This window comes from Chelonus insularis, unplaced genomic scaffold, assembly GCF_013357705.1.
Source record: "Chelonus insularis isolate UGA/USDA-ARS -01 unplaced genomic scaffold, ASM1335770v1 contig_31_pilon, whole genome shotgun sequence".
In the NCBI taxonomy this organism is placed as follows: domain Eukaryota; kingdom Metazoa; phylum Arthropoda; class Insecta; order Hymenoptera; family Braconidae; genus Chelonus; species Chelonus insularis.
In genome coordinates this window covers 1-230530 of record NW_023276490.1, presented here as the reverse complement: position 1 = coordinate 230530, position 230530 = coordinate 1, and the positions used below count along the sequence as shown (strand labels likewise).

General features: G+C 31.7%; 8 protein-coding genes and 2 long non-coding RNA genes across 18 annotated transcripts; 5 read left to right on the top strand and 5 right to left on the bottom strand.

Annotated features, from left to right (window-relative positions):
• Positions 1 to 11832: 11832 nt before the first annotated feature.
• Positions 11833 to 12204, bottom strand: LOC118065683 (uncharacterized). Its single transcript, XM_035081119.1, has one exon. The coding sequence runs from the start codon at positions 12202 to 12204 to the stop codon at positions 11833 to 11835; it is 372 nt and encodes a 123-aa protein (XP_034937010.1).
• A 3795-nt stretch (positions 12205 to 15999) lies between these two features.
• Positions 16000 to 17257, bottom strand: EMC7 (ER membrane protein complex subunit 7). The gene is made up of 3 exons (XM_035081106.1): positions 16929 to 17257; positions 16612 to 16870; positions 16000 to 16492 (listed from the first exon to the last, which is right to left on the bottom strand). Exons 1-3 carry the CDS (start codon positions 17138 to 17140, stop codon positions 16289 to 16291), a joined length of 675 nt encoding a protein of 224 aa, XP_034936997.1. The 5' UTR covers positions 17141 to 17257; the 3' UTR covers positions 16000 to 16288.
• A 3747-nt stretch (positions 17258 to 21004) lies between these two features.
• On the top strand, positions 21005 to 31058 carry LOC118065673 (activin receptor type-1-like). The gene is made up of 7 exons (XM_035081104.1): positions 21005 to 21314; positions 21424 to 21611; positions 22362 to 22554; positions 25876 to 26144; positions 26234 to 26871; positions 27674 to 27908; positions 28635 to 31058. Exons 1-7 carry the CDS (start codon positions 21254 to 21256, stop codon positions 28770 to 28772), a joined length of 1722 nt encoding a protein of 573 aa, XP_034936995.1. The 5' UTR covers positions 21005 to 21253; the 3' UTR covers positions 28773 to 31058.
• On the bottom strand, positions 30686 to 31625 carry LOC118065675 (uncharacterized). Its single transcript, XR_004690179.1, has 3 exons — positions 31349 to 31625; positions 31066 to 31122; positions 30686 to 30821 (listed from the first exon to the last, which is right to left on the bottom strand). It is a non-coding gene; the product is annotated as an uncharacterized lncRNA (long non-coding RNA).
• Positions 31626 to 48758: 17133 nt separating this feature from the next.
• Positions 48759 to 50429, top strand: LOC118065676 (uncharacterized). 2 transcript variants are annotated; one of them, XR_004690180.1, is made up of 4 exons: positions 48759 to 49040; positions 49146 to 49576; positions 49664 to 50076; positions 50128 to 50429. It is a non-coding gene; the product is annotated as an uncharacterized lncRNA (long non-coding RNA). The 2 variants fall into 2 exon arrangements; XR_004690181.1 differs by having other exon boundaries at positions 48764 to 49040; positions 49992 to 50076.
• Positions 50430 to 50811: 382 nt separating this feature from the next.
• LOC118065681 (serine/threonine-protein kinase D3-like) lies at positions 50812 to 54956 on the bottom strand. The gene is made up of 10 exons (XM_035081117.1): positions 54674 to 54956; positions 54138 to 54568; positions 53936 to 54050; positions 53533 to 53850; positions 53119 to 53450; positions 52756 to 53029; positions 52504 to 52664; positions 52240 to 52298; positions 51454 to 51842; positions 50812 to 51365 (listed from the first exon to the last, which is right to left on the bottom strand). The coding sequence occupies exons 4-10, from the start codon at positions 53795 to 53797 to the stop codon at positions 51253 to 51255; spliced, it is 1593 nt and encodes a 530-aa protein (XP_034937008.1). The 5' UTR covers positions 53798 to 53850; positions 53936 to 54050; positions 54138 to 54568; positions 54674 to 54956; the 3' UTR covers positions 50812 to 51252.
• A 3298-nt stretch (positions 54957 to 58254) lies between these two features.
• On the top strand, positions 58255 to 161580 carry Pex1 (peroxin 1). Of its 7 annotated transcripts, XM_035081108.1 has the most exons (8): positions 58255 to 60246; positions 60334 to 60941; positions 97849 to 97913; positions 119243 to 119302; positions 119412 to 119598; positions 120281 to 120457; positions 156429 to 156535; positions 161113 to 161580. In XM_035081108.1, exons 1-8 carry the CDS (start codon positions 58617 to 58619, stop codon positions 161183 to 161185), a joined length of 2907 nt encoding a protein of 968 aa, XP_034936999.1. In that variant the 5' UTR covers positions 58255 to 58616; the 3' UTR covers positions 161186 to 161580. The 7 variants fall into 7 exon arrangements, 6 of the variants coding, with proteins under 6 accessions (XP_034936999.1, XP_034936998.1, XP_034937001.1 ...); XR_004690182.1 differs by lacking the exon at positions 161113 to 161580 and adding an exon at positions 122235 to 122598 and having other exon boundaries at positions 58255 to 60941; positions 156429 to 156520; XM_035081107.1 differs by having other exon boundaries at positions 58255 to 60941; positions 161113 to 161578.
• Positions 66890 to 72177, top strand: LOC118065679 (uncharacterized). 2 transcript variants are annotated; one of them, XM_035081113.1, is made up of 3 exons: positions 66911 to 66941; positions 67036 to 67100; positions 67428 to 72177. In XM_035081113.1, the coding sequence occupies exon 3, from the start codon at positions 67934 to 67936 to the stop codon at positions 69023 to 69025; it is 1092 nt and encodes a 363-aa protein (XP_034937004.1). In that variant the 5' UTR covers positions 66911 to 66941; positions 67036 to 67100; positions 67428 to 67933; the 3' UTR covers positions 69026 to 72177. The 2 variants fall into 2 exon arrangements, with proteins under 2 accessions (XP_034937005.1, XP_034937004.1); XM_035081114.1 differs by having other exon boundaries at positions 66890 to 67100.
• A 12410-nt stretch (positions 161581 to 173990) lies between the features above and the next one.
• LOC118065682 (uncharacterized) lies at positions 173991 to 174920 on the bottom strand. The gene has a single exon (XM_035081118.1). The coding sequence runs from the start codon at positions 174918 to 174920 to the stop codon at positions 173991 to 173993; it is 930 nt and encodes a 309-aa protein (XP_034937009.1).
• A 19097-nt stretch (positions 174921 to 194017) lies between these two features.
• LOC118065680 (uncharacterized) lies at positions 194018 to 196178 on the top strand. The gene is made up of 5 exons (XM_035081115.1): positions 194018 to 194430; positions 194575 to 194676; positions 194761 to 194925; positions 195009 to 195194; positions 196072 to 196178. The coding sequence occupies exons 1-3, from the start codon at positions 194178 to 194180 to the stop codon at positions 194781 to 194783; spliced, it is 378 nt and encodes a 125-aa protein (XP_034937006.1). The 5' UTR covers positions 194018 to 194177; the 3' UTR covers positions 194784 to 194925; positions 195009 to 195194; positions 196072 to 196178.
• The last annotated feature ends 34352 nt before the right edge of the window (positions 196179 to 230530 follow it).

The following is a 230530-nucleotide window of genomic DNA, read 5'->3' as shown; positions in this document are numbered from 1 at the left end:
TGTAATACTCCTATATTGCTAGTCGGTATAGGGAGGGAGACTTAAGCATTACGGTGCAGACATATATGCGTTTGTCTCACTTATTATACGCTGCGACTTGTGCGCATGATCGTGAATGGAGCGTGCGCATTAGATAGCATTTCAATTTGTACAAGGAATGAGATAGCATCCTTTGCAAATAGAATAGCGTCATTTTGCATATAAAATAGCGTCTGTTTTACATGCTACATCCAATTTTTTATATATTTTAATTGACTTCATAAATAATCAATTCCCCATTTTTTCTAAAATGCCTGTTTCAAATATGTTGTTCATTTGAATGAAGCTGCTAATAAGAAGTAGAATATGCAAACTTCATTTAAAAAAAATTAAATAAAATCTTTTTTCATTAACAGTGTCATAGAGAATATAATTATTATTATTATATTCTCCATGAACAGTGTGGCCTCCTTATTATATTCTCCATGCCCTTACGTCACGACGAGGCACTACCGTGTCTCTATACAAATTATAAGATGATTTTTGCACGTTATAATTTTTAAATTTACAATTTTTTTCTTATTATAACATAAACATGAGCTGAAATTAAGAATTTTCTCGGAAAGCGATCGTTGACTTTCGATTAAGCATACGACGAAGTATTATCATTGCCTTATTGATAATATACGAAATTAAAAAAAATTTCGTTGCGCAAAAATTGAGTAAAATGAGAGTTTATTCGTGGAGCAATCATACGTTTTTTTTTATCAAGTTGGTGATCAGAATTTTTAAGTACTATTCTCTCACTAACAGATTATAAAGTTGGTAACAAGTTAATTTTGCTCGAGCGCGAATATACAAATAATTAAAATATTTTCTGAACAGATTTATTTTTTTTAATATTCCTTTTCAGTTGATATGTACAAAAAATGGTAAAATCTCATCAAAAACAGCCCCCTCCTTCTGGGCTGTACAAAAATGTGCGCCAAACATAAATAACGACAATGATGAAATTACAAAAAGTCCTAAAATTATTAAACGCCAATTATTTAAATCTACAAATCAACAATATTTAAAATCAATTATTTTCTTCGGTTTTTTTTTTTTGAAAAAAAATTTAGTACGTTTAATGACACAATAAACGTAACAACCAAAAACTTGGCGTGACTGTTAAGATTTTATAAAAGCATGAAATTGTGAAAATATTTAAGCCAATTAATAAATAGTCACGCCAAGTTTTTAGTTGTTATGTTTATTGTGTCATTGTATTCGTATATTTTAATTTTTCACGCTTGAACTTCACGCCGAATGACTACTTCATAGCAGATACAACGTTGCCATAAAATTTATCATTAAAACATTTTTAACTCCGTATTGACACGACAGAATGAGTCACTCTTTAGTTCAATATACGTGTCATAATCGTATGTCCACCCTGTAATTTTTTAAAATAAATCCATAGAACCGTTTTTAAATGTATTGTAAAAATCCTAAGAAAATTGTTATAGCGAACGAACTACCTTAATTATAGACTAAGAAGATTTTATTATTTTTACTTTATTGTATTAAACTTATTCCCATAAATTTATTTGTTTTTTTTACTTACCTAAGCATAGTGATAATAAAAACGATAACCGACAACGCTAGGATAATTTTTTTAAACTGAATTATGGATGGCTGATGCCAAGTCTGACATGTATGTTTTAAGGTTTATAGCTGGAAATTGAGATTTTAAAAATTGAAATATTTTAATGTAATAATGTTTTGTTTTGCAGGTCATCACGATCCACATAAATCGTATAACCTGAAATTAAGTATAAATTATTTTTCAAAGTTTATTTACGTATTTTATGACATAAAAAATATGCTATCAAGACTGCTAACTACTGGTATTATAAATTACTCACAACTCCTTTTTTATCTCCTTGATCATCAATTTTTGTCATGATCGTCAATCGCTGCAAATTTTTCTCTTGTAACTTCGGAACACATTTATATGTAGCATCTATCATAATATTTTTAATTTGCGAGCTTATCTCATGAATAAATCGTTCATCAAAGAAATAAATATTTTCTAATATTTACTATTGTTTATCGAGTGTCAAAGTTTGGAAAATTGCGTTTTTCCACCTATCTCCGCTTACGTAGCGAGAGCCGTAAGGGATATAAAAAAAAAGTTAGCATCTTTTTTGTAGAAAATCGAATTGTTGACAAAAAAGTCCGCGAGAGCACCTGTCTATCGTGGACAGGTAAAAATGTACAGCTAGTCCAGTCAATATAGGAGGCTTGGCTCCATTTGTGTCGAAAATTTTTGTACAAAGGGCAATTTTTAATTGTCTAATGTCAAAATATCCGTAATGACCTGTAGAAAAAATGTGCCCAAAAACGAAAGTGCGCTGATTCTTTTTTATATGATTTTTTCGCATTTTAGAGATCCCGTGTATCTAGGCGAGATAGCACGATAAGTGGCACCACGCGCTAGAAAAGGATACAACTATCGGAATGTAAAAATCGTATTTTCGAAAAGAAAATTGTAGTTTTCTTGTTCAATATTATTTTATAAATTATTTGGTGAACAAAAAAACCTACAAAATCAGTAATTTCTTAAAGTTGGTAATTTTTTTTATTTATGTATAAAAAATTGCTTCATTATAATAAATAACATATTTACTTATTATATTAATTTAATTTTTTGGGTCAAATATTTGCCTAAAATAAGTGACAATTATCAAGAGAATGTTGGATTTATTAAAAATTAATTTTTAGTATCTTAATTTTTAATTATTTATAAAAAAAAAAAGTTTCAATAACAATTATGGTTATTGGAAAATTTATTTTTTAATAATGAACGATGCTCTTTCAAATTATGCATCCGGAAAAATTATAATTTTTTTTTTAATTGCTTCTTAAACAATTTTATTGTCATTAATCATCTTTTTTATTGCATATATTTTTCTCCAGTTACTCCATCATTATTGCAAACTAGCTGTCACTTGTTTATGTTCTCAAAAAATTTTTTATAATTACTTATTAGTGATGAAGAAAGAAAATCTGCTAAAGCACTTTTGGAGAATTTAATTAATACGATCATTGAATTGAATTTTGAGATAACTGAACAACATAATAATGAGTTGAATAAAAGTCAACACAAACCTAAACAATATTTTTTTAGTTAATATAATATACCACTACCAAGTAGTGCACCAGTTGAACGTCTTTTTAGTGTTGCTAACTGTGTATTTACCAAAATAAGAGGAGGATTGACTGATGATAAATTTCAGCAAGTTCTATTCTATAAATATAATAATAAATTTATATAGACGTATTTTGTTCAAATATATTTGTTCATGTGCGAATTATTTAAAAGAAAAGATTAATATATTTGCGTTTTATACTTGAAAGTTTTCTATTAATATTCTGAAAACTTCATCCATGTTTGTATTTGTATTCAAATATTTTTAAACAAATATTTTTTACAATTATATACTTGCTTAAAAATATTTCTGTTACTTAGCTGAACCAAGTATTTGTATTTGTATTTCAAATACTTTATGAATATTTGTATTTGTATTTAAATACTCTATAAAATTGATTACATAACAATTCATCCAAAGACAATAGATCCGCGACTTTTGTTCTACAAAATTTGATTCACGGACGAAAAATTCGATAGACAATTGATCCGAATGACAAATCAACTGAATCAATTCAATCTGCGACAAATTAACAGTCCATTTATTCAGTTTCATAATAATGGATAAAGTAATTCGGCTTTATTATCTCCCCTCCCCCGTCTCACTCCCACCCCTTATCCTCCCGCATTAACTTCTATACTGCATCATCAAACTTGAATTATAAGGATTGACATTAGAAAGTTTAGGTGCTGCCAAGAAAAGAATCATTCAAACTACAAAAAGTAAATTATTAACTTCCCAGTGGGAAGTTATAGTAATGGGTCCGATTTTGCGAATCCCGAATTTTGACATATCTCCAGGTTTTAAGGTCCCCAGAGTCGAATACGATCGTTTTCCAGTGGACGTCTGTGTGTGTGTGTGCGTATGTGCGTTCGGAATTATTTTTCGCCTTGATTATCTCGAGAACAAAAAATGATATTGACGTAAAACCAACTGCATTCGACACGAAATTGCGCAACTTAGAACTGATTAGGTTTTCAACAAAATCGGTAAAGCCATTTTTTTGGCAGAATCAAAAAACTGGAAAAAAAGGAAATTACTTGAATTTTGCAATTTATAAATTATACCATTTTCTAGACAAAATTTCGAGATCTTATGGAAAATATGAATATTAAATGATTAGAAGACTTGTATGAAAATATGGTGACAATATTTCATCAAAAAAAAAAATTTTGAAAAACAACATCAGCAATGAAAGAATTTTAAACTCGTGTCAGGATTAAGAAAACAGCATTAAAGACGCTATAATAGTCAATAATAATTGTCAATAATATGGAATTGTGTTCATAACAGTTGAACATTGTTACTAACAAGTGATTATTGATCATAGTAATATTTGAATAATAAGTTTTAAATTGTTATAAACAATAAAAATAGGGACCCTTTCTATATATATGAGTACTTTTAACGCATAATTTTTTCTTTTACTAAAAAAATGTTACCAACCGAATGACATAAATGAAAACATACTTTATTCGTGTATGACAATGAAATTTGTTGTAAATAATGAATAAAAGGATCTATGAGGTATATTTAAATTCTTCTAACGCACAATTTTTTCTTTTACTGAAATAAAGTAACTAACCATATCAAATGAATAAAAACACACTCATTTCGTTTATAACAATTCCATTTGTTATAAGGAATAAACGGGTTCTATTCGAATTGTTTCTTCATTTTTTTCACTGGAAAGTTGGTCGTGTGGATCTTTCGGGTCGCACCCAGACCACTGCAGAGCACTGATATTTTCTTTATTAATCAACGAATACTTATAATTTCTTTGGATTCTCATTTTTATAAAATAAAAAACATTTTTTTCCATGAATTAACATATACTAAAAATAATTGTCTATTAGCTGAACATTATTTCAAAAAATAGATAAAATTTGATAATCAGTACTGCTTGAACATGGAATTGTCATAACTCGCTATTCCTTTGCAATTATTAACATATTTCAATAAAATATTTCACAGAAAAACTACATTATACTTTATCAGTATACTGATAAAGCTGCTGCAATATTCTTCGAAAACTTCAACTTTCTATGGACATCACATTGGAAATACCATTAACGACAGTAAGCAAAATCGCAATTTAAAAATTTTCAATTGTTATTGATTAGTTATTTATCGTCACAATAATCACTGAATAAAATACGTCGTATTTAGAGACTGAGTAGTTTATAATTAATCAAAATATTCTTTTTATTATTTCTCAATGGTAAATTTAAATCATCTTCTCGTAATAGAACACTGTATGAAAAATGTCAATTTTTAATGCCCATTTTTTTAAAATTGGAATCATGGAGTATCATCCTAGCATCGATCGCAGTTTTTGCAAATTCGAGCTATTTTCTTTTTGTATGTTCCACCTTGGTTTAATTGATGTGCCCAGCGTTTTAATTGTCGAGTAGACTGTACTTTTCTAAATTTTTGAAAAGTGCGCGAATTTTTACATCTCGACGTTTTTCCAGTATCGTTCGAGTGAACCATTTCAGTAACTGGATTTACAGTGTACCCTCAATTTCATTATTTTGGATTACTGTGCACCAATTTAAGTTTCGTGTGAAGTGTAAGAACAATGTGTTGCTCTCATGCCTAAATCCAAGAGGCGAGGAATCAGAGCAGGCTGGAGGGTGCAGATGCGCAGGATCATAAAGGATCACCATAAGGGACTCGCCCAGCTGTCTACCATCCTTAAGGAGGAGCCACCGAAGGCCACTTCACCCATCGGAAAAGGGATCACCATTCTGAGTGACGAGGTGTTGCTGGACTTTACGGTTATTTTGGCGATCCCCAAAAACTTGCAATAACTACCCAGCCATCTTTCCCTAGTGACATTTTTTGTGGGGGACTATTTAATTTTGTGGACCTCTCGTTTGAAGTTTTTTTTTGTTTTGTTTCGTTTTCACAACCATGAGTAACTCAGCGGCTCCAACGGTGAGTATTTAAATTCTTTTTCTGTTCTGTTTTTTTTATCTATATGGTATTCCACATGTCAGGTAAATCTTTGGGATTTCCCCTATTTAAATTTTTGCGGTTTGCAACGCATTAAAGTGAGAGCGCTGTATTATCGGCAGCTTCACAATCGTTAAGCGAGTCTACACGGGAAGTATTTGGTAAACCGATGCCCTGCTCAATTTATATTTTGTAAAAGCTCCCTGAACCTTGAAATTTCTTTAATTCCAGGATAATTGTTCAGGACGTAACAGAGTTATAGATTTTTTGTTACGGATTTTTTCGAAAAAGAAGAATAGTTTTTTTGGCGTAGATTTTAATGTTATTTTAAAAATTGCGAAGACACGTATCTCTTAATTTTTTATGCTCTTTTGATTGAAATTGGTCTCATTATAAAATAATTAATAGTTTTTGAGTTATAGATTTTCTGTTATTTTTAATAAAAAAAAATGTATATCTGCAAGTTTTATAAATATGTAAATAAAGGTATTTTTTATCATTTTTTATGTTGTTTTTAACGTATAAGGTCGTTTTGGAAAATTTCAATTAGAAATATGTGAAAATTAAAAATCAACTTTATAGGGTGTCAACTTTGGGGGTGATTCTTACCCCTTCAAAACGTTTTTCCGCAGAAAAAAAAATACATGGTTCATCATTTTCGACGTAGATTATTGTATAGAAACCTCAGCGAAATCGACAGTGAGCACCTCACGAGGTTTCCTTGTTAGATTTGTCAATTAAAAAATCAATGCGCACTAATTTTTGTACTCTACACTACTAGTGATTATTGCAATAAAGCAAAAATGTCGATCACATCTAAATATTTCGAAATTAACCCAAACTGCCATCTTCCAGACCTATCTGTCGTCGGATCAATTGCACGAAATATTAAATGTCTGCGGGCTACTAGTCGTGTTACCATAAAATGAAAGTATTTGTATTTAAATACTTTTCAGAAGGGATTTTTACAAATCTGTCGATTGATTTGAAAGCTAAGTTTTTATACATGTTTTGAAGAATTGAAGTTGTTGATCTTGAAACAAACTTGAAACATGAAAATTAAGTAATTACATTTTATGTACTTTAAGAATTTATGTTTATTTACCTTATTTTAAACTTCTATAATATCAATTTCTATCACTTTGCAACATATCACTTTCTCCTGATGAATTAGAGGAATTTTTTTTCATGACGGAAACGATTCTAGGGCCGCTTTTTCTTCCTCTTTCCAGTTGGCCAACTTCCTTTGAGTAGCTCTTAATTTGATTTGCATTTGTATGTTCTAGTAGTGAATTTTCTTTTATAGACGATACTGATTGCGTTTTGTTCTTTTCTGCATCAGAAGAATTAAGTTCAATTTTTTTTGTCTGGGGGTTCTTTTCAATATGAGACGATTCATCGTCTGATGATTCTGATGATACTGAAAAATCGTGAGTAAGATTTTTTAGAACAATACAGTTGAAAAGCTGCATTTGATAATTCACATTGAAAAGTCAATAAAACTCTATCATATATACGTTTCTTTTTTTTGTTAACGGTATAATCGAATTTTTTCGCTGCTGATTTTAGTTTTTCACCAATCTTATTTTTTTCCAAAGGCTGGTTTGTATTTTTGTTGCTGTTTTGAACGTTGTTATCTTTCTCACTTTCTAAACTATAAGAAAACTCTTCGTTATCTAATTCTTTCAAACGTTTTTCAGCATCTCCAAATGTTCCTGAGAAAGAATTAATCATTTAGTCGAATGAATTGAAATAAATTTTTTGTAATGAACTTATATGCTCACTTGCTTCTCCTTTTTCATCTATAATATATCTAGGGCAAAATTTGTTTGGCGGTGCATTATTTCTAATCCAATTTTATTATTTAAATTTCTTTGCGGCAGATACGAATGGTTCAGGCATCAATGGTGCTATCTACGCTCCTGTGCTTTCATCCCATTTTACCCATTTGGATGGAACAATATCGTTACGTACCTCGTCGTCATCATCCGTCACTGTTATAATTTTATATAAATATACCATCTTGTTGAGAATTAATTAATTCTCAGTTTAAATTTGCCAGCTGACAGGAACTTCGGCGGCCATCTTGGGACTGGGTCGATAACCAATCGACCAAACAATCAATAATTCTTAATTTAGTCAATCATTTGACTAATTTTCAGTGTCCCTGTTGACTAATGAAGTTCCTGTCGCCATTCTTTCACTGTTCTCGTTCACGTGTACACGCCATTCTTATTCATTCTTAACAAATCTTACAAGTTTGAGTCAATCATCAGTACTAGTGCTATTGAAAATCATCAGAGCCATTCAAGCTTCATTCTAAAACTAGAATCAAGAAATATTTCAAGATTTTTCAGTGTAATTCAAGACAGTTCATCAAGATTCATATGCATTGCATTGATAGACTAACGCCACGTGCACAATCACATTCTTGCTCAACTTGAGAAGCGTGCTGAGCTCGTGTGGGAGGTCAATAATACCGAACACACCAAGTTGAGTAGTTTTTTGGACATTCAATTCTGATTCAAGAATTAAAAATAGACATTCAGTGATTTTGAGCGACATTCAGTCTTCCTAGTTAACAACTCAAGTTTGTCAGTATACTTAGTGTACCTGTTAGTGCTTAAAATTAAGATACTTTATTTTTTATAAAACCTGACTTCCGTTTGCTCTGTTCCGGCACAATCATCCCTATCCTTAAACGGTTAGGTTAATTCACAAGTTGAGATTTTCTCAACACATCTAAAAAAAAATTTTGTAGAAAGGTTTCAGCAATTATTACTAATAAAGAATATTGCATTCATGAGTTTAAATATTTCAAGACAAACAAATAATCTCGCGTATTATGCCGCCATTTATAATCTCAGAAATGGAACGTTATTATTGGCTGTTGACAAAAGATAAAAGAAAACCAAGTTCTACATTGAATATTTTTTTCATATTTAATGTAAAAAGTATAACCAAAACTTTTATTCGGAAATTTGAAAATAATGATGAATTTTCAAATTAATGTATTTATATACAAACCTTCACTAATGCGTCCACTAAAGAATACAGAATCTCTTCTAAAGAAATACGGCGCTCGCTTTATCCTTTTGTTATAATATTTTTCAATGACAATTTGGAATAGTTTTTATTTAACACCAGGAGAACACATCACAAAACAATATGACACTATTCGAAAGAAACTCACTGATGAACGCACTGCGATACGTTTGAAGACTTTATCACAAATGAAAATTTTATTTAGTGATATTTGACTACAAAAAATGGCTCTACAATACTTGATGTGGCCGATTCGCCCTGTTCAAACAGACTGACGTTTAGACGTCTAGAGTAGATGCTCACAGCTACTTCTACAGTGGTAATAAAATAAAAGCCTGAACACGTGTTAAGGACTATAGAGTCTCAACGTGGTTAAATTTTCCCTAAAATATAAGCCTGAGTTCTATTCAGGTACCAACATGGTAAGAGTCTTCTGTCTGTACGAAAGTTCAAATATCATCAGTTTGTTTAGGATGCAGACGGCCCTCAACGTCGTTGAGAGATGGTGCCAGGTTCGGGGGCTCAGGGTCAACCCGAGCAAAACTGAATTGGTTTTGTTTACAAGAGGAAGGAGGACTGATTTCAGGCCTCCCTCCATCTTTGGCAAACAGCTGAGATGTTCGGAAGCAGTGCGCTACCTTGGAGTAACCTTAGATAGGAAGCTCTACTGAAGGGCACATGTAGACAAGCAGGTCAAGAAGGCCACAGCTACCTTCTGGACCTGCAGAAGAATGTTCAGTGTCACATGGGGTCTGAAGCCGAAATCAATAAAATGGCTGGGACCACAAATCAATTAGCAGGGACCTGATCGAACTGGATAAAAGAAGGCTAAGAGTGGCCGTGGGCGCCGTCACAGGGCACTGGTTAACTCGACGTCATATGAAGATGCTGGGACGCGGAGAGGAAACCGCGTTCCGGTGGTGTGGTGAGGAAGAGAAGACGCCTCTACACATGATAAGGGAATGTTCAGGGCTAAGGGAACCCAGGCAGCGCCTGTTAGGGAACCTTGAAACCGATACACCCATTCTGGTGACGGTTGGGATGGACAGGCTTCTGCAGTTTTGTTACGAGGCCGGGCTGTACCAACCCTTGAATACTTAGAACCGCCTTTACCATACGTTTGGACCCAGTACAATGGCCCCGTGGCTAAGTGCAGGGAAGGCGGGTCAGTGAAGGGGGGAAAAAAAATCAGTTCATTTATAAAAAAATCTTTATTTATCGTCTTATTTTGAGCATGAACAAATAGCAGCTTACTTTTATATCATTGTAGCATTTTTAAGAAAAAGATATCAAAATAATTGTTAATAAATTTATATGTAAAGAATGATAAATAAATTTTGGTTGTTATTATAAAAATAAATAAATCGTTGTTCAACATTGAAGGTTATAAATTAAATATAGACATGTATATACGGCATATTTCAACCGCTGCATATTGTTCAACTCAATAATATTAATCTAATCGATAATGATCTATAATTAGATACTATGAACTTATTATTTTCACATATGGAGCAAGGGTATAACAAATATTCTTTCTTTTATAGGAGTGCTGATATCCACTAGTATCATTTTACAATCAATTAAACTCAATTCACCAGTCCAGGGTTTTTTTTGTTTTTTGCTAACTGCCTACATTTTCAAAAATGTAGAATCACGAGGATAGTTGAGTATTGGATATTTTTTATTCCAAATTGTTCCACAAACTTGGATTGGATTTCTATCTGCCGGAATATAGATGTTATTAATTTATACTATTTTCTTATTTGTTAATAATACCGTATTATTCGGTGGTTCCGTGGTCAAAATTGATCCTTTATGTTATAATGTCTTCATTGGTGTAGCCCCAACTGCATCCTTTTTCAATTTTCGTAATATTGAAGTGTTGTGGCTCACAATTACTTTGTTATTATTGTAAAGAAATGATTCATGTAAACGCCTGCAAATTTGAGCTAATGGTCTGTGTCCACTCCTGATCATTTTTTTTAATTGACCTAAGGCATTTTCAAAAGAAAAGGCTGATATTTGTGGAAGAGGATATTCCATATTTTGAACATCGTCACAAAGATGGATTGAGCTATGCATATTACTTGTTAGACATGTAACTCCATAAATTAATGGTGCAATATCAACGAAATCTGCCAATAATTCCTTGGCGTCAGAGCATTATTCAAGTGCAAGTTCTTTTGAATTGAATATTTGACAGCTTACATGTAGTAATAAAAAATGTCATGTATCAGTAAACTCATCATCAGGAATTTCAGTGAACTTAAGGATTACTTCTGTTTATATCCTTTTTTATAATATCCGCGGTCAAAATATCCTAGGAAAATATCCTTGAAAAAAATATCCCTCCTTAAAAATATCCTCTTATATAATATCACCTCTTGAAATATCCTTTCGAAATACACTCTTATTATATGAAAAAATTCGGTTTTAAGCTTTAAACACCCCACGACCACCACCACCTCCACAATTCTAATTCGTTACTTATTTATTCATTAGAGGAGTAAAAATTTTTAATTACAAATTTTTAATCACAATTTATTTTATTATCAATTCTATAAAAAAATTTAATTATTTTAACATATTTCTACATAACATAAATCGCATCGGTCATTTAGAGTAAAAAAAAAAATAAACATGAAAGAAACAATTATAACTTTAAATTATTTGCTATACACTTAAGGTATCTGCATATATTCTCGGAATTATATTCTGCAACCACATTAAATACACGACAATCATAATCGCGATATTTTTTCCTTTTCATAACTGGCTCTGCTCCTGAAGATAACTGCTCAATGACTATTTCCGTATTACTTTGTTCTTCTTTCAAGAGGTTAATAAATTTCCAAAAATATAAATGAGCACTTTGTGCTCGATTATTAAAACTATGATGCCATCCTTCGACAGCATTATTAGTGCGAGGACAATTAGCTTTAACAGCATCGTAGACACTCCACAATTCACTATTAAACATTGCTGATTCACGATCACCTCGTCTATTACACTTGCCAACCCACATCTCTTCAAAATAATTCAAGAAATCTTCCAATAAATCTTCATTTTTTTTATATATGCTGTATTGATAAGCTCTTCATAGCCACGTGATATATCAATAGTGGGCAAAAAAGCTAAAGCAGCAAACATTCGAATGTTATTAGCAAAGGTAGAATCACTGCATACTTCTGTTGTAATCCCATCTCTTGAATTTTTCGTACTAAGCACTGCATAAAATGAAAATTACATCCTTGAATTTTGACTGTTGGGAATATAGAATGAAAAGCACTAATAAAAGCACGTTCAAAATCAGCATGAATTATATTAGGAACATTATCATTTACCAATAGATTTTTTATTTCTCGTAGAACTCGTTTGTAAGTTTTTTTTGTTTTATTTAGTAACAAAATATATACTAGTGGAATGACTTTTCCTGCAACCATACCGTGAATAGTGTAGAGTTGATAAAATATAGTTGGTACTACTTTAAATGTACCATCTGCAAACCACTCCTTACACGTTGACAGTATATTCATATTTTCTTCAGTACCAAACATAATAATTCATTGTTCATCTTTTGAATCCCATAAAATAAAATTCTCACCTGTACTTGATAAACTATAACTTTCAGGTATAATAACAGTGGCAGCAGAAGAAGGCTCGGGTGGTATGGGGTTTGTTTTGTTTCTCTTTCTACGTGCTAATTGGCATAATACTGACACTTGAGGTAAACGAGCAACGGCTGCTTTCGATGATATGGATAGCACTTTCGTAACGATATTTCTAACAGGCAATTCAGGCTTTTCTGCTTTTTTACGAATCTTATTAGTTATTTTTCGAGTCTCATACTCAACAACATCTGCCAAATGACTATGTCCCGTATGTTTCGTTACTTTTCCTGAAAAGTCGAAAATTTTAAAATATTTACAACATCAATATTCAGTTGTATTTCAAAAATTAGTTATAAAATCATGACTTACCATTTGGAGTAGCAGATGTGGTATGGCATATTCCATGACATTTGTTACTTTTAGAATATTCAACGCATCGCCAAATAACTTTGTTCGATGATTCTGATTTTTTATTGAAAATAAAACCACGTTCAACCAAAAGATTGTTTCCTTTCTGGCCTCGGATAAATTTTAACGGCATTTTAATACATAATTCCACTACGCTATCAGAACAAAGACTGACAGAAATTGACTCAATAAGTACATCAATGCTTCAAATAAATCTATTAAAATATTTGAAAGGGATTATCTCCGATGTAAACAACCGTCAACCTATATTATTTATGTACGTATACTTAACTAGTACATCAAATAGGTAATATAAAATATTTTAAAAGGATTATCTCAGATGTAAACAATGAGCAACTCATATTATTTATGTACGTGTACGTAACTATTATATTAACTACCTACTATAAAATTATATTTAGTTTAGTAAGACAATTTAAAATTTCTGAAAATTCTCAGAAATAGTTGTTTTTAAACAAGAATATATTTTTGGAGAATATTATATAAAAGGATATTTTTAAGAAAGGATATTTTTGCCGAGGATATTATCCTTGGATATTTTGACCGCGGATATTATAAAAAGGGATAATAACAGCCGTCACCAACTTAAGACTGTACGCAGATAATTCAAAGACTCAGTTTTCAGTGAACTTATTTTATACAGTTATCAGACAGACTCTCTGATCATTAGTCTACTAGTTATTGTTACTTAAGTGGTTAATAAATAGTTATTTGTTATCGTTAACTAGTGTCAGCCGATTCATTTACACCCGTTCAACAGTCCCGACTGTTCTAACATCCAAATATCCTGAAAAATACAGTCCACATGATTCTGATTACTCTCCACCTGTAATCTCTGTCCATCTTTTTCTACCAGCTCATCCAAGTCAGAACACTATTCTTATTCCATCTCGAAGTAGCTCGTTTAGTTCATTACTGAAGCGCTTTAAAAATCTTTCCAAACTTGAAGGTTTCTGATTACCTGGGTAAATCACAACTGGGAATGGTTTATATGGATTATAATCAGCAGAAATAAAAACTTTTCTCAGAATTGTTTTGAACTAGATTTAAATAACTGTAGTCCATCAATATTAAATAATTAATGAATTGTATCATCAGGATATAAATCTGGATTGATGATTTGAAGAAGATATTTTTCAATACCAAAATATAGAAAATTTACTGTTTGTATCGAATGTTTCAATATTATAATCACCATCATCGGTTTGTAAAAACGTTTTCAAACCTTGCTCCCCCCGTCCGAAGGACGGAAATTGAGTACCTCGCCTACCTGGGCATAATTCTGGAAAATTATAACTCTACTCTCATCGCGATGGCGTTTCCCGGGACACGTATACCTGCACCTTGAAACAGGCACAGGGATACACGCATCTAGCCCAAGGCCTTGCAACATACCACTACGAGTCCAATTGACCGAGAACACCCGGCTCTCCGCATATCGTTTTTCGACTTTGCAGCTCCAGATGCGGGCTTAGAATTCGGAAGATCAGGGATTTTCCGTCGTCTCAGTATTTGTGAAGGACCTGTGAGTTTAGTATGATGAATTGCCGAGGCGCCAATGCTTACCTTCGGATTCCCTCAATTTCATCAAATTGTTCATCTTCATTATCTGTATCGTTTACTTCATTTTTTGTTATTCATTGCACTTATTGCACTAACTAATCGAATAATATATCACGTCTATATCTATCTTATATATAAAAATTTATAACTCATATATTTATTAATAATGATTACTTAATTACTCAATTACTTATTATTACTACTACATTATTTATTGAAACTGTGAAGTATAAAAACGTCAATAAAATAAGAAAAATTCAATTGTCAATTCAGAAATTATTTCTAAAGTTCACTTGTAGACTTTACTTTTCAAACAGAACTTGAAGAATAAATCTTATTCTAAAGGTACACATTATTTTATAGTTAAAAACTGCAGTCATTCGGGAGAGTGACATGAAGTAAAATTAAGGACAGTAGAAAAATTAGAAAGTTTTGGTAAGCAAGATTGAGAAAAAGATTTGGTTAGGGTTCTGGTTTATAACTGTTGTATTCATCATTTTGTTTGTAAATATATATATGTATTTTAACTTTGTAATATAATATTTATATTGTAATATAATGTTACCTTCAGTTTGATTAAAAAATTCAAGAGCATTAAAATCCCATTAAATAACATCAAATCCTATTGAAAAGTTGAAAAGGAAAGACAAAAGTTGAATAGGATTATAAAGTTAATATTAATAAATCCTATAAAAATTTTTTCATTCCTACGAAAATACTGACAAGAATTCGGTACATCTCTATGGGACAATAGAATAGGATTCAATGGATTTTTACAGGAAATACACCTCCAATAGCATTTAACAGGAAATTTCCGATGTAATGTTCCCATTAAATTATTATTTCCCAATAGGATCTTTTAAGCTGGGTAGATTTAAAATATAGGAGTAAGCAATATTAGTGTTAGCTAATAAATAACATGCACAATTAATGATTAAAAGAATGATCAAGTATCTGATTGTTTCTAATAAAATCACGTAAATCAAAATTATTAAATAGAGGCAAAAAGTTTGAAGTACAAAACAACCTTTCTCAGTAGAGCTCTAACAGAAATGCTTTATTAGTTTACATTCAAAATTTTATTAAAGTTGATGGTTATCATTATTAATTATCATGTATTTCCAAAAATACAGAGAAATAAAATTAATTATTATTATAATGAAATACTCTTAGTGATCATCACAATGAACATTCACTGTTTACTGATAACACTTTGGTCTTTTTAATATAAACTTTTTATTTGAAGCTCAATAATTGAAACTATCTTCCTCACAGGCTAGCTTACAAGTAATTTAAATAGCATAATTAGAATTTTTCATCAGTGATGGAATTGAAGTATCCATGTATTTACAAGTGACAAATGTGACGAATTCAACCATGATAGGTTTCAAAGTTAAATAATGAAAACAACTTTAATAATTCATCTATCAGATATTAAACAAATTGTACACCTACTTATTAAATATGATAAACAAGAAAAGTTTCATTTGATGACTATAAACACAATCATTGTCTCTTTTTAGAAGCTTTGACTATTTTACTTTTTTGCTTATCTTCACCAGAAAGGTAAGTCGTGATGAGTTCTGACATTTCTGGCATATTATAATTCGTTAGGCTGTTGAATTGCTCCATTTCTTTCCTTGTTTCTGGATCATTCATTATTTTTGGTAGAGCCATTATTAATATCAATGGTAAAACCATCATCAAAATCTACAATACAAATGTTATTTCAGTTAATCAGCAAAATTGTCTCTTTCAAAGCATATTCAAATGTTTATTCATGATAAATATTGTTTCAATTAATTGGAGATAGTAAAAATAATAGATACCATAGGATTGAACAAGAAATCTGTAACTCTCCATTGCTCTCTGATTTGGAAGTACCGGAAAGGCGTCAAAGGTCTCAACTTTAATGGATACGGTACTTGAATTACTTGCGAAGTTTGAATAAAATTAACTTTTCGTGCTCTGAATTTTCCTTTGGAATTAATTTCCACTCTGACTGGTTCATAAGCATAATTCGAGTTTACAACTTCCACTACGTATGATCCTGACGGTATATTTGATATTGTGAAGGTTCCATCTTCTCTAAAGATAATCAACATTATAACCTACATGATGATTATTTCATTATCATTCAACTCACCGTAAAAATCCATAACGTTCGAACTCTGGCCCGTTGGCCATTACATAGGTTGCAAGCTGCCAATCAGTACCTCCAGCATTTTCCCACGGAAAGACTTTGCCTTCAATCACATACAAGTCTGTCGAATTATCTTCCTCATTACTATCTGCACAATTGCTGTTATTAATTATCACAACAAATAGAAACAAAGTGACTACTTTAATATAAAACATCGTTATCAATTCTTTCTATTCCACGTAATCTTTATTTTTAACAAGTAAAATGTCAAATTATGCTCTCAACATGTGAATACATTTTCTCTCTTTGTCCAAGCCATAATGCACCACGATACGTTGAAAAAAGTAAACAAGAAACGCACACAAAACTGTTTTATCTGTAGAGATATTACACGTAGAGTATAGAGATGCCAGCATGACCGAACTGGTTATTTATGATCGTCATGTCACGGTCATAAGACCGTCAGCTGACCATCACTAAAATGACCGACCACCGGGTTAGCCGCGACATCTGACGGATAATTGTATAACACTCTAGTAGCCTTGATCCATTTTATCGACAATTATTTATATTTTGAATTGTAACGTAACATAACACAAAGTATGTAAACAAAAAAATATGAGAGATTTAATATATCAATAAGCTTAAAAAATAGATGTTTTAATTATAAATTATTCTAAAATTATTGGTATTAAATATGAATAAGTTGATTTTCTTATCGCTCAGTCAAATCGTTTTTTTGAAGATATTCTTTTATATTGTTATATTCTTCAATAGCATTTACTTGTTGAACGTGATTAAGAGAAGCAAGTGCTTCTATTCCTTTTTCGTACACTGACAGAAATTTTTTCCGGTGGCGAATTATACAATTTACTTGTCCCCAGTATAAAAGTGATAGGTAAAAAAGTTTCGGAAGGCAGGTAAAGAAAGTACCTGGAATCAGTAAAACTTCGTTTTAAAATGAATAAAAAAAAAACTTAGTCTAAATACAGAATATACCACTCCTGAGTAGACTACAAGCGGTTGAAGAAGTAAAAAGTATACAAGTTTTATGAAAATAAAGTACTTGTATTTAAGTAGTCTTTCTACTTGGAATCAGTATAATGTGAGCCAATGTATTTTGTTTATCTCAAGTAGGTAGATAATAGAAGAAGATTACAAAGTTTACTTCAGTTGATAATATAGTTTTCTTACACTGAGAATCTTCCTTACTTACCACAAGTGTATTTTATACGGAGATCCCGTATAAAGCGTACTTATGCTAAGTATAATGCTGTTTTACACTTTAAACACCATGTTCTCACATTATGAATCCTTTTTTATTAATAAAAAAATACTTGTTACTTGATTCAAGTATATCAATTCTTCACTGCAAGTATATTATATACTTAAATTAAGTATACGAAGTACTCATGCTAAAATTTTTTTCTTATTAAATTTAAAAATTTCAAAATATAAATAATTATATTAATAATAAAAAAGTTACTGTTATACCCATTGGTATTGGTCAATTTAAATTAGTGACCATTACTAATGAAGTAATTTAATGATTAAATATTCAGTAATTAATAAATAGATGAAAAGTAATCTTATAATAATTACAACAATTACTGTTGTACTTTTAAATACGTGGAGCTGCTACACTTACCAAATATTTATACCTGTATAACTTTTAACAGGTGCAAAATAATAAAAAACTTTGCATGGATGAAATGTTCCATTTTTAATTCTGCACATTTGAGCCCAAAATCAGGCTGATCGGTGCATTTGAACCAAAATTAATGATAAAAAATAACCGTGATTTAGTTCGAATTACAAAAACAAAATACTGTCTACAACTATGGCGTTTGATGCCTATGTTGCACGTGCTTTAGTTATAATACGATCGAAAGAATTTCTTTTCGTAACGTAGCGCTAAGCCACAAATTATTTAGTCTCACACTTTAATCAATGACAAAAAAAATCATTTTAAGTCGTTTATCAATTTTTATGAATTTCTTTATTTTGTGGGGTGGCTTGAGTCAAGGTCAAAGAGGTTTAGACTCATTGAGGATGAGAGGCTATGAATACATTAACAAACGCAAAATGTCATATTTCTGTGTCCTTAGGATAATTGTATAGTCCAATCAAATGAGGGAAATGGGATAAATATGATTTGCTCCGGCCAAAGTAGTGATTTATAGATGACTAGATTGGAAATTCCGCGAGGAATACGATAGTGTAGGTTAAAATTGTTTGGCACGCATAGGGGGGAAGTAAATCGCGAAAAACCGCCCCCCCCTCGCAAATTTCTCGATTTCTATGATAGATATAAAAAAATGTTTCAAATAAAAGTTGTTCAGAATTGAATTTTAATAAAAAAAGTACTGAACACTTTTTTTCATATCTATGATAGATAAAAAGTTATTCGCGACTGAAGCTTCACTATTGACAAAAGCTTCAGTCGCGTCTAAGAAAATTAATAAAAAATACTAAATGTTAGAAATATTACTTTTTGGCGATTTATTTAGAAAAAGGAGATATTGAATTTCATTTTTAGAGAAAAATTTTTTTTTTTCATTGATTTTTTCATTATTTTTATAAACAATAAATTATTTAAATCATTCCCATTTTGGTTCAAATGCACCGATCAGCCTGATTTTGGGCTCAAAATGTGCAGAATTAAAAATGGAACATTTCATCCATGCAAAGTTTTTTATTATTTTGCACCTGTTAAAAGTTATACAGGTATAAATATTTGGTAAGTGTAGCAGCTCCACGTATTTAAAAGTACAACAGTAATTGTTGTAATTATTATAAGATTACTTTTCATCTATTTATTAATTACTGAATATTTAATCATTAAATTACTTCATTAGTAATGGTCACTAATTTAAATTGACCAATACCAATGGGTATAACAGTAACTTTTTTATTATTAATATAATTATTTATATTTTGAAATTTTTAAATTTAATAAGAAAAAATTTTAGCATGAGTACTTCGTATACTTAATTTAAGTATATAATATACTTGCAGTGAAGAATTGATATACTTGAATCAAGTAACAAGTATTTTTTTATTAATAAAAAAGGATTCATAATGTGAGAACATGGTGTTTAAAGTGTAAAACAGCATTATACTTAGCATAAGTACGCTTTATACGGGATCTCCGTATAAAATACACTTGTGGTAAGTAAGGAAGATTCTCAGTGTAAGAAAACTATATTATCAACTGAAGTAAACTTTGTAATCTTCTTCTATTATCTACCTACTTGAGATAAGCAAAATATTTACAAAAATGCAGTAATCGCTATTCTTGGTATAAATTAATATTATATTAGGATTGAGTGATGAAAAATTTAAAATCAAGTTAATGTTATTATGATTGTACAGTACACTTTAAACTTCATTTTGATATAAAATGTACTTGCATCAAAAATAATTATACTCAAATTGAGTATATTTTGTGTTTGCCGCTAGTATACTTTCTAGCTATCACATTTTTTCTGTCAGTGTATTGAGATTCTGAGCTTTGTAATTTTCCAGCTCCGTCATAAGCTTGCACGCTATCAGCTGGATCAAGCAGAAATGAAACCTGTTGTTCTTCATACTTTTTTTGACAGTTATCACAAGTACAAAGCAATGATCTCCATCCTTCGGTAAGCCGGCTTCATTAAGGCTGGGCTGAAGTTAGAGAGGCGAACTGATTCCCCCTATCTAAATACATGGGATCGGGATATTTCTAATTTCTTCGCCAATTTACTATTATTTCTATAAAATTAGGTACTAAATTGCAGAAGAATTAATGCCGGACTGACGTAAACAACAATTTTTTAATTAGTGAAAAATCACTAATTATTGTATTTTTATACATTTTTCGACCAAAATTCGTGTTTGCGTCAGTCCTTGCCACCTGTCTGAATGTCGAAAAAATCAATTTATAGCATAAAATTGAATAATTTAGAAATAGTGAGAAATATTGTATTCCGAATGATTTTATTCGGAAATTAGTTTGAAAAAATTCCGATAGGTGACAGCATCATGCTCGCAGATGCGACGAAAGTCAATTGATTACTCAACAGATGGTACTCCATCATTGCACCTCCATGTATAGCGCTTTGTTCATGAACGTAGCACATATTGAGTGCTCTATCAATGTTTTAAAGTAAAATAATAATGTTGCTAAATAATTGTTAACAATTATGTGGATACTTGTGTGCTATTTGTTTAGATTAGATTTAACCTAATGATCAAGATTTTGTGAACAATATTTTGTTAACATAATAATTAATGATGGTGTGAAAATCTTTTTGCTTCAATGCTCTGTTGTTTTGACGCGTTAAGAAATGGCGAATATTAGATGTATGATTTACTTCATTTTTTTGTTGACATTTATGTTATCTCAAGGTATACAACACAAAATTCTTTTAAACATTGATTCTTTATATTCCATAACCTATCAGTAACTTATATACTGGTGAAATTACATTAGATATAAATTGTGAATCATTTTTAGCTGACATTCAACGTACACCTTTATTGGAAGACAAACAGAACAGTTTGGATAGTGATGAACAGACTGATCAACCAGAATTCTTTAATGAAAAATACATAAGCAACAATGGAGCTATGAGAAGATTGACATGTTATTCTTGTGAAGGAATAGAATGTTTAAATCCTGAACTGTGTCATAATGCTGTTACGGCAAGTTTATTATTTTAATTATCAATAATATAATCTTATAGTTTCTTTTCAATTGTGAACCAATTGTTGATTTTTAAGTAATTATTTAGAGGGCAGAAATTTATTTCACTTCTAAAACGGTTTGGTTTTGTTTGAAGAAACGTTTTTACAGATCATTTCAAAATTTCTAATAAAAGAGATATATTATTATGACAACTTATTAGTGTCAAAAATTGAAGAAAATGAATTGAATCGTTGAAACTATAAAAAACTAAAAAATAAAATGTGCTAACACATTTTTATACTTTAAAGTGAGGTCTGATTAATAAAAAAAATCCAATTCTTTTCATTGGAAAAAAAATTTACTGAGAACAAAACAGATTTTCTTCAATTATAGAATTATCTAGAAAATTGATTTATTTTAATTGTTTTATTGGATTTAATGTAGTTATTACTTTTTCTAACATTGAAAAAAAAATCATCGATTAAGTTGAACAATTTATTGAATTAATGATTATTTACTAATCGTAATAAAAATCAATATTTCCATCAATGATAAATTTTAATTATAAATCTGCTTTTACTCTCTCGATTAGCATTTTTTTTCCGGCAGTAAACCATTAGCTATAATTATTATTGTGCCTTTCAATTTAATACTTGAAATATTTCTGTCTTCCTGATAGCCTTGTATGACAAAGATTTGTAGTATGATGCTAATTATACTAACAATAAGGTATATTTTCATTATTAACAATTATTTTTCCATTACAGTGTTGGAAGTCCACCGTCAGGCAAACGGATGGCACAGAAAGAGTCAAAAGAGCTTGTACAACAGAACAAGATCAGATTCCGTTGATATGCAATAAAATGGCTCCAGGCAGATATGAAGCTTTGTATCATGTGGAATGTTGCTACACTGATTTGTGTAATAAAGGACCCTTTCCCATTCTTGAGCCATTAAATGGTAAATAATAATTTCTTATACTTTTTATTAAAGATTGAAGAGAAAAATGTAAAGAGTGAGAATTTTCATCAACGGAGAGCAAAGCTTGCTCTCAATTTCTAGATTAAGTGTAAATCAGAACTACTTATTTCAAACTTGGTGTATTCGGCAATAATTGTCGAAATTTGGCTGTGGTTCAATAAATTATCAAATAGAATATTGTAGCTCGATGAGAAAAAGATTGAATACGTTTACATAAAAATAAACGAATGATTCATTGGAGAATTTTTTGCATCAAATGAGCATTACTTTTGATAAATAAATGTAACGAAAAAAAATTTTGGATGCATGACAAAGTTAAAGACACTTATTGAGACAGCTGAGATAAATTAATTAAACAAAATGTTAGAATGATGAAAGCATCCATCAATAAAACTATCAAAAAGGATTCTCGGCTTATTTTGTGCCCTAACGAAGAAGATACCATTAATTGGAATCCGTGATTTTGTTATCTTTTACTTGTTTGTGTTTGTAACAAAATAGCTATTTTTATAAACAATATACAATAGCCTAATCACATGAAGTTATTTATAACCACACTTTATTGATATTTATTAAATATAATAATTATTATAATAATTCGATCAATTAAAGCGATTTTTAAGTGTTTATAACAAAAATAAAAATATCAGTGCTCTGCAGTGGTCTGGGTGCGACTCGAAGGGTCGGTCATTCGGTTGGTAACATTTTTTTAGTAAAAGAAAAAATTATACGTTAAAAGTACTCATATATATAGAATGGATCCCTATTTTTATTGTTTATAACAATTTAAAACTTATTATTCAAATATTACTATGATCAATAATCACTTGTTAGTAACAATGTACAATTGTTATGAACACAATTCCATATTATTGACAATTATTATTGACTATTATAGCGTCTTTAATGCTGTTTTCTTAATCCTGACACGAGTTTAAAATTCTTTCATTGCTGATGTTGTTTTTCAAAATTTTTTTTTTTTGATGAAATATTGTCACCATATTTTCATACAAGTCTTCTAATCATTTAATATTCATATTTTCCATAAGATCTCGAAATTTTGTCTAGAAAATGGTATAATTTATAAATTGCAAAATTCAAGTAATTTCCTTTTTTTCCAGTTTTTTGATTCTGCCAAAAAAATGGCTTTACCGATTTTGTTGAAAACCTAATCAGTTCTAAGTTGCGCAATTTCGCGTCGAATGCAGTTGGTTTTACGTCGATATCATCTTTTGTTCTCCCGATAATCGAGGCGAAAAATAATTCCGAACGCACATACGCACACACACACACACAGACGTCCACTGGAAAACGATCGTATTCGACTCTGGGGACTTTAAAACGTGGAGATATGTCAAAATTCGGGATTCGCAAAATCGGACCCATTACTATAACTTCCCACTGGGAAGTAATAAATAATTACAAATAATATACATATAATTGTTTAGAGTCATGTGAATTCACTAGCAACCATGTATTGTATTGATATTGACCTCAGTTGTCAACAATGTTAATCAACTAATAAGAAGTATCTATTTTAAATGTCTTGGTTATTCAACGTATTTTACAATCTTTTTGTTATAAAAAACAATTGCTACACCGAATTCATTGACACTCTGTTCAGTTTTATTTTATTGTATTGTCTTTAAAATGAAATTGTGTGGAGTTGATATCTTCAGTACTTTTTGAGATATCGAAAACGAAAATAAAACCTACGATACATACGCACGCAGATACGTAAATTCGTTCATCCATCCACGTTTCAACCTTCTAATATCCTTTGAAATGTCTTAAAAAGTATAGATATGATAAAATTACGCATCACAAAAATCGACCTTGTTACAATAGCTTTTTAATGAGAACTTAACAATTAGTTACTAATTTATAATGAAAATGTAACATTGAATATTCATATGAATGATCGTTTTTTTAAATCTTTTTACATTAATTTAATAATACAGAAGACCATAATAGTTTGTTGCACCTTGCTACATCTTGATTCAAACGATAATTAAAATAACTGATATTATGTAAATGATGTCATATGTTAAATTTGCTGAATCATTCGATGTTATTTATTGATTTTCCAAATATTCGTATTAGAAAATCTTTTTTCTCATCACTATATAAAACGATATCTATTACTAGTCATGCAACGATGCTAAAATAGCAAAATTTTATTAAATAAAAATAATCTTATCTAGTATCTAAGGTTCTTTGGATTTATAATTGTTAAAACATAGCATCATAATATTGAGTTGAAGGTATTGTTTAGCTTTAGCTTAGCTCAAGAGCTAATCACTAAAGTCGTAAAATCTAGCTCTTCGGCATGGTTAACAGTATCAGTAAATGTATTTGAAGTTGATAAAAATCATCAATAGTAGTAACTACTTTTTCATATGAGAAAAGCAAATAAAGAATATACACTTTGATGAGGAAAATTTGAGGTGATTTAAGTTTAAGAGAGCACAGTCTTAGAAAAAATTTAATTTTCCAGACAAAAAATCATTAAACCTTATCTCCTATCTTTGATAGTACAACTTTAAAGTTATCATTAAGATACAATAAAATGATTTTTAATAATCTTTTATCTTTGTCGTTATTTTATATCTGAAGTTTCAGATAAAAATTAATTGATTTTTATTTTTAACCATTTTCCATTTTTATAATGAAACAATATCAGGAAAAAAGTTCGAAATGAAAATTAAATGTGTTATGAATTTACATCAAAACAAATTCATAGATAACTTTTTATTTTTATTATAATTTTACAGCTAAATTATGAAAGTTAGAAAATGAACTTTAAAAAACTTTTTTGTGAAAAATTTAGCTTTAACTAGTTTTATTTGAATTTCTTCTTTGTATCTCTTATGGTTTGCGATGAAATCGCTAAGAGCTGACATACAAAATTAATCAACAAAGAATTTATTTTAGTCTTTTTTCAGTTTAAAGTCAATTGTTATTCACAATTACTATTTTTTACAAAATTTCAGTGATGTTTATTACTATTGTTCGGTGAAAAATGATACATAAAAAATAGTTATTGTAAATTAAAATTAACTTTAGATTAAGAAAAGATTGGAATAAATTTTTTGTTGATTAATTTTGTATGTCAGCTAATTATTTACGAGCACTGTTTTAACTATTACTTATTTTTTCAGTCACGCTAACAAACCCTGATTTCATTACTCTAGTGTCTATCTATGACAATCTACATTCTTTTTTAGAATGTCTTATTTCATCTTTTCAACACAAAATGAATAATTATATAATTTGTCTGACTCTTACATCTATTTCCAGACAATACTGATGAAAGTTTCGTAATCAGACTTACCATAGCTATACTGGGTCCGATATTGGGCTTAGGAGCCTTGACAGGTGGATTTTTTTTCTGCTTGTTAGCACGTAAAACCAGAAGAAAACGATCACTTGTCATAAAGCGAAATAAATTACTAATCGATGCAGAGTTGGAACCATCAATGTTGCATTTTCCATCTCCATCACCGACATCTACCACTAACTTCCCACATGAGTTGCGGGCTACTGCTGCTGGAGATAGTACTTTAAAGGTATAAAGAATTTACTCTTTTTATTATTAACTCTTCATCGGGTATTGACTCTATTAGAAGATAATACCAACAGTTTTTTCCATTCTCAGGAGTATCTTGATGGACGAAGTTTGACTAGTGGATCAGGTTCAGGTTTACCTCTGTTAGTTCAACGAACTCTAGCGAAGCAAGTGGCTTTAGTTGAGTGCCTTGGTAATGGTGGTAGTGGATTCGGTGGTGAAGTGTGGCGAGGTGTTTGGCATGGTGAAAATGTAGCTGTAAAAATTTATTTTTCACGTGATGAAGCTGCTTGGGCACGAGAAACTGAAGTTTATTCTCAACTTTTACCTTCCCGTCATGATAATATTCTAGGATATGTTGGTAGTGATATGACAAGCCGAGCTAGTTGTACGCAATTATGGCTTGTAACTCATTATCATCCACTAGGATCACTTTATGACCATTTGAATCGTTCACCACCACCACTGACTCACCATCAGACTTTGAATATCTGCCTAGGAATAACAAATGGTTTATTGTATCTTCATACGGAAATTCATGGAACGAGAGGCAAACCTTCAATTTCACATCGAAATCTTAAGTCGAAAAATATTCTTGTAAAAACTAATGGAAGTTGTGTTATTGCGGATTTCAGTTTTGCCACGACTCAAGACCGATTGCTTACCGATCGTGTCGATTTACGACAAGGAAGTAAACGATATATGAGTCCTGAAGTATTAGAGCAAACGTGAGTATATGTAATGATATTATTTTGAGAAAACAGTTCTTTGAATTCAGTCTTAGTCATAAAAAGTTTCTTGGACAGTGTCCTCTAAAAATGAGTTGAAAATATCCGTGCTCTCTGGTGGTCTAAATGTAACCCGGAAAGCCTACACGGCTAACTTCCTAGCGGGGAGGATGAAAAGATAACATGCAGCTAGCATACCATTTTTTGAGTTTTTTGATTCTGCACAATGAATGGCTGGACCGATTTTTCTGAAAACCTAATCAGTTCTAAGTTGCGTAATTATACATTGAATGTGATTGATCCTACGTCGATATCATTTTTTGTTGTCGAGATAATTGAGACGAAAGCGAATTCTGAGCGCACATACGTACATACACATACACCGACGTCTAATACTTTTTTCATTTATTCGGTTTTAATAAAAATATCACGTGACCGCTATGAAAACCTGTGTGAAAAAATAAATTTTGAATTAATAATGTTTAAAAACTAAACAAAATTGTGCTGAAATTTTTTGTTATAATTAAGTTTTGGGCTAGTAAAATGGTCAAGCAATAGAAACGTAAAAAAATAACATTATTTTGAAACCAATTATTTTAAAATCATTTCTTGACTTGTTGGATAAAATGATTCATATATTACTTTCCAAACTAGGATAATTTAAACTCCTATGTTTTATTGATGTTCTGAAAAGATTAATACTTTTTTTATCTATAATAAATTTTAAAAAATTTCTTGGTGTTTAATTTATCAAATATTTATTCTCGACTAAAAAACAATTTTTTTTTTTAACAATTTTTAGAATAAACGTCGAGTGTTTGGAGAGTTTTAGACGTACAGACATTTACAGTCTTGGTTTAATCATGTGGGAAGTTTGCCGAAGATGTATAAGTAATGGAGTAGCACTAGATTACGCTGCTCCATACTCAGAATGGCTTTCAAGTTCTTCTCAAGAGCCTTCCATTGAAGAAGTGCGTAAATTAGTGGTTTTAGATCAACGACGACCACCTCTTCCCAACCGTTGGCATTCTGATCCAGTGAGTATTTATCAAATATACACCCCTAAAAAACTAGTTTAGATGTATCTATATCTGATCAGATCAGTATTATGAGACTGTTCACATCGAAAAATTGAAAAAAAAAATTAGGATCTGATCAGATCTGAACTCGTTTTTCATAGGCATATACTGATGGAAAAGATTCTTTAATTATTAACCCTATCACGATGATCTTATTTCAATTCATGTTGATCATAATTCGGATTAATATATCATTAGGATTAGTCTACCAAATTATTTTATGTTTTTTTTTAGCCTATTCTCGATATGTTTTATCGATTTAGCTGTTTTTTCTTACAATAAAAAAACTAAAACAAGTTGAATGAAAAAGTCATTTGAAATAGATTTTATGTATTGAATAATTAATATAGTTGAAAATTGGCCTCAATATTAATACAATATGGTTATTAATAACTTCATATAACTCTAAATAATTGTATATTATTTATAACAGTTTCAATTTGTTATAAATAATTGAAAATGGTTTTGATTGATCGAATTGTCATTGCTATGAGTATTTTCGATAAATATGAATAAAATGTTTTTTTAAATGACTTTATGAGATTAAATAGTTGTACATTGTTTATAACGATAATACAAAGAAAATTGAACAAAATATAAATTTTAATACAAAATTTTTCCATCAATGTCATCAACTGATATCTAATTTTACATAAAAATAAAAAAAATATGATTTATTTTCAGACTTTGTCAGGGATGGGCAAATTAATGCGAGAATGTTGGCATAGTAAACCCGCAGCGAGGTTACCAATTCTTCGCGTTAAGAAGACTCTAATAAAATTAGCAGCCAATGATTCTCGTGTTCACTTAACGCTTGACTGATCAGAGATTGTAAAGATTCAAATTTCATCAATTTATTTATTCTTACTATGCATTAATAATTTTATTGATGTAAATTCGTTCCATAAAAATAGCCATGTTCATTAATCAGTGTTGAACTAGCTCTTTTCATTACCATATGTTCATTATTGTCATTACACATCATAATGAACTTTTTCATTATAATTATCTTTGTAAGAAAGAAATAAGCATCAATTAATGTCTTACTTAATCTAAGTCCAGTCAAGATAGCCACGGGATCTCAATTTTTTCATGGATTAAATTTATAAAAAATGTTATTGGTGATTTTCTTAAAAATTATAAGAGAAATGGACAAAAGCTCATTACATTTTTTAACTTCTATTCTTCATAGTTTGGCTCAAAAATGACATTGAAGATCGTTAAATTTTCTGTAAAAAAGGTCTTTTGATTTTATCCTCTATGTCTTACAATTTAAGTAGAAAATGAGGCTAAAAGTTTTTGAGAGAAGGTCTTGATTTTCACTCCATAGGAATGAATTTCAGAGCTATCTTGACCGGACTATATTTCAATGAAGCGAATGTCTTAAATATTCTTTACAATAATTTTCGTAGTTTGAGTCATAAATCATTTATTTTTACTATTTTAAAATAGTTTATATAAAAATTTATCATTATGAGTTGTGCATAAATTTTTATATGAATATACGGATAAAATAACTGTACAGTAATCGATAAATTTGAGAAGAAATCTAGGGAGAAAAAGAGAGAAATATTTTAATTTATATTATTCGTGTTACCCTATAGACATTTTAGACACTAAGGATAATATAAAATACATTAATTAGTATCCGCAACGATATTTGTCGTTATTATTTTTCACATAATTAAACAATGTTCTATTTGAGCTTAAAAATGTTGTAATATTAATTGAAGGAGTAACTAGATCTAGAAAACTAAATAACATGTAAATTAAATAGAAGAATTTATATTAAAAATTAAGATTTTATTGTAAATTAATTGTTACATTACATAACTGATATTATTTATATTAGAAATTAGCGTTGTACAAAAAGCAGTGGTTCATCAAGAAATCAATTCTTCGCGTTATTAAAACAATATTTTTGGATCAGACATATTTCTATCCATTGACTGAAGGGATTAATTATTTAACAATTATCAGTATCAATATTTAATTTACAAGTAGTCAATTATTTAAAGTACTAAGTGTTTATTGATAAATGGTCCACATTTATATACACTGCTAGACAAAAATGAGACTTTCTTAAAAAAAGTAAGATAATGAAATCAGTCTCATAACTATTGAGGCGTATAGAGTGTGTAGTTTAATTGTCAACTAAAACACTTTTTCACAAGTAATATGCATATGTTTAATATTAAACTATTCAATAATTATTAATTAGTTGTGTTAAAGATGGATATAATATATTTTATAGACAACAAACTTTTGTGCAAGTGGTCTTAATCTTTTAGCCGGCAGTGTAAATTCGATAAATTTTTTGTCAGATAATTTATTTTTAAACAGGAACAGATGATTCTTGCAATACGAATGGTAATATACAGTTAAGAATAACGTTTTGTACAATAATTGTACAAAACATTTCATAAGTTTGTAATAATAAATCTAAAATCATTAATTATCCAGTCTAATTTCCGGATGCAATGTCATTAACTTTTCTAAATAAAATTCATTGTCTATGTAATTTTCACCAATAGTCATTTTAAAAAATTCTTGAAAGCACGATAGATCTGCGTAAGGACATACTAAGTATATTAAAAATGCATATCTCCAAACAATATTTTGTGTATGGAGGCATTTTAGAAGCTGTGGAAACATTTTTTGAATTACTGACCAATCTTCATTTATCAATGCATTACGCATTTCTACCACTGCATGAGTATGTGTGAATGCTGAGCCTGCGATAAGTTTTTTGGGCGTTGGAATGAAATTTGTCACGCATTGACTATGTACTGCTTTTTCTCTTGTTTGTTCATTTAATTTTCGTTTTGAAGATTTAAGTACTCTGTTTTTCAGAAGATTCAAAGCCCTATCCTTGAATGTGTAGGTAGACATGAAAGAAAGAAAAATAATTGATATAAATTTTTGATACTACAAGCATTTGATTTTTATTTGAAAATAGTGAAATTTATTGAAATCTGGGGGGATTAGTGTACATCAGTTGAAATATCTTTTCAGATCTTTCAGAAATTAATAACTGAAAATAAAATATAATAATGGTGTTCTACTCTACGTAAGAGATAACAAATAAAAGAAATGGTCTGAATGCAATCCTTACTGTTTTTTATGTATCGTTGAAAGATTTTTTAACCTTATATAGTCTTATTTGACATCTCTGTATAACATATAAGCAACAATTTAATAATAGTAACAGTAATTAGTGATTATCATTTAACTATTTGAATATTTTTAAATTTTGAGATTTGCGTATTTTTTTACGTCTCAATTTTTTTATAAATATCCACAAAATTGATTTCTTTAAAGGTCTTGGGGTACAAAGGGTTAATCAATGTTATATAAGTTTAGACATTTTTCGTAACATAAATTCTGAATTTATTTACCACACTTTCTACAGATGCCAACCGGTTTACTGTGTTCAAATGACTGTGCTCTGCCATGGTATATTGTTATGATTGTGGTTATGACTGAAAAACAAGCGTTTTTATTACTTAAATTCAACCGTTGTTAGAATCTTTTTTTCATAAATTCAACACTTTTTGAATACTTTCACTCTTTTTCTGTATTATTAATTTATTTATAAAACGTATAAATATTTTTTGAATAATAAACAACACACTATGTTTCTGAAACGACAAAAACAACTGATGAATGTTTCTAATAAAATCCTCCAGATTAGAGATGCAGCATAACCGTCATTTATGATTATGGTCACAGAACGGTCATACGACCGTCATGTGACTGACTGTCTCAAATGACCGCCGGTTTTGAAATGCCAATTTACCGTCAGGAATTTTTTGGTCACAAATTTGGTCATCTGCATCTAGGGGTGCGATATAGATTCAGGAAAGACATTAACGGCAGCTACATTCTAATGACCAAAACTAAAAGTTCCTATGAGAAGTTATGTCTAATGTAAATTTAGTACAACTATAAAGAACACCATTATCAATGACAACATTCACATAAATAATTATGCATAATTCGATCATGTAACGATATAAATTAAGAACTTATAGATACAATGATAAACTATCCCACAGTTTGATTATGAAAATGCTTAAAATATTTAATGACAATTGTATCCAAAGAAAAAAATCTCTAATAGTCATTTTATCCACAAACTATATCGATAACATTGAAACGAGATATTACCAACGGTAGGTAATCAAATTTCGCGGTAGGTAAAGTAAATTTCTTAAAGTAACTGATAAAAGATAACAGCCATAAACTGATATATTTTCGAACAATTGTTATAATATTAGATCATTATTACAGAAAATAAATGAAAATTATCTATAATTCTGTTAATTGTGTACACAGAGACCTATTTTCATATATAATAAAAACATTTTTTGGGTTAACTACATCGAGCTTTGACTGTATATTGTCAATAGAAAATGAGTTTCAGCATTTACACAGACAGAATAAATGAATTAATAATAATTGAAATAAATCAATATTAAACTAAAAAAATTAAACTACATTTTATAATTAATTACAAAACTCATAAAGAACTCTTTCTTTGTATATATCGAACAAATTTATTGAAATAGAAATAACATACATTGTAAGAGAATAAAAGTAATTTCAATTAACAGTTTACTGTTCACTTATAAAAATGAATACATTTCAGATAATATTCTTTATATCAAACTGTATTAAAAAGCATTTAACTTAATTATGAATAAAAATATTTTTTGACGATATCTTATATTTTTTTTTCATCCAATTTTTTAAAAAAAAAAACACCATTATTATGCATGTAAACATAAAAAAATAATCTATTATCAATTACTGTCATGTAAATTGTAATAATGAATATTTCGAAATTAGAAATTCTTTTATATAAATCTGAGTTGTTGATCTCTATTCATTTTAAAATTCAATAATTTTGAAAATTCATTATTACTTATATTATGTCTCAACTTATAAACCTATTTGATCAATAATAGTCTATCTTAAAAAATCTGATTACAACTAACAATTTCGACTATGTTAAAATTATCCGTTGTAACTTACAATTTTATCGTCAATACCTTCTCAAGTACAAACATAATACAAAAAAATAAGTAATTAAAAAAACTTGAATAATGTTAGTCATTACTTTATAATACTTTTGTTGCTCCACAACAAAGAAAAAATGAAAAATTAGAAGAACGACTTTTCAACAATAGTTCTATAGAGCGATGCCTAAAGAAAACTGGCTTGTCGTATCTTCTCTTACCTTGTTATATTTAACAAAATATAAAGATAATATAAAAAACTTATTTTAATGTTAGATTTACTTATAACCCGTCAAATTAAAAACCAAATAGTATACTACTTTATTATTATTCACTCTGAAAAGACGATGCTGCTAATTATTATGATGCAGCTTGAAATAATTATTCAATTCGCCTCACTTCAACCGGATCAGCTCGACAAATAGGGCATCTCAGTGGAAGTCCGTCTCTAGTTGCTGTTTCTCTTAACTCTTCAGTACACCTTTCACACAATACGCAATGTCTACATGGTAGAAATTCAGTTTGTACTACATTCCCAACACACCCTATGCATCTTCCATCGTCTGTAACGAATCTACCTTCTGAAATATTTATTATAAATTGGATAATTTTACATTGATGAAATTGTATTATAAAAAATTGTTGGTCATTACTCCCTTACCTTCAACTAGTCGGTTTCGCCATAATATGTTATTCAAGACTTCTTGGCGTCGAGGTAATCCGTTGACGTGCAGTTCTGCTAAAATAGCTATCGGCTCAACTTCAAACTCTGGAATTAATTCTGTACCAAGTACAAGATAAGTGATACTCAAATTTTTATATATCGAATATTCTGTAATATACTATATTCTTTTGTTCAATATTTAAAAAATGTTTAAGTATTATATTTCAAATATTTAACTTACGATTATGAATGTTATCATATCTGACTATTTCAAAATCGGCATCAGGATATATTCCTTTGAATATTAGATCATTAATAAAAGATTCTAACAATCCAGTACATGCAGCCAGGAAATGAGAGATATTTATTCGGTTGTTCTCAATTAAATGCCATAAACGAAGAATACTGGGTCGATGGATGACGTATCGAACTCGAGGAATTTTATTTATTGATCTTCTATCTTCATTAGCTATTTGATTAAGTGTAGAGTGAGATCTTTGAGTCACCGTAAAAAATGTTTTTGAAAAATTTTCATGATCAATGAATAGAAGATTAATATCATATAATTCACTATATTTTCTTGAGATGTTTTACTTAAATAGTCCCAAATGGTTCTATCCCGGTTATGTATCATGCTCTCAATCATTTCCCATTGAGCATCTTCACTGTTAAATAGGGCTTCTTCATCACTATAAAAACTGTAATTTTCAGTACCAATATTAATGATCCAATAATTATCATAATACTGGAAAATCTGTTTCAGTTGTTCCATGTTGCCAGGTATCGCACTCCTTAATGAAATAAATGCTTCATAAATTCTTTCAGGTGGTAGTAAACTTAAAGCAATTAGTTTTTGAATAATTACTAAATTATCATGGTTGAATTCAATATTCATCAGTACTGCTTGCTGAAGAATTATCTGTATAAAAATAATCAAAAGTAACAATGATGACAATAATTCATTAACTTCATGAGTGCTTCAGTAATACTATATATGATTTTTACGTACGTGGCAGTGAGATGAAAAGCTGCCTCTTACAATTGTCTCAGTCGTGAAAGCTCCTCGTAAATATTGGAAAATTCTGTTGTTGAAATTAAAAATTATTTTTGGAGGATTGAAATTTTCACCTATTTCCTCCATCATTTTTCCAATTATTGTACTATAGGTATTTTCATTGGTATTGCTGATAAAACTCCAGCCAACTGAAAAAGACTGCAAAAAATACTTTTCTTTACTGCTTATCTATCTCTTCTATAACTCGTTTTACTAACTTTGTTCGTTATTAACATAAATACAACCATTACTATTCTAAATTTGATCTTTTTAGCTTCTTATTTCTCTTCATCTATCTTTCTTGCCTTCCCAATTTATTATCTTAATTTTTTCATTTATATTAAACAATATAATATGAATAAACTTACATGATTTTGATGTGGAACAATAATTGCCAAATTTTCAAAAATGTCCATACCTAATGGGACATTTAATCGATGAATTGAAATAAAAATTGGACTATTATTTGAGACGATTCTGGCTGGTAGCTGTGTGTCAGTAATAACTACTCCAAAAATTTGATCTACACCGTTTGGTCTTACTAATTTTACACTCATTTCACTGGTTTCATGAATCATTAATTGTTGATACATAGGTTGACTCAAAATGTCCATTAATTGAACTAGTGATGGAGCGTTTGGAAAACTCCTATTTAACTGCCATCGTACCATTGTTCTATGAATAATTTCCCATGTGACAATTAATGCTGCATCGGGATATCTATAAATAAATAAATAAATAAATAGTAAATAGGAGAAGACAAAAATAAATGGATCATTAAGTCAAATAATCTTTAAAAGAAGTAAATTTAATAAATGTCATGAAAAACTTACATCGGTGATAATGAGTTATAGATTTCGCGCGGACTACGAAATTGCGTCTCACAAGCTTGTCTCAAATTTTTCCTAAATTTACGTATAATTTGTAAATCCGCTACTGGTGCGTGATTGTGAATGTTTGTGATGATAAAAACACCACCAACTATTTTTCCTCGTCCTTGGCAAAATCTAGTTTGATAATGTCTGCATCGTAGATAGCTGAAAATTTTAAGTGAAAAAAATAAAAATTTGTTTTTAACATTTCATGACGCATTTTCAATTATAATATAAATAATTATTTCAAGAATAATAATTTGCCGAGAAGAGAAAAGTTGTAATTTATCGTAACTTATAAAAATATGAGAAATATATTGAATTTTTAATTTTTTAATAAAATGTGAAGGAAATTTTCATTACCTAATAAATCATTAGCTTTGTTAAAAAAAAACTTACATTTTGTTATTTCTTCTTTCATGGACTAAATATGAATAACCGTCAAATACTCTTTCTTCACCAACTGCATTGTTTCTTTGTTGATGTGCCATTTTCCACGTCCGTCGACTTACGAATGTTACGAACAAAAACCTTTGAAGTCAGGTGTAACGTTTATTGGTTGTTGCTGCTATAATGAAGTGAACGTTGGAGCATTAACATTGGCTCTTGAAACGTGGGCTTGGTCTCAAACAGTTCCAGAGAATATTCGCAATGCCACTCACTTCTAAACACAAGAAAAATTCAACGAAGAATTTGCAATGTACTCGATGATGATTTTTAGATACAATGTCGTCAGGAACATTTATTTGAATTACTATATAAATTTACAGTTTATACTGTAAAATTTTGATATCATATATATAGCTCATTAATCGTCTCTCTTATTATTTATTTAAAAGAAAAAATTTATTCATTCCCAGTATTTTTTGTTTTTATTCGAAGTGTACGAAAACACAAACTTGGTGTAGCACGACGCAAAATATGATAAGGCAAATATGAATACTATTGAAATCTTAGAACAAAAGACGAAAGCGTCACCGTATGGATGTATGAATGTATGATGTGAATGCCAAAAAAGTTTCATATCGAAAAAAATTACTCGATTTAATAAACGATATTCTTTAAAATTAAAATATGAATATGAATATTAATAAAATACAAATAACTTACATGTCGTTTTGTAGAAAATCAGTTTCTGAACCAGGTACGTACTAATGTCTGATGCAATTCACTAAGCTCCACTAAATAACGAATAATGCACGTTGAAAACACAAGATAAGAGTTTTCATTAGTTTGTCACATTCGCGGTTGATCTTCGATTGTCAGAGGTGAACGTGTGAGTGAGCGTGCTTAAAAGTAGTGATACTATCCCTACTCCCGTAAAAATCCTATTAACCACTTGTCGTCAACACCGTAAGGACGTAGAAACAATTGAATACAATTTTTTTACCAGTTTAGTGCTATTTGTTGCACAATATAGTTATTAAAAATTTTTTGGTAATTTGAAAGTTATTTATTCAGTTTTCTAACATAAAATCATTAACTTTATGTGTAACGTTGATATAATATAATTACAATCTTCAATGATCGGTATCGATTACATGGATAACGATACGACAAGAATATGGCAGAAATAATAAGCTTTTATTTTGATATTGAAGCATTAAAACGACAAAAGTCAGAAATGAAGTTTTTTGACAATTACACTTATGTGTATGCTAAATGTTATCAAAACATTATGTAAGTAATCTATTTATTTATCGTCTCATTTATTTATCGCTTTGTCTTTTCTCAATATTTATGGGAAGTTTCACATTTTTTTATTTTTTGGAAGATTACATGTAATATAAAAATTCAAAATGTATATTATTCAAGAACAAAAGCATATTTTTTTGTATTGAAATAGTCTGAGTAGATTTTTTAGTTTCTTTATATATATTAAAATAAATTATTTCGAAATTATACGCAAAATGTGCAATTTTGTGTATTGTCATGAAAATACCTTCTTTATATTTTATATATTTGAGTATTATGTATTTTGAATATTGATTGTCAAAGAATTATTATAATAATTATCTATTAATTTCATTTTTTGCATATTAGGTATTTGGAATGCCAACAAAAACGCCTGAGAAATTGCCGAGGTTCGGGCAAAATGGTCAACGGACAATTTCAAATTTTAAAATTTCATAACCATCCTTCCAATCCAATGTGGGAAAAAATTTACAATTTTGAAAGAATATTATATGATACAGTAATCGAACAGCGTCACAAATCTTTAAGAATAATTTACGATGAAGTTAGTGTATTGTTAGTATTCTTTAATTTGATTTTTAAAAGTATTTTTAAGATTTAATATTTTTAAACATGTTTATTTTTTGTTTATTTCTTTATACCTGCTCAACAGAGATAACTCACGTGCTACCGTTGTGTAAGCTTTATAGTGTGTCCTTTATCAAAAAAAAACATTGTCTAATTTACAACAACTTCGACAAACTGTAAAATAAACATAACCTATTAGATAAAAAATTTAATTTTTAATCATTTGATAATCAAATATTTTTAAACATGTGAATTATCTTTTCATTCATTCTCAAATTATGTTAAATATGCTGTAGCTTTAGGAATACCTTCAATTTCTAGGCATCCTATTGTTGCGATTCAAAAACCTTGGAGATCAATGGAATCGCGGATGCGAAATTGGAGAAGACAAACACGGCCAAGAGAACCACATTCTCTATCTCAATATGCTAATATATTACAAGAGCCAAGATGGTCATTTTATACAGAATTTCAGAATGGAGAAGATAGACTTCATGTAGTAACGTTGAGAGCTAATGACACATCATATCTAACTGTCTATGCCAACTTAAATATAGTGGAATCGATGTTTAACATAACACAAGTATTCATGGACGCTACTTTTAAAATAGTCCCACAGAAGCCCAAAGTTCTTCAGTTATTCTCTATCTTGGCATTAGTTGAAGACACAGTAAGTACATATTTATTCATCAACAATGCATTTCACTTTAAGCGAAGAATTGCAAGTTTTATAGTAATTTATTATTATGTAGTTTGTAAAAAGTTTCCTCGATAATTTTGCAACACCTGCATCATTAACTGTCAAGCTATCAAGGCACTCGTTGATCATTAATATAGTTTCTGAGCATGGCTCTTTATTAACAGTATCAACTATTGTTTCCACTATTAACAGACGAATTGATCTATGCTCTTCTTTTTTTCACAAATTCATAGTGTTTTTAGTAGTTGATTAGTACTTTAGACCAGTCGAAACAATCTGATGCCGTCTTTTTTAACAGACACTTTTTGATTCATCAATTCTTGGCGACGAAAGAGTACAAGTTTATCAACTGCTACTCGTCGTCCTACATTCACCAAACAATTTAAAATGATATGCATATAATCTCTTTCACAAAATGGTAAAATAAAGTTTAATGATACAGGTGGATTGACCAGGTTGAGAGATTTTGGAATAGAAAACTCGAACATAAAGTCTTTTCTGGGATTATCACCTTTAATATTGACTACAAAATTCTTTGGTGTATATGAAGCAATAAGTTTCTCAAACGCCGGTCCTTCTAGAAGTACAGAGATAATTAGCACTGTTTCGTGATCTCCATTTTCTTTAATATTGTTGACACTCATCTTGATAAACTTTATTGCAATATCTTGACACTAACAACTAATTTTTAAAAATCATTGACCACTTCTTGCATAAACTTGACTGCAAAATCGCTGGTAATAAATTTGATAATAATGAAGAATTTTTTTAGGATCATTTTTCAAGAAAGTTCAAGCTTCATTAAATGAAACCTCGAATGGCTTTTCATAATTACAAATCCAAATAACGTAAAACTCTTGTTCATGGGTTTTTAAGAGAACCCGAAGATTATTTGAATAATATCTTTATTCTTTTGATTTATCATTAATTAACTTTTCAATTCGGATTCGGTGCCAAGCACTCGTCGAGTATAGACGTGTCAATAATTGCTCCGATAAACCTACTTAATTTGTAAACCAAAACATCAAAGTAACGTGCCAGGCCTTCTCGGCCCTGGCTTCCGCGTGTGCCTAGTGCGCGTGTAAGTTATGCTTTCCTCAAATGAAAGCTCGCCGTCACCTAGTTTTTTGAATAGTTCTGTAACAATGCCCGCGAGTGATTTGACGGCTGCATCAGCGTCAATAGAGCACGCAGCTCCGTCGTACAGTGCCGCTGCCCAAAGTGCCGCTCCAAAAAGTAAAACAGAAGCTACACCAACTCCGCAGTTCCCCAAGAGAGATCAAGGATTAGTGTTAGATTGTGTCGATGGTTTATCTCTCTCTGATTATGCTCATGCAGTAGGAAACATCATACTACCCAAAAACGTTCTCTTTGCGTCAAGAATTTCTAACAACCGAGTATGCTTGTTTTTATCCAGTAAAATCATGGTAGATGAACTAACAGACAAATATAAAAGTCTCAAAATAGGCGCACATGCAGTAACAATTCGTCCACTGGTTGCCAAACTCCAGAGAGTAATCCTGTCCAACGCCTGCCCGACCATTCCACATGTGATCATAGAAAATATATTAAACAGTCATGGCATCCGGCGAGGTTCACCGGTCACATTTCTCAGAGCAGGAATAACATCGAATGAATACAATCACGTCATAAGTTTTCGAAGACAAGTATTTATCAAACCCGAAGACTGTAGTAAACTGCCTGAGATCATCAAGCTTAAATATGACGAGTTTAATTACTTCATCTATCCAAGCTCGGATTCTTTGAAATGTTTCGCTTGTAAACAAACAGGGCACATAGCCAAACACTGTTCAGGCACTCAAAACAGCACCGAGTCCACAGCACTTTATAATCCGCTTAACAGCAGTTCTCAATACACAAATGACAACCTTATCGCACCAATAGATGTAGAAATGACAAGCCAGCTAACACCTGTAACAAATCATCACGAAATCACAAAGACCAGCAGCAAGGAAATAGGCCCCAAGGACACAGGAGATACTCTACAGCAGGTTAACTGGGATAAATCCTCCCGCAGTCACACAGTAGTGCCAGCAGCTCAACTAATGCCACCACCAAGTGGAGTCAAAAGGCTTTTCTCGCAGCTGCCTGGCTCATGCTCATCAAACAATGATCTGGAGGACGCCACAGACGAACTGAGAGATCCAGGATCTTTAAAGAACAGAAAGCCGAATAAAAAAGGTAGAACGGTAAACAAGAAAAACCCCTCAATCACCGACATTATCGTAAAACTTGCCCCCGCCAGAGAAATGGTCGCCAAGGGTGCAGATGCATACCCGCTCACGTTTGAAAAAACTGCCAAACTGTTCTTAGACACACGAGGGCAGGCTAATGTTGCAGAGATCGTGGGTAAATTCACATCCAACACCCCTGGAGTTCTGAAACTTCTTACGGACATTTACGACCACATAAGTGACCGTTATATCAAGAGCAAAATCACCAGAATCAAAAATAAGCTCAACAACTCCACCCAGGACGACAGCGCAACAGACGAGACCAGCTTCAGTGACTCCTAATACTCATTACAATGGATACATTAACATCTTCATCTTCATTACAAATTTTGTACTGGAATGTACGCAGTTTCAAAAAGCGACACAATGAACTCCGGGAAATTCTTCACAACATCGACATTTTTGTGGGTGTCGAATCTTGGCTGACTCCTGATGACGACTGCAGCATCCCAGGCTTTCTCCCAGTCCGTCTAGATCGACAACATTCCAGAGGAGGTGGTATCATCCTACTAGTCAGGAAAAACCTTGCTTTCTTAGAGATAAGTAACTGGCGCTCTCCAGACCAAACGGTGGAGATACTAGGTATAAAAATAACAAATGTCTTTCCAGTTATCAATATATTAACTTGTTACCGAGCCCCAGGCAATTCACTCACCCAAGCTCAGTGGGACACGATTATGGGTAATGTTGATGGTCTCGAGCGCTGTATCCTCATTGGCGATTTTAATGCTCATAACCAAGCGTGGAACTGCAAATCCACTGATAATAACGGTGAGCGTCTATGGAACAGCGTTGAGAGCAGCAACCTATTTCTCCATAATGAAAATACGTTTTCCCGTATAAATACGTACAACAATAATAAATCAAACATTGATCTGGTATTCTCTACTATAAATCTTGCTGAAAAAATCGAGCTGAAGGTGCATGATGAAACTTGGGGCTCGGATCATTTCCCGTTCTTTATATCAGTTAATCTCAATAAGAACTACTACACCAAAAAATCTCACAAATTAACTACAACCAAGACAAATTGGGACAAGCTGGCGCATGTCCTTGAGAACTCATACCCTCTCTTTTTCTCTCTAGAATTTGAACATCTAACCCCTAGTAATAAATATGAATTCTTTATGGATCAAGTAAGGAACGCGATCAGTGCTTCCACTCCCGGAAGGAGAAAACGCCTGAGTGACAAGCAACTAAAAAATAAAAACATAAACAAAAACAATCGTAACACGAGAAAACGGAACAATCCTGTATCATGGTGGGACGCAGACTGTCTCAAGGTCAAAAGACTCAGGCGCGCTGCCTTCCGGAAGTGGCAGCACACTGTATCCATCACCGACCTCATAGCCTACAAAAAAATGTGTGCAGTTGCCATTAAAACATTCAAAATCAAGAAAAAAAACTGTTTCAGGGACTTTGCAAGTGCGATAGACTTCCGTACAAATGCCAGGTACGTGTGGAACAAGTGTCGAATATTCAAAAATAAGTGGACCAAAATCAGTCCAACACACTACAAAGAGAATAACCAGCGGGAGGCGAAAATAGACGAAGCCATGGATAAGATCAGTCCTGACTGGGTCTGTTCAGACCCCACGTGGATCCCCAGATGTGAGGTTAACCCTTTCCTGGACTCCGCGTTCAACTTCAATGAATTCAATGTTGCACTAAACGCAAAAAAAAACAGAGTCCTCTCCGGGACTTGACGGCATCGACTTTAAGATCCTTAAAAGTCTCCCTATCAAACTTAAACTTATCCTTTTAGATATTTTTAATGAAATGTTCGACACTTGTGACTACCCGGACGCCTGGAAATTTTCTTTTGCTCACTTTATTGATAAAGCCGACGGTCAAAGTGTTCGTCCCATCTCTCTCACATCTTGCACTTGCAAACTCTTTGAAACAATAATAAAGAACAGAGTGCAGTGGTGGGTGGAGTATAATAACCTGCTACCAGATAATCAATCAGGATTTCGGAAAGGAAGATCCTGTCTAAACAATATCACAAATCTTGCTATTCACTTAGAAGAAGCTCGCATGGAGCAGAAAGACGTGTTGGCTGCTTTCCTGGATGTCAAGGGCGCCTTCGACAACGTAATTCCCGACGTATTATTAAGCAAATTAGCCTCTCTAAATATCCCAGAAAAAACTATTAGATTTATCAAGTTTCTCACACACGAGCGGTTTGTTTGCTCTGCAATCTCTCCGGGTAAATTTCGTACCGTAGGTAAAGGGGTACCTCAGGGGGGCGTACTTAGCCCCTCCTCTTCACTATATACGTTGCTGACATAGTTAAAAATGTACCCAAGAACATAGTAGTCTCTCAATTTGCAGACGACATTGCGGTTTATACGAAAACCTCCAAGGTCAATTTAAGTCAAAGAAGAATCGAAAAAGCAATAATCAATATAAAAAACAACCTCAATGAGCTAGGTCTCGACCTAGCTCCCCACAAAACGGTACTAATAGACTTCAATACCCACAAAAGACTACCAGGAGAAATTCAAATCACTCTCGGAGACACTGTAATTGAATCTAGTCAGACTGCGCGATTTCTTGGCATTTTATTTGACTCCAATATGTCCTTTTCATCACAAACGAGTGAAGTCCTCAGAAAATGTTCGAAGGCTCTGAATATAATCAAGTTTTTGTGTGGCACGTGGTGGGGGTCACATCCCTCAACTCTCCTCACTCTATATAAAAGTTATGTCAGATCTATTTTCGACTATGGTAGCTTCGTCTACTTTCCTCATAAAAAAAAAGAATCTGAAAAACTCGAGAGACTTCAGTATACAGCCATCAGAGCCGCTCTAGGCTTTAGAAAGACTACACCCACAAATGTCTTACTCGCAGAATCTAAGTTGATTTTTCTTCGGGATAGAGCAACGCTGCTAGGTCACTTCTTTCTTAGTAAAATAGCCTCCTGCTCATCCTGCCCCCTCCTTAAACTCATTACACGCTTCCAAAAAAAATGCTTCAAAAACAAACGGAAAAAAAAAGTATTCTGAGACTGTGCATTGAAAAGACTACAGACTTACAAGCATGCCTCTACACCAATCCAAAGCATCACATTTACTGCCACGATTTCTCTACACTAATGACCTCCATTCCTATTAACACTGAACTAGGATCCAAGCTCCAAAAAGTAGCCTTTCCCAACGCAGAGATAAACACCCTAATCCTCAGCAAAAATGCAGTAGACATTTACACTGACGGAAGCAAGATGAAAGGTAACCCCTCAGTTGGCTCGTCGTGCTTTTGTCCATCTCTAAATATTCAGATCACAAAATCGAGCCCCATTAATGCCTCTGTCTACACCGCAGAATGCATAGCCCTCAAGGACGCCATGGAGTTAGCCTCCAAACTCCCTCGGCAAAACGTAATCATTTTCTCGGACTCACTTAGCGCGCTTCAGAGCCTTCAGAATATTCACCTCTCGGTTAAAACCAATCCATACATCCTCGAGATAAAGAAAATGTTCGCAAGTTATCTCTCCAATAATGAAGATAGATTAATCGAGTTCTTCTGGATCCCGTCTCACAAAGAGATCACAGGGAATGAAGAAGCTGATATCCTGGCAAAGAGGGCCACAACCTCTCCCCCCTCCTCTAGTCCCATCCCATTCACAGACCTATTTGAGTTCTTTAAAAAATCAACTTATGAAACGCATAACACGACCTTGAAAAGTTTAGGACAATCAAAAGGCAAAAAGTACTTCAAGTACTTCTTCAATGAATGCACCAAACCTTGGTTCTCCTCTTTAAAGCTTGAGCGGCGCTCCACAGTCATTTTTAACAGATGTAGAGCAAATCACTATGCCCTAGCAGAGTCCACAGCCAGAGTTGGCATCGTTTCCGATCCCACCTGTAAATGCGGTCAGGCCAAAGAAGACATCAACCACGTCGTATGGCAATGTCCACGTTACAACATCCAGAGAGCAAGTCTAGTTAAAAAGCTCAGCAAAATGAATCAACAGCCCCCCCTAAGCATGGAAATGTTCCTGGCTGCACCCACCGCGGCCATCTGTTCTTTGATTTCCAAATACTTAAAAGATATTCACTTAGATGTTTAAGAACATGCCAGGTCTACCTATACTGTCCCACAGCTTAATGTGTTGAAAAACAAAAAGAGTTAATTAATCTGTGACAAAATAGAATAAATGGATTGATAGTATTTAAGAATATTGTAGATAATATAAACTAAAAGCTGTAATATACCTGTGTAAAATGAATATGTCTAATGTATGCTTAAATAAGTCTCAGCTGAGACTTCACTAGCTTCAATAAACTTTTCAATATTATTGTGAAGCCACGAGTAATGTTTTATAAAAATATTGTTTAGTTTATCTGTAGTTTTTCTATTTTTCTCGTTGAAATTATAAATAGCTTTTGTAAAGTCTTTGACAATTCTTGACCAAGAGTATAATTTTTCGTTCTTAATTTTTGAGCATATCTCGGGAATGACTTTGACAAATTCATCCAGGCATTATCTTCCATAACTAGGAGGTTCTTGAATAATATTCCAGTTAGGCCTAGATGAGCACTTTAATAGATTAAGTTCTGTATACAGAAGAAGTTCTTCTTTTGCAGATTGATTGTTAAGTAAATCAAAACAAATTCCAGCTGCTAATACTCGAAGAGCACTAAATATATCATTGTTTAATTGGTTCTTAATGCATAAAAGTTTAACAAAATTAAAAATTATATTCCAATGATCAACTGTCAGATATTGTAATTTGAAAATTTTATATAATTTTTTTAAGCAGCTATATATATATATATATAGAATGAATTGTAATATTTACTGTAAAAAAAATACTTTTTTTTTGTAGATAATTCCAATTTTCTGGTCCCTTATGGAGAGGAAAACAATTTCAGCTTATATTTGTGCTTTGACATATTTTTCTACTGTTATAGCACCACAAATCAATCCTTCAGTAATCATGTCAGACTTTGAAGCGGCTCTCTCTCTGGCTGTAAATGTTACTTATCCAGCTGTATTACATCGTCATTGTTACTTCCATTACTGTCAGGTTGTAAATAACAATTAAATAATACAAACTATGAATTAAAGAGTAACTAATACATTATTTTATTAAAATAGGCTGTAATCGAGAAATTAGCCAAATTAAAGCTACTCAAGTTCTTTAGACAATGGAGGTTGAGTAAGATATTAATAAAAAAATTTTTATCACTACCTCTACTGCCAGCTGAAAATATTGAAGAAGCTTTTAATTGGCTTGTTTATCACATCCCGGATCTGATAAGGCCATTACTGCATCCATTCATAATTTATTATAGACGGCAATGGATCCAACGGATTCGCCCAGAACGTTTCAGCGTTTACAATGAAATTGATCGAACAAATAACTTCTCGGAATCATATAATCGAATACTAACTACAAGATGTGGTTGTCATCCATCTATATGGAAATTGACGGGTATGATATAGATATAATCAATTTATGAATAATGTTTCTCATTAAGACTAACAAGATTTTATAGTAATTATTGTTTATTGCAGATAATTTAAAATGTGTAGCTGAAAATGCACAATTGGAGTATCGGACACTACTGGCAGGACACCAAGTGAGGCGCAATCCACGTCCTGCTTATGTTTTACAAAATGAGAGAATAAAAGTAATATGGAGACTATATGAATTAGAAGAGATAAATATGCCACAATTTCTAGCATGCGCTTCTTATATTTCAACAGCATTTCAACAATACACTGAAGACATAGATTACGTAGAGTTAGAAGTCACTGAGGACAACAATTACGGAGGTAAATATATTATGATCAATAAAAAAATTTTTGTTATACTATCAATTTAAAATGTTAGAAAATTAAAATTTGTGCCTTACAGTTATTAATTTGAATAATCTTGAAAATGAGGAAATATTTGATGAAATAGATTCCACTAATATTACTGTTGACATGTTGAGGTAATTATAATAATAATTAGCAGCATCGAAGTTGAGCCGATAGCTATTTTAGCAGAACTGCACGTCAACGGATTACCTCGACGCCAAGAAGTCTTGAATAACATATTATGGCGAAACCGACTAGTTGAAGGTAAGGGAGTAATGACCAACAATTTTTTATAATACAATTTCATCAATGTAAAATTATCCAATTTATAATAAATATTTCAGAAGGTAGATTCGTTACAGACGATGGAAGATGCATAGGGTGTGTTGGGAATGTAGTACAAACTGAATTTCTACCATGTAGACATTGCGTATTGTGTGAAAGGTGTACTGAAGAGTTAAGAGAAACAGCAACTAGAGACGGACTTCCACTGAGATGCCCTATTTGTCGAGCTGATCCGGTTGAAGTGAGGCGAATTGAATAATTATTTCAAGCTGCATCATAATAATTAGCAGCATCGTCTTTTCAGAGTGAATAATAATAAAGTAGTATACTATTTGGTTTTTAATTTGACGGGTTATAAGTAAATCTAACATTAAAATAAGTTTTTTATATTATCTTTATATTTTGTTAAATATAACAAGGTAAGAGAAGATACGACAAGCCAGTTTTCTTTAGGCATCGCTCTATAGAACTATTGTTGAAAAGTCGTTCTTCTAATTTTTCATTTTTTCTTTGTTGTGGAGCAACAAAAGTATTATAAAGTAATGACTAACATTATTCAAGTTTTTTTAATTACTTATTTTTTTGTATTATGTTTGTACTTGAGAAGGTATTGACGATAAAATTGTAAGTTACAACGGATAATTTTAACATAGTCGAAATTGTTAGTTGTAATCAGATTTTTTAAGATAGACTATTATTGATCAAATAGGTTTATAAGTTGAGACATAATATAAGTAATAATGAATTTTCAAAATTATTGAATTTTAAAATGAATAGAGATCAACAACTCAGATTTATATAAAAGAATTTCTAATTTCGAAATATTCATTATTACAATTTACATGACAGTAATTGATAATAGATTATTTTTTTATGTTTACATGCATAATAATGGTGTTTTTTTTTAAAAAAATTGGATGAAAAAAAAATATAAGATATCGTCAAAAAATATTTTTATTCATAATTAAGTTAAATGCTTTTTAATACAGTTTGATATAAAGAATATTATCTGAAATGTATTCATTTTTATAAGTGAACAGTAAACTGTTAATTGAAATTACTTTTATTCTCTTACAATGTATGTTATTTCTATTTCAATAAATTTGTTCGATATATACAAAGAAAGAGTTCTTTATGAGTTTTGTAATTAATTATAAAATGTAGTTTAATTTTTTTAGTTTAATATTGATTTATTTCAATTATTATTAATTCATTTATTCTGTCTGTGTAAATGCTGAAACTCATTTTCTATTGACAATATACAGTCAAGCTCGATGTAGTTAACCCAAAAAATGTTTTTATTATATATGAAAATAGGTCTCTGTGTACACAATTAACAGAATTATAGATAATTTTCATTTATTTTCTGTAATAATGATCTAATATTATAACAATTGTTCGAAAATATATCAGTTTATGGCTGTTATCTTTTATCAGTTACTTTAAGAAATTTACTTTACCTACCGCGAAATTTGATTACCTACCGTTGGTAATATCTCGTTTCAATGTTATCGATATAGTTTGTGGATAAAATGACTATTAGAGATTTTTTTCTTTGGATACAATTGTCATTAAATATTTTAAGCATTTTCATAATCAAACTGTGGGATAGTTTATCATTGTATCTATAAGTTCTTAATTTATATCGTTACATGATCGAATTATGCATAATTATTTATGTGAATGTTGTCATTGATAATGGTGTTCTTTATAGTTGTACTAAATTTACATTAGACATAACTTCTCATAGGAACTTTTAGTTTTGGTCATTAGAATGTAGCTGTCGTTAATGTCTTTCCTGAATCTGTATGGTACCCGCATCTAGCTTGATGGTACACTCGTGTTCATTAATGCCTTCCCATTACCATGGGAGAAATTACCGACCGAGACGGTTTTTTTTTTATATGAATTATTCCATCTATTATTTTTCAAATATTCTATGACTAAATTCTCCTCCGGCCCTGCCCCCTCTTAAAAATAAATTTTCCTACTCCAAAACATCTTATTTCCCCTAATTTTAATTATTTCCCCTCATTTTTGACAGCTAACAAACATTTTTGTTTATAAATAATAAACAGTGTACAGTGTCAATTTTATAAATGTAAACATAACTCGTGTTGACATGTATTCGAGAGGCGAGTTATCATAGGATATCTAAAGATTTTTGTAAGTAATTATCAAATTTAAATTTAATTTAATATTACAGGTTATAATGTAATTAAAATATAATTGATATCAATTATATTTTATTATGATTTATCTCAATTTTAGAGCCGGCTTTCAAGTACTCTTTGGAAATTAAGCGATAGTAGTCAAAAAATTGATCAATTATGTGGTACATTCCAATGATAATAAGAAAAAAAGAAGCAAAAAGTTATAGTACAAAAAAAATGATTAAAGATGAATACAAAAAAGGAGATAATTGTGTTATTATCGAAGATGTTATTATCAGTGGAAGTAGTATTTTAGAAAAGACTTAACTCCAGAAGGTTTGAACGTTACTAAAGCATTAGTAATTATAGACCGAGAACAAAGTGGCAAAAAAAATATAGAAAATGCTGGTATTAAAGTAAGAAGTTTGTATACTCTTACCAAGTTAATGAAGTATCTTTTTGAAGCTGTTAAAATTACTTTAGAAACGATTAAAAATGTTTCTCAATACATAAAAGAATATTCAGCACCATTGATAACATTGAATAAAGGTAAAAATTAATATAAATTTTAAAACATTGCAAAACAAACATTCATGAACATAAATGATTGATTTTTAAATCTTGTTGTTACCACAGGTAGCGAGGGCGTAAAATCGTCTTCGATAAAAATGAAAAGTCAAGCCTAGCCTGCAGGATACTTCTTATTGTATCTCTGCAAGAGTGCTTGTGATACATTCACTAATTTTTTATTGTAACTCATAATTAATAATGTTTTTTTTAAATATATAGTCAAGCAAGTGATGATTGTTTGTTGTAAATTTTATAATTGTTTTAGACATAAATCATAGAGTATTGTTTTCATCTAAAAATAATTTTTTTTTCATTTTTTAAAAAAATCATTTAAGAAAAGAACATTCTTTATAAGACACCTTAATAAATATTTATTAGATTAAATTTGTTGTAGAATGATTGCAAATGATATTGGCGTTAAAGAGATTAATTGCATTGACTGCTATTTAAAATATTGTGAACTGATGCTTGAATTTGAGGTAAGTAAAAATTTTTTTTTATTCAATTTTAATGTTAAAAAATTTTTACAGCGACAAAGACGATTATACAAAATTGGAAAATTAAGATCGAAAGGAAAACTTTTTGATTATATCATCAAGTTTTACTTATAATTTTAATCCTGAAAAGCAAGTCTTCAATGTATAAATGTCTAGTGATAGACATATATATGTTTGCAATGTCTAGTGATAAAAAAGATCCACAATTACATAATTTATCTCGTTAAATATATTTATATTATATATTTATATATATAAGGAATTCAGATATAAATTGTAGAGTTCAAAATTAATGAATTGTTATTGTAAAGACCGTTAACAGTATATTATGCAGTGAAGTGAATATTTATTTTTACTTTTTCAGTAAACATAGTTAATAGTTTGTCTTCGATTCACTTAATAGAACTGCTTATTTATTGAATATCTTTGTATAAATAATTAAATAAAAAATTTTCTTATCATATCATTGCAAATACGTATGATATTTTTCCTCAAAAAAGAATTAGATCTTTTTAAGAATGAGAATGTACTATGTTTCAAATATTAATAAAAATAAGAAAAAAAATAAAAAGTATTTTTTGTGATTATCATTAACATTTATTAATATGTATATTGAAAAATAACAAAAATAATGGATTGTTATGACTGAAGTCATAACATTTTTTATAATTATAATAAATGTAACATTTAAATTCACTGAAGACACACTGTTTATTATTTATAAACAAAAATGAATACTGTTTCATTTCTGCTTCTGAAAGAGAGTGAAGGAATAATGTTACCTAAAAAAAATAAAAAAACTAAAAATAAGTGATGACATTTCTGTGATTACGTTTCTGTGATTAAGAATTTTCCTCGATCATTGTAAATATATTTTGAAGCTTCTTTGACACCATCTAAAACTCCTGTACCAGATACTGGATGAATAGTTACCAAATCCGCCCACTCCGAGATTTTATACAATCCTTTAGAATATTGCAGAGCTACTGTGTTACGGATATCTCAAAATTTTTAGTCTTCCATGATCAAAAATTTATGTTTTAATGCTTTATAAAAATCATCAATTATGTCTACGTGGATTTTTAAAATAACAATGTGGGGTCCAGCAAGTTCAGCTAATTCTAAAATATCATTAGTTTTTGTCATGTCAGCTGCTAATCAAAGATTTGTTTTTTTTTTTCCCATGAGCTCGAAAAGATTGGCAGCCAGCTGATTCATAGTAAGCTTTGATCTAGATGCATAATCCATTATCAAACGATTATGTGATGATTCTGTAAACATATTAAATATTTAAAAATCAATCATTCATTTTTATGAATGTTTGTTTTGCAATGTTTTGAAATTTATATTAATTTTTACCTTTATTCAATGTTATCAATGGTGCTGAATATTTATCACTATCTAGTGTCGGTAATGATCCAGCCAAATAAAAATATAATGAATCTTCTCCAACATAATAGTCAACTAGTGCAGTCCTTAATTTAAAGGAATATGTTTTCTTGGAAGACTCTGATGAATCGAACGTTTCAATACCTAATATCTCAACTAATGGAATTTCCTTATAGTATTTCGATCCTGTATCACTTTGAAATAATGTTATTGCTTTTGAATCAAGACGCCAGTAATGTCTACGTAGAGCTGAATCACGACTGGTGTAATGAATCATCCAACCTTCTTTTAAAATTTTTGCACCGCATTTTTTTGTATGTTTCACACTTTGTACAATTCTCATGAAAGGTATATTATTGCTTAAAGGAGATTTATAAAGAAGAGATACATTAAAATAGAAAATATCGATGATAATTAATATTGATGAATTAATCATTATTCAATTTTGATTTGAAAACTTCGGTACGTTTCTGATCTTTAAAAAAAATATGAATTCATGTATTCAATGGTCATATAAACAAATTGTATTAAATTATGAGTCTGAGAACAGAGTTTACGACAGCTTCAAATAATATTTATTATCTGCAAATGTATTTGAAATAAAGTAGGTACGTTGTAACTTTGTACTCTTTTTACTTTATAATAATTTCAAAAAAATTGAATTTAACAGGTAATTATTTCAGCAAAAAAATCTTATATTCTTGATATGTAAAAATACGTATTACTATATGCATAAATGAATATAGAAAAACTTACTCTGATGAGTTTGGTTGACAAGAGTTTGGAAGTGGTTCGTCAGAAATTTTTAGTTGTTGCTGTAATGAAAAAATAATCGTACATCCAATAGAAAAAATTATAGTGTCGGAATGAAGTAATGTCAATAATTGACTATAATTTATAATTTTCATTAAATTCAATTTAATCAATAATCTTAAACTTAATAATTGTCATACAAAGTATTACTACAAATTATAATTTTTTTGATTATTCATAGTTAAATTCTAGTCTTAATAAACTTACATTTAATATTTCGCCAACTTGGTGTTCATTTAACAGTTGATATGATTCATGCTGAGATGAATTTGGGGAAGACTCGACATCACTATCCATATCACCATCTTCTTTACCTTCATCAAATTTTCCTTCATGATCTCCTGGATCACTATCTGAACACTCTGTTCCTAATTAGAAAAATAAATATTACTTAATTTTTATAAATTTTTAATTATTATTAAATAAATTTATAGTGATTAAAAAAATTATAAATGTTACCACCACAATTATCCTTTGAATTTTCACCAATACAATCTTTAGGAATTTTGTCTATACATTTTTTATGAATATTATAGTGACAATCTTTGCACTGTAGACCTTGCTTAAAAAGTCCACGTAAAAGTTTTTTACAATACCCACATATTGTTGGTCTGGTATAGCTATGGACAACAAACGTATGAGGTATTTTAATTCGAGATATCATTTCTCGGTCTGTCCAGGGAATTTTATCTCCCAAAGATGATGAATTGGACTGTTTAGAAGTTGTAACAGACTGTAAAAATAAAAAAATATGCATATACTTTTAAGTAGGCCAAGTAAAACTACGAATAATTAGAGCGTTTGAAAGAGTCTTAAACTTACAGAAGTATTATTTTGGCTGAGATTAAATGCTCCCATATTTTGATTATCGTCACAAGCACCTCCAAAACTACTTGTAGAACCTTGACTGGGTGATCTAGGCACATTTAGCATTGTTGAACTACGCCTTTGTTTATTTGAATCTTGTATACAATTGTTTGGAATTTTTACAACACATCTTTTGTGATAATTCATGCCACATCCTTCACATTTGAGACCTTGTTTCACTAATCCAAAAAGCATTTCACCACAAAAATTGCAAAAAGTAGGTGTTTTGTATGAATGTACAGATAAAGTATGGGGTCGTACAATAATCTCTTCGGTTGGTACTTGGGCTATAATTTAAGTAAATATCAAAAATATTTATTTTATAAATTTAAAATAAGTATTAATGTAATAGATAAATTTTTAACGTACTTTTTAATACAATTTCAATTAATGTTTCGTCAACTATTTCTGCGGCATTTTTAATAAGTTGTAAAACATTTGATGAGTTGTAGTCATGCTTGAATAAAAGCAATCTTTCAAATAATTGATTCAGCCCATGATCAGGGCATTTAGTAATTATAAAATTACATGCATATTCTTTTAGTGTTTTTAATGTTAAGGCACTTGCCTCTATACTAACAGTATCACGTAATAAACCGAATTGAAAAAGGAATGTAACATTTGCTCCGTCCATGGTAGATTTTTGTGTGTCAATTAATATATAAAAACATACTCTATGATTTATGTCTAAAACAATTATAAAATTTACAACAAACAATCATCACTTGCTTGACTATATATTTAAAAAAAAACATTATTAATTATGAGTTACAATAAAAAATTAGTGAATGTATCACAAGCACTCTTGCAGAGATACAATAAGAAGTATCCTGCAGGCTAGGCTTGACTTTTCATTTTTATCGAAGACGATTTTACGCCCTCGCTACCTGTGGTAACAACAAGATTTAAAAATCAATCATTTATGTTCATGAATGTTTGTTTTGCAATGTTTTAAAATTTATATTAATTTTTACCTTTATTCAATGTTATCAATGGTGCTGAATATTCTTTTATGTATTGAGAAACATTTTTAATCGTTTCTAAAGTAATTTTAACAGCTTCAAAAAGATACTTCATTAACTTGGTAAGAGTATACAAACTTCTTACTTTAATACCAGCATTTTCTATATTTTTTTTGCCACTTTGTTCTCGGTCTATAATTACTAATGCTTTAGTAACGTTCAAACCTTCTGGAGTTAAGTCTTTTCTAAAATACTACTTCCACTGATAATAACATCTTCGATAATAACACAATTATCTCCTTTTTTGTATTCATCTTTAATCATTTTTTTTGTACTATAACTTTTTGCTTCTTTTTTTCTTATTATCATTGGAATGTACCACATAATTGATCAATTTTTTGACTACTATCGCTTAATTTCCAAAGAGTACTTGAAAGCCGGCTCTAAAATTGAGATAAATCATAATAAAATATAATTGATATCAATTATATTTTAATTACATTATAACCTGTAATATTAAATTAAATTTAAATTTGATAATTACTTACAAAAATCTTTAGATATCCTATGATAACTCGCCTCTCGAATACATGTCAACACGAGTTATGTTTACATTTATAAAATTGACACTGTACACTGTTTATTATTTATAAACAAAAATGTTTGTTAGCTGTCAAAAATGAGGGGAAATAATTAAAATTAGGGGAAATAAGATGTTTTGGAGTAGGAAAATTTATTTTTAAGAGGGGGCAGGGCCGGAGGAGAATTTAGTCATAGAATATTTGAAAAATAATAGATGGAATAATTCATATAAAAAAAAAACCGTCTCGGTCGGTAATTTCTCCCATGGTAATGGGAAGGCATTAATGAACACGAGTGTACAGTACCGGACATAAATGCTGTGTGATTTTCTATAAGGCAGTATAGGGAAATTGCATGTATAACCGTCAAAAAATTGAACAGCATTTATGTCCGGTACTGCATAAGACAAGATGTACTAAACTTGCAAAACCTTCTGAACAATCATGGAAAATATAATAAGGAGGCCGAGCTCAGGGATAGGATTTTGGTACTAAAAGTAGAGATGGTGGATAGTTCTCCTAAATTCTACGGACAGTGCTGATGTCAAGAAGCGTCAGAAAAATTGAAACAAGTGGGAGAATAGGAGAAGAGAGAGGGATAAGAAGATTAAAGCGCTACAGTGGTAGATCCGCCCACATCAGTTGAGGCCAGACAGCCCAGAGAAGAAGGTATAACAAACATGATTTTTGTAGCTTCTAAAATCTGTAACTTTCTTCAACATCAATATTAAGGAATAAAAATTGGCAGAATAATAGAGAACAGTCTGATCTATGATCCTGTCCGATATTCAAAATAGTCATTAAAATTCCATATTTTTTTTACTGATGTTCGCGATCGTCAATTTCTTGTTTTTTTAAAATTACTTTTCTGAACAATTTTTTTTTCTACGCAGGGAGTTGATTTCAGATTATTTTGTATTAAATTCAATTCTATTATTTTTTCATTTTGCTTCGATTTCGGTCCCTCAGAGGGAACTACTTTCTGTCTTCATGCTCCTCCTCCTCTCAATTATAATGCTCCGCCTTATATGCCCTCTCTTCTTTTTTACTTCGACGCTTCCTGATGCCAGCGCCGCTTGTTGCGTTTCTGTGTAATACCCTACAACTCTACTTTTTGATACTTATATGCCCTCTCTTCTTTTTTACTTCGACGCTTCCTGATGCCAGCGCCGCTTGTTGCGTTTCTGTGTAATACCCTACAACTCTACTTTTTGATACTTCTTTTGCCTACTTCCCCAACGTCAGTGCGGCCTCCTTATTATATTCTCCATGACTCGGGCCTTATTTTGCCTACTTCCCCAACGTCACTGCGGCCTTCTTATTATATTCTCCATGTCCATAAGAAAACTTCTTATTATATTCTCCATGTGAACAACGTACTGGTTCTTGCTTCTGGTCCGAAGGATAGAGATCATTGCTTTGTACTTGTGATAACTGCAAAAAAATGTATGAAGAGCAACAGGTTTCATTTTTGCTTAATCCAGCTGATAGCGTGCAAGCTTATGATGGAGCTGAAAAATTACAAAGCTCAGAATCTCAATACGAAAAAGAAAATATCAGTGCTCTGCAGTGGTCTGGGTGCGACCCGAAGGGTCCACACGACCAACTTCCCAGTGGAAAAAATGAAAAATCAGTTCGAATAGAACCCGTTTCCATTCTTTATAACAAATGGACTTGTTATAAACGGAATGAGTCTGTTTTTATTCATTTGATATGGTTAGTTACTTTATTTCAGTAAAAGAAAAAATTGTGCGTTAGAAGAATTCAAATATACCTCATAGATCCTTTTATTCATTATTTACAACAAATTTAATTATCATACACAAATAAAGTATGTTTTTATTCATGTCATTCGGTTGGTAACATTTTTTTAGTAAAAGAAAAAATTATACGTTAAAAGTACTCATATATATAGAATGGATCCCTATTTTTATTGTTTATAACAATTTAAAACTTATTATTTAAATATTACTATGATCAATAATCACTTGTTAGTAACAATGTTCAACTGTTATGAACACAATTCCACATTATTGACAATTATTATTGACTATTATAGCGTCTTTAATGCTGTTTTCTTAATCCTGACACGAGTTTAAAATTCTTTCATTGCTGATGTTGTTTTTCAAAATTTTTTTTTTTGATGAAATATTGTCACCATATTTTCATACAAGTCTTCTAATCATTTAATATTCATATTTTCCATAAGATCTCGAAATTTTGTCTAGAAAATGGTATAATTTATAAATTGCAAAATTCAAGTAATTTCCTTTTTTTCCAGTTTTTTGATTCTGCCAAAAAAATGGCTTTACCGATTTTGTTGAAAACCTAATCAGTTCTAAGTTGCGCAATTTCGCGTCGAATGCAGTTGGTTTTACGTCGATATCATCTTTTGTTCTCCCGATAATCGAGGCGAAAAATAATTCCGAACGCACATACGCACACACACACACACAGACGTCCACTGGAAAACGATCGTATTCGACTCTGGGGACTTTAAAACGTGGAGATATGTCAAAATTCGGGATTCGCAAAATCGGACCCATTACTTCCTCTAGGAAGTTAATAAAAGCACTTGCTTCTCGTAATCACGTTCAACAAGTAAATGCTATTGAAGAATATAAAATTTTGAAAGAATTCCTTAAAAAAAACGATTTGACTGAGCAATAAGAAAATTAACTTATTTATATTTAATATTAATGGTTTTAGAATAATTTATAATTAAAATATCTATTTTTGAAGCTTATTGATATATTGAATCTCTAATATTCTTTTATTTACATATCTTGCGTTATGTTACGTTACAATTCAAAATATAAATAATTGTCGCTAAAATGGATAAAGGCTACTAGAGTGTCATACAATTATCCGTTAGATGTCGCGACTAACCCGGTGGTCGGTCATTTTAGTGATGATCAGCTGACAGTCTTATGACCGTGACATGACGATCATAAATGACCAATTCGGTCATGCTCGCATTTCTACTCCAGATACACTCAGCTTCATTAATGCCTAGTGTATCCTTGGAGAGTAATTACCGACCGCAGGTATGATTTTTTTTACGTTGAGTTTCCAATCTAGAATTTTTTTCACCTTGGGCTAAACTGAAAAAAGTATAAAAATTAAAATGACATCAAAAATATATTTTAGTACATAGTATAATTTTTTTTCGTATTAGTAGAATACAAAGTTGTGTCGTTATTAACAACAATTAACTCGTTAAAAAGAGAGTAGTTAGTTATTTATCTTGCATGATAATGCACGAATTTTAAAGTTTTTTGAGTTCAGCCCAAGCTCAAAAAATTCTAGATTTGGAACTCAATGTAAATAAAAATCATACTTGCGGTCGGAAATTGCTCTCTTAGGATACATCAGGCATAAATGAAGCCGAGTGTATGTACATACTATACAATATACAATGTACAATCATCAATTTCCATTGAATTGTTGTAGAATTCTCAAATTATTTTTTTGTTTCAATAAAAAGTAATATTATATTTGTAAAAATTAATAATTTTTTCTGTCTTTTCTAAAAGTAATGTTTTTGTTTCATGATAACAATTTAAATTTACATACAAAATGGCGTTAAATTCCAAGACGTCACACAGCGTCAATTGACCAGTAAGGGTCAATGAATATGCAACATGTGGTTATTGACATTTGTTCAGCAAAAACAAACCGGTTTTTTGTATTAATTATCTCGATAATTATGCAAATCATTTATCGACAGTATTTCTCTTAATTTTACTTACTTATCTGAACTTAAAAGTGTTCACAATATTTATGAAAATAAATAGTGATTAAAACAAAAACTTGTTAAGGTTATAATAAACAATTGTGAGTTTTTATGATAAATGTTAGAAAAAAGTTTGTTGAAAATATTAGTGAATAATTTAATTAATATACAATAATGATCCAAAATATTCAGTTAACCATAAAATACATTACAACAAAAAGTTGCTTCGTATATTTATCACATCATTTAACTAATAAATTACCACCAACCGTGCAAGTGGTGAAAGTAACTCATGTTGATGATGTAAATGAAGTTTTTTATTTTTCATTTAATCGTTCACAATCATTCAGAGATAACAATTCAATAGGAATTTCTTCAACTTTTGCTCAACTACTAGACTTTAGAGAAGGTATTTATGTAAACATTACATTTGTAGATAACCTACCAACTTTATCATCAATCGATGTTATTCCTCGAAGCGAAGAAGATCTTGAAATAGTCAAATTACGCTCGAATAAATTGCAAGGAATTATTTTACAACAAATAAATGTTGTTACTTTAAATCAACCAATTGTTATTTGGCTGTCGAAAAATTTGAATGTTGTTTTGTATGTTGATAAATTATCACCCAAATTCAAATACGGAAAATTAGTCGAATTTACTGAAGTTAATGTTCAAGAGTCAATTAAAGATGATAAAAGATCACACAAAGTACAAAAAAGTAACGATTTGGATACAGTTAATGATAAATATTCTCTATCAATTGTTAGAATTAATCCACTGCCAACTTTAATTGAAGAAGTGATTTGTAATAATTATAGCCCAACGAACAAAATTTATTGTGATTTGAATATTTTCATACATTTATCTAAAGCAATTAAAATATCTTCAGGTGTGGAAACATGTGAATACTTTTTTTGTAAATTGGAAAAAGTACAAAATAACAATGAACAAAGACGTTTAATAATGAATGAACAAAAAGATTGGTTCAACAATAGAGAAATGATCATAAAGGTGATAATTATTGAAAATATTAAAAACTTTGATGAATTTTGTTGCCAACAATTGAATACAATAAACGACAATAATGTATTTGCATGTCGAAATTTACTAAGACAGCTGGATTTAAAATTAGGTAGTAAAGTATTTTTTAAGAAAATTACTGTTGAGAAGCAAAATGTAACTGAAATTAAGTTAATTCCCATAAATAATGAAATTAGTCAAGAACTTTTTGATTCTTATATCAAGCGATTCGATGTTTATGATGAAATTTTAATTAATTCAAATACACAAATATTTTTATCACCAGAAGTCAGTTGTGAAATTAAACTCGTTCCTGAAACAATCAATTACAGTTTAGTCAAGATAGATAAGATCAAAACACTACCACTTAGAATTCTTCCTAAAATCTTTAATAACTCTTTATCATCTGTTGGACAAGAAAACATAAAATCACGAATTATTTTAACAAATGCGATCAAAAAAATTATAAATGATTGTAAACTAGTTTTTGAATTAAGGTTGAAAACATGTCAATCATCAGAAATTATTTACAACAAAGAAAATATTTTAATCTGTGGAGGCACTGGAACAGGAAAAACAATATTGTGCGAAATTATTAAACAACAAATTCAACAGCCACCGTATTTATTTCATGTTGAGACAATAAATTGTAAGAAATTAAAAGGGAAAAAAGTAGAAATTGTACAGAAATTTTTGATTTCAACAATGTCTAATTGTGCTTATTATCAGCCATCTTTATTAATTTTTGATAATATTGATTGCATCACAAACAACGATGTTAGTGAGTATGAAGAAAATACTCCTGATTCAATAAATGCGGCAAGAATAACTGATTCAATAATAAATATCGTTACAAATTTTCAAACAGCTCATTGTTTAAATGTCATTGCTACTTGTTTAAATATAAGTAGACTTGGAAATCAATTTAAAACACTTGGAGGAATAAAGTTTTTCAATTTTGTGTACCATATACCAATTTTGGAGAAAAAAGATCGTCTTAAAATTATTCGAGCAAATTTGGAACATAAACAGTTAGATTTTGATACAACAATCGATTGGGATTTTATTGGTGATAAAACAGAAGGCTTTATAGTTCAAGATATAGTTGATTTGGTTGAAAAAATATCTTATGTAGCTTGGAGGAAGTCAGTTTATAATTCGAATGAAAAAAATGAGATAACAATAACCAATAATGATTTTGTAGAAGTTACTAAGAACTATAATCCTATCGCTTTACATGGAGTTTCATTATTTACTGAAACTGGCTATAGTTGGGATGAAATAGGAGGTTTAAAAGATGTGAAAGAATGTTTAGTTCAATTATTACAATGGCCATTGAGTTACATTGAATTATTCAGTAATGCTCCTATTAAACAACAAACAGGAATTTTACTGTATGGAATGCCGGGAACTGGTAAAACCATGATTGCGGGTGCAGTTGCTAGAGAATGTGGTCTCAACTTCATAAGTATTAAGGTAACGAATTATTTTTACTGTTTTATGTAAATAAATTCGGAATGAAACTTTCAGGTTTGATCGATTTATAGTCTAGTCAAGGTAATAGCAATATTCAAATTTTAAAGCGTAACTGAAATCAGAGAAGAGAGACCAGTATAGAAGTCCAATGCTGGGTTAATAACGCGGACTAAGTTTGGGTTCACACGTCGGTACTTTGGGTTAACATGCCGGTAATTTCGGATCACAACGGGAGCGTGACATCCGTCCCCAATAAGATGTCAGTCAAAGGCATTTTTACAATCTTTTAAATTTAAATCTTTAAATGTATAATCTTACTGATTGTCAATCAAATTCTATGATGCCCAGATTTTTTATCTAATGATCATTTTAAAAATAAGCTTTATTCTTTTAATCTTTTAAAATTGGTTTTTTTTATTTTTAATCATTTAATATTCAATCAAATTATAAAAATTCTTCTTTTTTTAATGTTTATCATTTCATTGAACAGTCAACTTAAGAAATTAGGACTGGTAAATTATCTTGCGTCGGTATAGTAGGAAAAAAATTCACTAGTGTCACTGTTTTCTGATAGATAACAGTAATTGCACTGTTTTCAATCAAAAATTCGAAATGCTTATACAAAGAAAAGTCTTCTGTCTGGCTCATGTAATGTCATGTAATTCCTACTACATAAATAAGGATGTTTAGGCTTATAATCTAATGATAATAACATTTTTATCTTCATGTTAACGTAATAACGTAATCCAAGTGAAAAAAATTTGAAAACTGAATTATTAAAAAGTTGAAAAACTTCAAAAATAATGTCTGTCAGTATTATTCTCTCTTTAATAAACATAAACAATTTTAGTGCAACGAAAAAAAAAGTTTATTACTTAAGTTTTTATAAAAATAAATCTGTAATAAAGAAGGAGCATTTTTTTATATAATCGAACAAAAGTATCATCTATATTAGATAAATTCAACAAAGAATGCATAAATGGAAAATATCCTGCATTATGAAGCATAGATAACATTGGTTTGGATACATTAAATTCAGTATTTATTATCGATGATATCGTATTTCAATGGTAAGATAACATAAGATATAACTCATATATACAATTTTCCATAAAAAAAAATATCATCCAAAAGGAAGGATGAACTCATTTACTACCAACATTAGTGGCCACAATTTATTTACTTAAAGCTGACTAGTGATTTATATTAAAATTTATTAATAAATTTATACTCATATTATATTTATATTTAAATCCAGGTAAATTGAGGTATTCATTACAAACACTGATTTATTTTTATAAAAACTTAAGTAATAAAACTTTTTTTTTTTCGTTGCACGAAAAATTGTTTATGTTTATTAAAGAAGAGAATAATACTGACAGACATTATTTTTGAAGTTTTTCAACTTTTTAATAATTCAGTTTTCAAATTTTTTTCACTTGGATTGCGTTATTACGTTAACATGAAGATAAAAATGTTATTATCATTAGATTATAAGCCTAAACATCCTTATTTATGTAGTAGGAATTACATGACATTACATGAGCCAGACAGAAGACTTTTCTTTGTATAAGCATTTCGAATTTTTGATTGAAAACAGTGCAATTACTGTTATCTATCAGAAAACGGTGACACTAGTGAATTTTTTTCCTACTATACCGACGCAAGATAATTTACCAGTCCTAATTTCTTAAGTTGACTGTTCAATGAAATGATAAACATTAAAAAAAGAAGAATTTTTATAATTTGATTGAATATTAAATGATTAAAAATAAAAAAAACCAATTTTAAAAGATTAAAAGAATAAGGCTTATTTTTAAAATGATCATTAGATAAAAAATCTGGGCATCATAGAATTTGATTGACAATCAGTAAGATTATACATTTAAAGATTTAAATTTAAAAGATTGTAAAAATGCCTTTGACTGACATCTTATTGGGGACGGATGTCACGCTCCCATCACAACGTAAAAGTTTCTGTGAATCCACCGAGCGATGGCGCTGCACCAGTTTATTTGAGCCATGACCCTTAATCTAAGAGAGAAAAGAGATAAGATTTGTGTTCTCCTTTGAGCCCGCATCACACGAGGCAAGATTACGCGCTGGAATCTTTGCTTGATTTAGTAGCTATAGCGCTTCAAATCAATCTATAGATTTGAAGCGTGTTATGACGCTAGATGTGATAGTTTTTTTCACGGTTGGCTTCACATGGTGCATGTTTTACAGCTGGATTTCAAAACTATCTGGTTTTGTTGCGTGCGCAGTGACAGCTCCATTTTCATAAAAAATGGCCAATAATATTATTACGAAAATTATTAATCGTAGACGAGCTGCAATTATTGCTTTTTCATTACTTTATGAACACTTAAAACACTTCACTTTCAAAAACACCGATTCAATACAATATAGTCCGACGTCTTATGCGCATGTCAACCATGTGATAAAACGCTTCTTTTTGATTAGTTCTTATTCGAAACAATTTTTTATTAACAAATTACGATGTTAATAAGAAAAAAAAATAAAAACTTATTTATGTATAATAATAATAATGAGCCAAAGGCTTTGAAAAAAATTAAAAAGAAAATTGAATAATTATAAATTGATTTGCCGCTCTTCAACGACAAGATGGCCGCTACAAGGTTATGAAAAGAAATCGTGAATTATTTATTTTCTATTTAATTTCAGCTCCTAAATGTTGTCTAGCGTACTTCTTACAACATTTCTGAGCAAAAAAAAAATTATTTCAGGTGATAAAATTGAATAAATACGAAGAAATTAGAAACCTACGATTTGGGATGATTATTATTCGAAATTAGTTCAAATAAGTCTGACTGATAGCAGCACCATGATCACAGTTGACCCCAGCCATCCATATTTTTTTTCCTTTCTTTCGTTTAAGTAACTCTATATATTAATACATCAATTTATTTATTTTATTAAATTATTCCTCCAATTAATTACGAAAAAAAACTTGTTTTTCTAAGAAGAAGCTGAGGGTGAGGAACGAGTTACTATACTCTACTAGTTACTATACTATACTATACTATACTATACTCATATATCTAATACTCCTACTATATTGCTAGTTCCCGTAAGTGAGCGCGTGGCCTATGAAGTGAGACAGAAAATGAATATGTCTGTCTCTTTCTTTTCATTTGAACTGTTGTGCGCAAGCGTCACTACCGTAGAGGGAGAATTGGCAATTGGAGAAGGGCAAGCCACCTCCCTTTCACAACTTAAAATTAAGTTATAGTAAATACGTTTCTGTATGCTTCGTAGCTCAGCGGTAAAGCTCCCGACTCCGGCAGTGAGTCTCGGGTATTCAAATCTCTTCATTCTTTTCTTTTCTCTATTATTATTATTATTATTATTATTATTATTAGTAGAATAACTTCAATTAATAATTGTTTAAACATGTATAATAATTAAATCATTTATATATAATAATTTAATATCTAATTTCAAAGGTATTTCTATATATTATTTCTTTGTAAATAAATTTATAATAAATAAAATAATCTAAAGTTGTAAGAACAAATTCATTTTTATATTTTATAAATAGTATACAAGCTATTGGATTTTAAATATCTTTATTTAATAATTTTAAAGTTTACTGTATAAAAAATGTAGCATTCATGAGCTTTGAAATTAATTTTAAACAATTTACAAATAGAAATGTTTTTTTTCTTTGTTAATGAAAAAAGATTTTATTTTATTTTTTTTAAATGAAGTTTGCATATTCTACTTCTTATAAGCAGCTTCATTCAAATGAACAACATATTTGAAACAGGCATTTCAGAAAAAAATAATATTTAACAATAAATAATTTATTATTTACACATACCAGTATAACAAATTATACATTATTAAACTTATTGGTGTTTAAATAATACGAGTTTTGTATATTTTTGTCTTATAAAATGATCCTTCTCGGACATTTTTTTGGCTTCATAATGTAACCGAGTATTTAAATATAATTCAATAACGTATTTGCGAAGTTGCGATCGATGATTATCCAAAATATCTTGTGATAAAATGTGTTCATTCATGATTTTATTGTCAAATTGCATCCCTATGTTGTTAAATATTTTATTTATTAAAAATTGTTTAATTGAAGGTTTACTTATTTCCGATTGATATTTTCTGATAATCTGTTCGCAAACTTTGCAAATAGCCATTACATTCTTTGATGGTGTTATATATGGTCCGCGATTTTTTATTTGCGATAATAAAGGCATTGTGCCTTTAGTAGCGTCGCCTTTTAATTGTATAATACAAACTTGACATTTTACATGGAGTCAATTAAAATATATAAAAAATTGGATGTAAAACAGACGCTACTTCATATGCAAAATGAATATCTCATATCTCATTTCTTGTACAAATTGGAATGCTATCTAATGCGCACGCTCCATTCACGATCATGCGCACAAGTCGCAGCGTATAATAAGTGAGACAAACGCATATATGTCTGCACCGCAATGTTTAAGTCTCTCTCCCTATACCGACTAGCAATATAGGAGTATTACATATATGACTATACTATACTATACTATACTCTTTTTTAGAAAATGTTGTCTTTAAAAGACAATAGGAATTGATTTTAAACTAGTATAAACAACCAATTATTGCATTTATGTAAAATTTTAATGAAAAAAAAAGAAAAAAAAATGGGTATGACAGGGATCGAACCCTAATCGGTAAAATAAAAGCCTGGTGTTCTAACCACAAAGCTAACCCGTATGGAAATAATTTCCTGAAAAAACTCTGAAGAGCTCTGAAAATTCTGGGAAAAACTCGGAAAAGTCTCTGAAAAATATCTTCCAGATTACTGGCTTGTTTTTTAGTTCTATTTGTTTTATACGACAATGCTTTTTGAGTGTCATGACCCTCTTAAAGTTGTTGCAATTGAGTACGAATGTTTAAGGTTAAAAAAAATGAAAGTTCTTTTCTCCTAATCACTTGATTACGATTACTACAGATTAGCGCAATATTTTTGTCTAAATTAGATTGTTCTCATAAGTGTAATTGACATGGAGAGCAGTACAAATGGTGTTTTATAATATCGTTTGGAAACGGAAAATACTTGAATACTAGATATTTTGTAGCTGGAACTACATTTTTGCTGAACAAAGCATTGATCATACTTAATATATCAATAATAAGCTTCTCCTCTTGAAGTTTGAGTACATTTGCACAATTTCTCACGAAGACAAAAAGCAGCTCTCTCCCCGGGTGAAAATAAAAAACTGAAAACAGAAATCCGAGTAATTTTTATATATTAATATACAGTCGGAAACTTAACTTAAAAAAAACTGAGGTAGTGAACAGAAGTCGAAAAATTGTAAACGAAAAAAAAACTGAAAACCATCTGAAAATATCCAGTTGTGACAGGTTTTTTAATAAATTTACCCGACGCGCTTATCACCAGTGATTCTAAATACTTAAGATTACCTGCAATAATTCAATTATATGGATATTTATTAATATGAAACATCATTAAACATTGAAATAACCAACAGAAAGTAAGCCAGTGGTCGCGTCCCCAGCGTAAGGATTAGGGCTTTCAGTTTATGGTCAAGAAAGTACCCACCGACGTCATTGGAAAAACCCAAGAACATTTCCCAATTCAGGGAAAATGCAACTCTACATTACGAAATGACGACTGTTAATTAAAAACGTAATTTCATTAGTAAATTTCATTTTAAATAAAATCATTTATTCTTCAAGCTTAGCAAATTTGAGGTTCAAAGTACATTAAATTTACCGTGAGAATTTGTTTAAAGAACTCTCTTGTTTACATTGATTATAAACAATATTAAAGTCTCTTATAAAGTATATTATTGTATCAAATGTGCATATTAATATTCAAATAACATTTGCATTCAATACATACCTTTTTTTTATCATGCCACGATTTAAGAATTCACAAAATTTGACAGATTACTCAAGAACATGACAATGGCAATTAAAAAAGCAATTTGCCAATATCAATGCCAGGTATGTATGATGTTTTTTAAAATACGTTAAAGGTAAACGTATTCTTTATAAATATAGAAGACTTATAACTGGATTTACAATGTCATATTTTTAGACGTCATCAAATAGAAGGTCCATCAAATGATAGCTCCGCAAGGTTTGAAATCAACTTCATTACAGGTATTTTGTCATTTTAAGGTCTCTCTTTTCATGTAATTGTCTAGCTTCTATTTACCTCATATCTTACGTATTAACGAATGAAAATTCTTCTTTATTACTTATATCTAAAAATTTATTTTGATCGACATTCAATCAACAGCTTAAACTTGTTCTTATATTTGTAATTTCCTTCATAATATGTTTCAATTGCTAGTTAATCTGTATTTTTTTTTATTAACTCTGTTAATAGATAATTTAGCTCAACTTTCATTTTCTATAATAATATTTATAAATGTAAAAGTGTCCGTTGTAGAATCACTAAATTATTCGCTAATATATTTTTAATAGAACCAGTGCAAGAAGTTAGAAGAGAAGACGTGATTGATGAAGTTATGTTAGATGTTGAGGAACCAAGAAATACAATCCAATATAAAAATGAAGAAATGGAAGAAACAGTGAACGAACCAGAAAGCTTAATTCTATAGGAAGCTGAAGGAAGTGCAGAATTAGTTGATGAACCAGCAACAGAAGTTGATCCACTGATAGATATCATTGGACATCGACGAGAAGAAACTGAAGACGAAGAAGAAGAAGAGAGTGAAGAAGACATTGAAGATGATAATGTATTTGTTGATAGACAAAATGGAGGATGGGAAAATGATGGGGATGAGCCTCTTTATGATGGAGCTACCATATCTGTAGCAGAAACAATAATTGCAATTTTAACTTTTGTCTTGAAATTTAATTTAACTGGTACGTGTTTGAGTGCTTTGCTAAAATTAATTGCATTGATTATACCTGCGACTCCCAGATTTAAAAAAACTATCTACAAATTCCACAAATTTTTCAATAACATGAAGTCTCCTCTCAAAAGACATTATTATTGTTCATCATGTTTTGTGCATGAAAACGAAAATGATAATGAATCATGTAGTTGTGAAACAGCGAGTCTATCTTATTTTCTGCAAATACCTATTGTCAACCAGTTGCAGAGTTTATTGTTAAGACCGAATTTTTTGGATGATTTAAATAAAAGTCCCACAATAGGAACTTCAACAGTAATATCAGATATTTATAATGGAGAAATGTATAAGAATTATACCGATGATAGTGGATTATTGGCACATAGAAAGCCTAACATTTCTTTTATGTTTTATACTAATGGTGCGCCTGCATTTAAATATTCAAAATGCAAAGTATGGCCTATATATCTAATAATTGACGAATTACCTTACAACAAAAAAATTTTAAAAGAAAATATCATAGTTGCTGGCATATGGTTTGACCCAGAAAATCCAAATCCCAATCTCTTCCTTCAGCCTCTACACACTGAAATAGTGCAATTACGACGCAAAGTATTTTTTCAAACCCCAGAAACCACTGTTCCAATAACAATTAAAGCATTACTCATTTGTGGCACATGTGATATTCCGGCAAAAGCTGACTTTCTCAATCATAGCCATCACAATGGTTTTTATGGGTGTACATTATGTTATTCATCTGACTATAACATATCTGGCACAAATTTCGGCAATACGCATGTTTATCCCTTTGATGGACCATTGAAATTACGCACTGTTGATGAACATCGTCAAGATGTTGAAGAGGCTTTTATTGAACAAGAAAGAATTTTTGGAGTGAAAGGACCATCATTACTATTCTCCATAATGCCAAATGCAATTAATGGAATGTTCATAGATACCATGCATTGCGTATTTAATGGTGTTGTTTCAAAGCTAGTTCATTTATGGTTTGACACTTCTCTACGTTATGAAAGATTTTCATTACATGCGAATAAAGCAATCGTAGATAATTACTACAAATCCAGCCAATATCGTCTGTATCAAGAATGCCCCGCTCAATATCGGATACTTTTAGTCACTGGAAAGCAAGTGAATGGAGAAATTTCTTTTTTTATTACTCGATTCCGATACTTCAGGATGTAATGAGTGCCAAGTACTTTGAACATTACCTACAATTAATCCAAGGAATTTATATGCTTAGCGCCAATAGTATTTCTCCAGAACAGTTATGTCAAGCTGAAAAATTGTTAATTTGCGTTGTGAGTAATTTTCAAGCTTTGTATGATGCCCGATTCATGTCTATAAATATTCACTTGTTGATGCACTTAGCTGAATCAGTCCGAAATACAAGTCCAACCTGGGTAACAACATGTTTCCCTTTTAAATATCTAAACGGTAAATTATTGAAGTACATACATGGTACTAATCATGTAGGTTTACAGATCGGCTCTAGTGTTGCTTACAGTATCATAATATCGAATGTGGTATCAACGTTAAATCACGATTTGGAAATAAAAAAATTCTGCTCAGACCTTTTGATAACCGGAAAACGTTTAAAAAAAACACAACAAATTTGTGAAAGAACGTACACTATTGGTAAAACGAAAACTTATAATAATGTTCCAGGATTAAAGCTATCTACTTTTCGTGGAATTAAAAAAAATGGGAATATTATATACAATATTAACTCTAATAGATCGCGACTCTGTGCATCTTATGGAGTCGTATATAGAGAAAATAATACTTCTGAAATGAAAATTGGTTTCATTGAATCATTTCTTAAGCTGTGCTACTGTAATGACCAATGTCAATCAGCATGTCCCCAAGCAGTGTATATTGCTATTGGTATAAATGGTTCAACAAGTCATTCATTTAGCACGTCTTTAAATATGATACTTGATAATGACGTTAACGATACAAACTACCAGCGCATTCCACTTTCATATATTCACAGGTTTAGAGGAAATACTACTAGGAATGTAATATTGATTAGTAGTATAGAATCAATTTGTTTCACCTTGAAAATAAATGGAAAAATTTATATTGGTGAACTAATTAATAACGTTGATTTTAAAGGTGCTGATTAGTTTGAGTTACAATAGCTTAGAGCAATTTTTATCATTTTAGGTTAAAAAAATTAGATTTAGAGTAATGTAATGATATGGGCGCCATGTCCAGCTCACTGTCTGCTAATTTATGTAATAATGTTCAATTTAACGTATTATAATAATGTTATTCAAATGTATTTTCAATAGTAACTGGATTTTGTGAATGTATCTTCTACTTAAAAATTGATTTTTTAATAAAAATAATAATAATTGTTGAGTACTTGATTGAATAGATTTAGCCGTGCAAAAAATTTTCATGCATGATTAATTAACGATATATGTTTTATATAAGACGCAGATGTGGTATATATCTAAAAATGTTATCGTGGGACGTGAACTTCAGAGTCCAATATTTAGAAAAATTTTCAAGTCCAACATTCAAGAAATTTATTAGGTCCGATATTTACAAATTTTTATAAGTCTCATAGTGGAAAAAATTCAACTAAAAAATTCTTCCGTCTTGTTTCAGTTTCAATTCCGTTTGAACTTTCTCACTAGCATATCTCTTCAGTACATTGTCAGGTAATTTTCAGTGGCTAATATTGGTTTCGTCTTGTTTCCGTTCGAAATTCGTCTAAAGTCCTGTTTTCAGTCTTATTTCAGTTTTTTTTCCGTCCTTTATTTTCACTCGGGTCTTGTTGATGTGCTTCCTGTCAGTAAATTCAACAATTAGTTTGTATTATCTGTTATATTGTAAACAGACGATATCGATTATATGATATTCTTAATTCGTCGAAACCCATCGATAATTCATCAAGAGAAAATCCTCGAATGTCTTCATCCTAAATAAATAATAATTGTTACAAAATTATTTCGAATGATTAATAATCCGAATTTGCAAATTATTATTTATCATATACATTAATTTAATTTATGTCTTATATAGTTTCAAACAGATGACTGTAATTTATGTGTTAGAGTTAATTTATTGACTCAATTGAATGATAATTACAACAAGGGATAGAAGTTTACAAGCAATTGAGTCATATTATGACTATTGAATTAAGTACACATATCTTGAGAATATCCGACCTCCAATCAGCATTAAATAAAAGACGGGTTTTTGAGATCTTACTGACTTACTAATATAGGGATGACTAGGATTTTCTTGTAATAAAACAACACAAGTCATGCTAGCAATCTCCTTCCACCTCCTCTCTAATCTTTCTAAAAGTTAACGTAAATCTTAATTTGCTTGGGTCTTTTTGACAGAAAAAAAAAATCAAATCCACATTCCTTGGATTTATACAGTAGTGATGCTGATTGGAACAAGGTATTAGCAAATGTTCATACATTATCGTAAAGATTATTATAGGTAATTCATCGTTCGTTATAAGTGTAATTGAAGTTTTTCATTGTATCTGTAGCCAACTACATCAAAAGGATTATCCAGTGCATATTTATCGAAAAAAATAATAAAATGTCCTTCAACTGATAGTGACTCAAGTGATTCATCTAAAAAGAATTATGAAGAACTGTTAGAAAGACACAAAAGATTAAGAAGAAAATAAAGCAACTACAACGAGATATTTTTGCCACATCGTAAAAAAAAATTAATTCAGAATATGGGTATAAAATTAAAAGGGAAGCACTTTAATCGGCTTGGGACAAACCAGATGCAAGTAAAGTGGTTATAACGTTAACGTATGCGATATTCGGTTATAAACTCTTATCTGAGAGCTGAGTAAATGGTCAAAAAAGACCTGCTCTCAATAAAGATGGAGTGATGGTTCTAAAAAGGCTATTTCGAAAATGGCTACATGCTAAAAAACTTCCTGATCGAGTAATTGATCGTGAACTTCGAAGAGTCAATGAATATCTTGGCAGTGCAATAACAGAAGCCATGAGGCACCTGAAGAGTGAAAGGTATAAACAAATGTAAGGTTTATCGTCGTCTTTACGCGGGAGCTTTACAACTCTTTTCTATTTTTTTGGTCTCTTTACGCAAGAGCACTGAATTATGATAAACAAAGGTACGTAATTTCATGTAGTTACCTTTCATCTGTATTCTTTGAAAATGAGTGACTGAAAGTAAAAGTTTCATTATAACAGTAAACAGTATCCAACAATAAACAACTCGTTTTTCGTTTTGAACAGATTTGATTAAAAATATTGTTGAGAAAAGCTCAACTTGTGAATTAACCTAACCGTTTAAGGATAGGGATGATTGTCCCGGAACAGAGCAAACGGAAGTCAGGTTTTATAAAAAATAAAGTATCTTTATTTTCAGCACTAACAGGTACACTAAATACATTGACAAACTTTTTGTTATTAAATAGGGAGACTGAATGTCGCTCAAAATCACTGAATGTCTATTTTAATTACTGAATCTGAATTGAATGTCCAAAAAATACTCAACTTGGTGTGTTCGGTATTATTGACCTCCCACACGAGCTCAGCACGCTTCTCAAGTTGAGCAAGAATGTGATTGTGCACGTGGCGTTAGCCTATCAATGCAATGCAAAATGAATATAATGAAATGTCTTGAATTTACAATGAAATGTCTTGAAATATTACTTGATTCTAGTTTTAGAATGAAGCCTGAATGTTCCTGATGATTTACAATAGCACTAGTACTGATGATTGACTCAAAACTTTCAGATTTGTTAAGAAAGAATATAAATGGCGTGTAGACGTGAACGAGAACAGTGAAAAAATGGCGACAGGAACTTCATTAGTCAAAAGGGACACTGAAAATTAGTCAAATGATTGACTAAATTAAGGCTGGGCTGAAGTCAGAAAGTTTCCCGGAGTTGACTTTACGCCCTCACGTTGTGCGGCGAAAAGCCGAAGCTCGATATCAATTGAAATTGAGTAGGTAACAGAGAAATCGTTCGAAAAATGATAATTTTCAGGGATGCACTACAAAAAGGGAGCCTTAGGGTACCAAGAAATTTACAAATTTCAGAATAATCTGTTCCGAGCAAGACAGAGCACAAAATATATCTATCTATCTCCGTCTTATTTTTCAGAGAAGACTGCGAGTTCGAACAGTTGACGAGCAAGCACATTCCCTACCCTCTGTTACTAAGCCTGAAGCTTACGATATCTAAACGTAAACAAAGCAAATGAAAATATGCTAGCTCTATAGTCAGAAGGTTCGCCAGTTATTTTACCGAACGATGTTCGATTCCAATTGCGGCAAAATTTTTTTTTATTTAAATTGCATGTAATTGCAATTTTATCATGCCAAAAATGAGTTTTAAATTTCAATTTTTATGTAAAATTTTTTTTTCAATTAATCAATGACAAATGAGAAAATATTTGAACAGGGCCATTAACCTTTTTTTGTACAAATACATTGATAATAGCCTTTTTTAACAACTTATTAATAATAAAAAATTGTTTAAACAATCCGCGGCGAGTTCCGATACTTCGCCGGCAAGCTCGACCCCCACTTTCTGTGCCCAAGCCTGTAGCTTATAATTTTCAAGCATCGTTTATATAATTGGAACTATAATAGCTCAGTGGTTAGAGCCCCGACCTTTTATTTTGCTGGGCAGGGTTCGATCCCAGTCATAGGCAATTTTTTTTTCTGTTTCTTGTTCAAGTGACTTTATATACTTATAAATCAATTCATATATTTTATTACATTATTCTTCCAATTAATTACGAAAAAAAACTTGTTTTTCTGAAAATAAGCTGAGGGTGAGGAACGAGTTACTATGAATTCTCTTCTTTAGAAAATGTTGTCTTTAAAAGACACTAGGAATTGATTTTGAACTTATACAAACAACCAATTATTGTATTTATATAAAATTTTAATGAAAAAAAAAATTGGCTATAACTGGGATCGAACCCTAATCGGTAAAATGAAAGCTTGGTGTTCTACCTACAGAGCTAACATATTATCTCTGACATCATGTTTATGTTTATAAATTGTATAATGCAGGCTTGAGTACGAAAGGTGGGGATAGAGCTTGCCGGCGAAGTGCCGGAAATCCCCGGGGATTGTTTCAACTACTTCTAAAAATTTCTAAATTGCTTAAAAAAAAGCTACGTTTATATAGCTATAGTAAAAAAAGTGTTTATAACCCTGTTCATGTTTTCCGACTCGGCGTCGATAAATTACATAAATAATTGAGAAAAAAAAATCAAATCGTTGGTAAGGATTCATTTTAGCATGTTAATATTATAATTACATGCAAATCTAACAAATGAAAAAGAAAAAAAAAACTTTACCATGACTGGAATCGAACCCTGCCCATCAAAATGAAAGACCGATGCGCTAACCACCGAGCTATTATGATTACAAAACATTTATATATGCTCAAAAATTATAAGCTGCAGGCTTGGGCATAGAGAGTGGGGGTAGAGCTTGTCAGCGAAATGCCGGAACTCGCCACGGATTGTTTAAACTACTTTTCAATGTTGATAATAATATGATTAACTTGTTAATAACATAACATTGTTAATACATGTAAAGATGTATAAGTTGTTAAACACAGGCTATTATCAATGTATTTATACAAAAAGAAAGTTTATGGCTCTGTTCAAATATTTTTCGACTTAGCGTCAATAAATTCAATGAATAAAGAGAAAAAAAAATCAAATTGTTATAAAAGATTAATTATAGCATGTCAATATTATAATTACAGCTAATCTAACGAATAAAGTAGAAAAAAAAAATTGGTTATGACTGGGATCGAACCCTGCCCGGCAAAATAGAACTCTGACGCCCTAACCACATGGCCAGCATAATCTCGATATTGAGTTAATGTATATTTGTTTTTATACTACATGCTTGGATACGCCGACTTGGAATTGAGCTTCCTTATTAACATTTATACCTAATAAAAATGATAATAATGGATGAATATATGTATTTGAAGTTATTTGCAGGTATTATATTAATTAATGTTAAATGAGTATCATCATTTTCATTTATTCTAACTGCAATAGTCATCAAAGTGTAGGGCATTGTAAAGTGATACACTATGTTTACATCACATACATATATAACCCGTACACACACATGCAGAATTTACTCGCCAAAATGCAGGGCACCATCAGTTCTGGATACGGATTGAGCATTTTTTCAATATGGATGACTGAGGTCATCTGCGAGCATAATGCTGTCACCTATCGGAATTTTTTCAAACTAATTTTCCGGAGAATCTCATCTGGAATACAATATTTCTAATTATTTCTAAATTATTCAATTTTATACTATGAATTGATTTTTTTGACATTCAGACAGGTGGCAAGGACTGACGCAAACACGAATTATGGGCGAAAAACGTATAAAAATAGAATAATTAGTGATTTTTCATCTGAATGATGTGGCCGCCATCTTGAAATTTAAGCGCGGCAAGTCAATTCATAATTTTTTTCATTATTCTTTCTAATTTTTTTAATAAAAATATTCACTATATACCAAAAATTGTTGTTTACGTCAGTCCGGCATCAATTCCTCTGTAATTTGGTACCTAATTTTATAGAAATAATGGTAAATTGGCGAAGAAATTAGAAATTTCCCGATCCCATGTATTTGGATAGGGGGAATCAGTCGCCTTTCTGACTTCAGCCCAGCCTTAAGAATTATTGATTACTTGGTCGATTGGTTATCGACCCAGTCCCAAGATGGCCGCCGAAGTTCCTGTCAGCTGGCAAATTCAAACTGAAAATGAATTAATTCTCAACAAATATTATATATGCAGTTACCTAAAACGTAATTTTATTTTTATTTTCTTTAAAATTAAAAGTACTATCAATTATTTTATTTACTTATTTGATGCATTATGTGGTGCAATAAAGCATTAAATTATAATGAAAAAAGAGATTATGATTTAATGTTATCTTGAATTACTGTACTTTAAGAATGGTGTTACTAAAGTAAAGTTGTCATTCAATATTTATGTATCTCATGTTTAAATATAAATATTTAAATTGCAATAAATATTACTTGTTTTATTTTGAACTCTTTTCATGTAAGTGTTCTTCATTCATAAATAGTTTTATTAAACATTATACTTTCTTACTTCTATATAAATAAAAAATTTAATTTCATCAACAATTTAGTACGTGTTCTATTTATTTTCTGACTCTGAAAAACTCTGTAAAACTCGGAAAAAGTATCTTCCAATATCCAGAAGATTTCAGACTACTCTCATGAGTTTTGCAGGGTTATTCAGTCTTCTTCAGAATTTTTCAAAGACTTCTCAGGAAACTCAAAGAGCTGTTCAGAGTTTTTACAGGAAATCATTTCTATACAGGAATAACTCTGAAAAAACTCGAAAAAAACATGTTCCAATATTATAAGCTTTGAGACTACTCTTCAGAGTTTTTTAGGGCTATTCAAAATTTGAACTTCTCAGTGGGAAGTTTAGTAATGGATCCGATTTTGCGAATCCCGAATTTTGACATATCTCCACGTTTTAAGGTCCCCAGAGTCGAATACGACCATTTTCCAGTGGACGTCTGTGTGTGTGTATGTACGTTCGGAATTATTTTTCGCCTCGATTATCTCGAGAACAAAAAATGATATCGACGTAAAACCAACTGCATTCGACGCAAAATTACGTAACTTAGAACTAAAAAAGTTTTCAGGAAAATCGGTCCAGCCATTTTCTTTGCAGAACCAAAAAACCGGCAAAAATGGAAAATGACCTGAATTTCTCAATTTATAAATTATACCATTTTTTAGACAAAATTTCGAGATCTTATGGAAAATATGAATATTAAATGTTTGAAATAATTGTATAGAGATATGATAGAGATATTTCATAAAAGAAAAAATTTTTAAAAAACAGAATCAGCAATGAAAAAACTTCAAACTTGTGATGGGATGGTAAAAATAGCACTGAAAACAATATAATAGTCAATAATGATTGTTAAGAACATGAAATTGTGAAAAAAAAATCAAATCGTTATAAAGAATTCATTTTGGCATGTTAATATTGTAATTACATGCAAATCTGACAAATCAAAGAGAAAAAAAAAACTTTACCATGACTTGAATCGAACCCTGTCCAGCAAAATAAAAGACCGATGTTCTAACCACCGAGCTATTATGGTTACAATCCGCTGAATTATGCTTGTAAATTTTAAGCTGCAGGCTTGGGAACAGAGAATGGGGGTAGAGCTTGCCGGCGAAGTGTCGGAACTCGCCACGGATTGTTTAAACTTTTTTTTATTGTTAATAAGTTGTTGAAAAAAAGCCTCTTATCGATGTATTTGTACAAAAAAAGGTTTATAGCCCGGTTCAAATTTTTCCATCAATTAATTAAAAAATGGTTTTACATGAAAATTAAAAGTGACATTTAAACTAATTTTGGCACAATAAAATTGTAATTACATGTAATTTAAATTAAAAAAAATTTTGCCGTAATTGAAATTGAACACCGTTCAGCAAAATAAAAGCCGACCGCTTTGTTTATAGAGCCAGCATATATATTTATTTATGTTGTTTATATTTATCTATTATAAGCTCCGGGCTTGGAAACAGAGGATGGGGGTTGAGCTTGCTCTCCAACTGCCCGAATTCGCTGTGTCCTCTCTGATAAATAAGATGGAGATCGATGATCCACTTTGTTCTCTGTCTTGCTCGGGACAGATGATTCAAAAATTTGTGAATTTTTTAGTGCCTTAAGGCTCCCCTTTTTCAATGCATCCCTGAAAATTATCAGTTTTTGAACGATTTTCCTGTTACCTACTCAATTTCAATTGAAATCGAGCTTCGGTCTTCTACCACACAACGCGAGGACGTAAAGTCAACTTTGGGAAATTTTCTGACTTTAGCACAGCTTTAAGGCTAGGCTGTAGACAGATTTTCCTCTTGAAAATTCCTAGAAAATTTCTTCTACAAATGACAGCGTTAAAAATAGATGAATTTTTTATATGTAGGACTCAATCGAAAGCCAATTTTATTCTTCACATCGGAAAACAACAATATTATTAAATTAATTACTTTATCATAACTAAAGATGAAGATAAAGATCTGCACTTATTTTTCACTAGATTCAAGAGGTGTCATGGCGAATACTGCTGTCATCAGCTGTCAACGAGAACATGATTTATTTCACAATAACCACTGTACCTTTACTGTAAATCGTTGTTTTTCGCTAATTTTGACATATCTCCACGTTTTAAGGTCCTCAGAGTTGAATACGATCGTTTTCCAGTGGACGTCTGTGTGTGTGTATGTACGTATGTGCGTATGTTCGTATGTTCGTACGTGCGTTCGGAATTATTTTTCACCTCGATTATCTCGAGAACAAAAAATGATATCGACGTAAAACCAACTGCATTCGACGCAAAATTACGTAACTTAGAACTAAAAAAGTTTTCAGGAAAATCGGTCCAGCCATTTTCTTTGCAGAACCAAAAAACCGGCAAAAATGGAAAATGACCTGAATTTCTCAATTTATAAATTATACCATTTTTTAGACAAAATTTCGAGATCTTATGGAAAATATGAATATTAAATGATTAGAAGACTTGTATGAAAATATGGTGACAATATTTCATCAAAAAAAAAAAATTTTGAAAAACAACATCAGCAATGAAAGAATTTTAAACTCGTGTCAGGATTAAGAAAACAGCATTAAAGACGCTATAATAGTCAATAATATGGAATTGTGTTCATAACAGTTGAACATTGTTACTAACAAGTGATTATTGATCATAGTAATATTTAAATAATAAGTTTTAAATTGTTATAAACAATAAAAATAGGGATCCATTCTATATATATAAGTACTTTTAACGCATAATTTTTTCATTTACTAAAAAAAAGTTACCAACCGTATGCCATAAATGAAAACATACTTTTTTCGTGTATGATAATGAAATTTGTTGTAAATAATGAATAAAAGGATCTATGAGGTATATTTGAATTCTTCTAACGCACAATTTTTTCTTTAACTGAAATAAAGTAACTAACCATATCAAATGAATAAAAACAGACTCGTTCCGTTTATAACAATTCCATTTGTTATAAAAAATGGAAACGGGTTCTATTCAAATTGTTTTCTTATTTTTTCCACTGGGAAGTTGGTCGTGTGGACCTTTCGGGTCGCACCCAGACCACTGCAGAGCACTGATATTTTAATTTAATAATTTAAATTAATAATTATTTTAAAAGCCAAAATTTAGGATAAAGGGTAGCGCATTTTCGTGAAGGGGGCGTTCGGACTAACAGTAATTTCCAGGGTATGAAAACTCGTTCCCTTTATTTATTTTTGATTTTACGATCCGTTGTGATCTTAACCGGAAGTGGTGGTTCTATGCAGTTTATCGTGCGAGGAATTGAATATGGAAGCAGAAAAAAAAGAAAGAGTTACGATCTGACTTCACTACAGAAAATGCATACTTACCATGAAAATAGAGCTTAGGAAAGAGACTATCATGCTCACTCTCCTTCTTTGATGGTTCTCAATAAGGGTTGAAAGGTTGAAAGGTTGAAAATATTGTAGACAAATACCAATAGACACTGATGGTTAAGTTTGAAGACACTTCTTTATTCTTGTGTAAGATATTCTTTTACTTAATTTATAAATTGTAATTTAAAACTAGATTTCGAGGTTTGATTATTATAAAATCATTACAATTATTAATTTATTGGTTCGCTAGAATCTTGATAAACAACTTACTTTACTTAGTTTAATTATATTAAGTTCCTCAGGTGACACTTTGCACTTGGACTCGATGGACTACTACTTATATTTAATTATTGGTACATAATTATTTTCCACGTTTCCGGCTCTTTGAGCTACGACGCTAGGTACGCTGGAGGTCAGACTTGCCTTCCAGAAAAACGTAGAGAATCAGAAGTATTTTCCATTAACACTCAGTACGCGGGCTGTCTTGACGAGTCTACGGTCATCGACGAAAAGCCCCGATAAGAGCTCATATTTGTTTAAATAAGGCCCGAGCGTGATTCACGTCGACGGGGTGTCCAAGAAACCCGGAACGATAGTGCATCGTTCGCACTTCGAGTTGCAAAAGTTAAGTTGTGAAATATTTGTTAATATTTTACGACTCGCGAATGGTATCTAGGTCTCGAAGAATCAAAACTGCAGCTTTTCAGCTGGGTCAATAAATTAGAGAGAGAGAGCCACAAAAATGAAGAGTGGAAAACTTCGATGTTGTGCAAGAGGATCAACATTTCGTCAAGAAGACTCGTTCAGATGAAATTTGATACTCCGTTTCGACATTTAGTTATCAAAACATTTATAAAAATTATTTTATTGGGTCATTATTTATTAAATTAAACTAAGCAATTAATTTATTAAAAGAAAAGAAAATTAAAGAGAATTATAATAATATAACAATAATGCTTTCTGAAAAGTATGAAATAGTTATTGGTTTTGATAACAGTGCGTATCAAAATTACTCAGGGCCCTAAGACAAGTGACAAAGAGCGTTATATCTTCTGTCGCAGTCTTACTCATTTCATCTTTCGGCGTATGTGTTGCTCATATAAAAATATGAGTAGCAGTTAGAGAGCCTAACGGTAGTAGCAAGAGAGAGACATACAAACAATCGGCAGCGAGTTCTGGCGCTTTGCCGGCCAGCTCTATCTCCACCCACCGTACCCGAGCGAAAAGCTTACAACTTATATATATTGAAAAAGTTAATGTATTAGCTCTGTAGTTAGAGCACATGATTCGCATTTTTCCGAGCAGGGTTTAATCCCAGTCACAGTCAATTTTTTTTTTTTTTTTCTAATTAAATGACATAAAAGCGTTATTTTAGCATGCCAAAATTAGCTGTAAATAATAATATTTTTTTATTAATGACCCTTCCAATTTATGGTGAAAGTGTAAGAAAATTATTTAAAAGTTTTAAAAAATTTGTTTTTTATCGCTACAAAAGAGGTAACAATTTTTTTAATCAATTATAAAACATGAGCACTTAGAACAATTTGTGACAAGTTGCGGCACATCACCGGATACCTACACTCCTTACCAAGCAAGTAGCTTAAAATAAATAAACAGGAATATTTGTATAAAGATGTGCTGGCTCTGTAATCAGAGCACTAGATTTTTAATTTGTGGAGCAGAGTTCAAACCCAGTTACGGCAAGATTTTTTTTTCTTCTTTTTTGTTAAAATTGCATATAATTGCAACTTTTAGATGCCTAAATAAATTGTAAAAATCAATTCTAATTTTTTTTACAATTGTTTTTTCAATCAATGACGAAAGTGTAATAAAAAATTTAAAAAGTGTAGAAAAACTTATCTTTATATAGCTACATTGGTAGCAATATTGGAGCAAATAATGAATATTGTCAACGAAATCTGCTCCCAAACAACAATGCAATGTTTATTGATCATGACTGCATCATATTAATGAATTTATTTTTGAGGTTCAAACGTAATGAATGAAGCAGTTGACAATCTCAAGCGAAAAGATAATAGTGAAGTAAATGTAAACAATACCTTTACATGTTTGTTATTCCCTCAAAATTATAAAATTGCATCGTTGGTCCTTTTTTTTTGTAAATAATTAACAAATATGATTTAGTAATTATAATTTTTCTGAAGTTTATAATAAAAATAAGGAATACTTTTTCTTTAAGCTGTTGTATTGAATTTTTTGTAAATCAACCATCAAAGATGAGTTAACTCAAATTTGACCTATTATTGAATTATTATTACATTATTAATACTCATAAAATTGTATAAATTAATTTTGAATAAATAATTATTCATATGATGGAAATGATTTTTAAAAAATTTACTATTCAAATTATCTACTGACGTAGCTTTCTTTTTTAGACATTGAAACGTAATATCGCGCTAGAGAAGCTGTTGTCACCTTAAACTAACGGATGTTGGCCAGTAGGCTCCCCTGAAATACTAAATATATATGTATATGTATACTAAATGGAATACTAATGATTTATTCTCATTAATATTCCATTTATTATTATTAATTTTTACTCATTCTAGAGTATTTTCAAGTTTTCCAAATATCTAACTCTACACGTTCCAACAGTCTTTACTCACGTGATCTCCTACACTAGAAGGTCGAGTCCCTTTACAGTGATACTTTAGAATAAGTAAAAATTGATGAAAAAACACCTAAAATATACTAAATCGCACGAGAAAAGTGCGTAGAATGCATTTTTTATAAAAAAAAAATATGAACTATTATCTGCAAATTTGAAAAAATGAAAGAAATGTAAAAAAATATTTTATAATTACTAATAAGTAATTATAAAAAATTTCTAAGAAACATAAATAAGTTACAGCTCGTTTAAAAAAAAAATTTTTTTTTTTAAATATTTATAATTTTAAGAAAAATCTGGAAAAATTCTCGAACGTTCAGAATCTTTTTTTGAACATTTTCCAATGAAAATTATAATAAAAAAAATTTTTTTCGACTTTTTAAATTATCTAAAGTGTCTTTTTTTTGTGAACTTTGCATCCTTATATCTTTTCATTTTAAGGGCACATGTTATAGCCAATTTAGGGGGGGATTTTTCCTGTTCTATAAAATAGCTCCCTCAGTTTTTGAAAAAAATTTTTCATATATATATATATATATATATTAAAAATAACCTTCATTAAAAATCCGAGGTTGAATTCGCTAATACCCATATTTTTATTTCAAAAACAATCCAAAACAATTACACCAGATTAGATATAGGGTGCAGAAATCAAAAATAAATACAGTTTTTCGAAATTAAAAAATCAAATTTTTTAAATTTCTCGGATTCTAATCTTCTTATCTTTTCGAAATTTATTATATGAAATACATCTGTACAATGGAAAAAGTATTATACAGATGAATAAAAAAAGGAGCAATGAAGAATGCGGAGGAGGGGGAGGCGTGTCTATAATTCGGAGTAATATAAACGAAAAAAAAAAACTGAATTCTTAAAAGAATTTCTGTTTTATTCTCGATGATTTTCTCACTTACGATCTAAATTATTCCCCCCCCCCTCACTTCCGCCCACTTCATTGCTCTTATTTTTATTCATCTGTATAATCCTTTTTTCCCTGTACAGGTGTATTCCGTATAATAGATTTGATCAATGACCATCGCAGCAAATCATGTTCCGATGAAATTCAAGTAGAAATAATATCGTGATTTTTCTCCTGAATGTTCAAACTTTTATTTTATAATTAATTATTTCGAAATCAGATTCATATTTAGGATAATTGATTGTCCATATACATTGCATCTAAGAAGACACAAAGGTTTTTAAAGATTGTATAAAAATTTTTAATGATAAAAATATTCATCATGAAGTGTTTGTTGAATTTTACATCAAAACTAATTGTTTTAAAAATTTATTAATGAACTAATTATTATAAAAATATAATTTTACATAATACACGATTTTCTTTTTTAAACCCAAGAGCATTTAATACGGAACGTAAGGAAAATTTACTAGAAAGCCCAGTAAAAATTCACTCGGTAACCTATGAAAATTTTTTTTGGTCTAAAAATTTTTACTGGGTTACCGAGTAAGTTTTCTTAGGTTTGCGTATATGGTCTTCCAGTAAAAATTACAGGGTTCCCTAGTAAAATTTCATAGATCTTTTTTTCCGTGTACATGAGCCGGTTCGGAGATTAGCGCGAACAGACAGACAGACATCAGAAATTTATACAGTTGTGTGTATAAATATACATATAGAAGATATGAAATTATTTTACTTTTTTTTTTTTTATTAAGCACTTCAAACCTTTTATCTAGAGAGATTTATTACAGCTGAAAAGTATTCATATAATCTTGGCTATACAGATAAATAAGTATTACAAGTTTAGTTACATCATTTACAATTACATATTTGCATGATATATGACAGTGACATAATATAATTTAAAAGACAAGAGGGGGGGGGGAAGAGAGAGAAGAAAAAAAGGAGGGTTTATATGTTTAGTTTACAGTTTTTGAAGAACAGTAATAAAAAGTGGCAAGCTTGAAGATTGGGTTTAGTGACTAGTGATTTTATGTTGAGGGTTAGCTTCAGTTCTAGTTTTAATAGCTCGGCTCCGTTGTTGGTCATAGAGGGGGCATTGCCGGGTGACGTGATTGATGTTTTCTTCTGCCAGGCTGCACTTGCAGAGGGGACTATCCATCATTTTAACTCTAGAGAGAGAAGCTGCGAGGTGATAGTGGTTGGATCTGATTCTATTGATGGTTGTTATTTGCTCTCTCTTTAATGTTGATCCTTTGAACCAGGTGTTTCTGTTATTATGTGAGTTCATAAGAGTCGATGTAGGGAATTGTACTGGAGTATGGTAGTTGGTCTTGGTTGACGTATGCAGCGATTGGAGGCTGAGTAGAGCACTGAGACAGTCAGAGAAGATGTTGATGTTGCGAGATTTGTTACTGAGGGCTATGTCTAGGGCTGTGTTTAGTGCTGTGCATTCGGCAGTGAAGATTGAAGCATCTCTATCGAGGCTTCTTGATATTTCAAGGTCGAGTTCGGGGCAATAGCAGGCGGCACCAACACATCTATTGTTTTTTATTTTACTTCCATCGGTGAAGATGGCCAAAGCGTATTGACAGAGTTGAAGTAGAGTAATCGTGTGAGTACAGAGGATAGGATTGTGATTTAGTGATTTTTTTCGCCCTTGACATTGATTGGGTGACACATATGCTAAGAGTTCGAATTTTTTTCTGTTTTTTTTTTTGCATATGTTGAAGCATCTGTGGACATTTTTGTTGGTTAAATTATTGGTGGTGGATGAAGTTTTCATCAAGAAACAGTTGCCTAGGTATTTTGCGCGTTCTTCAATTAGCAGTAGTTTGGATTCAGCAATCAATATGTTTGTTGGAGTGCTTCTTCTATATCCTAGTGCTGTCCTTATGGCAAAATTTTGTATTCTCTCAAGCAGCTGACCTAAGGTCTTTGCCTTTGGGTAGTAGATAAATAGTCCATAGTCGATAATAGAGCGAGTAAAGCTCTTATATAGCGTGATTAGTGTCTGAGGATTAGCTCCCCACGAAGTTCCACATAGGAATTTAGTTATGTTTAGAGATCTTGAGCTTTTGTTTCTTACAGAGTTGATGTGAGGTTGGAACGTCATTTTATAATCAAAAAATATCAGGGCTCTGCAGTGGTCTGGGTGCGACTCGAAAGGTCCACACAGCCAATTTCCCAGTGGAAAAAACGAAAAAACACCTCGAATAAAACCCGTTTCCATTTTTTATAACAAATGGAATTGTTATAAACGAAATGAGTGTGTTTTTATTCATTTGATATGGTTAGTTACTTTATTTCAGTTAAAGAAAAAATTGTGCGTTAGAAGAATTCAAATATACCTCATAGATCCTTTTTTTCATTATTTACAACAAATTTCATTATCATACACGAAAAAAGTATGTTTTCATTTATGGCATACGGTTGGTAACTTTTTTTTAGTAAATGAAAAAATTATGCGTTAAAAGTACTTATATATATAGAATGGATCCCTATTTTTATTGTTTATAACAATTTAAAACTTATTATTTAAATATTACTATGATCAATAATCACTTGTTAGTAACAATGTTCAATTGTTATGAACACAATTCCATATTATTGACTATTATAGCGTCTTTAATGCTGTTTTCTCAATCCTGACACGAGTTTAAAATTCTTTCATTGCTGATGTTGTTTTTCAAAATTTTTTTTTTTCAATGAAATATTGTCACCATATTTTCATACAAGTATTCTAATCATTTAATATTCATATTTTCCATAAGATCTCGAAATTTTGTCTAAAAAATGGTATAATTTATAAATTGAGAAATTCAGGTCATTTTCCATTTTTGCCGGTTTTTTGGTTCTGCAAAGAAACTACTGGACCGATTTTGTTGAAAACCTAATCAGTTCTAAGTTGCGCAATTAGAGCTCTTATGACAATCAATAAAAAGAACAAGAATCGTTATCAGCTACCTCTGCGATATATGTGAGAAAAGGAGAGCGCTAAGTACTCCTCCCTGGGGGACACCTTTATAAGCTATTCTCTATTTATTTTTTAGCGAGTTGGAACTCTATCTAAGAGCCGCCGACCAAAGCAGATAAAACTGGTACTACGGGAGACTGATATCCGTTACTAGAAGTAGAGTCGTCTCCAGAGTTATGCCCTATAAGGCGAGGTACTCAAATAAAATGTCCTTCTCACGACAGGGAAACAAGGATTTAGCGCGTTGGAGAACACCATTCACTCATAGGTCAGAAACTTGATGAATAAAAGAAAGTTGGTTGAGCAGCCAATAGAAGCTAGTCTCTTAAGTAGAATTCCAGGATTGACATTGTCGAACGCGCTCTGTACATCTCGAAAAGCAGCTAGGACTTCCTTTTTATCAAAGAAGGCTTAATCAACAGTAATGGTAAGGTTGGTGAGGTTGTCATAGCAGGATTTGCCTCTGCGAAATTTACTTTGGTTGTCCGGGAGAATGTTATGATGCTCGGTCCATCACTGTAGCCTGTTTTTATCAGAGTTTCGAATAACTTAGCTAAGCATGATGTAAGAGAAATCGGACGGTAGTTGATGTCGTCAGCTTTTTTGATGAAGTGCACGAAGGAACTGCGCCAGTTATCTGGGTTATTAGATTAGAGTTTTCAATGAAGTTATGCATTCTTTCCCCATTTTTGTCTGTGAATTGACAGTTCCAGCTTGTATTATGAGCGTTGAAATCGCCCATTAAGAGACATTGGTTGCTAGCTGAGGTGTTGTTAATTATCATATCCCAATCATCTTGAGTAAGCGTAGAACCAGGTGGTCGATAACAAGTAAATAGGTCAAGGGGGGAGTTAAGATTGCCGAGACCGATTCCACAGAGTTCAACAGTTTGATCTGGATAGGATAAATTATCCACTTCGTCAAAAACGAGGTTTTTTCGTATGATGATTAAAATGCCCCCATCTCGGGCCCTTATTCTGTCTTTTCTGAAAGTATTGTATCCGGGAAAATTGACGCGATCATTGTTTGTAAGCCAGGATTCGACAGGGATGATAATGTCAAACTTTATATACAACCTTGAGAGTTCAGTTAAGCGTTGGTTAAAGTTTCTCGTATTCCAGTATAGAATGCGTAGGTTCTTGGTGTAAGTAATGTTGTTAAGTTGCATGATGAAAATTATAAAAAGAGAAAGATTTTTTCTTATATTGACTTTATATTCTATTTGGTTTTATGTTTATTGATTTTATTTAGAGGTGAGCAGCAACTGAGAGGTCTTGAGATAGCGAAAGTGTTAGAGTGTTAGGGTTTTCTGTAGTGTCGTCGGTTGAGTATGAATCGTCGCTCGTAAGTTCTCCTTCTTGTTTATTTATTTGCTTTCTTATTCTTCCAATTCTCGATTTAAGGTTTTTATCAGTGAGACAGGTGCTGACGTCATGGAGCATGCGGTCGAGTTTGTTGATGTCGTTTGTATATTTCTGTGTTAGTCCCAGAAGATTGTGATTATCGTAGGCCTCTACTAGAAATTCACAGAGTTGTTTGGAGTCTATAGGATATTTTTTTTCAACATCAGAGATGATTTCTATGGCTGGCTGGAGTTGCGTGTATACGGTGTTGGCCGTGGTAGGAGATGCATCATGCCTTCTGAGTTTTCTCTGTTTTTTCTTCCTCCTGACTACTGGGGATATATCTTCAGAACTCAGTTTTGTGTACGAGCTAGAGAGAGATGCAGTGGCTAGAGGACGTTTGTTTTGGGGTATGGGAGGAGGCGGCATGAATAGGCTGGGATTTTTAGCTGAGTATATGTAGTATTTGATTGTGAGGTTTTAGTGTTAGGGCAATGTTTGGAAATATGTCCTTCTTCTTTGCAGACAAAACAGATAAGTTTCTCAGTGGACAAGAAGATTGGGTATGGTGTGTTGTTGTAAGTAACACGAAGAATGTTAGGGATTTTAGAAACGTATTTCGGTTTGATGTAAATTTGTCTTCGGAAGCTCAGTATGTGAGCAAATCTTGCGTCGTTCATGCCTGCTCTTATGAATGACATTCGCGAGGTGGGGTTAATCTCTAGTTTCTTCAGTTCGTTGATTATAATATCATGAGGGATTATAGGACATACATTCGATAGGATAATACGCTTGGCCTTCGTAATTAATGGTCTAATTGTGAGTTTGTGTGAGTTAATGTTTACTACGGTGTGGTTTTCAGTTAATTGATTTACTATGTATTTGCTACCAAGGTACATACAGATGCGGCCTTGTAAGATGCGTGAGGCAAATCTTATGTTGCGGGGCTCGATTATTTTACTGACCGCTATTGTAGTTGTAGCTTGGAGTTGTCAGATTTCGGTTGTTCATCGTTGGATACTGAAAGTGGGTGCCCCTGTGATCAGAAACACTTCCACCAAGATACTTAACTAGACTGGTATAAATATCACTCTCTGGATCGCACAAAATGAGCGTAAACACGCTCAGTAAGAGTACACTTGTAACAACTGATTGCTGCTATAATTAGTCGCACAGGCACGAACTCGCAAACACGTCCTACCTAGACGAGGGCTCGAGCCGAGCTCTCTATTTTATTTTTAATTTGAAAATTAAATTGTCTTAGATCAAAATTTGTTTTTTTTTTTGATTACATGATTCATTATCATTATTTACATCAATGTCTATTTGATGTACGGGACTTAATTTATCATTCGCGAATTTTTTCTAAATCAGACTTATCAGTTTTTGATAAATTATCAGAATTATTCATGGGATTATTTCCGATTCCTTCTTTCAAGTTTTCATCATTAACATTAACAACATTTTCAATTCCTACATCACTGTTTGCAATTGTCATTTTATCATTCTCCTCACTTGTCAAGAGATTAACTATTGCATTTCCGAAAAACATAATTACATCCATCGTTTATGTTAGTGTTTTAAATATAAATATTTTATTTCCACTTAGAAACTGCGCAGAGATATCCACGAAAAACTTTTCAGGTTATCAACTCACCAGCATCAAGCGTGTTTCAATATGCACATTGGAAAATACTTAACACATGTGTTGTAATTTTCATAACTGAATGTTAAAATCTTTGAATTTTCAATTTACGTTTTACGGTGTAATGGAGTTCAGTCTTATTTTTAAATATCAGTTTTATCTATTTTCAAATGAATTTTACGGAAAAAATTAAAATTATAAGGTTGTCCAAATATAAATCCACCATATCGAATCCACCTAATTCGAAATTATGAGAATCAAATTAATAATCATTCAGCCTAGATTCCAATATTGCCGCTTCCCAACTCTGTCTGCTTTAAAATAAATAAAATAAACAATTAGGAGGGAAAAATCCTGCGGCAGGTAAAAACCTCCAAACAGACCAAAATGATTTAAATTAAACTAATAACGTGATTCTATACAATAAAAGATTTCTTAAAAACTAATCGTCCGTTAGTCAAATTAAAAATTAAAAATCTTAATTTTCATCTTCGATTCCCTTTCCATTTTTCTTTTTCATCAGGAGGAACCACTGGGAAGAACCAAAAGAACCCAAAGAGTAGGAAATGCGAAGAACTGGAAGGTCATGGAACTAAACAAAATATAAGTTCCTCACAGAATCAAAGTTCTTTAAAAATTTCATTTTTAATCATAAATTCAATGTTCAATTAATAATTAGGTTGAATGGTCACATTTCATGGAGTCAATTCTCCAAATAAATTCCGACTTCTGCTCACTGTGCAAACTAAATTATTAAAAATTGGGCTCACAGTTACGCATACTATCCGAACAAAAATAATAGGATACCATGGACATCTAGTACCTCACTTTGCTTCACATTGGCCAATAAATGAAGAAAAGGATTCCGGTACAATGACTCTAACCGTATATATCCCAAAGTAACTCCACGAGAACGCTCCAAGACAGACATTGTGAATTTAAATCAACAATCAAATGATCAATGAGAGCCAACATTCTCAGACTCGAATTTATAAAAACCCTGAATTCAACAGAAATTAGGAATCCAGAAAGAGTCAACAATGATTCCTCATCATCATACGGAGCGAGTCTAGTCATTTAATCACTTAAAAACGACCATTCAAGTTTTTCTGAAATTCGAAACACAACATCTTTAAGTAGATGGCGACATACAAATATTTTACAATATATTAGTATATATCCATAATCTATACTACTATATAAATTTCTGGTGTTTGTCTGTCTTTTTGTTCAGGGTAATCTCTGGAAAAGCTAATCTGATTGCGACTATATTTGAATTTGTTATAAAGAATAGAAAACGTGATCTATTCAATATATTTGAACGCTTCCGACAATATATTTTTTTTTCTACCCAAGGAAAAGTAACTATACGTATAATATGGATACACGGAGAAAAAACTCCAATAAAAATTACCGTGCTCAGCACAACAATCCACGCGCAAATGTCAATTCCCTAAAAAATTAAGACAACCTTCACAGAAAAATTAGTAATCCTTTTAGAATTTTTATTATAGATTAAATATTTTTTAAGAAGAGTAAAAGTAAAAATTCTTATGCAGCACGGTAATATTCGATAAATTTATTCCTTTTTAACTGACCCGCCTCCCCTGCACTTAGCCACGGTGCCATTGTACTGGGTCCAAAACTTATGGTAAAGGCGGTCTTAAGTGTTTGTGGGTTGGTACAGCCCGGCCTCGTAGCAAAACTGCAGAAGCCTGTCCGTCCGGACCGTTTCGAGATAGGTGCGTCGGCTCCAAGGTTCCCTAACAGGCGCTGCCTGGGTTCCCTGAACATTCCCTTATCATGTGGAGAGGCGTCTCCTCTTCCTCACCACACCACCGGCACGCGGATTCCTCTCCGCGTCCCAGCATCTTCATATGACGTCGAGTTAGCCAGTGCCCTGTGACGGTGCCCACGGCCACTCTTAGCCTTCTTTTATCCAGTTCGATCAGGTCCCTACTCACTTGAGTTGTGGGTTTCCTGACGAACGCTCTGGTGTGCCTCATTCCTGAGGTCTCCACCCAGTAGCTGGTGAATCTTTTGTGAATCCACTTGTCCCCCAGCGCCTTCACAAGTTCCCCGGGAGCGTTAATCTCCACTAGGCCCCTGTCACCTCCACCGTTAGCGTCAATACGGGCCAGCCTGTCAGCTTCGGTGTTGCCGCGTATACCGCAGTGACTTGGTACCTTTAGCAGCTTTAGTTTATTGCGGCATGCCGCTTGTTTTAGTACCCTTCTGCAGTGGTCCACGAGTTTTGAACAGGGAGCCACTTGCAAAAGAGCCGTTAAGGCAGCATAGCTGTCACTGCAAATATAGATATGTTGCCCAGTGCAATCCTTTCTGATAATATGCATAGCGCATAACAGGATTGTGTACACTTCTGCCCCCCTTGAACTTCGCCCCATCCACGTAGCAGACAGGCCCCTTAGGAGTAAGCGATTTCTCGTCTTCCTCCAACCAGGTCCGTTTGTCCATGAAGATGACTTCGTATCCGGGTGAGAATTCTAGCTTCCTGGGGCAGCGATCGACCTTTTTGCCACTGAGTCCCGTGGAGTCCCTGCTCGAAAGCTCTTCCACTGTCTATGGCTCCTCAAGCGGATGGCCGCCCTCTTCGCTAGCACCTCCACCATCAGTTCCGGCGGAGGGTTGCTCAGTAGACAGCCCATAGCTAGGGTTGGGGTCGTCCTCAGGGCTCCCGTTATATCCAGCAGTGCCGCTCTATAGACTTTGTTTAATTGTCTCCTGCAGGCGTTCCTCCTGACGGAGGTCCACCATACTATGGAGGCGTAGGTTAGTTGGGGAATGACAACAGCTGTGTACAGCCATTTTATTGTTTTCGGCTTCAGACCCCATGTGACGCTGAACATTCTTCTGCAGGTCCAGAAGGTAGTCGTGGCCTTCTTGACCTGCTTGTCCACATGTGCCCTCCAGTAGAGCGTCCTATCTAAGGTTACTCTAAGGTAGCACACTGTTTCCGAACATCTCAGCTGTTTACCAAAGATGGAGGAAGGCCTGAAATCAGTCCTCCTTCCTCTTGTAAACAAAACCAGTTCAGTTTTGCTATGGTTGACCCTAAGCCCCCGAACCTGGCACCATCTCTCAACGACGTTGAGGGCCGTCTGCATCCTGAGGGACAGACTTCCCAAATCGTCGCCTGCGACCGTGATGACCACGTCATCAGCGTAACCGTGAACGCTGAAGCCCGCCTGTTTCAGGTTCGTTAGAAGTTCGTCTACCACCCGGGTCCACAGCAGGGGGGATAGGACACCTTCCTGCGGGCAGCCCCTGGCCACTGCAGCTCGAACCTCTGTACCTCCTAAATAGGCGATGGCCGTTCTATTGGCGAGTAAGTTCATGATCCAACGTGCAAGCGTGACGTCTGCTCCGAAGTTCTGAACTGTCTCACCCATAGTTTTGAAGGGTGTGTTATCAAACGCCCCTTCTATGTCCAAAAAGACCCCAATTGCTGACCTGCCTGTCTCCAGGGCTCCTACGAGGTCATGGAGGGCAGTCTCTACAGACTTGCCACTTTGGTAGGCGTGTTGCGCTGAGCACAAGGGCCTGGTGCACAGTGCGCTCTCTTTAAGGTAACAGTCCACAAGCCGCTCCAGCGTTTTTAGGACGAAGGAGGTTAGACTTATGGGCCTGTAGGCCTTTGCTTGGTCGTAGCGGTCCTTCCCCATTTTGGGTATGAATACTACCCTGACCGTCCGCCAAGCCTTAGGTGTGTAACCCATGGCAAGGCAAGATCGGTAAATATATACCAGTCTGCGCCATAGTCACTCCTTGCCCATTTGCAGCAGAACCGGATAGACTCCGTCTGTGCCCGGACTCTTGTAGCGATCGAACGTACCGACTGCCCATTTTACCCGATCGTAGGTCACCACTTGCCTGGCGGTTTCCCAGTCGGCCCTTACGAGCCCACCTGGTCTATCAGCCTCGTTTGTGGTTTCTTGCACCGGGGTCGATCCCGGAAAATGCATTTTGATGAGGAGCTCCAGTATGCCTTGATGGTCGTCGACCATCTCTCCTTCCGGAGATTCTAGGCCTCGGAGCGCCACGTTCCTGCCGGGAGTAATCAGCTTGCGGATTTCGGCTACCTCAGGTAGGGCCTCTAGTCTCTCGCAAAAGCTTCTCCAGGCTTGCCTTTTTACTGACTTGATCATAGACCTGAATCTCCTCCGAGAGGTTTTGTATTCAGTCCATATCTGATTCGTCTTGAGCTTTTTTGCCCTGATGAAGAGTCTCCTGATTTCCCTGCGAGCCTTTTCAAGCTCCCTGTTCCACCATGAGTCTTTCTAGTTCCTGCTTAAACAGGCTCCAGTCAGCACTTTTTGGGTCCCAACGGAGTTGCGGTTCCACATTTCCCACCTCCCTTGTTAGAGTGAAATTAATGCGCCGGTGGTCCGACAGAGTTTCCTCTTCATCCACCTCCCACTTCCTGACAAAATCATAGATTTTCGCCGTAGCGACAGTTATGTCGATGACCTCCTGCCTGACCGAGGTAACAAACGTAGGTTTGTGCCCTCTGTTCAGGACTTCCAGGCCGTGCCGAGTGAGGTATTCCAGAAAGCTAGCCCCTCTCTCGTTAGTGTCACTGCTGCCCCAGAAGGTGTGATGAGCGTTGGCATCACATCCTAGTATGAGCTCACAGTTCGTCCTTCGGCAGTACTCCACGAGTCGTTTGACCTCCTCAGTGGGTGGTGATTCAACAGAGTCATAAGGGAGGTATGCCGAGCCGATAACGACTTTAATCGGCTCCCTCCCCAGCTCTATTTTCACCTGTACTGCCGCCTGATCCCTTGTGCAGTATTGGCTGAGCCCCACAGGGTTTAGTTCTCGTCTCACGAAAACGCATGCCCTAGGGTCCCTATCACCTTTACTGCTTATAAAAGATCCGCCTTTGGCGTCTCCTTTCAAGACCTCTCCCTCCCTGCAATAAGGTTCTTGCATCAGGGAAACATCTGTGTGCTTCACCGCCAGATCTCGACAATGTAGCGCGGCCGTGTAGCAGTGATGCAAGTTAGTCTGCGAAATCTTTAACAGCCCCGATATCACAGGGATTTCGGCGCCGTTCGATTTCGCGTGTTGGGAATAGGATTTCGGATGCGGGAGCGTAGAAAGAAGTTATTCCTGCGTAGAAGGGCCAGCCATGTCGCCGGCTTTTCTTGCGCCCTCTCCCGTAGGAGGGTTACCCGTAGGTTCTGACCGTTCACACATTCAAAAACATTAGCCGTAACATACAATTTAAGACGTACGCGTGCAGACTAACATCATAATAAGTTAAAAATTGGTTTGTACGCATGCGTACATCTTATGGCTTTTGTTTTTGATTGTATGAACACCTTCAGTGCTATAGTTACTTTTTCCATACTGTAAACAAAGAAGACATTCATATTTTTCGTTACGATTTAATATTGGCGGCAACACGTTATATCATTACAATTTATTATAAACTTAAACCGATTGATGCGGTGGACTCATGGGTAAGCATCAGCTTGACGCACGATGAGTCGCGGGTTCGAGTCCCGGCCGAAAAAAAGGCATTTATACGATTTCTTTCGGACCACTGTGAGCGGGAGGAAGATTTCTTCGGAGAGCCGGGTGGTTGTATCGACGACACAGGTTATCTGCGTAAGATCCCGATCGTAGAGATAGGGAGTGGGGCAGGATTGTAAAACGGTGTGCCGTATTCATTCCAACGAATTAATTAGTTAAGAAAGTTAATTATCAATGAACTTAATTAATTTATTTATTTGTTTATATAACCAAAAAAATTATCACTAAACTTAAATGAAATTGTTTGTCAGTAATGTAGTTATCACAGCTAACGTTACTCAATTTTCCGGTGCTGCCAAAGTAATTTTCAAAAAACTGATTGATACATTTTCTTATGTAACTTTTAATTTTTGTATGTCGATCATTACTTTTTACTTTTCAGTAAGTGTGAACTCACATTCTTGAGCAGCACGGTAATTTTTGTATGGATTTTTAAATAAAAATTAACAGAATTTTTTCTCCGTGTAGAATGCACAAAAATGATCAGAGTTATTTAAAAATTTTTTATTCTTTAACGGATTTAAGTTGATAAACAATTCTGTTTTGTGATCTAAATTTTATCCAGTTAAATAAAAATAGTTAATTGATTTTTTAAATAAAAAATGTATAGTTTTATCAAAATTATGAGTAAAATTAAGTACGTTCCACTATTTCAATCTTTAAAGGCGTTCTTCTTTCCGATTCGTGCTTACTGAGCTTATTTATGTTGCAATATCATTAGTGTGTTATTAAAAATATTAAAGATTAATAAAAAGTACAAAGATTATTGAAATAAGTTCTGTTACTTCTAAGATGTAAATAAAGAAACTCAAAAAAATTTTATTTTATCCAGAGGTTTGAAGCAGCTTGACAGCTCGCAATATACAATATAGCAATATGAATTAAGAAGCAAGTGTATAATGATACGATAACGTTGAATTATTAATTAAACCGGTAGGTTACTAGCTTCGATTTATTCTTGAAAGAAGTAAACTAACAGGATCATCGCATATAAGCGAATATTTCATAATCATATTAGTTATATATCACTATCGTAGATAACTAAATTGCAAAAATGTTTAAGAATTTATATATAGTTTTAAAGGAAATAATACGGTATTCTATTATTTAATACTCAAGGTGCCGTCCTTCCAAAACATCAGCAAATCGAAGAATAAATTTTTTTTATGAATCTTTAACATGTTATCACCGTGAAATTGAATTTTTTCAGAAACAACCTCTAACACAGTGTTCACGTTCATATCCAAGTGGACGTGTAAGCAGTTTTATTTGTAATTAACAAATAAAATATATTCAATCATAATATTTTGGAGTTATAAATAAGAAAACAAATTTCACAGAGATTACGCAAATTATTTTTGAGTTCACTAAAATAAAAATATTTACTAAAAAATTCATCAATTGGCACCAAAGCGAATGAGTTGGCACCATAATTTATTAACCATCTACTTCATAATAATCCACAGTTATCGTTAGTACGCCATGATGTATATAACAAAATACTGATTCTATTTTTAACTGTGATTGTCATTGTTTTAAAAAATCATATTTGTTTTGAATCAACAGGATTAATAGAAACAAATTTAAAATCTGGTCGAAAGAGATACAAAGCCTATGGCGCAAACAGAAGCAAGCAACTGGGTACAAACCTGATGCGGATAGAGGAAAGCTAGGAAATTGTATCATAAATAGAAGAATACGTTAAAAAAGATTAAGCCAACAATAGTATTGATAAACGATAAAGAGGTTAAAGAATCTAATTTAGTAATAGAGGAGAGTTCTAAACAGTTCATCGAAGAGCTGAATTCCCTAACAGTTGATGATAGTGACAGAATTCTTATTTTATGAGAGAAAACACATGATTTTTAAACAATCCGAAAACGACTAAGACATACCGGAAAGAATATTAGCATGGAAAATTCTGCCATACTTATTTGAACCAACTTAAAAACAAAAAATGAAAGCCATCAACGGCAAAACAAAGTGATGTCTTTATATTGTGGTTGCATTTATGTGATAACATAAATATTTTATTGATTATATTTTCTCCGTGCTGCTATTGAACTTCTGGCGAAGTTAAATGCAGAACATGATGATTTATTTGTTTTATAATTGAACTAATTATGAGAGTAACTATCAGATTTGTCAATTTTCTGTTTACCAACAAAAAGTATTATTTTCTGTGTCTTTTTATCATTGACTCAAAGACGTATATTGTCGGAAGGAAAAAAAATTTTTGTTTAAAGTTTGAATAAAAATTAATATCTATCGAATATTACCGTGCTGCATAAAAATTTTTACTTTTACTCTTCTTAATAAATATTCAATCTATAATAAAAATTCTAAAAGGATTACTAATTTTTCTGTGAAGGTTGTCTTAATTTTTTAGGGAATTGACATTTGCGCGTGGATTGTTGTGCTGAGCACGGTAATTTTTATTGGAATTTTTTCTCCGTGTACGTGTCGTACGCTCTTCGTATAATATATTTATAACATCAATCGTTTCAAAAAACAAGGACGACAACGCTTTTTTGTTTTACATTAATATATTATAAAATGAATTGAGAAGAATGACTCTATAAAAGGAGTAATCGGCACTATACGATTTCTAATTTACTGTGTGATTCGAAAGCATATATATATTTTAAACTCACTTCAAATTCAATCGTGACGGTATGTGTTTCTGGTCTATGGCTCTTTTCATACTGTAAATTACAACATATAAACACCCAGCGTTTATCAAATCGACAAATATTAGAGTATTGTTCTGTGATATGAACTTTTTCAATAAGTGTAGCGAAGTGGCAAGATTAATAATGGTGATTGAGATCTATTCATCTCCTATTGGATTTTGAAGAAGTCAAACCTGTTGAATAATGCAAAATCCTATTGAGATTTCATTGATGATTAAAAAAATTTTCGAGTCGTATGATCCTATTCGATCACTCAGTTTTCGATTCAAATATCTTCTATCATTTCCTGTAGAAACTCTTCGTTCCTTAAAGAATTGCTAACTACCTTTTAGAACTATTATAATCCTATTAAGTTGTTTGAATAGGAAAGTTCTGAATCCTATAGGTTTTTCGATCACCATTTATATACCTATTTAGATTTGCATAATCCTATTAGGCTTTCTGCGAGTAGCAGAAATTTCTCAACTTTTCCAATTCAAATACGATGTTTCCTATACAAATTTTGAAAAAGCCTATAGAATTTATTCTTTTTCAATGAGAATGTTTAAGCAGGGCATAAATGTCTAGTACGAAGAAAATAAAACGAATAACACTGTTCTGCTGTTAATCAGATTTTAAGCATTGAGAAAATATAAATAAAATTAAGATTTATTAATGCATGAAATCATACCAATAAGACCAAATTGTTATATTCAAACCTGAAAGTTTTTCTTTGACATTTTTCATAAAATTGAATTCACTGTTTAATTCATTTCTTTCATGATCAGGGCCCTGAATTGTTATCGAAATATATTGGTGCCAGTGAAGAAGCGGTTCGAGATGTTTTTGACAGGTAAGAGCAGATTGTATACGAGTTAGTCGATGGCTACTCCAAATAATCTATCGAATCGCGAACTCAATGTCGTTAGTAGCTATTTAATTCGACCCATATTATGCTTACACGGTGAAAAATAGTTTTTTATACCAAATACGACTCGTTTACGGAAAAAAGGACATTATAAATTTTACTAGAAAAGCCGATAAAATTTTACAACGTGGCGTAATATGATGTCGCTTTGCTCATAAAAATTGTGATAATAACCTTTTAAATATGCGATAATTATTACAACGTAAGTTGATAAATCTTCCAATATAAAATAGTAAATAGTGCATAAAATGATGATAGTTTCATGGTTAAAAAACTGTTCTAACTATCATTATTACATAGTTACAATTTAATTTTTTAAGAGAACAGTGAAAAAACGTTACCATCTAATGATTTATTGTTATCAAGTTTGAATGTGATGTTCGTAAATAATATGCATCAGATCTACTCATATTTGATAACAATTTTATATGAATTACGCGATGGAACAGTATGGAAAATTAATTCTTCATCGAAAATTTAAAAATATTATTGATGGTAATGATAACATATAAGTGAATTTTTCTTTGGCATGCAAATTCAACACTATAAAAAATGAGCAATCTAATGAAGAAATCAAGCATTTCACAATGATGAGAATTAATTAATTCTCAGTTTGAATTTGCTAGCTGACAGGAACTTCGGCGGCCATCTTGGTACTGGGTCGATAACCAATCGACCAAGTAATCAATAATTCTTAATTTAGTCAATCATTTGACTAATTTTCAGTGTCCCTTTTGACTAATGAAGTTCCTGTCGCCATTTTTTCACTGTTCTCGTTCACGTCTACACGCCATTTATATTCTTTCTTAACAAATCTGAAAGTTTTGAGTCAATCATCAGTACTAGTGCTATTGTAAATCATCAGGAACATTCAGGCTTCATTCTAAAACTAGAATCAAGTAATATTTCAAGACATTTCATTATATTCATTTTGCATTGCATTGATAGGCTAACGCCACGTGCACAATCACATTCTTGCTCAACTTGAGAAGCGTGCTGAGCTCGTGTGGGAGGTCAATAATACCGAACACACCAAGTTGAGTATTTTTTGGACATTCAATTCAGATTCAGTAATTAAAATAGACATTCAGTGATTTTGAGCGACATTCAGTCTCCCTATTTAATAACAAAAAGTTTGTCAATGTATTTAGTGTACCTGTTAGTGCTGAAAATAAAGATACTTTATTTTTTATAAAACCTGACTTCCGTTTGCTCTGTTCCGGGACAATCATCCCTATCCTTAAACGGTTAGGTTAATTCACAAGTTGAGATTTTCTCAACACACTACAAAGAATGAACTATTTATGCCATCAAGCAATATAAATGAAATTCTTCAAGCGCAAATAATTGATGTTTTATTATCGAAAGTTAAAGACTTTGAAGAGCGTGATTCAGGATGGTCTATGGTAGAGATCATCCATCTCCAAGTCAACATCAGTCGATATGATCTATTATCTGCAGGAGGATCGACGTTTATTGATTTACCCGATTTTATTCAACATAGAAAGGCGGTGTTAAATATCAAGAATAAAGATCAATGCTGTTTCCTATGGTCAATTACAGCAGCATTCTTTCCAACTGAAAGTCATCCCAACAATACATCATCATATCCAGATTATAGGACAGTTCTCAAGTATAAAGGTATAAATTGTCCAACAACTTTACACGATATTCCAAAATTCGAATCAAACAATAACATTTCGATTAATGTATATGGATTACATGATAAAGCTAAAATAGCGCTGTTAAATTAAAGTAAATTTTCAAATAAAATATCAGTGCTCTGCAGTGATCTGGGTGCGACCCGAAAGGTCCACACGACCAACTTCCCAGTGGAAAAAATGAAAAAACACCTCGAATAAAACCCGTTTCCATTTTTTATAACAAATGGAATTGTTATAAACGGAACGAGTCTGTTTTTATTCATTTGATATGGTTAGTTACTTTATTTCAGTTAAAGAAAAAATTGTGCGTTAGAAGAATTCGAATATACCTCATAGATCCTTTTTTTCATTATTTACAACGAATTTCATTGTTATACACGAAAAAAGTATGTTTTCATTTATGGCATACGGTTGGTAACTTTTTTTTAGTAAACGAAAAAATTATGCGTTAAAAGTACTTATATATATAGAATGGATCCCTATTTTTATTGTTTATAACAATTTAAAACTTATTATTTAAATATTACTATGATCAATAATCACTTGTTAGTAACAATGTTCAACTGTTATGAACACAATTCCACATTATTGACAATTATTATTGACTATTATAGCGTCTTTAATGCTGTTTTCTCAATCCTGACATGAGTTTAAAATTCTTTCATTGCTGATTTTGTTTTTCAAAACTTTTTTTTTCGATGAAATATTGTCACCATATTTTCATACAAGTATTCTAATAATTTAATATTCATATTTTTTGAGAGATTTCGAAATTTTGTCTAAAAAATAGTATAATTTATAAATTGCAAAATTCAGGTAATTTCCCATTTTTTTCCAGTTTTTTGATTCTGCCAAAAAAATAACTGGACCGATTTTCCTGAAAACTTTTTCAGTTCTAAGTTACGTAATTACGCGTCGAATGCAGTTGGTCCCACGTCGATATCATTTTTTGTTCTCGAGATAATCGAGGCAAAAAATAATTCCGAACGCACGTACGAACATACGCACATACGCACAAACGCACATACACACACACAGACGTCCACGTAAAAACTGTCGATTCATTCTAGAATAGGCTTTCGAATTTATTCATTATTAACTTTTTTTTAGCAAAAGAAAAAATTACGCGTTGGAGGAATTCAAATATATTGCATAGATCTCTATTTTTATTGTTTATAACAGATTTAATTGTTATAAACAAAAAAAAGAGTTTCCATTCATGTCGTACGGTTAGGGACTTTTTTCTAGCAAAAGAAAAATTTACGCGTTAAAAGAATTCAAATATATTGCATAGATCTTTATTTTCATTGTTTATAACAATTAAAAAATTTTTTATTCAAATAGTATTATGATCGATAATCATTTGTTATTGACAATGTTCAATCGTTATGAACACAATTTCTTATTATTAACAATAATCATTGACTATTTTATTATCCTCAACGCTATTTTCTCCATCTCAACACGAGTTTAAAATTTTTTTATTGCTGATTTCGTTTTTTAAAAATTTTTTTTTCTATGAAGTACTGTCATCATATTTTTGTACAATTATTCTAAACATTTGATATTCATATTTTTCAAAAGATCTCGTAATTCCGTCTAAAAAATGGTATAATTTATAAATTGCAGAATTTAGGTAGTTCACTATTTTTTCAGTTTTTTGATTCTGCATAAAAAATAATTGGACCGATTTTGCTAAAAATCTAATCAGTTCTAAGTTACGTAATTACGCGTCGAATGCAGTTGGTCCCACGTCGATATCATTTTTTGTTCTCGAGATAATCGAGGCAAAAAATAATTCCGAACGCACGTACGAACATACGAACATACGCACATACGTACATACACACACACACACAGACGTCTACGTAAAAACTATCGTATTCAACTCTGGGGATCTTAAAACGTGGAGATATGTCAAAATTTGGGATTCACAAAATCGGACCCATTACTATAACTTCCCACTGGGAAGTTAAAAATAACTTATCACTTCGATAAATTGGTAGAAATTGGTATAATTTTAAATTTATTGAAACAAATGAAGACACACGACACTGAATGGGCGGGAAGTGGATATTTCAAGGAAATAATGTAAAATTTATTTAATTATGTGTTTTTGTCAATTATGAAATAAAATGTGTTCAATTGTAATAAAAAATCTGATTTTTGCAACTCAACCTTCTCTTTATAGTGAGATTTATGGATTTATTAACTTGTACAAAATGAAGTATCAAGAATAATTTAATAATAGAATATAAGTACATAAGTTTCGTAAAATATTGTCCTAGAATATTTAAATTAAACATTAGCATCTAACGGAAAAATCGAAAACTTTAAGCACGGTCGATAAGTTATCGACGCTGGTAATGAATTGCCAACACCGTCGGTAAGACAGGATGTAGTGGTTTCGAAACCCTCCTAGTATAACTACTCCTTTTTTACACCTTTGGCTTTCTTTTTATCTTTTTAATGTTGATCCTTTCTATTTTGAACCTCAAAACTATACTAGAAATACACTGAGCGCGCTGTCTCAAGTCGACATCGTAAAAAATTATTTCATTTTTATTTTTATTCATTTAAAATTTTAAAAATAAAATCGACAAATCAGCAAACAAATGAAATGATTACACTTTTCTGATGGGTCGATTTGATTTAATATGCTTTAATTATTGTTTTTCGGAAGCTGTTCCAATAATTTTAAATTTTTTCTTCATATTATCATTATTATAGTGTAATCTTTATGATTTTATAAAAGAAAACATCACGAATATTTAATTATATTCACACGAACGGTTTCAGTAATTGTATCTCTTTGCCTGACAGTAAGTCACGAGTTTTAATAGATAAGAGGAGATTTTTGCTCTGAGCCCAATAAATTGAGTCATAATTTTTTCATTATTTTCATCTCTCATCAAGCCTAGAACTTTCTTATTGACTACAGGGATGCCATAAACATTACTTTCAGGATAATCAGAAGTATTATACTCATGAATGTCGCGTTTTATGCAATCATACATGTTGACATTAGTAAAATAAAAGATTGAGCTATCGGTGTCTGTATATAATAATTTAACATTATTTTTAAAATTTCTTATAATATAATTATAATGAAAATCATGAATGCAAATTTTTGATAAAGCAAGTATTACAAACCCTACATAAATTGGCTTATTGAACAGTATTTTAAGTTGTTTCATTTCAATAATGGCCATATCATTATCAAAAATAATACTACTATAAAAATTAGGTTAAGATATTAGAGGTTGTGCTTCATATCTTCCTTTTTCACTGTGTAATTAATTTTATATTTTTATAATTACGTACTTATTCCATATTTTTTTTTATAAACGACGTTATTCATGAGTTCAAAAAGTTCATTTTTGGAATTTTTTTTTATTTCTGTATTCAAATCAATATATTTTTTCAACTAAGCTGATTGTTCGAATTTTAAAGTTCTACGAATTTTAGAAATTTCTAACACAAGTTCAATACATTGTCGAAGATTCCTTTAATGTCTGACATATTCATTCTTTGGTAATAATGTTGTCATGAGCTTTGTACTTTTACTATTCGGAGGTTTCCAATGCTCAGGACACAATGAAAAATCTTTATGATGTTGATGCAATGTTTGGGGACAATCTAAATAATTGGTGATTCTTTGGGAATATTCAACATCAAATGATTGATATCATCCACACCAAATTTTTCAGTTATCCATGCAAAAGAACCAGTGGGTAGATATTCACTCATTGCACCACCATAAAGATTGTTTACATCGGAATACGTCAAGTGAGATTCATCTTCGTTTGTATCTTACAACCCTGGCGGAAAAATTTCTATGATTTTTTACGCCAAAGTATGTAAAACTACAATAAACTATGAGAAATTACGGCAAATAAATTACAACATACTACGCGAAAGAATGACAAATGAGGTATAATCTACAACTAATTACGCTAAATCTACGCAATTTTACAAGAAAGTACGCGATTTCGGACATGTTTTTTATTATGCGTAAAAACGCGTAGTATCCGAAAAAAATGTATTGGCGTACATTAACGTAGAAAAGCCTAATTTTATGAATTTTTACGCTTTTTTAAAATTTCAACTTAATGTTTTGTTTTTATATTCATTTACGCTGGAATATTAATTAATTTTTCGTTAAGAAATAAAAAACAAAATTCATTACATTCATAAAATAAAAATAACATGGCTAATAATGGCGGTGTGGCGAGATCACGTAGACGAACTTCTTTCCACTTTTTATGTAAATAGTACGTTTTTGGTTTCGTTTCAGATCTCGTTAAATCTCTGTTTCAGATTCTGATTGTATAACTGATCGTATGCTTCAATACGATTAAGAATGAAAATTGCATTACACGAAAATATTGATCCGGATTCGAATATGGGCATTAAAGCGCCGTCAGTCTTAATGAATTTGGAAGGTTTTGACTTAGCTAAAGGAATGGTGCTTGACTATATGCACTCAGTTCTATTGGGAGTAACTCGCCAATATACAGATATTATTATGTTGGTTCACCGAATGACTTAGCTGTTATCAATTCACGCTTGACCTCAATTTAACCTCCTTCATGTATTACACTAAAATCGTTCACTAAAATCGTTCGAAGAACGTAACGATTGAAAAGCATCAGAATTGAGATCTTGGTTGATTTGGTATATGATGGTATGTTTGCGGGATGTACTGCCATTAAAATATTCAAAACATTTGGGATTATTAGTTGGTGCTATACATATACTACTACAAGAATCAGTGTCAATTGAAATGGTTACTTTGTCGTATGAAATGCTTATTGAATTTGTAACTTTATTTCAAGAGTATTTTGAAAAATCTTCAATGACATTTAATGTGCACTTACTTCTACATTTGAGTCAAAGTGTTTTTAATTGGGGCCCATTGTGGGCAAATAGTTCTTTTCCCTTCGAAGATGCAAACAGATTTATTCTTCAAACTCATTTTTCAAGAAGTTACCAATGAATTTGGAAAAGTTTGAAACAAGTAACAGATTCGCAGAATTCTGTGAAATATTGTTTAGTAACAGACTTAAAAATTTTTTGAAAGTAGAAAATTGTACATTAATCGGATCAGGAAAAGATTATAGTTTTACAGATGATAAAGTAAACTGTTATGGTAGATTAATGAAATGTAAAGTCTACGAAAAAATGATCTGCCATGGACTTCGATTCACGAGTGAAACTTATAAGCGAACAAATTGATGTAATGATTTTGTAATTGTTACTCAAAATGGAACAAGTGGTTTAATTACAAAGATATGTTGCTGTGACATTGAAAAAAATAACGAAACAAGAACTAACATTGTGATTTTTTACCGTAAAATAGTAGAATTAAGTAGACCATATTTAGTAATAGATGATGTGAGTCTAAATCATATAAGAGAATGTGTCATTAATGGTCCACTGCAAATGTGTCATTCAGAGTCTATAAGTGGCCAATGTGTATTAATGTTTGTTAATAATAAATATTTCATAAGCGACATCCCAAAAGGGTGTTTCAATGACTGATGTTTATAACAAATTCACAAAAAAATCTACCCTTGATTTGAAAAAAAAAAAAAAACCTTACTATCGCATTGTCATAAAACTTGTAATTCTAATTTTTTACTAATAACTATGCTTAATTACGAGATATCATGTCATATTAAGATTTTATTTGAAGGATTGAGAAATTAAAAGTTGTTAGGTGTAGTTAGTTGTAGTTAATTGAAGAACTCTGATTTTTTGTGAATAACTATGCCTAAGTTATTCATTTATGTTTCGGTAGTTATTAGTCGTAGTTTGAAATAGAAATGAATCACTGTTGTAAAAATGCGTTGAAAATTGTAAAATGTTGTAGAAATTTATAAACGAATTACTACATCATTCTGGGTAATTCTACAAATCGTTAATTGGTCGTAGAAATTCGTTATTATTCATAAAATAGCGTAGTTAAACATAGAATTTTTTCCGCCAGGGAAAGGATCAAGTTCGATTTGTGTATATTTCAGCATAGCATTAAAAGCGAGGCCAGGTACAGTTAGATAATGTAAAGGATCTAAATTGTACGCATCTAAACAATTCCTACGAAAATTTTCAAAAATGTCTGCCAATAATAAAACATCAGTTTTCAAATATAAATCTGAATAATCACCTAGAGTTTTTACATAGCAAGTGCATGCTGATAATCTTCATCTGAGATAGTTGTAGCAGTTAATTCAGAATGAAAAGTTGATTGGGCAGGAAGCTGAGTTTCATCAAGTTTATCCCAATTATCAATGTATTCATAAGGAAAAACTCCCTTTCGCACTACTAATTTAAACTGTTCAGGATCATTATAAAATCTTTTAGTAATATTTTTCTTATCATTATCTAGAAACGATGCTAATTTATCAAGACTACTTGCCATGAATCTAAAGAAATCTATGAATTGTAATTTAATTGCAATTTCACATCGTCTTTTTCTATTGTTTCCACAGAATTCTTCTCTTCCTACTGTTGTGGTAAAAGCTATATATTTTTCTTTATTAATTCGTAATAGATCAACTTTTCCTTCAAATGATTTTGTTGCCAATTCTTGAATTAAAAAATGTGAATCATATCCTAAAAAGATTGTGAAAAACTATTGGAAATATGTAGGATGATTAATAATTTACATTGCATTTGTTATGAGCTGCACCGCGATAATTACCAGTAAAATGTCAGTGATCTCGGACTTTAACTTCATTACGCAAAAAAACGGGATTACAAATATGACATTTTTGAGCTTTATTATGAGCTTTATACTGCTGGGGAGTTAATGGTTTCATTGGCACATGTTCAATAGTATGTTTAACTTGCTCTGATAATTTTCTTAATTCTAAAATGAACCAATTGATACAATCACGACTACATTTTTGGTCAAACTTGGATTGAGATTCATCGAATGAACAATGAACATAGAAGGCGACACTGCATAAAATTTGTTTCTACTCATCATCATCATCTGGTTCAAGTATAAATTCCAGATCAGCATAAGCAATAAATAGAACTTGTTCTTTATTTACATGATTGTTAAATTTTCTTTTTTTTTCTTTTTTTGAAAATGTAATAGCCGTTTTATTCATTTTAATACAATCTTCCCGATGATTATCAAATGATTGTTTTACCTTGAAATGACACAAACATTGATCGCCTAAAAGTTCTTTTGTTTTACCTTTAGAATTTTGTGACCTAACCAATCGTGAAAGATTTTTGATCAAACAAAAAAAAAAGTAGGTTTTAAATTATTATCATCATCTATCTCAACATTACTCTTGTCCATTAACAAATATATACGTTGTTAACTTCCCAGTGGGAAGTAATAGTAATGGGTCCGATTTTGCGAATCGCTAATTTTGACATATCTCCACGTTTTAAGGTCCCCAGAGTTGAATACGATAGTTTTTACGTAGACGTCTGTGTGTGTGTGTGTATGTACGTATGTGCGTATGTGCGTATGTTCGTATGTTCGTACGTGCGTTCGGAATTATTTTTTGCCTCGATTATCTCGAGAACAAAAAATGATATCGACGTGGGACCAACTGCATTCGACGCGTAATTACGTAACTTAGAACTGATTAGATTTTTAGCAAAATCGGTCCAATTATTTTTTATGCAGAATCAAAAAACTGAAAAAATAGTGAACTACCTGAATTCTGCAATTTATAAATTATACCATTTTTTAGACGGAATTACGAGATCTTTTGAAAAATATGAATATCAAATGTTTAGAATAATTGCACAAAAATATGATGACAGTACTTCATAGAAAAAAAAATTTTTAAAAAACGAAATCAGCAATAAAAAAATTTTAAACTCGTGTTGAGATGGAGAAAATAGCGTTGAGGATAATAAAATAGTCAATGATTATTGTTAATAATAAGAAATTGTGTTCATAACGATTGAACATTGTCAATAACAAATGATTATCGATCATAATACTATTTGAATAAAAAATTTTTTAATTGTTATAAACAATGAAAATAAAGATCTATGCAATATATTTGAATTCTTTTAACGCGTAAATTTTTCTTTTGCTAGAAAAAAGTCCCTAACCGTACGACATGAATGGAAACTCTTTTTTTTGTTTATAACAATTAAATCTGTTATAAACAATAAAAATAGAGATCTATGCAATATATTTGAATTCCTCCAACGCGTAATTTTTTCTTTTGCTAAAAAAAAGTTAATAATGAATAAATTCGAAAGCCTATTCTAGAATGAATCGACAGTTTTTACGTGGACGTCTGTGTGTGTGTATGTGCGTTTGTGCGTATGTGCGTATGTTCGTACGTGCGTTCGGAATTATTTTTTGCCTCGATTATCTCGAGAACAAAAAATGATATCGACGTGGGACCAACTGCATTCGACGCGTAATTACGTAACTTAGAACTGAAAAAGTTTTCAGGAAAATCGGTAGAGCCATTTTTTTGGCAGAATCAAAAAACTGGAAAAAAAGGAAATTACTTGAATTTTGCAATTTATAAATTATACTATTTTTTAGACAAAATTTCGAAATCTCTCAAAAAATATGAATATTAAATTATTAGAATACTTGTATGAAAATATGGTGACAATATTTCATCGAAAAAAAAAGTTTTGAAAAACAAAATCAGCAATGAAAGAATTTTAAACTCATGTCAGGATTGAGAAAACAGCATTAAAGACGCTATAATAGTCAATAATAATTGTCAATAATATGGAATTGTGTTCATAACAATTGAACATTGTTACTAACAAGTGATTATTGATCATAGTAATATTTAAATAATAAGTTTTAAATTGTTATAAACAATAAAAATAGGGATCCATTCTATATATATAAGTACTTTTAACGCATAATTTTTTCGTTTACTAAAAAAATGTTACCAACCGTATGACATAAATGAAAACATACTTTTTTCGTGTATAACAATGAAATTCGTTGTAAATAATGAAAAAAAGGATCTATGAGGTACATTCGAATTCTTCTAACGCACAATTTTTTCTTTTACTGAAATAAAGTAACTAACCATATCAAATGAATAAAAACACACTCATTTCGTTTATAACAATTCCATTTGTTATAAAAAATGGAAACGGGTTTTATTCGAGGTGTTTTTTCATTTTTTCCACTGGGAAGTTGGTCGTGTGGACCTTTCGGGTCGCACCCAGATCACTGCAGAGCACTGATATTTTTATTTAGAACTTATTTACATTTAAAAAAATCTGTCCATTCCGTTTGGGTTTCTGTTTTTGTATTTTGAATGTTTTTCTTCAACTCATAAATTTGGTCGAATATTGCTCGATCAACAACCGCTGCGTATCCAGAGTACTGATTAACTGTCTCCAACGCATTTGAAGCTTGCTTCATTGGAATGATCTGTATTCCTATTTCCGGGATCTGTGCCTCGTCTTCACTGTCATTTTCAGCATTACAGGTGTTCACACAATTCTTAACGCTGTCGTCGTCGGTTTGTTCTCCAGCGGTAGTTATGTCGTCGTCAATTTGAACAAAATCTTTGAACCCAGCTTTCTTGAAGCAGTTTTTGACAGTAACGTCACTGACTAAGTACCATGCTTTTCTAGCAAATTTCATAGCTAGAAGTACGTCGATGTCAGGGCTTCTGTTTTCTTCCAGACTCGTGAGAATATGTTTAACGACTTCTCTGCGATAAAAACGTTTAAAAGTGTGAATGATGCCTTGATCTAATGGTCGAAGTTTACTAGTGGTGTTAGCAGGTAAAAACATTACTTTTACGTTTGAAAGTGTTGGTAAGTCCGTATGGGCAGCACAGTTGTCAATGAATAGCAGAATTTTTTTGCGGCTTATCTTCATTTGTTTGTTTTTTTCAACCAATCTTTAAATAATATCTTGGTCATCCAAGCTTTTGTATTATTGACATAATCAACGGGTAAAGTCTTGACACCTTTAAAACATCTAGGTCGTTTTGATCTCCCGAAAATGAGAAGTGGGAGTTTGTCCGTACCACTCATGTTTACACACTGGAGAAGTGTAAGGCGTTCCTTGCTTTGTTTTCCTCCATGGCATTTTTCGCCTTTAAACGTAAATGTTTTATCCAGAAGGCACTTGAAAAACAAAGCAGTTTCATCCGCGTTATAAATATGTTCTGGTTCATGGCCTTCTAAAAGATTTAGCAGATCTTCAGTCCAGTGGTTGCACACACCTTGGTCCACAGATTTACTTTCCCCTGCTGCTTTTTTGAAAGCTCTATCATGACGCCTTTTAAAACTCTCTAACCAGCCGTTGCTAGCAGAAAAGTTCTGGATTCCCAGTTTCGTAGCAAACTTTTTAGATTTTTCTTTTAACAAAGGTCCATCTATGGGAATGTTCTTATCGAGAGTTTGTTTTATCCATTCTAAAAGACACTTATCGATATTGGGAAATTCAGAAACTCTAGTCCTCTTAATATTTCCATGTCCATCAGAGCACTCAGACTTTATAGATTCTTCTGGTTTTATAATTTTATAATAGGTGGATTCTGGTAAATTACTCCTTTTGAATTTTATTTCGTGATTTTCCGGATTTAAACACATTTACTATTTTAAGTTTATCACTCAATGACAGTACTTTAATTTTCCGTTTTGACATGATGCAGAACAGAACTTTCCTTCGCAATTGATAACTATAAACTGAATAAGTCCGACAAACAGGGCGGTACACAGGGACACGTGTTCATTCAAAAAGAATGCGATGAAATAACAAAATTTATTTACTTCCACGAAATAAAATGGGTACAATATTGACGAGAAAACAATACAAAAACAATGGTAGAAAGTTCCACGAAAGTTAAGAACGAGTCATAAAACAGCAGATGCTAAATTTGTAAATAAAGCTCGACTGTCGCTTAGAGAGGTATAGTTAAGTAGCAGTCTCACTTACAGAGGTCTATGAGGGAAAAACGACTCTCTCTTACAGAGGTTTCTGTTTCTTGCTAATAGAGGTTTTGGAAGTTTAAAATGTCGGGTCCTGGCTATTACTCTCACGTATAGAGTTTTCTCACTTATCCAGGTTTGACTGTATATTATGAAAAATTTCAAACATAATGTTAAATTATTATATACTGACACAGACAGCTTAATTTATCATTTTATGGATGTAAATATATATGATTGCATAAAGTGCGACATTCAAAAGTATGACATTTCTGATTATCCTGAAAATAATGCTTATGGAATTCCGTCAGCTAATAGGAAAGTTTTAAGTTTAATGAAAGACGATAATAATGGAAAAATTATGACTTAATTTATTGGACTTAGAGCAAAAATGTATAGTTTTAAAGTTCAAAATGGAAAGGATCAAAAGAAAGACAAAGGTGTGAAAAAGGCAACAATTAAAACGATTACGATTGATGATTACAATGAATGTTTGTTTCGTCATACCATTTAAAAAAAAATGAATATCATATCGTTAGTGAGAAACATGAAGTATGCACTATTTTGAGAGCAAAAAAAACCTTAAGTTGGCAAGACGATGAAAGACAACTATTAGAGGGAACAACTGATACTCTGCCATGAGGTTATCAAAAATGCAATACAAATTTATAATTTTTATATTTTATTGGAAATAATAGTAAGTCACAATGTCATAGTTACATTTGTCTTTTATGAGTTATAATTATCATAGCAAAAAGTTTTTGTCATAAACCAAGTTCTTCAAGTAAAGTATATATCATTTATATTAATCCAACTATTGTGTTTATTGCTAAATCGTAACCACTTCACATATGTTTGATTTCCGCGTTTTTTTAGAACATTTTCAACCAGATAATCATCAGGATATTGGACTCCAGTTAATTATTCCTCGTAAAAATCGCCCTCTATTGGTTGATTTTGATAATCATTTAATTTATAAGTTACTGGATGAGTATTTTCAACTTTGCTGACAGTAAAAATTTCAGTAGTCCAATTCGGAGTGTATCCCTTCTCGAATACATATTTTTATTCACTTATTCTAACATTATCGCCAACTTTAAACTCATCTTTCTCCTTTATTTTTACATTTTTGAGCTTTCTATAAACAGTATCAAATAATTGCTTCTCGTTGGCTGAAGTTACATCCACAGGTATCATCTTGATTGTACGATGTTTAGTATTATTGTAATATGATAATGATTTTGGTAAAATGTCTATCCACTTGTAATTTTCATGTAAAGTAAAATTTTTCCACATTTTATTTTTTAACGTTCGGTTAAATCTCTCACAAATTGATACTTTTAGATTGCTAAATGTCGAATACATGTTGATTTTATTTTTCTGTATAAGTCCTTCAAAATTTTTATTATAAAACTCTCTTGGGTATTCTTTTTTGTTTTAATATTGTCATCATTGTGGCAGTGACATCTTTACCATTTTTAGTCTTAATTGGTATAGCTCAGGCATATTTCGAGAAAATACTACCAACTGTTTATAAATATTGATATCCTGTATTGTAGAATTTATATGCGGTCATATCAACAAGATCATCTTGCCAAATCTCATCGAGAGGACGTATATCCGCACGTTGTCGTTGATAATTTCTTCTCACAGGTCTATAAAGCTCTTCTGCAATTTGTCTTTTTTCCTTGTTTATAGCAACTGAGCTTTAGGTCTTCCTTTTAATTTTTTCTGAACGTTCTCCTCCAGCTGTTTTATAATATCGGTATGTCTCCTATCTGCCTCTTTAAACGTATTCAATTTGAGCAAATTGATAAAATTTATCTATTTTATTCAATTTAGCCTTCAAATTTTGTTGTGCTGTTTGTGACGATTTCAATTGCTGTTTCACTTGCTCACTAATATTTTCGATTGTCGCTTGAAGATTTTGTATTTCTTGTGTCAAAGATGCTATAGTATTGCTGATACTTGATTTGACAACTTTCAATGATACAGCATCATGTAGATCTACTGAATGAGCAATCTTTTATTATTCATATCATTCTGTTTATCAATTGTTAATTTAAATCCATTTTCAGGTAGACCATAGACAGCACTTTTCCGTAAATCATTGTCCAACTGACGCCCAAACATGTCTACACTCGTCCTTTTTCTTCAAAAGACAATTGATCAATGAGTAATGAAATGAAGCATCTGATCAATATATCATTCTAGTTTCACGCAGTTCCTCAATAATTAATATTATTTCATTGTTATGGCTAAAATTACCAACAGCACGTGATGAAACAAGTAGACACAATCGATCCATAAGTTTATTGAGATCATCCCAATAAACATAGTCCAGAGGTCGATTATGACTTATTATATATTGTGGCAAACCTTTACCACTTTTCGGTAAATATTTGCTGATAATGTTTTGATATTTCTTTGAATATTTATTCTCTTTGAGACTTCTATCAGGGTGATAATGTTTATGTTAGGTGTAAGTGCTTTTTAAAATTTGCCCAAAAGTTTTTTCGTCACTTTCTGTTGTTATATTTTGATCAGGTGATTCCACAAATAGCAATTCCAAGCGACCAGGAGTACTTTCATATTTCTTATTACCAATGCAAACAAATTCATCATCAAATCGTGCTTCAGAGTTACCAATCATCAGTTTATTTTTTAATTTTCTTACGACGAACTTTGTATCCGGCTCCTTCACTTGATGTTTCGAATCGAATTTCTTCAAATACGATACTGCAGATAACTCTTTTATCGGCGTGCTTTGATGAAAAGCAGTAGTGAAAGATCCATCATCAGCTATTGCACTATTATCCACATTATAATCAACAGTATCATCATGTGTTGTTTGAAAGCTTGTAGCTCCTCCGATTGACTCTTTTTTCTCTGTTTTCACATCAAATTTCTCTGTTTTCATCGGTGTTTTATCCACTAATTGTTGTAGAGGAATTACGACGGGTTTAAACATTTCGTTCATAGCTCATTGCGTTGTTTCTCGTCCATGTTTGATAATTTCATGTTTACGTCGTATTGCATCATTCGCTTTTGCTATCCGATGCAAAATATCTGCTCGTTTCTGCATTTTTCTTATTTCCATACGAACACTTTGATGATCGTGACACAAATGTTCTTTCTCCTATATTGGTGTGTAATTTATATATTAATGAAGCAATCAAATTCTTTTCTATAACGTCCACAATTAATTTTTCTTTCTTTATCGATAACGACGAATCCATACTTATCATTCCTACATTTGGTACGAAATTCTCGAAAATCAGAAAATGACATATCAGTGTTTACATGATCATCATAAATATGCTTCAAATTCATACCATCTTGTCGAAAGAGCATGAGAATATTGGTATTATCTCGCACTAGTTCGGAAATACGTGCTTAAGTTTGACAGAGATAAAAACTATCTACATCTCTGTGTCATCCCATACAAAAATAAGCACGCATATCATCTTGTTTCTCACACGCTACGTCATCAAATATCATTATTTAATTGTGTTCTGCTAGCTATGGTTTTACGACTTCTTTATGTTCATTGAAAGAAAAATAACCCATACCTTCTACAGGTTTGAGTAATTTTTCTAAAAATTTCTATTTAGCCTGATGTATGGATGTATGGATTTGAAATATAAATATATATATTTTCGAATCGTAATTCAGTTGGGTGTACAATAAAAGCTAAAAGAGCATTTGTTTTACCACAATTTGAGGAGCCACATATCACGCCGCGAATACTATTCGCCAATAAATTACCATGACGTTGAATTTTCGCAGTTTGTGGCACAACGTTGTTGAAATTCGACACCAGTAATTATATTCTTTGTTGCTCTAATTTCATTTCGATGTCAACTAAAGAGCTAGAATATAAATGCGTGACTTTTATAGAAATCATTTCAGTATGACTCGAGTTATGACATTGTACAGACGTGGCACCGGCTTAGTTGATACTGTCATAAATAAATTGCTTTTTGAGTTACATATTCCCTTATATCAGCATTGTGGACCTGGAACAAAATTACAGAAACGATTAGAAAGTGGTGATTCTGGTGTAAATCTATTGGACGCAGCGTGTGAAGAGCACGACATTGCGTATTCGAAAAATCGAGAAAACATAAAAGCGAGAAACGCAGCTAATAGAGTGCTTGGTAAGGAAGCTTGGCAAAGAGTTTTCACTATAAACGCAACTTAAGTGATAGAGCTGCTGCATTGGGAGTTACGAATATCATGAAAGTTAAATCAAAACTTAAAATGGGTTTGAAAAGAATATTTGGAAAGGGTTTAAAGAAGAAACCCCTGAGAACGATTGTGAATTCTGCAAAATTAACGATGAATTCAGGTGCAGATCCCATAAAATCTGCTTTAATAGCTGTACAAAAAGCAACAAAAACGATTGATGGAAAAAAGAATGTTCGAGTTCCTCATGTATTACTTGTAACTACTAAAGTGGGCGGTGTTTTACCACTTACCCTAATTCTTGCCAGTCTAAGTGCAATTGGAACTTTAGCTGGTGGAGCTTCAGGTATTATAAAGGCAGTTAATAAGGCTAAAGCTGCTCATCATCAATTGGATGAAGGAAAACGTCACAATCAGAAAATAAAAGCTATAGCCTTGGGTAGAGGTTTAAGTTTTAAACGTTGAAAACGCGGATACGGTCTATATTTGAAACCGATGAAAAAAATTGTATAGGTTACCACATCGAGCGTTAATAAACATCGAAATTTTGAGGCATGCAAAAATTATAAAAATTGCATATTTTCGTGGAGTTTTCATGAGAAATGATTTACCGAAATCTAAACCATGGAAAAACGACATTTAGATTGAAAATTTTTCAGAGAAAAAGTTAAAGACATTGAGGGACTCGGTTTGAGACAAAATCTCAAAGATATATACGAAGTTGAGATGAATAAAAGTTCTTCAGTCATGGACGATTCGTTCAAAAATAACATTGTCTGGACAATCCTCTGTATTAGAGGAATATTATTTTCCACCTATCGAATTAACAAGGATATATATATATGGCAACTTGAATCTTGACACAGCTAACAATCAATATGCATTATTATATGATATGTACAAAAATTACGAAGAATCATATTATGGCAAAGATTCAGAACCTCTTCTTACAAAAAAACAATTTATCAGCAAAGTACCTTTGATTGTCATCAATTGTTCAAAACAAAAAGAGTCATTCAAGTCTAGAGCTGTGGATGTGCGAATTGAATTTGAATCTACTAAAACCGATACCCGATAATGCATCAGCATACTGTTTTATCATTCTGATCGAATTATTGAATACAAAACTTTGAGTTGACAATTAAGAAAATTATTATAATGGAACGAAAATCTGTTCGATTTAATCTTCAACCGAAAATACACGTAATGTATGCATGGGCTTATGCTTACAGAGCAGCCAGATAAGGATGTTGGGAAGAAGCAGCTCGAGATAGGGAAAGTGCTCGTACCATCGTCGATACATTTTAAAATCCTCATCTAATTTCCGTTTATCAGGCAGTTTATCCTTTGCAGTGTCAATATAGTTTGCAGCCTCTTCGATGATGAATTCTTTCGTTAAAAGTTTTGAGTCTGTTGGATCCAACTTGAGTAAATTTTGGTTACTTGATAAATTTTTGTTGGCCAGATATCATCATCGAAAATCGAAACATTCTTAAAAATCCATTGGTTTAGTTTTTTTACATTTATAAGTGCACAATTATATCGAGGGTTGTATAGACGCGGAAGTCCTAAATCTATTCCTTCTTTCATCATTCCTTCGTAGTGTTGGTCTTGATGTGGACACTTGATAAAAATAGAATTATTGTAAATTGTAAAATCCTCTCTATTCAATCTTATGACTGGTATATCTTTTTTTATGAAAGACTCCAAGAAATACTGCACTCCACAATTGTGTACAAAAAATATAGCGTACGTGAATACAGCACCTTGATCGATGTCCATAACGTTGGACCCACCCTATAAAGATTTTTGTAAAAAAAAGTTTGTGCTATCATGTGCCGCATTAAATAAAAAATCACTAAAAAAAGCCATTTTTATAGGGCGGTCCTTTTTTTTAACTGAACTTGACCTTGTTATTTGATTTGAGTAAAACCACAAAGATTGTGCCTGAATGTACTCAGAATATGTTACTACGTGCCTGAAAGCGAATGAGAAAAGAATGGAAAACAGATTTACCAAGCAAGAATAAAAAATTGATTCCTCAAGTTGACCTTCCTTTATAAGGTCATCGGGGAATTCTATACCGCAAAACAATTTGCGCTTCCCACAAGATCGTGTGCAGTGAATAACGGATGCGCGCTACCACAAGAATTTAAAAACTATTCTTGATTCAGGAATCAACTAAATGGTATTTATTCAAAATAAAAAGTGATTTTAATATATTTACACGTGTCGTTCGCATGAAACCAAAGTCAATTAAAAGAAATTACAGTATTTTAAATTAATGTTTAAAATTCTTTAATTAGAACCAGTAAATTCTTAATGTAAATAATATTTTATTTAAAACTATAATTACTCAAAAAAAATTCTTTTTGTTTACATAATTAAATCTGTTAGTAACTGCGTATTGATTTTTAGCTTGCGGTCTGTTAAATCATTGTAATTTAAAATATTCCATATTTTAGTGCTGTTTAGTAGGTAAGCATGAAAATGTTCATCAAATGAATCATTTAATCGCAAAATGATAAATAACCATTTTTCGTTGTAAATCAAAATATATTTAATTTCACTAAAACTCTTTGAATCTTTAATTTTTTTGATCATTTCGTTAATATATTTGAAACTTTTCACACTGACCCAAGAAGGGTAAGTACATTCGACACTTGAATCTTATTTTGTAAAATTATTTCTTTCAAATCGATTATACTCTTTAAGGTCTGCGAGTCTGATTTTTGGTGATGAATCAACTGGAATTGTAGGCTTTGAAAACCCTTTTTGAGAAATTATTTTTTCATTAAAAATACATTGACTTATTATTGTGAGACTGTAGCATATATTTTTACGGTTTTTCATAATTTGCGCAAAATTATGTAAACTACAATAATTGGCTTCGAATTCAAGATAATGGCTACAATGAGCCTACAGCATTAAAAATTTGAGGATAGTGTAACATGAAATGAGATTTAGGTTTTAAATTTTCCTTAAACAACTTTAAATACATTTTATGATGTTCGGATACAAGTTTTTTGAATATTTCAGTTGTTACATCATCAATAAAGTCACTGAATAGAATGCTATGTATTCTTTCTAATTTTGAAAATAGCTTCCAAGTTTGATTAGTATGAGGAGTTAGGTGGCCAATTATTAAACTCAATAAGTTCATTAAAGTTATTATTTCAGATAAACCTCAAATGTATAAATCGTTTTTTAAATTATTTATGGTAAATGGTGGCATTTTTTTTATTTGAAACATTATGACCAACATTGAACATTCTAATTCTATTATTTAAGTATAATCATGTTAATTGTGAATTTTTTGCATCTATTGAATTATGGATGATCCTCAGAATTTCGTTTCTTAGGAAACCTTCTAAAAAATCATGTACAATATTACTGTAAATATTTTTGGTAACACGAAAATTTTCTAATTTGTTAAATAAGCATTTTCGGTTGATACCTAAGTTTTCACTTTCTGAATCTGCTTGGTAATTATTTATTGTACGAAAAGCTTTAATATTTTCATGTATTTGTTTTTCGATTCTCAACGAAATCTACAATAATGGATAGAATTAAAGCTTTCATTTAGGCCTAATGTTAAATGTTAACCTAAATTGTCACCACAACTTATAGCCACGATAAAATATACTTTAATTACACCTTTTTCTGTTTGAATTTCAAGGCTTTCATTTTCCAAATATTTAATTTATCTGAACATACTCTACAGAAATTGTTTGATGCAATTAATTTTTATTGTTTATTTAATAAATTGAGATATTTAATATAAGTAATTTATTGTATGTTATAACGTATTTCTTGTTTTATTAAAAACTTTTAATTCTGGTATGAATCACGGAATAGTTTTACTCAATTACATTGTTTCTTAAGACCAAGAAAATTGAATTTCTTAATACAAACCTCCTATATATATCTTTAACTGCAGCCCTTCCTGCACTCCTTCTTGAAAGTGCTATTATTTGGTTCGGTGAATAGATCGAATTTGGATTCTGTAGGGTTGCTGACTGCATTTTGAATTCCAATCTAAATTGATCCTTAGCTGTTAGATTCCTTTTGACAGTTAAAAATGTCTCTATTTTCCGTATTGAAATGTTTACTTTTTCCATTGAAACTCCAAAAAACTCTATAGAATACAATATTATTCAGTAAGGATTATTAAGCAGGATATTTAAGAAAATTTATTATCTATTAAAAATATTTTTTGTACTGTGACAGGACTTTGTTGAATAATTCAGATAATATTTTTCAACTATTATGAAATATTTTTCAGCAGTGAGAAAACTTTCTTTACTATTACACATCTCTTTCATCAATATATGTAAATAAAAAAGCAAATACTGATGACACTGCTGCAGAATCATACATTCTGTTCCAGATCATGATCCATGATTTTTAGTAAATTTTCCAAAGCTGGTTACTAGGGTAACGACAGGTTGGATACATAAAAATATCGCTAATTTTTTTTCTATTTTTCAGAGCACAAAGAGCCGCACCTTGTGTATTATTTTTCGACGAGTTCGAAAGTCTCGCCCCTCGGTAAGCTGTTTATTTTTAATAATTAATAGAAGATTTGATGGTTCAAGATAAATAGAGAGAAATACATTGGAACTAAAATTCCTTCATTGATATATCATTCGATTTACAGTCGTGGACATGATTCTACAGGTGTTACAGACCGCATTGTTAATCAATTGTTAACACAATTGGATGGTATAGAAAGAAGAGAAGGAGTTGCAATTGTCGCTGCATCATCCCGTCCAGATTTATTAGATCCTGCTTTATTGAGACCTGGTCGATTGAACAGATTGCTTCTATGTCCCTTACCACAAGAGGTAAATTCTCACTTCTTCATGTGGACTGTAAATGCTTAAAGTGTCGATGCAAGACACACTCAGCTTTATTAATACCTTCTCTATACTATAAGAGCAATTACCAAGCGCTGCAATAATTTTTTTATATTGCGTCTCCAATATTTAAGTTTGGGCTAAAATAAAAAAAAATATAAAATTTGTAAATATAATCGAAATATGATGTTTTAGAATTTTAAATAATTTTTTTATTATTATAAAGGCATAAAAGTTTGCCGTAAATAACAATGATCAGCAGAAATTCCTCAAACAAATTATCCAGTAATTTTTTTTGTGCCTTGAAATTATGATCACCGTTTAAACATGTCAATAGAAAATCACAATTTATTGATTTTCTAATGAATTTCCGCTAATTATAGTTATTTGCAGCCGACTTTTTTACCGTTCTGATTATAAACAATATTATTATATATCCTGAAACCATGAAGAATAGGCTATTCTCCATTCCTAAAACATTATATGTTTAATATAATTTAAAATTTTATAGTTTTCTCAATTCAGCCTAAAATTCATAAATTTAAGATTAGTAATTCAACAAAAAACAAATCACCCCCACGGTCAGCAATTGCTCTAGAGAAAGCATCAATGAAGCCGAGTGTTTATTCATTCAACAAATATTGATGTTCAAAACACTTGATTGTTTTAGAATGATCGACTTGACATTTTGAACGTTCTTTGTAAAAAATATCAGTTAGATAGTGAGGACTTCGATCTAGAGCTATTAGCAAAAATGACAGAAGGGTTCACAGGTGCAGATCTGTGTTCAATATTTAATCAATCGAAATTGGATCTAATCGATGAGAATGATGCAAAGGTAGAAAAGGTAATATTTTTCTTTATAACTTAATATGTTTCATTTCATTTAAAATTGGTAGGTATTTTTCAAATCATCCCAAAAACAGCCCCACGAACTGTACAAAATTGTGCGCCAAGTTTAAGTAACTAGGACGATAATCTTTGTTTTTTAAATGCTATTTTTGTAAATATAAATAATTTAAAAGATTGAAAAAAATCGTGAAATAATTATACGCCAAGTATTGCATTTGAATAAAATTAATTATTTTCATTGAAGTGACAATCTCAATATTCTGAAGTAAAGGGGTTGAGTGAGTATGGGTGAGCTCACTCACACAAACGCTGAGTGAGGTGAAGCTCATTAGGAGAAATTGATAATCAGTTATAATTATGGGCTTATAAAGTAATGTACAAGTAACTGTTTTGGGAATAAGATACAAAAAAAAAAATACATATTTAGACCCGATTTCCTTACATTTTCTAACCTCACTATTTACAACAATTTTCATCGAAGTCGGATGAATTCATTGTATTTGGAATTGATTTGTATTTTTTCGACATAAATCAAAGATAATTTTCAATAATCAGCAGAATAGAGGAATAAACTCGAAAAATCCTCGCGGTTTCTATGAACTGGAAAAAATCAGTTAAATTACTGTTAAAACATCAAACCGAAATTCAACCGTGTTTCCCCGGTTGAAAACCGGTTAAAAAGCAGAGAAATAACTTTGATATTTAACTGAATATTTACGGTTAAATCCCGGTTAAATACGAGAAAAATATTAAGTATTTAACGGAATAAAAACGGTTGAATATGGGTTAAAAACCAGTTGAATACTAGTCAAATAAGTAGAATAGTTTTTATATATCCTAAAGAAAATCACGGTTAAATATTGGTTAAGAACAGGTCAAATATTAGTAAAATGATAAAAAAAAGTCTCGCGTATTTAACTGGAGAAAAAATAGTTGAATATTGGTTGAAAACCAGTTAAATTTTAGTTAAAAAGAAATTAATTTTTCCAGTCAATAATTGACTTTATAATTACTCTTGCAACTATCATTTGTTTATAACTGCCTATAATTGTTATAAATAATAAGAAAATGTCAGTAATTGTTAGATTTGAGCTTTTCTAGCGGAATTTGTTTAATAGTGACACTATCATGTATCTAATAACTGTATACCTACTTCTAAATATTATTACGAATAATTAAACGTTGTTCAAGCAAGTCGAGTCATTGCTAATTATGCACGAATATAGAGTAAATTAGCATATTAATGAAAATGATTAGCTACTTGTATTAATAATAGATAGTCGTCAGGTGAGAAAATATTTCTTACTATACTCCCACTGAAAGTTTGAATTCTATCTCTACTTTTAGAGGGCAAAATGGCGCTTTCTCCCCTATACAACCGTCATGTGTGATCTCAACTTTTTTCCCTACTTAAAACTCTAACCCCACCATATAATGAGAAGTGGCGCTGATGGAGTTCTTGATGAAATATTTTTCATTCCCGCGGTGCTTTTTCAAACTGGTAAAATCCATGAAAACTGAACGTGTTCATCATATGGCATACAATAACGAACAAAAATGCATCAACATACCACTAACATGAATATTTATGGTTTTATTAAATTTTATTTAAAAATCATTTATTTCCTCCTCAATTCTCATCCAAAGCCAAAGCAGATGATGCATTGATAACTTCTCAATTTGCTTAGATTCTCTTTGTCGAATATGAAGACACTATGTTTTGTCATTTAAGAATTCTACAACTTCAACCATTCTTTTTCACCCACTCACAGAGTACGCATGGAAAATATTAGATGTGTCAGAAGAAAAAAAAAATGAGTTTATCAAGTTCAACTAATGATAGTGAAATTAATTTTGAAGAAGAAGCTAAAGCAATTAGCAATGAAGCTGCTTCCAAAAAAATCAAATGAAAAATATATGCTATGTTACAATGACTTTATTCAGTGGCAAAAAAACGTAAAACTAATGTGATAGATGAAAACGTTTTATTGGTATATTTTGATGAATTAACGATTGAAAACATTAATGAAAAATAATGGTAAAGGACAACAATCAAAGAACGCTGTGATCTTAACCTGGGTTGAAATTAACAAGTTTTTGAAAGAAGCACCAAATCATGCGTATTTAGCTACAAAGGTAAATATATTTTTTAAAAAATCTACATTAATAGATTAATACGAAACTTTTAAAATATTGTTATTGAATAGCTACTGTAGAACATGACGAAATTGTTTCTATTTCTTTTTTGAAATGAACGATTAATTTTCAAATAAATTTTTAAGTATAATCTGAATTTTTGATATGAAATGCGCATTTTTTTAGTTTATTTCGATAATATTATCACTAACTATTGGTTTCTTAGTGGAATTTTGATTTGAGTTTGCTTTAAAGATAATTATATTGTTATCTAAAATTATCCGTAGCATGTAAGCGTTTAGATGTGAATTTTTTTCTGAAACGATCAATGACTCAATTTTTTTTTCCTTCAAAATTATTTAGATTTATCTCTAGAACGTCATAAGGGCAGGAAGGTAAAGTAGAATGCGAGAGAAAAATGAAACGCTCGAGAAAATATACTAACTTGTCAAAAGAAATTTAAAAACGCTTATTGCACCTTTTGTTTATCAATTTTTTAGTTTATTAATGCATCAAAAATTATTATAATTTGTTGAGATATTAGTTAATTCTTCGATTCACTTTTTTTTTAGTATTACACTTTATCTCACCTTTTTTTACTTAAAAATCGTGTTTTCCTGCAGACATTAGTTAAGTGCTAGAACTACATTAAGGTAGAGTATGGCTAGCGAGTATCAATCATTGATTGGCTAAAGGAATCTACATCTAAACTGAAGAATAAGATGACAAATTTCTCTACACACCAAGTCTATTTCAATTTATGTCAATTGGATGTTATACATTAATACATTCCTCATTTTTTTTTTATTGTTACATTTATTAACGTGAACATAATAATGATATTATAATAATATTGCATTTATTTAAATAATATTTAAAAATTTCTGACATAATACATATATATAAAACTACCAATATACAAATCATACGTTGTGGCTACAATATTATTATAATATTATAATCACATAAACTTTTTATAACAATTAAAAAAAAATTATTTTCAATGATTTATATGACTTCATTTAATTAGAATTATATTTTTTCCATTATCATTTAATGCATTTTAAATTTGAATTGAATTTTTTTGTCCTAACAAATTTTTTCTACTTGGGGATTCGAACCTACAACTACTCGCACGCATATGACTTGAGCCTATGCTTTAACCCGCTTAGCTATTTTAATACTTCTTTTGTAAACAAAAATATTCGAATATGAAAAGAAAGAACAACGATTTAATTAATTTATCGGCACACAGCTTTTACTTTACGACGAGTGATGTCCACTTTCTAATATTCAGAAATTTATACGCCAAAAAAAAAAATTCTTGGAACTAAATATGAGACAAAAAAAATTCTTTTACTGTAAAGTTTCATTTCAATCCACAAAAATGATAAACCCCAGAATTTTCTACTGTTATTTGTAAAGGTTTTCTAACTTCATCATAATATCGAGAATCCTTCAAAGACGATTACAATTTATAACATTTGAAGTGAAATAAACATTGTCATTTTTACTCACTAACGAAAGCGTGACGAGCTTTACTATTTTTCTCTGTGTAGATTTCGGCAAGATATGACAACAATGTGTTGAATTCCACCTTCAAAGGACCTTAACTTTGCTCACGACAAAATTATTTTAATTAATTAGTTTTTTGTATCCATTACGTAAACTGCTATAATTTCTATCATAAGTAATTTAAAGGGTATAATATTTTCTGAACGTTATAGCAAATAATGTATTACGTTAATTGAATATATTCTTGAACAATTTTATAAATTAATCAACAGTTTTTGTAAAAATTTATTTTTAATCAAGTCAATTTTAATAGAATTTATCGTAAACCTAAAGTCTCGAAATGAGACATTATTTTTAAATTTGTTCGATTCTATGCGGAGAGAATTTTTGTATTAACTGTAAGAAAAAAATGCACGTTTCGAAATTTAGAAGTAAAAATATTTTTGTTCAGCAGTGAATTTTGGGTTGTCGTAAGTAATTTTTGAGTTATTTTAATTAATCATTTTACTTAGATACCTTTGAAGAATCAAGCTTACTTACAAAAATTCAAAATTTACTATCTTAACTCACTATCATTTAATAAAGAAATTCTCCCTGTGTACGATCACCCATATAAATGAAGGATTTTAGCTTTTTTTCAAGTTTACTTGAATTCTAACAATATTGCTATTACTGCTTTCTCCGTGTAGGTTCAAATAACAATACAGTTTTTGTTTTACTCATGTAATAATCATTTTCAGATATTCGTTTATTTACTACATACTTACATAAAAGCATTAAATTATATTTATAGTTGTAGTGGACGTATAGAAATCGTAATAGACGTTATAGAAATTTCGATTAGAAAACTATATATCAATGACAAATGAGGACAATTATAAATATAATTTGTTGGTCAGTATAACGGTAAAAGGAAACTTGCCCAACATACTTGATAATAAGTCCACTGTAGCGTGGGCTTTATTTTAGATGTAACAATATTTTCGTTGTTATGATTCTTAAAATGATGAAGATAAATTAAAAATAATTAAATTAAAAATTGTTTATTTTCGAAAAAATATTAGATCTATATTATGTCGTTATAGAATAACTAATCCCTGGTTGAACATTCCAATAAAATCCTATAAAAAAAACTTTATAAGAATCTATAAGCAGGTTTCGTATCGTTCTCTATCGGAACTCATGAGAAATTATTAAAAATATTTTAATCGCTTTGTATAAGAATCTATAAGCACGTTTTGTACGGTTTTTTATCGGAATTTATTTTCTTAACACGAAAAAAATTAGTTTAAACAAAAGGGAGTTTTAATCCGCTCTGGACTTTGTATTTTAAAACAGGAATAGAATAATTGTCATTTGTAAAGATATGACAGTTAAAATGCAACTTAGAAATTATATTTTTATCCCAATGTCATATGATAGGATTTTATTTATTTATTTATTTTTTTTTTACTTTATTTCAAGTCGCTGTTGAACAGCTGCGGTTATAAGCGACTACAGTTACTACATTTCAGATTACATTTTCAGTGCACGCGTTACATTTCCACATAGCTTGTTTTGATTAATTGTCTGTTTATATGTATACACTTTTTTTTTTTCTAAAGTTTGTCGAACACTTTGATGTCCTTGAAGAACTGAAGGATAGATTTTTGGCCTGTCTGAGAATTAAAACTATCTTTGATATTTGGATTAAGTTGGTTGTTATCTCTCTGCATTTGAAGGTGTGGACATTCCATAAGCATGTGGGCTATACTGCATTGGTTATTGCATCCCGGACACTTGTTTGGAAGGCCCTTGGTAATGTAGTGGATGTGAGTGAAGTTTGAGTGGCCGATTCTTATTCTGCTAAGACAGGATTCTTCTTTCCTACTGAGCGTTGCTTTTGGGGGGTGCATCAAGGTGGATTCTCGAATTCTGTGGAGCTTTGTCTGCAATTTGGACCATTCTTCATTCCATTTTTTCTTAATTTTATTTAATAGCCACTTTTTTAGATCACTGATGGGCGTGGGGGCATTTTCATACGTCAACGATTGCAGGCTATTCTTGGCGGCGGTATCCGCGTGCTCGTTGCCCTTTATTCCTTGGTGAGCTGGGGTCCAGCACAGTGCTACTGTTACGTTGTTATTCTTAAGATTGACTAATTGGTTTTGAATTAAGTTAATCATTGGGTTGTCATTGTATTTATTGGTTATTGCAGTTAGACAGGACTTAGAGTCTGAGAATATTATAAATTTATTATTGATTGGTGAGAATTCCTGGACTATATCTAGTGCCTTCATAATAGCGTATGCTTCGCAACTGTATATGTTGTATTGCTCTGGGAGTTTGTTGGATATACAGAGGTTGTCCTCTGTGGAGATGGCATATCCTGCTTGGTCGTCTTTAACGGACCCATCAGTGTATAGTGCTGTGTAATTTTGGTATCTATTCTTTGATTCTAGGAATAGCTCACGAAAAATTTTTGCCGAGGTTGTTTCTCTGTCGTGTTCAGTCAGGGAAAGGTTGACGTTTGTTACTGGGAAGGTCCATGGTGGTAGAGGTGGAACCTTACGTTGATATGTGCCAAAGATGTAGGATTTTATTTTCTTTAAAGGAAGAACATTAGAAAAATTCTTTTACAAAATCAATGAATTTTTATCGGTAAATAATTTCTTCAGCATATCAACTATTTTTATGAGAAACAATCAAACCGTTCGTCGTAAGATCCTATGAGAATTTATGAGTAAGTGACACCGTTTGATTCTCCATCTGATTCTATATGATGGTATTAGAATAAATGTCATCAGATGGAGTAAGAACTTATTGATAAATAATTTTTATTATTAATGTATCAACTTTTTTATAAAAAACTATGGGACCATAACTCACAAGACCCTCTTCAACAAGTGAAATCATGAATCTACAGAATTCAGAACTTCCCTATTGACACAATTGAAAAGGATTATAATGATTCTAAAAAAAAGTTAGCGATTTTATAGAAAATAAAGAGTTTCTATAGGGAATGAAAGTAGAGATTTGTATAAGAAATTGATCGATTCAATAAGATAATCTGACTTAAAACATTAATCTTTATTTCTAAATGCCGCAAAAGAATTTAGCATTATTTAATAGGTTGAACTCTGCCAACACCCAATAGTAAATACCTACTGAAAAGCAAAATCCTAATAGAGAATATCATGATAAGAAAATATTCTCTAAGTCACATTTTCATGCTTGATGAATTTATAAACGGTCTCATAAGATTTGAGAATGAAATGAAAGACCACATTGTCCCATATATTCTTATAGAGACTTATAAACCGCTTCTTGTTCATTCTCGTAGGACTGAATCGTGAAATAGAAATACATTATTTCCCTATTTGTTCTTATAGTGTCTCATAAGATACTTTTTAATGATTTTAATTGACATTGACGATAAATCAAAAAATATTATTTTCCTATTCGTTCTCATTAGGACGTATATAGGGTTGTCCTATCCATTCTCGTATCATAGTTTCAAATTTTTGTACCATCTGTAAATTCTGGTTCATACTTATAATTTTTTATAAGAACCGCGCTCCCTTCCGATAGAACTTATTAAGTCTCATAAAATGTTTATGGGTTTCAATAGTATTTTGACAGATTCTATTGGATTATTTTACCAGGGATATAACATATTATATTTTCACAATATAACAGCATTCGGTAGGTAAAAATTATGACAAAAAAGAAACTATACATCCATGCAAATTAAATTAGATATGTACAGATGTATCATTATTATAGTATTCTACATAAATTACGCAGAACTTTAAAAATTTAATTTGCACAGTGCAGATGTAGTTAAGATATCATTAGAGGAATTTCGAAATAACTTCTTTCACTTAATTATTTAATGCAGATCACCACACTGCGAATCCAAGATAATTTACATACGTGGGAAATTCATTTATTCAATGCGCGCTCCGTAAATAACGCTATTAAAAAATCATAGAGGAGATGGTAGAATAATGAGTCACTTTTTGTTTTTGTTCAATTACATTTTACTCTGTTAAATACCCGTATGGAAAAATTTCTACTCCAAATGTTCCCCAGTGCTAAAATAAAAAAATAATCACATTTTTTTGGAAGTTTGCCGAGTATTTTAGCCATTTTGAGGGTGAAATGAATTTTTTAAACGTTTTTTATGGATATGCATATTTACCTTAGATTCTCAAGTTTCTTAAACCTGCTTAAAAACGGTTATTAGACCGTCCCCGTTCGTGAGTTATAGGGGCTTAAAATCAAGGGGATTATGATTTTTAATTTGTATCCAGTTTTACCCAATCCATTGATAGAATAGAAAGAAAAAATTAAAAAAAAAAAAATTTGGTTCCCCAAACGTTCCCCATAGTCCCACGAGGGAGACGACGGGGAATGAAATTTTTTATACGGGTAATCATCAATTGTCATTTCTCATAGTTTCTGTTTGTTGCTTACAACTTATTTTTCAATATGTTTATGAGTTAGCTGATGGAAGATGCACGGTGCTCGCATAATAAACAAATGGACCATAATCCCACCTTCTTCTTTACTGTATGTGAATGCAAAAAATATCCACGAAATTACTATAGTCTATTTATCGCATTATACATTATCTGTATGAATTTCAAACATGTGCGACGGTATGTCAGATTTTTAATAAACTAATTGACTACGTATGTATTGCAGATTATAACTAAAAAGCATATTTCTATTCTCAACAATTACTTGAAAACAAAAAAAATGCATAATCAAAAAAACAAGCGTGGTCTATGCTCAATTTCCGTCTTCGAAAGAAATATGAAAAAATTTAGACAATTCCTCACAACTGTTTCACCAGAAGGACAAGTTAGGCCTCGAACGGATTACTCCGAGCCACCGGTAATGTGATGTTGTTTAATTATTTTAAACATATGCTAATTGCAGCAATTTATGTTGATGAGGAGCATCCAGTAATGAATTGTTTATTACGTCCTTTTGCAGATGAACTACGAAAACTATATAAAAGGAATCACATAGACATCTTCTGAAGGAATAAAAATATCAAAATTTGTAGTTACTATATGCAGTGTAGATTCGCCAGCTCGAGCAGTAGTTACGTGTACAACCCAATTCAATGGTGAATACGGATGTCTACATTGCTATGCTAGAGGCAACAGTTTGGCCTAGAGTTCAAGGTTATTCACCATTAATGGCCATACCGTCATTTAAAATGTGTGAAGGTGTCACAGTAAAATCGATGCATGCAGTTTATTTAGGCGTTGCTAGACAACACATAGAATTACTTTTGATGTCAACTAACACTCTATATTATATTGGTAATCCCAGTAGTCTACAAATGATTGTTCGCTGTTTAAAATCAATAAAACCTCCTTCTCAACGATCGCGAGAGCCAAGATCCAAGGATTAAGAAAATTCAGAATGGCGAAATTGGTTAGAATACGCACCAGTATGTTTAAAAAATGTACTCCTAAGTAGATACATTAAACATCTTTACAAATTATCTAAAGCAATACATTATTTTAATTCTGATTTAATATCACGCAATAAATTTAATCGCGCTGAAACGTTATTGGAAACATATGTGCACGACTTTGAACGATACTTCGGTCAGGACAACATGAGTTTTAATGTACATTTTTTAACTCATTTATCAAAAACGGTGAAAGATTGGGGTCCTATTTAGTATCACTCAGCTTTTGTATTCAAAGCCTGGAATAACAAAATAATTAAATTTGTTACCAGTTCTAATGGACAGGGAAATCAAATACGAACACGTTTTCTGATGGAAAAATTTATAATATTCACTATAAATTATGAACGTTAAACTTGATTTAAATAATTCGAACACAAGAAATAGAATTATAGGAATTAGAAAATCAAATCTACGACCACCACCACAACAAAAGCGTAGAGCATAAAGAGAATTAGACGATCCAAATCTACAATTAAAATGTTTTAAAAAATTGACATTGAATGGATCAGAGTTTCGGGGTCGTGAATTACGGAATTTAAAGTTTTGTAATTCTATTATTTGGACTGTAAACGATATATTTGGAGAAATACGAAACATAGTAAAATTCAATCACAATAGTAACTTGATTAGTGGTTTCTCGTTAAAATATTGCGAAATAATGGATATGAATTCAATACTCAATGCATACATCGAGTATCTAGAATTGATGAATTTAGTTTTATACCTGAAAGTTCTTTTATAAAACCGGCATTTTTAATATCATCTCAACGACTCATATGTGCAATAAAACTTCAAACCAGCAGGGAAGCTGATTGAAATCAAAGCACTTCTATCTATTCATCATATTCATAGATCTCCGAAAAAATTGTAAATAATAGAATTAGTAATGTAAATAGATATTATCGACGAATATAGTTAGTATAAAAACATATATGTGCATTTATTTCGATATATTTTAAAAATCAACCTCATTTTTAAAAAAACCCCATGATCATTCCCGAAAAATTAATCAATGTAAAAATCTGAATGCACTCCTCAAACGTTCCTAAAAAATAGTTTTTATTCTTGAGACTTTTCACAGCAACTAAAGAGGAAACATGAAATTTTGATAAATCAAGCGGAGAAATGTAGTTCTGCTGATAGAAAATAGTTGATAGGTAATAGAAAACATTCATTGGTGATTTAAAAAAAAAATTATAATCTACAAAACACTAGTTCTTTTCTATCCTATTCACTACCCACTTATATAAATGAAGATAAAATAAACTCTATGTTAAAAACTGTGAAATATTCAGCCTGCTGAAATATAGCAATCGAGTATAAAAAATATAAAATCATATTACCCAGAAAAAAACCAGAAATTTATTAACGTTTTGAAAATGATCACAATGATTGGAGACCATTATGGACAAAACATAGTTGTGGAAAAAATAATAAACGCATTAGTCACGTCATTTTGCCAACATTTAAAGTATTCTACCTCAAAGAGGGAACCGCTAATAAATGTTTTTTGATTGTTGATAACAGTCACATATTGTTGTAAACATCAAAAAATTTTAGAAGCCTTTATGAAGTTGCTTGTTACTAACTTCTGTCAACATGTAAAAGCTAGCCGGTTCAGTATTTAATAAGTTGTTCAAAGTTGTTTATTTAAACTATAACTCCATTATTTTGGTAGGTAGAACCTGATTGTCCTTCTACCTGGCGCCCGGATTTATTATAAATTTTATTAACATTAATTTGGTTTTATTACCGTTATATAAAATATAGCAATCTAATAAAAAATTAATTTCTCATCAACGATAGACACTGTGTCGAGGTACAACAGTTGACGCAGATTGTGAACCACTCCCTGTCGATCGTTACAAATTATGTAATTTTCAGGAAGATAATAACTCGTATACTTTTCTAAAAATTTAAATCTTTCATGTTCTGTACTTGAATAGTGACAAGGATAACATCATCTGAGTCTTGTGATGATAGATTTGTTATTACTGACTGTACTGTCTTTTTAGATGTCAGAAGATCATTATACATCTTCAAAACGACAAAAATTATTTCGGACTGTAAACAGGGATGAATGTCGTTACTCGGGACGGCAACTAAAAATATATGAATATTATTTTGTGAAATTTCATCTAAAGATAAAGTTGTATTTTTTGTTGGGGAATCTAATTATTCATTAGAGCTTCCAATCATTAATTCGCTGTCAACATTTGTTTAATTAATATTGCTACTAACATTGCAATATGTATGACACTTATTTAAGTGTTTTCTAAACGAATTTAATGCACTATAAAACCTACAAAAAGTATCATTGATACATTGGTATAATGAATTTTCTATCAACAAATGATCATGTTGTAAATGTAAAATTCAATGATTCGTTTTTTTGAAAGTTAAAGAACATTTAAAACACTTCATTTTAAATATACAATTAAAAGGTTCCAAGTTCATTTATAATGTTAAAAAACAATGTAATAGAGAAGATAAGTTTTATAATAGACAACATTTAATAAATATCAGTGCTCTGCAGTGGTCTGGGTGCGACCCGAGAGGTCCACACGACCAACTTCCCAATGGAAAGAATAAAAAAAAACCATGTTTTGTTGTTATAATGATAATTATTATTATTAATTACGCGTTGGAAAAATTTAAATATATTGCATAAATCCTTCTTTTTAATTATTTATAACAAATTTATTATTTACAACAAATGCAATTGTTATAAACGAAGCGAGTATGTTTTTATTCATTTGACATGGTTGAATACTTTATTTCAGTAAAAAAAAAATTATGCGTTAAAAGTACTCATATATATAGCATGGATCCATATTTTTATTGTTTATAACAATTTAAAACTTTTTATTTAAATATTGCCATGATCAATAATCATTTGTTAGTGACAATGTTCAATTGTTATGGACAATTCCATATTATTAACAATTATTATTGACTATTGTAGCGTCTTTAGTGCTGTTTCCTCAATCCTGACATGAGTTTAAAATTCTTTCATTGCTGATTTTGTTTTTCAAAACTTTTTTTTTCGATGAAATATTGTCACCATATTTTCATACAAGTATTCTAATAATTTAATATTCATATTTTTTGAGAGATTTCGAAATTTTGTCTAAAAAATGGTATAATTTATAAATTGCAAAATTCAAGTAATTTCCTTTTTTTCCAGTTTTTTGATTCTGCCAAAAAAATGGCTCTACCGATTTTCCTGAAAACTTTTTCAGTTCTAAGTTACGTAATTACGCGTCGAATGCAATTGGTGTTACGTCGATATCATTTTTTGTTCTCGAGATAATCGAGGCGAAAAATAATTTCGAACGTACGTACGCACATATGCACATACGCATATACGTACATACACACACACAGACGTCCACTGGAAAACGGTCGTATTGGATTCGCGGGACCTTAAAACGTGGAGATATGTCGAAATTAACGATTCGCAAAATCGGACCCATTACTATAACTTCCCACTGGGAAGTTAAAAATGATAAAAGAGCAGCATCACGCTGGCTTTCTAAAGTAAGGTTTGTAATAAGAGTATTCACAGAAGTAAAAACGTGATCACTTACACTCATTCTATACACATATTTTTCTATAAAAGTCCACGCATGAACACAACCAGTTCGATATGAAGCATCAAGTGCAAAAATGCTTTTAAAGAATGCGTCGATTGCTTCTTTAGGATACAAAGTTCGTATGTTATTTTAATTATTTCGATATATGAACTCATCAAGTTGTCGAGGTTTCCTATAAACATTGGAAAAGGCTGATTCGTGAATTTGTTTGATTGTATTATCTTCATTCGATTCTCCTGAGCTGTTGATAATTCTTCCAACTTCTGTACAGTAAGAAATGATTCAAATCTACATGCATACATATATCTAGAGTAGCGGTAGATACTCGGCGCCAAGTGCACATTCACCTTTTCCCTCTCTCTCTCTTTCTCACTAGCGCGCTCTTTCCCCCATGAGCGCCGAGGCTACCGACTACTCTATACACGAAAAATTTTGTGTGACGTCATCAACGCATCTTTATATGCAAATATCTTTATAATTGCTACATATTATGATTTCATATTTAATAGGTAGTTATCTTATATCATGAGCTTTCAATTAAACGTTAAACGAGAATTTTTTATTAATTATTAACGGAGTTATAAATAAGCCACGCCCCTAACAGCGATATTTCTGCTATTCAAGATTTTTTCGCTCGCTGTTTCACTCTACTTAATCGAGCGCTCTATCATGTGTTCTCTCTTACTGAATGTGTCTTTTGTCACTTTCTTTCACATTGGGCTCCCTACAGTGCCCTCTTTCTTGCGTTACGTATTGTTATCACTCTCTTTCACGTTAACCTCGTAATATTTCCTTCTCTCTTGCCTAACCAAGAGACATCTATGTTCTGAATAATGAAAAATGTTTCCCGCGTGTTGTACCGCACAAAACAGGCATCTAGGAATGCCTGTAAAAACTGGCGCCAAGTCCACATTCAAGTAAAATTAGTATAAATGGAAAAAAGGTAAGATCAAAAAAACATGTGAAATCAAGTAAAACGCCAAGTTAGCTGCGTCTTTTTTCATAATTTTTTCGAACTAGCAATGTACTATTGACTTATAAAATTTCAGTTAATTTTGAAGTACAAAAAAAAAAAAATCTTCAATACCAAAAAACTATGGAACTTGGCCCAATTTTTTAAATTCTTTCAACAGTTCCATATATTATAGTTCATACATAAGAACATTTGAAACTGAATTGGGCAGACTTTAAAGACAAAATTGGGCCAAGTTCCATAGTTTTTTGGTATTGAAGATTTTTTTTTTTTTGTACTTCAAAATTAACTGAAATTTTATAAGTCAATAGTACATTGCTAGTTCGAAAAAATTATGAAAAAAGACGCAGCTAACTTGGCGTTTTACTTGATTTCACATGTTTTTTTGATCTTACCTTTTTTCCATTTATACTAATTTTACTTGAATGTGGACTTGGCGCCAGTTTTTACAGGCATTCCTAGATGCCTGTTTTGTGCGGATTTCACTTCTTTTTGAAGTGAAAACTTCTTTAGGCGCGTTGGAGCAATTTTTAGTAGGGGACCAACTTGTAAGTTCACATCACCAAATCATCCGTGTTACTGACATAGTAACGTTGATATAATATCTATAGCTATGAAGTTGAAGCGTTCCTCTTGAATAACAGTAGAAGTATATATATACATATATATATGTATATATACATGCAAGCGGACGTTTGGTAACATTTTGTGCGACCAAAGTGGAAGTTTGGTGACGAATTGGAATTTTGGTGACTGTCACCAAACTTCCCTACAACGATTATGGAAGTTTGGTGACAGTCATTAAACTTCCAAAATAATTTTGAAATCTATAAAAAAAAGAAAAGTAACAGAAAAATACGATAAATGTCGGATATACGGTTAAGAACCATATAATATAATAAGTTCTGTTCTTCAAGAATCTAAAAGGAGCAGAATAACTGAGGAAATATCAAAATTTGTTACAAAAAATAGATTTATCACAATTAGTTTTTTAATTTTTTACCTAATAACAGATATTGAAGATTAAAACGTGAACGTTATATATAATAACATCCATGTATACATTTACCATAGTATACTTGTAACAAAGTTATGTACCATTAATGTTCCATTTATGTAGCATAAGTTATGTATTACAAATAAGCATATACATAAACATATAAGCAACATCACTAAGTTATGTAACAAAATATTATATCCAATGCAAAATAATTCATGTATCGCAGTGTCTATGTAACATATGTAACGTAAGTTACATTACACTGATGTTATTTCATTTTATTGATGCTATGTTACACTGAGGAAACGGCTGCGACATAACATAAACATAACATAAGAGTCACTGTTGTGACGTTTTTTTCAAAGTAACATTGTTTGGTCACGAGGACATAATATAGCCGTCACAATTGTGACGTTATACTACAATCACAATGCCATGTAACTGATACGTAACATAGAAGTAACAATTAGGTACATATCATAAAACTCAAATTTGATATAATTGTTATGTCACCTGTAAGTCAAAAAAGTTACGTAACTTGTTACTTCCTTGTTATATCACATTTACATTCTGTGTTCACTGGGTAACTCCTCCAGTTACAGGAGCACTCTTACTGATGATGAAAGGAAATGATCGTAAAACTCAATTTCTGTTCTTTTACAACAAATGGTATGTTACGAACAAAAGAAGTATGTTTATATCCATTTTACACAGTGGATAACATTGTTTCAGTAAAAGAAAAAATTTCCCGTTGAAAGATCTCAAATATATTGAATAAATCCTGTTTTCAATTGTTTATAACGAATTTAATTGTTATAAACAATTCACATTAACAAAAAGTAGCATATAACTTTCCGAACAACCCCCTCTACATATCTGTTAAATTTGGTCGCAATCGAATTAACCGTTTTGGAGATTACCCCGAACAGACAGATAGACACCAGAAATTCATATAGTAGTATATATACGTGCAAGTGGAAGTTTGGTAACATTTCGTGCGATCAAAGTGGAATTTTGGAGACAGTCACCAAACTTCCAAAAAAATTTTCTTCTTCCAAATTAATTTTTTCTTTCGATAAGGTTACTAGAAACAACGCGCGCTCTCCGAGCGCGCTGTCTCAAGACAACAACGTTAAAAATTATTTAATTTTTATTTATTTCGAAAATTTGAAAATTTATAACAATTTTAGGTAGTTCCTATGCTACATAGGTGTATTTTCTGCTCTTTTATTACTCTGCCAAGCCAGTTTTTTATTTTTCTGAAATAGAAAAAAGTTCAACAAAATAATGTCTTATGAAAATAGTGAAAAATATGATATTGCAATAAGACATTATTTGAAGCCAACCACAAAATTTATATCAATTTTAGGTAGTTCCTATGCTACAAAGGTGTATTTTCTGCTCTTTTATTACTTTGCCAAGCCAGTTTTTTATTATTCTGAAATAGAAAAAAGTTCAATAAAATAATGTCTTATGAAAATAGTGAAAAATATGATATTTCAATAAGACATTATTTGAAGCCAACCACAAAATTTATATCAATTTTAGGTAGTTCCTATGCTACATAGGTGTATTTTCTGCTCTTTCATTACTTTGCCAAGCCAGTTTTTTATTATTCTGAAATAGAAAAAAGTTCAATAAAATAATGTCTTATGAAAATAGTGAAAAATATGATATTTCAATAAGACATTATTTAAAGCCAACCACAAAATTTATAACAATTTTAGGTAGTTTCTATGCTACATAGGTGTATTTTCTGCTCTGCTATTACTTTGCCAAGCCAGTTTTTTATTATTCTGAAATAGAAAAAAGTTCAATAAAATAATGTCTTATGAAAATAGTGAAAAATATGATATTGCAATAAGACATTATTTGAAGCCAACCACAAAATTTATATCAATTTTAGGTAGTTCCTATGCTACATAGGTGTATTTTCTGCTCTTTCATTACTTTGCCAAGCCAGTTTTTTATTATTCTGAAATAGAAAAAAGTTCAATAAAATAATGTCTTATGAAAATAGTGAAAAATATGATATTTCAATAAGACATTATTTGAAGCCAACCACAAAATTTATATCAATTTTAGGTAGTTCCTATGCTACATAGGTGTATTTTCTGCTCTTTTATTACTCTGCCAAGCCAGTTTTTTATTTTTCTGAAATAGAAAAAAGTTCAATAAAATAATGTCTTATGAAAATAGTGAAAAATATGATATTTCAATAAGACATTATTTAAAGCCAACCACAAAATTTATAACAATTTTAGGTAGTTCCTATGCTACATAGGTGTATTTTCTGCTCTTTCATTACTTTGCCAAGCCAGTTTTTTATTATTCTGAAATAGAAAAAAGTTCAATAAAATAATGTCTTATGAAAATAGTGAAAAATATGATATTTCAATAAGACATTATTTAAAGCCAACCACAAAATTTATAACAATTTTGGATATTTATTATAATTGTTTTTTCTTTCAATCATCTAGAACATCATTTTATCCATGATTCCAAATGAAATCTATTAAAATCGATATGCAACATGCGGGAAACACTTTTTACTTTTTTTAATCATATTCTTTTGTTGTTATTATTCGACAAACACTTATTCTTCATTGATCATTTAAAACTTTTCTTTACCAATAATTCCTAAAAAAGTTTATTTAAATCGATATACAACACGCGGGAAACATTTTTCATTATTCAGAACATAGATGTCTCTTGGTTAGGCAAGAGAGAAGGAAATATCACGAGGTTAACGTGAAAGAGAGTGATAACAATACGTAACGCAAGAAAGAGGGCACTGTAGGGAGCCCAATGTGAAAGAAAGTGACGAAAGACACATTCAGTAAGAGAGAACACATGATAGAGCGCTCGATTGAGTAGAGTGAAACAGCGAGCGAAAAAATCTTGAATAGCAGAAATATCGCTGTTAGGGGCGTGGCTTATTTATAACTCCGTTAATAATTAATAAAAAATTCTCGTTTAACGTTTAATTGGAAGCTCATGATATAAGATAACTACCTATTAAATATGAAATCATAATATGTAGCAATTATAAAGATATTTGCATATAAAGATGCGTTGATGACGTCACACAAAATTTTTCGTGTATAGAGTAGTCGGTAGCCTCGGCGCTCATGGGGGAAAGAGCGCGCTAGTGAGAAAGAGAGAGAGAGGGAAAAGGTGAATGTGCACTTGGCGCCGAGTATCTACCGCTACTCTAGATATCGATTTAAATAAACTTTCTTAGGAATTATTGGTAAAGAAAAGTTTTAAATGATCAATGAAAAATAAGTGTTTGTCGAATAATAACAACAAAAGAATATGATTAAAAAAAAGTAAAAAGTGTTTCCCGCGTGTTGCATATCGATTTTAATAGATTTCATTTGGAATCATGAATAAAATGATGTTCTAGATGATTGAAAGAAAAAACAATTATAATAAATATCCAAAATTGTTATAAATTTTGTGGTTGGCTTTAAATAATGTCTTATTGAAATATCATATTTTTCACTATTTTTATGAGACATGATTTTGTTGAACTTTTTTCTATTTCAGAAAAATAAAAAACTGGCTTGGCAGAGTAATAAAAGAGCAGAAAATACACCTATGTAGCATAGGAACTACCTAAAATTGTTATAAATTTTTAAATTTTCGAAATAAATAAAAATTAAATAATTTTTAACGTTGTTGTCTTGAGACAGCGCGCTCGGAGAGCGCGCGTTGTTTCTAGTAACCTTATTGAAAAAAAAAAATTAATTTGGAAGAAGAAAATTTTTTTGGAAGTTTGGTGACTGTCTCCAAAATTCCACTTTGATCGCACGAAATGTTACCAAACTTCCACTTGCACGTATATATACTACTATATGAATTTCTGGTGTCTATCTGTCTGTTCGGGGTAATCTCCAAAACCGTTAATTCGATTGCGACCAAATTTAACAGATATGTAGAGGGGGTTGTTCGGAAAGTTATATGCTACTTTTTGTTAATGTGAATTGTTTATAACAATTAAATTTGTTATAAAACAGGATTTATTCAATATATTTGAGATCTTTCAACGGGAAATTTTTTCTTTTACTAAAACAATGTTATCCACTGTGTAAAATGGATATAAACATACTTCTTTTGTTCGTAACATACTATTTGTTGTAAAAGAACAGAAATTGAGTTTTACGATCATTTCCTTTTATCATCAGTAAGAGTGCTCCTGTAACTGGAGGAGTTACCCAGTGAACACAGAATGTAAATGTGATATAACAAGGAAGTAACAAGTTACGTAACTTTTTTGACTTATAGGTGACATAACAATTATATCAAATTTGAGTTTTATGATATGTACCTAATTGTTACTTCTATGTTACGTATCAGTTACATGGCATTGTGATTGTAGTATAACGTCACAATTGTGACGGCTATATTATGTCCTCGTGACCAAACAATGTTACTTTGAAAAAAACGTCACAACAGTGACTCTTATGTTATGTTTATGTTATGTCGCAGCCGTTTCCTCAGTGTAACATAGCATCAATAAAATGAAATAACATCAGTGTAATGTAACTTACGTTACATATGTTATATAGACACTGCGATACATTAATTATTTTGCATTGGATATAATATTTTGTTACATAACTTAGTGATGTTGCTTATATGTTTATGTATATGCTTATTTGTAATACATAACTTATGCTACATAAATGGAACATTAATGGTACATAACTTTGTTACAAGTATACTATGGTAAATGTATACATGGATGTTATTATATATAACGTTCACGTTTTAATCTTCAATATCCGTTATTAGGTAAAAAATTAAAAAACTAATTGTGATAAATCTATTTTTTGTAACAAATTTTGATATTTCCTCAGTTATTCTGCTCCTTTTAGATTCTTGAAGAACAGAACTCATTATATTATATGGTTCTTAACCGTATATCCGACATTTATCGTATTTTTCTGTTACTTTTCTTTTTTTTATAGATTTCAAAATTATTTTGGAAGTTTGATGACTGTCACCAAACTTCCATAATCGTTGTAGGGAAGTTTGGTGACAGTCACCAAAATTCCAATTCGTCACCAAACTTCCACTTTGGTCGCACAAAATGTTACCAAACGTCCGCTTGCATGTATATATATATATATATATATATATATATATATATATATATGTACGTTATCTGGACATTTATGTGACACCATGTTTTTGATAGCTTATAAGGTGTGTCTTGATCTTCTTACAAGGTCCTCCAGAGGATATAGAGATACTCCTAATAGTTTGCAGGATATTTGCGTTTTTTTACCATTTGTACATTTGTGTGACTTATATATATAAGTCACATAAATGAATAATTCGTGCCAATTTTATATATAATTCTAAAAAATAGGAAAAAATGGCTTCATATCGTTTTGAGTATGATAATACCAAGAGAATATATATGAAAAAAAAAATGTTTTTTCATTATACTGATAATAGATGTGCTGTGACCAACTTTCGTTAAAGTTGTCATATAACCGATTTTTTTGCATTTTTTTTTTCCTTTGAAATATTATACCAAAATGAATTTGTACCAAAAAAACTATTTGTCTTATGATATTTATAGACTAGTAGCAAAAAAGTCAGGCTACAACGAAAAAGTATTTACGATTGAATCCCACAATCACCACTCAACTTTCATAATTATGATACGCACTACTTTTTTATAGATACATAGATCGCTGAACAAGATGCTGTTCTTTTTAAGAGACGGAGAACAATTTTTTTTTTTTCATAAAAATCAATCCCTGAATATTTGTTCTCAAAGTACTGGTAGACTAGGGGTAAGTGAGTCAGACTACGCTGCTAGAGATCATACGTTCCAATCTTACCGTGATGTTTTCTACCATTGTTTTTTTTTTGTCTTCACTAATTAACGCGAAAAATAATTTGATCTTGATACACAAATTGATGAAAAAAATAATGTTCTTCTTTAAGAGATGTAATATAATTTTTTTTCCTTATAAAAATCAACAGTCTGAATTTTTTTTATGGTGTTACAAAAATGTACAATTCATCAAAACTTTTGTACATCATTTACTTTATAAAATAAACGACGACCACAATGATACTATGCTATCATATTGTTGCAAATAGTTTCTTTTCTCTCGAGATGATATGTCATAATTTATGTTAAATACAGCAGATATAGTGTATCTGTAATTGTTTAATGAATTTTCAATATACATAAAGAATAATATTTGTTCTCAATGTACTGGTAGACTAAGGGTAAGTGAGTCAGACTACGCTGCTAGAGATCATACGTTCAAATCTTACCGTGATGTTTTCTACCGTGTTTTCACTAATTAACGCGAAAAATAATTTGATCTTGATACACAAATTGATGAAAAAAATAATGTTCTTCTTTAAGAGATGTAATATAATTTTTTTTCCTTATGAAAATCAACAGTCTGAATTTTTTTTATGGTGTTACAAAAATGTACAATTCATCAAAACTTTTGTACATCATTTACTTCATAAAATAAACGACGACCACAATGATACTATGCTATCATATTGTTGCAAATAGTTTCTTTTCTCTCGAGATGATATGTCATAATTTATGTTAAATACAGCAGATATAGTGTATCTGTAATTGTTTAATGAATTTTCAATATACATATAGAATAATATTTGTTCTCAAAGTACTGGTAGACTAGGGGTAAGTGAGTCAGACTACGCTGCTAGAGATCATACGTTCAAATCTTACCGTGATGTTTTCTACCGTTTTTTTTTGTTTTCACTAATTATCGCAAAAATAATTTGATCTTAATACAAAAATTTATGAAAAAATAATGTTCTTCTTTAAGAGATGTAATATTATTTTTTTTCCTTATAAAAATCAACAGTCTGAATTTTTTTTATGGTGTTACAAAAATGTACAATTCATCAAAACTTTTGTACATCATTTACTTTATAAAATAAACGACGACCACAATGATACTATGCTATCATATTGTTGCAAATAGTTTCTTTTTTCTTGAGATGGTATGTCATAATTTATGTTAAATACAGCAGATATAGTGTACCTGTAATTGTTTAATGAATTTTCAATATACATAAAGAATAATATTTGTTCTCAAAGTACTGGTAGACTAGGGGTAAGTGAGTCAGACTACGCTGCTAGAGATCATACGTTCAAATCTTACCGTGATGTTTTCTACCGTTTTTTTTTGTTTTCACTAATTATCGCAAAAATAATTTGATCTTAATACAAAAATTTATGAAAAAATAATGTTCTTCTTTAAGAGATGTAATATAATTTTTTTTCCTTATGAAAATCAACAGTCTGAATTTTTTTTATGGTGTTACAAAAATGTACAATTCATCAAAACTTTTGTACATCATTTACTTTATAAAATAAACGACGACCACAATGATACTATGCTATCATATTGTTGCAAATAGTTTCTTTTCTCTTGAGATGATATATCATAATTTATGTTAAATACAGCAGATATAGTGTATCTGTAATTGTTTAATGAATTTTCAATATACATAAAGAATAATATTTGTTCTCAAAGTACTGGTAGACTAAGGGTAAGTGAGTCAGACTACGCTGCTAGAGATCATACGTTCAAATCTCACCGTGATGTTTTCTACCATTGTTTTTTTTTGTCTTCACTAATTAACGCGAAAAATCATTTGATCTTGATACACAAATTGATGAAAAAAATAATGTTCTTCTTTAAGAGATGTAATATAATTTTTTTTCCTTATAAAAATCAACAGTCTGAATTTTTTTTATGGTGTTACAAAAATGTACAATTCATCAAAACTTTTGTACATCATTTACTTTATAAAATAAACGACGACCACAATGATACTATGCTATCATATTGTTGCAAATAGTTTCTTTTCTCTTGAGATGATATATCATAATTTATGTTAAATACAGCAGATATAGTGTATCTGTAATTGTTTAATGAATTTTCAATATACATATAGAATAATATTTGTTCTCAAAGTACTGGTAGACTAGGGGTAAGTGAGTCAGACTACGCTGCTAGAGATCATACGTTCAAATCTCACCGTGATGTTTTCTACCATTGTTTTTTTTTTGTCTTCACTAATTAACGCGAAAAATAATCTGATCTTAATACACAAATTGATGAAAAAAATAATGTTCTTCTTTAAGAGATGTAATATAATTTTTTTTCCTTATAAAAATCAACAGTCTGAATTTTTTTTATGGTGTTACAAAAATGTACAATTCATCAAAACTTTTGTACATCATTTACTATATGAAATAAACGACGACCACAATGATACTATGCTATCATATTGTTGCAAATAGTTTCTTTTCTCTTGAGATGATATATCATAATTTATGTTAAATACAGCAGATATAGTGTATCTGTAATTGTTTAATGAATTTTCAATATACATAAAGAATAATATTTGTTCTCAAAGTACTGGTAGACTAAGGGTAAGTGAGTCAGACTACGCTGCTAGAGATCATACGTTCAAATCTCACCGTGATGTTTTCTACCTGTTTTCACTAATTAACGCGAAAAATCATTTGATCTTGATACACAAATTGATGAAAAAAATAATGTTCTTCTTTAAGAGATGTAATATAATTTTTTTTCCTTATAAAAATCAACAGTCTGAATTTTTTTTATGGTGTTACAAAAATGTACAATTCATCAAAACTTTTGTACATCATTTACTATATGAAATAAACGACGACCACAATGATACTTTGCTATCATATTGTTGCAAATAGTTTCTTTTCTCTTGAGATGATATATCATAATTTATGTTAAATACAGCAGATATAGTGTATCTGTAATTGTTTAATGAATTTTCAATATACATATAGAATAATATTTGTTCTCAAAGTACTGGTAGACTAGGGGTAAGTGAGTCAGACTACGCTGCTAGAGATCATACGTTCAAATCTCACCGTGATGTTTTCTACCGTTGTTTTTTTTTGTTTTCACTAATTAACGCGAAAAATCATTTGATCTTGATACACAAATTGATGAAAAAAATAATGTTCTTCTTTAAGAGATGTAACATAATTTTTTTTCCTTATAAAAATCAACAGTCTGAATTTTTTTTAATGGTGTTACAAAAATGTACAATTCATCAAAACTTTTGTACATCATTTACTTTATAAAATAAACGACGACCACAATGATACTATGCTATCATATTGTTGCAAATAGTTTCTTTTCTCTTGAGATGATATATCATAATTTATGTTAAATACAGCAGATATAGTGTATCTGTAATTGTTTAATGAATTTTCAATATACATAAAGAATAATATTTGTTCTCAAAGTACTGGTAGACTAAGGGTAAGTGAGTCAGACTACGCTGCTAGAGATCATACGTTCAAATCTCACCGTGATGTTTTCTACCTGTTTTCACTAATTAACGCGAAAAATCATTTGATCTTGATACACAAATTGATGAAAAAAATAATGTTCTTCTTTAAGAGATGTAATATAATTTTTTTCCTTATAAAAATCAACAGTCTGAATTTTTTTTAATGGTGTTACAAAAATGTACAATTCATCAAAACTTTTGTACATCATTTACTTTATAAAATAAACGACGACCACAATGATACTTTGCTATCATATTGTTGCAAATAGTTTCTTTTCTCTTGAGATGATATATCATAATTTATGTTAAATACAGCAGATATAGTGTATCTGTAATTGTTTAATGAATTTTCAATATACATATAGAATAATATTTGTTCTCAAAGTACTGGTAGACTAGGGGTAAGTGAGTCAGACTACGCTGCTAGAGATCATACGTTCAAATCTCACCGTGATGTTTTCTACCATTGTTTTTTTTTTGTCTTCACTAATTAACGCGAAAAATAATCTGATCTTAATACACAAATTGATGAAAAAAATAATGTTCTTCTTTAAGAGATGTAATATAATTTTTTTCCTTATAAAAATCAACAGTCTGAATTTTTTTTATGGTGTTACAAAAATGTACAATTCATCAAAACTTTTGTACATCATTTACTATATGAAATAAACGACGACCACAATGATACTATGCTATCATATTGTTGCAAATAGTTTCTTTTCTCTTGAGATGATATATCATAATTTATGTTAAATACAGCAGATATAGTGTATCTGTAATTGTTTAATGAATTTTCAATATACATAAAGAATAATATTTGTTCTCAAAGTACTGGTAGACTAAGGGTAAGTGAGTCAGACTACGCTGCTAGAGATCATACGTTCAAATCTCACCGTGATGTTTTCTACCTGTTTTCACTAATTAACGCGAAAAATCATTTGATCTTGATACACAAATTGATGAAAAAAATAATGTTCTTCTTTAAGAGATGTAATATAATTTTTTTTCCTTATAAAAATCAACAGTCTGAATTTTTTTTTATGGTGTTACAAAAATGTACAATTCATCAAAACTTTTGTACATCATTTACTATATGAAATAAACGACGACCACAATGATACTTTGCTATCATATTGTTGCAAATAGTTTCTTTTCTCTTGAGATGATATATCATAATTTATGTTAAATACAGCAGATATAGTGTATCTGTAATTGTTTAATGAATTTTCAATATACATATAGAATAATATTTGTTCTCAAAGTACTGGTAGACTAGGGGTAAGTGAGTCAGACTACGCTGCTAGAGATCATACGTTCAAATCTCACCGTGATGTTTTCTACCGTTGTTTTTTTTTGTTTTCACTAATTAACGCGAAAAATCATTTGATCTTGATACACAAATTGATGAAAAAAATAATGTTCTTCTTTAAGAGATGTAACATAATTTTTTTTCCTTATAAAAATCAACAGTCTGAATTTTTTTTAATGGTGTTACAAAAATGTACAATTCATCAAAACTTTTGTACATCATTTACTTTATAAAATAAACGACGACCACAATGATACTATGCTATCATATTGTTGCAAATAGTTTCTTTTCTCTTGAGATGATATGTCATAATTTATGTTAAATACAGCAGATATAGTGTATCTGTAATTGTTTAATGAATTTTCAATATACATAAAGAATAATATTTGTTCTCAAAGTACTGGTAGACTAAGGGTAAGTGAGTCAGACTACGCTGCTAGAGATCATACGTTCAAATCTCACCGTGATGTTTTCTACCTTTTTTTTTGTTTTCACTAATTAACGCGAAAAATCATTTGATCTTGATACACAAATTGATGAAAAAAATAATGTTCTTCTTTAAGAGATGTAATATAATTTTTTTTCCTTATAAAAATCAACAGTCTGAATTTTTTTTATGGTGTTACAAAAATGTACAATTCATCAAAACTTTTGTACATCATTTACTTTATGAAATAAACGACGACCACAATGATACTATGCTATCATATTGTTGCAAATAGTTTCTTTTTTCTTGAGATGGTATGTCATAATTTATGTAAAATACAGCACATATAGTGTATTTGTAATTGTTTAATAAATTTTCAATATACATAAAGAATAATATTTGTTCTCAAAGTACTGGTAGACTAGGGGTAAGTGAGTCAGACTACGCTGCTAGAGATCATACGTTCAAATCTCACCGTGATGTTTTCTACCGTTGTTTTTTTTTTTGTCTTCACTAATTAACGCAAAAAAAAATTTGATCTTAATACAAAAATTTATGAAAAAATAATGTTCTTCTTTATGAGATGTAACATAATTTTTTTTCCTTATAAAAATCAACAGTCTGAATTTTTTTTATGGTGTTACAAAAATGTACAATTCATCAAAACTTTTGTACATCATTTACTATATGAAATAAACGACGACCACAATGATACTATGCTATCATATTGTTGCAAATAGTTTCTTTTTTCTTGAGATGGTATGTCATAATTTATGTTAAATACAGCAGATATAGTGTACCTGTAATTGTTTAATGAATTTTCAATATACATAAAGAATAATATTTGTTCTCAAAGTACTGGTAGACTAGGGGTAAGTGAGTCAGACTACGCTGCTAGAGATCATACGTTCAAATCTTACCGTGATGTTTTCTACCGTTTTTTTTTGTTTTCACTAATTATCGCAAAAATAATTTGATCTTGATAGAAAAATTTATCAAAAAAATAATGTTTTTCTTTAAGAGATGTAACATAATTTTTTTTCCTTATAAAAACTACAGTTCGAATTTTTTTTATGGTGTTACAAAAATGTACAATTCATCAAAACTTTTGTACATCATTTACTTTATAAAATAAACGACGACCACAATGATACTATGCCATCATATTGTTGCGAATGGTTTCTTTCTATGAGAAAAAAATTTCATAATTTTTTTATTATACAAAAAAATTAGGACGTAAATTGTATGATTAATGTTGATCCAAAATGTTACAAAACAATTATAGTTTATTTAAGGCAACATAGAAAATTTCTGTAGATGATTGATATTTCGGATGCTTTTATATAACATTTAACTATGTTGAATTACTGTATAAAGCAAGAATTTTATTATTTATGCAGAGAAAAAAATTGGGATAAAAAATGTATGATCAATGTTGGTCAAAAATGTTACAATTCGATTATAGTTTATTTGATGCAAAATAGGAAATCTCTATAGATATTCGTAATTCTTTATGTTTTTATATAACATTGAACTGTATTGAATCCGTTCGAAGAGCAGAAATTTACTATATGTGATATAATATTGCGGTTCCATATAAAACGTAAAAAATTTTTTTTCCAAGATTCAATAGTTGGGGTGATTCGTCGAGGTGTCACATAAGGTACAATTCTCCAGAACTTCTATATATTATGTACTTTATGAAATAAACAATCACAACACAAATACTCCAATATCATATGATTGCGTATGTTATTTTCTATTGAAAATATATTTTCTAATCTTTTTATACTGAAAACAGCAGAAATAATGCATATGTATGTGATTGATAAATGATAAATGCACATGAGAGATAACTTTTAATATCATAGAACTGGTAGACTAGTGTTAAGCAAATCAGACCGCGATGCGAAAGACCGTACGTTCGAATCCCATCGTGCTGTTTTCGTCTTATTTTTTTTTTACTAATCAAGATGAGAAGTGATTCGATATCAATAAGCAGATCACTACAAAAGATGTTACTTTTTTCTAAGAGGCGTGGAACAGTTTTTTTAAATAAAGTTCAATAGTTGGAATGATTTTTTGTGGTGTCACATAAATGTACAATACTCAAAACTTCTATATATCATGTACTTTATGAAATAAAAAATGACATCACAAATCCTTTTCTATCATATCACGGAAAATGGTTTTTTTTATTAAAAAAAATATCCCATTATTCATCGTTGCCTGATATATCAAATAAATTAGGACGTAAACTGTGTTATGAATGTTGTTTGAGAACGTAACAAGTCGATCATAGTCTATTTCATGCGCCATAGAGGATCGTGGTAGATACTGGGGATTCCTTATGCCTTATATCATATTTTTCTGTTTTTGTTTAGAAAAATTCAACAGTCTGATTTTTTTTGATGTCACATAAATGTACAATTCTTTTAAACTTTCTAATACCATGTACTTAAAAAATACACAATAGCAACACGAATACTGAGCTATTATACGATTACAAACTTTTTTTATCTGTTGAATAGATATCTTCTTATATGTAAAGTACAAATGATGCATACGTAATTTATTGATGGATTATGAACCTATGATAGAATAATATTTTATCCTGAAGTATCTTTGGATAACTGATAAATCGTTCAGACTATGGAGCGACAGATTATTGATTTAAATCTTACCATAATGTTTTTCGGTTTTGTCTCAATTTTTCTTCAAATTAAAACGAGAAATAGAATCTTTCGGATAAACAACGAATGTTAACGGAGTCGATCATTTTCTTTGTCATTATATTATAGCCATTTCATTCAATATTAAATCATTTATAGGGATTTTTGTGAAGTTGCCTAAAAGCCTAATTTGTAAAAACTTTTAAACATTATGTTAGTTATGAATTCTACATTAACAACTTCGATAATAACCTCTAAGATCATATCCCATAGTCGTCTGGTCTTAGAAGTCATTTATCCTGTCTAATGTTTTCGATTTGCTGATAGTCATAATCTCGTTCATTCTTTCAGATATAGTTGAATAACCGATAAATGATTGCGATAGTTAAGGAAAAAGAATAATTGTTTTTTATCCTGCCTATTTCGTCCAACAAATCTTGGAAACTTGCTAAAAAAAAATTTCATTCTTGTCACATAAATGTACAAAGCATAAAAAATAGTTGACGTCTTAATTTGTTCATTTCTGTGACGTTACACAAATGCCCAATTCCTATGTTTTACATTTATGTGACGTCACATAAATGTAGTAAAGTCACATAAATGTATAAAGCATAAAATTTTTTGCAACAGAAATGCACAATTCACGTACATATATATATATATATATATATGTATATATACTTCTACTGTTATTCAAGAGGAACGCTTCAACTTCATAGCTATAGATATTATATCAACGTTACTATGTCAGTAACACGGATGATTTGGTGATGTGAACTTACAAGTTTGTCCCCTACTAAAAATTGCTCCAACGCGCCTGAAGAAGTTTTCACTTCAAAAAGAAGTGAAATCCGCACAAAACAGGCATCTAGGAATGCCTGTAAAAACTGGCGCCAAGTCCACATTCAAGTAAAATTAGTATAAATGGAAAAAAGGTAAGATCAAAAAAACATGTGAAATCAAGTAAAACGCCAAGTTAGCTGCGTCTTTTTTCATAATTTTTTCGAACTAGCAATGTACTATTGACTTATAAAATTTCAGTTAATTTTGAAGTACAAAAAAAAAAATCTTCAAAACCAAAAAACTATGGAACTTGGCCCAATTTTTTAAATTCTTTCAACAGTTCCATATATTATAGTTCGTACATAAGAACATTTGAAACTGAATTGGGCAGACTTTAAAGACAAAATTGGGCCAAGTTCCATAGTTTTTTGGTTTTGAAGATTTTTTTTTTTGTACTTCAAAATTAACTGAAATTTTATAAGTCAATAGTACATTGCTAGTTCGAAAAAATTATGAAAAAAGACGCAGCTAACTTGGCGTTTTACTTGATTTCACATGTTTTTTTGATCTTACCTTTTTTCCATTTATACTAATTTTACTTGAATGTGGACTTGGCGCCAGTTTTTACAGGCATTCCTAGATGCCTGTTTTGTGCGGATTGTATTATATAAGCAGTATATACATACATACAATCTTATGTTAATTAACATTTATATTTTTTAACAAAATTGAAAAAAAAATTAGTCTTTGATGAAATTCTCACCTTAATGTGAATGCAGAATAATGTTTATGCTTCTAGCTTTAAAGCCAGGATATTAACTGTTATTTATTAATTAGCTTAAATATTTTCAAAATTTCATGCTTCTATAAAATCTTAACAGTCACGCCAAGTTTTTGGTTGTTATGTTCATTGTGTCATTAAACGTACTAAATTTCTTTTCAAAAAAAAAACCGAAGAAAATAATTTACTTAAAATATTGTTGATTCTTAGATTGAAATAATTAACGTCTAATGATTTTAGGACTTTTTCTAATTTCATCAATGTCGAGCGCACATTTTTGTACAACCCAGAAGGAGGGGGCTGTTTTTGATGAGATTATTTATCCACTGTGAATTTCGACAAAGAAGTTCTTGGATACTATTATTTGTTGATCTTTGAGCAACTTTGATTAATCTTTTAGAAACATTAGGCCAATTTTGTGAAAAATTATCCTTGAAACGATAAACAATAAAATTTAGCATTAAAATCAGACTCCGGTAAGGTATTACCATTCACTAATTGAAGACACTGATAATTGTTATAAAAATCATCAAATGGTTTCTGAAGGATTTTTCAATCTTAAATTTCGCGACTCATTCCATTTTTTTAGAACTTCATCCCAAGGACCATTATTATATTTTAACCAAATTATATTAGATTCATTGCTGATATCAGTTTTCATTTCTTTGGCTAATTTATTAAGCAAAAAAACAAATTAATTCTTTGACGCATTAAAAGTATCATTTAGTTAATTCATACCTTTTTCAAAACCTTTTTTTGATAATATTCCAATTTTTCTCCAGAAGTTTCTTTGATTAATAAATTTATCATATAAAGTCCTACCAATTTTTAATGAAGTACCAGGTTTTGGTCAGTATCGTCTGAAACACATAGAATAGCTCTCTTGTGGGAAAAGTATAACAATATCTGTTGTCCACGAGTCATAAGTTGAACTCGGTATACTACAAAAAATAATGTTTTTTGAAATATATCATTATACACGTAAAGTACGGAAAAATTGAATCTCAAGTAATAACAATTATTACAGGACCTTTGATCAGGGTTTTTGTATTTTAATTCACTATTAATGAAAATGTCGCTAATATGATAACGTAAAATAATTTCATACGTTTTATAAGCTACTAAAATATCGCTCCCTTTTGGATCATTCAGTAAAGCATTTTTAAAATTAGTTTTGAAGGAAAGCAACCTTGGTTCTAATATTGGATCATCAAAAATTTCATCAGTAGGAAAATTTCATCAGTAGGATGAAGAGATGGAGTTCTACTCATAGGCTAGTAGCGCTGCAATTTTATTAGTAAATTTAACCTCCCTAATAATTTTTTAGCATAATATTGAAAAATTTCATCGTTTATTTTTCTTTTTTTTATATGTCTTACATTAATTATTGTCAATTAAACACTTTCACTCGAAATTTTTTTCAGATTTTGTTAAGGCTGGGCTGAAGTCAGAAAGTTTCCCGGAGTTGACTTTACGCCCTCGCGTTGTGCGGCAAAAGGCCGAAGCTTAACATCAATTGAAATTGAGTAGGTAACAATGAAATGGTTCGAAAAATGATAATTTTCAGGGATGCCCTACAAAAAGGGAGCCTTAGGGCACCAAGAAATTTACAAATTTCAGAATAATCTGTTTCGAGCAAAACAGAGCACAGAATATATCTATCTATCTCCGTCTTATTTTTCAGAGAGCAAATGAAAATATGCTGGCTCTGTAGTCAGAAGATTCGACATTTATTTTACCGAATGGTGTTCGATTCCAATTGCGGCAAAATTTTTTTTTTATTTAAATTGCATGTAATTGCAATTCTATCATGCCAAAAATGAGTTTTAAATTTCAATTTTTATGTAAAATTATTTTTCAATTAATCGATGACAAATGAGACAATATTTGAACAGGGCCATTAACCTTTTTTTGTACAAATACATTGATAATAGCCTTTTTTAACAACTTATTAACAATAAAAAATAGTTTAAACAATCCGCGGCGAGTTCCGACACTTCGCCGGCAAGCTTTACTCCCACACTCTGTGCCTAAGCCTGCAGCTTATAATTTTCAAGCATCTATAATATTATTGGAACCATAATAGCTCAGTGGTTTGAGCACCAATCTTTCATTTTGCTGGGCAGGGTTCGATCCCAGTCATAGGCAATTTTTTTTTCTTTTTTTTGCTTAAGTGACTTTATATACTTATAAATTAATTCATATATTTTATTAAATTATTCTTCCAATTAATGACGGAAAACAAGTTGTTTTTCTGAAAATAAGCTAAGGCTGAGGAACGAGTTACTATGAATTCTCTTTTTTCGAAAGTGTTGTCTTTAAAAGACAATAGGAATTGATTTTGAACTTATATAAACAACCAATTATTGTATTTATATAAAATTTTAATAAAAAAAAAAGGAAAAAAAAATTGGCTATGACTGGGATCGAACCCTAATCGGTAAAATGAAAGCTTGGTGTTCTACTCACAGAGCTAACACATCATCTCTGACATTACGTTTATGTTTATAAATTGTATAATGCAGGCTTGAGTACGAAGGGTAGGGATAGAGTTTGCCGGCGAAGTGCCGGAAATCCCCGTGGATTATTTCAACTACTTCTAAATATTTCTAAATTGCTTAAAAAAAAGCTACGTTTATATAGCTATAGTAAAAAAAGTGTTTATAACCCTGTTCATATGTTTTCCGACTCGGCGTCGATAAATTACATAAATAATTGAGAAAAAAAAATCAAATCGTTGTAAACAATTACTTTTGGCATGTTAATATTATAATTTTTAATAAAAAAGAAAAAAAAAACTTTATCATGACTGGAATCGAACCCTGCCTAGCAAAATAAAAGACCGATGCTGCAACCACTGAGCTATTATGGTTCCAATACGCTTATATATGCTTATATATGCTTAAAAATTCTAAGCTGCAGGCTTGGGCACAGAGAGTAGGGGTAGAGCTTGCCGGGAAAGTGCCGAAACTGGCCACAGATTGTTTAAACTACTTTTCAATGTTAATAATAATATGATTAACTTTTTTATAACATAACATTGTTAATACATGTAAAGATGTATAAGTTGTTAAACACAGGCTATTATCAATGTATTTATACAAAAAAAAAGTTTATGGCTCTGTTCAAATATTTTCCGACTTAGCGTCAATAAATTCAATGAGTAAAGAGGAAAAAAAATCAAATCGTTATAATGGATTAATTATGGCATGTCAATATTATAATTACAGCTAATCTAACGAATAAAGTAGAAAAAAAAGTGATTATGACTGGGATCGAACCCTGCCCGGCAAAATAGAACTCTGACGCTCTAACCACATGGCCAGCATAATCTCGATATTGAGTTTATGTGCATTTGTTTTTACACTACATGCTTGGATACGCCGACTTGGAATTGAGCTTCCTTATTAACATTTATACCTAATAAAAATGATAATAATGGATGAATATATGTATTTGAAGTTATTCGCAGGTATTATATTAATTAATGTTAAATGAGTATCATCATTATCATTTATTCTAACTGCAACAGTCATCAAAGTATAAGGCATTGTAAAGTGATACACTATGTTTACATCACATACATATATTACCCGTACACACTTATACACAAATTACTCACCAAAATGCAGGGCACCATCAGTTCTGGATACAGATTGAGCATTTTTTTCAATATGGATGACTGAGGTCATCTGCAAGCATAATGCTGTCACCTATCAGAATTTTTTCAAACTTATTTTCCGGAGAATATCATCTGGAATACAATATTTCTAATTATTCCTAAATTATTCAATTTTATACTATGAATTGATTTTTTTGACATTCAGACAGGTGGCCAGGACTGACGCAAACACGAATTATGGGCGAAAAACGTATAAAAATAGAATAATTAGTGATTTTTCATCTGAAAAATGGCCGTCATCTTGGAATTTAAGCGCGGCAAGTCAATTCATAATTTTTTCATTATTCTTTCTAATTTTTTTAATAAAAATATTCACTATATACAAAAAATTGTTGTTTACACCAGTCCGGCATTAATTCCTCTGTAATTTGGTACCTAATTTTATAGAAATAATAGTAAATTGGCGAAGAAATTAGAAATATCCCGATCCCATGTATTTGGATAGGGGGAATCAGTCGCCTCTCTGACTTCAGCCCAGCCTTAATCTTATACTAAGAAATCGTTTTGAGATCGATTGGAAAGAATTCTGTAATGCCGAAAAATTGGCATGATAACTGTAAAATAGTTATCACGATCTTTTTCATTTTTTGGAATCGAATATCTCTAAAAATAGACGGAAAAAAAGTAAAGTGAGGTGACAGATATCTTCGTTAGACGGTAAAGAACAAAAAATGTCCTATTAAGTATTGTCGATTTCTGCATAACTGCAAAGTTATTAATGAAAATGTGAGGGCTCGAGCAGGCAAAAATTGTTTATAACAAAGAAACTTAATGACGCGTACATTATTTTTGCCTGCAAATGGTTTTTTCAGAATCCTCGTGCAATTTTAGATAAAAATAACTTCAGTTCAAAAAGGGAGGTTGAATTCGCTAATAAAATTGCACCGTTACTGGACTATACTGACATGAATAAAAGAGCGCGAAGCGTGCACATGATGTGTAGAGATGCAGGATGACCATCATCTATGATTATGGTCACAGAACGGTCATACGACCGTCATATGACTGACTATTTCAAATGATCGCCGGTTTTGAAATGCCAATTTACCGTCAGGAATTTTTTGGTCACAAATTTGGTCATCTGCATCTAGCTAGATGAGTTGGACCGTAATTTAAAGTTCGGTCACTTATAACGGAGTGGTCATCAATTTGGTCATCTGTATCTAGCTTGATGGTATAAGACATAATGTACTAAATACTGAAACTTGCGAAACCTTCTGAACAATGTACTGGTTCTTGTTTCTGGTCCGAAGGATGGAGATCATTGCTTCGTACTTGTGATAACTGTAAAAAAATGTATGAAGAACAACAGGTTTCATTTCTGCTTGATCCAGCTGATAGCGTGCAAGCTTATGACGGAGCTGGAAAAGTACAAAGCTCAGAATCTCAATACGGAAAAGGAATAAAGGTACATGCTTTTCTTAATCACGTTCAACAAGTAAATGCTATTGAAGAATATAACAATATGAAAGAAAATTGAAAGAATATCTTCGAAAAAACGACTTGACTGTGCGATAAGAAAATCAACTTATTCATATTCAATACCAATAGTTTGAGAATAATTTATAATTAAAATATCTGTTTTTTAACTTACTTTATTACCAACAGTTGTAAGAATCACATCCTTTCGAAAAACTATTTTTCCGAACAACGAATACCCTTAACAAGACATAATTCATGGAAACATGACATTCAATAAAGTAAGTTATTCGTGATTTTAAATAATCAGGATTCTGTAAAATTTAGTAATCTACATTATTCGTGATAATAGACGTTAGGGATTTCAAATTTTCTAGTCTACAATCTATTCAGGATTTAGAAAAATGCTTAAACAATTACAACTGAAAAATATTCAAAAAATGATAAAATTTACTGACGTGTTAAAAAACGTTCAGAAATAAAAATTTAATCAGTATTTAAAGACGAATATAGTTATCTTATTGCTACTTAGTGTTCAGATAAGTAGGCATGCGATATAACTGGGGAATACGTTAGGAACTTCATTAGCGCATGCCAAGCAACTACTTTCAGAATCAACTGCCTCATCCTATAATATACGCTTGGATGATTGTCGAGGGTCTTATTCCTTATCTAATAAGTTATAATAATGTCAGATTAAATACCATCATAATTATCTTAACTCGGAAAAAATCAATACAGTAAATAATGTTTTCGATTAAGTACTGCAAAATTCGCTATTTAAAATACAGTAAGTCGAATTTATCATAAGTCATTAATTTTCATTCACAGTTTGGTGAACCATTTGGAATTATTATCACTCAAAGGCATTTTTTGAATGCGTTAGAATCTACTCAGCCTTCTTTAACACCAACAGAAGTCGCTCGATTCAATAAAATGTAAGTAAAACTTTTAATGAAAATTTATTCGAATACTAAAGTCTACAACTTTTGTATAAAATATTTTTTTGCATCTATTGCAGTTTTCGCGTAAAATGTAAAAAAACGGCTTTTCGAGCAATCTTACCCCTTTTTTACCCTAACGCTGGGTTCGCAACCCCCTTAAAACTATTCCTAGTCAAAATTAGCATGCTAAAAAATATTTCAGTTAAGTTTGACTGAGGTTGAAAAATTGCCATTTTAGGTCCAACTGGACTGGACTATGGTTTGCCCACTTGATATTACGCTTGCGTATATTATTCTTTATCATTATTAAAATATTATTAAAATTATTAAAACAAAATTTTTTTTATATTTTTTAATACTTAACATACTTGAGAAAAAAATGCCACTTCTGCGAATGTGCTTTTGACTAAACATAAAATCATAACAAACACTTTTTATTGTTGTTAATACAAAATGAGTAATTTTAATGAACATAAGATGTCAAATCGAAAAATACTAAAAAATTAATACGGCATGTTTGCCACGATTTTTCGGATTCAGCTCAAAAGAAAACGGAAAAATACGCAACACTAAAATAAAATTTTTTTTTATACACAAAAAATATCATTTGATTATTTACATCGAAATTCCAGTACGTCGCACTAAAATTTTTTAAAATTTCGAATATTTTTTTTAAATTACTTTATGTAATGAAATGAATAAAATGGTATTTGTTTTCATATTTGTCATATCAAAACAAATGACAAAATTCTTTTTATAACAATATCATTGAATCGAATAAAATATATTATTTTAGGACTACTCTAAGTTCCTCTGATCAATTAAATAGAAAATTCTTTTATTTGACGAAATTATTTTCGCAGTAGATTATTTTAATAAATAATAACATTTTACTGATAATTTATCGCATTCTTATGAAAATATTTCAGTCCAATAAAGGTGCAATTAAATTGGCAAATCTAACCTCCCATTTTGAACCAAGGTTTTTATTACGTTACATAACACAAGGATTCCGAGAAAACCATTCAAAGGCAAAAAAAATGTACGCATCATTGTCTTTCTTTGTTATAAATAATTTTGTTCTCTACAATCTACACATTTTTATTAATAACTTTTCGATATTATCAAAGAGACTAGTAAGTCAAACAGGTGTACTACCGCTGTTGACACACCTCCGCCGTCCCTCTTACGGCCTAAAATCAATTTTATCAAAGAGACTAGTAAGTCAAACAGGGGTACATGGGGGGGGGGAAAGAACCATTTTTTAACATAGTTCTTTTATAAATTCTAAAAATCACGACATTATTTTTACTTGAATTTCATTGGAGCATGACTTGTTGCGATGGTAATTGATCAAATTTATTATACGAAATACACCTGTACAATGAAAAAAGTATTATACAGATGAATAAAAAAAGAAGCAATGGAGTAGGTGAAGCTAGAGGAGGAGTGTTCATAATTTAAATCGTAAATGAGAACATCACTCGTTAATTAAAACGGATATTCCGTTGGAAAATTTGTTTTTATCGTTTATATCGCTCCGAATTATAAATTCCCACCTTCACCCATTTCGTTGCTTCTTTTTTTATTTATCTGTATAATACTTTGTCCATTGAACAGATGTTTTTCATATGATAGATTTTAAAAGAATTAAGAGATTAGAATCGTAGAAATTGAAAAAATTAAATATTTTACTACTGAAAAACTGTTTTCACGTTTGGTTTCCGCAGCCTACATATATAGATATATTCTTGATTAGCATCATCAAAAGGACAACATACTCAATTTTCTACGAAATCGAAAGTGACGGAGTAATACTATATAATTACCAGAAATCGTTTTGAGATCGATAGGAAAGAATTCTATTATACCGACAAATGAGCATGATAGCTATAAAATAGTTAGCACGCACTTTTTCATTTTTTGAGATCGAATATCTTTAAAAATAGGTAAAAAATAAGAAAAAGTGAGATGGCAGAAATTGTCGTTGCACAGTAAAGTATAAAAATGTCCTACAAAATATTGTCGATTTTTAAATATTTAAAAAATTATTGATTAAAATGGGTAGGCTTGAGCAGACAAGAATTGTTTATAACAAAAAAAGACAATGACGCGTACATTTTTTTGTCTGCAAATGGTTTTTTTTAAATTCATGCCTAATCTGTCTATTTATATAAATCTAATGTATTCTTTGGGGACAGGGGACTCATATCCCCCTGATTTTTAAGATTCCCTTCGGCCTTCGGCCGCACGGTTACAGAAAAAAAATAAAAATAGGTCTGAGCACACTTTGTCTGTGCTAACACGACGAACTTCCCATTAGTAATTGTTTATAACAAATTTAAATAGTTGTAATCAATGTTTGTTGAAAACATCCAAATACATGTGATATACACGTTACTTATTTAATAAATACAATTTTTAATTTTTTATAACAAATTCGTATTGTTATAAACAATATGTAATTTTTACGAGTCATATTTCATCATTAATAATATTATTTTGTTGAAAACATCCAAATCCATGTGATATACGCATCAGTTAATTGATAAATACAATTTTCAATTGTTTATAACAAATTCATATTGTTATAAACAATGCGTGATTTTTAAGAGTCATATTTGGTTGTGAACAATAATGTCTAGTCAATATCGACTTAATTTTCAAATCAAATTGTTATTGTTTGGCTTAAAAGTATTTTAAATAGCTAATCTTTTTATTTTTTTTCTTAGTTATTTTGTTATAAAAAAAAACGGCTTCATCGAATTTGTTAAAATTTCTTTCAGATCTTCTTTATAATAATATCTTTCGAATTAATTTTGGTTGAAGTTGATATCTTGATCCGTTCTTAAGATATCGAAAATGAAAAAAATGCTGACGTCCGTACATACATACATACATACGTACACACACATCATTCTAAAAATATGTCAGTATGCTTGCAAATATCTTGAAACGTGGAGATTTAATGAAAATTCAAATTTCACCAATCGACCCAATTACAATAACTTCCTCATGGGAAGTTAATAACCCTGCAAGTACAGCGTATGCAATTACAGTATACTTTTGTCCTCATTCTCACCTTTTTTTTTATAAAAAAAACAAAAATAAATTCATCACAGCGTGGCAACGTCGTGTCCTCAAATAATACCTTGTATATAGACCAGTGACTCAAATAATACGTTGGATACATGATTTTTTTGGGGACTGTCCCTAAACTATACAAATGTCCTCAAATAATACCTTGTACTTAGGAAATGTCCCCAAATGACACTCTGATTAGATTTATACTACTATATAAATTTCTAGTGTCTATCTGTCACACATACTCCTTTTGTTTATAGCGATTGAATTTGTTATAAACAATGGGAGATAAAATCTATGTAATATATTTGAGTTCTTCTAACGTGTACTTTTTTTTCACTAAAATTAAGTTACAAACCATGTAAAATGTATAGAAACCTATTCCTTATGTATGTATCGATTTAATCTGTTATAAACAATTAAAAACGCGATTTATTTGATAAATTTTAGTTTTTCCAACGTAATTATACGCATTACTCGGACAAAGTCGTGGGAATCTACTAATTATACATAAAATGAACCTTGGTTAAAAATAGGAGGTTTGATTTTTTATTACTCCTATTGTTAACTGCACTTTTACTGGACTATTTAGTTTTTCGAATTTGGCCGGTCCATCATTTACACCGCAAATCCAAAATCTCGTCATACATATTTGGAATTCATCTAGATGATATATAACGCTATAAACGAACTATCGTAGCAGTATAGTAATTTTGTCGAAACTTTTTACACACATAACAGTGCGTGAAAAATTCATACACGTTTTATAGTTTGTTAATGGCGTTATATATGGAGAGAATTTTCTCACTAAATGTAAGTTTAAAAATTACAAGTGCACTTTTCAAAATTTAGAAGAAGAAATATTTCTGTTCAACAGTGAATTTTGGGTTATAGTGAGTACCTTTCGAGTTATCCTAAGTAATTCTTTTACTAAGACGCCTTTTAAGTCTCAAGTTTACTTACAAGAGTTTAAAATTTACTATTGAAAAGAAATATTTTTACTTCTTAATTTTCAAACGTCGACTTGTCACTTTTACACTTACATTCAGGACAAAAATTCTCTCTGTGTACGTGTAATACACATTAAATAAATAAGTTCCACACATATGTAAATCATGCCGGATTTGCAGTGTACATAATCGATCAGAGAAAATAAGAATTTTTATGTCAGTATTTGAATTTCGAGTCAGTAACGAAGAAATTAATGAAAATAATTTTGTAATAATTATTTAGGAATGTAAAAATCCTTTTTATTTCATTATATATCGTTCTTAGCAAACACAAGAATATATTCTTCAATTTTTCAGTCAATCATTACCGATGTTTACATATTTAAGTTAACATAACATATTTTTTTTTATTTCATTTCAAATAATATAGTTAATAAATGAAACTGCGACCTTTTTTCAATGAATCGATTGTGATGACAATTTGAAACATTCTATCATCATTTTCATTGATCATTTTTTACTTTTTCTGATGTTTAGATACAAGAAATTTGGCCAAGGTGATAATTTTACTGAAGATATTATAAATAATCCAAAAGCAACACTAGCTTGAATGAGGAAAAATTCCTTCAAGCTTGAAATGGTTTTTTCTTATTGAATGAATTGCGCTACACAGGTAAGAAGATTATGAGGAATAGATTAAGAAACGCAAATCTCATCAAGCTTACCATTAACTCGTATCTGGACTGGACCGAAAAGCAAAAGAAAGAGTCGAAAGGACAGGAAAATTTCTTAGGAAGATAATTTGCTCGAAACGAAGTTTAATTTAAATCGAATTTGACAAAATTTTCTTTAAAAAAAGTAATGAAACAATTTATTGATAAAAAAATGCACAAGAAATGCATAGCATATGTAGAAAAAAAAATTGTGAAATAAAAATTCTGTTTGGAAAACTAACTATTATTGTATATTCTCTTTAGATTGCACAAAATTATAGCTGTAGGTACAAGGTCGTATAAACTATATAATGTAATCCCGATTCCAAAAAAAAACATTCGATTTTGACTTTGAAAAAGGTCAAAAGCAGATTAAAACTAACAATTGTCATGACCTGATTCGAAGCTACATACACAATAATTGATTTAATATCAAGTCTTGCTTCTCAAGTCCAAACCAGGTTTAAAAATTTCCAAAAACTGATTTTGATTTAAATGTATGTCTTTCTTCCCACAAAAATCTACTAATATGTGAATGAGTAACTATGTCAATTGTTTAAGCCAAAAAACATTCGATTTAAATTTAGAACGCAATTGAAAAAAAATATAATAGTAAATTATTTTAATCATGTTGTATATGAATCGTTCAGAAGATCTATCAAATTATCCAATAATTCTAAGAAAAGAGAAATGAATTTTTTCGTCTTCTTCAGAATGGATTTGAACCTGCGACTGCTTAATTTAAAAGCACTGCCTCAACCCGCGCAGCTACTCGGTTATTTTATACTTCAATTCAAAATACATCTATTCTCCGTGAATTTTTATTCGCTATTGACATTAGACTTGAAGTAGATCTTGTATTTCTTTTAAGAATTAAAACCTATTTTCGATTTAGTAGCTTCAATATAAATCATTTTATTTTATCAAAGTACATCTAAACTAAGTTTGAATCGTCTAAATCAGGTCATTAATAGTTAAGCCCGGGCTTTGACCAATAATAGTGAATGATAATAATTTTCAGGAGCTATGTTCAAACCAAGTTCAAATTATCCAAATCAGGTCTTATTCTATCTGCATTTACCGACATCAAAGAACAATAGTTCAAGTCAGATCTTATTTTTTGACTCGGAATTCAATGGATCGGATCGAGGATTGCAGTCAATTTTGATATGCACAAATCCATTAGAACGGTCACAAATTAATTGTTACTTTCAAAATTTTTTTACACTGAATGTTTTAACACTGGAGATTATAACAGTTCACAATAATATATCATCACTTTTTTTGTGATCGAACATTATTAATTTTTTAACAATATTATATTTTATATCTTCCACAATAAATTGAGAAAACATTCTAAAACTAGAATTTTTCAAAATACAAAAGTAGTTTCTCACAAAATTATTACTACACTGGAGAACAATAAGTAAGAGAGTTGCACTAAATCTTGAAACTAAGGCGTAATAATATTATTCTCAATGTAAATATGAAAAATTAACGGTATGAGGTAGCTACGGCTTAAGACTAGATAATTGATTGACAATATCTAAGATAGTTGTTTTTAGTCCAGTCAATATGCTTTCAAAAAGGGTGAAAAGATCTGTCTTTTTTTAACTTATAAAAACTTTTGGTAAGTTCTAAAAATTCCTGAAATGATCCAAAAAACTTCAGAATGTGTGCAACTATTACAATCGATCTGGAATGTTCTGAAAAGTTCTAAAAATTTCTCTGAATGATCCAGAGAATCTCAAGCATGCATTTGTATATGCATTATTTCCAGTGAACACCGAACCTTGCTGTTATATAACATACACAAAACATGTTATGTTAATGTTAGTTATGTGTATGTAGTATAACTTTTATATAACGTAAGCGTAATAAAGTAATATAACAGTAGTTACTTCTACGCAACGTAACAAGAATATATAACATTGTGACATAGGTGTTATATAATTTTTATGATGTTTTCATTACACGAATGTACCGTAACAAGTCAAAAATTTTTAGAGTTGAACCCTGATGGTATTTCTGTAGTACACATTTTATAATTACATTGGCATAGCGTTACCTAGTTCAAGAGCAGTATAAAAAACCTCTATGCTGATATGCATTAATTTGAAAAGAGTTGAAAAAATTTTTTTTGAGACAGCTTCTCGGAGAGATGGACGCGAAGAGCATTTGTGCCAAATGTCATTGTTTGGAAATAATTATTACTATTGCTTATTAACAATTGAAATTTGGCAAAGTGCATTTTTTTACCTTTCAATGCTTGCACAGCGAGAACCGTCCGTTTTTTGGAAAAAAATGTAGATACCGTTTTTGTAAAGGATTAAATTCTCAGTTCTCAGGAGCGCGTTCAAAGCACTGCATCTTTTTACCTGTAACAGGTAAGTATATGCTATCGATAATTTTTTTGTAGAGAATTGGAAATTTTATTTTCGATTGCATGTAGGGCCCCCGGGGTTACATAGATGTTTCTGTCCTTAAGATATGTCGCGTAACAACGGGGGCAGATTATTGATCACAGTTCGTCGTGCCTCATTTTCTTACTGCCCTATATGGTAGTCTGAATGTGGGCACGTCGAACACGCCGAGCGCGAGACGCGTTAGCGACCGCTGACCAAAGCGGATAAAGTTGGTACTACGGGAGGCCAAAGACCAAGCCCAGTACCTGGGGCTGCAAAGTCAAAATATGACATGTAGGCCTAGATACAACTGGCCAATTGAGGTCGGACTCGTAGTGGTATGTTGTAAGGCCTCGGGCTTGTTACGTGTATCCCTGTGCCTGTTCTAGGTGCAGGTATATGTGTCCCGGGAAATGCCATCGCGAAGAGAGTAGAGTTATAATTTCCCAGAGTTATGCCCAAAGAGGCGAGGTACTCAATTTCCGTCCTTCGGATGGGGGAAACATGGATTTGGATTTCGATTGCATGTAATCTTAGAGTTGGTGACTAAGTTTTACTAACAAGGAATCCTCGCGAGGTGATCACCGTCGATTTGGCTGAGGTTCCTATATTATAATCTACGTTAAAAACAACATGAAAAATGATGAAAAATACCTATATGTACATATTTATAAAACTTGCAAATATACATTTTTTTTAATTAAAAATAACAAAAAATCTATAACTCAGAAACTACTATTTAATTTTTAATAAGACCAATCTCAACTGAAAAAGCATGAAAAACTACAACATACGTATCTTTACAATTCTTAAAATAACATCAAAATCGATTATAAAAAAAAATATTCTTCTTTTTCCTAGATTTGTATAGAAATGAAAAAGATGAATTATTTATTTATTGTACGTATTACATATATGATAATCATTGTAAAAATGTCCAATACACAACGATTTTTTATATCATGCACAACGGTTATTTGCAATATTTTTATATCCTGGAATTTCACAATAAAACTTACAGTTATCTTCAAATGCAAAATCGATTGCATTTTCAAATTCATCTGGTTTAATAAATGTATAACTACTTTTAAACGATGAATAACGAAAAAGATTAATGTATCACGGAGACGAGAGTTGATTATGAGTCAGTGATTGTAATTTAATAATATTATTTCTCAAGTGTAATTTAAATCATCTCCTCGTAATAGGACTCTGTTTGAAAAATGTCTTACAAAGTTTTTCCATATTCTAAACCCAACATATTTAATGGTTTAATTTGTCCAGTAGCCCCTTTAAGAATAATAATTATCTTAACTTCTTTATCCAGTGGTTTGACAGACGTGACAACTTTAGAACAATGTATCTGGTCTAAAAAGCGATGCTTCCACCCGTGGACCAAGTTTTCCAGATGATTCTTTCAACACAAGAAAAAGGAAAGTGAGAAGTTTTCCATTGGCTGATACCATTGGTTGTATAGTATAACTGTGAGTTGTCGAAAAAACTGATTGAACTGTGCACTCTATTCTTTTTTCTCCTGTTGGAGCTAAAGTCTTCTCTAAATGTACTTCCAATTGAAGGCCACTTTGATCCGAATTATATATGTTGTCTAAATCATATGATTGAATTTTCGATTTTACATCGTTAACGAACACTTCTGATGTTTGTTTTAATATTTTACGATCTCAACTGCTCGCAATTTATAATCATGACTTAAGCTCTCTTCATCAGTAGTCCATGCTTCATCAGACACTTTTGATTTATGGATTTCAGATGCATATTCTTCGTCTTCTGTAATTTCTGGTTCCCAATCCTTATATGGTTCTTTAAAATGTAATAAATTTTCTTCTATCATTTCGATATCAGTATACCCATTCGTTGCATTCAATTATATTTGTTCAAAGTGATTCTTCAATTGTATTTCAGCATCATTTATAAGTGTCTTCATAATTTTCATAGTTTGAAATGTTGTTGAAAGTAACCGAATTATATCAAGGAGTTGAACTTTTTTTTAGAAAAAAAGGAAATAATATTTCTATTTCAAGCACATGATTTTATACACATATGAAATAATGACTATTAACCAAAATATAAATGAAGACAAGATGCAAAAATATCCATTCACTACAGCATTAAAGATGAATGCGAAAAAAAATGTTACAATTTTTGAAATAACTAGTCATAAACTATTCAGTCTCTAATTACGACGTATTTTATTCGGTGATTATTGTGACTATAAATAAGTTATCAATAAGAAATGGAAGTTTTAAATGATGATTTTGTTTGCTGTCGTTATTGTTATTTTAAAAATTGTAAAAATACGTATCTCGTAGTTTTTTATACTCTTTCGGTTGAAATTGGTCTTAGTAAAAATTAAATAATAGTTTCTGAGTTATAGATTTTTTGTTATTTTTAATAAAAAAAAATGTATATTTGCAAGTTTTATAAATATGTACATATAGGTATTTTTCATCATTTTTCATATTATTTTTAACGTAGATTATGATATAGGAACCTCAGCTAAATCGACGGTGACCACCTCGCGAGGTTTCTTTGTAAGTCAAGATTGGACTTCAATCAGATCTGTATTAAGCTTATTTTTTATTTTTGGTATGTTTTGGGAGTTTTTTGAGCCTATTCACTTTTATTTGGTGGAAAATGATTACATTGGTACCAAATATTGCTGCGAAATAATGATAATTATTTAAAATTTTGAAAGTAACTTCTAAAGAAAAGTTACATGATGATTTTGGAGAATAAAAATCATTTTTATAAAATCTACTAGCTGATTTCCGCAACTTTACCTACGTGATGTATGCCATTACGTTACATAATAATTGATCGAAAAAGTTTTAACGAATAACTTCGTAGATCACATAAGCTAATTCTGGATACGTACCGCTTTGCGATGCTATGGAAAAGACAGGAATACATTCTTTCTTAAAGTTAAAAGAACTTAAATTGACACGTAGATTCTATTTATAACTTTGCTTAACAAATCCAATTGTTTAGAAAAAATGGTTCGTTTCCATTCATGTTTTATAGATAGTAACTTTTTTTTAGGAAAAGAAAATATATAATAAAATAAAAATATTTTCCTCTAACACATTAATGTTAATAATGTGCCATTGTTGTAAATTTTTCACAACAATGTTTAATTTTTTACTGACAATAATAAATGTTATTAATAATAAAATATCAGTGCTCTTCAGTGGACTGGGTGCGACCTGAAAGGTCCACACAACTACTACCCGGATAGGAGCTCCCACAGCTGATGACGGGTCCAAGCCAGGCCGAGTTGTTCAATTTTAAGCCTCGTTATTCAGGCTTGGGACAGCATTGGTTCATGTGTTCGGCGCCGGTTTCGAACTTAGGCTTAATCATAGATCAACCTTGGCAGAGAAGAGAGACGTAAATAGAAGTTTATTCCTTATGGGACGATGTGGCCGGAAATTTTGATACGTGTTGTTGCTGTCAGATGGCAGAATGGTCGAGATTCAGAGACGTTTCTGAGCGTAGGGCGGAGCTCAAGTTCTGTCATGTAGTGGTGGGAGACGAACGGTTTCCCAACATCGTTCTCTGAGAAAATTTCTCTTTCATGTTAACAGGAGAGAAAAAAATAAAAAAACGAAGGAGTTGATAGATTTGTTTCGAATTTTTTTTTAAATAAAACGAAAAATTAAGACGAAGACAATGATGAGGGTGCGGAGTTTCAATTATCAAAAAGTAATTGAGCACGCGCCAAACATTGACCACTTAACCCGTGGGTTTTTCGACGTAAATATCGCTATTGTAAAAAGGTAGACCCGCATCAGTCATAAAAGCGGATTACCTACATAAAAAAGTACCACTTGTTCGTCTTCAGATGTAAAAATGTTAAAACTAGACTCGTAGTCCAGTCAAATGAGGGAAATGGGATAATTTTGGTTTGCTGCGGCCAAAGTGATGATTAATAGATAACTAGATCGAAAATTTTGCGAAGAACACGATGGTGTAGGTCAAGAATGTTTGGCACGCATAGGGGGAGGGGGGGGAATCGCGAAAAGCCGCCTCCCATCGCGAATTTCTCGATTTCTATCATAGATATGAAAGAATTTTTTAAATAAAAGTTGTTCAGAATTTAATTTTAATGAAAAAAATACTGAACACTTTTTTCATATTTATGATAGATAAAAAGTTATTCGCGACTGAAGCTTCACTAATGACGAAAGCTCCAGTCGCGTCTAATAAAATTAATAAAAAATACTTAGCGCTATAAATATTACTTTGTGGCAATTTATTTCGAAAAATGAGATATTTAGGTATATTTTCAGAAAAAAAATTTTTTTTTATCAATTTTTTCATTACTTTAATGGACAATATATTATTTAAATCGTTCTCATTTTGGTTAAAGGGTTTTAATATTTGGGCCCCCGAGCGCGCTTTTCCTCTTCTGGCGCTAACGAGTGCGACAGAGAGCAATACATATCTCTCTGCTTCACTTGCACTCACACAAAACTTCTGCGCACGCGCCGAGTACAGTAGAGCATAAGTGCGAGTGAAATGATCACTCGAACCGTAAGTGTGACAAAGACACTATACGGTGAGTGAAGAGGGGATGTTTTGGGCTCATGCTGGTTACTTCAGAAGTCTTTCCAAGCTCCAACTTTATCAGCGCGAGAATTTTTCTAAGTTCTACGCGCTTAAAATGTTAGAGAAAATTTTTCAATTTTAGGTCCAATAATCATATATATAGATCGATAGAGAATTAAATTTCCTGTCGATCTAGCTATACTTTTTTAGGTACTTTTTTCCGATTTTATAACGCAAAAAATTAATTTTCTAAGAGAAGAAAAAATGTACATACATGTTCTTGACATATCTGAGAACATGTAGAATAAATTAATTTTCTAAGAGAAAAAAAATTTATATCTCCCACATAATTATATCAATCAATCTTCAAATGTAGAGAAAAAAAACATGTTCTCAGATATGTCAAGAACATGTATGTACATTTTTTTCTTCTCTTAGAAAATTAATTTTTTGCGTTATAAAATCGGAAAAAAGTACCTAAAAAAGTATAGCTAGATCGACAGGAAATTTAATTCTCTATCGATCTATATATATGATTATTGGACCTAAAATTGAAAAATTTTCTCTAACATTTTAAGCGCGTAGAACTTAGAAAAATTCTCGCGCTGATAAATTTGGAGCTTGGAAAGACTTCTGAAGTAACCAGCATGAGCCCAAAACATCCCCTCTTCACTCACCGTATAGTGTCTTTGTCACACTTACGGTTCGAGTGATCATTTCACTCGCACTTATGCTCTACTGTACTCGGCGCGTGCGCAGAAGTTTTGTGTGAGTGCGAGTGAAGCAGAGAGATATGTATTGCTCTCTGTCGCACTCGTTAGCGCCAGAAGAGGAAAAGCGCGCTCGGGGGCCCAAATATTAAAAACTTTAACCAAAATGAGAACGATTTAAATAATATATTGTCCATAAAAATAACTCATTTTATAGGTATATTGTTACACATAAACATAATGGTTGGTACAAATACTGATCTAAAGCAGCTTAAAAGATTGGAGACTGGGGAAAACCATGGGATGAACAAAAAAGTTTAAATGAAAAAAACAGCTTAGCCCATGTCTCATAGAAACGTTACAATTATTTTAAAAATTATTTATAGACAAAAAGAGGGTTGATAATATCATTAATTAAAGTTGATTGATTATAAAATCTCTCTATATTACTACTTTCACTTTTATCAAAGTAACTCGATTCAAAAAACTTAGAAAATCGTGATATAATAACACTTAAATGCTGCAATGAATTATTTGTAAAAAATAAATATTAACTAAAAAGTTGATCGACTTATATCAACCCTTTTAATTGAATTTTCAAAAATATTCTTTTCTTCAGCATATATAAAGTCGTTGAAGATACGCAAAGAAGTATTTATATATAGGAACAAATATTTTTAATATCAATTGATTAATATATCAATGAACTAAGACGAAAGCTGTCGGCACGACTACGGTTTCCGTGGCGCCACGAAATGACAATGAATTTCGATAGAACAGTCCAAAATAAGACGAAAATGAAGAATAAAATTTTTTCATATCTCACTTAGTTTTCGAGATATTGATACTTTAAATTTTGAGTTTATATGGGCTTATACATGGGCATAATTTTGGACTACAGAATTAGAGGGTTCTCTCCGGTGGCGGCCTTCGGCCGCACCGTTTAATGAAAAAAAATCACCCTGCAAGTACATTGTACCAAGTTACAACAATTTTGCGAGTCAAAAAAAAATCGCGGCGCCACGGAAACCGTAGTCTCCCCAAGCTGTCAATAATGAAAAGTGATTCAAAAACTTACCTTTCGTTTTTAGGAAAGCGATGAAACGAGAGATGCGGCATCCTCGATGACACATTTTCGCATTTGAAAAATGCACATACATTTGTAGCTGGCATTTTTGCGTACACAATGCACAATCACTTATACACTGTATGCACTCTCGAAAAAAATCAAACAAATTTATATACTGATATATAAATTAAAGCAATGAATTCAATCGATAATTTTGAGTTGTAACTTTCCAAGAATTTCGGAAAATCTGAGAATTCAAGTTGGCTCTTTCTGCCGCGAAGCATTTTTTCTATGCGTGCGCATCTTTGGAGGAGAGTAGGCGTGACTGTGCCAAGAACACTGTCGCCACCTGGCTTTGGGGTACAGAAGCTTACATGTACAGTATCGCCGTCTGGCGGTTGGGGTGATAACTTTGGGGTTTGGGGTGATCTGGGGTGATCCCCAAATGGAACACGGCATTGTGATTCTATTTACGTCTCTCTTCTCTGACCTTGGTAACTTTGTGGGGATGCCGTAAGGAAAAAGGGCGAACCACATAAGATTTATTTATTAATAATTATAGCAAACAAAGATAATTTTTAGTTAGAAAACGTTACAATAGAAAGCGCGGTAAAAGTCACTGAAACGCCATGTTACGTTACTGGCGGGATGAATATGTGATGGCCGGCTTGGAACTTGGCCGCCTGGCCGCAAGATGGGTTCCTTGAACCGGTCGGTGGAGCCGCCATGCGGCAAGTGGGCAAAGCCTCACGAGCTGCCGCAGTAGCCCCCCTTGAGTGACAGTTAATATTTTTAGCTGTCACGAATTGAACCCTTTTTTTAGCTGAATAGGTGCGTAGAGCTGTTGGACGCTGGATCACTGGAGAAGATGCCGGAGACACTGGAACAGATGCTGGAGTAGCTGCCGAAGACGTTGAAGGTGCCTGAGATGGAGTAGGCCCTGTTGGAGCGACTATGTCTGCGTTTTCAACAAAAGCTGGTTTCAATCTCTGTGTCGAAACTGTTGTAGGAACACCATTGATGTTTACTTCGAAAACGTAGTCTGAGATTCTGTTCAGTACCTCGTATGGACCATCGTAGGGTGGTTCAAGTGGTCGTTTGACTCTCTCGACTTTAACAAAAACATGAGTGCACGTATAAAGTGTTTTGTGTGCGAAAACTCGAGTCTTGATGTGATGTGCAGTAGGTACTGAGCGCACGTTTCTCATGATTTCCCTGAATTTTTCTACAAAAATTTGAGGTTCTGGACCTACTTCTTCGTCGATAAAATATTCTCCAGGAAGTCGAAGTGTTGTGCCATACAACATCTCAGCTGCAGTTGCTTTAATATCTTCTTTAACACTAGTACGTAGTCCTAAGAGAACAACTGGAAGAGTGCTAACCCAATCACTTGTAGCATGACACATTAAAGCAGATTTTAAAGATCGATGCCATCGTTCAATCATACCGTTTGAAGCAGGGTGATATGCAGTTGTTCGAGTGCGACTACATCCGATCAATTTTGTGAGAGCGTCAAAGAGTCTTGATTCGAATTGAGCGCCTCTATCACTCGTTATTGTTTCTGGTGCTCCAAAACGACTAACCCATCCAGAAAAGAAAGCATTTACTACGGTATCTGCTGTGACGTCTTTTAAAGGAATAGCTTCTGGCCAACGTGTAAATCTATCAATCATGGTAAGGCAGTATGAATAACCTTGACATAGTGGCATAGTGACTATATCGATGTGGACGTGTCTGAAACGTTCACTAGGAACTTCAATATGTTGTGGAATGTTTTTAACATGACGATGAATTTTGCTTCTTTGACACGGCATGCAGGTACGAGCCCATTCAATGATGTCACGGTTCATATAAGGCCAAACAAAATGCTGACTGATAAGCTTTTTTGTCGTTTTTCCACTTGGATGAGATAGGTTATGTGTGTTGTTAAAAATTTGTCTTCGTAGAACAGCTGGTATATATGGACGTATTTTGTCACCTGAAATATCACAATAAATCACTTTTCCAGATTTGTCAACTTGAAGTTGTCGTAGTTTCAGTGAAGTTGTTTTTGAATCTAATAGATGTTTGAGTTCGTCGTCTCCTTCTTGCTCAGATGCGATATCTTCTGTAGAAACTATTGTCGGCATATCGATAGAATTGATTCTCGATAACGCGTCAGCAACTACATTCTCTTTACCTGGAACGTGAACGATCTTTGTTGTAAACTGACTAATATACTGTAGTTGTCGTTGTTGCCTAGGTGAAGCTTTGTCAGAATCTTGATTGAAAGCGAACGTTAGTGGTTTATGGTCAGTAACCACTGTAAAATCATGACCTTCGATCAGATGTTTGAAGAATTTGATACCTTTAAAGACTGCAAGAAGCTCACGATCATATGTGCTATAGTTGCGTTCAGTCTTTGTAAGTTTGCTTGTGTAAAAACCTAGAGGTTGTCTTACTCCATTGATAATTTGATCTAGAGCTGCGCCTACTGATTTGTCAGATGCGTCACAACGAAATGTTAAACTTGCGTTATCAACTGGGTAAGCTAGCTGCACTGCATTTGCTAGGAGTTTTTTACATTCTTCAAAAGCATTTTCTGCCTCAGCATTCCATGAAACAGGTCGTTTGTCATTTTTCTTAGCACCAACTGTAAGGTCAATTAAAGGTGCGTGGACTTCTGAAGCTTTAGGCATGTTTAGACGATAAAAATTCCAGGAACCTAAAAATCTTCGAAGACTAGCGATGGTCTCAGGCTTGGGATACTTCAGGATTGCTTCGATTCGATTAGCAGGAGGTTTTATTCCATCCTTTGAGATAGCATAACCTAGATAAATAACTTCAGGCTGTGCAAAAACACACTTGTGGAGGTTAATCGATAGACCATGCTGCTGTAATTTGTCGAGAATTATTCGAATGTGTTTTAAATGTTCTTCTCGTGACTTTGAAGCGATGAGAATGTCATCAATATAGATATGACAAAAATCTAATCCACGAAGAATTGTATCCATAAGGCGTTGGAAAGTTTGAGCAGCGTTACGCAATCCAAATGTCATCACCTTGAACTCAAAAAGACCAAATGGTGTAATGACAGCGGTTTTAGGTCGATCTTCTGGTGCGACAGGTATTTGATAATACGCCCTATCCAGATCCAGAGTAGTAAAAATTTCACAATCTTGAAGTTGATGTGTAAAATCGCGTAGGTGAGGTATTGGATAACGATCAGGAACAGTGATTTGATTTAGTCGTCGATAATCACCGCAGGCGCGCCAAGAACCAGTCTTCTTTTCAACAAGATGTAATGGACTTGACCAATCACCGTTTGATGGATAACACCAGCCTTGCTGCATCATGTATTCATACTCAGCTTTAGCTGCTTTGAGTTTTTCGCCAGCTAGACGACGAGCACGTTCATTAACTGGAGGACCACGAGTCGTAATGTAATGTTGAACTCCATGAAGTGGTGGTTTACAACCAGCTGGTTTTGTGACGTCAGGATAATCTTTTAAAACTTCGTAGAACGGATGCTCCTTGATGACAGAACAGATTGTTGGTTGTGTTGAACTACTAATTTTTGCAGGTAGAAAAAGTTTTGTCTGCGCGTCAATTAGTCGTTGATTTTTAAGATCAACCAGAAGGCCGTGATGTTTTATAAAGTCAGCACCTAGTATAGGGTGAGTAACATCAGCGATTGTAAATGGCCATAAGTAAGATCGTCGTAATCCAAGATCTAGTGTCATTGTTTTAGTACCAAAGGTGTTAATGGTAGAACCATTGGCTGCGAAGAGTTTGATTTTAGGTACTGGTGCAAAAATCTTACTTTTAATAATTACTTTACTCTTTGGCATGACTGAAACGTCAGAACCTGTATCGACTAGAAATCTAAGACCAGATTGTTTTTCTTGCACTTGTAGACGGGATGTTCGATTACCTTCAGAGATACCCGCTACCATCCCCGAAGGCTCTGTTAGTTTAAAGGCTGAGAATTACTCTTGAAGTTGCAGGGTTGACGGCATTTACGTGCCTTTTCTCCGAATCTACTGTGATAAAAACAAAATCCATCATTGTTGTTGTTACTTTGTTGTGAATTTCGTGATCTACTTCGGGATCTGGCTCGATCACGTCTTACGTAGCGGTTTAACTCATCAAAATTCTTGGTTAAAATTGCAATTTGTGTTGACAGATCTTCAGTATTCATTGGAGATGTTTTTGACTTTGAGGATGTTGATGCACATGCATTTCCGTTGTTATCTATCGCCAAGATGCTAGGTCGAGAAACTTCCATGATTTTATCAGCTTGGAGAGCGAGTTTTGATAGATCAACGACCTCACTGATAGCTAAGATGCCTCGTACATGCTCAGGAAGTTGTTCCAGGAAGAGTGTTCGAAGGATGTTATCACCAACTTCAGTTCCAGCTAGATTTCTCATCCGTTGCAGCATGTTTGATGGTTTGTCATCAGCAAATTCAGCTCCTCGCAAAATACGACGTAATTTAGACTCATTAGTTTCGTCGAACTGACTAATAAGACGTTCTTTTATGACTTCGTATTTACCTTGATCTGGAAGTCGTTCCATGATGTCGGAGATAAATGGTAGAGTCTCAGGATCGAGGTTGGTGATGACGTATTGGTATTTAGTCATATCCGAGGTGATACGTGCAAGACCAAACGCGGCTTCAACTTGTCCGAACCATAGCTTTGGACTTGATTTCCAAAATGGCGCAATTTTTGGTTTTCGAGTTTGAAAAATTTCAAGAGCTTGTTCTTGATTAAAAACAATGTTTCCTGCTTGCTCAGTCATGTTTGCTTCTCGGTTAGGTAAGACTGGAGAATTTGGGCTGTCCACTTGTACGTTTTGACGTTGTTGCTGTCGCACCGGTGAATGATCTATCACCATGTCAATCGAATAATCAGAATGTTCGGGTCACCATTTTTAGTTAGAAAACGTTACAATAGAAAGCGCGGTAAAAAGTCACTGAAACGCCATGTTACGTTACTGGCGGGATGAATATGTGATGGCCGGCTTGGAACTTGGCCGCCTGGCCGCAAGATGGGTTCCTTGAACCGGTCGGTGGAGCCGCCATGCGGCAAGTGGGCAAAGCCTCACGAGCTGCCGCAACTTTAAATAAGCCAGTGCTTATTCTTTGTGGTAGAGGGCACTGTTGTACAGTTTGACTCAGGACATCTAGCACTGTTTGTAATCAGTATGACAAATAATTTTTTAGTGAAAAACAGTATATCAGTAAAAGTTGATTTATCAGTTGCAATAATAATATTATAAATTAATACTTCGTGATCAATTAAATGGTTGCTTTTCAAAAAGACAACAAAATCTTGTGCATAGCGTTTGTAAATTTAAGGTTATATACAGTTGATTTCCAACATAATGGCCACAAAACGCAAAATTAACTCCTACGCAAAAATTAAAAAGGCTCGTTTTTTACTTCAAGAAGAACTTTCGAATCCTGATGACCACCAATTTCTAGTAACAATTCCAGATGAGAATGATACTTCAATATCCGTTAATCATTAATCACGAGTCAATACTGAGTATTTAAACAGTTTGAATGATTTAGCACTCAGTATTCAATTAAATCAACAAAATATTTTAAATATCTCTTTATTATCAAGAAATTCTTATACAAGTGAAGCCGTTGAAACTCTTCAGGTGGAGAATAATCACAGCGGCAATAGGGATCATTCAATACTCTAACAAGACAATTGTGACACTGATAAAAACGATATTTATACTTTAATACGTAACTGGGCAATAAAACATATCAGTAACATTCCTCTAAATGCTATAACCGAGCTTCTTTTAATACTTAAAAGTAAAGGATATGAACACTTTCCAACAACAGCTCAAAAACTATTGCAATATCAACATTCAATAAGTACTACTCCAATATTAACAAAACGAGAATCCTTAAAACAATATGTATATCAAAGCATTAAGTCTAGACTACTTAAATTGATATCACCAGAAATATATGAAGAAACTAATATTGATTTAATGATGCGTATTGATGGAATGAATGTATATAAAACAGCTAGCAGTCAACTTCGGCCGGTATTAAGGAAAGTATATCATAGAAAATATATATCTCAACCATTTTTAGTAGCAGTTTTATATAGTAACGCTAAACCACAACATGTAGAATGTTCATTAAAAGATACTGTTGAAGAAATTAAAGATTTAGTACGTAATGGAGTACATTTATATGAAAGAGATTATTTTTTCAAAGTACTGACTTTGATTGCTGATGGTCAAGCTCGGACTTATTTGAAATGTATTAAGGGTCCAACAAGATTTTTCAGTTGTGAGCGATGTGAAATTGAAGGTCAAACAGTTAATAGACGACGAGTATTTTCAGAGTTACACTGCAAAAAACGAACTAAACTATCATTTAAAACTAAGGCTCAAGAACAGCATCACCATCTAAACTTGACAACACCATTGATTAATATTCCTAATTTCGATCCTGTAAAAGATGTTGTACTAGATTCTATGCACTTGTTGTACTTGGGAATCATGAAGAATTTGCTAGAAAGATGGATTTTAAAAGGAAGTATTTACAGACTTCATCAATTCAATCGAAAAATTTTCAGAGATTTAATAGAATCTATCGAACAATTTATTCCAGTGGAATTTCAACGACTAAAATTTGACGCTGAAGATGTATCTCATTAGAAAGCTACTCAATTTTGTTGCATATTAATATACATTGGTCCTATTATCTTGAAATTTGTTCTACCTACGGATTTATATAAGCATTTTTTGTTGCTCCATGTAGCCTCTCGAATTCTTTGTCATTCTGAATTAGCAATTAGTAAAGTTGATGATGCTGAAAAATGGTTAAAAAGATTTTTCAAAAAAAAAACCTAAGTTCTATGGAGATGATTCGCAAACTTTAAATATTCATAATCTTATTCATTCAGCAGATGATGTAAGATATCTCAAAGCTCCATTAAATGATCATTCAGCTGTCTGGAAATTACATTGGTAAATGAAAGAATCTAGTTCATTCAACAGCTAAACCGTTACAACAAATTATAAACAGACTTAATGCAGTCGAACTATCTGATGATGTTAAGATAAAAGAGGATTGTCCACTTAGAAAATATAATTTTCTCTACGAATAAGCGAGGAATTAACAAAATTAAGTGTCTTTAATTTGTCTACGTAATTTCATCAAAAAATTGTCTAATTTGGTTAATAATTTGTCATTGAATTATCGATCCTTAAAATAAAATCATTTACTGAACATAACAATTACATTCATCTAGATTCATACTAGTGAAATAAGTGAAAAACGAACAAAAGGGTCGAAGTCAGATCCAGTGATGTAAGTTAAGCATATTTTACTTATAAATAGTAAAACTATACTCATTAAACATTTCTAGCTTAGCACATTTAACAAATAAATTAAGATTTTTAACTTTATAAACTGTACGTATATATATAATGTGCTATACGATGCTTGACTTAACCTCACATGCTCAATTCAAATTTTTATTCCTTACTTCATGTAAATATTTATTTTCAGCGTAAGGAATATATTTCTAATGCTGTTTTTTGGTTATATAATTTAAAGAAAAAAGAAAACGTAAAATTCAAGTAGAATTGGTACCCAAATCATGGATTTTAAAAGACGATGACAAGTGGTGTTGTAAATATCCCTCTATAACGGATCAACGATATGTATCGGAATGGACTGAAAATCTAATGGATCCTAATGAAACTTGGGTAATTAAAGAGGAAATAAAAATATTGTCAAGAGCTTGTATGTTATTATTATTTCGTATTTATTTTAATTCTGTATATAATATAAATATTCATAAAAGATCGTCCTTCTTAGATAATTTTGAACAAGAAATGAGAAGACTAAATCGCACATTTACCTCACTCACAGACGTGGAGAGCGATTGGGATATGTCAGATAGTAATACTTCATTGTCTAAAAAGCAAAGAATTAATGAAGTTGCGTCAACGACTAGTAGTCATACTGAAGAACTACACACAAATGAAATAGCTACACCAAGTGCAAACGAAGAGCATGTGGAAAGAAGTTCTTTTAAAAGTTCTGCTGATCAGTTAAAAGATCTTTACAATGAATTGGATGATTCACAACGTAATTTTTTTTTGTCAACACGATGATATAAAAAAAAAAATCAGTGCTCTGCAGTGGTCTGGGTGCGACCCGAAAGGTCCACACGACCAACTTCCCAGTGGAAAAAATGAAAAAAACACCTCGAATAAAACCCGTTTCCATTTTTCATAACAAATGGAATTGTTATAAACGAAATGAGTGTGTTTTTATTCATTTGATATGGTTAGTTACTTCATTTCAGTAAAAGAAAAAATTGTGCGTTAGAAGAATTCAAATATACCCCATAGATCCTTTTTTTCATTATTTATAACAAATTTCATTGTTAAAAACGGATAAAGTATGTTTTCATTTGTGTCATACGGTTGGTAATATTTTTTTAGTAAAAGAAAAAATCATGCGTTAAAAGTACTCATATGTATAGAATGGATCCCTATTTTTATTGTTTATAACAATTTAAAACTTATTATTTAAATATTACTATGATCAATAATTACTTGTTAGTAACAATGTTTAATTGCTATGAACACAATTCCATATTATTGATAATTATTACTGACTATTATATTGTCTTTAATGCTATTTTTACCATTTCAACCCAAGTTAAAAATTTTTTTATTGCTGATTCTGTTTTTGAAAAATTTTTTTTTCTATGAAATATCGTTATCATTTTCCTATACAATTATTACAAACATTTAATATTCATATTTTACAAAAGATCTCGTAATTATGTCTAAAAAATGATATAATTTATAAATTTCAAAATTCAGGTAGTTCACCATTTTTTCCAGTTTTTCATTCTGCATAAAAAACTACTCGACCGATTTTGCTGAAAACCTAATCAGTTCTAAGCTACATAATTACGCGTCGAATGCAGTTGGTCCCACATCGATATCATTTTTTGTTCTCGAGATAATCGAGGCGAAAAATAATTTCAAACGCACATACGTACATACACACTTATAGACGTCTACTGGAAAACGGTCGTATTCGACTCTGGAGACCTTAAAAATTGGAGATATGTCAAAATTCGGGATTCGCAAAATCGGACCCATTACTATAACTTCCCACTGGGAAGTTAAAAACAAATTCTACATGATTAAAATAATATTGAGTTAAAATTTTTCCAAAAAATCCAAAAAAATTCAAGGTTCTAAACGAAGCATTCAGTACGATTTAGCCTAAAAAGTTCAGGAATTAAAAGTATGCGTTTGTAATGCTGGATCATCACCCCACGAATCATTTGTAGATTCTAATATAGCTGGAAAAATCGGGACACCTCTTTCAATTTTAAATTTGGGAGAGTTTTTAGAATTTAAAGAAACTTTAACCGATGAAAAGGAAAGAAAAGCTTTGGCAAGATCCAAAATTAATAATAAGTGTTAATAAATAATATAAAGTTATGAATCATGGAGATAATTTAAAAGGTTGAATATTTATCACAGCTACACTTTTTACTTATATGTCTGTTGCAAGAAAAGACGTTCAATTGAAATATAGTGGTGTTAGTCGCGTTTATAAGGGCAAAGGCAAACTAAATTTGAGTGAAACGAAAACGTTCAAAGTCATGATTGGTAAATATTTATGCAAATAATCTAATAGATACTATCTTGATTTTTTTTAAAAATTCACAATCACTAACTTATATTTGAATTGTAAACTGTTGCAGAATTCTTACAAAGAAAATATGAAAAATCAAAGACACTTCTGAAAATAATTTCTGTAATTAGCGCATGTCTTTCAGGAGCTTCTGACCGTGAAGGAGGAAGACGAAGACGTTGAGCCCAGCTTTCAGCTATCAAGCAATAATATTTTCAATTGCTATTCAGTGTACAATTATTAGTATATTTATTCTTATTAAATAAATAAAACTTCAAAAACGGAATTGTTTCCAATTTCAATTGATAATTAATTCGTTTAATTACACTTAGCGCAACCTTAATATAGTAGTTTGTTCGAGTTTGGGTCAACATTGGATAAATATTCTTTGACGATTAAGCCCATAACTAATGAATCAAGCCCGGCCTATGGCCATCATTGCCACAAAATACCCAGTACTCGATCAAGACTAAATACCAAGCCATGCCCAATATTATTATACATTATTATTTTTTAATTTTTCCTGGCCTATTTTTTTCCTAAACGTCTGATGTGTTTAGAAAAAAATCGGCAACTTCCTATCTTGACTTCTTTAATTGTTATTAAAAATCAAATTGTATATTTAAAAAACTTGCCCTAAAGGTAAAATTAAAAAATAATAATAAATAATTAAGATAATTAAAAGAGAAGCAATGAGCAGTATCGTTCATTATAAAGGGGCGAGACCTTCTAGCGCGGGAGGTCACGTGAGCGATGACTGTTGCAACATGTGGAATTAAATATTTAAAAACTTAAAAAAAACTCTAGATTGAGTAAAAATGGTTAAAAAAAGACGTACAATGTACCAAATCGTACAAGAGAAGTGCATAGAATTTATTTTTTTATACAAAACTATAAAAAATAATTTACAAATTCGAAAAAAATAGAAGAGATGTAAAAAAATATTTTATAATTACTAATAAATAATTATAAAAATTTTTTTGAGAACATAAATCAGTGACAACTGATTTGTAATAATCATGGAGTAACTGTAAAAAAATACATTACATAAAAAAAATTATTAATAACAAAAAAATTGTTAAAAAAAACAATTTAAAAAAAAATGTTATAATTTTCCCGGATGCATCATTAAAAAGATCATCGTTTATTATTAAAAAATCAATTGTTTAATAACCACAATTGTTATTGGAACTATTTGTTTTATAAACAATTAAAAATTAACAGACTACAAATGAATTTTTAATAAATCCACCGTTTTGTTAATAACTGTATATAAAAAACCTACAAATTGAATTGAAAAAAAATTTTAAATAATTAAAAATTACGAATTTGTTTATCAAATTTGTCTACAACAAATGCGAAAAAAAATTTTTTTTAAATTGTTTCATACTCTTCACATGGAGATACCGAACTTTGCTGTAGATAATTTTCATATAAAAATCGAAAAATTCATGTTTTTTTTCAAATTTTAATTGGAAAATGTTCAGAAAATGATTCTGAACATTCCAGAATTTTTCCAGGTTTTTGAAGATATTGGAAATATTTTTTTTTTTTATTAAAAAGGCGCTCAACGGCATGTACTGACAGAGCGTCCGAAGTGTTCGATTTTTAGCGCGCCTTCGCAGCGCTGTCCACATTTTTAGTCCATGATAGACAGGTGCTCTCCTGAATTTTTTATATTTCTTACAGTTCTCGCTACGTAAGCGGTAAGAAAAATACAATAAAAATTTGTACAAATACTCCTCATCATCCTCTACAAAAATATGTAACCAAAAAATTTTGATTTTTATTCTATAATTAATGCACGATAAATTCACAAGGCTACTAGACTAACTGAAAAGTTCCCGCGTGACGTCACGATGCAATGTTTAATTGCGAATATCTCGATAACTATTCAACAGTACGGGATAATTTTCAATACACAATTAATAATGACTGTGATCTTCCATTTAAATCCAAAATAAGATTTATTCATTCAGTGTTTATCGAGATACAGATTAGACCACGCCCCTAATTCCGTTTTTCGCACACTTCAACTCGATTTCTAGCCTCTTCTTTGTCAGTATTCCCTAAATGCTATCTTACGCAGACCTTTCTCTCATGGCCACAAATTTTCTACAGTATATACAGGTATACTACTGTTGAGAATTAATTAATTCTCAGTTTGAATTTGCCAGGTGACAGGAACTCCGACGGCCATCTTGGAACTGGGTCGATAACCAATCGACCAAAGAATCAATAATTCTCAATTTAGTCAATCATTTGACTAATTTTCAGGGTCCTTTTTGACTAATGAAGTTCCTGTCGCCATTCTTTCACTGTTCTCGTTCACGTGTACACGCCATTCATATTCATTCTTAACAAATCTTAAAAGTTTGAGTCAATCATTAGTACTGGTGTTATTGTAAATTATCAGAGCCATTTAAGCTTCATTCTAAACTAGAATCAAGTAATATTTCAAGACACTTCATTGTAATTCAAGGCATTTCATCAAGATTCATTTTGCATTGCATTGATAGGCTAACGCCACGTGCACAATCACATTCTTGCTCAACTTGAGAAGCGTGCTGAGCTCGTGTGGGAGGTCAATAATACCGAACACACCAAGTTGACTATATTTTGGACATTTAATTCAGATTCAGTATTTTAAAATAGACATTCAGTGATTTTGAGCGACATTCAGTCTTCATATTTCATAACACAAAGTTGTCAGTATATTTAGTGTACCTGTTAGTGCTTAAAATAAAGATACTTTATTTTTTATGAAACCTGACTTCCGTTTGCTCTGTTCCAACACAATCATCCCTATCCTTAAACAGTTAGGTTAAATTCACAAGTTGAGATTTTCTCAACAACTACCAATGTATAAATATAGCGAATGAATGGTTTACGTATTTCTTACCTTAATGTTGATGAAAAATACAAATAATATAATTGATTCATAGATTATTTTAAAATTCAAATGATGTAAAGTGGAAGTTTATTCAATTTTTGAATATGGATACTAATGTCTATTTATATCAAACTGAAAAAGATAAAGTATATGGGAACTAAATTTGTTATAAATAATTAAAAACGGAATCTATGCAATGAATACGAATTCTTTTAGCGTGATTTTTTTTTCTTGTTTTTACTGATGAAAAGCTATTCCTCATGTGGATAAATATAATCGAACATGTTATCAATCACGATTGTAATCGCTCTGAATGAGTATATATCGAATCTTACATTAGAATTCGAATTTTTACTGTTTTCATTCATACACACAAATTTATTACTTCTTCATTCGCAATTATGCCACATCGATTATTCACAAAGAGAGATTCTTTTAATTGGCTAAAAAATGAATCGTTTTTAATTTCCGTCCATCAATTCTTTTAATTTATTACTGTTTATACCAGTCAAACAGCATTTACGCGGACAAATTTGCGAGAATAAGCTCGTATCGTAGCATAGATAGAAAAGATCCAATACATCCTATATCTTTTGTCAGACTTAATTTCTTTACCCTCGTGCACTGCAAATCTCAAGATTCCACAAACGTGTTAAAATAATATACATAAAGCGTATTCAATGTAGAATGTCCATAAACAAACTATACATTATTTGTTGACACTTTTAACAATCCAATATTAATAGGTAATTATTGTAATTATGTGTAATTTTAACAACGAAAAAAAAAAATTGGCCGTGACGGCGATCGAACCCTCATCGGCAAAATAAAAGTCGCGTGCTCTGACCACAGAGTTAACATGTGTTCATTACTTACTTACATGTTTATAAGTCATAAGCTGCAGGCTTGGGTACGGAGAGAGGGAATAAAACTTGCCGGCGAAGCGCCGGAACCGGCCGCGGATTGTTTTTACTGTTTTGTAGCTATATAAATATAAATATAATATTTTTTTTAATCTTTCCGTAACTGGGTTTGAACCCTGATCGGCAAAATAAAAAACTGGCGTTCTGACCACAGAGCTAGCACATCTTCATACAAATGTTTTGTGTTTATTATTTTAACCCAAGCATGCTTGGGTATGGAGTGTGAGTATCCAGCTTCCGGCGATGTGCCGGAACTTCTCACCAATTGTTTGTAAGTGCTCTTCATGTTTTATAATTGTTTAAAAAAACTGCTGCCTCTTTTGTAGCGACATAAAAACAAGTTTTTTCAAACTTTTTAATAACTTTCTTACTCTTCCACTAAAAATTATTATCTAGAACTAATTTTGGCATCCTAAAATAACGCTAGCATAAGGGAATAGAGCTTGCCGGCGAGTGCCAGAACTCGCTGCCGATTGTCGTATGCGTCTCTCTTTCTACGAACATGAGCCGTTTATACTTCTATTCATACTTTTTTATGTGCAACACATGCGCAGAAAGATGGAATGAGTAAGACTGCGACAGAAGAAATAACGCTCTTTGTCACTTGTCTTAGAGCCCTGAGTAATTTTGATACGCACTGTCGTAAAAATCATTAATTATTCCATGCCTTTCAGAGACTATTATTGCGCCACCTGTCGAGAATGAAAAAAATACGATTCTCTGAATGATCACCTGAAATTTTTCTCGCGAAACTATGCTTTCTTTATTCGTTTTTTTATTATAAAATATTTTTTTAAATATTCCGAACGATAGTATGTACAACGGAAAACAACGATTTACAGTATAGGTACAGTGGTTATTGTGAAATAAATCATTTTCTCGTTGATGGCTGATGACAGCGGTATCCGCCACGACACCTCTAAAATCTAGTGAACAATGAGTGCATATCTTCATCTTCATTTTTAATTATGATAAAGTAATTAATGTTATTATATTGTTGTTTTCCGATGTGATGAATAAAATAAGCTTTTGATTGAGTCCTAAATTAACTAAATTCATCCATTTTTGACGCCGTCATTTGTAGAGAAAAATTTGCTAGGAACTTTCTAGGGGGAAATCTGTCTACAGCCCAGCCTTAAAAGTGTATTATCTTTATTTATTTATTTTTATTAATAATAAATTAAAATAATAATTATAATTTAAACTTACTCCTTTAGTCATTAACTTAAGTTTATTATTAAATTATAATTATCATTATTTAAATTTTCTTGTTATTATTTAAATTAAGGTTTAAAAATTTTTTAGTTGGGATATTCTATTGTTATAGGGACTATCTGGAAGGGTATTTAATCATAAACTTTCTAAATTAATTTAGATGTGGAATCTCTATTTGAAAAAAATACTACGCTATCGATAATTGCTCGGATGGTATCAAATTTTTTGATGGACCAGGCATTAATGACGCCGAGTGTACTAAGAAATTGTTTGGAGATCGATTGGAAAGAATTCTGTAATACCGACAAATTGGCATGATAACTGTAAAATAGTTAGCATGATCTTTTTCATTTTTTAAAATCGAATATCTCTAAAAATAGACGGAAAAAAAGTAAAGTGAGGTGACAGAAATCTTCGTTAGACGGTAAAGAACAAAAAATGTCCCATTAAGTATTGTCGATTTTTGCATAACTGCAAAGTTATTAATGAAAATGTGAGGGCTCGAGCAGGCAAAAATTGTTTATAACAAAAGAACTCAATGATGCGTACATTACTTTTGTCTGCGAATAGTTCTTTCAGAATCCTCGTGCAACTTTACATAAAAATAACTTCAGTTCAAAAAGGGAGGTTAAATTCGCTAATACCCCTATTTTTAATTGCACTGTTACTGGACTATAAGGTTATGATGTATCTGACCATAAGATAAGTGATGAACAATTTAAATTCGTTCGTTCCTTAGACTATTACTGATTAGTGAATGATTGTTCTTAGTAAAGTGTTATCAACAATTAGTTTGAGTGTGGTAGTTCCAAAAATTACTACTGATAAGTTTATAATTGTTCTATTTGATGTATATTTAACAATCAGTTTGACTTTGTTAGTTTTAAAGTTTAAGAATTGTTTATTCTTAAACTTCCCATTACTGCAAACACATCCCAAACTATCCTTATTCTATATTAGATATTCTAAATCTATATTAGTTTTATACTAAAAATACTCGATAAGAATTTAGGAATTCAGAAAAGTCAGTACAGATTCAATATTTAAAAAAGTATTTTTCATACTGAATCTATCTAGACAGTTCTGAAAACGGAATTATTTAGATATGCTCAATATAAATTCAGTGAAAATTTCTTTATAAAATTCATACTCGTTAAATATTTAATTCATATTGAATATACGGAATTTTTTAATATATAAGTTGATATAAAAATTTCGACTCGGTAAGTGTTTAATATGAATTGAGTAAATTTGTTTATAAAATGAATATTCATACAATATGTAACTGATATTAAATACACTGAAAAATCCAATATATTCAATATAGAGTTTAAATAAAAGTTTCAACTCGAGCATGTATATGTCTTCGTAGAGTGTACTCTAGTAATCTACCTTGGGGAGACATAAACAATCCCGAGTCGAAACATAGTCGAAAAAACTAGATCTCAATTTCTAATCACATTTAAAGCAATTAATATTTTATAAATTGTCAGTGAAAAAGCAGTACGGTTATAAGTATGATTATGGTATATAAAAATAAGTATATACTGATAGTTATAAAAAATGACAATTAATCAGTTTTTTAAGTGAAAATCGCGTTTTTAATGAAGTACCACTAAAAGTGAAAAAATCTATAAAAAAAAAACTTGACAGCACTATCTGATAATTTATGCGTTAAAATAGTGTATAAAATTTAAAAATGATCAGCACATTAGATTTTGAGTTACAGCACACACCACAAATCCTACTACCCTCTCAAGATTCAGTAAGCGAGTTATGACACGAGTACTATTCAATCTCTTCAAGCGATAAAATATACAAGTTTGAATATAAATAACCTAGTGTACATGGAGATAATATGCTCATATATTTATATGATAATAATTATTACGGTGCAAGTGACTTAGCAGATGTGCAGAAAGACTTAAAGTACTCGTGTACACCACGAATTTCTCGAAGTTGTAACAGAATCTTGATTTTAAGTTGCAAAACTAACAAGTGTTATATTTCACCGTGTTAATGTCTTACTAGATAAACTACCATATTAGATGCGAGCGTAATGATTTAATTTAACTTTGGCCCAAGCTACTTCCGCCATTGCTTTCGCTTGCGGCTTTATGAGTTATTAGTATGGATCCTTCATGTCATGTACGTAAGATACTATATTTAATTATGCCTCAATCCAATAAATGTACAGTTAATAATAAATGAATTATTTAAAAAAAAAAACATTCAGTTATTAAACTTTAAGAAACATTACTAGAGAATCAGTGCAAAGCTATAGTTTTTTTAAAAATTATTTACCAATAATGTAAATCTCTATTGACGTTGAAAACTACATACTAATAATTCGAAAAAAATCTTCAAGAAGGTTATAATTGATCAGTGATTTTTAAAAATATCGTAGCATGTTATAAAAATTTCTCATTAACCCCTGACTACTTAGACATGGTCAGAAAATAAAAATAAATAGTCTGAAATTTTATCATTTAAATCAAATTTCTCTGTAGTCGACATCTTCAGTTATTCGTAAGATATCAAGAACGCAAAAAAATTTTCAATCTAGTGAATGCATAACGTCAATGTTATAATATACAGAAGTCACCAGTTATATCAATTTGTTTACATTTGTTTTATGTAATACAGACATAAAAATTTACTTTTATTAAAACTTTTTTTAAAAAACTGAGATGGCCATTTTATAGAGCGGGAAAAATCCTATCTGCTCCTGAATTGGCTATAAAATGGGCTCATGAACTAAAAAAATATAAGGGTGCAAAGTTCATGAGGTACTATAAAAATCGAAAAATTCATTTTTTTTTTCAAATTTTAATTGGAAAATGTTCAGAAAATGATTCTGAACATTCCAGAATTTTTCCAGGTTTTTGAAGATATTGGAAATATTTTTTTTTTTTATTAAAAAGGCGCTCAACGGCATGTACTGACGGAGCGTCCGAAGTGTTCGATTTTTAGCGCGCCTTCGCAGCGCTGTCCACATTTTTAGTCCATGATAGACAGGTGCTCTCCTGAATTTTTTATATTTCTTAAATAAATATAATGTCTAATATAAGAATAAAAATAATTAATAATTGGCCACGCCCCCATATACAAGATTTGAGAAAATACAGATTTATTTTTCTTAAATATACGATTTTTTTTATAAAGTTGGTGCTATTGTGAGGTTGCTATAGTGTAGTAAAGAAATTAAGTTGGTAAACATAGTGTACCGATGATTGAGGCGCTAATTATAAAATAAATTAATTATTAAGATGTTATAACACTGACAATGATAAATAATAGTATATCTTTATAAATATCAATTAATTAATAATAAATAAAGAGGACATTATGATCGAGATAATGGTATAACAGTAATTAATGATGAATTATTCGATAACATGATAAATACATGAAAATAACATCAGTCTTTGGTTATTTATACATCATCGATGATTTTTCTATTGACAAATGCTCATATCTCGCAAATAGTAAGAGACAGAGCAAAAATAATAAAATTTTGGGGCAGTTTCTACAGGGGGGTCTACTTTTAACCCTGAACCCCATAGTACTTCTATATTTAGAAAATTGTCATTACTTATTAATTCAATAAACAATTCACTTCAGATAGTGATTAATAAGGATTTAATCGTTTTGTTTAGAATTAATTTAGCATTTTTATTCCGGTCTGTGATATAAAGAGCGCATAAGATCATTTTCTCACATTTTATTTATAAAAAAACGATATCATTATAAACAAATGCTGATATGTCAAAAACGGTAAGAGCCAAAATGAAAATAATGGTACTACTTTAAAAGTATATCTACAAAGTAGTTGTACTTTTTACTTTGTTCTTTGAGTGCTATTTTCGTAAATATGCGTAACTTGAAAAATTACAAAAAGTCGTGAAATAATTCTACGCCAAGTATTGCATTTGGATGAAATCAATTATATTTATTAAAGTCAAATAAATAAATTTCATTTGAAATTGTTAGGTATTTTTTAAAATTACCCTAGGGCAATTTTTTTATTTAATAAGAAGATAATGATGGAAAATAAAAGTAACAGAAGGTGTAATGAAGAGAGACGAATTATAAAAAACCAAAGCACTTTTCTCCTGAAGTATTCAATACCAAAGAAAAAAATGCAACAAGTAAAGAAATTTCTAAGGTGAGCTTTATTCTGTAAACATAATTTTCATAGACTTATAGATAATTTTTGTAGGGATCGAAAAGGCCATTAGTAATAAAAAAATCTCTAGAAAGAAACATCTCTAAAAAACAAGTAAAAGGATACTTTACCAGTTGTTGCAAATAAGGTATCTTCAAATAATTTTTAAATTTAAATATTACGTATTTCAATTAAATTTTTAAAGTCATGCAGAAATTTTTAATTATTATTACATTCGCTAATTCTCTTTTGTAGAATAATAGCTGAACTAGAAATGAAGACGTAAGAATTTTGAGAGACTTAAACGCTGCTATCAATCCACATCAGGGATCGTCAAAAAAAGTATTCTTCATTACACATTACTCAATTACTGGGAAATCGTTTATCAGAAAAAAGAAATTATCAATTACTTCTGTAATAGATAATATCGAGAATAAAATTATCAATTAACACTGTTAATGTGAAATTTTTTTCGCCAAATTACTAAATACAAAAGTAATTGATAATTTAAATTTCTAAATTAATAATTAGTAATTTTACTAAGTATTAATCAAGATTTTTATTTCTTTTGTGATGGAAGCATCACGTTCTCATAATAAGAAAAAAAATAATGTTTCAATATGTATATCAACGATTCAACTTATGGTTTAATAATAAATTATGTGTTTTAATGTTCACACATAAATTTTGATCATGACACATATGTTTAAAAGAACTTATTTATGTTTTAATGTTCGTCAAGATGTTTTAACATTGAATCGTACAATTAAACGTTTTAACTTATGTTTCAATGATTAAATATGTATTCTAACGAATTTATTTATGTTCGAATGGTCGAATATGTATTTTAAGAATTTTTTTAATGTTATAATCGTCCAATATTCGTTCGAATGTTCATAATTATGTTGTAATGAACAAGAATATATTTTAACGCTATATTATGTGTTCTAACGTTTCAAATTATGTTCTGATGATCAAAAGTATGTTTTAATGAACTTATTCATGTTTAAATAGTCGAATATGGGTTCTAATGTACCAGATCATATTTCAATAAACTAGAATATGTTTCAAAGTTACGTTATGTGTTCTAACATTTCCACTTATGTTTTAATGATTAAATATGTGCTTTAACGAACCCATTTATGTTCAAAGTGTCAAATACAGGTCTTAATGTTCCAATTGATGTTCTGTTGATATGAAATACGTTCTAACAATATTATTTATGTCCTTATAGTGAAATATGCGTTCCAACATCCGTTGTCGATTTATAATGCTGGAACGTTTTTTCCAAGCAACAAACATGTTTTCTAGCGCTTTAAATTATGTTCTAATATGAAAAATGCGTTCTTACTTTTTCGTGTACGTTGTGATAATCAGAGATATTCGCTCATGCTGTATAAAAAAGTGAGCTATGCTTGCACTTGAACGCAACTTTTTTTTCCTATAGAATTTTTAGATGAATTATTGTAGTAAGTCAAACAGCTCTTCTTGTAGTCGTGAATGGTCAATAAAGTCGTAATTAAAAGAAAACAAATGTCATTAAATAGCTTATACTTATGTATACTTATTGGAAGGCTGATTGTCAAATACATTGTTATGAATAATTAATTTGTACCTATAACGATAGAACATTATTATAAACAAATAATCGTACATTTAACAATTGAACATTGTTATAAACAATCCAATTATGCATATAATATGTTAATTTAAAAAACGTGGATTACCTCATATGCATATGTTGGTGACATTAAAAAATAGATGTAAAATAACAACTCCACAAATGGTCGATTAATTCATTTACGTTGAAATACCGAATAAGACTGATGATCCAATACTATATGATATCATTACGAAAAATATGTTCTATGGACCATGTGGAAGTTGAAGTATTATACATGAAAAATGTTTCAAACATTATCCTGAAGAATGAAGAGAAGACATTAGTATGGACGAAAATGGTTATCCCCCTGGTAAAACAATCCAATAGAATCTGTCAGAACACGATTGAAACCCATAAACATTTGATGAGACTTAATAAGTTCTATCGGAAGGTAGCGCAGTTCTCATAAAAAAAAATTATAACAACGAACTAGAACTCACAGGTAGAACAAAAATTTTAAACTATGATACGAGAATGATAGAGAATGGATACGACAACCCTATACATTCTAATGAAAATAATATTTTTTAATTCATCGTTAATTTCAATGACAATCATTAAGAAGCGTCGTATGAAACACTATAAGAACAAATAGGAAAATAATATATTTCAATTTTACGATTTTACGATACAATTTTTTTTTCATATATTTTTTTTCAGTTACTCCATCATTATTGCAAACTAGCTGCCACTTATTTATGTTCTTGAAAAATTTTTTTATTTTTTGTTTTTTTTTTATTGCAATTCTACTTTATTTATTTCACTTGATTCATTTTATTTTTACAATTTTACAGGCTTCAATTGTAAGAGGTGGGGCCTTCTAGCGCGGGAGGTCACGTGAGCGATGACTGTTGCAACATGTGGAATTAAATATTTAAAAACTTAAAAAAACTCTAGATTAAGTAAAAATGGTTGAAAAAAGACGTACAATGTACCAAATCGTACAAGAGAAGTGCATAGAATTTATTTTTTTATACAAAACTATAAAAAATAATTTACAAATTCGAAAAAAATAGAAGAGATGTAAAAAAATATTTTATAATTACTAATAAATAATTATAAAAATTTTTTTGAGAACATAAATCAGTGACAACTGATTTGTAATAATCATGGAGTAACTGTAAAAAAATACATTACATAAAAAAAATTATTAATAACAAAAAAATTGTTAAAAAAAACAATTTAAAAAAAAATGTTATAATTTTCCCGGATGCATCATTAAAAAGATCATCGTTTATTATTAAAAAATCAATTGTTTAATAACCACAATTGTTATTGGAACTATTTGTTTTATAAACAATTAAAAATTAACAGACTACAAATGAATTTTTAATAAATCCACCGTTTTGTTAATAACTGTATATAAAAAACCTACAAATTGAATTGAAAAAAAATTTTAAATAATTAAAAATTACGAATTTGTTTATCAAATTTGTCTACAACAAATGCGAAAAAAAATTTTTTTTAAATTGTTTCATACTCTTCACATGGAGATACCGAACTTTGCTGTAGATAATTTTCATAGTAAAAAATAACATCACTCCTAAAATAATGGTGAAAGAATCCAAAAACCACATTTCGATTTTTTTTCAGTATTAAAAAAAACTTTTTTTAAAAAACTGAGATGGCCATTTTATAGAGCGGGAAAAATCCTATCTGCTCCTGAATTGGCTATAAAATGGGCTCATGAACTAAAAAAATATAAGGGTGCAAAGTTCATGAAAAAAAAAGGTACTATAAAAATCGAAAAATTCATTTTTTTTTCAAATTTTAATTGGAAAATGTTCAGAAAATGATTCTGAACATTCCAGAATTTTTCCAGGTTTTTGAAGATATTGGAAATATTTTTTTTTATTATTAAAAAGGCGCTCAACGGCATGTACTGACGGAGCGTCCGAAGTGTTCGATTTTTAGCGCGCCTTCGCAGCGCTGTCCACATTTTTAGTCCATGATAGACAGGTGCTCTCCTGAATTTTTTATATTTCTTACAGTTCTCGCTACGTAAGCGGTAAGAAAAATACAATAAAAATTTGTACAAATACTCCTCATCATCCTCTACAAAAATATGTAACCAAAAAATTTTGATTTTTATTCTATAATTAATGCACGATAAATTCACAAGGCTTCTAGACTAAAGGCAGCACCGAAACGGTACCCTGCAAAAAAACTTCATAACTTCATAATTCATACTTACATAACACTGTGTAGAATAAATTTGAAAACAGCACTCAAGTAACGCTGTCCAATTCCTCTTAACAAGAAAATACAATCTAATTATTCCTAAATAACTCTACATTTAATAACTATAGTTCTACTGTATTCTTTCTCTCAATTCAAAAAAAATATTTGATTTAATATTTAATATAAAAAGGTTTTTTACCTTAATGCACATTCAATTGAGAGGGAAGTTATTTTTTAATTTTGCGCCTTCTCAGAATTTTGCCACTCCTAGTTATCAGTCTATAAATGAATTTGATCATTTTTTCCGTTTAAAAACTTCATCTCTCTAGTTAACAGTTCTTTATGTTATATTTTAAAAAATAATTCAATGTGGTTTTTTGTTTTCAATTGATACTATCAGCTTTTCGCTAACTAAATCTATCGAAACTTTAAAAAATATGTACTTGACAAAATAATAGTGGTTAAATAGTTCTAGAAAATTTCAAAATTGTTTACGCAATTTTTTTCGGGTTTGAAAAATTCTATTATGTAAAAATTTATCCATGTATGAAATATTAACTATTGTCAGATATAAGAAAGAATTTTCTACAAAGTTATTATACATTGTTTGTTAATGACAGGATACTATCTTAGATGACGAGAGATATATATTTAAATTATCCGATGATTTATGTGCAGTTATTACAAGATGGTAAATTTTATGAGACTTTACAACCACTACTAAATAGAATTCGTAGCTGTAAACCGAAAGGTCAATGTCACTAACTTTTTATCTAGGTATAATTGACAATGACTTTAATTGCACACACTTAAAAGAACCATCATAGCCTTGAAGACAAGAGACCCTACTTGAATGTAATTTCGTCCAATTGAAATGTGAGCATTCTAAATATGCCAAACGATTGGCTACACTACGCTTGTAGAAAAAAAAAGAATATACAATGTAACGGTAATGCGAGCATATAAATAACAACAGTTTTTCATGACCATGTCTGCCGTTTTTTCTAACAATAAGAATACTGTTTAAAGTATATTTTTTCTATTCTTACACCAGTTTCCAAGTGTATCTTGAGAGGTTAGCAGTATATTTTTGTTTATAGTTTGTGATTATTGGAAAGTGCGTCTGTGAATCAATATTTATTATTATCAAAGTCTTACTTACAAGTATGATGGATTTCTATTATCATATTCTTTTTTGAAAAGCTTTTTATTGTATTCTTTCAATTTTACAAAATTGATCAAAATATAGTTATTCGTAAAAACAGAAACAAAATGAATAATAAAAAATAATTCAGTGCATCATACTCACAAAGTGATGTATTTATAGGTAATCAAGACTATTTTCAGTCAATAATCGTTGATAATTGGGGACGGATAATCAAGCCAGAAATTTCAACAGCTATAATGGATGCTAAAAAAGAAATAGCCAATGAAAAGAAGGCACTAAAAGCTACAGAAAAGCAAGGTTTAAACAAATTGAATAGCAAAGTGCTACAGGTTCGTGGCATCAATGAAGCTATTGAAAAACCAGTAACCAACATTCAAGATAAGAAGTCAGTGGAGATAATGGAAGAACATCCTGAAACAAGCAAGTCAGCAACACAATCTAATTGTGAGAAATGCAAAAAATGTGTTTGCCGAGATTTAAATATCCAAAGTAAGTGTTTATGTCTTCAGCATTTTACTTTAAAACGTTTGTCTTAAATTCTTTGAAATCTAACATGCACGAATATGTTAGAAGCCGAAGATAGTATCTATAATATTTCTTAATTCAATATTAATATAAATGAACTTTTTTCAGTATCTCCTGATTTTGTGAGACTTTTGAAAACCTACACGGATTTATTGACGTTAATGATGTCCAAGAAATATCCGGAAGGGGGTGCCATAGCTAAATACTCAGGTACGCGAAGTCTCATCAAGCAAAAATAAATTTAATGAATTGATGTTTGGGAAAATTTTTAATAAACATTTTCATTTGTTACAGGTCGAATTATATCCTGGTACTAATGTTATGATATCCAGCAATGATTTAATCACCGTGGTCTCAAACGCTTACAAAACAAGCGTACATTTATACGAAATTTATTTGCAAAAATTGTAAAAACTGAAGACATAGTAAAATATGGAACAGGACAAAAATTGACCGCTGGTAAGTAACATTTGACTAATCCCTAGTAAGCGTTAGCATTATAATTAAGTCTTTGAGAAAATAATATGATATTTCATCCATAGGCTATATCACGAAGCGATATAAAACCGAAATCACTTCATCAGGGTTCAACGATATCGTCATTCGTAAAATGCGAGACATAATAATCGTTTGGAACAAAAAAAACAACATCATTACCGAGAAGAAGACAAGCGCGAAGAATAAAAGATCTCATGATGATGATTTATCTGGTTCGAAAACTAAAAAATGTAAATAAATAAAATATTGACATATTACACTATTTTACATTAAAATCGTATATAAATCCACAGACATAATCATTTAAACAGTGCACTTATTTATAGACCATTATTTATTTATCATTTTAACTAAAAAAGGAAATGGCCGGTCATCATCCTCAATGTTATCAGCACCACGATCACTACCACATTTACGAACATCATCACCATCAAGTGAATCTAGAACACTATCACCACTACGTTCACGAACATCATTACCGACATCACCACTATCCAGAACATCAAGAAAACCTCCACCAACGCCACCCATAAAATCATCAACAGCACCAGCCGTAAAGTCTTCAACGACTCCATCATCAGCACCCATGACCCCATGAGTACATAGTGCGAATCCTGATGTTTATCAAAATCCAACCACATTAAGTCGGACATCTCAAAAAGGAATGGATCAACTAACGAAGAACAATTTACCATTCTCAGACACATTTTGGCCCCATAGCACTTACAGAAATTTTCATTGTGGACCACCACAATACAGTAATCTTAATGAGCATCAGTATCAAAATTATTTCTCCCAATATTAATATCCATAGAGTCACCCCCGATTCTATCGTGCATATGGTTGTAATACACAAATTAACAATTTTGTAAATCATAATAATGGAAATCAAAATAACAATGTAAACTTCTAATATGAATAAAAAGCTGAACTAATTATTAATCGGTGGTCTATCGGTTAAGAATGCGGTGTGACTATGGTACTGTTTAGGTAGTCAATCGGTGGTTTTGTCCTACAAACGGGACTTTAACGGTGCTAGTTTGGGATATATTCCAAGAGCTGATTTGGTGGTAATTTGGAAATAAAAATTTTACAAATTATTTTTAGTTGGGAAGTTGAAAATCCTCAGCCATCTACTTCTATTAACATCGTTAATATTGATCAGCCTCAACCATCAACTTCAACTACTGGTGGTGTCTCTTATGAAACTGTGGACAATTGGATTCAAGTATCTTAGAAAAAGGTGATGGTTCAACATTGATTACGGCAATAAAATTATAGCAGAGTTTCATGGTCCTTGTAACGTCGATGGTGACAGTACACCATCTACAACATCCTGTTCATATTCACAGTATAGCGGTGATAGCAGTATTCCCTATAGACTTGATACTGAAGAAGAAACTGATGACAATATGTCTTCAGACGGCTACACCCAACTCCCGAGTCATCATCATCGTTAAGCGTGTCATTAGTCGATGCTTTTGAGGGAAGCAATAATGAAGTACCGGTTTTAGAAGGGGACACCAATGCTGATCACCCTTATCAACCAAGGTCATCATCATCCTCAAAGAGTAAATATTTTTGAATTCCTTTATGTTAAATTTACGACTATTACAGTTATTAAATTTATGTAGGTTTTGAATATATCGATTGGAGACCTCATGAAGAATAATGCTGTTTACAACTATCAAATAAATTATAAATATTCAGAGAGGCGGTGCTGCAACAAGATCTATAGCAAAAAAAATTCTTGATTCAAACGTCAAGATCAACGTTTCACTAAGTACCTCATCAGAAGCCTTCGCGGCTATCTATCCACCGGGCCATCGTTTTATTATCGACAGAGAGCGGGTAAAAAATCTCACAAAGTTTCAAATTACAGGTGAAGAATGGTAATATGGAATACCATTTAGAATGGTTTGAGGGCGCTTTAACTGATATTACCACATACATTACACAAGGTTGTACATCGCGTGATAAAATTGCCTTTACTATTAATTATGAAGAGCTGACACGTGGACCAATATGGTCTCGCTTTAGGCCACCACAACAATACATAAGTAACGATTTGTGGGAGCTACTTTGCAAAATTGCTTAAAGTGTCGGTAGTTGAAATAGTGACGATAATATTGTTTTGATGGATTCAATTGTTCGAGGTGTGGAAAAACGTGGCCGTAAAAAGCGTTCTATATTAAGTATCACGAATAATGATAATTTACGCTTTCCACGCTCACTCGTTGTCGCTGAACTTTATGCTGAATGCAGCGAAATTCGTATCGGTAATCTAAAAAAACGTTGGAAGATAATGTGGGACCGTCAGTGTAATTTGTAACGTGAAGTAGCCTCAGAACTAGTAGGCAGATTTGGCGTTAAAATGCCCCGTTAAGGCTGTAGGCTTGATGAAATCAATGCTTTCCAACGATATTTTGTCTGCAAAGGTACGGCTATTGTTGTGTTCGAATTTTACACTTTAGGAAAAGGAAGTCTACCCTTATTCGATGGTCGATAGGTCATTGAGAAGTATTCTCTTCAGCGATAATACCGATCTTGATTGGTGGTAAATTATCTTCAGCGATAATACCGACCTCGATTAGCGGTAAATTATCGTCAGCTATAATACCGATCCTTGATTGGCTATCATTCTTTATAATTTGTGCTACTGATTTTTTCAGGAAATCAATGAAAACGATGTTTTTTTTTTTTGTGTACACAATTTATTTATAGCAAAAAAAAAAAAATTACATTTGATCAATATATCATAATAATAATATAATTATAATAATATAATATATAAATGTTTTCAATATATAATGTAAATTTTCTCATTTGCGCACTCAAGGGTTTATATTCTATTATTCGATAATGTAAGATCAAGCAATAGGCTGATGTGTTAGCAGAAAAAGCTTTTGATGATTCGAACTCCAGTCGAACATCAACTGGTCCTGATTTTAAGGATTCATTTTGTTTAGAACAATCGGTTACTACAAGTGGTGTTATATCAATAAATTTTCTTTTCGTGAGCAGAGGTTCTGCTTCTTTATCATAATATGATGTTTGAAAATCTTTATACATATCATATAATAAGCAAATTGATTCCGACTTATGTTGAGATTTATGTTACCATATGGATAGCATTGTGAATTGAGGAAAAGTTTTACATCCCTTAAATTACAATGATTGAAATGACTTGCATCTTTCGTAGCATCAATTTTGCGTGCAGTTTGAAATCCCAATGTAACATAGCGTGGCTTTTCCAGTTGAGTTGATGTTTTTACGATACATACGTGTTTGGTTGTGTTCGGCAGCATTGGATATTCATATAATTCCCATGATCTGAAACTCACTGAAATCGGTGGGTCTTCTGCAATGTAACTCAACAATTTTACTTTTTTTATATCTGCAATAGTGACATAAGGAATTATCCATTCAATTTTTATAAGCGTGATCGTCTCTTCAGGCTCCGTTACAGCTTGTACAATTGCATTAAGATCGTTATTTGAACAAGTATTGATTCATGTTTGGCATTGACAATTATGCAATGATAATCTTCAGCAAATCCCAATAGTATATGACTTGTAAGACCAACATTTTTATTTCGATCAATCTCAACACCATTCAATTTATATCGTATTTCTTCAAATAAATAGCATACGGCAATATTAACGAATCTTGATGTTGCTGCTACTGCATTTCCGTTAGATTTTGTAAATTTCCCCGTAATATGAAGAAAACTTTTGCTTAGCAACAGACATAAATCTTGATGTTGAACTGAGATATGTATCTCATCATTATTATTATATATTGTAGATGCATATGGTTGACGAGCATGCACCTCAATGTGTGCAATAGACTCATCAAATATGACACCTTTACTTATTGCTAATTGTTCTTCTTCCATGGTAAAAGACATGCAACACAGCACATTTTTACTTTAATTTTGTTGCAACTTTGCGAATTATGAGTCCCAGACTTTGTGGGAATAATCGATTTTGATAAGTTAATCGTTTGAGTTTTCTTCGATGACTGATAGGATTCAGGCATGATATGTTAGTTTTATAGCTTCCCCCTACTATTGGTTTATAAACAATCCCCATCACGTGACTGATTTCAAATGTAAACGCATTATTACAGTTTCACCACGTAAATTAACCAATTGACCGTCTTGATCAACAATGCGCAGTTGTAAATTATGTATTGCTTATACGGTGATTGGAAGATAACTGAAGTTTGATAGAACTTCAATGATCTTATAACCTGGTGGAGCTGATGGGAAAAATTCGTGAATCGTATGTACCAACTGATTATTCATGTATGCTCCTGTCGTAATATTACATTCGATCCTTAATGCATTAATTTTCAAGATAAATACTGGTAAATCTGATGTGTGAGTCAATTTTGGAAAAATAGCTTGTAGACTAAAGCCCAACAAACTACCAATAGAATCATGCAGTTTGAAATTTATTGTTGCATTTTCACTGTAAACTTCACTGTGTAGTTCATTATTACTGGCCTTAATAGAAATTGATAATTGAGTATCAGCTTTCTTCAAATAATTTTCAATGTCTTCAGTTTCATAGCTTCCTGTGGGTATTTTAATACTTTTATCTTCACCATTGAGTGTATAATAAAATTTATTGTTGCCGTTATCAATATTTGGAATGGAATTGAAGGTTAACAAATCCACAAGTCCTAGGTTATATTTTTTAGATGATAATAATTTAATTGGTGGACAATAAAACGCTTCTAGAATGGACGTTTGTCCAGACAATGTTAACGTGAGTGAATCATCCATGACTGATGCTTATTGGAAAATGCATATTACTTTTATACTTTTCTACGTGAAAATTTTAAACACAAGTGTTCGCAATCATCTGTACTGTAATCTTGATGTTTTTTATGATTGTACAGTATTTTATCAACATTAAGATGTTTCATAAGCTCATGTGGTGGCTGCAAATTGCCAAAACTGTCATAATATATAACTTTATTACCACGTGTTTTATATGCCACCCAGTGAGTTCCAGGTCCAGTTTTATCGTCGAGATTAATAAGTGCTGATTCATTTTTCTACGGTTTAGATTTTGAAAGATCATTTCGCATGAAAACACCACGAAAAAAGGGTATTTTCAGGATTTTTGCATATTTTTGAAGTTCAATATCAGTCAGTGCACGATGAGGTAAATTTAGAAGTTTTTTTTGCCGGTTTCAAATACAATCCTAATCCTCTCTTGTGCGGTTTTAGACGTTAACCTTCACCCAAAGCTATTGCTTCCATTCTCTCGTTATGTCGTTTAGCTTCTTCTAATTGACGTTTGGCGTCTCTAGCATCATTAATTGCTTTTGCAATGCCAGCAGCGCCACCTGCTACTGCACCAACTGCACTTAAACCTGCAAATAGAGATACAAGAGGTAAAATACTTTCACTTTTTGCGGCATCGGTATAATACGTGGAACTTTGATTTTTTTCTTTCCACCAACATTGCGAACTGTCTTTCGTGCAGCAACTAATGCAGATTTAATAGAATCTAGTCCGTTTTGTTTTTCTCTTCCAAACCCATTCCCAATTGTGATTTAACTTTCATGACGTTGGAAATTCCTTAAGCAGCAATTCATTCAGCAATATCTGCGTCTTTCGCGAAAACACGTTTCAAAGATTTTTCAGTAAGTATTTTATCAGCTGCGTTTCTAGCTTCAATGTTATCTCGATTTTGCGAATATGCAATGTCGTGTTCTTTACAAGCAGCGTCCAATGGATTGATTCCTGGATCTCCACGTGCTAATCTCTCCTTCAATTTAGTTCCCGGACCACAATAATGATATCCTGGTATAGGAAGTTCAAATGGCAATTTGTTTATAAGTGTTTTAACAATACCAGCACCTCGTTTTTTAAAACGTCGTTACACTATCATTGTTCAAGAACGACTAACTCGACACCGATAAAAGATGTAAATTTAAAGCTAGAGAGAAATATTTAAACTTATGGTGACTCCTCTTAAACAATTAGCTGATAAAACACTTAAAGAGGAACCTCAAGTAATAAAAATGAAGAAAGAAGAACCTAAAGAAGAAGTTGAAAGCAAGGAAGAAAGCCTCACACCTGATTATGAAATAACTGATGATGAATCTTATACAACAGCAACAATTACCTATCAAAGTACTCCTATTGAAGATATACCTGTAGTAAGGTATTTGAAGATGTTCGATTCTAAGCTCTTGTCCAAAGAATTAGATACAAAGTATAGCATACGAAGGTTAAAAGGTAATCGACTGATGATGGGTGATTCTGAAGTCAGGTTTGACAATAACTTTATTTTTATTGGTGAAAAAATTATTATTTATGAATCCAACAGATCAATCAAAAATAACAAAAGAAGATGAAAACATGTATGGCAGAATTATCAGTATGACGAACGCCTATCGGAAGCATTTTCTTTCTGACAAAAGTATCAAGGTAGATGAGAATAACGTCTGTTACGCAAAACTGTAGCAAATTTAAGAAGAATTGTGAAAGAAAATAGAGACAGAATCCAAATCATTGATGTTCAGGTAGAGCAGCATATTGAATTATCACAAGAACATCGTAAACATCTGAAAGAAGAATTGAATGAAACAATTGAACTACATGAGTCAGATCAATTACGTTTACTGAAAAAGGCAAATCGTAAACAAGCTGAAACTATCAAACAATTGGAAGAAAATATTCGAAAATATCTTGCTCAGCAGCATCATGAACAAGGAGAAAAAAAAAATAACTGAAGAGCTACATAGACCGGTTAGAAGAAATAAACAACAACGACATGTTGATATACGTGGTCTTGATGAAACTTTGCAAGCTGATCTAGTTGACATGACAGGATATAACTTATAATAAAGATCATCAGTATTTATCGACTGTTATTGATGTTTTTTCAAAATACGCTTGGGCTGCGCCCACAAAATATAAAAATAGTAAAGATGTCACTCATGCAATGAAATCTATTCTATCACAAAAAAAAGTGCCAAAATTGTTGCATGTTGATAGAGAAAAGGAATTCTACAATAGAGATTTTGAAGCACTTATGAAACAATATAATATCAAAATGTATTCCACATTTAGTAATCTTAAGGTATCTATATGTGAACGATTTAATCGCACATTAAAAAGTAGAATGTGAAAACAATTTATGTTGTGAGGTAATTACCAGTGGATAGACATCTTACCAAAATTGATGACATCATATAACAATAGCAAACATAGAACCATCAAAATGAAACTGATTGATGTTACTTCAGCCAATGAGAATCAATTACGTCATTCTATCTACAATAATAAATTTGAAGTTCAACAAAAAATGAAAAAGACGAAATTTAAGGTTGGTGACAAAGTGCGCGTAAGTAAATATAAACATGTCTTTGAGAAGAGATACACTCCTAATTGAACAACGGAAATCTTTATAGTAAGCCAAGTATTGAACACTAATTCAGTAACCTACAAGCTTCTCGACTATCAAGATCAACCGATTGAAGGAGATTTTTATCAAGAAGAATTGACTAAGGTTCAATACTCTGATATTTATTTGGTAGAAAAAGTTCTGAAAAAGCGTGGTAATCAAGCTTTTGTCAAGTGGTTAGGATTTGATAAAACACACAATAGCTAGATTAACATAAAAGATTTATAATGTCTCTAACTAATGAGTTAGAAACAATGACTGCCAAAACGTCTTTAGCTAAAGAGATAGAAGCAATTTCTGACAAAATGTATAGTGATGATAAAAAATTACCCCGTTATACAAGAGATAAAGCTGCTAATATTGAATGGATACCTTTAACTCATAAAGAACAACAAAAAATTAATAAGGAAAAAGAAACAATTAAACATCTTGATAAAATTAATAAGCGAATGTTGAAAGGAATTAAAAAAAAATAAGACCATTAAGCATGACAATGATTTTGTCATATTATTTGTAAGAAATAAATTCAGAAATACAAACTAACGTAAAATATTAGTGCTCTGCAGTGGTCTGAGTGCGACCCGAAAGGTCCACACGACCAACTTCCCAGTGGAAAAAATAAAAAAACAATTTGAATAGAACCCGTTTCCATTTTTTATAACAAATGGAATTGTTATGAACGAAATGAGTCTGTTTTTATTCATTTGATATGGTTAGTTACTTTATTTCAGTAAAAGAAAAAATTGTGCGTTAGAAGAATTCGAATGTACCTCATAGATCCTTTTTTTCATTATTTACAACGAATTTCATTGTTATACACGAAAAAAGTATGTTTTCATTTATGTCATACGGTTGGTAACATTTTTTTAGCACAAGAAAGAATTACGCGTTAGAAGAATTCAAATATATTGCATAGATCTCTATTTTCATTGTTTATAATAATTTAAAACTTTTTATTTAAATATTGTCATGATCAATAATCATTTGTTAGTGACAATGTTCAATTGTTATGGACAATTCCATATTATTAATAATTATTATTTACTATTGTAGCGTCTTTAGTGCTGTTTCCTCAATCCTGACACGAGTTTAAAATTCTTTCATTGCTGATGTTGTTTTTCAAAATTTTTTTTTCTGATGAAATATTGTCCTCATATTTTCATACAAGTATTCTAATCATTTAATATTCATATCTTTTAAAAGATTTTGAAATTTTGTCTAAAAAATGGTATAATTCATAAATTGCAAAATTCAAGTAATTTCCTTTTCTTTCAGTTTTTCTGATTCTGCCAAAAAAATAGCTTCACCGATTTTCCTGAAAATCTGATCAGTTCTAAGTTACGTAATTACGCGTCGAATGCAGTTGGTCCCACGTCGATATCATTCTTTGTTCTCGAGATAATCGAGGTGAAAAATAATTCCGAACGCACGTACGAACATACGAACATACGCACATACGTACATACACACACACAGACGTCCACGTAAAAACTATCGTATTCAACTCTGGGGACCTTAAAACGTGGAGATATGTCAAAATTAGCGATTCGCAAAATTGGACCCATCACTATAACTTCCCACTGGGAAGTTGATAATTTGTAATATTTTTTTTAATAAATAAATGTTTTTTTCTTGTAAGTTTTACATAAATCTCATATTTACAATAATTTATTAACACTATTCAGTATGAATCGTAACCCCAAGGTAGTGTATAAGTTGATTCTGCTAAAAGAACTCTTTTATAATCTTTCCAACTTAATGCTAATTTTTTTCTACTGATTGTATGTACTTCATGTTTCTTGCTGACTATATGATATTCTGTTTTACATAATTTCTTATGATTAAGTAAGCATTTTTTGTAATCATCGAATGTTATAGATTTTATTGTTGCAGTTTTGACACCCTTTGCTTTATGTTTGTCTTTTTTTTTTTTTTTATTCTAAACTTTGAATGTGTACATTTTGGCTTTTGGACCAATGAATTCCGTCATTATTTCACCTTTATTTCTATCTTTTATAAGACCTACAATTTTTTCATTAACTAATGGAATATTCAAACGGTTATTTAGTGGATAGTCTGAGGTGTCAAATTTATGTATATTATCTATGATGCAATTATAAATATCAGCATTGAGGAATTAATAAACTAAATTATCTGTATCTGTGTATAATAATTTTAACCTGATTGTCTGTAAATTGTCTTTTAATTAAATTGTAAAGGAAATCATAAATAAACATTTTTTAAAGATCTAAAACTACATATCCTACGTATATCGGCTTATTGAAATATATATATTCTTTCGCTCCATTTCTATTATTACCATGTCATTGTCAAAAATTATACTATTGTAGAATTTTGGAGAGGCAATGAGATTTTTTGCACCATACCGACCTTCCCACTGTGTAACAAACTTTAAATTTTGGTTTGTTAGGTAGTTGTTGTTCGTCAAGTTTTCCCCAACTGTCAATACATTCATATGGGAAAACACCTTTATGAGTTACTACCTTACTTACCTTTATTACTTACCTTTATGAAATTTATCTGGCTCGGGATAGAAACTTTGGGTAATTGATTTTGCGTTATTATCTAAAAATAATGCAAGTTTCTCAATACTATTGCTCATGAATCGGAAAGAATTAATGAATCGTAATTTAACAACTATAGTAACATCCCAACAACTAAACGATTTTCGTAATGCAAAAATCTGTTACATTTGTAATAAACCATTTTTACATGATGAAACGAAAGTACATGATGACTGTCACTTTACAGGTAATTATCGAGGCGCTGCTCATGTTAATTGTAATTTAAATTATCAAAATTCATGCATAATTCCAGTCATTTTTCATAACATCTCAGGATATGACTCACATTTTTTTATTAAATCATTGGCTACATCATTTAAAGATTATATAGAATTATTACCTGTCAATAAAGAAAAATACATAGCATTTACAAAAACAGTTGATCAGAAAATTTCCTGCGAAAAAAGGGAAAAAGAAATATATTACGAAAATCGTTTAGTTGTTGGGATGTTAATGGTTTCATTGGTACTACGTTTTCTAGGTAAATTTTGACAGTTTCAGCTATTTTTTTTAATTCAGTCATAAATCAGTTTATACAATTAACATCACGTTTAAGATTAAATTGACATTTTGAATTGTCATACGTACAGTGGAATATGCTTTTGATTACCTCTATTATCAGGTTCAAGAATACTCTCAAGATCGGCATAGACAGCAAATGGCACATGGTCTTTAAAATGAAACTTTCTAACTTTTATTTTAACACCTTTTTCAGGACGTGAAATTCGCGTATCGTTCATATTGATACAGTCTTTTTGATGTTTTTCAAATGAAGTTTTAACCTGAAAATGATTGAGACATCGATCACATAAAATTACTCCACCGTTATGCTTAGAAATTTGATTTCCAACTAATCTTGAAAGATCCTTTATAAGACAAAAATGTAAAATTGAGTTAATGTTTTCTTTATCATCTATTTCAACTCGACTCTAAACCAATAACAGATGAATACATGGTTCATCTACTTTATAATGTTTACTTAGATATAATGGAATAATTTTACAATCGTCATCCAAACCGTACACATTTATTGCTAGATCGTTAAGATCTTCGAATTTTGGGACATCATGTAGAGTGATAGGACAGTTAATACCTTCATCTTTTAGCACACTTTTATAATGTAGATATGAACTTGTTCTTGTAAAATTTATATGATCTGGATGAAGTGCTGCAGTAACTGCCCAAAAGAAACAGCATTCATCATTATTTTGAATATTTAATACTGCATTTTTTGTTGTATAAATTTTGGTAGAGGTACAAATGTAGATTGCCCAACTGATAAAGGTTGATAACGATTGATATTGACTTGCAGATATTCAATTCCTTCAATTGACCGACTAGAATCTCGTTCTCGAAAATCCTCAACTTTTGTTAGTAGTATGTCAACAACATTTTCCAGGAAATGTTTTTTATGTCTGTTGACGGCAAAATTGCTTCATTTTCAACATTAAACTACTTAATTTCTACAACTGTTCCATCATTTGTTTGATTACTGAATTTACAAGCAAAGACAAAGTTCACTTTTAAATTTCCCTCACTTGTTACTATATCTGTAAACTTCTCACTAATCAGCTTTTCAACGTCCGATAAGAAGTCTTGTAAATTTAAATGTTGCAAGTTGATGACAACACCAGTGCGAATTCGATTTTGCCAAATATTTTCTAAATCTTTCCATTGAATCAATTGTTCTATCGATTGAAGGCTTCCTCCAACGATTGAATGATTAATAAACTTTTCATGTAATGTTATGAGTGCTGCAATTATCGATTGAATTCGTAGTTTTTCACCAACCGATAAACCACTCGATTGCAAATGTATGTTTAAAGTAATAATATTGTAAAATATATGTGTGTCCATCTATAGATGGATTGACTAACGACATTTTGTTAGTTAACGACGACTGCTTGACGATTAGATTGTTTATAGCAACGAGAGGAGAGTTTGTTTATCTCTAGTTTAGAACTGAGACTAGCTAACATTAGACATCTTATCTTTGATTCTGTATTTGAATCTGTCATTTTCAATAAACTAACTTTTGATAATAGTTGTTCTCATTCTATTATTTTACAATATTTTTAGCACTAATTTGCACTTACTTATCAATGATTCCACTAGATTCATGATCCAAATATGGTAGAAGAGCATAAGCCTCCTCCATTACTTTAATCAAATCAGAATAATAGTTTAGTGCACTTATTTTTTTTGACTATACTAGACAAACATCATAATTACAATGATGAAAAAGCGTGCTCAATAAGATTTATATAGGATTTAGATGACCTTGTAATGACTGTCATAATCCAAAAAAAATTTCTTGAAAGTTCGAGAATATCAATTTTGTGTCATTTTCTAAGATCAAATACCAAATTTAACTTATATTAAATAATTTTTTTCTTTAAATGTAAGAAGGGGAAATATTTAAATTACAAGAACAATAATTTAAAATTTTTTTCATCTATTGTAAATTTTTTGATTACATTGATTATTGTAAGATTTACATTTCATCAACTGTGAATTTAAACGAATTATTAGCTCCACTGTGGTACAACAATGATAATCTGTTGTCAGCGGCCAACTCAACCAATTTTTCAAATTCTTTATGATTTTCCAAAATTTTCACCGTTCTTGGAGGTAAAAATATCATGTAGCTATTTTTAACTGTTGCCACAACTTTTGTTCCGTACACAGTTTCAAGTTCTTTTAGACCAGTAATTTTGAACGTTTTAGAGGGTTCTTATGTATCCATCTTCTTGGTTGGTAAATATGTTTCACACTTAGCAATTTTATTTAATCTTGATAAATCCATTCTTACTGTTTGAATTATGTATCACAACGTATTTTTTACAGTTTTAATTTATCAGTGATTTTAAACATGACTTGTATGGGTATAAATACAATTCATCCCCTCCAAACAAAGATTCCAGAATGTCTAAATTCTTGATGCAATCATAAATTAAAACATGCGTATAAAACGTTTACATGGTGTTTCATCAACCCCCGCTGAAAACTTCCAGAACATGTCAAGGCTATGAATCAGCTCTGAGATCATGTGATTTTTTTGCTTGATTTTCCAAGAAAAATTTAATGCATGATGTTTCATCATCCCTCACTATACTCCCCATTGAACTCAGGGATGGTAATCTCTGGGAAATTATCCTGGAACAAGGATTGAGCAATTGAGTGCTGAGATGAGTGCTGAGCCTGTGGAAGATGTTGAGTGCGCAGATGATATTCTTTCTTTATCATCTGCAGACATTGAGTGTAGTGTCTGAGTGCGGTCTCGTAAATCCCCTTTTTTACATAGTCAGACTCTATGAATTCTTGAGTACAGTTACTGATGAGTGCATTATGCTTGTCGATAAAGTCACGCCAAAAGTGTCTACGACGTCTTGTTTAGCGAGAAAGTCAGCGGTTGTGAGCGATGAGTTCAAAAAGGTCGCTAGATTATCGACCTCTTCCACCCAGATCCTGTGTCGCCTATATTGGATCTTAAGGCGATAATTGAGTGAAGCCGACTGTAAAGAGGCCTTGGAAACCGGGGATTTAGGCCTACCCTTGGTCTTCTTTGAGCTTCCAGCATCAGTGTCGAGCTCATCGTGAGTGTCTGATTCACTCGTGGGCTCCTGAACACTGATGATTGGACGATTGAGTACCTTTTCTGGCGCGTCAGAAGTCTTAGTTTCTTTTTTCTTCAATTCTGCCATCTTGAGTAGTTGATAAATTCAATTTAATCGTGAGTAAATTAAATAATGAGTCCAGAAAATAATGAGCGCCACTGTTAATGAGTTCAAATGAGTGTCACTGCACACCAAAATTGTTGAGTTCCAGTTTAAGATTAGCACCACTATAAAGTGTAATTGAGTATCACTGACATAAAGTTGAGTTTGATAAGAATTACTGAGCACTAAAAACAAAACTGAGTGTCACTGGTCAAGAATAATCCGGCTCGAAGGACCATATTTATGTTCGATAATTAGATAGGATTAGTAAAAATGCTGGGTTAACTCAATCATAAATGGAAGAAAATTATTTAACTCAGATAAATTTTATTAAACAATAGGCAACAGTAATCACAGTTTAAAGTACATGAGTTTATGAGTTCACTTGAGTTCATGGAAATGATGAGCACGGCAGTTGCACTAGTGAATGAATGTTTGAATGCACTACGACGTGGTTTGTAAGTCCATGCCGTTCACAATGAGTTCAATAATTATGAATACTATTATCTATGAATTTATTGAGCACAGGATAAGTTCATTGAGCTACCGAAGTTAATTGGTGAACACTGATTATAATCTCGATGATTACTTGAATAGAATGAGTTCAGAACAAAGAAAAATAAGTGCGTGTACAACAGCTACGATCTAGCGTCGGTGAGCGCGGTTCAGCAACAACTTCTCGACAATCGAGTTTTATCGAGAAAATTCGTGAAGGGGTCCTAATTGGTCGGAGTGATGAGTGTTCTGATTGGTTACCGGCCAGGTGACCAGATTTGAATTATTGAATTGAGTAAGGTTAGCTCTTCAGTAATTAATTACTGAACACCATATTATTGACTATTGTAGCGTCTTTAGTGCTGTTTCCTCAATCCTGACACGAGTTTAAAATTCTTTCATTGCTGATTTTGTTTTTTAAAATTTTTTTTTTCGATGAAATATTGTCACCATATTCTTATACAAGTATTCCAATCATTTAATATTCATATCTTTTAAAAGATTTTGAAATTTTGTCTAAAAAATGGTATAATTTATAAATTGCAAAATTCAAGTAATTTCCTTTTCTTTCAGTTTTTCTGATTCTGCCAAAAAAATAGCTTCACCGATTTTCCTGAAAACTTTTTCAGTTTTAAGTTACGTAATTACGCGTCGAATGCAATTGGTCCCACATCGATATCATTTTTTGTTCTCGAGATAATCGAGGCGAAAAATAATTCCGAACATACGTACGCACATATGCACATACGCACATACGTACATACACACACACAGACGTCCACGTAAAAACTATCGTATTCAACTCTGGGGACCTTAAAACGTGGAGATATGTCAAAATTAGCGATTCGCAAAATCGGACCCATCATTATAACTTCCCACTGGGAAGTTAATAATTGCACTTGACGTTGAAACGCAATGAATATTGAATTAATAGATGACTCACTTTCAATAAAATATTTTTCCACTTCACTTCACTTAATACAACAAATATATATTAAATTGCTACACGTATTCACAAGTATTTGTTGTATTTTTCAGATAAACACTTTTTTTAACTTTGCTGAAATTTACTTTTAAGAAAACTATAAAGAATATCAATTGACTGTCTCTGAAACGGGATGTAGTGCAACTGATTGAGATAAAGAACTCTTTTGCAGCCCTCAAAAAAATTTCTGACGTATGCATGAGTATATTTTTCGTAAATAGACTTACACCCGATTGTATATCTACGAAAGACATAAACAGAAAAATGAGTTTCTGATCTATTTCAATCATGTGGACCAATAATTTATATACATTAATATTATATTTCGTTGGCGGCTAACAGAGCCAAAACAGTTCCAAGAAATGGGATAGTATTTTTATTCTTGATTGTGTTGGTTTAAGCATCATATCAAAACGCAGATAGTTGATCGATGTATTCGTTGAAGTTAATTAATGTAAAAACATTTCCTCAACATTTCTTTTAAAGTAATGTTTATGCATTAATTTATTTGTACAGAAAAGAAGTATCAAGAATAATTCAATAATAGAATAGAATATAAGTTAAGTAAAATACACTTCTAAAATATTCAAATGAACATTAGCGCCATAAACTTTTTAAAATTCACATTTTGCGCGTCATCACAACAGCGGAACTTGGTAAAAAAAGATCGGTAACAATTACCGACACTAGATGAGTGACACTTATCAAGAAAATTTAATTTTTTACCTGCCACAACAGCAGCGTCATCTAATGGGAAAGATTGGTAACAATTGCCGCTCAAGATCGATAACAATTATCGGCGAAAAATTTTGAAAAAATTTAAATTTACCCATTGTAAGAGCAACTGCAAATCGATACAGCGCCATCTAGCGGAAAACCCGGCAACTAAACCTACAGTTGGTAAGTTGTCGGCTCTGAAGGTAAGTTATCGGTCGGGAGAACAGAATGTCTTGAAACCCCCCTTTATTAACTATTTGCAACAGATTTTTTAACAACTGAAACCGACCGACATGTCATCAGCAGTAGTATCTGGCATGGAAATCGCAGTATTATTGCTCAAGAAATGTGTCATCTGCTCAATGAACATATAGTACGCAAAGTAATGCTATAAGTTTTTTCAAGTAATGACTTCGAAATCAATGTGATAATATAGCTTATTTTCATAAATTTCAGGACGAGGTAATTAGAGCTTCTTCAAATAATTTTTGGAAAACTATCGAATTATTTCGTGTAGCTAACTTTTTATTAGTTGACATGAGTCTGTCCCTTCCGCTCTTGCAGCCAAAAGGGTACTTGGTAACACACGTGATGCGCGATGCGCGCATAAATTTGCAAACGCGTTTGTGTGCAACTCGGAAGTACCCGAGCAGCTATACATATCCGGACAAATGGATCATCAATTAACACCTCACCTGTCAGTGAAGCCTGTCTCAAGGCATCTGAGCGCAAGAAACTGCAGCTGCACGCCTCTGAGACCTGTCAGCCCCACCACGTGGCGTCCCATCATTCCCTCTGGAGCGTTATGGCACACGGACCTTGCAGCTTATTCTCAACGAGACTCGTTATTTTCAAAAATGCTAGATGTCGCGTCGATGTCCTTTTAGCGCAGCCTTAGGCTCTTCAAGTCTTCTCATAGCAGGCGTAAAGCGCACGCGCAAAAATCAAATGTCGTATATTGGAAATTACTTTTATTCATATGCATACCTATATCATTTTGATTTTCTAATATATTAATAACATTTTTTCATCATAAGCCCACTTGTTTTGAAAAGCCAGTTTAAAAACGTGATAAGCTGTTTAATGCTATTTTATTTTTCTGAAGCGCTCATTAATAACTCTAACATAAATATGATAATATGTCATATTTTAACATATTTAAGGATGGGGTAATTAGAGGTTCTTTAAATAATAAAAGTTTATTTAAATAATAATGAAATATTTATTTATAAAAATGATTTTTTGTGGTAATGACAGGTAATGCATATAAATTAAGGCGTCTGTTAATAAACACGGCTGGTGTTTCTGAAACATAACGTTTATGAAAATCAGCAAAAAAGCACGAGCCATCATAGTGTTTTTACCTCATTCATTCATGTCTCTGTAGCGCCTGAGATCAAATTGTTTCACAATGGCGCCTTCATCGCTGTATAAATGCTTGATCCTTATCTCGCACTCCAGGTAATGCGTATTCACAGTACATTTATCAAATACGATGTCAATCTTTTAAGGACACCATGTCAAGTTTTCTTCGGCCATGGATATGCGCTCGTCGGCGTCAATGTTATCGCTGGTAACTACGAAGTCCAGGTGGAGACTTTGTATGATTGGCTCACGACCTATATAATAGATGGTCTGTCGAACAATGTCTCTTGGGTCGTTATTATTTATCCCTGTTGAAGATTGTAATCTATTAAGAGCGGCTCTTAAAAACCACTTCCGCTGCTTATGACCATAATTAGAGGTAAATTGAAACTTGCGTTTGTATTCTAAGCGCATTGCTATCTAGCACTCAGTAGCAGACATTTTAAGTTTTCTCAATCTTTCACCATAAAAATCCACAGGAAAAAAAGTTTCGAAATTATTTACAAAATGATCATGCTGGCAGCTAAGTCTACAGATTCTTTCATGTTCAACACAAAACTCTCCTATGTCAATGACGTTTGGGCATGAGTAGCCGGGATATATAACTACAGCATACTTACGCAAACAACGAATTTTCAATTCCTCTAACGTTTCGTTGAACTTCAACTGACATCGTAACATGTATTGTTCACCATAGTTCATTTTTACATAAGCCGTAAAATGATTTTGAAAATTCCTATTAACATGGCTGCTGCAAGGCCAAGGGATAATTTCATCATTTTCACTGTCATTTTATCGCTTTGCACACTCTGAAGACTATAAAAGCTATGCTCGTTTGAAGCAGTTTCTAGTTACTTAACTTTTTAAAAATTCAAGATGATTGTACATCGTCAGTTGCAGTCACGATAAGTTAAAATGCTGACCATCAGCAAAAATATAGGAATAGCTTTATAATGATACAATTTTTATGGGGGACATTTTAAAATAAAATCAAAATTCTAAAGTTATTGATGTCATTAATCATAGTAGACTCGCGCTGGAAACATCCATACACCTCTATTATTTTTAGTCCAACTGGTTTGCGGTAAATTCGTTTTTGTGAAAAAGTTTATTCGTAGCATAAGCCATAATTATGTTCCATTACGCAAGGTGGCAAGAAGGATATAATAATTTTCCAAAATATTTACCTTTTGAATTTCGGTTGCAAACCGCTGATAATTTTTCGACAGATCAAATGACAAAATTAATTATCATCGATGATCTTATGCGTGAATCATCGAGTAGCTCAATTATAGAGCTTTTTACGAAAGGGAGTCATTAAGGGAAAAGTCAGAGAGACATTTCTTTGAACGCTAACTACATTGTAGTTTTCAAAAACCCGCGTGATCGCTCACAGGTACAATCTTTAGCGCATCAGGTTTGTCCAGAAAATACACGTTTTTTTCAAGAAATATATTATGATGCAACATCGCAACCATATGGTTATTTGTTTTTGGACTTGAAACAGTCAACACCTGAAAATAATCGATTTTGTACGTGTATATTCCCTGATGATTTGAGACATTACGTCTATATCCAACGAAATCTTAGAAAATAGACGTTTCGATAGGAATAATTTATCAGTTACCAATCAGTGATGGTTGTGAGCGCATTACGAAAAAAGCAAACAGCAATTCTCAGCGCTTTATATTACTTGAGTAAAGAGCAACGCTCAGCTATCTCAAGGAAAGCTGATTCGCAGCTAGTGAGATATATATGCGAGAGTAGATAGACTATGAGAGTTCTATCGCACTTTTTTTTTTTTAGAGTGCTGCGGTAGAACTCTCATAGCTGTGGACGCTAAAAGTGGAGGATGAAGGTGTCTCTAAGGTTTTCGTGGTAGAAAGCTGTAAACGTGAAAAGTGGGGGGTAGGGGGTGTCTCTAAGGTTTTCGTGGTAGAAAGCTGTAAACGTAAAAAGTGGGGGGTAGGGGGTGTCTCTAAGGTTTTTTGCGGTAGAACTCTCATAGCTGTAGACGTGGGGGAGTTCTTGGATTTTGTTGAGGCGGGGGATCCAGGGGGGGGGATTCAGGTGTGGGGTTGAGGGAGGATTCTTAAGGTAAGGTGTCAAACATAGATGGGGAAATCTTACTGAATGATTAATGGGGTGTAATCTAAGTGAGGTTTCTTTGATAATTATTAGAAAAAGGCATGCAGCTGCATATCCTGTATTCAAAATTAGGCAGCTTTCTTTGATAACCTATTAGAGAATAGATTTGAAAAGAAAATTTTATCATATGAAAAATATATATGGGAAAATCTAAGCATAGCCTTAGAACTGCATAGACATGCAGTTGCATGCCCTCAATTCGATATTGAGCAGCTTTCTTTGATGATTCATTAGAAAATAGATTTGAAAAGAAAATTAATAATCTTAAGTTGCTATGAAATCTAGAAAAATGTCCTATGGGGGAAAACACCAGTCGGGAGGAAAAAAGTGAGGAGCAAGACCTACCCTCTATTTATTGGGAGATTTGTTTTCAAAAATCACCAGTCTTGCTCCAGACATAAGTCTTGTAAAATTGTATTATAAATATGAGAAAATGGTTAATAAGTGATCAGTTTTACAAGTTATACATTCAAAGTAGACTTGCGTTAAATCAAACTTTATGTATAAAAATTAAACAAACTGTGCCAGAAGTGTGTTTAGAATTAAAAAACTAAAACCAGGAATCATTGCTGGTGAATTCGCTCCATATTTATTGGGATATACTAACACATATACAGATATCGATTATTGGATTATTCATCATGAATGTTTTATAAATAAAGATGATATAGAACAACAAAATGACTACTACAAAATCAATCGATACATTCATAATTGTGACACTTATGATATTCCTGATATAAATGCATTAATGCATGTGTTTCATCATCAAAGAACACCTTTACAAGTTATTCATATACAAGTTACAAAAGAAACATTTGATGTGTTATTTAAGAATGATCAAATGTTTATCGAGCCATATTTTAAATTTATTGATTTGATGTTTGATAATACTATATGTAAAAAGGGAATATTACCATTTGGTGGATATTATCTTGATATACATAGAAGCACAAATTATAATTATCAAACTAAAAAACATCAAAAAAAGTACTCTTAACGTATTGTAAATTATGGAGCACCTGAATCACTTGTCGCCATGTGTTGCAGAATATTAAGCAATATAAATTGAAAAAGCAATTGGTCATCATTACCATCATCATCATCATAATATTAAATAAAAAAAATTTAATTAAAGTTTCATTTTTCGAATGTAATTAAAGCTGAAATTTTTAACAATGGAAAATTATCATAGGGTACAAAGGTGGATCAGTTGAACGAGACAAACTCACATTCTTGGGAATTCAGAGTTATAATATTGAGAAGCTTGGATGTCCAAAATTCAAAATATTATATAATCAATTGCGGGAACGACGTCTGGACTTATTTGAAATAATGGAAACATTGGATTGTCTTCAGCATGATGAATTGAAAGTTCGTAAGGGTGAATCAACTCCTGGAATTGCTCAGTGTCCTAAGAAGGAGGTTTACGCTTTTGATCAATTTCTTTTAGGAAATATTTAATAATTATAATTTTGAAAAAATGTATATGTTAATGTTTTTCATAAATATGTATATTGAAAAATGTATCAAATATTGTATATAATTTTTTCTTTTTTAAATAAACTGTAAGATTAATGATATGTATGCTTTTGAATTGCTTATAAAAAAAAAAAAAAAAATAACCTCTAATCCTAAAATATTTATAAGATTCTTTTAAAGAAATTCAACTCTTCTTTTTTTAATTTTTTTTATTTTTATATAAATATATAAATGATCACAATTTTTAAGATAAAACTTAATATAAACATATAATTATTTTCTAAAGCAATTTACGAATTTGTCCACTTAATGGTTTATATTCGACTATTCTATCATGTAAAATTAAACAGTATGCAGTTGTACCCAGGGGAAACACTTCAGTAGCTTTAAATTTAAGATGAACATCGACTGGTCCTGCTTTAATAGATTCATTTTGTCTTGAACAATCTATTACAATGAATGGTCCTCTTTCAATAAAATTTCCTTCATTTAAGTATGGTCTTTAAATGTTTTTACTGTAATAAGATGAATAAAAATTCGTATACATTTCATACAAAAGTGCATATTTACTATTTAAAATATCAATATTCATGTTAGCATATGGATTGAGACGAGGATTGTAGCGATCTCGCGCTCAGCCTGTCAATGCTTGCAATGGGCAATCGATTAACATCGGGTGCCGTCGGGCGACGGCGTGAATTAAGACATCCCTCAAAACAGATGACCCAATTAGGGAACGTGCAGTGGCCCCACTGCCCTAAATTATCGATTAGTAGGGATACACGGAGATCGTGCGGCAGCTAGAGAACAAGCTGCGACACACTCGAGAAATATCCATAAAAGTAAGGGTGCCTCATCGCAATTAAGTGCTGAAGACGAGAATTACTACCAGAAGAATAGTTCAGTTGTGGACATTGACAATAAGAATAGTTCAGTTGTGACCCAGTGTCAAGAATCTCGGCGAGAGCAACCAGATGTCTGGAGGAACAAGAAAGATCGGCAGAAGCTATCGTCGTCCATTCGGAGAATTCGACGAGGCGGACACGACGCAACAAGCGTGAGCCTGATCTACATTTTATTAATTCTTGCATGGATTTCGAGACATTTCTACTATCTTCTCATCTTCTAGTAATTACTCTATACCTTACTTGTCCTCGAGTAACTAACGCCTTAAGCTCACAACTTAACAAAAGACTCGAAGGTTCGAGAAACCGTTGCTGGCGAAGGTCACGCATTGTTATCGTGTGTACGGCAGACTCAATAATTTGTAAACAACGTATAACGACCAACATAAATACTCCTTGAGATTTTGTACGTTAGAGCATCTTAAGTTACTGTCAATAATAATAATAATAATAAGTCAAATAATTTTGTAATCGTATGTGGTGTGGCGTCGGAACGTTCCGCGTATGATTCTTTAGTAACCTGCAATAGAGTCGCGACAGCTTGCGAACTTAATTTCAATAATTGTAATTATTATTATAAATAAACTAGAGGTCCTGCTTGCAGGCCAGTTAATTACTTGACTTATTTCACGTACCATTAACCAGTGGAAGTCTGGTATAAAACTTCCTGGCGCATTACGGGCATTAAAACTTACAATTTAATAATTTAATTCGTGAGTGGGCAATTTCTGGGCTCTGAGACATCAGGTATAGGTGGCAACAGCTAGACTGGTGGACTCATTGTCTCATTTGGCGCCCAACGTGGGGCCCTGTTGTCAAGGGTCAAGTTGGTCACATAAAATTATTTTTTTTGGGTTTATGTAAACTTAAAAATTTTGAAATCAAAAAAATAATTAGAGTCACGTCGTGCATAACGTTGTGAGAGAGGATCGTTGATGTGAAAACTGGATATTAGATATCTATTATTGATTAATGGTATTAAGTTGTTTGTTGCACTGTTATTATTTTCGGTTGCCTTTCGTCCTGCTATTGATTGAGCTAGCAAGTGAAGCTCAATAAGACATTAATAATCGCTAAGTTATTGACTTTATTTTGATATTAATTTTATTTCAGGACAATATCAGATATTATTTATTTCAGTAACTACTGATAATCCTTTTATTAATAATAAATTCTTCATTGAGTTGCGTTTTCTATTAACATAATTTATTAGATAATTAAAAATTTCATTTACTGCATGTTAATATGCCGAGTTGATTTTATTAGTAATTTAATTGTTACTGACATCCAAAAAAAAATTTTTTTTTAATCTAAGCTGTTAGAGGGAGGTATTATACTTAACTTTAACTAGCAGTAATTTAAATTATTCTTTTCTTGACTTGGGAGTGTGTCAGTTGGATTATTAGGAAGTTTTTTTTTTCTGTTTTTCCTGTAAATTTCTCTTTAGTCGGCGATTCAAGAGCGATCGTCCGAACTGTTGTATTTGCAACAATTGACAATAATCCAGGGTCAATAATAACTCGAGAAAAATTAAGTTTTAACTAGCATAGCGAGATTGGTATTATATGAATAATTCTCTGATCTAGCCGTCGTGTTGCCACGATTGGTGCGTCGGTTAAATAACTGGTTGGTGAATTATTAGTGATAAACTTGTTCTGATTATCGCCTTTCTTGGTTGTCGCTTGTCTGCGTCATACGATAGTAAATCAGGCCAATAAAGCAGCTCCTGGGGGAGATGTCAAACGCGCGAATGGTGGTGTGAGCCAAGGCGCTGTACCTAAGACGCGCGGGCGTCCAAAGCAGTCACAGCCAGCCCGGTCGGTCCAAGACATGGATGAAGTTCTAGGGCCGGTTGAAGCCACGCAGGATGAGGCTGCAGCAGTGGTGGAAGCTCAGCAAGCGGGTAATCAGGAGGTCGTCGGGTCCAATGGTGGGTCCAATGCAGAGCTAGTGGCGGCGCTGCGTCAATTATCGATTTCTCTCGGTACACAGTTGAATGATTTTTCTCGAAGCTGGCAACAAACCACGGCGGTCTTGCTGAACGAGATATCAACGCTTCGCTGGGATAACGATGGGTATCGTAGAACGATGGCGGAGTTCGCAGAGAAACTTGATAGTATTCATGACTCGTCGAGAGATGGTTCGACTGGTCGTGATGTTCATGTGAGGAGAAATGCTTGGTCACCTGAGTTGGGTCGTATGATGCACGAAAGCATTTATGGGGTTGAAAGCAATCGGGTAGCTCGAATACCGGATCCTGAATTGGTTGCAAATGGTCAACAAATGGAAATAGGACCAGCCGTTGGAAGGGGGTCCAGACAGGGTAACGGGAGACACGTGGGTACAGAACCTGAAATAACTCCTAGAGTTACTGGGGCTAATACTGATGGTCCAATTCGTTCAGTCAATTGGCGCGATGAGGTGGTTAGAGGCCGAGGGGCCATTTCCCGTCGTTTGAATCTTGAAGGTGATATAAGTCAAAGAATTATTCCTCTTCAAAGCGATCCTGATAGTGTCACTAGGAGTTGTGGTCCAGGCGTTCGCCTGTCGAACTCTGAAGGTGATAAGGAAAGGGAGAGTAACCATAATCGTTTGAACAATGATGGATTGGATAATCTAAACGGGCCTGAGTGGGGTTCTGGTGCTGGTCCTCGTGATGCCGACCGTGCGGGCAATCGGGGAGCACCAGTCGCTCGTGAGTTCTATCGAAATGGATTTAGAGGTCGTGGATCTTTCTCTCAGTTGGTTAAAGATTGGAATTTAGAATTTCCAGGTAATCTCGGACCGAGACTTTTTCTTCGTACTCTTGAAAGGAATGTCATAGCTGAAAACTTAACATTCTCGGAAGTTAAAGCTGCTTTAGTATGGGTGCTGAAGGGTAGAGCGCGGAATTGGTATGAGGATAGGCATCAATATTGGACATGTTGGGAAGACTTTAAGGTCGATTTTAGTAATTATAATATTGTTCGTCAAAATGATTCTCAAATCCAGATGGAAATGTTAAACAAACGCCAAGGGCCGAAGGACTCGGTGTCTGATTATATAGCTGTTATGGAATCGTATTTCGTTGTGCGTGAAAAACCAATGACCGAAAGCGAGAAAATCTCAGCAACCCACGGCGGGTTGAAACCTTCGCTTATCGGTCTAGTAAGTAATCCTAATGGTTATCAGGACTACGGTCAGTATGTAGCAGCTCTTCTGCAGGCAGAAAAGACCGTGGAACTGATGCGTGAGAGAGCCAAGGAAAATAAAGTCCGTAGTGAATACAACCTTCGTCCTAGGGCTCATTTAGCTGAAGCGGTTGATAGTACTATCTCCTTCTTAGAGGATTCGGGGGCTAGTGAGGTCGCTAGTGAGAGGGAGAGAACTGCAGTATGTGCAGTCAGTGTTTCTCAGCCAAAAAGGCAGTCTAATGTTAAGAAAAACGAGAAAAAGACCAACAATATGAAAGGTGAGCGTTCCAAGAACTATAATGGACGAGATAAACGTCAAGAGCGCCGGTCGCCTAATGATAATAAGAAAGGTAAAACCCTCCGTTGCTTCAACTGTGCTCAGGAGGGTCACACGGTCTTTAATTGTGAAAACGATAGGGTAGAATTTTGCGTCTTCTGTTGGAAAACGGGAACGAACAAAACTAAATGTGGTTGTAGGAATAATTCAAAAAGTCCAAAAAACTAGCTGTCGCTTCGGGATCACAAGAAAAGCAAGGCGCTTCCCCGGAGCGAACCGAAGCGCTAGTTAATGTAAATGCTATGGTTGTTGGGTCCAATATGGGTCAACAAATTGCTGACCAACAGTTGATAGGTATAGACGATAGTGAATACGAGGGCAGCGAGGAGGAGGACTACGAATCTGATGAAGATCAGGGCGAACCTCAAGCGAGGGCAATGGCGGTCCACGTGGGTGGTAACTCTGGACAGAGTCACACCGAGGGCCGTGTCGCTTTTAGAGTTTGTTCGGTTGCTGATCCAATGGTGGATAGTCAATCGAGGGAATTTCCAGAACCTGGACGAGCTACAGGCGACAAACCTGATTTTGGTCAATTGAGATTACCTATAGTCGTTCGTTTTGGGCCTAATGAGGTCGTAGGAATGCTAGATAATGGTAGTGATCGTAGTTTTATCTCGAAAAGGTTATATGAGAAAATTAAATATTGTCAAATTTCTCCTCCAGAACAAGATTTTGTGACCCGCAGGGGTGTTCTATTAGCTGATGGCGTATCAATCGTGCATCCAGGATTCGCTGCAAAGTTTCGTATAGCTGTAGACAACTGGGTTGGTCAGGCTTACATACATGTGATGGACAATGTTTCAGGCGATTTGATTCTTGGGCAAAACTTCATGGTTGATTGGTGGGTGGCCACCAATGCGAAGGAGAAGTGCTGGACATTTGTGGGTGATGATGTCATTCATCATTATGACGTTACAGCACTACCTAGCGAGGATAGTCAAAGCGGTGATGCAGAGACAGTCGGAGCCGATTGTGATTTTATTCGTTGTTTCAAGGTATTATTGCCTGAGCAAAAAGACCAGTTAACAAAATTTTTAGATGACCAATTCAAAAGATTTGAAGGTCGTGAACCTGGTCTTACAGATCTGATTTCACTAAAAATTAATCTATTAGATACGCAACCGGTCCGTCAAAAACCTTATCGCAGAAGCGAAGCTGTTAGGGCAATATTGCATGAAGAGGTTGATCGGTTACTCAAGAAAGGTTATATTGTGCCACGCAATAGTGCTTGGTCGAGCCCCCCAGTGGTAGTGCTGAAGAAAAGTGGTAAACACCGATTCTGTGTTGACTATAGAGTACTGAATTCCAAGACGGAGAAGCCGGCGTATCCGTTGCCTAACATTCAAGGCATTCTAGACGCCTTGCATGAAGCTTATTATATAAGTACCGTAGATCTAAGTGAGGCTTTTCACCAAGTTCCCATGGATAAAGATAGTCAACATTTGACGGCGTTCGTGGTGGAAGGCAAGGGTCTTTTTGAATTCACTCGCATGCCGTTTGGTGTGACAGGTGGACCAGGTACGTTCCAGAAGCTCATGGACGAGTTAAAGGCAAAAATTACTGCCAAAATTCGAAGCGAAAAGAAACCAGAGGCCTGGGTAGATAAAATATTTGCGTATATTGACGACTGGATTGTTGTATCTCAAACTTTTGAAGAGCATATTCAGATGCTCAAGTTGGTATTCGACGTTCTGTATGAGGCTGGTATGATTATCAACAGGGAGAAGTCGCAATTTGCCCGCGAGAGAGTAGAGTTCTTGGGTTTTCTTGTTGATGGTCAGGGTCTTAGACCAAACCCTAAACGTATCGAACCTATACTGAATTACCCTACGCCTCGTAATCGTAAAGAGTTGCGTCGTTTTAACGGCATGGTCAATTGGTATCGCAGACACTTGGTTGATATCGCGCGTGTCCAGGCGCCGTTGAACAAATTGTGTAGTCCAACTGTAGAGTGGCGTTGGACCCAGGAGTGTGAAGAGGCCTTCCAAAGCCTAAAGAAACAGCTCGCCAACGCTCCAGCTTTGAGTGTGCCTTGCCCCAACTCTCGCTTCTACCTGTACACCGATGCTTCGGATACAGGAGTTGCGGCAATTCTCACTCAAAGAGTCGAAGGCAAAGAGAAATTGATTTGTTGTGCTAGTCGTCCACTTAGGGGAGCTGAACGTAACTATTCAGTTACTGAAAAAGAATGTCTGGCGGTCATCTTTGCAGTTCGCAAATGGAGGTGTTACTTGGAAGCTATGCCTTTTACTGTAATTACCGACCACAGTAGTTTACGTTGGTTATGTACTCTGAAAGACCCTCTCGGGAAATTAGGTCGGTGGGGAATGGAGCTGTTGGCTCATGATGTTGTTATTGAACATAGGAAGGGAACGTTAAACGAAGCCGCGGATGCTCTTAGTAGAGTTTATGAGGATAGTGAACCGCCACGTCTTGCTTCTGCGCAAGCACCAACGGATTGGTATGAATCTAAGGTCGATGCAGTAAAAAAAGTTCCAGAAAAAGTTCCGCACTGGCGTGTGGTCGATGGTAGACTCCAAAAATACAGACCCGATCCATTGTTAGAGACGGTAGGCGATACGTCTGCTTGGAAGATTGTTCTTAGGGAAGGTGAAGTTCAGGAGGCTTTAAAAAAATTCCATGACGATTCTCAGGCGGGTCATATGGGGACAGAGAAAACTTACTATCGACTAGCACAAAATTATTATTGGCCAGGCATGTTCCGAGACGTAAAGGCTTACGTGGGAGCATGTGAGAAATGCCGTCTTCTAAAACCTAATTCACAGGGGCAGCAATTACCTGAAGGACAACGACCAGTCATGTCACCATGGGAATGTCTATCCATTGATTGTGTTGGTCCATTTCCAAGGAGTTGTTCTGGGAAAATTGGTCTTATCGTAGTACAAGATGTATTGACTCGTTACTTAGAATGCTTCGCGGTTCCAAAACTTGATGGTAAACGCGTGGTCGAGTCATTAGTTCAAGTTTTCAATCGCTGGGGAACTCCTAAGAGTCTCATTAGTGACAATGGAACTGAGTTTGTAAACAAAGAGGTCGAAAAATTTCTGAAAGACTGCAGTGTTAAACAAATCACTACTCCACTCTATCACCCCCAATCGAACCCTGTGGAACGTATAAATAGAAATCTGAAAAATCTCCTAGCTATCTATGTAGGTGACAGACATAAGTCATGGGATAAAACACTTCCAGAGCTCGTATTCGCTTATAATACTTCTGTTCATTCCACTCTGAAGGTTTCGCCAGCTTATCTCAACTTTGGTAGGCACCTCAACCCATATGGGAAGCCCGTAGGGTTGAATGGTGAAGTGTCAGGGAACGTTGAAATAGGAGAGTCAAGGGATGTTACTCTTAATCGTGCTAGGCGAATTATAGAGCTACAAGAGTTAATTGAGCGAAGTCTTGCTACGGAAAAATATCAGAAAATATCTCAGTCAAGAGCAGAGCCAGGTATTTTACCGGGCACCGTGGTGTATTACCCTAACAGGGTGTTGAGCAACGCTGGTAAGGGTTACTCTGCTAAGCTGGCACCTCGTTATAAAGGGCCTGCCAGAGTAAAAGAGGTACTTTCGCCTTTAGTAGTAACTCTCGATGACGACAAAGGAAAGTTTCTAGGGAAGTACTACGTCACTGACTTAAAAATCCCGAGACGTAGTGAAAGAACGCGCGATCGCGACAAACAAACCACGAATGAATAATTTAACTATTGTAATATTTCATTATTGCTAACTAAATTTCTTACTATCTACTTACTGTTTTCTACAGCAATTTTTCAATAACATTCTCTGTAGATTATCATAGTAACTTGCTCATTCCTTTCTTTATTAACTTGCTTGACTTGGGGATAAGCTATTATTTCACTATCATCAAGTCTTCCTTCTAATTCATCTAATGGGCAGGCTCACTGGCTTTTGAGTTATACTTATTGGATTTTCAACAGGGCGATGCAATATGTGGTTCCCAAAACGGGAGGAGCAGAAGAGCGCCGGTGGATAGACTATTTACAAAAACAACTTGCTGAATCTCGAGAGCGAGAGGCGTCATCTGCCTACTGTTGTCGAACACTGAAGGAAGAGCTGCGTAGGGTCAAGGCTGACCTTGAAGCAGTACGGCGTGAGGAGACCGGACAGGTCAGTTCAACCACTTCAGATGACGCAAGGCTGCGTCGCGAGTTGGCTGAATCAAGGAAGACCACTAGACATAACCGAGCTTCGGTGGAAGAGTGCAACAAACAGATCGTGGAGTTGGAGCAAGAAGCCCGCACGCTTGTGTTAAATAATGTTCAACTACGTTCTGAGCTGGGCACCGTCAAATCAACATTGAAAACCAGGGAGGACTCTCTGTTGAAACTGGCTGGAGAATATCGCCAGATGAGAGATCGCAAAACGGCAAAAACAAAACCCTGCGAGACACAAACAGTGCTCACCATGCTACGTCCAAAAGCGATTAATGGTTGCGTAAATTGCCGCTCAGAAGATCACATTTGGAAAAGTTGTCCTAAACCTATAAGATCTGACTTCTGCAGAGAATGCTTGGCTGACAATACTACTACCGACAAGTGTCCTTGGAGAAGTTATCATGATCGATCACGCAAGGATCGCTGTTCTGGATGCGGGGGCCCGCTAGAGTTACTTAACCCTTGGTGTGAATTGTGCATCGCACGTCTTCCACAGCACGAACCACCTGCTCGTCTGAAGAGACGAGTTCCACGGAAAAAGAAAGAAAGGGCCAAGAAAACAGAGGATAACCCGAGATACTTGCGCCTGGAGTCAGGCGAGATGATCGAGCTACCTCAAGAATCAACCAGTAGGCACTAACACGAAAACGACTCCTTCTTCTTAGAGAAAAGGAAAATATAAAACAAAACTTTTCCGACTTAGCCACACAACTTATTCATTATGTTGAGAGTAGCATTGATTCGCTGCTAACATTTCAATACCATGCTTACTTGCTAATTATAAATTCCAACATTAATCGTGGCAACTTCCTTGTCGGAATATTTTTTTTCTTTGTTCTTATAAGAAAAAAAAAAAATTATTATGTGTATTATCTTTAGACTTGTATTATTGTCAAAATTGATTTAAAATAAAATAAATAACTGGCACATTCCTCTAGATCATTCCATAGAAATTCTTGCTAGACTCAACTGGGTTCTTTTGCATGACATTACGTTATAACCCGAATAAATGAACCATAATCCAACGAAACAATCGAATTTCTTAAAACACTACGCAGGAAATAATGGCAGTAGCAACATCAAAAAAAAAAAATAGATGATAACAAATAAAAATATATAACACGAGTAGACGTTCTGTCGATCGTTAAGATTAGGCAAGCTATAATAATCGAATCCAACTAGTCAATAGTCTCATACGATACTCTCTCACATCACGAAAACTTATCAGTACCATAATTAAAATTATACAAAAATTCTGAGTTGGGAGGCGTCATGTATGAAAATGGTTAACGTGAAATAAGGTAAGTTATTGTAACATACATTACTATGAAAATTAATGATCATGTTTACGCCGACACCCACGGGAATCACTTTAACAACGATGCAGAAGGGAGCTACAACGATTCGAGCTATCAGACCAGGCTAAGCATCGATCTGGAAGGGGGTAGCTGAGACGAGGATTGTAGCGATCTCGCGCTCAGCCTGTCAATGCTTGCAATGGGCAATCGATTAACATCGGGTGCCGTCGGGCGACGGCGTGAATTAAGACATCCCTCAAAACAGATGACCCAATTAGGGAACGTGCAGTGGCCCCACTGCCCTAAATTATCGATTAGTAGGGATACACGGAGATCGTGCGGCAGCTAGAGAACAAGCTGCGACACACTCGAGAAATATCCATAAAAGTAAGGGTGCCTCATCGCAATTAAGTGCTGAAGACGAGAATTACTACCAGAAGAATAGTTCAGTTGTGGACATTGACAATAAGAATAGTTCAGTTGTGACCCAGTGTCAAGAATCTCGGCGAGAGCAACCAGATGTCTGGAGGAACAAGAAAGATCGGCAGAAGCTATCGTCGTCCATTCGGAGAATTCGACGAGGCGGACACGACGCAACAAGCGTGAGCCTGATCTACATTTTATTAATTCTTGCATGGATTTCGAGACATTTCTACTATCTTCTCATCTTCTAGTAATTACTCTATACCTTACTTGTCCTCGAGTAACTAACGCCTTAAGCTCACAACTTAACAAAAGACTCGAAGGTTCGAGAAACCGTTGCTGGCGAAGGTCACGCATTGTTATCGTGTGTACGGCAGACTCAATAATTTGTAAACAACGTATAACGACCAACATAAATACTCCCTGAGATTTTGTACGTTAGAGCATCTTAAGTTACTGTCAATAATAATAATAATAATAAGTCAAATAATTTTGTAATCGTATGTGGTGTGGCGTCGGAACGTTCCGCGTATGATTCTTTAGTAACCTGCAATAGAGTCGCGACAGCTTGCGAACTTAATTTCAATAATTGTAATTATTATTATAAATAAACTAGAGGTCCTGCTTGCAGGCCAGTTAATTACTTGACTTATTTCACGTACCATTAACCAGTGGAAGTCTGGTGTAAAACTTCCTGGCGCATTACGGGCATTAAAACTTACAATTTAATAATTTAATTCGTGAGTGGGCAATTTCTGGGCTCTGAGACATCAGGTATAGGTGGCAACAGCTAGACTGGTGGACTCATTGTCTCAGGATATCGCTGCGAATTTAAATAAACAGCAAAATCTTTAATTTTACAATGATCAAATATATCAACGCGTTTTGATAATTGATTTTACGTTCAGTTTGTAATGAAAATATAATATATCTTGGCTTCTCTAGTTGATTTGTTGTCTTCACAGACCAGATGTGTTTCGTTGCTATAGGTAAAGATGGATATTCATATAGCTCCCATGATCTGAAGGGTATCGATATCGATGGATCTATACTGATGTAACTTAACATATCAAGTTTCTTTGAATCAGACATTGTAACATATGGCACTAACCATTCAATTTTATCAAGAGTTATTTATACATTTTTTGCTGCCGCATTAGCTATTTCAGTTTGATGTATTGCATTCAAGTCAGTGTTGGCTCTTATGAGTATTAGCTCATGTTTACAGTTAACAATGACTTGTTTATAATCCTCAGCAAATCCAAATAATAATTTTAATGGTATGATGACGTCAAAATTTCCATTGGAATGACATAGTTTTTTATTATCAAGTACCATTCTACTGTTTTCCAAAGAATATTCTTGCTCTAGTGTAAATGATGGAAATCCCTTCATGAGTGTTGTAATGTTCACATTTTTACTACGATCAATTTCAACTCCATTTAATTCATATCTCATTTCTTCAAATAAGAAACAAGCAAACATTGTTGCAAGTAAAGATCTGTTTGATGTAGCACTCCTATTGTCTTTTGTAAATTTACCAGTGATATGAATTGAACTTTCACATGGTAAAATACATAAATCTTGATGTTGTACAGCTATACGTATCTCATCATTGTTTTTGTATAATGATGAACCATATGGTTAATGAGCATGAATCTCATAATGAGATATAGATTCATCTTGAACAATTTTTTTATTAACTTTTAATGCCGTCGCCTCCATGGTATTAAGCACGACAAACTAAATTTAAATTTAACAATTTTTAAATTAAGTCTAAATCAAGACTTTCTAGGAATTGAGTGTTCTGAGGAGTCAGTTGTTTTACTGTTCTCCTCTTCTTTTTCGTCTTCTTCTGTTGAGATGTTGCTCGTTTGATTGTCTTTTTTAAACTGTGTACATTTGCGCATGGTTGATGGTTATTATAACTTTGTTCTTCTAAATGATCACCATAAACTATTACCATTATATACTCTTTAAATGTAACCGAGCAGTGACTGATTCAGATCGATTATTAATTAATTTTCCGTCTTGATCCACAACTCGTATCTGTAAATTATGTATTTCCCTCACTGTGACAGGAAGATAAATGACTTTTGTAGGTGATTCAATAATTTCATATCCTGGTGGGACTGATGGAAAAAATGCATGGATTGTATGAGCAAATTGATTATTTATGTATGCACCACTTGTAATATTACACTCTACACATATTGCATTAACACTCAATATTGATGTTAGTTTTTCCGATTTATCTACTTCTCCTGCTTTATAAATTTTTCGTTCGGATCCTAAAAATTCGCCGATAGAATCTTCAGATGTGAAGTCAATAGCTGATTTTTCATTATATAATTCGGCGACAAGTGTACTTTTTTTAACTCCTAATGAAAGATTTAATTGAGGATCCGTCGCAATTAGAAATATGTAAATATCTTTAAGATCATAAGTACCAGTTGGAATTGGAATTGTACGCCATTCGTCTTTTATTTAATATCGAAATTTATTGTTCCCTTCATATATGTTTAGAATTGAATTAAATGTAAGAAAATCAACAAGTCCGAGAACATAATTTTTTGTAGGTGATAATTCAATTGGAGGAAAATATGAAACCTCCAATAATGATGAATGTCCAGTAAGTGTTAATATCAAAGAATCACCCATAATGTTTACTGTATAATACTTAAAATGTAAATGGAATATAATTTTTTCCACATCATATTTATAGCTGATCATTTAAAAATTTTAAACATGAATGTCCACAGTTAGTTGTATTATAATCTTGATATATATATTGTAAAATAAGACTCAATAACAACTTCGGAAAATTAGTAAATTAATTAAAATGTTTATTAATGATTGACAGCAATTAATAAAAAGAAAGAATCCGTGCGGTCAACTCAAGTCTCAGACAAAAACTGGAGATAAACAAACTCTCCCCTCGTTGCTATAAACAATCTAATCGTCAAGCAATCGTTGTTAACTAACAAACTGTCGTTAGTCTAATAGTCATTAGATGGCGACATACAAATATTTTACACTTCTCCCGATCTTCTAAAAAATTGCCACCTGGCAATTCCTATTAGTTGGGTAAAAATATTGGATTAGGCTGAAATAAAAAAACATGAAAAAATCTAAAATTTAATTTCTAATTCGAAATTATGATAATCAAAATAATAATCATTCAGCCTAGATTCCAATATTGCCGCTTCCCAACTCTGTCTGCTTTAAAAATAAATAAAACAAATAATTAGGAGGGAAAAATCCTGCGGCGGGTAAAAACCTCCAAACAGACCAAAATGATCTAAATTAAAGTAATAACGTGATTCTATACAAAAAAAAATTTCTTAAAAACTAATCGTCCGTTAGTCAAATTAAAAATTAAAATTGCCATCTTCAATTCCCTTTCCATCCTTCTTTTTCATCAGGAGGAACCACTGGGAAGAACCAAAAGAACCCAAAGAGTAGGAAATGCCAAGAACTGGAAGGTGATGGAACTAAACAAAATAAAAGTTCCTCACAGAATCAAAGTTCTTTAAAAATTTCATTTTTAATCATAAATTCAATGTTCAATTAATAATTAGGTTGAATGGTCACATTTCATGGAGTCAATTCTCCAAATAAATTCCGACTTCGCATCCTTTTTTTTAAATAAAAAAAAAAATCCGACTCTCAAATAAATGATTCAATATCATTAAAACAATCAATTCAATTCCACCTTGCGCAAGGAATTTTCATACATAAGTTCAATAGCTTCTGCTCACTGTGCAAACTAAATTATTAAAAATTGGGCTCACAGTTACGCATACTATCCGAACAAAAATATTAGGATACCATGGACACTTTGCTTCACTTCGGCCAATAAATGAAGAAAAGGATTCCAGTACAATGACTCCAACCGTGTATATCCTACAGTAACTCCACGAGAACGCTCCAGGACAGACATTGTGAATTTAAATCAACAATCAAATGATCAATGAGAGCCAACATTCTCAGACTGGAAGTTACAAAAACCCTGAATTCAACAGAAATTAGGAATCCAGAAAGAGTCAAAATAACTAATCATCTTCATAAGGAGCGAGTCTATTCACATGAACAACTTTCAAACGACCATTCGGAATTTTATGGATTCGAAATACAACATCATTAAGTTTGTTTTTGATAATATAAGGACCTTCCCACTCACATTGAAGTTTTGGACACTTTCCTTTAACTCTTTTAGGGAAAAATAACCAAACCTTTTGATCGACATCAAAAGAAAGAATATTAGATTTCAAATCATACATATACTTAAGTTTTTTCAGATTTAATT

Coding starts and splice junctions, on each gene's coding strand:
- LOC118065683 (XM_035081119.1), bottom strand. CDS start 12,204: ATGTGGGTTGGCAAGTGTAATAGACGAGGTGATCGTGAATCAGCAATG.
- EMC7 (XM_035081106.1), bottom strand. CDS start 17,140: ATGTTTTATATTAAAGTAGTCACTTTGTTTCTATTTGTTGTGATAATT. Junction 16,871..16,928: donor GAACGTTATGGATTTTTACG/GTGAGTTGAATG, acceptor GATTATCTTTAG/AGAAGATGGAACCTTCACAA. Junction 16,493..16,611: donor ATTTCTTGTTCAATCCTATG/GTATCTATTATT, acceptor TTTGTATTGTAG/ATTTTGATGATGGTTTTACC.
- LOC118065673 (XM_035081104.1), top strand. CDS start 21,254: ATGGCGAATATTAGATGTATGATTTACTTCATTTTTTTGTTGACATTT. Junction 21,612..22,361: donor TGTGTCATAATGCTGTTACG/GCAAGTTTATTA, acceptor TTTCCATTACAG/TGTTGGAAGTCCACCGTCAG. Junction 22,555..25,875: donor CATTCTTGAGCCATTAAATG/GTAAATAATAAT, acceptor ATCTATTTCCAG/ACAATACTGATGAAAGTTTC.
- LOC118065681 (XM_035081117.1), bottom strand. CDS start 53,797: ATGGACGGAGCAAATGTTACATTCCTTTTTCAATTCGGTTTATTACGT. Junction 52,665..52,755: donor TTCAAAGGATAATTGTGGTG/GTAACATTTATA, acceptor TTTTCTAATTAG/GAACAGAGTGTTCAGATAGT. Junction 51,843..52,239: donor TGTCAACCAAACTCATCAGA/GTAAGTTTTTCT, acceptor ATCTCCTTTAAG/CAATAATATACCTTTCATGA.
- Pex1 (XM_035081107.1), top strand. CDS start 58,617: ATGATCCAAAATATTCAGTTAACCATAAAATACATTACAACAAAAAGT. Junction 97,914..119,242: donor GTTCGAGATGTTTTTGACAG/GTAAGAGCAGAT, acceptor TCTATTTTTCAG/AGCACAAAGAGCCGCACCTT. Junction 156,536..161,112: donor GTCGCTCGATTCAATAAAAT/GTAAGTAAAACT, acceptor TCTGATGTTTAG/ATACAAGAAATTTGGCCAAG.
- LOC118065679 (XM_035081114.1), top strand. CDS start 67,934: ATGAAGTCTCCTCTCAAAAGACATTATTATTGTTCATCATGTTTTGTG.
- LOC118065682 (XM_035081118.1), bottom strand. CDS start 174,920: ATGGTGATAGATCATTCACCGGTGCGACAGCAACAACGTCAAAACGTA.
- LOC118065680 (XM_035081115.1), top strand. CDS start 194,178: ATGGATGCTAAAAAAGAAATAGCCAATGAAAAGAAGGCACTAAAAGCT. Junction 194,431..194,574: donor CCGAGATTTAAATATCCAAA/GTAAGTGTTTAT, acceptor AACTTTTTTCAG/TATCTCCTGATTTTGTGAGA. Junction 194,677..194,760: donor TGCCATAGCTAAATACTCAG/GTACGCGAAGTC, acceptor CATTTGTTACAG/GTCGAATTATATCCTGGTAC.